The sequence below is a fragment of the Asterias rubens genome, chromosome 7 (genome assembly GCF_902459465.1).
Source record: "Asterias rubens chromosome 7, eAstRub1.3, whole genome shotgun sequence".
NCBI classification, from domain to species: Eukaryota; Metazoa; Echinodermata; class Asteroidea; order Forcipulatida; family Asteriidae; genus Asterias; species Asterias rubens.
Window position 1 is genome coordinate 18,952,417 of NC_047068.1, and position 252,059 is coordinate 19,204,475.

At 37.8% G+C, this 252,059-nt stretch overlaps 11 protein-coding genes and 1 long non-coding RNA gene across 18 annotated transcripts; 3 read left to right on the forward strand and 9 right to left on the reverse strand.

The window, feature by feature from the left end:
• Window positions 1–551: 551 nt before the first annotated feature.
• On the reverse strand, window positions 552–6,368 carry LOC117293028 (splicing factor 3A subunit 2-like). The gene is made up of 5 exons (XM_033775235.1): window positions 6,195–6,368; window positions 4,672–4,767; window positions 3,554–3,721; window positions 2,819–2,900; window positions 552–1,957 (listed from the first exon to the last, which is right to left on the reverse strand). Exons 1-5 carry the CDS (start codon window positions 6,252–6,254, stop codon window positions 1,674–1,676), a joined length of 690 nt encoding a protein of 229 aa, XP_033631126.1. The 5' UTR covers window positions 6,255–6,368; the 3' UTR covers window positions 552–1,673.
• Window positions 6,369–11,140: 4,772 nt separating this feature from the next.
• On the reverse strand, window positions 11,141–23,774 carry LOC117292262 (mitochondrial dicarboxylate carrier-like). Its single transcript, XM_033774255.1, has 10 exons — window positions 23,649–23,774; window positions 20,400–20,874; window positions 19,477–19,596; window positions 18,250–18,370; window positions 16,239–16,329; window positions 14,882–14,925; window positions 14,437–14,507; window positions 13,505–13,597; window positions 12,707–12,787; window positions 11,141–11,498 (listed from the first exon to the last, which is right to left on the reverse strand). The coding sequence occupies exons 2-10, from the start codon at window positions 20,499–20,501 to the stop codon at window positions 11,328–11,330; spliced, it is 894 nt and encodes a 297-aa protein (XP_033630146.1). The 5' UTR covers window positions 20,502–20,874; window positions 23,649–23,774; the 3' UTR covers window positions 11,141–11,327.
• Window positions 23,775–24,041: 267 nt separating this feature from the next.
• Window positions 24,042–47,221, forward strand: LOC117292263. 2 transcript variants are annotated; one of them, XR_004519281.1, is made up of 4 exons: window positions 24,042–24,118; window positions 45,642–45,753; window positions 46,488–46,578; window positions 47,092–47,221. It is a non-coding gene; the product is annotated as an uncharacterized LOC117292263 (long non-coding RNA). The 2 variants fall into 2 exon arrangements; XR_004519282.1 differs by lacking the exon at window positions 24,042–24,118 and adding an exon at window positions 43,270–43,353.
• On the reverse strand, window positions 27,486–30,059 carry LOC117292260 (E3 ubiquitin-protein ligase TRIM31-like). 2 transcript variants are annotated; one of them, XM_033774251.1, is made up of 2 exons: window positions 29,964–30,059; window positions 27,486–29,618 (listed from the first exon to the last, which is right to left on the reverse strand). In XM_033774251.1, exon 2 carries the CDS (start codon window positions 29,587–29,589, stop codon window positions 27,856–27,858), a length of 1,734 nt encoding a protein of 577 aa, XP_033630142.1. In that variant the 5' UTR covers window positions 29,590–29,618; window positions 29,964–30,059; the 3' UTR covers window positions 27,486–27,855. The 2 variants fall into 2 exon arrangements, with proteins under 2 accessions (XP_033630142.1, XP_033630143.1); XM_033774252.1 differs by lacking the exon at window positions 29,964–30,059 and adding an exon at window positions 29,771–29,939.
• LOC117292261 (tripartite motif-containing protein 2-like) lies at window positions 31,079–33,626 on the reverse strand. 2 transcript variants are annotated; one of them, XM_033774253.1, is made up of 2 exons: window positions 33,531–33,626; window positions 31,079–33,185 (listed from the first exon to the last, which is right to left on the reverse strand). In XM_033774253.1, the coding sequence occupies exon 2, from the start codon at window positions 33,154–33,156 to the stop codon at window positions 31,423–31,425; it is 1,734 nt and encodes a 577-aa protein (XP_033630144.1). In that variant the 5' UTR covers window positions 33,157–33,185; window positions 33,531–33,626; the 3' UTR covers window positions 31,079–31,422. The 2 variants fall into 2 exon arrangements, with proteins under 2 accessions (XP_033630144.1, XP_033630145.1); XM_033774254.1 differs by lacking the exon at window positions 33,531–33,626 and adding an exon at window positions 33,338–33,416.
• A 23,135-nt stretch (window positions 47,222–70,356) lies between the features above and the next one.
• On the reverse strand, window positions 70,357–78,392 carry LOC117292860. The gene is made up of 5 exons (XM_033775029.1): window positions 78,387–78,392; window positions 77,884–77,959; window positions 75,856–75,869; window positions 74,657–74,729; window positions 70,357–70,843 (listed from the first exon to the last, which is right to left on the reverse strand). The coding sequence occupies exons 1-5, from the start codon at window positions 78,390–78,392 to the stop codon at window positions 70,524–70,526; spliced, it is 489 nt and encodes a 162-aa protein (XP_033630920.1). The 3' UTR covers window positions 70,357–70,523.
• Window positions 78,393–78,529: 137 nt separating this feature from the next.
• LOC117292794 (peptidase M20 domain-containing protein 2-like) lies at window positions 78,530–88,839 on the forward strand. Its single transcript, XM_033774954.1, has 8 exons — window positions 78,530–78,667; window positions 80,821–81,060; window positions 81,600–81,825; window positions 82,868–83,016; window positions 84,668–84,810; window positions 85,381–85,535; window positions 85,965–86,193; window positions 86,972–88,839. Exons 1-8 carry the CDS (start codon window positions 78,630–78,632, stop codon window positions 87,148–87,150), a joined length of 1,359 nt encoding a protein of 452 aa, XP_033630845.1. The 5' UTR covers window positions 78,530–78,629; the 3' UTR covers window positions 87,151–88,839.
• A 2,282-nt stretch (window positions 88,840–91,121) lies between these two features.
• LOC117292796 (peptidase M20 domain-containing protein 2-like) lies at window positions 91,122–101,069 on the forward strand. Of its 2 annotated transcripts, none has more exons than XM_033774957.1 (8): window positions 91,122–91,431; window positions 92,740–92,950; window positions 93,528–93,699; window positions 94,122–94,270; window positions 94,425–94,567; window positions 95,045–95,199; window positions 99,275–99,512; window positions 100,536–101,069. In XM_033774957.1, exons 2-8 carry the CDS (start codon window positions 92,766–92,768, stop codon window positions 100,685–100,687), a joined length of 1,194 nt encoding a protein of 397 aa, XP_033630848.1. In that variant the 5' UTR covers window positions 91,122–91,431; window positions 92,740–92,765; the 3' UTR covers window positions 100,688–101,069. The 2 variants fall into 2 exon arrangements, with proteins under 2 accessions (XP_033630848.1, XP_033630849.1); XM_033774958.1 differs by lacking the exon at window positions 99,275–99,512 and adding an exon at window positions 96,568–96,796 and having other exon boundaries at window positions 91,248–91,431.
• On the reverse strand, window positions 94,795–131,468 carry LOC117292795 (sorting nexin-14-like). 3 transcript variants are annotated; one of them, XR_004519320.1, is made up of 32 exons: window positions 131,339–131,468; window positions 128,386–128,574; window positions 127,778–127,856; window positions 127,041–127,084; window positions 126,608–126,783; window positions 125,746–125,902; window positions 125,050–125,125; window positions 124,465–124,509; window positions 123,976–124,059; window positions 123,314–123,428; window positions 122,813–122,968; window positions 121,831–121,888; window positions 120,905–120,971; window positions 120,733–120,788; window positions 118,524–118,610; window positions 116,126–116,211; window positions 115,066–115,130; window positions 114,493–114,695; window positions 113,615–113,664; window positions 113,044–113,150; window positions 112,141–112,243; window positions 111,603–111,643; window positions 110,841–110,911; window positions 110,374–110,419; window positions 109,980–110,109; window positions 109,414–109,507; window positions 108,449–108,519; window positions 107,417–107,512; window positions 106,154–106,245; window positions 105,453–105,509; window positions 104,306–104,410; window positions 94,795–94,881 (listed from the first exon to the last, which is right to left on the reverse strand). XR_004519320.1 is itself a non-coding variant. In XM_033774955.1 (31 exons), exons 1-31 carry the CDS (start codon window positions 131,455–131,457, stop codon window positions 104,381–104,383), a joined length of 2,850 nt encoding a protein of 949 aa, XP_033630846.1. In that variant the 5' UTR covers window positions 131,458–131,468; the 3' UTR covers window positions 102,107–104,380. The 3 variants fall into 3 exon arrangements, 2 of the variants coding, with proteins under 2 accessions (XP_033630846.1, XP_033630847.1); XM_033774955.1 differs by lacking the exon at window positions 94,795–94,881 and having other exon boundaries at window positions 102,107–104,410; XM_033774956.1 differs by lacking the exons at window positions 94,795–94,881; window positions 118,524–118,610 and having other exon boundaries at window positions 102,107–104,410.
• A 9,760-nt stretch (window positions 131,469–141,228) lies between these two features.
• LOC117292705 (fibrillin-2-like) lies at window positions 141,229–201,584 on the reverse strand. The gene is made up of 82 exons (XM_033774845.1): window positions 201,506–201,584; window positions 198,463–200,748; window positions 196,516–196,746; window positions 195,576–195,689; window positions 194,939–195,052; window positions 194,181–194,294; window positions 193,330–193,443; window positions 192,577–192,690; window positions 191,585–191,698; window positions 190,972–191,085; window positions 190,213–190,326; window positions 189,810–189,923; window positions 188,211–188,324; window positions 187,593–187,706; window positions 186,496–186,609; window positions 186,247–186,360; window positions 184,817–184,930; window positions 184,427–184,540; window positions 184,191–184,304; window positions 183,951–184,064; window positions 183,215–183,322; window positions 180,346–180,459; window positions 180,105–180,218; window positions 179,894–180,007; window positions 179,627–179,740; window positions 179,407–179,520; window positions 179,167–179,280; window positions 178,957–179,070; window positions 178,686–178,799; window positions 178,457–178,570; window positions 178,216–178,329; window positions 178,003–178,116; window positions 177,716–177,829; window positions 177,499–177,612; window positions 177,259–177,372; window positions 176,947–177,162; window positions 176,676–176,789; window positions 176,440–176,553; window positions 176,206–176,319; window positions 175,996–176,109; window positions 175,717–175,830; window positions 175,481–175,594; window positions 175,239–175,352; window positions 174,870–174,983; window positions 174,594–174,707; window positions 174,363–174,476; window positions 174,121–174,234; window positions 173,908–174,021; window positions 173,632–173,742; window positions 173,393–173,509; window positions 173,154–173,267; window positions 172,944–173,057; window positions 172,703–172,816; window positions 172,483–172,596; window positions 172,217–172,330; window positions 169,899–170,012; window positions 166,921–167,034; window positions 166,008–166,121; window positions 165,276–165,389; window positions 164,816–164,929; window positions 164,277–164,390; window positions 163,359–163,472; window positions 161,629–161,742; window positions 159,997–160,110; window positions 159,392–159,505; window positions 158,213–158,326; window positions 157,548–157,661; window positions 155,514–155,627; window positions 154,995–155,108; window positions 154,198–154,305; window positions 153,425–153,538; window positions 152,421–152,534; window positions 151,645–152,004; window positions 150,954–151,082; window positions 150,343–150,456; window positions 149,056–149,175; window positions 148,567–148,680; window positions 147,375–147,494; window positions 146,367–146,480; window positions 145,917–146,030; window positions 144,669–144,782; window positions 141,229–143,557 (listed from the first exon to the last, which is right to left on the reverse strand). The coding sequence occupies exons 2-82, from the start codon at window positions 200,717–200,719 to the stop codon at window positions 143,382–143,384; spliced, it is 11,919 nt and encodes a 3,972-aa protein (XP_033630736.1). The 5' UTR covers window positions 200,720–200,748; window positions 201,506–201,584; the 3' UTR covers window positions 141,229–143,381.
• A 1,697-nt stretch (window positions 201,585–203,281) lies between these two features.
• On the reverse strand, window positions 203,282–227,226 carry LOC117292861 (fibropellin-1-like). Its single transcript, XM_033775030.1, has 20 exons — window positions 226,709–227,226; window positions 223,925–224,156; window positions 223,292–223,368; window positions 221,895–222,023; window positions 220,841–220,957; window positions 220,393–220,509; window positions 219,203–219,331; window positions 218,148–218,264; window positions 217,213–217,335; window positions 215,275–215,391; window positions 213,798–213,917; window positions 211,823–212,059; window positions 210,713–210,940; window positions 209,402–209,521; window positions 208,826–208,951; window positions 208,471–208,590; window positions 207,546–207,659; window positions 204,797–205,486; window positions 203,940–204,173; window positions 203,282–203,439 (listed from the first exon to the last, which is right to left on the reverse strand). The coding sequence occupies exons 1-20, from the start codon at window positions 226,926–226,928 to the stop codon at window positions 203,282–203,284; spliced, it is 3,525 nt and encodes a 1,174-aa protein (XP_033630921.1). The 5' UTR covers window positions 226,929–227,226.
• A 2,416-nt stretch (window positions 227,227–229,642) lies between these two features.
• LOC117292862 (ankyrin repeat domain-containing protein 42-like) lies at window positions 229,643–241,484 on the reverse strand. The gene is made up of 13 exons (XM_033775031.1): window positions 241,397–241,484; window positions 239,901–240,052; window positions 239,108–239,215; window positions 238,160–238,279; window positions 237,240–237,375; window positions 236,770–236,937; window positions 235,646–235,771; window positions 234,938–234,994; window positions 234,198–234,293; window positions 233,510–233,647; window positions 232,882–233,008; window positions 232,036–232,171; window positions 229,643–230,929 (listed from the first exon to the last, which is right to left on the reverse strand). Exons 1-13 carry the CDS (start codon window positions 241,401–241,403, stop codon window positions 230,807–230,809), a joined length of 1,494 nt encoding a protein of 497 aa, XP_033630922.1. The 5' UTR covers window positions 241,404–241,484; the 3' UTR covers window positions 229,643–230,806.
• Between the last annotated feature and the right edge of the window lie 10,575 nt (window positions 241,485–252,059).

Genomic DNA, 252,059 nt, shown 5'->3' on the forward strand with positions numbered 1-252,059 from the left:
AACTGCAGCACCTCAGTAAGTAAAATTTTAAGCGAAGCTTTCTACTATCATAATCTTCAAACTGTGTAAGTTTAATGTAAATCTGTGGACATTGTGTTTTGGGTTAGGAAAAAGTACATGGACCCTTTAAAGATCCTGCCTAATGATTTGTTCCACAATATCACAAACAGCTAGTACTATTGCTCTCTTCATGGTTGTTTGGTGTTAATGTAGTATAGTCAACTATAATGGCAGCTTTATACTCTACAATCTTTGGGAAAATTAAATTTTAGACCCTTATTTCAGATACACATAATTCTAAACCTATCAACAGAGATTTACTATACACTTAGAAAGTTTTCCATTAAAACTGGAATTTTTGCCCAGTTTGAGCTATTGATACTCAAAAATATTTTCAACTCTCTATTTAAGAGAGAAAAAAAAGTCTTTCAAAATGATTAGGAGTGGATGAAATCAGGCCTGGAATGTCATCTTTGAACATGTTGAAAGGGCAAGACCATTTTCATTTTGCAAAGGCACTTGCATTAGAGAATCTTAAAGTCAATGGGAAACTTTTGAAGGGACACCAAGGCAGAGACCTGGGGCAATGGAGGCCATGGTCTCCGTGGCAGACGTGTAATTCCAGGTCTGTGAAGTAGAACATGATATTTAATCATTAAATTTGTTGTAACTGTGTAGTAAGAATGTATTGAGTAACAATATTTGGTTGTCGGCCTCTAAAAGTGTGTGAGTGTTTTTACCCATTGACTTTGAGAAATTTTAACAATAGGGTTTTTGGTTGTGTGACAGACCGAGGATGAACTTGGTTTATAATCTTGAAATAAACAATAATACAAACATATTAGACCTTCCAGTATGTATCAACCATGCTAACAAATATAATATAAAAGAATGATTTGAGTTGCTTAACAAAAACAGGAAAAGCTCTTTTGAGGCATGGTGGTATAACCTTCCCCCCCCCCCTCATTATTGTGTCTTCATGGCGTGCTTGGACTATCAGGAATTCTTTATAGGAAAGTAGTGAGTTAAGGTATTGGAACATTGGGGGGAGGGACCCTCTGCCCCAATATCAGGCAAGGTATACTTTGAGTTGTTTTATTACCAAGGTGTGTTGGGTTTTTTTTTTGGGTCAGCTTGAATAAGTGATTAAAGCCCGGTTCATACTTCCTGCGAATGCGAATCGAAGCGAATGTTGATGTTACGAAATTCGCAACGAATTTTCGCAGCTGTTCAACTCCGCTCAACCATCCTGCGAAAGGATAGTTCTGACGTCAAATTCACGTCAAACTTGCTTTGCATTCATATTCGCCGGAAGTATGAACCAGGCTTGACAAGACCAGGGCCAATTTCAGGGCTCTGCTTTCAGTAAGCTTAGAACCAGAGCTTTTTGAGGCAGGGAAATTTGTGCTTTTGTCAAGCATTTTCTCAGGTTAGCAGGGAATGTTTGCTGGTACTCTTCGCTTTACACAGCTAGGCATTCTTCGCTTACACAGCTAGTGCAGAAATTTGGCGCTTGCACAGTAAGCGGAGAATGGTGAGAATGGCGAGCGCAGAATTTGGTGGTAAGCAGAGCCATGAAATTGGGCCCAGGTATCTTTAACTTTCACAGATGTTTGGACTGAAGGTACTCATCAGAATGAACACTATACCTTCCACGTCGCCTGTTCAAGGGTTTACTTGTAAGGGTTGGGGTAAGTAGGTCCTTGTGCTGCATATGGTGAAGCAGTAGGGTAACCAGTGGGTGCTGCTGGGTAGCCAGTAGATGCTGCTGGGTAGCCAGTAGATGCTGCTGGGTAGCCAGTAGATGCTGCTGGGTAACCAGTGGGTGCTGCTGGGTAACCAGTGGGTGCTGCTGGGTATCCACTGGGTGCGGCTGGGTATCCACTGGGTGCGGCTGGGTATCCAGAAGGTGCAGGGTGATAACCTGCGGGTGCTGCTGGGTATCCAGTAGCTACAGCTGTACAAACGTCAAAAAGATATAACAATAATTAGTAACCAAGCTTTCTTCAGCATACTGATTATCATCATCAAGTGGATTTACATGTGACAGCAAAAAAGCTTGGTAACCTTGGGTGCTGTATGCTGGGTTACCCGGTGCCGCTTGGTTACCATTGGGTGCTGCTAGGTAACCAATGGGTGCAGTGGGTATTCATTATAAGCCAGGGTAAACCTCTACTCTAGTTTGAAAGTTTCCTGTATCTGTATCTTGTACCATACAATCACCAATAGGGTTGTCCATTGTGTGGTCAGGATCAGGGTGTGGGGCAGTTCAATATTTGGGTTGGCCACTGAAACAAAAGCTTTCTTCAACGTCTTGGTGCTGTGTGCAGAGCGAATGTCAGGATGAAATCATTTACATTCAGGTGTAGTCTTGGGGTAAAGTGAATGATGATAACAATCTTTGTTTGTAGTGATGAATTTGTTAAGAAAGGGTCCGGATTGACAGGTTAAAACATGGCTAAATGAAGATATTTATTTGGTATTGGATGTTGTTTGGTGTAATACTGTGTGTCTCTTTGTAAAGTGTCATCAGTCTGAGTGTTGTCCTACAGCCTCATGTCTTCTCATGTCTTCACTCAACAATGTTTTAGGTCGTGTTCTTTCCTATTAATATACAACATGGTTTATAAATATTCATTCTGGATTTACCCCTACACGGATACGTGTTAGCACTGTATAATGCTTTCCCGAGTTCAGTGAAAAAACTCACAGGCATATTACTTGGGTGGGATTTGAACCCAAGACCTTTGCAATTCTAGGGCAGTGACAAACCATGGTTTATCAAAATAAGCATGAGATTTGACAGATTCGCACTTACCCTGATAAGCAGGCGGGGGTCCAGTTGGAGGCGGAGCTACAGTACCAGTCGGATAGTGCAATGGAGGAGTGGCAGGAACATGCTGTTTTGTTGTTGAAATAAGTAACCGAAAAAATTAATGATTTTCACAGGTTTCTTTTTGAGACAAATCAAGTAGCTTATGACAGGCCTTGAATTTTGTCCTTGAAGGACATGGCAATTTCCCTCCCGTTAGGGGCACTTCTCTGAGGAAAATGTTAATTTGTAATAGAACTTTGCAAAGGGAATCACAACCAAGAGCACAGGGCACCACGGCAATTGCAATGGTTTTTTTTAGGCGTGTATGATCCTCAGGAGGTCACTTCTAATTACTAATTGGACATCATGGTCACTGAACCTTGGTCTTGAACTGGTCTTGAAGACCTTTTTATTGCAACGTCACAGCCAAGTATTTGCCAACTGAGGTTTGAAAACTATGGAAAAACGTAAATGCAAAAAAACCCAGATAGCTACTGCTTGTAACAGTTGCCCCCGAGGGTGTACACAACCCATAGAATCCCGTCACAGCGTGCCACAATTGTTTTGTTATACCTTGGTAACATCATGTTTCCTCTTCTTGAAGTTCTGTTGTCATCTTCAAACATTATTAAGACGGATTACATGTATGCATAGTTTAATAGGTGAGGAACAGTTGTTCAAATAAGAAACGGTTCTTCACAGTTCCCTCGAACCTACGGCAAATATAATTGTACTTACATGATGTACATTGTGTACAACCACGGTGCTTGGTGAATGATGAGGATAGTGTGGAGTAGGGTGACAGTGAGGGGCAGGGTGGTGGTGTTGATGACCTCTAGCATGGTGGAGGGCGTCCGCTCTAAACCGTTCATGCTCTGCTTTGTGGTGGGCAGAATTGGCTTTCATCTGAGTAAAAACAAATAGTAAATAATATGAGTAAGATAAATCAATAAATAAATGCCAAGCTACTACACCCGTAACCTTTAAGGGTTTTGATATCTTTTGTAGATCAAGTTTTTGGCCATGACATGAATCCCCTACTCCCTGTTAATGAAGATGCTAGTGATACAATTTACCTGCAGTAAGTTCAGCCTCATTAGTCTTAAGGTTTTTTAGAACAAAAAAGTGAAAATCACAGAGCAATGTTTTCAGGATAGTCATGTTTTTATGTTGTTTGAGCGTGCCCCTCCCCCCCCCCCATTTGACACAAGTATGGAACTCAATGTTCCAAGGCATCTTGTATCAGAGCTGCCAAACTTTGCATCTTGCAATCAGGGATATTTCAGTCAACAATCAAGGAGTTTTTGTTCAACAATCAGGGAGATATTTAGAGGGACCTTCTTTGAAATAGGGCAAAAAGTTTCCATAATCAGGGAGAATTTCACATCTGTTCATCAGAACGTCGCATGGAAGGATTGGTTTTTTTTCAGGAAACTTTCTGCTAAATCCGTCTGCACATCAAATTACTGAGTATGTAAGTTTGATTTATCTGTAATTCAACCAATATGTAATGTTTGAAACGCAACCTCAGGCTATATGTACAGCAAGCTTGAAACACCCTTCACTTGTTCCTTAACAAGGCATTGTGCCAGACATCATTTAAATCTTACTCTCAAATGACTTAAATCCCTTTGTCATGAAAATACTGTTGTTTTTCTTTGTCGCATCTGATTGTAGATGTAGTTATTGCCACGAAAGCTCATGCACATATTTTTTAATTACTATTTAGTTATTAAAGTGTCGTTAGTCATTAAAGTGATAGTTTATTTTCCCCTTTGTCATGTCGATGGTTGTTTTGAGAAATCTAATGAGTAATTTTAACCAACCAAGTTATATTTGTTGGTCTTACGATTTACCTCAAGATTTGCAGCCCTTCCATAGTTACCATGAAGGGCTTGGTTCATGGCCTTGTTATGCAGACGAGCCTCATGCACTTCAGCTTTAGCTTCTCGCTGGACAAGAAAAAATGAAACATAGGACATAATTATAATAATAATGTGACATTGTGGCTGAGTGGTTTAGTTCCGGTGTCTAAGGCCGTGTCCGAATTGGCGACTTTGGCTACAGCTACGGCTAGATCAGCGCGTCTGTCAGTGTTGAAGAATAGCAGACGCACGCGCCCTAGCCGTAGCTGTAGCCGAAGGCGCCAATTTGGACACGGCCTAAGTTAATACACTCTCAAGGCGGGTGTAGGTTCGAATCCCAGTAATTTATACTAAACATTAAGACCATGTTTTTACGCTTGTCCCCCCCCCCTACTTCTAGAAACTATAAGGCTCCCCCGTGAGCCTTATAGGGGTCTAATATTTTGGACCTCCATAACGCTATACGTTTTTAAAATCGGCGTTGATAGATGAAAGTTTTACGACTAGAAGTACCCCCCCCCCACCCCCGAATTGGTAAATGGCCTAGGTACCTTTAAATGAGGGCAGAGGTGGTTTTCGTGATCAAATAGGCTAGGCCTACAATAACATTACTATAATTTGGTGCGCTACTGCATGTGCTGTAGTCATAGTAGAGCAAGGAACAGTCCTTGTTGTTTGTTTGTTTGTTTAGATGATCTTCCCATCAAGGGAACTCGGCAAACTCCCACAAGGGGATATAAACACCAAGCTGGCAACAGCCAATCTCTCTCATAATACAAACATTGGTTTAATTTAACGTGTATGATTATGAATTGGACAAATCAAGAAATTGTGATTCAGTAACTACACGACAATATTTATTCTAGTCATTGTGAAAATCAGCGGTTAGCTGGGGGGGATTCAAACTCACAACCTTGTGATGCAAGTCACCCCTCCAGTCTAACCACTTGACCATGGACAAAAGCTTGGTGGTCAACTGGTCATGTTGGTATTTCATTAACAAAAAGTATTGTTATTAAATGTATTAACCGGCATATAATGAAACAAAACAAAAAAGGTGTCATGGCAAAGGCAACAATAAAGAGTCAACTAAAAAATAAAAATGACAAAGGAACAGAAGGACGAAAATGCGATAGAGGGCCAGCAGCACAACAAAGAAAAAGTTGAACCTAATTTTTAACGGCGGTAGAATTTATTAGTATTGGGCCATCCATATATTATTAACTGTGACCGGAACTCGGAAGGCCTTTGTTTCTAATGAATGCAGTGGCTATACAGAAAAAAATGCTTTATTCAATTTCATGCCCTCCTTCTTCTTGCATTGCAAGCAATAAATTATTATGCATTTGGCCATGTTTGTTGTCAGTAGTCTGTCATGTCATACAGCCTAGTGGTAGTGCTGGCCTGCGTGTATGATGGATATGGATATCTGGGGCGGACATGGCGGAGGCCGGAGAGGACATTCATTTCATTTTCAATTCAACTTCTACCAATTTATTCCTTTAAATTCATACCTTTAAAGCCCTGTTCTCCTGTCTTGCCAAATTACCACCACATCCATGATGACCGTACATGCTTTCAACTTAATCACGAAATTAACGGGTAAAATGTAGCTCGTTTCCTTGATGAGTAGCAAAATCAACACTGCTATCGCTTTAGCATGCATGCATATCCATGCGCGTACACTTACGTTTTTATGGACGTATGGGGGGGTTTCCGATGACGTGTGGTGCTAAAAATAAATGTCAATACGCCGTGAGTTTGACGTCATACTATGTATACGGCATAACGGAGTCTCCAAAGAGGAAAACAAAACAGTGTACGAGTGACTGTGTATCTTTCGAAATAGATCTATCCCCACATTTTTTTTAACAATTATGAGAAAATAGAATATGTGATGTTTTTTTCTTTGTCATGCCATATTTTGATTGAAAAACTTTTCCAGTTATGGTTCGTGCAAATTCCTCCAGGGTGCAATTATGATTTAAATTATGCACAGACACTAACACGAAAAGAAAGGAAAAAAGCAGAATGAACTGGACCCCCCCCCCCCCCACCATCAAAACAGGCTGGGACCTTTAAGTAGCTTAAAGCTCCGGAGGACAAGTATTGATGAATACCCAAATCGTCCTCATCACAGTTTATGAAAATGAAAGCACTCTATCAAGATACATCAACAATGAACAGGACATCAAACTCATAAACCAAACTTTTTTTCTAAAATCAAAACACACTAATACTCTCAACTGTTACTTAATATTTTATTTTATTTCAAATCAAAGCTGATTGGATCCCATTTTCAGATAGCAGCACAAAATAATGTCTAATTTATAGAAATAGAAAACATACATTATTGGGATACTTTATTGACAATATTTATATCAATAACGTATTTCAGGTATGATCAAGCAAATTAAAAAATAGCAAATTAATATTTACACAAGAAAATTAAAGAGTACTTTTTGTTTGATAAGAATGACATAAATTCTAGATTTTGTGAGGTACGCAGAAGTACAATGTAGGCCCTACAACATTGGATTCGCTTGTAGTTGTTGTCGATGCGAAATGTTTTCTACTTTCATCCACCCACCCTCTTAAAAAGAAACTATCCCTTAAATTATAGTCTTCTAAGAAAAAATGCCTTCCAGCAAGCTGTGCGTTAATGAAGTATGAAAATATAACCAAAAACACCCTTTTCAGAATTGTTTTCTTAATAAATGTAATAGGCCTACCGTTAATTTACAAACAACCAGTTGTACCGATTTGATGTCTCTTTTTTTCAAGGCACTGTTCGTAGTGCCATTAAAATATTACCAAATGGTACCTTCCCTTTAAACATAGGGAATTTTCGACTTCAAGGTTTAGCTTTGGCTCCAGCTTGGGTACCGTCTATTTGAAGTCCATGAAAGTATATGGAGCCTGCAACCAGAGCAACAGCTAAAGCTGTGATTTCACAAGGGCCTTTAGAGGAGTTGTCTACTCTTTACTTTTCCAGAACTTTATACAAGTACATGTACTAAAAGGCAGTAATAATAAACAATTGTTGAGTTACACAATCAGCCCATCAACATGGGTGGTAAATAACAAAATTACAACTTTTAAATTTAAGAATCATGATTTGCATTGGCTTTTTCCTCCCCGGTCCTTAATTTGGGAGGGGCCGATTTGCTAATTAGAGATAAACATTTGCGTCGAACTGAAGTGTAAAAACACCTAAAAATAATTTCTAAATAAAAATTACTCTCATAAAACAAAGTAGGAAGTAACTATTACCAGTAAATGCTGCTCATCTTCAGGAGAATACTAACATAAATACTGTTTGATACAATAAAAGCTCTTGTCTACAGACCAAACTCTTTTCCCAACAGAGGTTTATACATTGTACATATACATGGTTGTACCAACAATCTTTCTTGGAATAGGTACTTTCTTTTATCCATCCACACTATGCAATTGCAAAGCTTCAACCACTATAAATCACCTATAAAAAGTTTTCTTAAAAGGGACTGGATATGTTTGGTAATTACCTCTAAACTTGCATAAATAGCATAAATACTAACTTGGTAACAGAGAGCTGTTGATAGCATAGAGATTGTGAGAATTGATTCTTTTTGAGAAAGAGGTAATTTCTCACTTTTTTGATGGCGTCTGAAGAAAGCACTTATATGTGCCACAAGGGTGTCTTTTCTTCATTATTTTCTTGCAACTTTGATGGCCAATTGATACCAAATATTCACAGATTTGTTATTTTGTGCATGTGTTATGATACACCAAGTGAGAATACTGGTCTTTGACAATTACCAAACGTGTCCGGTGCCTTTAACAGTTATGTGGTGTTCAAGATTTGCCACAACAAAGCATGTAGTCTTTTAAAGTAACAGAGGTGTAAACTTAACTAACAGATGATCCCAGAAAAGTAAAATGTTTCCAAAAATGATCTATGAACTTGCTGCAAAATTCAAGATAATTATGAAAATTATGATGGTTTATGAATAACCATTGATCTACAACCAAGTGTTTGCAGACTCCATTTTGGAAAACAAAACCTGATCCTAAACCAACTAAAATTTAACGAGTTAAAAAGTAAAGCAAAAAATGGCAGAGTGTAAATTAACGTGTATTTTTTTAATCACTTGAATTGTATCCTTATATTTATTGTTTAATGCAGCACATCTAACACAGGGAATACCAGAAATACTTTATTCTTGTAATGGCAACATATTTTTTGGTACAAATTCACTTATACAAAGTAGACTAGTCGGATGTTGCATTTCGTTTGAAATCCCCACATATATTCCATCAAAAGTGTATCTTTCCCTTATTACTTGATTCATTTGTTATTAAAGGCAGTGGACACTATTGGAAATAACTCAAAATAATTTTTAGCATAAAAACCTACTTGGTAACAAGCAATGGAGAGCTGTTTATAGTATAAAACATTTCATGAAACGGCTCCCTCTGAGGTAACGTCGATTTCGCGAAAGAAGTAATTTTCCACGAATTTGATTTCAAGACCTCAGATTTAGATTTTGAGGTCTTGAAATAAAGCATCTGATAGCACACAACTTCGTGTAAACAAGGGTGTTTTTTCTTTCATTATTATCTTGCAACTTCAACGACCAATTGAGCTCAAACTTTCACAGTTTTGTTATTTTATGCATATGTTGAGATACACCAGGTAGAAGACTGGTCTCTGTTGACACTACTGGTCTTTGACAATTACCACTAGTGTTTAGTGTATTCAAACATCACTCATTATTTGTCAGCAAAACTTAATTGAAAGTGATATGTTCTGGCTTGGAAGTTTCAAAACCAAGTGCAGTTTGGCAGAATTCAAACACCAAATGATGCACATGTCCACTACAATTCACTACATTGGTACATATTCAATGTAGAGTACATATACACAATATATAATAAAATACAAGAACTCTATTCTGTAGGTTTCAAAAAATAATATACTCAATATTATAACTACTTGTGTAAATGCTGCATAAGACCAGCGTATAAACCTTTACTTCATGTAATGCTTTGTAAGTTAATATTATAATGGTAAATCACTTTTTACGTTCATTTGGGAACTCATTATTTTTAGTTGTTGTTCTTGCAAGAATGGGAAATCATACCTTTAAAATACCACCACTGCAAAGTTTGTCCAATTAGGTCAAAAACACAAATCAAATATCTACTCTTATGAATAAAATAATCATGCAATGAATGAAATATTTATTCAATAAATCAATATTTATTCAGTGAATGAAAGATTCATTCCATGAAACAAATATTCATTCCAAACATCAGATTCATTCATTGAATCAAATATTCACTCCATGAATTAAATATTCATTCCATGAATTAAATATTCATTTCATAACTCAAATATTCATGGAATAAATTAAATATATATTCCATGAATTAAGTATTTAAGGAATGAATCAAATATTTTTTTCATGAATGAAATATTTATTCCATAAATCAAATATTTATTCAATGAATGAATTATTTATTCCATGAATCAAATATTCATTCCATGAATCAAATATTCATTCCATGAATCAAATATTCATTCCATGAATCAATTATTTATTCCATGAATCAAATATTCATTTCATGAGTCAAATATTCATTTCATGAATCAAATATTCATTCCATGAATCAAATATTCATTCCATGAATCAAATATTCATTCCATGAATCAAATATTCATTCCTTTAATCAAATATTCATTCAATGATTTGAACATTTATACCATAAATGAAATCTACATTCCATAAATGAAATATACATTCCATGAATTAAATTAAATATTCACTCAACAAATCAAATATCCATGGAATGAATGAAATATTCATGTGACATTCCACAAATCCAATCTCTTCCATCAATCAAACATCAAAATAAGTATTTCTGTCCATTTTATTACCGACATAATAATACCAAGTTAAATTGTTCTACTCATGGACATTATTCAAAGACCACATGCAAAGATAAATTGTGCAACTCCAGAAATGGGATCATCACTAAATAAAACACATCTCTCTGCAATTCTTCAAAAACAGTTTTGCGTTATACTAGTTTCTATAAACCGGTATCGCTCAACTGTATAATGGGTACATGCAGGCACATGGGATTAAAGCACATTGGTTCAAACACATGCAGATTCCCGCTAGCTACCTAAGTAGTAAAACTCTTCCTGTTCAAAGGGACTTTACTTCTGTACTCACACTGACTCAATTAGAAGTCAGGGTCGTAAAACTCATACTCATTCTTTCAAAATTTACCCAGTCAGTTTCCCTTGTGGTTTCCCTGGCTGCCACTTCCCAGGTTGTATCTTTATTTTGGTGGGATCCCTGGCTGCACGGCATTTATGATTGTACGACTTCAGACTGGCTCCCCCGAACAAAGATATTGACAAAAATAGGGAGACTGCCAGCATAGGGCTAGATAGCTCAGTTGGTAGAGTGCCGACACAATAATCCGGAGGTCGTTGGTTCGAGTCCCACTAAAGTAAATTTTTCTTTGTTCAACCCCAAACTCATTCTTTCATGTAGCTTTTTTGATCGAAGTATCTGCTTCCTTGTGGCTAATTGACCAGCTAGTATAAAAACAAACACCATACCCCGATATGGGTTGATTTATACACAATACTACCTTTTATTCTTATCGTAACTTTCAAACCCAAATTTCATACGGAGTTGTTCAAAGAACATGAAGGTGAGGATAGTCTGTGGTGCGAGACGAACGAAAGCCGGAACAAACCCTTTGTAGAACCCTAGAGGGCCAACTTTGGCAGTCTGCCAGACACAGTCCAAAATGTTCTGTGGGGAAATCACAAAAGGGCAACAAATTCAATTCAATTCATACTCACATTCATTTCCATACTTCATAAAAACAGTACAAAGCCATAACAATAATTTATGAAGACGTAACCAATAAATAAAGCTCTTTTACAATGCAGAGAATATATCTATAATAACCAGAGGCATCATCTAGAAGCCGAGGCTTGTGGTGAGATGCCTGCAGCAGATTTCATGAAACGCAAGGATCAATCCTAACTCGAGTTAGGACGTCCTAACTTAGGATGGGTTTAATGCGTCCTACATATTTGGATATGGAACTGAACTTGTCCTAAGTCCTAAGATTAATCCTAAGTTAGGAAGAGTTTGGTGAAATCAACGGCTGAGGAAAGACAAACAAACCATAAACAGGAACAAAAAAGTACGGACAGACAAAGAACAAAGACAGAAATGATGAAGGTAACAATTCATTTACATTAGAAGTCTGAGTGATGATCCCCAGTTTGCTTGAACTACAAATCACAGTGAAAACCTAGAATTCACAGTCTTGGTATACCATGATAGTCAGTGACAGGTTTTGGCTGTGATTATGTTTCTTTTAATACCTTCCTAGGCTGGTTCATACAGTCAATCAGTCATTGTTAGTGCATGACAGTTTATAGGTGCGTTTGATTAGCTTCCCTGTGTGTGCTGAGGATCTATACTTGTGGTAGCCACGAAATGAGGCTAACGGTGTGTTTGCTTGTCACTCTGGGAAAATTAAGGTCAAAGGTTGTTGTGTATAACGTCGTCTTTGTACACAGACAGCTCCATCGTCTACTGAGTTGGAGTGTCCAAGTCTGTGACGACACAATTTAATTACTTTGCGCAGAGTCACCAACTGTTTGATATTCAGGAAATACAATTCCTTTCTAATGGCCATAATTGTTTTATAGACAATTTATCTGTGTATTAATTTATACAAAGTACTTGATATGCCTGCGCCGGACACTATGTCATTACACCTGGGCATCCACCAGAAACCCGCTCGCGAGCTGGGTCTGTGGTGGCTGACACCAGGGCAGACATGAGTATCGCATGATGGCTAATCAAACGCTCTCATGTAAGTTTTACTTGGATGTGTATCTAACCGAACGCACCCATAGATAGTTCTTACAATGCTGGCTTATACAGACAATCATAGTCATTTTAAGTCAGTGACAGTTATTGACAGTGGTTACAATGCTTACCTTATACTGGCCTGCTGGTGCGTTCATCAGCCTTGTCTTTAATACATCCATGGGCTGGGTCATACCAGTTGCACAAAAACCCTGTTGAGAGTTATGAGAAGATGAGATAAGAAAGTGCGAAGCAAAATACTTTTATATAGGATTTGAGGTTGTGGTAACACCATGTGTGTATAGCACTTGCCAGGTAGAGTTTTGTTCTTAGAGAACTGTCTTGTCTTCATTCTACTACCACGGAGTAGATTTATCGGACTTATCAGTTCTGAAAAGCACTGTCCAGCTTTTTTAACTACTACCCGGGCGGAAAGTATAAAAAGTTGCCAGGGACTACTATTTTAGCTTTACGGATCGTAATTAACTGCACTACCGTGGATTCAGTTTTTAAATTGGTCTCTAAAATACTTTTATACTACAAACCCCTTGACCGTGTGCAGGCTTTTCATTTAGTGTAGCATTTAACCCTTTTAAGGCAATAACGGCCACAAGCCGCTTGTACCAAATTGCCCAAAGTGGCTGCAAACAGCTGCAAGATTTAACCTACATCCACTTACACAAAGAGGTCAAAGTAATGGTCATGTCAAAACATGAAACTTTCCAATCTTTCCTTCATTAACATAGCATGCAAGTTTCTAAAATTGAAACAAATTTTCAGAAATGAATGGTCTCTAAAGGGTAATGATGCAAGAGAAAGGGTTCTATTTGCAACCCTATAATAAAATACCACTATTGATGAATAAAACCCAACTTGTTTTCCGGATAAATTTGTAGTTTCTTCTTATAGATGATTGCATGAATACTCACCGCCATGAAGCTTGAAGTAAAATGAGTAAACATGTTGTCCGAGAACATCCCTGTGCTTATTAGAATCTGCTTGAACTGATCGTACAGCGACAGCTGTGAAACAAACAAGACACACAAAATATTAACATCTATTTTAACTATGCTGTCTGGGTTTTATTTTACATTTCTGGCATTGGTCGAAAGTTGGTAAAATTTGATGTCCTGCATGGAATACAGTATGCTGTAGAATACAGTATGACAAAATATTAATGACTATTTTAACTATGCTGTCTGGGTTTTATTTTTCATTTCTGGCATTGATCGAAAGACGGCAAAATTTGATGTCCTGCATGGAATACAGTATGCTGCAGAATACAGTATGACACAAACTATGGCACAGAATAACAACAATGTACAACACAAAATACTGTAAACACTACATCATTGGCCTGAACCTCTGACGTCACACTCCAAGGCTTGTGAACGTTCCCAGATACCAGTCTGACTGGATGTTTCCAGATGTACCTTTGACCATTTTTTAACACTACATGTACTTCTACTTCTACTTCGGTACTTGGCGTAGTCCTTCAGTCAGGATGTAAACGCCAAGGATACATGATGTACATGATGTACATAACATTATGCAGATGCTGCATGCAGACGATCCAAAGTACAAGCTGACATCATCATCATCTCGGACTAATCATAACACAGAGATATGGGGGTGCTTACATTCAGCATATTTATCCAATGAAATCATTGTGTCCAATGAAATCATTGATCCTGTGTCACCAGTACCTGGCTTCATCATTGCGGACAAAAACACTGGCGACCAGTAATAGATTAGTGCCAGTCTCTCTCCTATGAATACAGATTGGACCAGTATATTACATCTTCTGCGAATTTAAAGTACCATCACTTTATTCTGCTTTTTAAAATAAGTTTTATATTACCTGTCCGACAGTCATGAAGACTGCTCTAATGATAGCCATCGAGGCTCCGTTATAAAGACTTCGGAATCCCTCTGGTATACATGAAAAACAAAGACAAAACATGAAATATGCATAGTTCAGTGGGGCTCAAAATGTACACTGGACCACAGGCCCAAAATCCAACTCATAGTCACAGGGAAAAAGTAAAGTAGGAAAACAAAAAACTTGTGTACATTTGCAAAAGATAGCTTACGTAATTCAAAACCATCGTCAGACACTAAGATGGTTGACTGTGTACATGTACTGTGTAGATGCATTCACTACATTTTATCATATTGCAGGCTGGCATAGTTTATCTATCATTCAAAACTATGGTGGATGATATTGAAAGGTCGGACAGTAGGAGGGTTGACTGTGGACTGTGTTAAGAGGAGAGAAAAACTGAAGTCATGACCCTACTACTTACCATGTTTATACACTTTCCACAGGCCATCAAATGCATGCTTGTAACTACAAGTAAATACAAGAACAGACACACATTAAATGCATGCAGTGATTGAAAATGGTGAGCAGACATTCTACAATAATATCAGTGTGCTGTTAAACCAAAGTGCAAGAGAGAGTACATTGACTAACAGTCGATTCATCCCAAAGGCCAAAGAATAACCTCATAGACAATAAAAGCTTGCAGAATTAATGTAATATATAATTCCACTTGCATTGAAAAAACAGCTTTAGGCAAAGCAGCCTAAAAAGTATTTCAACTTTTAAGACTTGCTGAAAGACAAATAACAAGATTTTTAGTTATCATAATAATAATATTTTTAGTCTGAAACCAAAGTCATTATGGACGGATGGAAAGGGGGTTTTGCCCCTGTGTTTCTACAAAGCGCACCACATCACCTTGTAAACCCTTACAAAAAACATGTACTGGGTCTTCAAAACTTAACCTGTCTTGTACATTAGTAACAAGCGATATGGGATGGCCATAGATAAAGCGCTATATAGTTTTTCAGAAATTTGTCTACATGTACCCTTCTACATAAACTAGACTAGCCACTGCCAACAAAGCATCTAAATATTGAACCTTCAAAGTTCTGATAAAATGTTAACAAAACAAAGTGTAAAAAGACAAGGTTTAGTTTAGTTTTAGAAACAGGTTGACCAGGTGATATTCATCAAAGAGGCTTTCGGAAATGGATTGTTGACCCTGATATTCAATAACTGTGAAGTGGTACCAGTACAAATAACAATGCTAGGTTGGGCAATGATTTGTGGACAAATATAAATTACAATACACGTACAAAACATGACAATAATTCAGCAAGGTGCACAAATAATAAAGCCCACTGTGTCTCAAATAAAAAAATATTTTGCCAGCAACAAGAAAAAAATTTAATTTAAATACAGCTTAGCTTACTATCATAATCTGATTCTTTGGTAAAGTCAGAAAGTAGTTAAACTTACAATTTTACACATTGGCCAATGCAATGTCCGTTTTATGTATCAATTTTTACCCTCCCTTTGAAACTGAACAATTTTGCTTCAAAAGACGAATTTTGATGTCTGTCTCGCACATCATTGTGATGAACATGGCTAGTCCAAAAAATAAGTTTACTTTTGTTGGTCAAACTTTTTTACTACGGTCAGATGTACGTTAGATTTGTTGACAAATGCTGCACAAATATATTTTGTGAATTGCTTTGGGGTGCCTGTGATGACATACATGACATACAGCTAAATGCTTACCTAAGAATTTGTGATTGAACATTTATTTGGCTTATTTTAAAAAACAAACAAATAGATGAAACTGTATACATTACTTTCTCTGTTTATCTGGAGAGACTTTGATATCATTCTGCATTCTTACATTGATCATATCTGCAGGGGCACCCACTAACCCACCACAGGCACCTGTAGAGAAAAACAGAAAATCACTACTGGTAAACAAGACTAACTAACAGGGAGGCAGAAACATTGAACAAACACATGTAACAAAATATTACGGTCAAGCTCATTGCATTTCTAAATAAACTACAAGTCAAGTCAAAAGATAACATTTATGAATACAAATTTACTGCAAATTTGTGATAGCAGACTTCTGAAAAATAATAATTAATAATTAATAAATCATATTTCCAAAAGATGAAAATAAAACGTAATTGCAATTAGTTTTATCCAGGGTCTGAATTTTGTGATCAAGTGTTTCAAGTCATCAAAGTTCATTTGATGGTTTTAAAATTCAACCAAAGTATCAAAATGAATTTCCCTTTAAACACTGCTCTCATGTGATGATAAGACAATTTTGGGCCAACGAAACAAATACTACCAAGAGTTGTTTATTGTATCAAACAGTACTGAGCACATTTAAATGGCAAGGAATTTAGGGCCACAAACTTGTGATTCCAAGTGTCTAGTTGGAACTCTTGTTCATGAACACTGTAGACATGGTAGATGGTTTTGCAATTTAAACAAAAGTATCAAAGTGCAGTGCACTATGCTAATTGGTTTGATAACTTTGTCTGTTGACTAAGAAGATTGTAAACATGGTTTTCATCAGTGCAATCTGGAATTATCTGGTCTCATCTGGATTTTCCTACTAATGTAGGATGAGGTTGTGAATTCGTGAAACGCAGACTGTTTCAACACTGTCTGAATAAAGCTTAAAACATGAACGTGTACCTTTGATTTTGTTAAACAATTTGATCGTTCTAATCCTACATACATTTAGAAGTATACAATAAAAATAACCGGTGAAAAATTATTCTCAAAAGATGGTAGCCTTTTTGAGATAGCACAACAACAACGGAGCAGTTTAGTCCAGGCAGGAAGAATAATCCGTAAATGGGGAAAATTATTGGTTTTTCTTGTTGTTTGTGATATCTCTACAGTCATCAAAAAGTTTTTGTATTTAGCAAACTTTTTTTTATAAAAAAAGAAGAAGAAACAACCGGAAATCTTCAGCCTAACTTCTTTTCAACAATGTAAGGTTTTTATCACAATTTTCAGAAATGGGATTTCAAGCACTGCATTGAACAAGACATGGTTGAAAGTTACTGCTGCAATTTTGAGTATTCAATGACAAAAATATCTTCCTAGGAAATTGTAATGGTAATCCACAATGTGAGTCAGTAAGGGTCGGTAAGTGAGTGAACTCTGATCCACTGTGTTATTTGAGCACTTGACGTAACTACAAATCAATCAAATTACATGAATCTGAAGTGATGGGTAAACTTAGTTTGACCCTGGCCCCCAAAAGAAACTATGAATGTTTGTTTTTGTTGTAGTATTTGGAGTTAGTACTTAACTCTGCGAACTTTAAACCACTGAATACTAGTTCGTTGATGAAAGCACAACTTTTAGTTAGCCCAAAACATATATGCTTTAAATACCTGAATACAGTTACCAGCCAATCCAAAATATCTCATGTACATTTTTATAGTACTGAAAACCCTCATACTCTCACAAAATGGTAACAAAAAAACCCTCATATTTCCAGTAACATTGCCAGTGAAATGTGACTATCCATTTGAAACCATAGTTGGTGATATTGTATGGTCAGACAATAGGGGGGTTGACTGTGTACTGTAGATTGTATTTACCACTTGATATCATATTGCATAAAACCATAGTGGGTGATATTTAGACAGTAGGAGGGTTGACTGTGTACTGTACCACGTGATATCATACTGCATAACACCATAGTGGGTGATATTTAACGGTCAGACAGTAGGAGGGTTGACTGTGTACTGAAGATGCATTCACCATATGATATCATTTTGCACAATAACCATAATTCAAGCAAGGTTCCCAATGTATGTTTTGTTTACATACCTGATCCTGCAGCAAGTAGAGCCTTCTTATAAAATGGAAGAGGTTTATGGGTAGGATCATCGGCCATCAACCGATCCTTCAAACCTTCATACAACGCAAATCTTGTTAACGAGTAACTCATCTAACGGGGGAAACAAGAATTATTAGTTACGACTGCCTCAAGGATATAGAATATTAAGTTTATTCAGTGTGTTCGCGAAAACTGTAGAAAAACTCCACATGCATACTGAATCCTCAGTCGTGACACTTGTGTCTTTAAGCAAGACACTTAACCATTGATTCGTTCATCGGATAGGACGTAAAGCCGTTGGTCTCATGTGTTGTGTAATGCATGTAAAAGAACCCAGTGCCATTATCGAAAAAAGAAGAGATTTGCCCCGGTGTTCCTGGATGTGGCTGCTAAATGCGCCGTAGTACCTTATAAGGTGCTACATAATTGGGTCTCAGAATTCGTCACTGCAATAACCTATCTTTCTGAAATGTGTTGATGACTCACAATCAACTATTTGAAACTATACCTTGATAAGTGGTGTATTCAAGGTGGGCAGTGCTAGGTGGGCCTGCCCAGAACTCAAGCACATTGAGCAAAATACATTAATGACACCCTGCATTAATTCAAACTATTGTCCACTGTGCATTTTTCTAAGACACAGGTAATGATAAGGATTATCAAATGTCAAAGAGAAAGAACGTAGTCAAAATTCCACTCAACTTGTTGCATGGGCCCATAACATGAACAGTTTTGAAACCTGACGTCATGCCTGAAGCTTGCACTTCAACAATGATGGCCACATATAAAAACAAGAATAATGTTGTGGATTCACTCGAACTTAGAGGACTTAAAAAAAATAGCCTACCATGAAAATTGGTCTAGCTACCTTGACCTGATCAACCAGCATTAGTGACACAATCAATGATTTCAAATCTAGGCACTACGCTTCACACCATGGCGTTACAGAACAGTTAAGTCCAGTTTAATTTGTAATCATGCAAAGATTCAAATCCTACCATTTAAAATAAAGGACAGTCAGGTCTGTATGCTTCGTTTTTGAAAGGGCAAGAGACACCAAGGCATTTTCTCCTTGGTCAAGGGCACCCTTTGACGGAATTATAAAATGGTTAACTTCTACATTTTAAGGGCACCAAGGCAATGAACAGGGGCATGGAGGCAATCGCCTTTGATGCCTTTGTGAAATATCAGGCCTGGACAACCATTAATGAACATACCTGTCTACATATGGAAGCACTAAGTCCATTGTACAGCGCTAGGACACCTTTATTGCGTACAATGAAAACGGCCATCCCTGATGCCCGATACTTCACTTGCTGCTGTGTCTGCAGATGAACCTATCATAAGAAAAAGTAGATTTAGTTTATTTAGCTCTTCACCCCTTCACATCCTCTAACACCTGCTCCCTTGAGTTTGAAACCCCAACACTATCAGCAGCCAAGTTGGGGGAGGGGAACTGGGGGAGGGGAACTGGGGGAGGGGAACTGGGGGAGGGGAACTGGGGGAGGGGAACTGGGGGAGGGGAACTGGGGGAGGGGAACTGGGGGAGGGGAACTGGGGGAGGGGAACTGGGGAAGGGGAACTGGGGGAGAAGCACTGGGGGGCCATGAACCCCAACAGGACCCTTGCTTGGAAGGCTCATGAGCCCTCACAAAAGATAGCAAAGGTATTATTATTATTTTTTATTATTATTTCATTTTAATAAAACCACAAATCAAGGCCCAAGGGCCAAATTGCATGTGACTGTACAGATAAATATATTAAAAGTATGGAGTAGATCAACTTTTTTTAGCTGATGATTCTAATTTCTGAGCAAAATATAATGAGTTGTGCTAATTTTTTGAAATGGTACAAATACAGAATCAGTTCAGTAAATGCATCTCTGTTATTACTTTAATGGAAATATTAATCTTGGCAGCTTTCTCCCTCCACAGTGGTCCGCTGGCCAAATGATAGTTAAACCACCAAAATATTAGTCAAAATTCTCTCCTAGGGATCTGGTTGCCCATATGAAGGTCTGTTTTAAAAAGCTTGTAAATTCAATATTTTTGTTGTACAGCAGCGACATTAGCGCCGCTTGCTGTGGATACCCGCACTTTATCATCCAGTTATCATCTACTAATATAATATAAAACCTTACCTTAATAAGGTCTAATGGATGGGTGAAGCAAGCGGCTCCAGCGGAGGCTAAGCCGCCAAAATACCATCGAGGATGCAGCTGAGTGCGATCAATGACAGACATCCTGATGCTATGTGTGTTTCACTCTCCTTCAAATTCCACACTTAAATAGAACCTGCAACAAGTGTTTTGTCCTTTGGTTTCAACATTAACAGGGAATATTTCAGAGTCCACACTTTAATATTGTGAATATACCCTGTGCAGCTTCCATTTCTTGGATGTGTGGTGTGATACGTGCCGCTAAAGGATGAGACAATGACACAATAGGGTTGTGTCTAATCAGTTTTTTTAAAGCTGATTATAGGAGGTCGATATTGAGATTGTGGCTATCAGGTCCAAGGTACTCTTCATACACTCTTGGTTTATCAGTTTGCTGTTTGGACTAATACTTTGGTAGGCCCAATATTCCAATCTTGCTCTGAACAAACAAACAAATCTGTGAATAAAACAAAGTTAAGAAACAATCATATCTTTCTACTGTGACCATACTAAAAGTTTAAAACAAACAAGGATTAATTTTGTTGTCTTATGACCGCACTTGTTCACCAGTGCTTTCTCAGTCTCATGGTGTTAATACCACACTATTTAAATTTGACTAATTGTTTTTTAAATTACAACATTAAGGTACAAATTTTTAATTTGATTTGAATTTCTTTACCAAGGTGGCAGTCTGAATAAAAAATGTAAACAGTGATAATTGAATCAACAAGCTGATGTTTAAATTTTAATATTAATAATAATATTGATATGAGGGTTAAAAAATAAAAATCTCCACAAATATTAGAAAATGAAATAAGTAGTCTAGTGCTGGGCGAATAGTGAAATTTTGGTATTCGGATACCGCTGGCCAACTATCCGAAATTAACCGGATATTTGAATAGTTTTTCGCTGCTAGAGGGCGCTATTTAAAAGTAAATAAATAATAAATACTTTTTTTTTTTTTTTGGCCGCTAGAAGGCGCTGTTCGTTTGTGGATGAGATCTTATGGGCAGATTGATATTAGTTTTAGACAGTGTCACTCGGTTCATTCATAAAAATAACCGGATCTAATTTAAAGATGGCGATTTGCTGTTTCTTTTGATCGTGATTGACTCTACATAAAGGAAAAATTTCATAATCTTTGAATAAATTACGTCAGAAATGTCATTGTTTTAACTCTTCACGGAGGTGAGCATAGTTAAATCCTTAATTTATGCTGTTTTATGCTGTCTTAATAGAAGTTTCATAAGGATTCAGACAAAATATTCCTATCAGTTGTCACCCGACGTCCGCGGATATTTGGATATTAAAGAATAATTATGCGGATATCCCGTTAAGAAAAAAAAGGCATTCGCAGTTACGGATAGGAAAACCTATTCGCCATTAACCGGATATTCAAATAATTCGTCCAGGCCTAGAAATAAGGCACATGGCTTCTTTAAGCCTCTGTATTTTTTTTCAGAATGCTCAGCAAAATATTCAGTCACATGATTTGATCATCATGAATTGTGAATTGAAATAGTGTTTTATGAAACTTTTTCAGTGGGCAAATATTTTTATATGGCCTCAACATTATGACATTTTTTTGTACCTTGTAGAAATGCCTAAAATACCAAACCTTTTGCATTTACCAAGTGCAAATAACCAGTGGAGCCTTACGTGTTTCTAAGTTTTGGTCAACAAGGGAGAGGAGAGTCTTTGCTTGGCAAATAAAACCACACAATTTTTATTTAGGGACTGTTTACATCGCGCACAGAGAGGTAAAAGATTTGCCACGATTTTAGGGACACCTCGAAAACAGGACCTCCTACGATATAGTTTTGCAGGATGTTCACCACAGGATCTTGTTGCGATAACGTAACCCTCCTGCCGACGGCGTAGCCGGAGGGTTACGAGTCACTCCCATTCGATGCAGGGCGAATAATTTTAGTCAACTGATTTGCTAATTTTTTACCACTTTAAAAAATAATGACACAAATTCTATGAACACGCACTTAATCCTCAATGTCTAATGAATAACATTCAAAAACACAATTGAGAAAATATTTTGAAAAAAAGGACAAAAACTTACCAGATTCCGGGAGCGAAACAGTCACAATTTTCCCAGGTTCTATTTTTGAACCTGTCGCTGTTTACCATGCGCTGACCCCAAGCGCTGAACCCAACCGCAGGTACCAGCCAATTAAATTGACTACCTGCCGACCGAGCCGCAGCCGAGTTTGACTAAACCATTCTGTAAAAGGGGTGTTACAAGGGGTGCTGCAGTGCGTTAAGTGAGTGAACAGCGGGCATAGTAAACGGACAGCGCACACGCACTGTCGCGCTGCCTTATAACACCCCTTTTACAGAATGGTTTAGTCCAACAGCAATGAACATCGGGAAGTCACAAAATGGCGAAGCGACAGGTTCAAAATAGAACCTGGGAAATTTGTGACTGTTTCGCTCCGGGATCTGGTAAGTTATTGTACTTTATTTCAAAATACTTTCTCAATGTTGTTTTGAATGTTATTCATTAGATATTGAGGATTAAGGTCGTGTTCATGGAATTTAGGGCCTATGTCATGATTTTCGAAAGGGGTAAAAATTGAGCAAATCTGTTGACTAGCTGTCGAAATTGTACGTGTTTGACCATTTCGCCCTGCATCGAATGGGAGTGACTCGTAACCCTCCGGCTCCGCCGTCGGCAGGAGGGTTACGTTATCGCAACTACACAGGATATATGGAAATATATATAAGTACTAGCCCTTCTGCTCTACATCACGTTTGACTTTGCTACTTCCATTGCATTCAGTACTTTTGCAGTAAGTTTTGTGTGAATATGGATGGGTGTTTTAGAAGGCCTTATTTAGCCTTCTTCATTATGCAGTGCCCGAATCTACAGGTAAACAGGTAAACAGAAACGGAAAGGTCTTCAAATTCAACTTCTCAAATCAGCCTCAGGCACAAATTTAAGAAAATCTTAGTCAAATTTAATTTTGTTTTGCATTGTAAAAACCTTAATTATAGGACGTCAGTCGGTGTAGTAGTGGCTACGGGAAATACGATACATACGAGCGAGGCTACCATTGGCTACGGGGAGTACGTGATGATTTGATTGATTGAAACATTGACATGATTGAAAGCAACACCAGCCGCCCCCAAAGTTTGATTTAAAATATCCAGCTTATAATTAATAACATTATTATTAACTGATTTCGTTTTTTTAAAGATTTACTAAATACGATAACTTACCTTCATGGTGAGTGTTCAATCAAACAAAACGACCGTTTGGGTGGAAACCTGGATCCTAGATCTGCAGATAAGATCATCCTGCCACCATCATAAATAACACTGACCTCAAAACGTGCCTCGCTGGCAGGTCAGAGTTCAGGAAGTAAATAAACAACATAAAGAAACGTGGTTGGAAGAGGGCGCTATATAAACAAACAAATAATAAAACGTGGTAAATATGAAGAAGGGGGCGCTACGCTGCTTGCGTGTTTGCGTAGTCTTTATTACAAAACGTTTAGTTTGATTGGGTTCACTTTTGTATAGCGAGTCCTTACGTAACACCCACGTGCAAAGACAAAACAAGCATTGAATTAAGACCATACATTAAAGCTAAAGCTGAGGAGGAAAGTGACAGTGACAGATGTCACAAAAACAGAAGAATACTTCTCAGGAATTTCTCTAAATAACTGGATGCAACTTGAATACAAGTCGTAAGTACTGCTTGCAAAGTGTTGAAAGAAGTTTTTCTTGTTGTCGTTTCTATTGCAATTGGTTGATATGTAGTTGGAGAAATAGCGTAGAATTTAAGTTTATTTTTACTCACTTTTGTTTAAATATGTCTGAATTGTCGATTGCATTAGTTTCGTGATAAATTTTAAACTTTTACTTAATTTTGTTGACTTTGGTGTTGAGGATTTATAAGTTAAGCTTCTTTTATGTGCCCCTCTTGACTTGCCTAGTTTGGCGTTGGTAAGGGCTGTACTTCAGAGGCTGGGAACTCCAGTGTTTTCCCAGCATGTCCAGCTCCCCCTAAAAATTGGCAGGTTGATCATGGAGTTACTGTAGTGTTAGTGTTAGTCTTTAAGACTAGACTAGGACTTAGTTAGACCTACTCCTAAAACTATAATGAGGTTTCGTTTGGCTATCGTCTCCCGTTACAGGAGATGATAGGGCAGCCGGACGAAACCTCATAGTTCTAAGAGTAGAGTTAGACCCAGCACCCATGAGTAACTGGGGCGCTGAATAGATAAAGCCCAGGTTGGACTCCTCAGTGGCACTGACTGACGTCCTACCAGGGCAAAGGCGCTGTACTCCTTTTTCCCCCGAAATTTTGTCAACATCGGTCATAGCTATAGTATGACCGATCGACAATAACAAAATTTTGATAAAAAAAAGTACAGTGCCCCAGTTGCTGGGTCTAGCAGGTTGACATGGTGGTTGATGGAGTCGAGGTGTTTCTATTGTCAGATTGTCATTGAATTTTCTCTGATGAAGATTCAGGAAGTCATTTATACTCCGGACTGCAAAAGTCCTTTGTCTACGCCTCATCCTAGTCTTGCAGTGAGGCTTCTTAATTTTAAGCTTGTGACCCCTTGTTCTGGATTCCATATTCTTTTCAAACTTTTCTTTGACACATATTTTTTAAACATAAATTGTGTTAAGGAAAGTAGGCTATTCTCACTTGATTTAGTTGCAATATTTGTAACCCTCCATCCATCCTTTTGACGGACAAAAGGAGGATCGAACCAACTACAAGCAGACTACACTAACAGTATACCCCACTCATAGGATGGCAAGTCCACTTTTTTATTGGGCTTCACATGACACATGAGGAGCAACCCAACATATTGTAATGTATTACCAATGCGCCAGACGTGTTTCAAAGTGTAATGTTTCACAATATGTTTATACTGTCAAACCCTGCTAGGCTGCTGTAGGCTTCTTTATACCATGAGGTTTTTGTTGCCATTAATTTTTTTTTAAGAGTGAGTACCAAACGTATTTAACTTCCCAACAAGTAGGCCTATCAGTTCAGGATTTATTTGTACTTGTTTTATTTTTATAACAACATCCAACAATGCCAATAACAGGATAGGAAACCAGAAAAAATTGTTCAGTTTTAAAGGAAGAAAAACCCTTGATCAAACCCACACACAGGAAGGGACCTTTTTATAACGAATCCCTTTTATAATCAAACTTCCTGGATTGTGTCAATTTAAACTATTGATGAACTATTAGTTTCATTTTGAGAACATTCAAAAATCATAAAATTCACAAAGGTTTGGTAAGGGTGTTCTCTGAATATAGTTTATCTTTTAAGCAACAATTTATTGTCTTATAAACTGAGTTATTAAAGTAGAGGCACTGCTTTTGATTATATTGTAAACAATAAAATAATAGTGGCTTCTTATATATCTGTCATGCAGTGACGCTCATGGCGCTTCAATATTGTTACCCCTGGTCACTTAGCCTTAAATCATTCCTTAAACCATCTCCGCTCTCTGGGGAGTATGTACATCCTGTGCTGCCAAATATCAAGTGCACTATCACATGAACCATCCCTGCTCTCGCTGGTACCCATTTACCCCTGGGTGGAGAGAAGCTTTGGTTAAGTGTCTTGCTCAAGGACACAACTTGAGTTCGAACCCACACTCTGCCAAACAGAAACAGCAGAGCTTGAGTTCGGTGCTCTCATCCGCTCGACCACAACCTCCCCCATTGTGACAACCAAAAATAATTTCTTTATAAGAATTAGGACCCACAAACCCTTTTTTAGGCCCATGATGCCAAGTATACATTTTACGTGAATCTTTGTAAATTTATTCACATAATTAAAACATTTCCTAGTAATTCTTGTTTAAAGCTTGCGTAACATCTTTCAAATGAATATATGTTTGCTGATATGTTGTTTTGGATTAATGAAAAACAAACTCAGTGGAGAGTGTACTTTGTCAGCCATTTGTTCAAACACTCCTTCTTTTGTTAGTTTTGTTTCCTGCTTTACAAAGTTTCATACAAGTCAAAGAACATTTGAGTTTCATTTGATTGCAACACCATAGAACAATCCCTTTTTAATCACAAATTGAATTTGAAAAAAACACAACATACTTTTGGTAGTTGTCAAAGACCAGTAAATCCTTTGTGTATCCCAACATAGTGTAAAATAAAAAAATTAATGTGGAAAATTTGGCTCAATTGTTCATAGAAGTAGCAAGAAAAATGAAAAAAATAACACCCTTGTGTTGCATAAAATTGTGTTTTCAGATGCACTATGCCTGAAGCCTTTGTAAATTTGATTTTGTGTGTGATAAATAACCTCTGTTTCAAAAACATAATTTCAACTTAGGGTATTTTATAATATCAACAGCTCTTCAGTTCTCTTTACCGAGTCATATTTTAAAGTCCATTAATTTTTGGAGTAACTACCAAAGGTATAACCTCCTTTAGAAATCCCATTTAAAAAACCTGAATATAGTGATATATGCATAATTGAAAGCTATAACTTTAAACTTCCTCCTATGAAAATCAAACAAAACTTGACTGTTTCTGTTTATAGTAATAAATAGTAACATAATGTACTTACAAATGAAATCTCATAAAATCTCCTGAATACTATGACAATTTGTTTACACAGTTTTTGCAAAAAGTTGCTTAGTACCAATAATGATTGCTTCTATAGTAAAATAAGTTACCAACCAGAATGAACCATTACTATGACTGATACCCTGGTCAATTCTTGCTTAGCAAACAAATTTGCTTTAAGCATATTTTTCTGCTTTTAAAGGGTGTATTTTACAATGTCAACAGATTTACACTAAAATTACACAGTTTGAAGATAATTATAGTAGAAAGCTTCCCTGAAAATATTATGTGCTGAGGTGCTGTAGTTTTTGGGTAATGAGTAAAACAATGTCATGAAAATAATTTTGGTCTCATGAGACCAAAATTATTTTAAGCATTTACAAACTTATTTTCATTACATTTTTTGTTACTCATTTCTCAAAAACTACAGCACCTCAGTAAGTAATATTTGAAGGGAAGCTTTCCACTATCATTATCTTCAAACCCTGTAAGTTTAATGTAAATCTATGGACAATTTGAAAAAGTACCCAAATCCTTTAAAACAGCTTTATGAAGTTGGGCCCTGCTTGAGAACCTTTCATAAACCAACAAGCAGTAATTATCATTTCATAGGGTATGCAACCTCTACAGTATAGTGTGGAGTTTTGGGGGCTTAGCATACCAGGCCTGATACTTCACGAAGGCATCAAAGGCAATTGCCTCTATGCCCCCTGGTCAATGCCATCGTGCCCTTGACATGCTGTGCCTCCAGTAGCAAATTTACAACTTCCTCATAGGGTGCCCTTAACTGTAAAGAAAATCACGTCTTTGCCCTTTCAAAAACGAAGCATACAGGCTTGTTATATTTTTTTATGTTTCATTGTCTTTATTCATGGTGATAAATTTGAACTGTTTTGTATGCAGCCACAACCAGATCACCTGCTGGTGTGAATGTTATTCCACACGGATCGACACATTCCTTGATGATACATCCAATATACTTGCCATCAGGACTGTAATGATGGATGTTGTCTGTCGATGATTCTAGTCCTTTCCATACAGCAATATAAACACAGCCATCCGTGTCGCAACAGACTCCACAAGGCCTACCAGACTGATTGATATCTACTGAGAATACAAAGTCACCATTGTAGCCCACTGATACCAGCTTCTTGTCCTTGTAGTTGGTGTAGATGAGTCGTTGTTTGTAGGTTGTCAAGTATCCACCTATTCCTGGAGCAGGAATTGTGGTAGTGAGGGATCCATCTGGTTTGTGAATAGAGATCTCATTCATGTTTTTATAACCCACTACAATCAGATTGTTATCATCCACTGCAATACATGATGGTTTGCTGCCTGACTGCCCTGGTGTGAACTGATGTAGGAGCTGATATTTCCCGCTGAAGATCTTGACTGTTTGATTATCTAGAACAATCAGCTCATCCTTGTTGTTCACTGTCATCTTTCTTGGTTTAATAAGACCTTCAACTGATAGGGTTTGAGGCATGACAGTAGATTTAGGCTTGCTCCCTGCTGGTATTAAAATCCAGCATGCGTTGTCAAAATTTGACACAAAAATATCACTGTTGGAGTTTGCAGAAACATCCTTTGGGAAAATCCTATTTATTTGCTGTGCTTTGTTCATATATGTCTTCATTTCTATTTTCAATGTCCACTTATTTTGCAGCACCAGTCTCCCAAGTGATTTCTGATCTTCTTTGAAGTTCATATAAGTCAACCCATCAGGTACTTTGCTTGGCTTCATCTTTGTGTAATCTTCCAGGTCTTGTAAAAGTTTCTCTATGAGCTGTACAATCTCACAGCTTCCTTGATCCATGAGATGGTTAACCTCATCCTGCTTGTGTTCTGCTTTGGTCATCTCTTTGCAGTTTGTCGCTCGTGCAGTTTCCATTGTCTTGACTCTGTCTTGATAAATCTGTTCTGCCTCATCCATCAATTTCTGCTTCTCCTCAATGAATCTTTCAACCTCCATGGCAATCTCTTTATCAGCTTTCTTAGAGATTTTCTCTTTAGTAGCAGCAAACATGGAGTCCAATGTCTTGCGGGACATGTCTATTTCTTGAATAGCACTATTGAATGTTTCAATACACTGTCTTACTTTTGACAGCAGTTCTTCAGCATGATGTTTGCTTTTGTCTAAAGCTTCAGTTGGCTCCAGGGCTGGGTGTAATCTGTGATCTTTTGCGATGCAAGTTGTGCATATTAATATGTTGCATCTGTCACAGTACATGATAAGATCCTTGTCAGTATGCTTGCTACATTTAGAAACATGCTCCTCACTTGGTACTTGCTTCTCTTCCTGGCATTTCAGTCGTTTCTCCTGTGCTATGATAACTTCTAACAGAGTAACAGTCTTAAAGTCAGTTTTCAGACCTTCGATGCCATTTTCTTCTAGCAAGATGTCTTGTCTACAGACTGGACAAGAAAGTATTGCCGTACTTGGAGTTTTCTCTTTGAGATTTTGAAGGCATTGAAGACAGAATGAATGAGAACACTCAAGTAGTTTGGGTTGCTTGAAGCGTTCACTGCAGATTGGGCATTCAAGATGACCCTGACTTATCTCTTCTAGCATTGACTGAGCTGTTATATTGGATGCCATTCTGATTGGAAGCTAGTTGAAATGTTGAGCTGTAAATGACAGAGGAAAAGTACAATCATAAAATGTGCATCAAGTCCTTGTTAGTATTTCCTTTTTTGTAATTTAAAGAGGCCCCAGGCATGGCACATCGCTGAAACTGAGTTTGACTATTCTCTCCAGAAGAAGATCAGAGCATACTTACCACAATGTCAAGTTAAAACCAACTGTTCTTTTCAGAACCACCCATAAAATGGTGTTACCGCAAACCTTAGGCTACTATATCGTTTTTCCACCATGCAAAGTTTAATATCCTTCTTAGACTATTTTTATAGACTGATTTAATGTTGACAACAGCCCTGGTTGTGTTTAGAATAATCACATTGAGTACAACTTACCGTATTGACAAGACTAAGATGGCAGGAAACACAGCATCAAATCTTCTCTAAAGAAGGAAATGGTACAGCAATAATCTGGTAGATATTACAACAACAAGGAATTGTTTTCCTTCTACATATTACTAGGTCATAATATGGCTCTGTAGTGTAACTGTGGCATATCACACCCTATTTATATGAGGAAATTCCTGTTTCTTTTTAAAGGGAGGTTATACTAAACAAATTAGGGACCAAAAAGAATTACTTGGTAATTTTGATTAAAAAAAACCATGCAACTGCCTGGACATAATCACTCAAGATTTTTTGCGAAATTTAAAGAAATGCTACCACTTTTTAAATGAAACTTAAACAGGTAATTTTCATTGTATTTATTAATATTATACATTTAGAGGGCGCTATCAGAAGAAGAATGTGAAAAGTTCACCGTTTGGGCAGACATGGAATAAAACAGTCAAGCAGTTCAAAACCAACCGTATACTTTGCTTTAAAGTGTTGTGCTGTACGCTCTGTATGGTATTGCCTATGATTATTGTACAGATAAACTAATATTGCAGTACAAATAGTTAACACTAAAGTTAACTTGACTTTGTCACATACATTTAAAAAACAAGAAAGGTAGTGATAAAACTAGACTAATTAAAAATGCCATAAAAAAACAACATGAGTTTTCGTTGCAACAAACTACCCCATTAGATGCATCTATGAAACCGGGAAACTGTGACATACAAGATAAGGATTGTTGAGCATTGGACTGGAGCAAATGTTCATTATTTTAAAGGAACACTACAGAATAGGTTTTGGATGACAAAACAGTAGCTGTTCATATAGATAAACTGACATACTTGTAGAAGTTTGAGATGGATCAGCTACCTGGGCCACAAGAAAATAGTGAAAATAAGATTGCACATTTAAACAAAATGTTTTTGTTTTATTGAATAAATCGCTCACTGAGCAATACAAACAGGAACTAGTTTTTTTCTTCTTCTCATCAAATTTTAAGACAGAAATATTTCAAGGGATGTTTTCTACTATCATCATTAGACCGTGTAAGTTATAATGTAAATCTGTGATCTTAATAAGTTTTTTTTCTTACCAATTCTGTAATGGTCCTTTAAATGTTGGCTTGAATAACTTCTGGGTTTAAAAGTGCAACCATCCCGTAATACAAAACCTTTCATAAACAAACAAGCAGTAATTATCATTTCATAGGGTATGCAACCTCTACAGTATAGTGTGGAGTTTTGGGAGCTTAGCATACCAGGCCTGATACTTCACGAAGGCATCAAAGGCAATTGCCTCTATGCCCCCTGGTCAATGCCATCGTGCCCTTGACATGCTGTGCCTCCAGTAGCAAATTTACAACTTCCTCATAGGATGCCCTTAACTGTAAAGAAAATCACGTCTTTGCCCTTTCAAAAAAACGAAGCATACAGGCTTGTTATACTATGTTTCATTGTCTTTATTCATTGTGATAAATTTGAACTGATTTGTATGCAGCCACAACCAGATCACCTGCTGGTGTGAATGTTATTCCACACGGATCGACACATTCCTTGATGATACATCCAATATACTTGCCATCAGGACTGTAATGATGGATGTCGCCTGTTGATGATTCTAGTCGTTTCCATACAGCAATATAAACACAGCCATCCGTGTCGCAACAAACTCCACAAGGCCTACCAGACTGATTGATATCTACTGAGAATACAAAGTCACCATTGTAGCCCACTGATACCAGCTTCTTGTCCTTGTAGTTGGTGTAGATGAGTCGTTGTTTGTAGGTTGTCAAGTATCCACCTATTCCTGGAGCAGGAATTGTGGTAGTGAGGGATCCATCTGGTTTGTGAATAGAGATCTCATTCATGTTTTTATAACCCACTACAATCAGATTGTTATCATCCACTGCAATACATGATGGTTTGCTGCCTGACTGCCCTGGTGTGAACTGATGGAGGAGCTGATAATTCCCGCTGAAGATCTTGACTGTTTGATTATCTAGAACAATCAGCTCATCCTTGTTGTTCACTGTCATCTTTCTTGGTTTAATAAGACCTTCAACTGATAGGGTTTGAGGCATGACAGTAGATTTAGGCTTGACTCCTGCTGGTATTAAAATCCAGCATGCGTTGTCAAAATTTGACACAAAAATATCACTGTTGGAGTTTGCAGAAACATCCTTTGGGAAAATCCTATTTATTTGCTGTGCTTTGTTCATATATGTCTTCATTTCTATTTTCAATGTCCACTTATTTTGCAGCACCAGTCTCCCAAGTGATTTCTGATCTTCTTTGAAGTTCATATAAGTCAACCCATCAGGTACTTTGCTTGGCTTCACCATTGTGTAATCTTCCAGGTCTTGTAAAAGTTTCTCTATGAGCTGTACAATCTTACAGCTTCCTTGATCCATGAGATGGTTAACCTCATCCTGCTTGTGTTCTGCTTTGGTCATCTCTTTGCAGTTTGTCGCTCGTGCAGTTTCCATTGTCTTGACTCTGTCTTGATAAATCTGTTCTGCCTCATCCATCAATTTCTGCTTCTCCTCAATGAATCTTTCAACCTCCATGGCAATCTCTTTATCAGCTTTCTTAGAGATTTTCTCTTTAGTAGCAGCAAACATGGAGTCCAATGTCTTGCGGGACATGTCTATTTCTTGAATAGCACTATTGAATGTTTCAATACACTGTCTTACTTTTGACAGCAGTTCTTCAGCATGATGTTTGCTTTTGTCTAAAGCTTCAGTTGGCTCCAGGGCTGGGTGTAATCTGTGATCTTTTGCGATGCAAGTTGTGCATATTAATATGTTGCATCTGTCACAGTACATGATAAGATCCTTGTCAGTATGCTTGCTACATTTAGAAACATGCTCCTCACTTGGTACTTGCTTCTCTTCCTGGCATTTCAGTCGTTTCTCCTGTGCTATGATAACTTCTAACAGAGTAACAGTCTTAAAGTCAGTTTTCAGACCTTCGATGCCATTTTCTTCTAGCAAGATGTCTTGTCTACAGACTGGACAAGAAAGTATTGCCGTACTTGGAGTTTTCTCTTTGAGATTTTGAAGGCATTGAAGACAGAATGAATGAGAACACTCAAGTAGTTTGGGTTGCTTGAAGCGTTCACTGCAGATTGGGCATTCAAGATGACCCTGACTTATCTCTTCTAGCATTGACTGAGCTGTTATATTGGATGCCATTCTGATTGGAAGCTAGTTGAAATGTTGAGCTGTAAATGACAGAGGAAAAGTACAATCATAAAATGTGCATCAAGTCCTTGTTAGTATTTCCTTTTTTGTAATTTAAAGAGGCCCCAGGCATGGCACATCGCTGAAACTGAGTTTGACTATTCTCTCCAGAAGAAGATCAGAGCATACTTACCACAATGTCAAGTTAAAACCAACTGTTCTTTTCAGAACCACCCATAAAATGGTGTTACCGCAAACCTTAGGCTACTATATCGTTTTTCCACCATGCAAAGTTTAATATCCTTCTTAGACTATTTTTATAGAATGATTTAATGTTGACAACAGCCCTGGTTGTGTTTAGAATAATCACATTGAGTACAACTTACCGTATTGACAAGACTAAGATGGCAGGAAACACAGCATCAAATCTTCTCTAAAGAAGGAAATGGTACAGCAATAATCTGGTAGATATTACAACAACAAGGAATTGTTTTCCTTCTACATATTACTAGGTCAAAATATGGCTCTGTAGTGTAACTGTGGCATATCACACCCTATTTATATGAGGAAATTCCTGTTTCTTTTTAAAAGGAGGTTATACTAAACAAATTAGGGACCAAAAAGAATTACTTGGTAATTTTGATTAAAAAAACCCATGCAACTGCCTGGACATAATCACTCAAGATTTTTAGCGAATTTTCAAGAAATGCTACCACTTTTTAAATGAAACTTAAACAGGTAATTTTCATTGTATTTATTAATATTATACATTTAGAGGGCGCTATCAGAAGAAGAATGTGAAAAGTTCACCGTTTGGGCAGACATGGAATAAAACAGTCAAGCAGTTCAAAACCAACCGTATACTTTGCTTTAAAGTGTTGTGCTGTACGCTCTGTATGGTATTGCCTATGATTAATTGCAGTACAAATAGTTAACACTAACATTAACTTGACTTTGTCACATACATTTATAAAACAAGAAAGGTAGTGATAAAACTAGACTAACTAAAAATGCCATAAAAAACAACATGAGTTTTCGTTGCAACAAACTACCCTGTAATAATCCTTCAAATGTTGGCTTGAATAATTTCTGGGTTTAAAAGTGCAACCATCCCGTAATACAAAATCTGGTTCGCTGTCATATCTTCAAGAAAAAGAAAAAAATATTTAGATGTTATATGTGGGAGAAGTGGTTTCAACTCCCATTGTTTTGTTCAACCCAAAATTATTTTAAATTGTTGTTTACTTTGATATTTGATATAAAAAGTTGCATCCAAGGGTTCCTATCCTGCTGCTTCCCTGGTTGTATAGTTAACATTGTATAACTCAACTGGATCTTTCCCTTACCAGAAGGTTTAATGTGTGCTGCTCATTGTTGTATCAATCAATCAAATTTAACCCTAATGTATGAGAAAAATAATGTAATAATCACTCACCTGCCTTGTGACTTCAATAATAGACGCACTGGTTAACTTCAGGTCAGGTCTATTTTAAATAAATGCTGCTCTTCTTAGCTGCTATAGTGGTGTTGGAGTTTGATGGATTGAGTACTGTTTCTAAAGTGTTATTCAGTGTTATTCACTGAGTATTTAAGACACGGGACACCATTGGTTGTTGTCAAAGACCTGTCTTTCCACTTAGTGTATCTCAAAATATGCATAAAATATAAACCTGTGAAAATTTGAGCTCAATTGGTCATCAAATTTGCGAGAGAATAATGGGGAAAAAAATGCCCTTGTTGCAAAAATTATGTGCTTTCAGACGCTTGATTTCCAGACTTATCAAATTCTGAGGTCTCAAAATCAAATTCAAATAATTATTTTAGTGAGAAATTAATTCTTTCTCAAAAACTATGTTACTTCGGAGAGAGCTGTTTCTCACAATATTTTATACTATCAACAGCTCTCCATTACTCGTTACCAAGGTTTTATGCTAATCATTATTTTGAGTACGTTTTCCAATGGCGGGTTACTATTAATGGTGTTGGAGTTTGATGGATTGAGCTCTGTTTCTACAAGAGAACTTTTGTAGTGTATTCAATGAGTACTGAAGTCAATAGTGGGTTGCTATAATGGTGTTGGATTTTGATGGATTGAGTACTGTTTTCAAAAGAGAACTGTTGCAGTTTGATTCACTGAGTACTGCAGCCAATAGTGGGCTGCTATAATGGTGTTGGAATTTGATGGATTGAGGACTGTTTCCATAAGAGAACTGTTGCAGTGTTGATTCACTGAGTACTGAAGCCAATAGTGGGTTACTATAATGGTGTTGGAGTTTGATGGATTGAGTACTGTTTCCACAAGAGAACTGTTGCAGTTTGATTCACTGAGTACTGAAGCCAATAGTGGGCTGCTATAATGGTGTTGGAATTTGATGGATTGAGGACTGTTTCTATAAGAGAACTGTTGCAGTGTTGATTCACTGAGTACTGAAGCCAATAGTGGGTTGCTATAATGGTGTTGGAGTTTGATGGATTGAGTACTGTTTCCACATGAGAACTGTTGCAGTTTGATTCACTGAGTACTGAAGCCAATAGTGGGTTACTATTAATGGTGTTGGAGTTTGATGGATTGAGTACTGTTTCCACATGAGAACTGTTGCAGTTTGATTCACTGAGTACTGAAGCCACAAGCGTACTGAAACCAATAGCGAGTTACTGAATCCAATAGCGAGTTACTATAGTTGTGTTGGAGTTTGATGGATTGAGTACTGTTTCCATAAGAGAACTGTTGCAGTGTTGATTCACTGTACTGAAGCCAATAGTGGGTTGCTATAATGGTGTTGGAGTTTGATGGATTGAGTACTGTTTCCACATGAGAACTGTTGCAGTTTGATTCACTGAGTACTGAAGCCAATAGTGGGTTACTATTAATGGTGTTGGAGTTTGATGGATTGAGTACTGTTTCCACATGAGAACTGTTGCAGTTTGATTCACTGAGTACTGAAGCCACAAGCGTACTGAAACCAATAGCGAGTTACTGAATCCAATAGCGAGTTACTATAGTTGTGTTGGAGTTTGATGGATTGAGTACTGTTTCCATAAGAGAACTGTTGCAGTGTTGATTCACTGTACTGAAGCCAATAGTGGGTTGCTATAATGGTGTTGGAGTTTGATGGATTGAGTACTGTTTCCACATGAGAACTGTTGCAGTTTGATTCACTGAGTACTGAAGCCAATAGTGGGTTACTATTAATGGTGTTGGAGTTTGATGGATTGAGTACTGTTTCCACAAGAGAACTGTTGCAGTTTGATTCACTGAGTACTGAAGCCAATAGTGGGCTGCTATAATGGTGTTGGAATTTGATGGATTGAGGACTGTTTCCATAAGAGAACTGTTGCAGTGTTGATTCACTGAGTACTGAAGCCAATAGTGGGTTGCTATAATGGTGTTGGAGTTTGATGGATTGAGTACTGTTTCCACATGAGAACTGTTGCAGTTTGATTCACTGAGTACTGAAGCCAATAGTGGGTTACTATTAATGGTGTTGGAGTTTGATGGATTGAGTACTGTTTCCACATGAGAACTGTTGCAGTTTGATTCACTGAGTACTGAAGCCACAAGCGTACTGAAACCAATAGCGAGTTACTGAATCCAATAGCGAGTTACTATAGTTGTGTTGGAGTTTGATGGATTGAGTACTGTTTCCATAAGAGAACTGTTGCAGTGTTGATTCACTGTACTGAAGCCAATAGTGGGTTGCTATAATGGTGTTGGAGTTTGATGGATTGAGTACTGTTTCCACATGAGAACTGTTGCAGTTTGATTCACTGAGTACTGAAGCCAATAGTGGGTTACTATTAATGGTGTTGGAGTTTGATGGATTGAGTACTGTTTCCACATGAGAACTGTTGCAGTTTGATTCACTGAGTACTGAAGCCACAAGCGTACTGAAACCAATAGCGAGTTACTGAATCCAATAGCGAGTTACTATAGTTGTGTTGGAGTTTGATGGATTGAGTACTGTTTCCATAAGAGAACTGTTGCAGTGTTGATTCACTGTACTGAAGCCAATAGTGGGTTGCTATAATGGTGTTGGAGTTTGATGGATTGAGTACTGTTTCCACATGAGAACTGTTGCAGTTTGATTCACTGAGTACTGAAGCCAATAGTGGGTTACTATTAATGGTGTTGGAGTTTGATGGATTGAGTACTGTTTCCACATGAGAACTGTTGCAGTTTGATTCACTGAGTACTGAAGCCACAAGCGTACTGAAACCAATAGCGAGTTACTGAATCCAATAGCGAGTTACTATAGTTGTGTTGGAGTTTGATGGATTGAGTACTGTTTACATTAGAGAACTGTTGCAGTTTTAATCACCGAGTTCTAAAGCCAATAGTGGGTTGATTACTATACGGGTGTTGGATTTTGATAGATTGAGTACTGTTTCCATAAAAGAACTGATGCAGTTTGATTCACTGAGTGCTGAACCCAAAAATGGGTTGCTATAATTGTGTTGGAGTTTGATGGATTGAGTACTTTTTCTACAAGAGAACTGTTTCTGTTTGATTCACTGAGCACTGAAGCCACAAAAGGGGTGACTATTAAATGGTGTTGGAGTTTGATAGATTGAGTACTGTTTTCACAAGAGAACTGTTGCAGTTTGATTCACTGCTTCCAAGGCTGTTAGTGTTAGTGTAAGAAACTGCTGTAAAGTTGTGCTTTTCAAAGTGTTCAGGTGTTAAAGACACTAAATAAACCTTGATATTTCCTCAATCACAGTGGACCGACTTGGTTTGGCTGTCTTAGTTGGTTACATCTACACACCATGGATATAAATGCTTTCCTGAGCTGTTCATACTTGAATCCATACAAGACTGGATTTATGGCCGAATTCAGCATGGTCAGAAGTGCACTTATCTCCCATATGGCCTCTTCAATGATGGAAAGTTGTGCAGGCCGAAACACGGATATGACATACCAGATGGCTCCAGGCGAGGCAAGAATCAGGAAAGCTGTGGTGATAATAGCAAGAGTAGTGGTGACGTTCTTGTGAGCTTGGTGAAGTTCTTGAGCTGGGCCCTGGATTCCTTGCTCTTCTAGGTTCCTGGCTCCTTGTTTCAGGTTGATGAGTATTCTGATGTACATCCAAATTGTAGCTGCAGTTGGTAACAGACAGAACAGCATTCCTGCAATGCCCGAGGCTGCAGATATTTGTAGTTTGCTAATTGCACAATTGTCATTTTTGTGCTGATCTATTGTAAGGACTGATCCAGGCATGAACACTATTACGGGAATTATCCAAACAGCAAGTAACAGCAGCGCGATCTTTCTTCTTGTGAAGTAGCTTGCATATTGCAAAGGTCGAGTGATTCCAATAAATCGTTCATAATTTGCCAAAGAAAGAATGAGAGCAGAGTGGGCATTAAAGCAGTTGATAAAGAAATAATAAATCTCAAAACTGCTGAACTGCAAAATCGTATCTGCTGTACACTGGCTGCTGTTAGAGTGTAAAGAACTGTTTGCATAATAGAAGCTTTGCAAACCAATAGATGCATATTGAGTATAAAATATAGAGACCAATGCATCTGCAACAGCAAGGTTGAGTATCATCAAATTGGTCACATTATGCAGTTTCTTTGTGTAGGTTATAGTCAAAAATACAAGAACATTTCCAACAAATCCAGCACTTCCAACCATTGGTATCAGGACTTGTAAAACTGCAAACAAGTTTATAGCTTCATCCATATTGCTCACCCAGTCATTGAAGTCACTGTATGTGAAACAGTGAGAGCTGTTTCTGAATGAAAGCAGACCTGTGTGTGGCTAGTACACCGCAATATACTCCAATATAGGATCACAATACTAGAAAATAACACAATCACTAATTACCTCTAAGTAATAATTAAGAGTGACACATACTACACGAAAGGCGGTCCATCAGCAGATATTGCTTTTTATCAGTCTGTTTTGTTATCAAACAAATATTATCATAAAGTAAGCAACGAGCAAAATATCTATAACCATACAGTAATTATACTTTGTTTAAAGCCGTAAGTAATATCTGAAACTAGCTCAGTGCAATTTCAACTCCCAATAAAAACAATTTTGTTTGTGTAGCTCATTAGATCAAATTAAACCCTAATGTATGAGGATAATAACGTGACAATCACTCACATGCCTTGTGACTTCAATAAGAGACACACTGGTTAAAATCAGGTCAAGTCTATCTTATGGTCTGTATGCTTTGTTTTTGAAAGGACACAATATAAGGAATATGTAAATTTGCACTGGCGCATTTCAAAGGTGTCCAGGCAATGACCTTGGGGCGTGGAGGCAATCGCCTTTGATGCCTCTGTGGAGTATCAGGGATGAGGGTGCTCTTTTTAATTGTTTTGTTTTCAAAGAAGTTTTAGTAATCTATCACCAAACTTAATCACCACAGCAGTTGCAAGAAAGTCACTCATATTATTTGCATTGGTTTTGTGGAATGTGAACAGGAGAATGCTGCATCTTTGTTTTCAGCTGATTTATTATTTGATGTGTTTGGTGTCATTAGAATGAGCAAGCTTTATAGGATTTGTTACATTAAAGCCCCTCTTTGGACCAGTGAAGAAACAGTTGGCTCGAGGATGGTTCCAAATGGTTGACCACAGTAGTCAACAAATGGTTATCGACAACGGTATTCAACCAATGGTTGTCGACCATAGTAGTCCACCTGACATCTGGAGAGTTGTAGTTAGCAAAGTTGAAAGACAATGACTTGCCCCAAAACATACAGTGCACAGCTGCTTTACATGCATACATATAGACCTGGACATATATGTTTTCTTGTTGAAGATGGCTAAATTAAACAATATCAAAATAAATACACCCTGTGTTCCTGAAAAACAGGGGAACAACTAAAAATAAAATTTTTTAAACAATTATTTTGACTAATCTTTTTTATGCGCTTTGCCTGACACAAGTAATGGGAAGCATGCTCCATTTGAATCAGTGTTGGTTTGGACTAGAACCCACCACCAGTCCACTGAGAGGCCTGTTCAGATTCGACATGTGTATTTGCCAACTTTCATTTGTGTGCCCACTTTCACATATCTGTTTTCACATTAGCTAACCACAGAAAAAGTATGCTCAGCAGAACATGTCTACCACTATTGTAGGGTGTCGTGCTCGAGCGGATAAGAGCACCAAACTCAAGCTCATGTGATTCTGTTCGGAAGTTGTGACACTTGTGTCCCTGATGAGCAAGACACTTATGACTACATGCTTCTCTCCACCCAGGGGTACATGGGTACATGTGAGGGCAGCGATGGTTCTTGTGATTAATATAGCTGAGTAGGGCATATTTGTTGCACAGGCTGTATACTCCCCAGGGAGCTAATGGTACCCATTTAATACCACAGAAAACTTTTAGGTGCTCGACAGTTCAAAATGCATCGTCTGTAGACAGCACATCAGGGAATCGGACTCGTTTACCAGCCAATTAGACAAGGGGTCATGTCAACTGCTCTACCACTATTATCATCTATATCTTATCTTGCAGAGTTTGTGGTGTTATTATATAGGTGAAACAAAAACTACACTCAAGAGGCGTTTATACTGCCACAGATTCACAGTCAACACTCAACGCCACTGTTTAGAAACCAACATTAAGAAACTTGCTGTGTATACTTTTTATTTTATCAAAATATTTGAGATTCAAGCTGGAAGCTTTCAGACTTTATCACGTGTTTTGATTCATGGTTGGTTGGTTAGGATTTGGGTACTTTTTCAAAATGTCCATAGATTTACATTAAACTTACAGGGTTTGAAGATAATGATAGTGGAAAGCTTCCCCTTAAATGTCACTTACTGAGGTGCTGTAGTTTTTGAGAAATGAGTAAAACAATGTCATGAAAATACGTTTGTAAATGCTTAAAATAATTTTGGTCTCATGAGACCAAAATTATTTTCATGACATTGTTTTTACCATTTCCTAAAAACTACAGCACCTCAGCATGTAATATTTTCAGGGAAGCTTTCTACTATAATTATCTTCTGTGTAAGTTTAGTGTAAATCTGTGGACATTGTGTTTTTTGTCCTACAAAAAGTACATACACCCTTTAATCAAGATATAAATAGACTTCTATTAAATTTAGAAGAATTATAAGAGTCCAGAAAGTATAAACAAAAAAGTTAATAGTACAGCAGTTGACTGCTCGAAAGGGTTGGCTTAAAGTTGTCATTCAATCTACCTGAAGCTCATTTTCAGTAGGTGTATGTTGTCAAAGTGTTGAGGTAAAAATAAAGCAGAACAAACAGGAGGTCCTCGATTACAATATGTTAATCTATTTTTGTGTTTGTGTGGGGGTGGGCAGGGTTGTGGGGTCAGTGTGTGATTTGTGGTTGTTTACATCTGGACTCTTTGCTTCCCTTAAACCCCTTCTCTTGCACCAACCAAATCTAACCATTTGTCATAGTCAACAGTCAACGTAGTTGTTGGTTTAACAGAGAACTTTTGTTTTGTTTAGGTTGGGTAATCTTCAATTTTTGAAACTTGGGGAAATGTTCATTAGGATCCCCCCCCCCTAAAAAAATAAATAAAATAATACTAATAATTTAAGCGATAAACAAACTTTGCCTTGTTTCATTTTAGACAAACCATAAACAGTAAACAAGCAAAAAAATTGAACAAAGTGATCAATACTCTCCAAATGTAAAAGATATCAATATAAACCACAAGGGAAACTGACTGGGTAAATTTGTAAATGATTTTTGGCGTTGAACAAAGAATTGACTAGAGTGGGATTCGAACCAACGACCTCCGGATTAACGTGCCGGCGCTCTACCAACTGAGCTATCTAGCCCTATATTGGCGGTTGTATGGCTTCTGACTGGCACCCCCGAACAAAGATATTGACAAAACAGGGACACCGCCAATATAGGGCTAGATAGCTCAGTTGGTAGAGCGCCGGCACGTTAATCCGGAGGTCGTTGGTTCGAATCCCACTCTAGTCAATTCTTTGTTCAACGCCAAAAATCAAATGTAAAAGAGTGAAAAACACAACTCTTTACATTTCGAGCTGTCCTCCATACGGCTTTTCAAAGTGAGTGGTGATAAAAATGCTCGGCATCGTTCTATGGTGTTTTTTACACAGGTTACAAAATCCCTTATTCTCTTCCCCGCCGTTCGACCAACCAACGTAGTTTTTCGAAGCTTAACCCGCCCCCTTTGAAACTATAAATGATAGAATCGGTTTAATTGGAAAAACAAATAAAACGAAGTCACAGTGTGACTTGGGCCTATATCTCAGATAATAACTTAAAGGAACACGTTGCCTTGGATCGGACGAGTTGGTTTATTAAAAGCGTTTGAAACCGTTTGTTATGAAATGCATATGGTTAGAAAGATGTTTTAAAAGTAGAATATAATGATCTACACAAGTATCACTCGAAACTGCACGGTTTTCCTTTTACGTCACGAACTATCACGGTCGGCCATTTATGGGAGTCAAAATTTTGACTCCCATAAATGGCCGACCGTGTTAGTCGACAGGGTAAAAAGAAAACCACGCAATTTCGAGGCATATTTGTGTAGATCATTGTATTCTACTTTTACAATATCTTTCTAACCATATACATTTTACAACAAACGGTTATAGAACGATTTTCAAAGACCAACTCGACCGATCCAATGCAACGTGTTCCTTTAAAAGTACAAGTCATAAAATTATGAGTATGGATGGTGAGCATAAAATAATGTCTCATAATTATTTATGGTTTAGCATGTCAGCTATGACATGTGTTAATTATACTTGTGGGATCTTGTAACATATCAAACTGCGCGATGTAGGCTAATCAATGGGAGACTTTCTGGGACGATAGAGGGCAGCAGACTTACCGGATAAATCCATTGTTCTCAGAATTATGCGCATGTTCAGAACTACGTAAACAATGGAAATTTACCCGGTATGTCTGCTGCCACCTAGCGTTGGAAAGTCTCCTATTGAGACTCTAATTTTGTTCTCTCTTTACTAAATGTCCCTTCAAAGCTTCCGTAGCTGTGTTTTCTCTCCCCGCGGGGAGAAAACAGGCTACCAGTGCAAACTATATACAACGCATGCTAATCCAATTTTAGCACGGGGGCACCAGCTGTGGCCGCGCCGCCATTATTTATTGCAAGAACAATTTTCACGTGAACTGATGACCTCGTTTTTCCTGTTTGACGATTTCTTTTTCCAGTTTTAACGGACGATTTTATGGCTTGAATCATCACAAATTAAAGGGGTGAGTTGGTAGTATCTGTGCGGAAAATTTAAATTCTATTGAAAACCTGCGTTTGTGAATTTGAGTGTGTTTTGTACGTTGTGTTTTTCACGACGGCGCAAAATTTGAAAGAACATGTTTGGACGCACTAGACAATGCAACTATAATGAAAGGGTCACTTTACTGGGCATTGTTGTGGGGATTAAACTGTATTCAGCTTTTAGTATCGAAGGGTCATTATGTTATCGACCCTCATATATTTTCGAATCCAAACTTTGATTCCCGTTTACCGTGAGGCTGTGCAAGCTCCATCGGTGGCAGAAGCTCTCTTGTTTATTCACGGTCTGTATTTTCGTCAGGGTTAATCATGCTTACATCAAAGTTTCCTGTCGTAGTTTATGCACAAACATTTATAATTTTTTTTGCATAAATCACAAATGCAATAATAATATGCCAACAATCAAATGAGTCTAAATCCAACTTCTAAACTTCAAAACAAAATTGTTATCTGCTAGATTGAGTTCTCCATTCTCCTTTAGTCACTAGATCGATCACGTTGGTTAGGGATTCTATCGTGTGCCAATATGGGGAAACATTAAAATATTTCAAATGAAATTTTTTTTTTTTTATTTATTTTTTATTAACGGCAGACTGTTTTAAATTGTGACAAAAAAAATATGTCTACATTAGAGAGGAAATATAACAGATTGGTTTCTTACTCCTGAAACCAAACATTGCTGGTCTGAAAAGGGGGAAAACAAATTGTTTGAAGTGTTTGTGCTTCAAGGGTGTTGGGGTGTTTTACTGTCATGCATTGTAAAAACATCTATGGATTCTAATCAAGTAGCTATATGTCTTGGGACAAACATGTTATTAAATTTGTTAAATTTTTGTCATTGAATGAGATTTTGATCTATTTTGCACGCCATACTAGCTTCTGAATATTCAATAAATCTCGCAACAACAAAAAAAACTTTTATTTCAACACACGATGAAGTGTAAGTGTCATTGTAAAAAAGTTGGAAAGATGATTTTAACAAAAATCATTAAGTTTTTGATTGTGAACAATTTGCCTGTTATCCTACTGAAAACACATGCCACCAGGATAACTGAGAAAAAAAAAGGAATCATTTACAACCTCAACATCACAAGTCAAGACTAAAATATATTTTCAGTTTAACCATGGTGGAAGAAAGTACATGATAGGCCTATAATTTAGTAAACTTTGTGTCCTTTCATTGCCAATAAATCATAATGGGGCACGTTAGGCCTAAGTCAATCCATGGAGGTAGTCCAAGGCTTTGTGTTTAGAACAATTTAATTTAAAATACCAAAAGGATTTTTTTTTTCTGAAAACTGAAAATCCCTAGACCCAATAACTGGGGCACTGTATTCCTTTTTCAAAATTGTGATATTATCGGTCATTTTCTAGCGCCCCAGACCAAGCCTGGGGAAGGTTGAGGTGCTGCAACATTTTCTATGGCTGTCACACAAAAAATGCCCCAAAATAACAGAAATACCTTACTTATTACTTTCAAAACTGCCTACTGGCCTCTCCATATTTTTAAGATGCAACACCAGGTAGGAAGTTGTACTCACATTAATTTTTCTGCTAAAAAATGTTGCACATGATTTAAACGGGTGCATGCCCCTGACTATTCGATAGTTGCTAGCGTTGTGCAGTGTAGTAAATTGACTTTATTTCTTCTGTGCCTCAGCGCTTTTGTGAAAACCTTTGATTTAGGCGCTATACAAACTATTTACGATTGATTGATACTCATGGGAAACCTCAATGTTTTGATTTTCCCAAAAATCTAGCCCCCAAGAAGTCCACAAATAGACAAAATAGACGAAATACTTCTCCATTTTAGTCAAAGATACAACATTAGGCATGAAGTTGTCCTTTAAGTTGAAGTCGTATGAAGTTGTATGATTTTTAAGTCAATACTTGGTAAGACAACCAATCATAATCCATCTTGGTTAACGACACACTGGTTAAAGGTGCTGCTTTGAGAAAAACTTTGATTCCTAAAATAGCATGCCAAGTTAATTCACAACATTAGGAAAACCATGCAATTTAGAGCTCTTCTGGTGTGGATCATCATATTCCACTTTTAGAACAATTTTCTAACCGTTTGCAATTTATAACGAACAGTTGCAAACGCTTTTCATCAACTCGCCCGATCCAAGGCAACATGTCCCTTTAATGGTTTTGGGGTGTTGTTTTTCGATTCATAATCAAATGAGGTTATACCGTAAGTGTCATGTGTTGCAATTATTTCCTTCCCTTTTCCTCCTTGTGTTTATAGTGAAGTCCCACAATCTGTGTTACAACCAAGACATGTCGGAGACAAAGCAGCCAGAAATGACCCTAAACACTCAGCATGGGAGCAGTGATCAGCCAGCAATCATTGTATAAAGGTTAGTACAAAGTGTAGGGATACCAGTTTTACCAGCTATTGCCAGTTTTTTGGTCCCCAAAGAATTCCGCCACTCCATCTTTCGTCAGGCCAAAAACTTCCTTACGACGCATGCTTTATAAAGGCATTTTGAAACAAATTCAATGTATGGAATTGTGTAATTGGTAACGCTGACAGAAAACATAGATGTTGGTTCGTGCATTGAAGTGCATGTTAGAAAAACTAGCCCATAGCTTGGCCGTTAACCAGACATACACAATGTTTGCGCTGTGTGCACAGATACTGACAGGACAGCAATGCGAGTTACAATGATCAAAATGTGGTCATCCCCGATGCAAATTTTCATCAATTAAACGACACAAAATCTTAGTCTTGTTAATTTATACTATGGTTATGTCATGTGCTATAAATATTTTATTCTGAGAGCTAACTGGCATGACTGATCAATAAAGTTCATATCATCAGCACCCCTTAAGAGAACTGTTCCCAGCATTTGGCATACCCCTGAGCTGAGTTGCTGTTGCTTCATTTTGCACCAGTCAAAATACTCCTAATGTGCATGAGCTTAGCCAACCATTACATTACTGTTTTCAATGTTTTGTCTTCGTGTATTTGTGATCGAAAGTATAGAAAACAAATGTATTGAAAAAATAATTGTATCTAGCTGTTTTACTGATGGATAATGTGTGTAATAAATCTAAATGTTGTAAATTGTGAAACATTTTTGTGTTGCAGTCAGGCTTGGGGATCTCCATTGCAACTACCCGTCACCAAGTAGATGTCCAAGAACAGCCTCTGATACAAGAGCTTCACTCTCCAGTAAAAGGTGAATTCCCAGAAAACAAACTTTTAATTTTAACCCGGTCCATTGAGATCTGGAATAATTGTGCAGAAGTCATGTGGCTCTTGTTTGTACAGAAGTCAAATCAGTTTTATGTCTTGTTTGAATTGACAGGCTCGGTTGTCTTTTTATGTCAAGCTATTTCAAGCTTTCAAAAGGTGCATCAATCAATGTAATACATTTTTAGAGTGGTGATTGATTTTAAAATTTAATTCAAGCGAAAACCTACCCTGAATAGATGATGGAAAGGAGGTAATACAAAGTACTTGTCATATTTCCTCACAGAGTACTACAACCTACTTTGAACCCCCCCCCAAAAAAAAAAAAAGATGAGTAATGGTTTGAAAATTAATTAGGTAAACACTGGTCACTTATCACACTAAAACACAACCCTAATATCACTGGGGAGGAGGCCATAGATACCTCTGCAAGAGATTTTGCACAGAATTGTTTTTCTGCAATTGCATATAAACTGTTTACTTTATCTTTCCTTGCTAGAAGTTCCTACAACCAAGAATGGAGGGAATCAACCCTACTGACATCTTGAAAGGCTGCATGGTACAAAGGAAGCAACGCGTATAAAAAAAATCTGTATCATCAACACATCCTAGGATTTCATCTGTGTAACAACCCAGCAATTTGTTGTAATCAATACTATTACTAACAAATTCATTGTAGGTATTATATTAGTTTGATTTTCTATGTTTTTCTAGTTGGTGTATATTGAGTGGGTTGTTATTGCAATACTGTATAGTTAAGATGTAGAATAGACACATTGTATACCTATTTTGGGCCGAAATTACTAGATACGGGTTACTTTTTATACACCTGAACAAGTAAAACACCACAGTAATGAAAAACATTTAATTTTTCATTTGAATCTGAGGTGATTCATCAATAGTAATAACTAAATAGACCCATAATCCTATAACTACGAGCACCATTGCAAATAACAAGCACATACGCGTTAGTTTGCGCTAACTTGGTAGTGCGACAACTTCAAAAATTAAAGGGACCTGGACACTTGCACGTGGCAGGTGGGGTCCTACTTCCGGCTCGGGCCACTGGGTGGTTGATCTTAAAGGTGCATTCGGGCTCCTTTCCTTAGGAGGGCCAGTGTTATCACAAATGGTTGACCAACGGAAGTAGTCCCTAGTCTTTTCGGCTAGCGGACCGCCTTAGTAAGGTAGGGGACTGCCCTGGGTAACCCTGGGGTGGCGGACCGGACCCGCTCGGGAGGGCGGTGCAAAGGCCCCGATGATCTGGAAAAGCGCGTGGGGCCGGTATCCTGGGACCTGCACGATTGGTAGCCCTGCTAATTGAACAAACCTTACCAGGATGAATAGACCAAATTTGAAACTAAAATTTGTTGCTTGCAATGGTGTTTTTAATTACAAGATTATGGGTCGGTTTAGATATTACTTTTGATGAATCCCCTCAGATTCTAATCAAAAATGTTGATGTTTTGCATAACCGTTATGTTTTACTTAATCAGTTGTATATACAGAAACCACGATCTGGACTTTTTCCCCCAAATGTGGCTTTATCAAACTGCCTGAAAATGTGGCTTTATCAAATTCTGCTTGAAAAAGTAAACAAGGCTATAAATAGCCTTATAGTTTTATCAAGTTTTGCCTAAAAATGTGACTTTATTAAATTTTCCTGAAAAAGTGGTTTTGCCAAAAAATGTGGCTTTATCAAATTTTGCTAGAAAATGTGTGCAAGGCTTATGGTTTTTATCAAATTTTGCCTAAAAATTTGGTTTTATAAAATTTTGCCTGAAAATGTGGCTTTGTCTAATTTTGCTTGAACATGAGTACAAGGCTTATAATAGCATTATGGTTTTCATCAAATTTTGCTTAAAAATGAGATGGTTTTATCAAATTATGCTTGAAAATGAGATGGTTTGAGCAAATTATGCTTGAAAATGTGTGCAAGACCTTATGGTTTAATTAAATTCTGCTTGAAAATGTGTGGTTTTATCAAATTTTGCCTGAAAATGTGGTTTTCATCAAGTTTTGCCCCAAAATGTTTATGGTTTTATCAAATTTTGCTTGAAAATGTGTCCAATTGGTTTTTCACAAATTTTGCCCAAAAATGTTTACAAGGTAGTCTTATGTTTTTTCACGAATTTTGCCCGAAAATGTGGTTTTCATCAAATTTTAGCCCGAAAATGTGTACAAGGCTAATGTCTTGTGGTTTTTATCAAATAATATAGTCTTATGGTTTTTCATGAATTTTGCCCGAAAATCTGGTTTTCATCAAATTTTGCCCGAAAATGTGGTTTTCATCAAAGTTTGCCCAAAAATGTTTACAAGGCTAATAATCAATTTTTAAAGGTTTTTACAAATTTTTGCCCGATAATGTGGTTTTCATCAAATTTTGCCCAAAAGTGTTAACAAGGCTATAGTCTTATGGTTTTTCACGAATTTTGCCCGAAAATGTGGGTTTCATCAAATTTTGCCTGAAAATGTGTACAAGGTGTATAGTCTTATGGTTTTATCAAATTTTGCCTGAAAATGTGTACAAGGTTATAGTCTTTTGGTTTTTCAAGAATTTTGCCCGAAAACGTGGATTTCATCAAATTTTGCCCGAAAATGTGTACAAGGCTAATGTCTTGTGGTTTTTATCAAATAATATAGTCTTATGGTTTGTCACGAATTTTGCCCAAAAATGTGGTTTTCATCAAAGTTTGCCCAAAAATGTTTACAAGGCTATAGTCTTATGGTTTTTCATGAATTTTGCCCGAAAATCTGGGTTTCATCAAATTTTGCCTGAAAATTTTTACAAGGCTATAGTCTTATGGTTTTCATCAAATTTTGCCCGAAAATGTGGTTTTCATCAAAGTTTGCCCAAAAATGTTTACAAGGCTATATGTCTTATGTTTTTTCACGAATTTTGCCCGAAAATGTGGTTTTCATCAAATTTTAGCCCAAAAATGTTTACAAGGCTAATAATCAATTTTTAAAGGTTTTTACAAATTTTTGCCCGATAATGTGGTTTTCATCAAATTTTGCCCAAAAGTGTTAACAAGGCTATAGTCTTATGGTTTTTCACGAATTTTGCCCGAAAATGTGGGTTTCATCAAATTTTGCCTGAAAATGTGTACAAGGTGTATAGTCTTATGGTTTTATCAAATTTTGCCTGAAAATGTGTACAAGGTTATAGTCTTTTGGTTTTTCAAGAATTTTGCCCGAAAACGTGGATTTCATCAAATTTTGCCCGAAAATGTGTACAAGGCTAATGTCTTGTGGTTTTTATCAAATAATATAGTCTTATGGTTTGTCACGAATTTTGCCCAAAAATGTGGTTTTCATCAAAGTTTGCCCAAAAATGTTTACAAGGCTATAGTCTTATGGTTTTTCATGAATTTTGCCCGAAAATCTGGGTTTCATCAAATTTTGCCTGAAAATTTTTACAAGGCTATAGTCTTATGGTTTTCATCAAATTTTGCCCGAAAATGTGGTTTTCATCAAAGTTTGCCCAAAAATGTTTACAAGGCTATATGTCTTATGGTTTTTCATGAATTTTGCCCGAAAATCTGGGTTTCATCAAATTTTGCCTGAAAATTTTTACAAGGCTATAAGTCTTATGGTTTTCATCAAATTTTGCCCGAAAATGTGGGTTTCATCAAATTTTGCCTGAAAATTTTTACAAGGCTATAAGTCTTATGGTTTTCATCAAATTTTGCCCGAAAATGTGGGTTTCATCAAATTTTGCCCAAAAATGTTTACAAGGCTATAGTCTTATGGTTTTCATCAAATTTTGCCCGAAAATGTGCGTTTCATCAAATTTTGCCCAAAAATGTTAACAAGGCTATAGTCTTATGGTTTTTCACGAATTTTGCTTGAAAATGTGGTTTTCATCAAATTTTGCCCAAAAATGTTTACAAGGCTATAGTCTTATGGTTTTTCACGAATTTTGCCCGAAAATGTGAGTTTCATCAAATTTTGCCTGAAAATGTGTACAAGGTTATATAGTCTTATGGTTTTTCACGAATTTTGCCCGAAAATGTGGGTTTCATCAAATTTTGCCTGAAAATGTGTACAAGGTGTATAGTCTTATGGTTTTATCAAATTTTGCCTGAAAATGTGTACAAGGTTATAGTCTTATGGTTTTTCACGAATTTTGTCCGAAAATGTGGGTTTCATCAAATTTTGCCTGAAAATGTGTACAAGGTGTATAGTCTTATGGTTTTATCAAATTTTGCCTGAAAATGTGTACAAGGTTATAGTCTTATGGTTTTTCACGAATTTTGCTCGAAAATGTGCGTTTCATCAAATTTTTCCCAAAAATGTTAACAAGGCTATATATAGTCTTATGGTTTTATCAAATTTTGCCTGAAAATGTGTACAAGGTTATAGTCTTATGGTTTTTCACGAATTTTGTCCGAAAATGTGGGTTTCATCAAATTTTGCCTGAAAATGTGTACAAGGTGTATAGTTCTATGGTTTTATCAAATTTTGCCTGAAAATGTGTACAAGGTTATAGTCTTATGGTTTTTCACGAATTTTGCTCGAAAATGTGCGTTTCATCAAATTTTTCCCAAAAATGTTAACAAGGCTATATATAGTCTTATGGTTTTATCAAATTTTGCCTGAAAATGTTTACTAGGCTATTTAGTCTTATGGTTTTATCAAATTTTTCCCCAAAATGTTTACAAGGCATGGTTTTATCAAATTTTGCTTGAAAATGTGTAAAAGGTTTTAAATATTTCAAGTTTGGTTTTGTGTGTACGAAAATAAAGGCTAATTTTGAGGGTCGAAGACTAATATCTCATTATTACTTGAGTCGCCTACTTGGCAGCCATATTTGAACACAGTGCAGCAATGGGAGTGTATTATTTTGTACACCTAATTTCATATGCGCAAACTTTCTTGGCTAAAAGCGACTTAATACATACCCAATTGCATTGTAGTTAAACATGGTGGCCTGAGGGTCCATCTTAACCCGATGGAACCCACCCCCACACTGTAGGGGGGGCTTACATTGGTCCTTATAGTGTGGGGGTGGGTTCCATCGAGATAAGATGGGCCTTCAATATTTGAATTGGGGGGGGGGGGGGGTTCATGCAAATAAAACACAAGTTACAAGCAGAGTTCTGTTCAATTTTTTATTGAAAATTTTGACCAAAAAAAAAGCAGAGTCGTGCAAACACCTGTGCCTGTCGGTGGACCCCCTCGGCCACCTGGAACTTGTGATGGTCTAAAGGTCCAAGTGCAATGGTTGATATGTTCTCTGTTCAGTGAAGTTCAATTAGATGCACTACTAGTGGTTTGTAACAACGATGTACTGTCTTACAAATCTAACGAGCTAGACACAATTTAGCGCTTGGTTTAAGACGCAGAAGTGCTGAGCAGAAGGTAGTTGTTGCTTGCTTAAACGAAATGGTGCCCTCAAGAGTGCTTAGGATTTCACCGATTGTGGTTTCGCAACCAAGCTGCACTGGTGGTGCCAAGAGGTGTCGACGCTTGTTCCAATGGGATCCTAACTCAACAGATGATGACGACTTCTATCCAGATGATGATGTGCTGGTTGGAGAAACAAGTTCTGTAATGGCCAGTAATTTATGTACCAATTGTGTGTAAAGCAAGTCGCCAAAGTGCTTCGGAAAAGTGCTGACGTATTACACACACGTCACAAATTCAAACAGTTTGAGCATGATAAGTAGTGATTTTTTATCACTGCATGTTTGCCAATAAATTATACTGGAGATGACATTGGATCAATATTAAGTCTACCATCCCTAATTGAACAGACACTGACCAAGCATTTCAACAGGGCTAAAATTAATCGTGATAAATTCACCACTCTAAGACGGTATGGGACATCCCAAAACATGTCTTGTTGTAGAGAATAGGCAACACCATGGGAAGTATGGGTAATTCAAAACACAGGTGAATGTGTAGAGACTAGGCAACACCAGGGAATTATGGGTAATTCAAAACACAGGTGAAATTGTCGAGAATACGCAACACAAGGGAATTATGGGTAATTCAAAACACAGGTGAAAGTGTAGAGAATACGCAACACAAAGGGAGTTATGGGTAATTCAAAACACAGGTGAAAGTGTAGAGAATAGGCAACACCAGGGAATTATGGGTAATTCAAAACACAGCTGTGAAAGTGTAGAGAATACTCAACACTGAGGGAATTGTGGGTAATTCAAAACACAGGTGAAAGTGTAGAGAATAGGCAACACCAGGGAATTATGGGTAATTCAAAACACAGCTGTGAAAGTGTAGAGAATACTCAACACTGAGGGAATTGTGGGTAATTCAAAACACAGGTGAAAGTGTAGAGAATAGGCAACACCAGGGAATTATGGGTAATTCAAAACACAGGTGAAAGTGTAGAGAAAAAGGCAACACCAAGGGAATTATGGGTAATTCAAAACACAGGTGAAAGTGTAGAGAATAGGCAACACCAGGGGAATTATGGGTAATTCAAAACACAAGTGAATGTGTAGAGAATAGGCAACACCAGAGGAATTATGGGTAATTCAAAACATAGGTGAAAGTGTAGAGAATACGCAACACCAAGGGATTTATGGGTAATTCAAAACACAGGTGAAAGTGTAGAGAATACGCAACACAGAGGGAATTGTGGGTAATTCAAAACACAAGTGAATGTGTAGAGAATATGCACACCGAGTGAATTGTGGGTAATTCAAAACACAAGTGAATGTGTAGAGAATAGGTAACACCAGGGGAATTATGGGTAATTCAAAACAGGTGAAAGTGTAGAGAATAAGCAACGCCAAGGGAATAATGGGTAATTCAAAACACAGGTGAATGTGTAGAGAATAGGCAACACCAGGGGAATTATGGGTAATTCAAAACACAGGTGAAAGTGTAGAGAATATGAAATACCAGGGGAATTATGGGAAATTCAAAACAGGTGAAAGTGTAGAGAATAAGCAACACCAAGGGAATAATGGGTAATTCAAAACACAGGTGAAAGTGTAGAGAATACGCAACACTGGGGGAATTATGGGTAGATCAAAACACAGTTGGAAGTGTAGAGATTACGCAACACCGGGGAATTATGGGTAATTCAAAACACATTCGAAAGTGTAGAGAAACTAGCAAGACCAGGGGAAGTATGGGTAATTCAAAAGACAGGTAAAAGTATAGAGAATACGCAAATAAGACCAGGGGAAGTATGGGTAATTTAAAATACTTGTGAAAGTGTAGAGAATAGGTAACGCCAGGGGAAGTATGGGTAATTCAAAACACAATGAAAGTGTAGAGAATACGCAACACCAGGGCAAGTATGGGTAATTGAAAACACATGTGAATGTGTACAGAATACGCAATACCAGGGGAAGTATGGGTAATGCACCACAAAGTGTCGAGAATTTGGAAGACCAGGGGAAGTATGGGTTATTTACCATACATGTGTAAGTGTAGAGAATACGCAAAAGAGTGGAATAATGGGTAATTCAAAACACAGGTGAAAGTGTAGAGAATACGCAATACCAGGGGAAGTATGGGTAATTCACAACACAATGAAAGTGTAGAGAATATGCAACACCAGGGCAAGTATGGGTAATTCAAAACACATGTGAATGTGTACAGAATACGCAATACCAGGGGAAGTATGGGTAATTCACAACACAATGAAAGTGTAAAGAATATGCAACACCAGGGAATGTATGGGTAATTCAAAACACATGTGAATGTGTATAGAATACGCAACATAAGGGGAAATATGGGTAATTCAAAACACAATGAAGGTGTAGAGAATACGCAACACCAGGGGAAGTATGGGTAATTCAAAACACATGTGAAAGTGTAGAGAATACGCAACACCAGGGGAAGTATGGGTAATTCAAAACACATGTGAAAGTGTAGAGAATACGTAACGCCAGGGGAAGTATGGGTAATTCAAAACACAATGAAAGTGTAGAGAATACGCAACACCAGGGCAAGTATGGGTAATTCAAAACACATGTGAATGTGTACAGAATACGCAATACCAGGGGAAGTATGGGTAATGCACCACAAAGTGTCGAGAATTTGGAAGACCAGGGGAAGTATGGGTTATTCACCATACATGTGTAAGTGTAGAGAATACGCAAAAGAGTGGAATAATGGGTAATTCAAAACACAGGTGAAAGTGTAGAGAATACGCAATACTAGGGGAAGTATGGGTAATTCACAACACAATGAAAGTGTAGAGAATATGCAACACCAGGGCAAGTATGGGTAATTCAAAACACATGTGAATGTGTACAGAATACGCAATACCAGGGGAAGTATGGGTAATTCACAACACAATGAAAGTGTAAAGAATATGCAACACCAGGGAATGTATGGGTAATTCAAAACACATGCGAATGTGTATAGAATACGCAACATAAGGGGAAATATGGGTAATTCAAAACACAATGAAAGTGCAGAGAATACGCAACACCAGGGGAAGTATGGGTAATTCAAATTACAGGTGAAAGTGTAGAAAACACACACAAGGGGAAGTATTGGTAATTCAAAACACAGGTGAAAGTGCAGAGAATACGCAACACAAGGGGAAGTATTGGTAATTCAAAACACATTTGAAAGTGTATAGAATACGCAAAGGGGAAGGATGGGTAATTCAAAACACATGTGAAATGTATAGAATACGCAACAACGGGGGAAGTATGGGTAACTCAAAACACAGGTGAAAGTGTAGAGAATACGCAACACCGGGGGAAGTATGGGTAATTCAAAACACATGTCAAAGTGTAGAGAATACGCAACACCAGGGGAAGTATGGGTAATTCAAAACACAATGAAAGTGTAGAAAATACGCATCACCAGGGGAAGTATGGGTAATTCAAAACACAATGAAAGAGAGGAGAGAATTTGCAACCATTGACCTCTTCTAACAACCAACCAATTCGATTAATACAAATCCAATGTCATCTTTGGTATCAAAAGGCAATAAAAAGTTGTTCTTACTAGATATTTTTTATGTAAAGTGGCATGACCAAGCAGAACATGTTTCTCCAGCCCTCATATCATCAACTGGATAGAAGTCCTCATCATCCACCAAGTCCAGATTCCATTGGCTCAAGCAAAGACATCTTAAGGCACCTTTGATGATCTTGAAAGATCCCCAGTTCAAACCTGTTTACTAGAGAACAAAAGAGTGACGTGACCAACAAAAGGCTAAATTATAAGGGGCCCTCATCCCGACGTCTTGAGAGATCTTGCCGAACCAAACGTTTTAGGGACCAACCACTACTTTCCAGCTCGAAATGCGCTAGTATGTATGCATCCAAAAATTGCTTCGCTCTAGCTCATCAAATTTGTAAGGCAATACACCAGTGAAACAAAACACTAGTGGTGCATCTAATTAAACTTCACTGAACAGAGAACATACCTTCCATCGCACCCAGACCAGCAGGACCAACACTTGTTCCAGGCAGCCGAGGGGGTCCACCAACAGGCACAGGTGTTTGCACAACTCTGCGAGTTTTTCAGAGGGTTTGGATGAGGCCCTAACATACATACAACCCTCATCAGAATGAGCTGCTCCTACACAACGAGTCAACAAGATATTTATGTGGTTTTACCTTGAGCTCTAAAAAATATTCTCAATATCTTTTAGAGCTAAAACCCCAAATGAAAAAAAGTACAAGTAAGGGAATTTTATCATTTTATTTGATAGAAATTTCCATATCTCTGCAAGATACTGAAATTTCCATAATTTGCTCAATTACTGACAAATATTAATAACTATACCCATAAGAGAAAAAATCAACACTTTTTGAAAACACTGAGATTTACCAAAACAAAAAAACAAATGAGTTTTATCCGTCCTTTTTTGGATAGAAAAGTCCATCTCTGCAAGATACTGAGATTTCCATAATTTTGTTTTTGTGTTTGCCCAATTTCTTAAATAATGACTTTGCTTGCGAGAAAAATCATTATTTTAATTAAAACAACTCTTTTTCATGGTCTCATTCTTTGGTAGGAGCAACTCTTACATTTAAAGTAATTACTTTTAAACTAATTTACTTTAAAATAATTACACAAAGACATATGATTCAGACAGGGCGGTTGGGGTTTCCTCTTCCAATTCTTAGAATCAACAATTTCTGCAAAACTTGTTTTAATCAGAGTGCTCTCTGACTGGTAAAACTGTTTACCAAGAAGACAATCAGAGTGCCCTGATTATCCGCAAGGGAAGGTATAAATTACATTCATCCACAAAATCAGAAGAAAAATTTGTTTGACATTTCTCCGAACAGTTTCAACCAGAGCGCTCTCTGACTGGTAAAACTGTTTCCAAAGAAGGCAATCAAAGTGCCCTGATTATCTGCAAGGGAAGATTTTCCTTTGGTTTTATGAGGAATTTTTGTTATTAGTTTGTCATTTATGAATTAATTTATATCTGAATCATACATCTTTAGTGCAGATAAGGGATGGATCTTGGGACAAAAGGGGAATTTTGAGTAATTCACCACACAGGGAGAAGTGTGGATAAATCTAAGCTGAAGTCAAAGTGGTTATTTCACCATACAAATGGTTGTATGTATATTTCACCACACAAGGGACTACGTGTGAGTAGTTCACAACACAAGGAGAAGTGTCATTTACCACAGTGTAAGGAATAGGTTGACCGCCACACAAATAAAAGTGTAAGCAATTCACCACTCAAGGGGAAGGGACATTAATCACAGAGTAAAGAATGGGTAGATCACCAGACAAGATTATTGGCACACCCCTGGGACATAGACTAATGTACAAAACTAACTAAATTAAATACCTACAATGTATCATATATTAAGTCATTAACTTGGACACCCAATTTATGACCTTCATAGACTTGAAAGGGGAAACTATTTCAGTATGGGTAGATCAGCACACAAAAAAAGTATGAGTAGATCACCACACAAGGGAAGTATGCAAAAATCACAACCAGAAGTGGAGTAAATACACCACACCGGGGGAAGTATGGGTAATTCAAAATGCATGTGAAAGTATAGAGAATACACAACTCCAGGGAAAGTATGGGTACCGTAATTCAAAACACATGTAAAAGTGTACAGAATACGCAAAACCAGTAAGGTATGGGTAATTCAATACACAGGTAAAAATGTAGAAAATACGCAACACCAGGGGAAGTATTGGTAATTCAAAACACAGTTGAAAGTGTAGAGAATACGCAACACCAGGGGAAGTATGGGTAATTCAAAACACATGTGAAAGTGTAGAGAATACGCAACACCAGGGTAAGTATGGATAACTCAGTAATGAAATGTTTACTCATCTACAACAGTATTAATTAAATACACACCTTAAATGTAGGGTCAAATTTTCTTTGACACCTAATGAACCTATTTAGACACTAAAGTGTCTTCTATTTCAGACATATCCGACCCTGTATTTTGAAGAAGAAAAAAAATAAAGAAATTGTATTTCCATAAACAGGCACAGCAAGGTTTTGTACTGTTTTTTTTCTTTCTTTGACACAAAAGTGTCACCTACTTCAGACATGCAACTTTGAATTTTCGCAAAAGATTTGAAGTTTCCAGAAACAAGCACAGGAAGATTTTGTACTGCGTTTTTTAATTTTCAATGGCTGAGAAAACCAAAACCATAAAATCAGCTGACCAGCTGAAAAGTTGCATGGCTGCTAATTGCTGATGTATGAGATGGGCGAAAACCCCCCTAAAACCCATAAGGGGAAAAAAGGGGGGGAAAATTCCCATGCCGGCTCCACTATATGGCAACCAAGTTTGTCAACTCCATGACATCAGCACACCTAAATTGAATGGCCTAAATGAATAGTGAGTGAAACACAACTACATACAACTAGGCCTTTGACATATCAGTTTTGAATTTTGATTTGAATGATTCACCACACAAGGAAAGTATGAATGATTCACCATGGGTAAATATAGGTAGATCACCACACAAGGTAAGTATGAATGATTCACCATGGGTAAATATATGTAGATCACCACACAAGGAAAGTATGAATGATTCACCATACAAGGGAAATAAGAGTAGATCACCACACTAGGAAAGTATGAATGATTCACCATGGGTAAATATAGGAAGATCACCACACAAGGAAAGTATGAATGATTTACCATGGGTAAATATAGGTAGATCACCACACAAGGAAAGTATGAATGATTCACCATGGGTAAATATAGGTAGATCACCACACAAGGAAAGTATGAATGATTCACCATGGGTAAATATAGGTAGATCACCACACAAGGAAAGTATGAATGATTCACCATACAAGGGAAATAAGAGTAGATCACCACACTAGGTAAGTATGACTGATTCACCATGGGTAAATATAGGTAGATCACCACACAAGGAAAGTATGAATGATTCACTCTGGGTAAGTATAGGTAGATCACCACACAAGGAAAGTATGAATGATTCACCACTCAGGATGTGCACATTTCAATCTTGCAGACAATGATGCTCTTTCAAGAAAAGCCTTCATAATCTTGGTGATAATATATTAAACCTTCAGATCCATCCCAGATAAAGTATTTACAAAGTCAAAGCTACAAACACTATAAATTACTGTTGACCAACACTGCATCTCCACTGGTGATAAATCGGAACTTGAATGAAGATCTGCCACTTCCAGTCTCGATTAGTTGATCTGTAGAGGATGAAAAAAAGAAAAATGCATTTTAGCAGGGAGATAATGAGTTTTGTTTTGCAATTTTCAATGGCACATCTGAGAAACCAAAAAGAAGGAAGTGAGCTGATCAACTGAAGATCTGCATGCCTGACACATTTCTGGGATTGTTTATAAGATTAAAGTCACTGGACACCTTTTGTAATTGTCACCGACCAGTCTTCTCACTTTGTGTCTCAGCATATGCAAAAAAAAAAAAGAAAAAAAGTTGAACTTGTCGATATTGCGAGATAATAATGGAAGAAAAAACACCCTTGTCACACAAAGTTGTGTGCTTTCAGATGCTTGATATCCAGACCTCAAAATCAAATTCTGAGCTCTCGAAATCAAATTCAAATATTTTAGTGGAAAATTACTTCTTTCTCGAGACCTTCATTACTTCAGAGGGAGACGTTTCTTACAATGTCTTATACTATCAAAAGCTCTCCATTGATCGGATTCAGTTTTTATGCTAACAGTGATTACTAATAGTGTTTTAAGATTTTTTGACACAGAAAAATGTATCTTACCTTCAAAGTTGATTGACTCGCCAGGGTAGATTGTTGTCAACATCAAATGAGGAATCGTGTAGATGGTAGATAAATGAATAAAGGAAGAAAAAAGATTAAACAAGTTATATTAAATATCAACAGACCATCAATGCAAATATCAAATGTCAAAGCATTTTTAGGAACTTTGGGTTTCAACATAAAATGCAATATAATTTTTGATTGTGACAAAATTTGTGATTGAAACAAAATCAAAGTGCACACCAAACACATTTTTAAAAGATATCAAATACTGTTTGTGTGAAACTTCATGATAGTTGGTCTATAGTCTCAATTATCTACTTGTAAGACTTCAACAATTAGTGAAGCCATTTTCCAGTTTTGAGTCATGGATTTCATTGTGGCAATGATAATTTCAAAGGATGACTCAAGATGCTAAAAAGAAAAGTTCAAAAAAATAAGACTGCGGGTGGAAATTTTGTTTTTATTACAAATGTTTTAAATCAACACCAACTACCTAGTGGTTGCATTTTTAACAAAACGCCAATGATATTGAATGATTGGGGACAATTTACAATGATGTGTGTTAGCACTGTATACTCAGTATTTTCCGAGTCCTGTGAAAACATATCACAGGCATATATTACTCGGTTGGGATTCGAACAAATGACCTTTGCAATTCTAGAGCAGTGTCTTACCAACTAGACTACACAGATTGCCCGGTATCTAGAGGTAGTTCGAATCCTATGTTTTGGCAGCAGGTACCGCAACGATATATCAGATTGGCATCAGGAAATATTAACTTTGGTATTTTACCCTTTGAAGTTGGTAAAGTTGTCCAAATGCTTCATCCTTCACAGATGTGCTTATATCTCCGCTGACGCCGACTGTTTAATGGTCAGCCAATATGAACAAGGATCTGACACTCTACGTCTGAATTACTTGATCTGTAGAGGATGACAAAAAGTAATGAGAAAGAAATTTAACATATTATTAAGAATTTCTATCATTAAATCGGGGACTGATTTCATCCAGGAATTTTGCACAGCCAACTATCTGGACTTAACATGTTACATTGTGTATTGACACACTGAAGGCTACATGCATGATACTTGGTCTTTGGAAGTGGGACAAGCAAAAGGGCTGGCCATTATGTGCACTCTAATAGACTTATTATACAATAACACATAACGAAAAGTAGCGCGCATCAGCTCCCCATGGTACTGCACCGAAGCTTTTAACAAAGTAAAGCATGTCCAAATTGAAGGCACTTAATTGTTATAAAGCCTCTAATTTTTAAACAGCACATAGTGTAAAGTTGGGATGAATGGACTATAAAAGAGTACATTCCAGGCTTTTTGGTAAATGTATGTTTTGTAAATCTTATCAATTACACCAGAGATCATTTTTTCGTCAAAGTAATCCACTCCGCCACAATTGTCTATGGAGAAGCATGAAACTCAGCTCGTCTGACACTGCTTTTTGCAACCCCAAGGTCTTTATCATGACGTGGCTTGAAAACAAAAGGTCGTCATACTTTGCAGTGAACTGTTTTGTAAAGATGACAAGTCCCTCTTTCATCAATATAAAACTAAGTGTGATTGTCCAAAACTGTGTGAACATTTTTTCCGCAAAGTTTCCTTCCAATAGGCACCTTTCTTGCAAAAAAATCCAAACGGTTAATCATTGGTCATGTGATACATGCCTGCAACATGACCCAACGTGGGACAGTTCCCCTCGAGTATAGGTAAGAATGCGTAATCAACAATGGATGATAAACTGGTAAATGGCACAAGATTTCTGGAATGCGCCGCTAGTTTTGACTTGTAGAAAATAATTTTATGAAACCATATCGAGTTATGAAATATAAACTTGCCTCCATTTTCTATAAGCTTGCCTGTAGCTGTATAGAGTATTTGGTCTCCCCTAATGAAATGGAGCGGTCCAAGTCTCCCCAGTTGACAATGCATGAGGACAATTCCAAGCAAACATGGACATGTCACCAAAAAATAAAATTTGTGTCACAACTTTCTTTCCACTTAGAAGTTATAGCTAACATATGAAAGAAAACAGATATTAACTGTTTTTTACACATTCTGTACCATTTTGTTCAAATACAGCTCATAATTGCACAAGCTGTGAACCTTAAATGTGAGCATATTGAGGTGGTTCCTTTAAAGTTAAATATTTTTCTCCCATAAAAATGATTCCAGCAAAGCTTTGAGAGTGATTAGCAGCAATAACAACTTTTTAATATCCAGAATGAATTTGAATTCATATTTCCCATTAGAGCAATATGGGTGAGTGTTCTTATTGAAGCTTCAACAGGGTGTAATGCGACTGACCGAGAGATGAAGTTATTTCAATTGCAAGAAAAATCCACTGACTATCTTCAAGGCATTTCAAAATTCAATTTGTCTCCATTACATACTCAGCAAGATATTTAACATTTTATGTTAAACGCAAAACTCTGAATATAAAGTTGATCAGTAAAATACAAAATCATTTCTGAAATATATAAATTTACTAATTTAATATACACATTTCAGCCATGTTTCTAAGATTTTTAACAGAAAAGGTGTCAATATTTTAGTCAAAACAAGTGAAATCAATTTATTTAAGTTGTTCATAAAATTTAACCCAACTTTGCCAAAGAAGAACTCAGTTTGGGCTCCATATACATGGATAATGTGACTGGATAATGCGACTGACCGTAGTGCGACTGACCAAGGTTTTGCCATGTACACCTAATAACTCAAGTTGCTGACTATTTGCAGGTATCCTATTGGATACTCATGTATGAGAGTAGTGTGTTACATGAAGTCAAACTATTGCAAGTTTCAAATCAGCTGATCCGAGGAAAAGTTGCATGCCTGTTAATATGATCAAACTGTACAAATATCCATCTTCATGCATCTAAAACAAATGGTTTCTCTTAATAAATTTACCTTTTGACTGAGAAGACATCTTTGAATCTTTAAGCAGGACTTCATGTGCATCATCAAGCATCTACTTTGGGGGAGTAGACTTTATCTGTCCGATGACATCTGTAGCTACATGTACAACCTAAATACAAACAAAATGTAAAGCATTTGGTGAAAGGGTCTGTAACTAGATTCTTATAAGAGGGTACCATGCGGTAATACTCAAAACACTTGCTCCATAAAAGTTTTTCACAATCAAAAACAAAATGAATTTTGTTTAAATCATCTATCCAACCTATTTACAATGTGTAATTCATTGTGTGTTTAAATCTTAAAAGTTTTGGTTTTCTGTTGTGTGGGATAGTCCACTATTTACAGTGCTAATGCATGCACAACATTGGAGCGACGCCATATGTTTTCAAACCTGTCCGTGGTTGGTATTTTATTGAATACCAGAAGGTTGTATGACTATGATGTGCAAAACAAATCAATATTATCATTCAGTTACTATTAAACAAGTTTAATTACATTTTTGTCCTAAGACATGTGGCTACTCACACTAGATAAGAATCTGGAGATATCACAAGGCATGACACTAAAAGACCCCACCCCTCCCCCCCACACCTTGAAGCACAAACACTTGAGAAGAAACCATCTGTTATATTTTCAATTTAATGTAGACATATGGCATCTTCTTTGAAATATGGACCATTTTACAACCTCAAATTCCTCAAATGCCATTTTTCTAAATATTATTGACCTTTTCGGATATTTCAAATAATTGTATACATATTAGGGTTTACTAAAATGTTCATATAAGGATAGTCCAGCATTCTCCAGAAGACGATCAGAGCATACTGATCGAAACGTCGAGTTAATCCAACGGTTCTTTTCAGAACCACCCCAAATCATTTAGAGATAGTTATTACATGGTGTTACCGCAAACTCTTCTATATCTTGTTTCCACCATGCAAAGTTTCAAATATAATGGTGTAGTGATCATTTAAAAAAAAAAGAGTCTGCAGCAGTGAACACTGTGGTTATATACATTTAATTCAAAACTAGCTTAAAGGTAGTGGGCACTATTGGTAATTGTCAAAGACCAGTCTTCTCACTTGTTGTATCTCAACATATGCATAAATAACAAACCTGTGAAAATTTGAGCTCAATTGGTCATCGAACTTCTGAGATAATAATGAAAGAAAAAAAACCCTTGGCACACGAAGTTGTGTGCGTTTAGATAGTTCATTTCGAGACCTCAAGTTCTAAACTTGTGGTCTCAAAATCAAATTTGTGGAAAATTACTTCTCTCTCGAAAACTATGGCCCTTCAGAGGGAGCTATTTCTCACAATGTTTTATACCATCAACCTCTCACCATTGCTGGTCACCAAGAAAGGTTTTATGCTAATAATTATTTGAGTAATTACCAATAGTGTCCACTGCCTTTAAGTAAATCACAAGGAACACTCATTGATTACTATAATGAGGCCCAAAAAATTATCAAATAAAATCAGTAAAAAATTAACAAAACACCAAACACAAGAAATATAAGCCTGACAGAGGAGGGCAAAAGGTTGACAGAAAAACAAAGCAAATAATTTTTTTTTTTATTGTCTGTAAATTTTTTTTTTTGGCACAACACTACTGTAATTTCTCTGATTATTGCAGTCTCTCATCATACCTGATATCTATCAAAAATAAAAACTTTGTCAAGTGTCCATATATTTTTTTAGGTCATAAACATCAGTTTCGAACGTAATTTTTGACAGATTTTTTTGACGATCGCCAAAAAATAACAGATTGGCATGACGTTCCTGAAAATAGACAGACTTTATTGCAACATGACGTACCAGACTTTATTACCTTCGCGCAATCTACATCAAACTTACCTGAAAGGATGTTTATTTAGTTTCCAAAAAATAGCATTCGGTAGAAAGTATTTCCGTTGTAAATCATCTGAAAGATGTTTATTTTTTTGTCTGGAGCTGTCCGATGGATTGTCGAACGTAAGTAAATGTCAACGTTATTTTCATGACAGATTTTTTTTGCAAGAGTATAAGATCGCGCAGAAAAACTGTGCTTATCGCGCATTCCATAAAAACACCGAGCGGACGTTTGAGGGGGTACGTCTCGTGTCAAACAGGCCGATCGGAAAATTCATGAACGTCAAGGACAGCCAATAAAAATTACATCGCAGGAGATTTGAAACACCGATTACTCTGATCGTTGATCAGGTATCGCAGCAATCATTGTTACAAAATATACATTATTTAAGCGTGTTTTCATCGTATTTCTTTCGAACTTGTTGAAATTTTGTTAATTCGTAAATTATCAATTTAAAAACGTAAATTATCAATTTTTTTTACAAGTTTTTTTTGTATTGTCGGACTTTGATTGTCTTTTGCTGTTAAATTATTTGTCAACATCCCCCACCACCTGCGCATTCAAAAGATAAATAAATACCCCTGCAAATATGAACATTGGATCATTTTACATCAACTATTTAGGAGGTTGTTGAGGGCTGTCAAAAATGCTTACGTTAGGGACTCAAAATCTTCTACCTTGATTTATTTGAAAGGCATGGGCCCTCAAAATTGTGTATGATATCTTGCTAGGTACCTCTTAGTTTATTACAACGTATAAATAAACAAAATAGCTTTCACTTATGAAAATATCAGGGTCCGAATTTCAGACTTACAAATGGTCCACATAATAAAGACGATATTATGCCTTATTATTTATTATTACGTTTATCAAAATTTATTACAGTCGGCAGTTGTTAAAAAAAAAAATTATTAATTGTTAACAAAAAATTGTTAATTGTCAAAGACCACGACGGGAACTTTATTCTCAACATGATTAAACTTTTAAAGCCTGACGAAAATACAGCTTGCGGTAAACGATAATCAAAGTTTGGTAATTGTCAAAGACCACGACGGGAACTTTATTCTCAACATGATTTAACTTTTAAAGTCTGACGAAAATACAGAACGTGAGTAAACAGCAGAGCTTCTGTCACCGGTGGAGCTTGCACAGTCTCGCGGTAAATGGGAATAAAAGTTGGGGTTTGAAAACATATGAGGGTCGATATAACCCTATGATAATAAAGTCTGGAACGTCATTTTGCAATAGAGTCTGTCAATTTTCTGGAACATCATGCAAATCTGTCAATTTTTTGAGGCGATTGTCACTTAAAATTCCTCAAAAATGTTGATATGTTTAAGGTATGAGAGGCTGCAATAATCCAAGAAACTACAGTAGTGCTGTGCCAGAGTTTTGTCAGACAATATTTGCTTTGTTTTTCTGTCAACTTTTTGCCCTCCTCACTCCTCAACTGTGTCATTTATGTCAGGCTTATATTTTCTGTGTTTGTGTTTTGTTGATTTTTTACAGATTTTATTTGAAAGTCTATCTGTTGGGCCTCATCAATAGCAAACATGGAATGTTCCTTGTGATTTACTTGTGTTATTTTTGAATTAAATATAACCACAGACGTGCTGGAGAGACTCTACCTACTTTTTTAAAATTAAAATAAAATGACCAAAAAACTGCAACTGCAACATTCGGTAAACAGTATTGTCCAAAGGCCCACACTTTGTGTATCACAACTTATATATAAAATAACAAACCTGTGAAAATTTAGGCTCAATTGGTCATCGGAGTCGGGAGAAAATAACGGGAAAATCCACACTTGTTTCTGCACGTTTCGCCGTGTCATGACATGTGTTTACAATAAACCCATAGTTCTCGATATCAAGAATTGATTAGAATTCTTTTAATGTGTTCTCAAAAAGTAAAGCATTTCATGGAATAATATTTCAAGAGAAGTTTTTCACCATTACCATATTACCTTCTGTAAACCCTGTAAATGTGTAAGTTATTAATATTATTTGTAAATCTGTGAACTTCTATTTTTTTTCTGTTCCGAAAGTGTATAATGATAATTGCTTTAACTATCCTTACACGAACATTTTAGTAAACCTAAATATTATAAAATTATTTAAAATATCTGAAAAGGGTACATAATGTTTTGAAAAATGACATTTGAGGTTGTAAAATGGTTCATAATATTACCTGGACTCCGTCGCGTTGCATGCAAGGAGGATCGAGTCCAACCTGGCTACACTAGTAGCACTAGCAGTAGCAGAGTGTCGAATGTGGCCCCCACATTCAACTCAAAATAATCATGTCAAAATCCTACAAATCAAAGCCACCATTATCACAATCAAAATTGTAACTCACCATCACGTTTTTGTGGTGTAGTTGTGTCTTTGGAAATACGTAAAAGCTTCATTTTGTTGGGAAATAAAGCACAGATCAGGTCGAGTTGACGCCGTCCATTTTGACTTTAAAACTCGTGTTTGCGCGTGAGTCGCGCGTGATTATCCAAAGGCTTCCGAAACAGTCGTTTTCATTGGTCAATCTTCATCAATAGGTCATAAACAGTTTCGTTTGTTTTGAGGTTTTTTGAAAGTTACATTAGGCCTACCCCAATCAAAATTGCTAAAGTAAAAATTGATGGATTTTTTTTACAATATGCCACAATAAAATTGTTAGGCAATTATGAAGGTGTTAATGTGCGGCACAAGCATCACGTGATGCAACTCAAGTTCAAACTAATTTGCATAAAACTTTCTTGGACGTCCAACCTCAGCATGCAGCAGAAGGTACAGCAGCACACTATGATCAAATAGGAAAATCTAGATATTGATCATTAATTGTAAATGCCTCTGAATAGGGCCTAGAGGATTTTCTAAGAAGTAACAGCTACCGCATGAGTGACTAATCAAATTCTTTTGTTCAAAATTTTTAACTTGCATGACCCGATTTTTGCCGAAAGGGATTTATTTTTACTCACAACAAACATATGAACAGGTAAACTTTTAGTTACCTGCTCATGTTTGTTTTGTTGTAATTAGACCTTGTAGAAAGACTCTGCTAGGGTCGAAACGTCAGGGCCCAATTTCAAAAAGCCTCAAAGCTCAAATATTTGCTAAGCATGACATTTCTTCCTTGATAAAAACAAGATTACCAACCAAATTTAAATTTGTTGCGTATTGCATTCAGCTGTTGTTTGCTTATCCTGAAAATCACGCAGAAATTTGGTTGGTAATTCTGATTTTATTAAGGAAGAAATTTCATGCTAAGCAAACTTTTGTGCTTACATGCTTTATGAAATCTGGCCCAGTCCATAAACTTGTTTTTTCGGTGTCCTTTTTGTTGGTAAGCATGGTTGACAAAAGCTAATTCTATTTCTCATCTGATCATTGGGAATGCCTTCTGCAATGGGTCTATACCTTTCCAAAGTAAACAAAGTATAGTTTTACAGAAAGAAAGGTCAGTTAAAATACCCTGGTCAATAAAGTTTATAGCTAGTCACTGGTCCGTGACTAATGCCTGAAGTAGACACATGTCTTCAGAAACAATAGTTTTTTATTTTCATTCATCCATTTTTTTTATTAAAAAAACAACTGGCAGCACAAAGCTGAATTCTGTGGCAAATACACAGATAAAATACAAAATTAGTACACACTGCAGTACGGGGGTAGGGCCAACATTTTAACAAAAATGACAATATATATAAATACAAAAGTTATAAATCTTTGGCAGGGCATTATAAAAATGCACAGGGTGTTGAAGGAACCCATCAGGGGAGCCATATGTCTCCAGATCTTTAGAGCAAGGAGTGCTCTTCAAACTATGCTTGGTGTTGAAAATAAATAAGAAACTACTTTTGAAAAGATAACAAGGTAATTCTCTAAAAGATGTCTTATTTGCAATAAGATAAAGAAAACTCATTTTGCCTTTTACCCATAGACGCCAATGTTGGTATGACACTGCAATAGAATTGCAAAGGTCTCGGGTTTGATTCCAACCTGAGTAATATGTATGTGATTTTTGTTCACAACTCGGATGAGTATACAGTGCTAACACACATCAGACTGCCTCTAGGTACCGGGCAATCTCAATGGTCTATTGGTATGACACTCCTCTAGAACTGCAAAGGTTGTGGGTTCAAATCCCACCCCAGTAATATGCCTGTGTTTTTTTTACAGAGCTCGGTGCTAACACACATCAGAGTATATGGGTAAACAAAAATGAAAGGTAATTTTCAGTTCTTGAAAGAAGTGATGGTTCTGAGAAGAGAACCTGAGATATCTTGACATTTCAAAGACAGTTCTTTTGAGTATCGTTTGAAGGTTTGCATGGTGTGGAGAAATAAGAAGAAACTATAAGTAAATAGTAAACTTGCGGGTACAACCATGAGTAAATCTGTTCGGGAGAGTGTTGGCTCTGAAAAGAGCCGGTTGGGTCTCGACGCTTCACATTCTCCTGAAGACGAGCAGAGTATACTGTTTGAAATGTCGAGATCCAACCGTCTCTTTTCAGAGCCAACACTCACCCTAAGAGATTTACACATGGTTGTAACCGCAAGTTTACTATTTACTTATAGTTTTTTCTTACAGTTCTTTTGGTCTTCAGCTCTGTATCTTGTCAATGCCACCAGCTCTTTCCTGATACAATTAACAAAACTGAAATAAACAACTACAAAGTATTTTTGAATTAAAACTTAATCATTGATGACAGATCTCTACCAATACTTCCAAGTGAACCTTTTTATTGATTACAGGACCTTATTCTTTAAAATCTCAATCTGAATTACTTCAAGTAAACAGATATACAATATTGCTTAGTATTTAAGATAAATTTTACGGTAAAATATGTACTGCATAATGCATATCATTCACTAAAAAGAACTAAATATATGAAACAGTAAAAAACAGTTTTAGGGTTGCTACATAATCAATTTTTATGATTGATTGGGTTGCTACATAATCAATTTTTATGATTGATCAGCTCAAATGTTAATTTTTTGAGGTGATCTGCATTTTCATTAATTTTCTTTTATTTGATCAGTATTTCACTTGATGTATCCCAAGATATGCATAAGATAACGAACCTGTGAAAATGTTGCCTCAATTGGTCATCAAATTTGCAAGTGAATAATGAAAGAAAGACACCCTTGTTCCATTTCTTTGTTTGCTTTCAGATTCATAAAAAAAGGCTTCAGTTGAAGTCTATAATTATTTGAGTGGGAAATTACCTTTCTCAAAAACTTACTTCAGAGGGAGATGTTTCTCACAATGTTTTATCCTATCAACAGCTCTCCATTGCTCTTTACCAAGAAGGTTATTATGTAAAAATTATTTTGAGTAATTTCTAATAGTGTCCAGTGCCTTTAATACTGAACTTCATTTGTCTTTTAAAAAGAGGAATTTGTTTAGTGTATTGCCAAAGACACAAGTGCCAGAGGGCCATCTTTTCAACAGTGCCACATTTTCCTGATCCCATCATCAAAATCGAGGGAACTATGTGTTTGTTAATGTCCGTTCGCTTTTACTCCCTGACAACACGATACAAGACAATCCCATTAAAAGCATGATGTTAAAGGCACTGGACACAATCAGTAATTGTCAAAGACCAGTATTTTCATTTGGTGTATCCAAACTAACATTTTGCATCACATAACAATTCTGTGAAATATTTACTCAATTGGTCCCTGTGTGCTTTCAGAAGCATAATAAATGGCTTCAGCTGAAGTCTTTTATTGTTTGAGTAAGACATTACCTCATTTTCAAAAACTTTGTTACTTCAGAGGAAGCTGTTTCTCAAAAGGTTTTGTACTATCAACAGCTCTCCATTGCTCGTTACCAAGTAAGTTTTAATGTAACACATATTAAGATTATTATTATTAATAATTTAGAGGGTTTTGCTCCCAGCCCTGTCTGTGAAGTTTCATACCTGTTACCAAGCAGTCTGATTTATTGGAGTTTGACAATTCCCCATGCATGTCTATTCCAACAGAAAGGCATACATGTCTTTATCAATAGTTTTTGTCCCACAGAAATTCATATGTAATAATCCAACATTAGCCTTTGGACATTCCTTCTTGCTCCATTTGTCTAGCATGTAGAAAACCTGAGCCCATTGGTCGTTTTTGTGTTCTTCTTTCAGTTTGTAAATATCTCCTCGAGACATACCCAGATTTATAGCCAGCTCATTCCATGGTCCAAGATTGTGAGCAAGTGTGGAAAGTTGCTCTGTTGTCACAAAAGCTGTTTCATGTCTTGGTGTTTGTTGTACAATCTCAGCTGGAATGGCTGAACAGGTGTCTGAAGAAAAACAAATATGAAAGATTAAGAACTCTTAAGATATTTTTCCTTTTTGACTTGTGTCACAGCAAGAGTACATTTGCATAATGTCTGTGTTATCCCATGTCTCAGTTATTGTAAAACATGCAAACCACCTGAAGAATTCCTGCAAAAGTCTACAGCAAAAAAAATCAAACCCTCCTAATTCAATATTAAACCAGACCAGCCTACAGTAGGATATGGTCAGCTGAATGCAAATTCTTTGAACAGTCAACCCTCGTACTGTTATACCATTCAATACTAAATCATACCACCCTGCAGTATGACATCATGTGCTGAATGCAAACACAGCAAACAGTCAACCCTCCTACTGTCCTACCATTCAATATTAAACCATACCAGCCTGCAGAATGCTATCATGTGCTGAAAGCATGAAACATAAAAAGTCAACCCTCCTACTGTCCTACCATTCAATATTAAATCATACCACCCTGAAGTTTGATATAATATGCTGAATGCATACTCAGTAGACAGTAAACCCTCATACTGTCCTACCATTTTATATTAAACCATACCAGCTTGCAGTATGATATCATGAGCTGAATGCATACACAGCAAACAGTCAACCCTCCTACTGTCCTACCATTCTATATTAAACCATACCAGCTTCCAGTACGATATCATGTGCTGAAGCATGAAAAGTAAACAGTCAACCCTCATACTGTCCTACGATTCAATATGAAATCATACCACCCTGCAGTATGATATCATGTGCTGAATGCATACTCAGTGTAAACAGTCAACCCTCCTACTGTCTTTCCATTCAATATTAAACCATACCAGCTTGCAGTATGATATCATATGCTGAATGCATACACAGTAAACAGTCAACCCTCATACTGTCCTACCATTCAATATTAAACCATACCAGCTTGCAGTTTGATATCATGAGCTGAATGCACACTCAGCAAACAGTCAACCCTCCTACTGTCCTTCCATTCAATATTAAACCATACCAGCTGGCAGTATGCTATCATGTGCTGAATGCATACTCAATATACAGTCAACCCTCCTACTATCCTACCATTCAATATAAACCTTACCAGCTCGCAGTATGCTAGCTATCGTGTGCTGAAAGCATGAAAAGTAAACCAGTCAACCCTTCTTCTACCTACCATTCAATATTAAATCATACCAGCTTGCAGTATGATATCATGTGCTGAATGCATACTCAGTAAACAGTCAACCCTCCTACTGTCCTTCCATTCAAAATTAAACCATACCACCCTGCAGTATGACATCATGTGCTGAATGCATACTCAGTAAACAGTCAACCCTCCTACTGTGCTACCAATCAATATTAAACCATACCACCCTGCAGTATGACATCATGTGCTGAATGCATACACAGCAAATAGTCAACCCTCATACTGTCCTACCATTCAATATTTAACCATACCAGCTTGCAGTATGATATCATGAGCTGAATGCATACTCAATAAACAGTCAACCCTCCTACTGTCCTACCATTCAATATTAAACCATACCAGCCTGCAGTATGATATCATGAGCTGAATGCATACTCAATAAACAGTCAACCCTCCCACTGTCCTTCCATTCAATATTTAACCATACCAGCTTGCAGTATGACATCACGTGCTGAATGCATACACAGCAAATAGTCAACCCTCATACTGTCCTACCATTCAATATTTAACCTGCCAGCTTGCAGTATGATATCATGAGCTGAATGCATACTCAATAAACAGTCAACCCTCCTACTGTCCTACCATTCAATATTAAACCATACCAGCCTGCAGTATGATATCATGAGCTGAATGCATACTCAAAAAACAGTCAACCCTCCTACTGTCCTACCATTCAATATTTAACCATATCAGCTTGCAGTTTGATATCATGAGCTGAATGCATACTCAATAAACAGTCAACCCTCCTACTGTCCTACCATTCAATATTAAACCATACCACCCTGCAGTATGATATCATGAGCTGAATGCATACTCAGTAAACAGTCTACCCTCCTACTGTCCTACCATTCAATATTAAACCATACCACCCTGCAGTATGACATCATGTGCTGAATGGATACACAGCAAACAGTCAACCCTCCTACTGTGCTACCATTCAATATTTAACCATTCAATATTTAACCATACCACCCTGCAGTATGACATCATGTGCTGAATGCATACACAGTAAACAGTCAACCCTCATACTGTCCTACCATTCAATATTTAACCATACCAGCTTGCAGTATGATATCATGAGCTGAATACATACTCAATAAACAGTCAACCCTCATATTGTCCTACCATTCAATATTTAACCATACCAGCTTGCAGTATGATATCATGAGCTGAATGCATACTCAATAAACAGTCAACCCTCATACTGTCCTTCCGTTCAATATTTAACCATACCACCCTGCAGTATGACATCATGTGCTGAATGCATACACAGTAAACAGTCAACCTCCTACTGTCCTACAATTCAATATTTAACCATACCAGCTTGCAGTATGATATCATGAGCTGAATACATACTCAATAAACAGTCAACCCTCATACTGTCCTACAATTCAATATTTAACCATACCAGCTTGCAGTATGATATCATGAGCTGAATGCATACTCAATAAACAGTCAACCCTCCTACTGTCCTACCATTCAATATTTAACCATACCAGCTTGCAGTATGATATCATGAGCTGAACACATACTCAATAAACAGTCAACCCTCATACTGTCCTACCATTCAATATTTAACCATACCACCCTGCAGTATGACATCATGTGCTGAATGCATACACAGTAAACAGTCATCCCTCATACTGTCCTACCATTCAATATTTAACCATACCAGCTTGCAGTATGATATCATGAGCTGAATACATACTCAATAAACAGTCAACCCTCATATTGTCCTACCATTCAATATTTAACCATACCAGCTTGCAGTATGATATCATGAGCTGAATGCATACTCAATAAACAGTCAACCCTCCTACTGTCCTACCATTCAATATTTAACCATACCAGCTTGCAGTTTGATATCATGAGCTGAATGCATACTCAGTAAACAGTCAACCCTCCTACTGTCCTACCATTCAATATTAAACCATACCACCCTGCAGTATGACATCATGTGCTGAATGGATACACAGCACACAGTCAACCCTCCTACTGTGCTACCATTCAATATTAAACCATACCACCCTGCAGTATGACATCATGTGCTGAATGCATACACAGTAAACAGTCAACCCTCCTGATGTCCTACCATTCAATATTTACCCATACCAGCTTGCAGTATGATATCATGAGCTGAACCGTACTCAATAAACAGTCAACCCTCCTACTGTCCTACCATTCAATATTTAACCATACCAGCTTGCAGTATGATATCATGAGCTGAATGCATACTCAATAAACAGTCAACCCTCAAACTGTCCTACCATTCAATAATAAATCATCCCAGCTTGCAGTATGACATCATGTGCTGAATGCAAACACAGCAAACAGTCAACCCTCCAACTGTCCTTCCATTCAATATTAAACCATACCAGCTTGCAGTATGCTATCATGTGCTGAAAGCATGAAAAGTAAACAGTCAATACTCCTACTGTCCTACAATTCAATGTTAAACAAGACCAGCCGACAGTATGATATAATCATTGGAATGTATATTCTTTGAATAGTCAACCCTCCTACTGTCCTACCCTTCAACATTGTCTGCGCCACATCGTAAGGGACTGATGAAATAATGATGAGCGGAAATCTGAAATCCAGGTTTTAGGTTTGAGCAACAACTTACCAATTATCTTGAAGAGCTTATTTTGATCTCGTGATGGGTCTTGCACTTGATATGAGGAGTGGGTGATCTTTGCCTGGTTGATCAGAAACAAAAATAGAAACAAACTAAATGTTATTTTAAAGAAAATGATGAAAATTATGTGATTTTTATTAAGAAAAAAAAATGTTTGCAGGTTTTCTCAGGCTTGCAAGCTACAGTAATTAAATTTACTGCATGGTGTGAAGAATAACTATAAATACTAAATAGTAGACTTGCAGATACAACATTATAAGAGATGTTTAATTTGCATCGGGATAAAGAATTATTGGTTGTTTTACCCATACACCTATGTGTGTTAGCACTGTATACTCATTACTTTCCCAAGTCCTGTGAAAAAATATCACAGGCACTATACATATCCCACCCAAGTTACATGCCTGTGATATGTTTTCACAAGACTCAGAAAAGTACTGTGTGTACAGTGCTAACACACATCGATTAATAGGTAAAAAAAAAAAATTAAGATACAGCAATGTATGACATCTCTTTTGAGGGACTGTTTGCTCTGAAAAGAGCTGGCGTGGTCTCAACGCTTCAAACAGTATACTCTGCTCATCTTCAGTCTCTTCCAGATACTATAGGGACCACTAGAAATGAACCAAAGAAATTGCCAAAGTGCATTTTCTAATGGACACCTGTAAAAGAATTATGAAGAAAAGCACCTGAAAGAGCACCTCACTGTGTGCCAGTACATATTGTTGTTTCTTTATTTTGATTACTCCAATATCTGTCAATACACGAATAATACATTTGTTTCCATCAGTTTCTTCATGACAGAAAACCACCAAAAGAGCCCATTTTGTTATAAGTCCTTGGTTTGCAACTACTAGACAAACTGGGACTTCTCTTTATTTTGCCAATATTTGTTTTAAGGGGTGGATTTCACAAAGAGTTAAGACTAGTCTTATCTCGAGTTAGGACGAGTTACTCATCCTAACTTAGGACTTGCCATATGTTTGATATATCTCCTATGACTAGTCCTAAATTAGGACTACTAACTCTTTGTGAAATCAACCACAAAAGGAAACTTTACCTTCAGTACACCTAACAAAACAAAATTGGGAACTATTAATAATTTTCCAAATACTTTTAAAGCAAAATATGAGATTGTGATTACCTAAGGGAAGAACCATTTCCTTAAATGGTTAGGGTTGGATTACCTGTTTCTGTCTTGCTCATTGATCCAACACAACACTAGCAAAGTTGAAATACTCAGGGACTTCTAGCTTGACTTGCTTCCTCCAAAGTTCGTAATCATGTAAGCCAGTAGCTGACAATGCAGACAGGGGCAGTCTTATTGGTTGCTGTTCGGACGGCTCCATTAAATGGCCCTTCATCCATGTTCCCAGTTACTTTGCTTTGGCACTTGATGTAATCTCTTTTACTATTGATGTTGTAGAGTTGTCTGGACTTGGCTACTTGTGACTGAGGAGCAACTCTGCATGTCTGGTGAAGTAGCCGACGATATCTCAATACTGTTGCCATTTTTGAAAGATGTCTTTCATGCGAGAAGCCAGTGTCACGGATTCCTTATAACCTGAAAAATATAAGAGAGAAATAAATTTTAAACTATTGTAATTCTGAGGTACTTTAACAAGATCACTTAATATCAAAGAACTTCAATATAAAAGGCATTGACAATCATTGGTATATTTTAAATAAATTTGGGTTGAATAGAGGAACATTGAGCAGAGCAGGAATTGAACCTGTTATGTAGCCTCCAGATTAATGTACTGGCTCTCTACCAAATGAGCTTTCTAGCCCTATGTTGGCGGTCTCCCTACTTTGTTAAAATCTTTGTTCAGGGTGCCAACTAGAAGTGGTGCCAATTAGAAGCCATGCAAATTTGGACTTCCATGTAGCCAGGGATCACATCCAAGTTTACGATCACGATACAACTGGTTAGCAACAGCCATAGGATCACCTTAAGTGGTAGCGCATTTTCAAGTCAAATATAAGTAATAAACCGGCTATTTGTCAATTTTAATAAATTAGGCTTTTACTAGAGGGAGACTTCAAAAATGTACTTTTATCTTTCTTCTTTTTTAATAATTGTCACTATGCTGAAGTTCCAGATTGACTAATATTACCTGATTTTGATTGATCACAAATTACCAGGCATACTTAACATAATATTCACTGGTGGATTTTGATGTACACATAACTAATTCTATCTAACAACCCTACCCTGTCATTATTCCATTACTCCATTACCCAAGCATGATATTGTGTCCAAACAAAACACAAGATGCAAATTTTATTTAAAGCAATTTATCATACCCAAAATCTTAAAGCATCCAATATTTTTTTACCCAACAAAAAGAAAACACGAAACCCCCACATCAGCTTGGGTATGGATGTTAAACTACATGTGTCTTGAATTTCAATACATCTTCATAATGTTAAATTTTTTTTTAGAGTTCACCCCACCGGAATTCGATTCTAACATCTGCAAATACAGTACCAGCATAATTGTGACAGACTTTGTCTTTGTCTATATATGGAAAACTGTGCATTAAATTTTCAGGTAGTGGATTGAGCTGGCAGCAAATTTGTGTCTGCAGTTTGTATAATAATATCAATAACAATACTAATAGTTGCTTGTTATATATAGTGCGCACAAAACTGTATATCAAGTTTTTAGGTTCAGGTAAATTTGTCTGTAAACACCCAACCACAATATCTCCAAAATGGTTTGTTGTTACAGTCCTGTATGCTTTGTTTTTGAAAGGGCAAGGGCGCCATTATAAAGGGCACCTAATGAGGATATTGTAATTTTCTACTGGAGCATTTCAAGGGCCTCAAGGCAATGGCCAGGGGGCATGGAGGTAATCACATTTGTTGCCTCCGTGAAGAATCAGGTCTGTTGTTAGCTGTTTCTTGCTCTATGGTTTAACGAATCCTCAACGAGACGATTTGGACATACAAAGTTGGCAACTAAATTCGCAGAATATTTATTGTGAAAAATACTAAAAGACAGAAACTGAACATGAACATGTATCACTGTGTCTATGTACAAATAAAAATAAATTAAATCAAATAAATTAATCTAAAATCACACAGCCATGCAGTAATGGGTACCACCATCTTTGACTCCGTCTTATAAGGTCCAGCGCTACCAAATAAAATGAAATAAGAACTAATATTACAGACCATAATGATATATCTAGGTACATATCATTTGTAGCTCGTAGGAGCAATTATTTGTTCAAAAACAGCAACAAGGACAGTTTCTGTAACGCAAGAAACTCCAGAACTGTAAAACTTATTTAATAGATGTTAAATTTGCTTTGAGGATAAAGAATGTTCATTTTAGTTTTACCCATATGTAAAATTATTGATATTTCACTTCTAAAACTTAGGAAAACTTGTGTTTTTTTTTTGCACTGTTACTTTGAGACCTGCATGAAGGCAGTGCAATTATGTATTGACAATATTTGATGCATGTGTCTTTATGGGGCTAGCAAAAACTTCAAAACCCTCTGTCACTGAGCACTCTATGAAATTCAAGAGCATTCTGCCTTTTTCATTTGAAAGTTGTCTTTTGAAAGTTTGATACAATTAAAGGTTTTTTATACCTGATTCAGCGCGTAAGTCTAGCACTTCTGAAGTAATTTTACAATTTTTTTAGCGTTGTATTTACTTGTTAAAAAGTAAATGTTCATGCATAGAAAAAGGTCAGGTGCATTACCTGCATGTCCACGAATTCAACATTTATCCAGGGTCTATTTATAATTTTATCTGCATCATAAACTTTAATGATCGCTGTAACACTACCCTCAAATATTAGAAACCAATGCTTGTGAATTGTTCATATGTAAGTATATGTTTTAACTGAAATGAGGTGGATGTAAATGTATGGCCGTGAGATCTTCATTACTTGGATTTTAAGAAGGCTGAGTGTTTACGTTGTAAAGATCTGAAGAGTGACAAGATGGGACAAGCTGGAGCTCCTACACCAAGTCGCTGGAGGTAAGAATAAAGATAATAATAGTGGCCTCTTATAGAGCGCTCAGGTCTGTCAGGTATGACGCTCATGGCACTGTACAAGCAAAGTTTATACGGTACAATGTATTGGTAGAGATGCAGGGTAATCAGTTCAATGAAACAGAATTTTGAAGTAAACAGATGGCCAGTATTTCAACCTCATTACCTTAATTTCAATTAAATGTTAAAGACACTTTACACTTTTGGTAATTGTCAAAGACCAGTCTTCTCACTTGGTGTATCTCAACGTTATGCACAAAATAACACACCTGTAGAAGTTTGAACTTAATTGGTCATTGAAGTTGCGAGAGAATATTAGCAAAAAAAAACACCATTGTCATACGAAGTTGTGTGCTTTTAGATGCTTGATTTCGGGACCTCAAAATCTAATTCTGATGTCTCAAAATCGAATTAAAATATTTTAGTGGAAAATGTCTTCCTTTCTGAAAAACTATGTTACTTTACAATGCTTTATACTATCAACGGCTCTTCATTGCATGTTACCATGAAGTTTTCATGCTAACAATAATTTTGAGTAATTACTAATAGTGTCCACTGCCTTTACTTTAGTCACTGTTTATATAGTGGGATGCACCCCTTTAATGCATATGTTCCTTTAAGAGTGTTGCTGCTTTACAGGTCTACATGCTTTGTTTATGAAAGGGCTAGGGCACCAAGGCATTTTCTCCTTCATTAGAGGCACACTATAGATGAGGAAATTGTAAATTTCTATTCGAGCATTTCAAGGGCACAGAGGCAATGGCTAGGGGCATGGAGGCAATCGCCTTTGTTGCCTCCATGAAGCAGGCCTGTCTTTATGGTTTAAAGTGGAAACTAATCATTTATTTAAGTGCCTTTCCATAGGCGATAAAGAATAATACTTGTGTTTCAAATAAACCATAAACAGTATATATAGACTGCCTTTAGCAACTGGGCTAGTAATTTCTAGAAGGACGGACACCTAGTTTGATTTACATGCATTGTAATCTAATGTAGATAGTACAGATAGGTTTGAACACCACTGGTATGTATTTCTCTAAGGAAATGACCAGTAGAGATACTCAGATCCATTTAATTAGCAACAGCATTTAGACTCATGCATAATATTGGATATATGCCAATTACGGCACAAACAGCTCGAAGCGCGAAACATAACGCCAATCATGCGATGCTAAAATGGCAGAATAGGAACTCTCCTCGAAAGGAGCCAGAAGCCAAACACAAAGAAAAAACACAAGCCGTGATTAAAGGAACACGTTGCCTTTGGATCGGTCGAGTTGGTCTTTTAAAAGCGTTTGTAAGCGTTTGTTATAAAATGCATATGGGTAGAAAGGTGTTGTAAAAGTAGAATACAATGATCCACACAAACATGCCTCGAAAATGCACGGTTTCCTTTTACCTCGTCGACTAACACTGTCGGCCATTTATGGGAGTCAAATTTTTGACTCCCATAAATGGCCGACCGTGTTAGTTCGCCGACCGTGTTAGTGAAAAGGAAAACCTCGCAATTTTGAGGCAAATTTGTGTGGATCATTGTATTCTACTTTTAAAAGATCTTTCTATCCATATGCATTTTATAACAAACGGTTACAAATGCTTTTTATAGACCAACTCGTCCGATCTAAGGCAACGTGTTCCTTTAAATAGCAAACTTGGATCCAGCCAAGCAATCCACTACTTGAGACATCAGCTCCATTTGGTTGAAAGTTTGTTTAAACAAATCCTTATTGGTCAACCTTGTTAACCAATCATGTACTACAGTGTATTGTATTAAAAATGTTTAGAGCCATGCAATTAAGCTGCAATAAAGATTATACAAACATCACCTTCAATCAAGGCATAGACAAGTTTGTAACTATGATACAAATATAGGATTTGAGGCAGGACAGTTCTTTTCAGAACTGAGAAGTCTCCCGAGCACCCGAACAATCTAATGTACTCCGCGGTAGTAGAATTAAGCAAGACAGTTCTCTAAAAACAAATTCTACCTGGCAAGTAGATCCACACATGGTGTTAACGCAAACTAAATATATAATACAAATGCTGTACAAAACAATTCAATCAACGTTACTTTATCCATTGTTTTCCACAACATGACATACACGTCTATGGAACTTGTGAATATTCTTTGTTTGCAGGCAGCTCCTTAAGAGGTCCTCAGCGGAAAACCCACCCCAAGAATCAATCAGTATGACAGAAGCAGCCAAGGCCAAGATTGATGCATCAGCCGAAGACTTATACAGTCTTAGTCAGAACATCTCCCCACAGCCGTCTAAGGTAACCTTCGCTGAGCACCACCCTTATGACATCATCACAGACTTCTTGGAGGAAGAAGAGTTCAACATCGAGCATAGCTTTGTTCTTGACAAGGCCTTCAGGTGAAATTCCACATGACATTTACTTCATTCATAACCTAGCGGTTAAGAGCACTTGACTCAAGCTCTGGTGTTTCTGCAGACTGTGGGTTCGAGTCCCAGTCATGACACATGTGTCCTTAAGCAAGACGCTTACCATAATGCTTCCACCTTTGGATGGGACGTAAAGCTCTTGGTCCTGTGTGTTGTGTATAACACACTTAAAAGAACCCATTGCACTTATCACAAAAAGATGGGGTGTGCCCCGGTGTTCCTGGTTTGATTGGAAGCATATTGCGCCACATCACCTTGTAAGCTATGCAAGAGGTCTCATATTTCAAATGCTAGTCCCCAGACCTTGCAGAAAAATACATGTTGAAGCGCCTTGAGCATCACTGAGTGTCGGATATGCATGCTAAAAGGCCACTTTAATTATTCAAAGATGATTCAGCGCCTTAAATGTAGAACAAAACTTTTGATTTTGCCACTTTACAAATGACCTTGGATTGATTGATTGATTCATAAAGATGAAGAGAAAAGTTTTTCCACACTTTAATTGCCAGGGCGACATTTGGATGCGATGATGCAGGTCCTAATGTGTGTGTGATCTGTGAGTTTGATCCCCAGCGTGGGATTGACACGATTGACCGTGCTTGTGGTAATTACTGTGATGATGTACTGCCCGGGTTTGGCCATGCTTGTGGTCAAAACCTTATTGCAGAGTGTGGAGTCGCTGCTGGGTTGGCCATCAAAGCAGCATTGGAGGCAAATGGAAATAAATATGGGAAGGTAAGTAGAAACAGTGATCAAACAAACAATGCTATATATTTGTAACTTTATGTCTGCATAATCTCCCTTAACACCAACTGCCTAACAGCAGTCACTGCTCAAACACAACGTGAAACAACTGAGGACCAGCACAAATTCTCAAAACAGGAAAGTGCTAGTTATATAATTAATTTATTCTGGTCATAAAAATTAAAGCGGCCTCAAAAGCAACTTAATCACTGTGACACTGGGAAATCTGTTGATAAGGGTGATGCTAACCAATCAGAAACACTGAGGTAAACTCCTAATCTTCCATGTTAAGTTTAATAAGAACTGTAAAATAAAAATAACTAAGGCCGTGTCCGAAACGGCGACTTCGGCTACAGCTACGGCTAGATCTCGCGCGTCTGCCTATTCTTCAACACTGGTAGACGGGCTGATCTAGACGTAGCTGTAGCCGAAGTCGTTGTTTCGGACACGGCCTTAGGCTTTACATCCCATGGTCACTGTGTACTAGACCACTCAGCCATAAAGCTCCAAAGTCACTTGTAAGCCACAGCCCATTCAGATCTTTTATGAAATCAAACTTCATGCCAATATATATTATAATTTATTAAAAGAATTGAGTCTTCAGATCTACTCAGAAGCTGTAGTCAAAAGGCAAACAGAATGGTTCCACTGGCAAGTAAGGTGTCGAAGAGCATCAAATTCAAGTTCTGATGGTTATGTCATCGGAGTGTGGGTTCGAATCTCGGTCATGACACTTGTGTCCTTGAGCAAGAAACTTTACTTTAATTGCTTCTCTTTACCCAGGGTTTTAAATAGGTACCTGCGAGTGTAGAGGTTGATATTGTGTATGAAAAAGCCTATGCAGCACTACAGTTGCCCCTACTCCACAGGGAGCTGAGAGAGATTAAAGGAATGTTATTGGCCCAATGACCAGGGCACAATGTTAAGTGTATAGAGATGGTTATTGCTTGAGCGCTAAATAAGAAGTTGTTTTTATTATTAGGTGACTGAAACAAATGAGAAACTGTTTTTGAATCCCTTTTTGCCTCTACAGGTGACTGTGTTGGGAACACCAGCCCAGGATGGGGGTGACGTTGAAACACTCTTTATGCAGCCTAATGCATTCGATGACATCACTGTTGTTATGATGGCGCATCCTTCCAGATACAATATTTCACGCAAGACTTTTCTGGCAAAAACAGAGTAAGGATGAACAAATACTTCACCTTTGAGCAGTTCTATGCCATTTGAATTACATGGTTATAAAATGGAATGTTTCTCTTTATAAAACATATCTGGTGATGAAACCAAGAATACCTCAGAAGTGAACTTAGTCACAGTAACTCGCAAAAATGCCTGCTGTGTAAACCAGAAACAACTTATTAGTTTTGTTTTTTACCCATACACCGATGTGTGTTAGCACTGTATACTCAGTACTTTCCTGAGTCCTGTCAAAAAATAGCACAGGCATGTTACTTGGGTGGGATTCGAACCCACGACCCTTGCAATTCTAGAGCAGTGTCTAACCAACTAGTGCTGGGCGAATAGTGAAATTTTGATATTCGGATACCCCTGGCCAACTATCCGAAATTAACCGGATATTCGAATAGTTTTTTTCGCCGCTAGAGGGCGCTATTAAACAAAATAAAAAAATATTTAAAATATCTTTTTTTTGCAGCTAGAGGGCGCTGTTCGTTTGTGAATGAGATCTTATGGGCGGATTGATATCAGTTTTAGACAGTGTCACTCGGTTCATTCATAAAAATAACCGGATCTAATTTAAAGATGGCGATTTGCTTTTTCTTTTGATCGTGATTGACTCTACGTGAAGGAAAACTTTCGTAATCTTTGAACAAATTACGTCAGAATGTCATTGTTTTAACTCTTCACGGAGGTGAGCATAGTTAAATACTTAATTTATGCTGTTTTATGCTGTCTTAATAGAAGTTTCATAAGAATTCAGACAAAACATTCCTATCAGTTGTCGCCCAACGTCGGCGGATATTCGGATATTAGAATATCTGGTTACTTAGTTGTAATTACAGAACAATCCGGTTTATAAATAGCTATTTTTGTCCAAAAAAAACGGAAGCGTGAAATCTTCAAACGTACTTTTCTCGGAAAATCATAATTGCGACCCCCTATACAATACATACCATTGCAATGCTTGGTAAACAAGCAACCCGTCTATATAAAACCTAACAACAGAGGGCGCCAAACAAAATTAATACAATCTCTCAGAGGCAAGGCTTTTTTCTGTCGAGTTTTCTCGACATTGGGACGGAGCGACTACACAACGCACAGTCGAGTTTTCTCGACAATGGTAAGGAAGCGCTTGCACTGCGCGGTCGAGTAAACTCGACAATGGTATTTAAAGGGTTAAAAGCTTCTCTATGAAACAGGGTACAGATCTATAGACAGTTATCACGCTGTTACCATCTTGGTCATGCTCCCTGTTTCCATAACAGTAATGCATGCTAACATTCATTGCGTAAACATGGCACCAGATTATTGTCTCGTCCAGCCTCAGTTTGGTTACAATGAGTTGGAATGGAGTAAAAGGCGGTGTTCTGAGCCAACTTTGCCACACCCTACCTTTAAAAACCTTTAGTGCAAGGGATCTTTGGTTTCATTAACTTAGCACTCGGTACTTGGTTGGTTTCCTTCTCAAAACATCTTCTTGGGATCTTGGCTAGTAGGTCACAGGAAGGTGAGGACATCTATCTTTTGGTCTGGTACTTGGTCTGTCGAAAGATATAACAAGAATTTATGAATTTAATATTTCATTTGCTGATTCCAACACGGTCTTACTTTGTTATCAATGAGAGTAAACTTTTTGTTTTGTTTTATTTAGACTGAAAATCAAGTTTCATGGCAAAGCATCTCATGCTGCAGCTTCCCCCTGGGATGGTAACAATGCTTTGGACGCAGCCGTTATGTGCTATCAGGCAATCTCTAACATGAGGCAACAGATTAAACCAGACTGCAGAATCCACGGTAATTATGCAATGCAAAACTATTGTGACAAATTCACATGTTCACAACCAGTGATATAGCCACCGGTGGGCGGTGCTTGGTGAGTCTGCTAAGGACAAAGATTTCAACCTATTGCGCACTGTGCATTGATCCAGGACACAGCTATATATACGCCTCTCATAATATTTTTGCATGAGGTACGTCACAATGCTAACCCCAAACGAGGCGATGGGCGCGCCACTGCAAGTGATGGCAGACTTGCAAGTGATGGCAGACATAGACTCATTTTGGGTAAGAAATATGACGTCATGCATTAAGAGAGGCATATTGAGGAGTATCTAATGCCACAGAGAAAGCGCACATGGTCAAAAGGCCATTTAACTTATTGCATGGCTCCATAACATAAACAATTTGGAAACCTGGCATCATGCCTGAAGCTTGCACTTTAGCAAAAATGGCCCAATAAGAATAACATGAATAATTGTGTTGATCCCCTCCCCTTTTATGGTCGCCATAAAATTAACCACTCAGAAGGAACTTTTGTTCAACAAGCAACAAAATATATTTATATTGATGTTCTTGTTTGTAAAGGTGTTTTTACAAACGGTGGAGCTGCCCCTAACATTCTGCCCGAGGAGTCTGAACTGATGTACTACCTGCAGGCTCCTGATGAAGACAAACTCTCCGTCGTCAAGCGGAAAGTTTTAGCCTGTGCTGAAGGAGCTGCTCAAGCAGCAGAGTGCAAGGTTTGTTCCAAATACTACAAGAATTAACAAGTCTTTCTGCAACCACCTCCCCCCCCCAAAAAAAAAAGAAAAACCCCACAAAAACCCACAACAGCAACAACAAAAACCACCAAAAAACAAATAAACATCTTAACACACAAACACGCAAACATCCCCTAACAATAATTTATAAATAAATAAAAACCAAAGCATAACACAAGACAGATTATACTGCACAAACCTTTGTTTACAGTCTTGGACGTTGTACACTACAGAACCAATTACAATGTAATTACTTATTTGCCGTTTAGGTTTTGTTTGACTTACTGTTTCTGCCCGATTCCATCACTTGAATGTATGCAGTATCAACTTCAACTAAAAACAAATGAAAGAAAACAGACTCAGATTAGAATTCCTCCTTACTCAAAACTTTGACTTTTTTGTTGATAGGTGGAAACTAAATTTGGTGTGTCATACGCCAATGTTGTAACCAACGACAGCTTTGTCTCTATATATGAGAAACACATCCAAGAAAGCGGTGTCGAGTTAACAGAGGATAATACCAGCATTGGCTCATCGCATTTTGGAAACGTGTCTCATATTGTACCTTGCATCCTCCCGATGTTCTCAGTGACTGAGAGCGCTGACGCCTACACACCCGAGTTCGCTGTGGCTGCAGGTAATTGTTTGATATTGATGAATTAAACTAAGGCCTAAAGGGTTCAGACTAGGATCCCATTTCCTTCTAGAGATTATTCTCCTTTGGACATCATGTCACAACGGTGATTGAACATCAAGAACTTATTATGTTTTTCTACTACCCAAATCCTCCAAAATCAACCAACCTAGTGTGTATGTAGGATCCCTACTGCCTAGGCATGGGCGAGTAGTGCAACTTGTGTAGTTGTTGCAACTTTTGATTGATAAGTTGAGTCGCAACTAACATTTTCAACTACTCAATTAATCTTGCTGCCACAACTACTACAAAAATAGTTGTGTTTACTTGTTTGGTGAACATTTGCATTGCCCACAACTATTCACACCAACATGTTACTTACAAAACACAATCATACATCAGTGACACAATCCTTCAATCCTTTAGCTGGAATTTTACTATATTTCGCCAGCGACAAACATTGCCATAACGCATCTTGAGAATTACAAATTAGTTGTGACTAGTGTTGAAGTCGCAACTTTGTGGTGCGACTAGTCAAATAGTAAATTTCACTAGACGCCCAGGCCTACTACCCGAATCCTCCAAAATCAATCAACTGTGCATTTGTACTACCTAAATCCTCCAAAGTCAACTGTGTAAGTGTTGGATTCCTAACTGCCTCGATCATCCAAAATTAACTACATCTTCCAGTTGATGTTGGAGGATGTGAGATATCGTTTATAATGAGTCAGTGTAATTTCAGATTGCTAAATATTTACTGGGTTTATTTTTCCTGATAAAGGTGGCCCTGAAGCTCAGGCCCCGACGTTGATTCAAGCCAAGGCTCTAGCACTGACTGCTATCGAGCTTCTCCAACCGGATGGAAAAGACAAACTCATGAAAATCCAGCAGGAATTCAAAGAGTCTACATGTATCAGCAGGCCGACTGTCCCGGAAGTTATTTGTATTGATGTAGAGTAAACTGATAGAAAAAGTATGGTTTGTTGTATTTTAGATCTTATAGTAAAACAAAGTACCCCTTAATAAAAGCTATGAAGGTGCACGTATGAAGATGTCTACAGAAAGGGTTTAAGTGACATCTCAGTTTTAGATGTGGCAGGAAAATCAAACTGGTGGGGAAAACACAAGTAGTGGGACTGAAAATCCAATTACCATGCAAGGTTAAGGTCCAGAGTAGGATTTGAACCAGGACCCACCAAGATGAAAGACGGGGTAGTAATCTGGTTTCCTTGGCATTAAACGACTGAGAATTTCCTCTTCCCCTGGGCAGGATGCCAGTCCATCTCCCAGTGCCCATTTGTACTCCAGGGTGGAGAGAAGCCATTAATAAAGTGCCTTGTTCAAGAAAACAAGTGTCATGACTGACCAGGCCAGGATTTGAACCCACATTCTGTGAATTATAGATTTTGAGTCTAACGACCCCTAGACCGTTCGGCCAAGACAGCAGACAGCCCATTAAAAAAGAAGTGTGATTGTAACAAAATAAAAAGTCCTGAAAATAATTGGTGACCTCTTCTTGGTTCAGAATGAAACTTCCTGAACCTCGAGGTTGTACACCAAAGAGGGTTTACAGGCAACTCTCATCATAATAAGTGTAAACTGAGGATAGCTTTTATTGAAATAGTCCTTTTATAGCCTAGTCTTATCTTTTTGCTTTGGTGAGGACTTTTAAGAATTTGTTGGCACTAGTAAGTTTAGTGTAAATAGTTGGTAGCTAGATGGAGTCACTTTATATTCTAATTTGCATGGTTTAGGAAAGCATGAAGTAACATACTATCTCCACATATCCAGTTCCAAGAAACGAAATGTTTTGTGCAATTTCTTACAAGATGCAAGCAATGCACTGTTTATGTTCCAATTGTAACTTTAAAGTTCTAGGTATCATACACAATTCATCATTCATGTAACATCTGTTTAGTTAAAACAAAGTTCCATTATGTCTACAAGTTTCAGTTTTCAACGAACATGCATACTGTAGTAAAAGTTTCATATACAAGTACCAAGTAATACAATTTTGAATATTTGTAAAATTTTTAGTTTCTCAGTCTCAGCTACATGTATAGGATTGTATGTTTTTTATTTCCTGTCAGTGTTTTGCCAGTGTGAAAAGTAACAAAAGGGGGTTTGATGTACTGAGGTATTACATAGGCCTTCAAGATCCAAGTTAGTATATCGCTCCATACAGTGGAACTTGCAGTAGTACAATACAAGTTCAATTCCCAAGTTCCACGCAACAAGTCAGTGTCATGTATTTAATTTCCAGCAAATTGTGACACCTTTCCCCAAATCCTGGCTAAAACCAATTGGTACTAAGCACGTTTCTCGGTCAGAATAAAAATTGTTCACCAATCTATGCATTATGTCCTGTTTTATTTATGCTGGTTTTGTGCCAATATTGTTGTTGTGACTTTGAGATCAGGCCATTTATATTTTCACACTCTATTTCCCTTTCAACGTATTTTTCTCGTTTGCGCTGGGGGTGATAAAATCATGAGCGTTACCGAGTGACGAAGGATATGGGCAATTCAATGGTCAGTCACATTACACTTTTCTGTGTCATTTCTTGATCTGGGTGCTAGTAGTTATTATTTCCACTAAGTTTATAGACTGATTTGTACTTGACACCCAAGGCTTTGAATTGATAATATTAGAAATGTTGTGGGCTTTGTACTCTGGATGTTTTTGCTTTGTAAAAAGCGGTCAGTCGCATTACTAAAAAAAAAAAAAGACAAAACTAAAAAACTTGCAAAAGTTTTCCTACATTTAACACACAACTGTTATACATGAGTATCCAACAGGATACTTTTAAATAGTCAGCAACTTTAACTTTTTAGGTTTACATGGCAAAACCATGGTCAGTTGCATTACTGTAAGTCACATTACAGTTTGTCCGGTCACTTTAGCCAAGCCCAATGAAGCCCAAACTGAGTTCTGTTTTGGCAAAATTGAGTTCATTCCTTATCAACAAATTAAATATATTAATTTCACTCGTTTTTACTAATATAATCAAGCTTTTCTCTTAAAAATCATAGAAACAAGGCTAAAATGTGCATTTTGTAGAGAAAAGTAAGTTTACAGTTTTTATTTTAATTTTTACTGAACAACTTTACTGTCATAGTTTTGCATTTAATTTAAGTTCAAAGGAACATTAGAATTGTTTTTTGCTAATAAAACAGTTGCTGGCAGTGTAAGCACTTTATTTAATCCACCATATACATAAACTGACAAACCTGTAGAAGTTTGAGATCGATCGGCCATTTGGGTCACGAGAGAATAGTGAAAAACTGATTACAAAGTGTGCATTGCATCGATGCCAAAATAAAAATGAATAAAACGCTCACTGAGCGATAAACTCCAAACGGCAAGTGTACGGTTTCTTATTTCACAAAGCACTAAAAGGTTAGTCGTGACTCAGAGTGTCCCTACACTTACAATCCCCCCCCCCCGCCCTTTTTTTGCCACGGTACTTGCAGGATTATGTACGCAATGATTTCTAGCAAGTGCCGCAACGGGGTATAACTGGTCTGTGAAAGAACCACTAGCGGTACCCACACAAAAATGGAAAACATGGGCATAAAGTGGCAAGCAAAGACCAATGCCAACGCACGGGATCGCGGGGGGACGAAGGCTCACATACAGAGGCTAGGGTTAGATATGGGACGGGAGAGGGAAGGGGCTCACGGTGGGACAGGGGACAGGGGAATGACAAAAAAGTTAACGGGGCCGGGGATATTATAATAGGCATACGGGAAAGGGAAAAAAAATACTTATAAACAATACGGGATAGGAAAGTAATAAACTGAATGTGAAAAAGAAAAAAAAAAAAAAAAAACAGGAAATAATAGGGACTGGGAAAGAACCACTAGCGGGACCCACGCCGCGAAACTGGAAAATATGGATTGGGAGATCCACAAATTATGAGAAACGGAAAAGAAATGGGCAAGTGTATGCGATTTCACAAAAGCACAGTGACTTGTGTTGTGACCCTGCCCTCCACGCGTATGGAGCCACCACTTTTTCACTCATTTTTACAAATAGGGATATATCAATCAGGTAAATAAGTTCCTATATTATTTTATATCGAATGAAAAAGTGGTGGCGCCATACGGAAACTTTTCCCCTTGTTTTATTACTATATTAGGTCAAATCATGGAGCAATAGTCAAATTATATCCTTACCTGTCCAAAAGTTTTGACGCTGACAGTTTTCATGACAGTGACACAATATCTTGAAACACACATGGAGAGCTCAGCACCGCAGCCCTGGTTCCAACTTTCTTGAGTGTTCCAGTTGGGACCGCCCAACAGCAGTTGGGTTTAAGAGATCTGTAACAACTAGTCTTGTTGGAAGAGCATCTTGTGTTGATTCGTCACAATTTCTCCAACGTGGAGGGCGCTAACAAAAATCCGCTGTCACAACACGTGTGGATATCGTGTCGAGAGAGCGATTCGTGAGTGATAGCGCCCTCCACGTTTAGAAAATTGTAACAAATCAACGTGAGAAGGTCTTCCACCAAGACTAGTTTATGACGCCAAACTGAAACACTCAAGCTGGAACCAGCCCACTACAGTTGGGACAATTCTAAGTTCGGGTGTCAAAACAAGTTTCGTTTTGTTCATGTGACAAGTCAGGTGACCATGTAAACAGCGCGAGGGTGGAGCCTGAAGTTGTGGTTTCGAAAAGGGACAAGGTACGTGGCTTTCAGAAACGCCCTCACTTGGTGGAACAATGGCGAAATTACCAACGTCTTGCTTTAAGACTAACGGATAGCTGTCAAACACGCATTACGACTGCCGATTCGATTAGCTAGTCTTTTTTGTCGCCACCATAGCGCGCAGCCCTCTGCGCTGCTTGTTAATCTCGTGCACGGGTGGTGGCGCGCTGCGGCAAAGAATCCCGCCTACGGCTTCAGCTAGCTTTGGGCCCTTGTCGAAACTACGGCTTCGGCTCCGTTCTCTCGTCTGAAGCCCAAAGACACGTACGCAAAGCTCGGGTAATATTTTCAAAACAACCGCGGGGCCAAGCTAGCCTGAGCCAATTATACTGGAGCCGACGCCGTGGTTTCGAAAAGGGCCTGTTTAGGCTTACTACACATAATTATAAACACATCCATCATTCTGTCATTGAATTGATGGGGCGTTGATGGGGCAGACGATGTTTTTTGTACAGAGGTTTTCATAGAATAACACCAAAACGAGCAAGCACATTTTCGAGTTATTGTGCTCTCCTCATTGTGCAACGGTAAGTGAAACAACTGGAGGAAAAATATCGTCATTAAAAAAGTGTGTTTGTATTTAATTAAAACAATGATTTCGTTTTCAGTTCACCTCCAGCTGGTGGTGTGGAGGTGGAGACAGAATGGGTGGGCGTGGCATTAAGGTTTTAAGACCATGGCCCGTGACCATGCAGGGTGTTTAACTATAAACTTAAGTAAAAAGAACAAAGAGAATAATTAAGGGTCACGCCCACACACTACTCCTAGAACTATGCGGTTTCGTTTCACTATCGTCTGCCGTAGCGTAGGAGACGATTGCGAAACGAAACCGCATAGTTCTAGGAGTAGCCCCCCCACACACAGGATAATTTTAACTCTACTGACTGTCCTATCCCCCTATCCTATAGAAAATAAAAACTGTAAATACATTAATACAACTTGTTCATTCATTTGTGATGAATTTTTATAACATTTCTAGTTAAAAATCCTCTCATCTCATCACAGCATCACGTCACAACCCGAACATCATTAATTAAAGGCAGTGGTAATTACTCAAAATAATGATTAGCATAAAACCTTACTTGGTAACAAGTAATGGGAGAGGTTGATAGTATGAAACATTGTGCGAAACAGCTCCCTCTGAAGTGACATAGTTTTCGAGAAAAAAGTAATTTTCCACAAATTTGATTTCGAGACCTCAAGTTAAGAATTTGAGGTCTCGAAATCAAGCATCTGAAAGCACACAACTTCGTGTGACCATGGTGCGACAAGGGTGTTTTTTCTTTCATTAATATCTCGCAACTTCAATGACCGATTGAGCTCAAATTTTCACAGGTTTATTAATTTATGCATATGTTGAGATACACCAACTGTGAAGACTAGTTTTTGACAATTACCAATAGTGTCCACTGTCTGTAATAAAACATCATAGTTTGTCTGCAAGTTTTGTGTTACTGTCGAGCGTTTACTATAAATTTCTGGCAGTGTCAGCTCTTTACAAAATCACTGACTGACATCGGAAGGATCAAAAAGGGTTACAATCTTCATTTCTATAATTTGGGGAGGGGGGGGCGTCCCATTACGAAGGGCCGTAGTTGTATGGGGTCTGTTCACTAGAAAGCACTTCACACCTCTAATAATTCTAACTGCACCTGACACAATATTCCTGTTGTCTCCAGCCAACCCATGTGCACACACGCAGTGCGTAAATATTCAATCATTTGAAGGCTGCGCTTTATAAAAAGGAAGAAAAAGAAGAAAGTTTACTTCCTATCTTGAATTGAAGAGCATATAATATTTTAATATCTTTCCTATAATTTTTTTTCATTTTCCAGGAAGTATTTTGAATCCAATTGTCATCATGGAGGAGGCAGCCAAAGCCAAGATTGATGCATCAGCAGAAGACTTAAACGCCATCAGTCAGGACATCTGGACACACCCTGAGCTCAACTTCAACGAGCACCACGCCCATGAGGTACTTACAGACTTCTTGGAGAAAGAAGGCTTCAAAGTTGAACGCAAGTTTGTGCTAGAAACAGCATTCAGGTAAACAAAAAATTAGAATATTTCCAGGGCATAAGATCATCACTGAAGGAGGTTGTGAAAGAAAGAAAATATGGGGGAAACAATCAGGACTTTTCATGTAGGCCTATTCCCATGATTTAGTTTTTGCAAATCAAAATAGTATCAAGGTAAACACTACCCCATACACTAACCAGCAAATAGAACTTGATGATAAACCTTTCAACTAAAATTGAAATAGAAATATCAAAGATCACAAACAACACAATTTATCATACTTCTTTAAACAGTAATTTTTAGAGGGTAGGGCAAAGTGTATTCTAAACTAACACTGTGTTATTGTTACACCTTATATATTTACCGACTGTTATTTACAGTCAGGCAACACTGTTTGAACTTGACTGGAACGGCTGGTTTCAATTCCGTGCGAGACATTAAATTTTGTAGGCTCATTGTGTTTCACTCACTTCATGGATATTATTATTTAGTAGAAATTCAAAGCTATTCAATATTATTACATGAGACAAAAAGGGCACTTAAATACTCTAACAAGTCCCTTTTAACTTTTTTTATTTTGATATTCTTAAAATCAAACTCCCAGGGCGACATTTGGTTGTGATGACGCAGGACCTAATGTGTGTGTGATCTGTGAGTATGATGCACTGCCTGGGATCGGCCATGCTTGTGGTCATAACCTTATTGCAGAGTGTGGAGTCGCTGCTGGGTTGGCCATCAAAGCAGCATTGGAGGCAAACGGAAATAAATATGGAAAGGTAAAAGTTTGAAATCTGAAATAATAATAATTTAAAAGTGTACAATGAGTTTGATTTTCAAACCATGTCATCAAAGCACCTTAGACTATTACTTGCCCAGTTCATTAGACCTGGAACATTTCTGAAACTGTCTCAACTCCTTGCAGCACCAGCAGCCAAAAGGAGGTTGCTAATCATTCACGAATCACATCAACAATCTCTACCCTTGTAGTTGCAGCTATCTCAATTACTCACTGGTGATGAGATGTAATTAGAGTATTAAAAGTGTCTCACTGTAGAAGACTTGTGTCTTGACTGGGATTCAAGCCCACAACCCAAAGTTTGGTACTTTTTGGAAGTCAGAGGGATGTGGAGTGAACCAGGATTAAAACGCCTAGAAAGTGACCAAGATTTGATACAAAGCTTTTTGTTCCTATTACCAGGTAACAGTGCTCGGAACTCCAGCAGAGGAAGGTGGTGGGGGCAAGAAGTACTTGATCAAGGCCAACGTCTTTGATGACATCGCTGTAGCTATGATGGCTCACCCCTACAGATACAATGTGCCACGCCCAATAGCGTTGTCAGTCATCGCGTAAGAATTTAATTTAATCATGTAATAAAATTTCTGTAATTGCTAAACGTATCCAGACGCATGCCATTTAGGCGTAGCTGTAGCCGAAGTCGCTGTTTCGAACACGGTCTTACTTTGTTATCAATGAGTAAACTTTTTGTGTTGTTTTATTTAGACTGAAAATCAAGTTTCATGGCAAAGCATCTCATGCTGCAGCTTCCCCCTGGGATGGTAACAATGCTTTGGACGCAGCCGTTATGTGCTATCAGGCAATCTCTAACATGAGGCAACAGATTAAACCAGACTGCAGAATCCATGGTAAGTAAAATACTTGTGCTATTTAAAGGCACTTGGCACTATTGGTAATTACTAAAAAAATAAGTTGTTAGCATAAAAACTTACTTGGTAACAAGCGATGAAGAGCTGTTGATAGTATTAAACATTGTGAGGCAGCTTCCTCTGAAGTAACGTGAGAAGACTGAACAGCTTCCTCTGAAGTAACGTGAGATGACTGGTCTTTGACAATTACCAAAGGTGTCCAGTGTCTTTAAACTCCCCTGGGTGCATAGCTAAAAGGGTGTGGTTGTCTTTTGATCACCCTGATTGAATCTGGACACCTATACATTGACTATCTAATACAAGAAAAAAGAGGGATCTAGAAGTTGCAAACTGCTTACAAACCAAAATAACATATGGTATATCAATTTACACTAAATAGTAAACAAGAAAACAACAAAGGATTAGTATGTTTGTATTGCTGTATTTGTCACAATATATTTCTTTTTTTCAACCAAGGGATTTTCACGAATGGCGGTGCCGCCCCAAATATAATTCCGGAGGAAGCTGAATTAACATATAATTTACGAGCTCTGAATGAGGGGGAACTTGCTATTGTGAAGCGTAAGGTTCTAGCATGTGCAGAGGGTGCTGCTGTGGCCTCAGAATGCAAGGTTAGTCCGATAGTTAACCCTCCTACTAGGGTAACAACTTCTCAGGGGTTTTGTATGGTGGTACAGCTGTACACAGAACTAACTGTGTATTATTTGTGTACAATCACCACAAGATGTCATATTGCAGGCTGGCAGAGTTTATTTATCATTTGAAACCACAGTGGATGATATTGAATGGTTAGACAGTGGGAGGGTTGACTAAATTGTTACTTGGTGTTTGAGGTATTGTTTGATCCTTCAGCAGTGTAGACTGTGAATCTTCTATCTCTAGAGCACTAGTAAGTTCTTGGGTATGCTATCTAAGAATCAAAATTGGAGAAGTAAGTATCTTGAAATATTAATAATAATAATAATAATAGTGGCTTCTTTTATAGCGTGCAAGATGTTGGACTCCGTTAGAATTATGAGACCTAATCCTTTTATAGCACCATGTAATGGTTTACAAGGTGCTGTGGCGCAGTATGCTGCCAATCCAACCAGGAACATCTGGGCGTTACAAAAACACGGGACCGACGGCTTTACATCCCATCCAAAAGATGAAGCAATGTTTAAGTGGTCTTGCTTAAGGACACAAGTGCCACGACTGGGACTCGAACCCAGACTCTGCTGATCAGAAACACCACAGTTTGAATTGAGTGCTCCTAAAACCGCTCGGCCACGACACTTCCTTATATTACACGGACCTCTGTTTTTCATTCTATGCTTAAACACTCCTTTTTTGGCTTAGATCGATGTTGCTGTTGTGCTGAGTTATGCTAGCATCATTCAAAATGGTGATCTAGCCTCGGCGTACGAGGCATATACGAGTGATTTTGGACAGGAGTTCTGTACGGACCCTTTCGAAGTGTCTAAGGGGGTTGGTTCAACAGACTTTGGCAATGTGTCATTCACAGTGCCCGGAATACATCCATGTTATAGCATTATGACAACGGCTGTGAATCACTCGCGTGAATTCACTGCTGCCTCAGGTACACTGAAATAATCTAGAAGACTTCCTTCAGCTTCATATCGACATATTTGTGTTGGCTTTTCATTCTTCCTTAACCACTTCACATAATTAAAAGTGTTATATAGCACCAAAACGGCCTTGAAAGACACTCAAGGCGCCTTACAGATTAAAAGAAATAAAACAAGCAGGCAATAAAAATACCAAAATATATAAAACAACTGTTTTTGTGAACAGGAATTACACGAACCCCCTAAAAAAAAAAAAAAAGGTGAACCTCATATAAGATGATATGTGCAGTGGCTTACTTTTGCAATGGTGTTGCAATTTGCAGTGAATGCAAGCTCAAACAGCCTATGTGCCTAGGAAGTTCCAACAGTAACACAATCCGTCCCATTTTTTTGTTTTTATTGTACTTTTAGGTTGAAAGCAAAGATTTGTTTTCCTACGCAAATATCTTGACAAACGTTGGTCTTGTGTCCATATATGAGAAGTACGCAAAGGAATACGGATTGGAGCTTGAATACAATGTAAACCATACAGGCTCGACTGATTTCGGCAACGCTTCATATGTGGTCCCCGGGATACATCCGATGTTCTATTTAACGGACAAGGCCAACATTCATACACATGATTTTGAGGGTGTGGCAGGTACACAACATGAGTGATTTCATGCAACCATCAAAATAGCAAGTCCTCTATGGAATGTACAGACCCATTTGGTTTTGAATGTCCGAAGGCGTAATGTTTCAAATTTTGCTCTGAAAGAGTATCAAATAAAATGACAACGGTTGTTAATTTGATTGATTCATAAACCTTGCTTTGCATCTTTTCCTTGTTTCTTTCCTTGCTTGCTTTGTGCTGTGCCTCCTGTTCCTTTATGATTCAAAATATTAACCTTAAAGGCAGTGGACACTATTGGTAATGACTCAAAATAATTATTAGCATAAAACCTTACTTGGTAACGAGTAATGGGGAACTGTTGATAGTATAAAACATTGTGAGAAATGGCTCTCTCTGAAGTAATGTAGTTTTTGAGGAAGAAGTGATTTTCCACAAATTTTATATTGAGACCTCAGAATTAGATTTTGAGGTCTTGAAACCAAGCATCTGAAAGTACACAACTTCGTGTTACATGGGTGTTATTTCTTTCATTATTATCTTGAAACTCCGACGACCAATTGAGCTCAAATTTTCACAGGTTTGTTATTTTATGCATACAAATGTTGAGATACAACAAGTGAGAAGACTGGTCTTTGACAATTACCAAACGTGTCCAGTGTCTTTAAAACATATTTACACAAACCACACTTCTCACATGCTGAATTTTGAAACACTGCTGATAATAAATAATTTTAAAAAGCATATAAGTAGTGCAAAAAAGTAGCCATAAACAAACCAAAATAAATAAAACAATTGTAAGCATAAACAGGAATTCCATAACAAAAAAATCTTTAAAAAACAATGAAACTACAAACACTTTCGAAAGGACAAAGAAGAAGAACCGTTAACCTCCCAGTAAAACACTGAATGTAGACTATGCATACAAAAAATGAGTAAAAACTATTTAAATTGAAGGATTGTTTAAAGCCATTATACACTTTCGGTACAGAAAAAAAAAAAAAAGTTCACAGATTTACAAATAATTTACAGGGTTTACAGAAGGTAATGGTGAAAGACTTCTTTTGAAATATTGTTCCATGAAATGCTTTACTTTTTGAGAAAACATTAAAACAATATCAATTCTCGATAGCGAGAATTACGGATTTATTTTAAACACATGTCATGACACGGCAAAACGTGCGGAAACAAGAGTGGGTTTTCCCGTTATTTTCTCCCGAGTCCGATGACCGATTGAGTTGTGATACACAAAGTATGGGACTTGGACAATACTGTTTACCGAAAGTGTATAATGGCTTTAAGTAACTATTAAGTAAAAGAAATAGGCAAAATTTAAACACACTAAGAACATGCGCTATTCCAGGTAAAAAAAATAAAAGGTATCAATCATATGGAAAGTGCATGTATCAGCTGATTGTTCACTGTCTATCAACATTCATAAGTCTATTCAACATAACTCAGCATCCAAAAGGTTTAGACTGTGATAAGATTGGTGTGCATGGCCCTTTGTTAATCTTTGCTATACTAATGGATGGTGTCGATACGCAATGCTATGCTACATGAACATGTGTAGGTACAATATCTGTAGAGCGAATCTCAGTAAAAAATCTATTGATGGAATTCACTTCTAAGGGTAAAAGTTATGACTCATTTATATCGTTGTGGTACCCGCTGCAAAAACATAGGATTTGAACTTCCCTGTAAATACCGGGCAATCTTGGTAGTCTAGTTGGTAAGACACTGCTCTAGAATTGCAAGGGTTGTGGGTTCGAATGTGATATTTTGTTCACAGGACTTGGGAAAGTTTTGACTATACACAGTGCTTAACCAAAATTAATAAGTAATGACTCCAAACCAATTGTGCTTAGTTTACATCCGAGACTCAATCTACCCATCTGTAAGGGTGCTCATTGCAAATAGGCCCTATCATGAAATGCAACTAGTCATCAGTTTCCACAGGTTTCCTTAGTGTAAAAAATGCTCAAATTTCATAAAGGAACTTACTTGGATAAAGAAACACTATACATAATAGAATAGAATGTCAATAAAAAAAACGTCATGATTCTGGTTATATTTGCACCACAGATTTCTAGATTTGTATTAATGGGGTGGGGGGGGGGGGACAAGCTTAATCTTAGTAATAATCACCCGAAGTGCGTCTCAACCCGCTTCTGACATACCCCTGTTCACTGGGCCTCAATTCATTCCTTTAACCATCTCCGCTCCCGGGGAGTTTACAGCCTGTGCTGCCAAATATGTAGCGCACTAAGCTAATCACACGAACCATCTCTGCCCTCACAGGTACCCATTTACCCCTGGGTGGAGAAAAGCAATTATAGTCCAGTGTCTTGCTCAAGGACACAAGTGTCACGACCGGGACTCGAAACGACCGGGATTCGAACCCACACTCTGCTGAACAAAAAAACTAGAGCTTGAGTTCGGTGCTCTTATCCGCTCGGCGACGACACCCCATAATCTAAATACCATGTACATATTCCCATGCATTAGGTGCAGTATGAAACAACCTTTGCGTATGCCAACCTAGTGTCCAATGATGGTCTTGCATCCATTTATGAAGATTGGGCATCCTCTCTGAGTGTCCAGATAAACACAGATGAGAAATTAAGGAGAGGGGGATCAACTGATATGGGAAATGTTTCCTATGTTGTGCCAAGTATTCAACCTAAATTTGCTGTCGGACAAGGGGATGGGTCTATTCATACTAGATCTTTCACAGTCTTTGCAGGTACATTAAATCATAGTTTATCAAATCATACACTTAATCCCTAGATAACATAATTACAATGGTTGTAATGCCTGCATGCAATGTTTACATCTTTGTTTGTCTGCTTGTTTTCTGCCGGTTTTGTTTTCCTCTCACAGATGCTATTCAATACAGTTTCATTTTAGATCCATGATTTGTTTTGCCCTAAAGAAGGTATACGTTTGGTCATCACGCTTAAAATTAACGACAACAAAAAGTTGTGGTTAAAAGCATACAGCAGCTTTTGAGAAACATTTCACTTTGAAGTGTGGTGTAAAAAGATATACAAGTTTTTATACCCCAAATTGTAATCTGAGAAGCATTACTGCAGTGTAACGCTTGTCAGATTGTGTATTCCTATTAGGGAATATTCTATAGCTATTCTATAAAACAATACATTATTATGCTGCAGGTCATGTTTTTGCAAAATCCAACAAGTCAGACTGGGAATACAAGACATTTGCCCCTTGTTGCATGCGATGTCCATTTGGTGGTGGTTAACATTACTAAAATGCATGAACAGTTCACAAACTTTGCATGTTCATTTGACATATTAAAGAGACATGTTACCTTGGATCGGTCAAGTTATTCCATGAAAAACATTAACAAAAACAATTTGTTAAAATAATCAAAATGGTTAGAAAGATGTTTTAAAAGTAGAATAAAATGATCCACACAAACATACCTCGAAATTGTGTAGTTTTCCTTTTACTTTCCAAACTAACGCGTTCGGCCTTGGAGTCAAAAACTTGACTCCACAAAATGGCGTGCCATGTTAGTTCACAAGGTATAAGGAAAACCGTGCAATCATTATATTCTACTTTTAAAATATCTTTCTAACCATATGCATTTTATTACAAACAGTTTCAAACACTTTTCATAGACCAACTCGTCCAATCCAAGGCAACGTGTCCCTTTAAGTGGATGCATGATGTGCAAAGGTTGTACACATTGTCCACTACTTTCTTGAACTGAATCAGCTTTGTTATATTTTCCTCCCTGAAGGTGCTCCCGAGGCTCAGGGCCCGACGTTGATTCAAGCCAAGGCTCTAGCACTGACTGCTATCGAGCTTCTCCAACCGGATGGACAAGACAAACTCAAGAAAATCCAGCAGGAATTCAAAGACTCCATCAGCAAGTTGACTGTCCCGGAATAAATTTGGAGCTTGACTGTGTTCCTTAGATAGGAGTCAAACAATGGCTCATGATTCAAGATAGTATGATAACTATCTCATCCGGGTCCTTTGGACGAGACGTAAAAATAGGTCCCGTGTTGTGAGTGATGCACGCTAAAGAACTCACCACAGATTTACCGGTACTTTTCAGTAAAGGACGTGTAATGTTATTATCTTGTCCATATGCCATCTATAAGTTTGTGTTATGGATATATAATTAAAAACAACTAAAAATATACCTGCTCTGATCTCCTTTGAAGCAGCCACAATTGGCAACCATTGCATTTTTAAGCAATAATGGAGATATTGTTGAAATCCATGACTGTGGAGTGATGCTTTAATTACCATTAACTGTATAAACCACGTAAAACAATCTCACAAATCTGTGCAACATTTTTGGGACAAGAAAAACCAACAAACTTGAAAATATAATATGACTGATAATCAGTTGCGAGGCCATTTTCCTTTTGTAAAGGGCTTTCCATTGGAAAATCTTGAAGCCTATGGGAAACTTTTCTATGGGCGCCGAGGCCACGACCAGGGGCTCCAGAAGACATGGCCTCCATGTGGTATTCCAGGCCTGATAAAGCTAGAGAAATGCTAACCAAAACACTCTGTTTGGAAATGAGGCTTATGAACTACAGAAAACTAAAGTTTCTGTACATGTATCTTTCTAATGTAATGATCTCCCAGAAGTGCCATTTTGTTCCTATACAAATAAAAAACATGTAAATGTTGAAGAATTTGTTCTTTATATATTTCTTTTCTTCACAGCTCACAAATACATCAGTATTTACAACCCAAATATGCATTCTATGCTTTGTGTTTGAATGATTTAATTAACATCTATAATACATATTTTAATTTGTGTGTGACAAAACGTGACATTAATTATTCTTCAGTTATTTTAACAGTGTTACTCAGCAGATTGGCAAGAAATTGTATTTAGATTTCTCCTAAAGTATAGACCATGTTAACAAAAAGGGTCACAGAGCCTGGACTTCCTGCAGGCACAATTTGTACACAGCGCAACGGAGGAATTTTTTTTACATTGTATTAGGATTGCACTTTAATTTTGACTAACGTAAAACATTTTTTACTACACACACTACTTACGTGAGATCTACACATGTTGCTACCACAAATACCTACCAATTATTATGTGTTAAACAAACTGAGGCAAACCTATTTGCGGTCCCTGGCTGTACAGAATCAAGCAAAACAATTGAGTAGATTAAAAGAAGGAAAGACTTTCCGTCTAAAGCATTATTAAGGCACCAGACACTTTTGGTAATTACTCAAAGTAATTGTTAGCATAACAACTTACTTGGTAACAAGCAATATAGAGCTGTTGATAGTATAACAAATTGTGAGAAACGGCTCTCTCTGAAGTCATGTAGTTTTTGAGAAAGAGGTCATTTCTTACTCAAATATTAAAAGGATTCAGACCTGTATATCTTTTAATATTTTTGTAGGCATCTTAAATCACACAATTTCTGCAACACAGCTGTTTTTACCTTTCGTCGTCTCTTGAAACTTTGATGATTAATAAAGTCCAAATTTTCACAGATTTGTTATTTTATGTATATGTTGATATACACCAAGTGAGAAAACTGGTCTTTGACAATTACCAAAGGTCTCCAGCACCTTTATTTAAGTGAAACTTTCTCTGGTTTGATGCTAGCATGCAGTGCACCTAGTACAGTCCAGTGTACAGACTCCTCCACACATGATGTTGCCTGGCTTATCCCATATTGGCCAATTTACTATACCCTAGCATTTCCTGGCTAGAGCTGGCAACTTTAGGAATGTTATCAAAATTGGGATAGGCTGTTTTTGTTTTATGTGAATGAAGTCACTGGACAATAGGAAGAAAGCTCAGTGGGTTTTACCAATAGAATGAATAGTTCACTGAATAACGGGAATACTTTTGATAAAAAGAACAATTCTTGCAAATCAAATAAATGCCCATCCCTACAAGTCACTGATTTGGACTTGCCCATACCCCCACAGGGAGGAACCTGTACCAAGGACTAAACCACTAGTGAAAATAGGTAAATTTGATTTAAAAAATAAGAAAAAAAAAAAAAAAATTCTTAAAAATCAAATAAATGCCCATCCCCATTCTTTTAACTTACTTGGTAAGGGTTGAAAACTAAAGTTAATAAACAACAAGTGTTTTCTAAGTATTAAAGGTACAAAATAATGTAGGACCATATAATGTCAATATTAAGTATAAAGCAAATAAATCTATTTTGGAAACTAATTAAATATTAACGGATGGTGTCAAATTTGTATGAAGTACACTGTACTTTCAAGCTAACAACTTCAGGTGTTTTTTTTACCGATCTGGACAGAAAACAAGTTTCCAATAGTAAAATTCACTGACCAAAATAAATTCTGAGACCTACTAAAAAAATCTGGTGACGTTGCAGCATCTATTAAAATTCATGTTCTGAATATATATGACCTCAATGATATTTTGACGAAAAATTAATTGGTGATTGGTCAAAAAGTTGCCTGCCTGTACGTAACAAAAGTTGACTGGTTGAAAAGTTGCCTGCCCCTAGGTAACAAAACCTGATTGGTCGAAAAGCTGCCTGCCTGTACGTAACAAAGGCCGATTGGTCGAAAAGTTGCCTGCCTGTAGGTAACAAAGGCTGATTGGTTGAAAAGTTGCCTGCCTCTAGGTAACAAATGCTGATTGGTCGAAAAGTTGCCGGCCTGTAGGTAACAAATGCTGATTGGTTGAAAAGTTGCCTGCCTCTAGGTAACAAAGGCTGATTGGTTGAAAAGTTGCCTGCCTGTAGGTAACAAAGGCTGATTGGTTGAAAAGTTGCCTGCCTCTAGGTAACAAAGGCTGATTGGTCGAAAAGTTGCCTGCCTCTAGGTAACAAACGCTGATTGGTTGAAAAGTTGCCCGCCTGTAGGTAACAAAGGCTGATTGGTTGAAAAGTTGCCTGCCTCTAGGTAACAAACGCTGATTGGTTGAAAAGTTGCCTGCCTGTAGGTAACAAACGCTGATTGGTTGAAAAGTTGCCTGCCTCTAGGTAACAAACGCTGATTGGTTGAAAAGTTTCCTGCCTCTAGGTAACAAACGCTGATTGGTTGAAAAGTTGCCTGCCTCTAGGTAACAAAGGCTGATTGGTTGAAAAGCTGCCCGCCTGTAGGTAACAAAGGCTGATTGGTTGAAAAGTTGCCTGCCTCTAGGTAAAAAACGCTGATTGGTTGAAAAGTTGCCTGCCTCTAGGTAACAAAGGCTGATTGGTTGAAAAGTTGCCTGCCTCTAGGTAACAAAGGCTGATTGGTTGAAAAGTTGCCTGCCTCTAGGTAACAAAGGCTGATTGGTTGAAAAGTTGCCTGCCTCTAGGTAACAAAACCTGATTGGTTGAAAAGTTGCCTGCCTCTAGGTAACAAAGGCTGATTGGTCGAAAAGTTTCCTGCCTGTAGGTAACACAAGCAGATTGGTTGAAAAGTTGCCTGCCTCTAGGTAACAAAGGCTGATTGGTCGAAAAGTTGCCTGCCTCTAGGTACCAAAACATGATTGGTTGAAAAGGTGCCTGCCCCTAGGTAACAAAATGTGATTGGTCAAAAAGTTACCTGCCTGTAGTTAACATGACCTGCCACTCATCTGATTGGTTGCTTGTAGAGGTGTGTTTCCATCAGAATACAGACTTATGTCTCCATGGTATCAGTCTTCAAATTCTGAAAGAAATTACACAAAAAATATTTGAAAAAGGATAATTTTCTTCTTTATCTATACAAAAAGACACAGTTTTCTGATTTAAATATTGTGGCAAAATGGTCGCCTGGGGGCACAATGACTGGCTCAGTTTTCTCCTTGCACGTGACATGTGCACAGCGCGTGCTCCCTGCGTGGAGATCACATGAGCAGCATGTGGCGCATATTCAGTAGCGGCCGCAGTAAGCATTTCTAGAGGCAGCAAGTAGATGTGAACTGGCAGGTTATGGCAAAGAAACAAATCAATACGAATCTAAGAGCAGGTCAGTAATTGCAAACCCAGGATATGATTAAATATTTACCTAAAGGCAGTGGACTATATTGGTAATTACTAAAAATAATTATTAGCATAAAACTTTACTTGGTAATGATTAATGGGGAGAGGTTGATGGAATAAAACATTGTGAGAAACTGCTCCCTCTGAAGTGACATAGTTTTCGAGAGAGAAGTATTTTTCCACGAATTTGATTTCGAGACCTCAAGTTTAGAATTTAAGGTCTCGAAATCAACCATCTAAAATCACACAACTTGACAAGGTTTTTTTTTTCTTTCATTATTATCTCTCAACTTCGACGACCGATTGAGCTAAAATTTTCACAGGTTTGTTTATTTTCATGTATATGTTGAGATACACCAAGTGAGAAGACTGGTCTTTGACAATTACCAATAGTGTCCACTGTCTTTAATTAAAAGGAAAGAATCATTAAAAAGAAGTATATTATAAGCAAAAGAGAAGGCGAATCAGAATAAATCACCATCTCTTAGTCACATAAATCAAAGACACTGTGCTTCAAGTCAGTTATTTTTGTGTGTCAGTTCCGAACAGAAAAATCTAGCTACAACATGTATAGCGAAGACTCTAGACCGCTCGAGCAACGCTACAATGATCCAAAGTTCTATCGGGTACAGAGCACTACCTGCATCCGTTGACTTTTAACACTTTTTTTCTTCTTTTATAAATCACATATAGCTCCATTATATTGTTTTTGGATTTATTTTACTTACACTGTCAAATTCAGGAAAAACCTCAAGAATGATGATATCAAGAAGCGTGTAGGCAAGCTGAAATATAGAGAAAAAAAATTAAAAATTGCGTGCGGTCCAGTGTAATGTAAAACAAAATGATTTTGTATTGTTAACTTTAGAATAAATAAATACTCTGATACTGTCAAGCTTTGAGATTTGTGCTGATTTAGCTTGGATACAGGGATAGGCAAACTCATCTGCTAAGCAAGATTGGGGAGGGGCTCAAGTAAACTCATCTGCTAAGCAAGCTTGGGTTGGGGAACAGATGAACTCATCTGCTAAGCAAGCTTGGGTAAAGGGGGACAGGTAAACTTATCTGCTAAGCAAACTTGTTGAGGGTGACAGGTAAATGCATCTGCTACGCAAGCTAAGGTTGGGAGTCAGGTAAATGCATCTGCTAAGTATGCTAAGGTTGGGAGTCAGGTAAATGCATCTGCTAAGTAAGCTTAGGTTGTGAGACAAGTAAACTCATCTGCTGAGCAAGCTTTGGGCAGGGGAACAAGTAAATTAACCTGCTAAGCAAACTTAGGTTGGGAGACAGGTAAACTCATCTGCTAAGCAAGCTTAGGTTGGGAGACAGGTAAATTAATCTGCTAAGCAAGCTTAGGTTGGGAGACAGGTAAACTCATCCGCTATAAACAAGCTTAAGCAAGCTTGGGTTGAGAGACAGACCAACTTACCTGCTTATTTAGCTTGGGATATTGTAAACCATCGAATATGAATCTCAGACCAGCACAGAATTTATCCTCTCCCATAACCTGATGCAGTTGTTCTGTTTCAAAAGATAACTATATTAGTTTTCACTCATGAACCACACTTGCTCAGTTTCAATGTCCCTTTTACTATGCTTACAATAAAGCATGTTTGTTAAAATGATAATTGGTAGAGGGAACTCTGTTACCAATAGACCTTTGCTTTATATACAGGTACAATGCACCACTTTTTTGAAGCTACAAGTGCGAACAGAATTAATATATTAAACATTGGATAATGATTATGATAATGTAGACTCTTATTTAGCACAATTACGAAGAAAGATCATTAGGCTTTTAACATAATTATCCCACGACTATAAATGTCATTTCTTAAACCATCTCGGCTCCCTTTAGAGTATACCCCGGGTGAAGAGAAGCAAAAAGTGTCTTGCTGAAGGACACAAGCGTCATGACCGGGATTCGAACCCACACCCTGATGACTTGGCAACCAGAACTTGAGTCCATTGCACTACACCGCTTGGCCGCATTACTCCAGTATTGTTTGTGTTTCACCCATACACTGACGTGTGTAAAAGACCATACACTGACGTGTGTAAAAGACCATACACTGGCGTGTGTAAAAGACCATACACTGACGTGTGTAAAAGACCATACACTGACGTGTGTAAAAGACCATACTCTGTACTTTCCCCAAGTCAATCAGGGGGGGATTAAAACCCCAACTCTTTGTCATTCTACAGTAGATGTCTTACGACTAGACAACTCTGCTGAACAGAATTTGCTTAAAGTGCCCTACCATGATTAGGCCTGGGCGCCTAGTGAAATGTACTACTTGACTAGTCGCGCCTCAAAAAGTCACAATTTTTAATTCCCAAGATGCATTGCATCATATCCTTTGACACAGGCACAATATAGTACAATTCCTGCTGAAAGGACTGAAGGATTGTGTCACTGACGTCTGATTGTGTTTCGTAAGTAAATAGTCGTGAGAGACACAATCGGTTCACCAAGAAGAAGGTTACAACTTTTTTGTAGTAGTTGTGGCAGCACGATCAACCAAGTAGTCGCGACTTGTGACTAAGCAATCAATAGTTGTGACTTCGCAGTAGTCGCACTAGTCGCCCAGGCCATGATTTTTCTGGGCGTAACTTCAAAAGAACTTTGATTAAACCAGCATTTGAGACAATTTTGTAACGATGTTTGGTGGAAGGGAAGATGGATACTCACTAGGGAAGAAAGCCATCATTTGTTTGAATGCTTCCTCTTTCCGTCGCTGTTTCTGGGCATCAGTTCTAGGTGGCTCATCATCAAAGAAAAGTACATCTATTCAGATAAAAAAGATAAAGATACTTTAATACCATGTGTGTTGTCAATTGGTCTCATTCTAGCACACACGTTTCACAGTTTATCCAGTTCCTGCCTTCACGCACCACCATACCCAGTACTTAAGCAGCATCCAGCAACAGAGTCCAGGGCCAAATGTCATGGCTATGCTTACCGCCGAATTCTGCGCTTCCGATCGCGATTCCCCGCTTACGTCCAAGTGCCGAATTTCTGCGCTAGCCTTGTAAGCGTAGAATACCTAGTAACGTGGAGTACGCACGGGCAGAAGCCAAAATTCGCTACTAACCCGTGAACTACGCTTGCCGTAAGCACAGAATTCCCTGCTTCCGTAAGCGCCGATTCTGTGCTTACGGTAAGCAGAGCCTTGAAATTGGGCCCTGCATTCTACTCAAGCTGATCAGAGCATACTAATAAAAATATTGAGTTGTTTAACCAGACACAAAAGAGATATTCACATGGCATTACCACAAACCTTTCTTATGTAGTTACACTTCCAACATGCAAAGTTTCAAATCCTACTCAATGTTGTAGACTTAGGAATGCTAGGTGGCAGCAAATGTACCTTTTAAACCATTACATGGTGCTTTGTAATAAGGGTTGGTCTCATCATTCAAATGTAGTCCCACATACATGTACCTTGCAATAAATATTGAATGTTGTGACGGATATTGGCACGTATAGACCAATCCGACGCGCACCGGGCGCGCAAGTGTTGAGCAACGCGCGCCATTTGCTGCGGTGTCTTCAATGCCTAGACTGTGCACAAAAAGACACCGCAGTTGGTAATTTTCAATAGAGGGCGCTACCAATTTTGTTTCGTCGGATTGGTCTATAGGAAGCCACTTACTAATGAGAAAACATCTGTGACCACATACTAGATGATATGAGGAAGCATCAACAGAAACTCTTACTTACCTCTGAGTTTGTGAATGATATCCTCAACTTGTTCCTCAGATTGAACAATCTCCAACTTCTTGGCAAGGTAGCTGAATAAAAACCACAGTAATGTTAAAGGTGCTACAATAAAAAGGTTGCGAGAGTAACTATAAGTATAAATATGAATAGTAAACTTGCGAGTACAACCATGAGTAAAATCTCGTTTGAGCGAGTGGTGGCTCTCGAAAGAGCCGGTTTGGTCTCGACATTTAGAACAGTATACTCTGCTCACCTTCAGGAGAAGGTTGCAATTTGACGTACATGTAAACCGGCAATCTTTATGGGCAATTTGGAACACACAGTCATGCCTCACGTGTGAGAACGACGTGCAGCACGCCATCATTTCACAAAATTTATTACATGATTGGCTGCGTTAGTATTTTGAGCGATTTGCTCGTAAAGATGACTTCTACTGGGCACTAACTATAGACCACATGCACTGATGTTAAATGTGGCTACAGTCTGCCCATGGGCAACCATTTTGTGAGCAACATTGCATGTCAATGTAAGTATACACTGTACGCTACTTCTTTCTTTTTTCCTCGGCTAAAACACATGCTGTGCAGCAACACAAAGGAATCTGACTCCCAAAATGGTGTAACATAAATACTTGCGTTAAAAGCATCCAGGGCCCATTTTTCATGCTTCTGCTAACCGTCGAATTCTGCGCTTACGATCACCATTCTCCACTAGCACTGCAAGCGTTGAATTTCTGCCCTAGTCATGTAGGCGTAAAATACCTAGTAACATGGAGTATGTATGCGCACAATACTAAATTCCCTGCTAACCGGTGAAATATGCTTGACATAAGTGCGGAATTCCCTGCTTCCATAAGCGCTGCTTCTTTGCTTACGGTAAGCAGAGCCATGAAATTGGGCCTAGTAGCCTTGTCCATGGTCACCATTTGGGTTGATCAACCAGGGGCACTGCTAGTGGTAACTCACCTGTCTAAGAATGTTTCCAGTGAGTTCTTAAAGAGTTTCTTGAAGACTATGAGTCCCTGATATAACCATGGAACAACCTCAAATAGAGCTGTGGCTGTGAAGGACAATATAGGAACACGTATAGCTTTTTACCATATTTACCATATCCAGCTGAGAGTAAGGTAAACTTTTCGGTTTTAATACAGTTAAAGGAACGTTTACAGAATTGGTAAGAAACAAAAATCGTGAAGATCACAGATTTACATCAAACCTACACGGTCTAACGATGGTGATACATGTAGAAGAACGCATCCCTTGGAATATTTCTGTCTAAAATATATCGTCTTACATATTTGATGAGAAATAAATAATCAAATATCGCGTTTGGAGTTTATCGCTCAGTGACATTTTATTCATTTTTGTTTTGGCATCGATGCAATGCAAAATTTGTAATCAGTTGTTTTTCACTATTCTCTCATGATCCAGATGGCCAATCGATCTCGAACTTCTACAGGTTTGTCAGTTTATGTACATGTATATGGTGGATTACATCACGTGCTTACGCATAAAGTGGGTTATAAACTCACCAAGATAGAGTATATAGTCAAATACTCCATTTAGCTCCAGTATGTCTGCTCTTGCATCAGGACTTGGCTCTTTGAGTGTTTCACGTACCAGTGACAAACCTGCATTATCACCATATATAGTGCAATCCAACTGGAAAGACAAAATAATAACAATAATACTAGTCGTTTTTTGGTAGCGTTTTATACACCTGGTGTCTCAAAGCGCTTTAAACATACAGTATTTCCTTGAAAGATAAAATGTTATCATTTATAGCTTAAAACGTAAAATTCTCATTAAAAAGTATTTCAGGGCATTGCTAGGGTAAACATTGAGAACAATTGTGTGTGGCTGACCATTCTGCGCATGTCTTGAAATGTTGAAGGTAAATTAAAAAATATTTGGAAAAATTCAAACCTTTTTGGCAAGATATTCTGCAGGATCAATCTCCTCTTCAACTTTCCTAAAACAGAATAAGAAAAATGGAAAATCTGTAACTCTATCCCATCATGACTGATGTAGATAAAGCAAGCAATAATACAGGTTTATGAACAACAGGTACCAAAAACAACTTAACATGTTTGACCTATAAGAGATGTTAAATTTGTATCGGGAATAAAGAATATTAATTGGTTTTACCCATACACCAATGTGTGTTAGCACTGTTTACTCAGTACTTTCCCCGAGTCCTGTGAAAAAATATCACAGGCATGTTACTCGGGTGGGATTCGAACCCACGACCCTTGCAATTCTAGAGCAGTGTCTTACCAACTAGACTACCGAGGTTGCCCGGTAGCTAGGGACAGTTCGAATCCTATGTTTTGGCAGCGGGTACCGCAACCATTATAAGAGATGTTAAATTTGCATTAATATGTTTGACTTACCCTGGTTTTGGCTTTGGTGCCTCCACTGAAGCAATAAATGACTGCAGAAAGGGATCCAAATGTTGCCCTCTCTGAAAACACAAAATTAGAGCCTGGATAAAACATGGCTTATCAAAATGGGAAGGGCTTATTGACCATTGATAAAGATCAACTTAGCACATTGAAAAAAAAGACAAATGATAGTCATTTGAAGAGCAATGAGTTGTCACAAGAAGACTTGGGTGACTAGTTAATTTTAAGACTCGACAAGTAGACTCTGAATTAGTAGAGACTGATAGAATATTTATTCACCGTTCACTCGCTAATACTGAGACTGATAGAATATTTATTCACCGTTCACTCGCTAATACTGTTTCTGTGTACAGTTTATATATCTATGTATATATAATAGTCGTGACTTTGACAATAGTTTTTAATTCCCAAGATGCATTGTTGCATACTTTTTGCCGCAGGCACACTACTTAAATTTAAACTGAAACGGTTGAAGGATTGTGTCACTGATTGTGTATAGCGACACAATTGCTTCACTAAACAGGTAGTCACAACTATTTTTGTATTCGCGACTACTTTGTGTTAGTCGTGGCGGCACGATTAACCGAGTAGTTGAAAAACTGGTAGTCGCAACTCGACTAAGCAATCAATAGTGGCGACTAAGAAATTAGTCGCCCAGGCTATAGTCGCAAGTAACACTAACATACAGATAAATCATCATTAAAAACAACAGACATGACAAATGGTGCTGAACATTTTGTGTTTACATACCTCTTTAATCACTTTGTAAGACATGGTGCGGACAAACTTTCCTGCAGATAGAAAAAAAACACAAAAACATCAAACAGTCATTTGTATTAATGATGACTGTGAAATAAAACTCCTCCAGGATAAGTTTTTTCAAGAACTTCGTTCATTATTTCTGCACTTAAACACAAAAACTGACTGAATCTGAATGTTTTTTTTCCATGAACGCACATGCGCACACAACACCCTGGGAACAGTTCCACAGTTGTAAGGCGCATCACAAGTTGACTGTCGCCCCGGGCTGCCCGGGGCGACAGTCTACTTGTCATGTGCATTTACCATGTGTGTGTGAATTCTCGTGCGTGCTTGGTAAATAGCAAAGATAGCGTCTGGCATATAATAAATGGACCAATGAGACCAATGGGAACTTGACTGTCAATCATGAATATTTATGAGGTATAGTAAAATGCTCTGTAAGAATTATGTATGTATTATTAATTGTCAGGGATGATTTAGACATCAGTGTCACTGTACAATATCTTCTATTTTGCTGATATCATACCTAAGTTGACATCACCAAGGAATTTGTTGACAAACTCTTCACTCTTAGTCAGGAAACTGTAGAGAAGTTGGCTACTCCGTAAGTTGGGTTTAGTCAGCAACGTCTGTAAAAGTTTACAAATATGAATCAAATTAGGGAGAAAATATTGCTAGGAAACTTGCAGGTACTATCATGTTACATATCAGTATTTTTTATTTAAGTTTGACACTAGCAAGCCAAGCACTGCCGTGCTACACGGTAATTGCATGATGTGGTGACAAATATCACGCTTTTGCTGTGTCGAATTGCACTGAATTCTCAGTCGGCGTTGCTCTTTGGGCATCGAATGCGCAAAGCTTTTGAAAAACGTTTTATGTGCGGTATCTATTCTTATGAAGGTTCTCCTTAGCTGGGAGTATTCTGGGATGGGATGGAAAACAAATTCTGACTGGAACAAACATAATTTGTAGATTTCAGAATTAAACTAGTATATTCTGTTTGCCACTTAAAAAAAAAGACTATGAACGCTACTCACCAATGATGGTTATAATAAGAACAGTAAGGTGGAGAACAATTTCAAGATGATTTTGTCATTGACTATCACAGCTCGAATAGCGATCATGACACGCGAGTCTTTAGCATGGTTTTTCCTGCATCGCCATTTTGAATTACTTTAAGTGCGGCAAACTATTTTAATAAACTCACCAATTTGTTGTAATTGCAGCACCTTCTTAGTGCGAAAATCATTTGAGTTGAAACGCCAAAAAAGCGATGCTTAGCGCAGGCCTTTAAGGCAATGAACACCTTTGGTAATTGCTTATATTTTGAACAAAGCTCCATAGGAAATATAAAGGGTGCTTTGAGACACCATCATGTTTGATACAGTGCTTTATCAGAACCATTAGTATCATTATCGGACTTTACCTGAAGGAATTTCTCACAGCTTTCTTTTCTTTTCTCCATGAACTCTAGAGACCTAGAAGCAAAAGGAAGTGGTCTTCTAGACGGCAGTTGAGCGTCTTCAAATATACCTACATATAATTGGATGATTAAGAAACAGTTGTCTCTAGAGGTCACATCAATTCAACTGTGTAAAATGAGACGTTTTTAGGTGTCTTGAAACGACACATATGCCTCGTTCATACAAATGCGAATGCGATACAAATTTTAACATCACAGGGCTGTTTATGGCAGCAAATATTTTGCATGACAAAACTGACGCGAACTATTTGTTGCAAATTTCTGACGCCAAAATTTGTATCGCATTCGCAGGAAGTATGAAACGGGCTTAATCGTGGCAAAAGAAAGCTGACAAATCTAACAATTTCTTAGTTTTGTTGTCATCTCACACTCTTTATTTAAACTATATAATTTGCAGCAGGTAATTATTCTAATAAAAATATGCTAAGATTTTGGGTCAATTCTGCACTCACACTTACAAATAATAGTAACATTGAAGAAAACAGCCAGTGTAAGATTTGCTAGATTTCCTTACCGTGGAACTCTCTTAACTTGGCCTCTAGTACATGGAACTCATGGTAACGTCTGAAAGGTGAAAAACAAAATGTCTTGGTCATTAACAGTGGTTCACAAGCAGGAAGTTGCAACTATTTTTGTAGTAGCCGTGGTAGCATCTTTACCGAGTAGTTGGAAAATATGGTAGTCACGACTCGACTAAGCAATCAATAGTCAAGACTTCTACACAATTCACACAGGCTTAATTTAGGGAATCAATGTGTGGTGAAGACGTTTTCAACTAGTGCTTTAAACCCAAGGAGGCCTGGTTCTTGATAAATTTAACGAGACGAAGTCGAGGTAAATTATCAAGAACCAGGCCTTGGCAGGTTTAAACCACTAGTTGAAAACCAATTCAACACACTTTGATTCCCATTCATAAATACCTTTTCGGTCAAAAAACATCAACACTTTTTTATCAAAAAATAAAATAAATGCAAAAATTATAATTGTTCAATGATTTCTTTCAACACAACACCCCTCCAGCTATGAAATGGTAAGGCCCTCGGGTAAACAACTCCTTATAAGGGAATGCTGTGCGCGTATCGCCTGATGTGGCACAGCTGTCCCGGCCGTTGCTCTCGACCAATAGGAATGAAGAAACTGTCTTATAAGCACAGGTGCAAACTCACGTGTCACGCCCATGTTTCAACACTTTTTACTGGTCATTAACAAAGGTTTATACACACCCACGTGATGCGCTCTCCAACAATAGGAATAGCGAAACTGTCAGAGGTATTTATGAATGTTTCTTCATTGATAATTTGGACTGTAAATCAGCATTACGCTGACAAAATCCAAATCTATGACCCTACATTTAGGAAACAAACTACAAAGTTTGAGACTCTTTTTTTTTACCTCTCAACTTCCCAAGATGTATCCTCCCCAAGTCCTTCTTTGACATCAATCCGTTGAAGGGCAATGATATACACAAAGTAATCCTTGGTACCATCTAGTCTGGCTTCTATTTTAGGTATGCTAACTCTCCATGCACTAAGATCATGGATGGGAGACTTGACTCCAGACGGCTCCTCATCATCAGATATCATTTCTGCATCTGACTGAGAATATTTGAAACAAATTATTAAATAAATAAAATAATACTTGGTTCTTATATATGCTTTATCACATACATTTGTGGACATTGAATTAGCTGGCAAGTAGATATACTCTACCTGGCAAGTACATATAGACATACACTTTTTCAAACCATTAGCCTCATTTCTTGTTGGACCATAGGCATTACTCAAAACCATCTCAACTCCTTAGAAGTATGCAGCATCGGCAGCCAAGTTAGCGCACTGGTTTCTAATCATTCACATCAACAACACTACCCTCACAGATACACCCATATACTGCTTGATGGTAAAAAGCAATTTAATAGTGGACGAGGTTTAATATCTTGCTCAAGGTTATGTAAGCATTACTTACTGTTGGTTGGCTGGACTCTGACTCTGTGATATCTAAAGAAGACAAACTCACTGAATCTCCATCAGCTAAGGATGAACAGAAAAAAAACATTGTAATAATCCAACACCTGTTTCAGACAGGCGTTCCAGAGTCACGCCGAACCAAATTCTGAATTAAGTACATAAAAAGTTTGCATCTGAAACAGTTAGGAGCGACTGGACGAGCTAGAATTCGAAAGATCGACTGTTGCAGTCAGTCAGAACGACTCTGGAGCGCCTTGGTTTCAGACGTCGATCTTGTAATGAGCTGAACCTAATGTAAATGTTATGTTAAGTTCACCTGTATAAAACCAAAATTTAATTGGGTTGACCCAGAGTCGCTCCTAATCTATTTGTTCCGGCGCGACGCTGGCGGTCAGTCTGAACCGGGTGTAAGTTTCATGATATACATTTGGTTTGCGGTAACACCATGTGTGTATCTATTTGCTGGGTAGATTATGTTCTTTTGGGAACTTGTCTTGGTTTATATTCTACTACCGCAAAGTGGATTTCGAAGTTCTGGAGACTTCTCCGTTCTGAAAAGAACTGTCCTGCTTTTAACGACTACCTGGACGGAGGATAGACAATTGGCCCGGACTACTACTTTCGAGGTACTTCTCGAACTTCACTATCGCGGAGTGAGTTCTTAATTTGTCTCATTATTTCGACTAGCTTGCTCTAGTCATGGTCAGGAGACTGTTTCATGCTGATCTGCTTAGAGGGTTTAGTTGTTTTCATACGGCAATAAAATAAATGAAAACTTTGAAACAAATGTATACATTGCGATCAAATCCTACCGAGTAATTGATGACTGTTGTTCAAATCAATTTTAACATAAAAGATAGTTCCCACTTGATGTCATAAGTCAGCCATCTGTACAGGCAAAAGGGAGTTGTTTTTTAATGCACAATGATGCGCTCTATGGAAGTACGTCTATGTAAATACTGCATGCGACACACCAAGTTTTTGTAAAATTCCTTGCATGATAGGTCTTTGGCCTACACATTTAGAAATCTATTTTTGTTGAATAGATTTGAACTTACCATTGGAGCTTCTAAACACCCCTTTGATTTTACTGCCAAGTCTGTGCATAGCAGCAATTGGATCACTTGATCTCTTTGTCATGGTCCTTTGGAAAAAGACAAGTCATGAGGAGAAATAAATATTATGTAGGGATATTTCAAGTTCTGCTTTACTTGAATGGTCTAGAAGATACATGTAGCTATATAGAAAATGTTGTAAACCACAAGGGTAACCGAGTGGGTAAAATTTAAATGATTTGGGGCCAAACAAAGACAAATTTACTAGAGTTGGACTCAAACCAATGACCTCCGGCACGTTAATATGGAGGTCATTGGTTCGAGTCCCACTCTCTAGTAAATTCTTTTTTGTTCAACCCCAAATCATTAATATAGAAATTGTTCAAACATAAGTTATAATATTGTAATTGATTTGTGAGAATGACAAACATTTAAGAACATGTCACACTCTGCATGCTGAAAACTTTACAACTTTGCACGATGTCACAATTCCAAATACTGGGGTTGATTTTACAAAAAGTTAGGACTAGTCCTAACATAGGGCTAGTTCTAGGAGATAAAAACTTAAGGCTCGTCCTCTACTCGTCCTAACTCGAGATAAGACTAGTCTTAACTCTTTGTGAAATCCACCCCTGCTGGATAAGGCCTTACTAGTCACAATTTGTGATGGGATGCTAGTTAACACAACTGAAAACACAAGATCTATATTTCCTCTTGAGAAATGGGAAATATGTCATGAAATCACTCTCTTTCCTATAAAAAACCAACAGTGTTGGTCGGACTACTAAACAATCAAGCAATACTTTGCACAAGGCAAGGGATACATGCCAATAATAAATGTTGAAATTATATTAGATGTTGAAAGTGGAGTGAAGCCCTGTTCATACTTCCTGCAAATGCAAAGGCGAAGTGAATTTTAACGTCACGTTGCTGTTTTCACAGCGAATGTTTCGAAGGGGTCGAGCACAGGGCAACTGATGCGAATTAGTCACTGTGAATTTGTGGCGCCAAAATAACGCTTCGCAATCGCAGGAAGTATGAACCGGGCTTTACAAGAGGGAAAACACTACACACAATTTTTGATTGAGTATATACGACAATAAAGAAATATAAAACACGGCAGATCTGAGGTTGCTAAACAAAATGATCCCCTGTAGCATGGAATTATTCCAGATATACAAATTCTTCCGTAATTTTTGCATAAGATGTCACCTTTAATCTGAGTGACAAGCTACAAGTTTGAACTAGACTGTGTTACATTCTGGACGGTAACAAGTTAAAACATCTAGCAATTAATGTAGAGCTAAACATAATCTGTTATTATTACATACACTTGTATGTAAAAAATATGAAACATTGAATTACAAAAGCTAGTCCTGTACTGTTACTAAACAGTAAACACGTCTTACATACAATGAACAAAGCTTGCATACACAAACTCACACCACAACAGTAATCTCTACATTCAATCTGTAAATTTAAGAATAACATTCATAGAGTGAACGGCCAATGTTCTTATGCAGAGCAACGCTATGTTGGGGAAAACAGCCAACAAATGTATGACAAGCATAATGTGTCCATAAGCCTCAGTATTTTCACTTTATCTTAAAGAAGGAATAAAAAGGTTGTAACTTTTGGCTAGCCTTGTGGTTTTTGAGGTTTTTTTGGAGGGTATCTGAGGTTTAATCTCAAGTGACCTCTATTTATCGCTTGTTTAACTCAAATTATTTGGTCACTGAATGTTATTAAAGGCAATATAGCGAGCATTATATGTCAATTATAGAGCTAAGAAAATGTTCCGAGTTAACCAGAGCCTTTTCGATTAGGACACTGTGTTTTAGTGTAGCACAGAGGAAGTCTAGCTGGGACTTAAGAGTTTAAGGTATGTCATGGCCTAGTGATTAAGAGCACCGGATTCAAACTCTGGTGTTTCTGATCAGCAGAGTGTGGGTTTTAATCCCGGTCGTGACATACGTGTCCTTATGCAAGACACTTAACCATGAGGTTTCATCCTTCAGATGTGACATAAAGCTGTTGGTTCTGGGTGTTGTGTAACTCACATAAAATAACCCAGAGCACTTATCGTAAAGAGAAAGGGTTGCCCTGGTGTTCCTTTGATTGGCAGCACATTGCGCAACAGCACCTTGTCAACCATTGCATGGTGCTATGTAAAAGGAGTAGGTCTCATAATTAAAACATAGTCCCACATATGTACCTTGCAGGAAAATACTGAATGTTGAAGTGCCATGAGCGCCACTGAGTGACGGATATGCGCGCTATATAAGAAGCCACTGTTATTATAATGATCACTTTGCTAAATACTATCACGAACATCACATACAAGCAAACACAATCGACACTGTCTGACATTACACCATAATGGTTGGGCCCAGTGGCATACTTAGTGGAGTTTGCAGCTCGTTGTGGTGGTGGCGTTGGTTGAGGGGAAGGAATAACCGGTGGGGTTGGAGGTAACTCAGATTCAGGGCTCCAAAATGTAAGCAGTAATACAAGAATTATAAACAGTGGCAAGAACAGAGGGAAACATTATGCGATAAATTTTACACTTGAGTAAATACATGTCACCCGTATTACCTGGTCAACCAAACATGGTGCTAAAAGGGCAAGGTGATTCTAGAGTGCAATGAATATCATTTCCTTCAACTGCCTTCTTCTACTGCCTGCTTCAACAGATCTCTTCAACCATGTCAACAGGGCCCAATTCCATGGCTCTGCTTACTGCCGAATTCTCGACTTTCGTGCAAGCATCAAATTTCTGCGCTAGGTGTGTAAGCGCAGAATGCGTATGTGGAGTACGCTTGCACACAAGCCAAAATTTCTTGCTAAAAGGCTGTGAAAAGTGCAGACAAAAGCGCTGAATACCATGCTTTCGTATGCACTGATTCTTTACAATTTTTATGCTACCATGCTTTTGTATGCACCGATTCTTTGCTTACGGTGAGCCATGAAATTGGAGCTGCTATGCACAAAAATTTGCTTAGCATGAAATTTTTGCCTGGACAAAAACAGGGTTACCAACCAAATTTTCAAGTGATTTTCAGGATTTATAAGCAAACAACAGCTGAAAACCAGTAACAAGCAATATGCAACAAATGGACATTTGGTTGGTAATCCTGTTTTTATCAAGGAAGAAATTTCATGCTAAGCAAGTTTTTGTGCTTAGCAGCTCTATGAAATTGGGCCCTGATCAACTGCCTTCATGTATACATTGTATTACATCGATGGTGTGAGTGAACTATGTGTACAATGTTTGTTCCATACTCCAACACCACTGTTTTTAATGCCCATGTACATGTAGATGGCAAGTAAAGAAACACACATAGTGTTACCGCAAACCAAATATTTATAAGAAATTGAAGTCATTTATTGGAAGATGGACTGTCTCCTCATGGAATGGAACACTCCATCTTTCAACTCGTGAAAATATCCTCACCATTGCGCACTCATAAACATTCATTATTATATGAAATATATATTGATTGGTCATGCAATGTATTACTTTTTATGGATGGACAATAAACGAGTGATATATAGTTGTCCAATGCTGTAACTCAGGTGTGTAAAGCAGTGAGGGTGAATCAATGATATAGGCCCTGGACATCTTTGGTAATTGTCAAAGACAAGTAGTCTCACTTGGTGTATCCCATAATTGTTTATATTCGGAAAAATAACTGTAAAAATGTTGACTTATTTGGTCAACGAAGATGCAAACAAATAATGAATGAAAAAATAACACAAATTTGTGTGCTTTCAGATGCCTAAAAACGCTTCAGGCCAGACATATTTCAATATTTGAGTAAAACAAATACCTCTTTCTCGAAAACTATGATTCTTCAGAGAGAGCCTTTCTCACAATGGTATATACTATCAACAGCTCTTTGTTGCTCGTTACCAAGTAAGTTTCTATGCTTCCAATTATTTTGAGTAATTACCAATAGTGTCCAGCACCTTTAAAGATGACTGTTGTACATGTTCATCGTTGTGCTCATGATATAGTTATGAGATGATACAATTAAGCATTAAATAAAAACATTATCTTGAAACAGTCAGTAATACATGTACGTTATATTTAAATTTTAATTAGCATTATTTAAAACTAAAACAAGTATGGTCGTTTGGCCAAATAGTGTACAAAATTTGCTGAATTGGGTCAAGTGATTGATAAAGTGAACTTGTAATGTGAAAAATTTGTGTGTTTTTTTTAGCATTCGAGGAAGACTCTGCTAGGGTCAAACTGTAGGCCATTAAAAACAATTTTTTTAATTTCCACTAAAACTCTGTATTTATTGTGTTTGACTTGTTGTAAATGATTAGGCAGGTTTTCATGGATTAAAAAAACTTGCTTTGAAATAATTTGCAATTCATAGTGGGATGGGCTCAGTTTCATAAAGCTGTTTAGTAGCAAACGGTGCTCCAAATTTTGTTTCTGCTAAATACAAATGAAGCAAGGTACCACTCACAAACATTGTTCAATACATGGTCTTGGCTGGTAACCTGTTTCTGCTAAACATGACTTTAGTGCTTAGCAGTTTATCAGGGCTTATTCTTTTGCAGTTATGAGATTGACAGAACCCGGTTTTGACACTCACCTCTGCTGAAGTTTGGGGAGAACCTGCTGTCGTTTTCCACACATTAATGTGTAATACTGTCAACGATAATGAAAAGAAAACATTCATTAAGAGAGATGTGAGTGTAAAGCATTAGTGCTGGGTGCTATTTGAGGCAGTGTACACATAAACATGTAGAAATAAATAAACTTACCTCATCACTGTGATGAAACAATGGACAGAACACATTCTCCATCAGCTTATATGCATGCTCATACGCTCTGTAAAGAAATACAGTTTTAGGCAACTTTATGTAATAAGTCCAAAACAGATTTTGGGGGTTGAACAAAGAAAATTGACTAGAGTGGGACTCGAACCAATGACCTCCGGATGAATGTGCCGGCACTCTATCAAATGAGCTATCTAGCCCTATATTGGCGGTGTCCCTATTTTGTCAAAATCGGTGTTGGGGTTGTCAGTCAGAAGCCATACAACCGTTAACTGCCGTGTAGCCAGGGATCACACCCAAATTAAGATACAACCTGGTAGGCGGCAGCCAAGGGATCACCTTAAGGGGATGCGACTTTTTGTTTCAGATATCAATATAAACCACAAGGGAAACTGACTGGGTAAATTTTTAAATGATTTTGGGGGTTAAACAAAGACAAATTTACAAGAGTGGAACTCGAACCAACGATCTCCGGATTAGCGAGCCGACGCTCTACCAATTGAGCTATCTAGCCCTATGCTGGCGGTCTCCTTATTTTGTCAATTTAGTCAACTAGCCCGTTTTGTAAACTTTTCTTGATAGATAGCTCAGTTGGTAGAGCGCCGGCACGTTAATCCGAAGGTCGTTGGTTCGAGTCACACTCTAGTCAATGTTTCTTTGTTCAACCCAAAAAATCATTCAAAAATTTACCAAGTCAGTTGTGGTTTATATTGAAGTCTAATACAGTACACAGATTTAAGCGCTGCTAATATATAGCCATGATAGCTATTTCGGTGGTCTAGTTGGTAAGACATCTGCTCTAAAATTGAAAAGGTTGTGGGTTAGAATCCAACCCAAGTAATATGCCTGTGATTTTGTTGGGTGGGGGTGGGGTGCAGGCGTTAAAAGCAGTTTTATATTTATGTACATACCTAAATAGTGTTGATGAAGTTCGCAATCTTGTCACACCTTCATATGGGCCGTTCACAACTAAAAGACCAACAAAACATGACTTTTAACAAGTTGTCATTAATACTTTCTGCAGCGGTACCTGATTTTAAATGGTATAATTTTCGGTGAGCTTGCCAAACATGACTTGCTTCATCCTTCGCTCACCCACAAAGACAACCCAAAGACTTGAACTCCATTTGCATGTCTTGGAAATCTGTGGGTGATAGCATTGAGCAAGTTCGAGTTCTCACATTAGTCGACCTGTGACTGGCCACTGACCATTAACGTACATGCCCAGTGACGCACTCACTCGAACGACTGGTTTGGAAGCTTTGTCAACCATCGGTACCACGGTACTCAACGCTCCATTGCTTTCCGCGTTTTCGCTATAGTGTCACTGGTTCCCTTCTGTGCTTTACACATGATAGCATGGAACAGGCTATTTGGACCATGGAAGGAACCATGGTCATGAGGCTGGTTAGAAATGGTCGACCTCAATAGTCAACCAATGGTCTCTAAGGTCAAGTGGTTAGGACAAAGTATAAAACTGCCCATTGTTAAAGACACTGCACACTATTGGTAACTGTTAAAGACCAGTCCTCTCACTTGGTGTATCTCAACCTATGCATAAAATAACAAACCTGTGAAAAGTTTAGCTCAATTGGTCATCGAACTTGTGAGATAATAATGAAAGAAAAAATGCCCTTGTCACATGAAGTTGTGTGCTTTCAGATGCTTGATTTCGAGACCTCAAAATCTAATTCTGAGGTCTCGCAATCGTATTTGAGGAAAATTACTTCTTTCGTGAAAACTGCGTTCCTTCAAAGGGAGCCGTCTCTCACAATACTATCAACCTCTCCCCATTACTCGTTACCAAGCAAGGTTTTATTCTAACAATTATTTTGAGTAATTACCAATGGTGTCCACTGCCTATATAAATGAATACTTGTATCTATGACTTACTTTCTTGGATCTCTTCTTCGATGTCTTCATCAAACTTGATTTTATCCACAGCACCTGCAGCAAAGTACAACAGGTGTAGATCCTGCGCTTCTCTGTGTAGAGACTGCTTCTGTTCATCAGTCATGTCTGGCACCAGACTCCGCCGATTGAAATCCTCTAAAAAACAAAAATAATTGTACTAATTTTTAGCTTAGTCCTGTTGTGTTAAAAGTGAAAGGGATTCGCCCCAGTGTTCCTGGTTGGATTGGCAGCATACTGTGCCACAGCACCTTGTAAACCATAACATGGTGTAATGTTAATAGAGTAGGTCTCATAATTCAAATGTAGTACCCCATACCTTGCAGGAAAATACTGTACATTAAAGTGCCTTGAGCGCACTTAGTGATGGATATGCGCGCTATATAAGAAGCCACTACTATTATTATTAATATTAATAACATTAATATTTACTCTATACACTGTAATTTATTTAATGTGACATAAATTAACTAAATTACATACCAACAGTGAGACAGAACTGTAAAATATTCAGAGCTCCGTCTCTCTTCATGTATTGAAGAAACGGGAAGAGAAGAGAATGGTTGCTAAGAATCTCCGACATTTCGTACTGGAGGGCCTGATTGGGACAAGAACAAAGGTCAAAGTTTACCATGAATAATTATATTATAACAGCGCATTTTCAGTTTCAGGCCCTAGGATTCCATTTCACACTCCATCAAAAGTTCTACCCTTGTGCCATAGACCATTCGGCAAATACCCGATGCAAAGGCGCCAACTGTAGAATGAGGTGCATTACTGGTCTAGCTAGCGATCAAACTACATTGCTAGCTAGACCATCATGAACCTTATTCCACACCTAACACGCGTGTACCGAGTATTTGTGATAAGGTGTATGTCCAAAACGTCACTGAAACATGCTTTTTTAATCAGTAACTCTCGCCCGGTTTGGCCTGCACGTTCACATATCAGAGAGACCACCTTTTATTACTGGACTTTCTTTGCCTCAATGCTGCGGGCTTGGTCGTGGTTTCCCTCTTGATCTCTGATTCATGCCCATTGTTGTTATTTCTTGTCCTTCTGTGAGCACTTTGCAACCATAGGAAAAGGCGCTTTATAAATCTGGTTATTATTATTTTTTTTATTATTATAAATTTGAGTTTTACCGATGATTTCTTGATGGGACGGACATTGCTGAAAGTTTCTAGTAAAACAACTTGCTTTGAAGGTGGATCACAAGCAGCTGGAAACTGTGAAAGTAAAAACAAGATTCAACAAAACTTAATCCCAAAACTAGGAGGGTTTCAGTATTAAATTCAAAATGAACTTGTGGAGATGAATGATATTGTACACATGGACTGGCACAGTTCAGTCACTAAAAACTACAAGGGTCTGTGTGAGCGGTGAAGGTATATCATTTTAAATATTGCCATATTTGCTTGCAATATTCCAAGTCAGAAATTACAAGAGCCTGGACACCAGTGCAAAATGACTTTTGACTGAGATTATTTTCTGACTTTGATGCGATGGAGTAATTACATTTCCTGCATTTAGTTCTTTCTTTGACAGATGACAATCAAACAAATATGGATATCAGCACAAGTCCAAAATGAACATTGGTAAAAATTGGTGTGAAATTAACTTTGATTGCTTACCGGTTCTTCGTCAAAGAAAATCATCAGAAGTTTGTTGACAATATCCTGTAAAAAAACATACAGGATTATTTGACATTTGTTTGACACTTTATTCTTATTGGCAACCTTGTATGGCATCATCAGGGGTGCTGGATAGCAAGATGGCTTTCCGGGAAAATTCATTGTTATTAATAATAATAATCCGTTTTGATATCGCGTCTTTCACACCCGAAGGACTTCTCCAAGCGCACCAACATATCAATACCCCTGGTCACTGGGACATTTTATTTATTCCTTAAGCCATCTCAGCTCCCTTGGGAGTATACAGCTAGGGCAACAAGTACATGTATGCGCTCCAAAGCTAAATCAATCACAAGAACCATCTCTGCCCTCACAGGTACCCATTTACCCCTGGGTGGAGAGAAGCAATTATAGTTAAGTATCTTGCTCAGGGACACAAGTGTCATGACCTGGACTCAAACCCACTATCTTATCCCCTAGTCTACGACACCCCAAAAGTAAACCCTTTAAAGCCATGTCACACAAAGCAATTCACAGTCAGCTGGTCCCAGTCAATTTATTATTATTATAGAACAAAAAGCTTACGGGATCTGCCACAACGTCCATTCCCAGTAAGAATACAGATCCACTTGCAACTTCACGTACGAAGGTTTCTGTAGTCCTAGAAATAAAAAAAATATCCAGACCAGCAATCAATAGATAATAAACAAATTGAATGCGCCTGTGTTTGCATGCCAAGCACATATTTAGGTAAATTAATAGGTCTTTGGTTGACAAGATCAAGCATACCATCACAGTCCAACAGGTTGGGTGTTGACTTTAATAATAATAATAATAATAATAATAGTGGCGGTTGAGTGTTGAATGTTAACCAAGATCTCTGTAAAACATTTTTCTAATGCGAACTCGGCTTTTTAAAGGCAGTGGACACTATTGGTAATTACTCAAAATATTTATTAGCACAAAACCTTACTTGGTAACGAGTAATGGAGAGCTGTTAACAGTATAAAACATTGTGAGAAACGGCTCCCTCTGAAGTACTGTAGTTTTGGAGAGCAAAGTAATTTTCCACGAATTTGATTTCAAGACCTCAGAATTAAATTTTGAGGTCTCGAAATCAAGCATCTGAAAGCACATAACTTTGTGTTTTTTCTTTCATTATTATCTCGCAACTTCGACGACCAAATGCATATGTTGAGATACACCAAGTGAGAAGACAGGTCTTTGACAATGACCAACAGTGTCCAGTGTCTTTAAGTTAAGATGATTTCCCATGCTTACTTGTTATTATGAGAGTTGGCTGGAATCAGTACAGTAAACAGCAGTTCACATAGATTCCTGAGGTATTCGTGTTCCGTCTTGCGATTTCTAGCTGCACAATGGAGATGGTCGCCGTACGTCTTGATCACCAAATCTTGGAAGTCTTCACCCCACTTGGCTTTGGACAAGAAAGAGCACATATGTTACCAGGTTGCTACCATCAAGTTGTCTTGCATTAATATTAAAGGGACCAATAATAATGGACGAGGGTTCGGACGATTAACCGGTTATACAAATCTGACAGTACAAACAAAATGAAACCTTCCTTTTCTTTAAAAAGTTAGCCCCAGACAGTATCCAGGGAGAAAAGAGGAAACTTAACAAAACAATGGAATGTAATGTTAGCTTATAGTAAAGTAATATTCTGTGCTCAAGCAGGTTTATGAAATTATGCTCGAATTGAATTTATTGCAATAGACCACTCAGCCATATATAAGCAAAGATTAAATGCTACTACAAACTTGGAACATAACAAAGATCATCATCATCGTCAGGTCGTCTTGTCAGACGATGCCTGCACAGGTCGTTGCAACAGCTTGGGCATGCCTTCGTGCTCAGGGCCCGTGAATAACAAAGATAGAGCATTAAATATTAGTTTATACTACAATGATTCACCACAAATTCTCAATAGAAAACTGAAGCCCGATTCATACTTCCTGCGAGAGCTAATGAGACACGATTTTGACGACACAGGCCTGTTTTCGATGCGAATGTTTCACAGGAGTTCAGCGCAAGTCAACTGATGCGAATTATTTGTTACGAATTTGTGACGTAAAAATTTGTATCGCATTTGCATTTGCAGTAAGTATGAACCAGGTTTTACCTTTTCTTTTAGCTCTTAATAAAACATCTAGATGTCTCAAGGCAGCTTTGACGAGTCTGTCCAGAATGAAAGTCGGGAGGTCGATTTCCCGGACACGACGTATCACCACAGCGATGAGAAAACGCAGTGACATTCTCAACTCATTCACAAACTCTTCCTCTTTGCTGATGAATGGACTGCAAGTGACAGATAAATAATAACAACAATAATAACACAACTTATATAGCGAATTTCACAATAACCTTATCAATGTGCTTTACATTTGTGCAACCGTAGCGTAACCGTAGCAACCGTAGCGCTCCAAAGGCTTTTCTCATACACAATATCAACCCTTATCCTCACAGGTGGCAATTTATAACCCTTACCAACATATATTTTGTGTTAATACACTGAAATCTATTTTTGTTATTTTGAGGGTCATAGATGAACTTACGTGTACCAGCTGTAGACATATTCTTGCAAAATCAACTCCAGTAACTGTAAAAACAAACCATAATATTAATAGTAATAATAATAAAAACATGAATAATAATGATAGTGGCTTCTTACAAAGTGCGCATATCCATCACCCAGTGACACTCAAGGTATGTGGGACTACCTTTGAATTATGAGACCTACTCCTTTTACATAGCACCATGTAATGGTTTACAAGGTGCTGTGGCGCAATATGCTGCCAATCAAACCAGGAATACCGCGGCGAACCCCTGCTCTTTTCGACAAGTGCACTGGATTCTTTGATGCGCTTACACAACACAAGAGACCAGCGGCTTTACGTCCCATCCAAAGGACGAAGCATCATGGTAAAGTGTCTTGCTTAATGACACATGTATCATGACTGGGACTCAAACCCACACTCTGCTGTTGAGAAACACCAGAGATTGGGCCTGGTGCTCTTAACCTCTAGGTCATGACACGCCACCAAAAAAAAAACATTCCTAATAAAAAAGGTAACTGTGAATGTTGGATATTTTTGGATAATAATTTTGTTTTAATTCTTTGGTCAGCATCAATCTTAGTGAACACTTAGGCAGTGTCCTAATTGGCGTCTGCAGCCACGGCTACGACTGTTGCTAAAGAGTGTTGCTAAGGACGTCCTATACCTCAACGCATGATGATGCGTAAATCTAGCCATAGCCGTAGCTGTATCTGCTAATTTGGGCTTGGCCTTACCTCTGAGAGGGCAGCATCAACTCGTTCTGGTAAATAGACATCATTCCATGGCTGCACTTTATTCAAAGTCAGTTCAACCCTGAAAATGCATGTCAAAAAAAATTGTACTGTAAAACAAATAGCCTTTTAATTAGAATCTGAAAGCACCAAATTTGTGCAACAAGGGTGTTTTTTTCTTTTTTTTTCTTTCATTATTTTCTTGCAACTTCAATTATAACCAATTGACCCCAAATTTTCACAGATTTGTCATTTTATGCATGTTTGGATACGCCAAGTGAGATACTGGTCTTGTACAATAACCAAAGGTGTCCAATGCCTCTAGAGTCAGGCCGAACCAAATTCTGAATTAAAAGTACATGAAAAGTTTGACATCTGAAACAGTTACATGTAGAAGCGATTGGACACGCTTGATGAGGTTGAAAGTTTGACTGTTGAAGCAGTCATTCAGAACTACTCTGGCGTGCCTTGGTTTCAGACGTTGATCTTGTCATAAGCCAAGCCAATGTAAATACTATATTAAGATTACCTGTCTGAAACCAAAACTGTCGCTCCTAATCTATTTGGCACGACTCTAGCGCGCCTGTCTTAAACGGGTGTTAGTTTCTTACTTGTGCCTGACGCAATCAGAATGACTACACACTGGGCAGACTTGGGATGATGTCTGCTCCTTGGATATTGACTTCTTTCTCTCATACCAGATGAGGAGGTTCGGGAGGATAGAGACTCGGTTGAAGAGGATATAGAAAGATGTCATCCCAGCAAGGAAGAACCATGGTATTGCAAGAAAGGACAGGTAGCTGAGGAAAAATACACATTTAAAAATTTATGATCAATGGTTCATTACAGTTTTATGTTGAACAGGGTTGAGAGTCATTACTAAAGAAAAAGTCTAATACTTGGATACAAACTCAAAGGTGTGTTGAAATGATGTCATTTTATAACCCTGAGGTTATAGATTCCAAGGAGCTTTTGGAAACGGTCCAAAGCATTACAGAAGTAGACCAATGAGCAGGATTTTTTTATTTGTGGGAAAAAATATTGTCTGATTTTCTTCACCTGGCCGACATAAAAAGTCTGAAATCAGCCAAAAGTCTGAACAATATCATGCCTGGTTGAATTTGATAAAGATGGAAGCCCCTTTCATGACAAACTTGAAAATAGCTTTTTACTGGTTTTTTCCCATTTTCAAAACATCACATCTGGCGGAATCATCACTTGGTGAGCCCTGTCATGTAATTGTAGCAATTAAACCGCGTTTGGAATTTACAATTTTTTTAATTAGAACAAGTTCTCAGTAAAATCTCATTTTAAAAACCTTTTTGAGTACACGTTATAAGGGATAATAATAATAATAATAATAATAATAATAATAATAAGACATTTGTAAAGCGCCTAATGCAAAAGCCTCTAAGGGCTAATAAGCTTTGTGAAAAAAAATTCACAATCAAAAAATAAAAAGATTTTTTTTAAATCATCTATCCAACCTTTTTACAATTGCACTTGCACTTCATCATGTGTTGAAGGTTTAAAAGTTTTGGTTTTACGTTGCGAGAGGTAGTCCGCCATTTACAGCGCTTATCCATGCATGACATTGGAGCCACGTCATATGTTTTCATTACTTTCATTGGTTGGTTTTTATTGAATATTCAGAAGCTAGAATGCCGTGCAAAATAATATAAAAATCTCATTAAACTAATGTTAAACAAATCTAATTACATTTTTGTCCCAAGACAATTGGCTTGAATCTGGAGATCATGCCAGTGTAAGCTTAGACTTTGTTGTGCCCCCATGCACAAGGCCATCTCAATAAATCTATGCCCCACCCAGACACCAGTAGACTGGTTGTCTGGACCATGTCTGGACATAACAATTTATGTGTTTTCCTTAGGACCTCCCAACATACTCATCCTCAATCATCCCCATCCTTAAACAATATATAGAAGCCTTATTTTCTTTTGCCTGGTCACTCTTGTCTTACACACTCATCGTGACACTTCTCTGGATCACATTGTATCGCTTCAGAAATATACAGTTATAAATAAAACATTACTGTATTTAGCAATTAGAGAACAGTGTCTTGGAGTTTCATTTGTATGCTTACTATCCTGCTATTATATTACTAAGTGACACCCACAGTTAACGTGTTACACCAGTAAAACACCCCACCCCCTTGAAACACAAAATCTTCATAACAATATGTTTTCCTTCATTTCAGACCAGCAATATTTGGTTTCAGGAGATAAGAAACCAATCTGTTTTTCTCTTTAACGCAGACATATTTACTACATTTATCAGAATTTATTATAGTATGCAGTTAATAATAATAAAAATGTTTTCCCATATTGGCACGCTGTAGATCCCAAATAGCAACTACACCACGTGATCTATCTAATGCAGTTAATAATAATAAAAATGTTTTCCCATATTGGCACGCTGTAGATCCCAAATAGCAACTACACCACGTGATCTATCTAATGCAGTTAATAATAATAAAAATGTTTTCCCATATTGGCACGCTGTAGATCCCAAATAGCAACTACACCACGTGATCTATCTAATGCAGTTAATAATAATAAAAATGTTTTCCAATATTGGCACGCTGTAGATCCCAAATAGCAACTACACCACGTGTTCTATCTAATGCAGTTAATAATAATAAAAATGTTTTCCCATATTGGCACGCTGTAGATCCCAAATAGCAACTACACCACGTGATCTATCTAATGCAGTTAATAATAATAAAAATGTTTTCCCATATTGGCACGCTGTAGATCCCAAATAGCAACTACACCACGTGATCTATCTAATGCAGTTAATAATAATAAAAATGTTTTCCCATATTGGCACGCTGTAGATCCCAAATAGCAACTACACCACGTGATCTATCTAATGCAGTTAATAATAATAAAAATGTTTTCCCATATTGGCACGCTGTAGATCCCAAATAGCAACTACACCACGTGATCTATCTAGTGACTGAAGGAGAATGAAACTCAATCTAGCAGTAGCAGATGATAATTTTGTTTTGAACTTTCAAGGATATCTCATGGGATAACATTCCGTATGGCGCCACCACTTTTTCACTTATTTTTACAAAAAGGGATATATCAATCGGGTAAATTAGATACTATATTAATTCATATCGAATGAAAAAGTGGTGGCGCCATACGGAAACTTTTCCATCTCATGCATTAATGTCAGTCTTGGTCTTTGAAATTGACAGAAAATGACTTGAGCTTGAGCATGTGTTGAGCTAATTCTACCTCCATGTGTTGAGGTATAATTAATTCAAATTATATGACTTCATGTCGAATAAAAACATGTGGCGCCATACAGAAACTTTTCCCTTTTTAGCAAATCACGGCCCAAAACGACCCACACCCACCTTACCCCGCCCCTCTTATATAGAAAAGTGTAACCCACCCTGTATGTAGTGTAAAACATGTAATTACATTACATATAGTACATGGTCACGGTGAACACAAATTTTATTTTTAGTTTACAGGTTGCCTGATTTTATACAACAAATTTCTCCAATAAACGATGTAAAGTGTTACTTACTTGTAGAAGACAATAGTTAGTACAATGAGTCCACCAACACCAGCAGAGAGAGCTCTATTTGCCCTCAGCTGATCTCGCAAATTGGAGATTTCTTCACGAACCAACTGCCGTACGGCCATTTTGATGTAACTTTGTTTTTCCCAAGTGAAGATGCATCGTCCCAACTGCAGAATTGCCCTAACTGTAGTCTCGCACCGTTCCCAACTTGAGTGTTTCAGTTGGGACGCCCAATTATAGTTGGGCTCCTGATATCTGTAACCAGTTAGTCTTGTCTAAAGACCTTCTCTCGATTATTTTTCCCCTGAGAGGGCGCTACCACAGTTTAACAGAGATCATCAGTACGTGAAGCGGTTGTAGAGAGGGCGGGTCGTGGATGATAACGGGAATAATTATGACAAATTAGCACGAGAGTCAAGACTAGTTGGTTATTGATCTCTGAACGCTCTGGAACCCAGCTGTAGTTGGGCTGTCCAAACTTTAAGAGTCAGTTCAGGTAAATAATTGACATACTTGCTCACGGTCAAAAAATGAATTTTTTTTTATACTTTGTGGGTGGAAGGGCCTTGGGGTGCAAGTAAACAAAATTGCATTTTCAATTCTATATATAGCCCGTTGCCATGGTTACGGCTCATTTTGTTTTTTGGCCATTTTAGGCCGATTTTGGGGTCTGAAAAAACTGGTGTTTAGCTCATATTTACAACTCCACCCCACCAAAATGCAAAATTATTTCAAAAAACCTTTTATATCACTACAAAGTATCATCCTTGGTCTTCCTTGAGAAAAAAAATGATTGCTTTAAATATCACCCTTGTGCTATTTTTGCATCATGCATTACAGTATGTTTTTGGAACTTGCAAAATCGACATTTTTACCCTATTTTTGGACCCCAAAATGTCAACTTGCCAGGGGTCTCAGAAAATTTTCCTTTCGGCTGTGATTAGGGCCAACATTGGTCTTTCCATGTCTGGTGTCAAAAACTTGGGCAATTGTATCCTGTTGTGACAGTACTGCCTCAAAACTAGACTTTTTTCCAAAAAACGTGAACAATGCCTTTTTAAGGGTCTTTTCACATGAATATCGACATACGTGTCAATGGTAAAAAAAAAGGAATATTATACTTTGTGGATGGTAGGGACTTGGGGTCCAAATAAACAGCATTTACATTTCAAATCATAATATAACACGTTGCCATGGTAACAGTTCATTTGTGTTGAGGCCACTTTAGGCCGATTTTGGGGTCTGAAAAACTTATTTTTTTAGTTAATATTTACAACTCCACCCCACCAAAAAACAAAAATATTTCATAAAACCCTTTACAATCACTACAAAGTATCATCCTTGGCTTTACTTGAGACAAAAAAATATTGCTATAAATTTTACCCTTGTGCTATTTTTAGAACGTGCATTAGAATATGTTTTTTTGAACTTGCAAAATCAACATTTTTACCATATTTTTTGCCCTCAAAATTTCATTTTTTCAGGGGTCTCAGTTTATATTCCTTTCGGTTTTGACCTTTCTGGTAAGAAAAACTCGGGCAATTTTATCCTGATGTAACAAACCCTTTTCCCCGAAAACATTGAGAAATGCATTTTGAAATACTTGCTTCATTTTGAATTTATAACATGAAGAAGTTAGAAATAATTCCATCAATCTGGCAGCTTTTCATAAGCACTCTGTAGGCTTAGTGCATTACCAAACATTGATCAGGACTTGTTGATGACCTAAATCTTAGAATTTGCCCCGCCCCGACTCGGCCCAATCATATTTCTTGACATTGCATAAAAAAAAAAAGTTTTGTGAACAGCGCCTATTTTTTGAAAGTCACATTTTTTAATTCCCCTTGCACATACAGAAAGTTTGTATTGTCTTAATTGTTCATTGGTTCTCAGAATATTTCCCTTTTGGTTGTGATTGGGCTATCATTATGGTTTGCATGTCTGCTGGGGAGAAACACTTTCGTTTATTGTATCCTGTTGTGACACTTCTGCCTCAAACATGGTAATTTTTCCAAAAACAATAAAAATGCATTTTGAAGTTATCCCTTAGTTTGAATTGATAAAAAACGAGCATGCTTGTTAAAAAAATATGGCACTGTTTCCATGCTCTTTAAGTAACATATAAAAAGTTTATAACCATGCTTTGCCACTGAGAGTTCTTGTTTTGTCATGACTACTTAACCTAGTTGTACAGGTATGATTCACATTGCAAGAAGAGAAGTAGTGCGATGAGCATTCTTTACTATTCTTGTCTATACATGGCCTTATAACAGTCTTCTTGGTCCCCTGCCCGCTACCAAACTAAACATTTTCATCCCCATCAGAACAAAGAGGCTCTAAAAGTGAGCAAGTACTGTGTCCAAAGTAGCTAAATGGCCATTCACCTGCTTTGGCCTTCTGTAAGCAGTTCCCCCATCCATGGTGGGGTTCCTTTCAATATTGTACTGTTGCAAACAATAAAAGAGTTGGTTTATTTAACGTGATAAACAATTCAGCAGGTAATGTTTGACAATGTTTTTTGTTGATCGTTCTCAGAGACATATATAGTACTTATGAACTAGTAAGATCGTGAATGGAAAAAATAATCAAACTAGCCTAGCCTTGTTAGCGTCTGTTTTTGTTTTAATTGTTCTTATTAATATTTGTTTTATATTATTTTGTCGGTATTCAGTCATTGGGTCAACAATACAATCAAACAATACAGAGCAGGACAATAATGAAAATGACACCTAGGACATACAATAAAGAAAGTTATTTTCAGAACTGACTCCGCGGCAGTACAGTTAATTACGATCCTATAAGCTAAAGTAGTAGTCCAGTCTAATTTCTATACCATCCGCCATGGTAATAGTTAAAAAGCAGGACAGTTCTTTTCAGAACTGAGAAGTCTCCCGAACCTCCGATTATCTACTCCACGGCAGTAGAAAAAAGCAAGACAGTTCCCTAAGAACAACTCTACCTGGCAAGTAGATACACACATGGTGTTACCGCAAACCAAATATACAAAAGTTATCCTATTGGCCTGGGTGTTTTGTTTCCTATGTTGCTTGCTATAAAAAATATAAAAAAAAGGAGATAATTTAAAAAGTGTCCGTCTTGCTATATTTTATAATGAGTTGGGTAGATAGCCTTAGCTTTCGATCCAAACCGGACCTTTTTCAGAGGCATAAAACAAGGTCAAACAAATACATATCCATTTATAGAAAACAAAGTGGGGAAATGGATTAAGGGAAGGATCCAGAAAGAAAAGCGGGAAAATTTTAGCCAATCAAAGTTTCTGTTTTTATAAACAAATGGTGGCTAGGAATAAAGTGGTGAGGACAAAAGATTTGAAGTATGAAAAGAAGGGTTACTGGACCATAAAAGTGGTAAATGCATTGTTCGATAACAATGCAGGGAAACATGAAAGGGTAGGATTTAGAGAGCAAGTTGCATCATGATACAACTATAACAATGGTCAATTAAAGAATAGCAAGATCAAATGTAGGATGATATTAAAAATAGGTGTGAGGGACCTGTGGAAAAAAATGTTACATGATAGTAACAAATTTATAAATAAAAAAAGAATTTAATGACAGAAAAACATACACTTTATATTTTATGTACAGCCGAAAAAGGGGGATTATTATTATTTACATGTAAAACCAGCAACCAAGTTCAATTCCACAATAACAATAAAGTTACTGTACAAGTCTCTATAATAGAGTCGCTTAAATCAAAGGTAAGAGTTCAAAAACACCAGTAAAAAACTAGATCATGGGTCCTCACAGCAAGTAAATTCATATACCGTGCACAAGCAATGGGCATAGGAATATTGCCATATCCCGGGTCCACGGCACGAAAATGTAACAGTCTGTGTTCCCATATACTGTGCACAAGCAATGGGTACAGGAATATAGCTATATCACGGGTTCACCATGGCCCGTATACTGTGCACAAAGCAATGGGCATAGGAATATTGCCATATCCCGGGTCCACAGCACGAAAATGTAACGGTCTGTGTTCCCATATACTGTGCACAAGCAATGGGTACAGGAATATAGCTATATCACGGGTTCACCATGGCCCGTATACTGTGCACAAAGCAATGGGCATAGGAATATTGCCATATCCCGGGTCCACAGCACGAAATGTAACGGTCTGTGTTCCCATATACTGTGCACAAGCAATGGGTACAGGAATATAACCATATCACGGGTTCACCATGGCCCGTATACTGTGCACAAAGCATCCAGTGGGGCTCCAGCCCAACTGTAGTTGGGATCGGGACCATTCCGAACTAAAAGTTAAGAGTCAGTTCAGGTAAATAATTGACCTAGTTGCTCACGGTCAAAGAATGAATTTTTTTTATACTTTGTGGGTGGAAGGGCGGGTGCAAGTAAACAAAATTGCATTTTCAATTCTATATATAGCCTGTTGCCATGAAAAATGCCTTTTTAAGGGTCTTTTCACATAATATCGACATACGTGTCCATGGTAAAAAAAAAGGAATCTTTTTCTTATACTTTGTGGATGGTAGGGACTTGGGGTCCAAATAAACAGCATTTACATTTCAAATCATAATATAACACGTTGCCATGGTAACAGTTCATTTGTGTTTAGGCCACTTTAGGCCGATTTTGGGGTCTGAAAAACTCCACCCCACCAAAAAACAAAAATATTTCATAAAACCTTTTACGTCACTACAAAGTATCATCCTTGGCTTTACTTTAGACAAAAAAATATTGCTATAAATTTTACCCTTGTGCTATTTTTAGAACGTGCATTAGAATATGTTTTTTTGAACTTGCAAAATCAACATTTTTACCATATTTTTTGCCCTCAAAATTTCATTTTTTCAGGGGTCTCAGAATATTTTCCTTTCGGGTTTGATCAGGGCAAAAATTTGTCTTTTTATTTCTGGTAAGAAAAACTTGGGCAAGTATATCCTGATGTTAACAGTACTGTCTCCAAAATAGACTTCTTTCCCCAAACAGAACAATTCATTTTGAATTGTTTTTTCTTCATATTGAATTTATAACATTAAAAAGTAAAAATTCTATCAATCTTGCAGCTTTTCCTAAGCACTCTATAGGCTTAGTGGATTACCCAACATTGATCAGGAACTGTTGATGACCTTAATTTTAGAATTTGCCCGGCCCAGCCCCAATCATATTTCTTGACATTGCATAAAACAATGTTTTGTGAATAGCGCCTCTTTTTTTGAAAGTGTTCCCTTTCGGTTGTTATTGGTATTTTCATGTCTTCTGGGTAGAAACACTGTGTTTATTGTATCTTGTTGTGACTGATCATGCCTTAAGTATAGTAATTTTTCCAAAAACAATGCATGCTTGTTAAAAATCTAGCACTGTTTCCATGCCCTTTGAGTAATGAATACAAAGTTTTTATTAAACATAATTGTATCCAACCAAACCATAACCAATGCTTTGCCACTGAGAGTTCTTGATTTGGCTACTTTACCTATTGTACAGGTATGATTCCCATTGCAAGTAGAGTACGATGAGCATTCTTTACAAGTTGTCTTTAATACAGGGCCTACTCTCCTTGGTCCCTGCCTGCTACCAAATGTAAAACTTTTCATAGAGATAGAGATCATAAACAATGTAGTTTCTGTGCTTGAGGCAGATGGTTTTGAGCATCCAATCATGTCCAACACAAATGTGGGAAATTAAAAAGCCCGCTTAAAAGTGTTGGAAAAGTTTGCCAAGGTGTTATTAAAAACAATGATACTAACGATTTGCAAGATGAGCGTAAGAGATCATTTAAAAGGAACACGTTGCCTGGGATCGGTCAAGTTGGTATTTGAAATGCGTTTGTAACCGCTTGTTATAAAATGCATGGTTAGAAATATGTTTTTGAGTGATACTTGTGTGGATCATTATATTCTACTTTTAAAATATCTTTCTAATCATATGCATTTTGTAATAAACGTTTACAAACGCTTTTCAAAGACCAACTCAACCGATCCAAGGCAACGTGTTCCTTTAATGGAACAACATTGAAAAAAGTTGTAAATACTTGCACCTGCTCAACATAAATAAGTAAGATGCATTTGCAGTGACAAAAGTTTATTCAGGCTAGTTTGATTATTTTTTCCATTCACGATCTTACTAGTTCATAAGTACTATATATGTCTCTGAGAACGATCAACAAAAAACATTGTCAAACATTACCTGCTGAATTGTTTATCACGTTAAATAAACCAACTCTTTTATTGTTTGCAACAGTACAATTGAAAGGAACCCCACCATGGATGGGGGAACTGCTTACAGAAGGCCAAAGCAGGTGAATGGCCATTTAGCTACTTTGGACACAGTACTTGCTCACTTTTAGAGCCTCTTTGTTCTGATGGGGATGAAAATGTTTAGTTTGGTAGCGGGCAGGGGACCAAGAAGACTGTTATAAGGCCATGTATAGACAAGAATAGTAAAGAATGCTCATCGCACTACTTCTCTTCTTGCAATGTGAATCATACCTGTACAACTAGGTTAAGTAGTCATGACAAAACAAGAACTCTCAGTGGCAAAGCATGGTTATAAACTTTTTATATGTTACTTAAAGAGCATGGAAACAGTGCCATATTTTTTTAACAAGCATGCTCGTTTTTTATCAATTCAAACTAAGGGATAACTTCAAAATGCATTTTTATTGTTTTTGGAAAAATTACCATGTTTGAGGCAGAAGTGTCACAACAGGATACAATAAACGAAAGTGTTTCTCCCCAGCAGACATGCAAACCATAATGATAGCCCAATCACAACCAAAAGGGAAATATTCTGAGAACCAATGAACAATTAAGACAATACAAACTTTCTGTATGTGCAAGGGGAATTAAAAAATGTGACTTTCAAAAAATAGGCGCTGTTCACAAAACTTTTTTTTTTTTATGCAATGTCAAGAAATATGATTGGGCCGAGTCGGGGCGGGGCAAATTCTAAGATTTAGGTCATCAACAAGTCCTGATCAATGTTTGGTAATGCACTAAGCCTACAGAGTGCTTATGAAAAGCTGCCAGATTGATGGAATTATTTCTAACTTCTTCATGTTATAAATTCAAAATGAAGCAAGTATTTCAAAATGCATTTCTCTATGTTTTCGGGGAAAAGGGTTTGTTACATCAGGATAAAATTGCCCAAGTTTTTCTTACCAGAAAGGTCAAAACCGAAAGGAATATATTCTGAGACCCCTGAAAAAATGAAATTTTGAGGGCAAAAAATGTGGTAAAAAGGTTGATTTTGCAAGTTCAAAAAAACATATTCTAATGCACGTTCTAAAAATAGCACAAGGGTAAAATTTATAGCAATATTTTTTTGTCTCAAGTAAAGCCAAGGATGATACTTTGTAGTGATGTAAAGGGTTTTATGAAATATTTTTGTTTTTTGGTGGGGTGGAGTTGTAAATATTAACTAAAAAAATAAGTTTTTCAGACCCCAAAATCGGCCTAAAGTGGCCTCAACACAAATGAACTGTTACCATGGCAACGTGTTATATTATGATTTGAAATGTAAATGCTGTTTATTTGGACCCCAAGTCCCTACCATCCACAAAGTATAAGAAAAATATTCCTTTTTTTTTACCATTGACACGTATGTCGATATTTATGTGAAAAGACCCTTAAAAAGGCATTGTTCACGTTTTTTGGAAAAAAGTCTAGTTTTGAGGCAGTACTGTCACAACAGGATACAATTGCCCAAGTTTTTGACACCAGATATGGAAAGACCAATGTTGGCCCTAATCACAGCCGAAAGGAAAATTTTCTGAGACCCCTGGCAAGTTGACATTTTGGGGTCCAAAAATAGGGTAAAAATGTCGATTTTGCAAGTTCTAAAAACATACTGTAATGCATGATGCAAAAATAGCACAAGGGTGATATTTAAAGCAATCATTTTTTTTCTCAAGGAAGGCCAAGGATGATACTTTGTAGTGATATAAAAGGTTTTGGTGGGGTGGAGTTGTAAATATGAGCTAAAAACCAGTTTTTTCAGACCCCAAAATCGGCCTAAAATGGCCAAAAAACAAAATGAGCCGTAACCATGGCAACGGGCTTTATATAGAATTGAAAATGCAATTTTGTTTACTTGCACCCCAAGGCCCTTCCACCCACAAAGTATAAAAAAAAATTCATTCTTTGACCGTGAGCAACTATGTCAATTATTTACCTGAACTGACTCTTAACTTTTAGTTCGGAATGGTCCCGATACCAACTACAGTTGGGCTGGAGCCCCATTGGATGCTTTGTGCACAGTATACGGGCCATGGTGAACCCGTGATATGGTTATATTCCTGTACCCATTGCTTGTGCACAGTATATGGGAACACAGACCGTTACATTTTCGTGCTGTGGACCCGGGATATGGCAATATTCCTATGCCCATTGCTTTGTGCACAGTATACGGGCCATGGTGAACCCGTGATATAGCTATATTCCTGTACCCATTGCTTGTGCACAGTATATGGGAACACAGACCGTTACATTTTCGTGCTGTGGACCCGGGATATGGCAATATTCCTATGCCCATTGCTTTGTGCACAGTATACGGGCCATGGTGAACCCGTGATATAGCTATATTCCTGTACCCATTGCTTGTGCACAGTATATGGGAACACAGACCGTTACATTTTCGTGCCGTGGACCCGGGATATGGCAATATTCCTATGCCCATTGCTTGTGCACGGTATATGAATTTACTTGCTGTGAGGACCCATGATCTAGTTTTTTACTGGTGTTTTTGAACTCTTACCTTTGATTTAAGCGACTCTATTATAGAGACTTGTACAGTAACTTTATTGTTATTGTGGAATTGAACTTGGTTGCTGGTTTTACATGTAAATAATAATAATCCCCCTTTTTCGGCTGTACATAAAATATAAAGTGTATGTTTTTCTGTCATTAAATTCTTTTTTTATTTATAAATTTGTTACTATCACGGAACATTTTTTTCCACAGGTCCCTCACACCTATTTTTAATATCATCCTACATTTGATCTTGCTATTCTTTAATTGACCATTGTTATAGTTGTATCATGATGCAACTTGCTCTCTAAATCCTACCCTTTCATGTTTCCCTGCATTGTTATCGAACAATGCATTTACCACTTTTATGGTCCAGTAACCCTTCTTTTCATACTTCAAATCTTTTGTCCTCACCACTTTATTCCTAGCCACCATTTGTTTATAAAGATAGAAACTTTGATTGGCTAAAATTTTCCCGCTTTTCTTTCTGGATCCTTCCCTTAATCCATTTCCCCACTTTGTTTTCTATAAATGGATATGTATTTGTTTGACCTTGTTTTATGCCTCTGAAAAAGGTCCGGTTTGGATCGAAAGCTAAGGCTATCTACCCAACTCATTATAAAATATAGCAAGACGGACACTTTTTAAATTATCTCTCTTTTTTTTTTTTTATAGCAAGCAACATAGGAAACAAAACACCCAGGCCAATAGGATAACTTTTGTATATTTGGTTTGCGGTAACACCATGTGTGTATCTACTTGCCAGGTAGGGTTGTTCTTAGGGAACTGTCTTGCTTTTTTCTACTGCCGTGGAGTAGATAATCAGAGGTTCTGGAGACTTCTCAGTTCTGAAAAGAACTGTCCTGCTTTTTAACTATTACCAGGACGGATGGTATAGAAATTAGACTGGACTACTACTTTAGCTTATAGGATCGTAATTAACTGTACTGCCGCGGAGTCAGTTCTGAAAATAACTTTTTTTATTGTATGTCCTAGGTGTCATTTTCATTATTGTCTTGCTCAGTATTGTTTGATTGTATTGTTGACCCAATGACTGAATACCGACAAAATAATATAAAACAAATATTAATAAGAACAATTAAAACAAAAACAGACGCAAACCATTGACACTTGATGAAACTCAAAAACTTTTTACAAATACATGTAACATTTTATTAAAATTCACAATTATCTTTTAATAAAAAAACATTCACAAGTTATCAAAAGTAAATATTTTTAGCATCAGTGCATCCGGTTTTTTTATTTCAATACTTGCTTGAGCTGTTCTAAGTCCATTCCCGTGCAAAAAAAACCTGTTACTGTTAATATTATGTAGTGGGGTTCAACCCAAGATCAAACACAGTTTTGTGATGCACTATTTTGCAGAAGTTAGATAGAGTTATTTAGTCTTTAAAATTAAAGTTGTGTAAAAAGGCGTTTAAGTTGATCTTTTTCATAGGGAAATTAGAAGCATCAATATCATTACATATCAACAACAAATGGACCTACACATTCCAAAGCCGAAATTCGCATAATGTCAAATGCAAATAATGCCTTATTTTTAAATAAATATCGACAGACTTCAGGTTTGAGATAATATGTTGAAAATGACTTCATGCTTAAGGATGTTAACATAACTTGCTCTTGACAACATGCTAGAAGAGTATGAAATACAAGACACCTGTAAATACCCCCACTTTCACGAGATTGACTGGTGGTCATAAAACATACCAGACTCAGTGAAGTTAACTCCATTTGTTTCACTTTTTTTCAAACTTATAAGATTGAACACAAAATATTGATTGAATCAAACACAGAGTGTAATTATGCCTTTTTATCAAGGACAACAGAAGTATAAACTACATAATACTAAAAAATAATAAAATACATGTACATTTGCTTTTTTAAAGTAAAGATGTCATAAGAATGTTTTTAACATAGATTTCCATACATACTAAATTCATTACTATTTATATAATCAGGTAGATAATGTTCATACATAATGCTAAAAATCAGGCCCAGTTTGAAATAGCTGTTTTAAAAGAAGAAAGTATTTGCCAAATGTTTTATCATAACAGCATAATATTTAGCAAGGGACGAGCCACAAACAATAACAATATTTTGTATGGCAACCTGTTTCTGCTAAGTACTATGTTTATGCAATAAGCAATTTGTTCTTCTTTATCAAGTTGGGTCCAGGTATAGACGATGTGACCTTTGTTTACATTCAAACCGCCATATGTTGACAATAGACTGTACACGTCATGTTTCACCGTGCAAAAAAGATGCGTAGACATGGTAAGATTGCGTGTACTTTCTAGCTGGCTGCCAAAACACAAAGGTTTTGCCCGGCGGTATGCGCGTGAATCATGTTATGGTTTTTGAGTGACGTCAGAGGTCACATCGTCTATAAAAAAACGAAATACACTGTTGAACTCAATACGGATGGTGCAACATTAAGTAGTTAACATTTACACAACAGAATAATTATTAGATTGTCACTCTGAACAAAAACTCCATAATAATAAAAACAACAACTATTACAACTGTAGACAGTGTGATTAAAAAAATATACCTGCCACTTTATTATTAACATAAATAGCAGGAATATTGTATCTGTCAAATACGATTATTTCATAAGCGGCAATATGGATATAAAAATATTGATGATAAGATACAAAATATATATAAAAATGGTAGACTATTATTACCAACTTAATTGGCATATACATGATAAACCTTTGCACACTGAGTACTGTTCCTCTCTATACTGTCTTTACAACAATATACAGTCATTGCTTTCAAGCAATCCCTATATGGCCCTGTTCGAGTGAAATGATGTCCTCGAATACAAAATCATTTCCAAGTAATGTGAGCTGCTCTTTTCGGATTGTGAAAATCTCAAAGTCAACTGATGAACGTTGTTGTTAAACACACTCTGTATAAATGGCATGTAAAACTTGAAGTTTGTGACTTGTATATACAAAAACACTGCATCTCACACTTGCCTTTGTTGAAAATAAAGTGAAGTTGTGTATTTCTGACTTCAGTGAAGCAAATTTATCAATCATGGCTTTCTAAACAAAGATAAAAAACTACTATCTCATATGTAAATGAAAATGGCAGTTGATCAAATAAAAAAACCATAACGATGTTCTCGAAATAGTATATTTTGAGATGCACCATTTTACCAATAGGGTCTTACAGGTATGTTAACTTAATGGAATGGTGTGAAAGATGCACAAGTGCAGTGTATATAGTCCTGAATGATGCACACATGTTGACTCTATAGCATTCTAGTGGTTTCTACGGTCATGCTTTTCCCCATTTAGGCTCTAGTTGACTGCTACTTCTTCCCCAAACACAGCAAAGGAGGATGAGGAACACAATTATAAGGAATCCAAGCGACGCCATGATAGCAATCCACATTGGATCCAGAATCAAAGGGCTGGCGAGAGGCTTGTTGGTCGTACCCGCAGTGGATGGTGCTGTTAGGAAATATATGAAAAATGATAATACTGTTAGTGTATAATATGTGATTGTTTTTTAACGGTAACGTTTTTTCATTATCAAGTGATTCATGACTCACAGCGTGACGAAATAACTCAGCAGGCTATAACTCAGGACTCAGACTAAGACTGATGATACCTCGTACTGTAGGACACAGCAATAAGATACTCGACTCATACTCAAACTAACTCAGCAGGCTATAACTCAGGACTCAGACTAAGACTGATGATACCTCATACTGTAGGACACAGCAATAAGATACTCGACTCATACTCAAACTAACTCAGTAGGCTATAACTCAGGACTCAGACTAAGACTGATGATACCTCATACTGTAGGACACAGCAATAAGATACTCGACTCATACTCAAACTAACTCAGCAGGCTATAACTCAGGACTCAGACTAAGAGTGATGATACCTCGTACTGTAGGACACAGCAATAAGATACTCGACTCATACTCAAACTAACTCAGTAGGCTATAACTCAGGACTCAGACTAAGACTGATGATACCTCGTACTGTAGGACACAGCAATAAGATACACCACTCATACTCAAACTAACTCAGTAGGCTATTACTCAGGACTCAGACTAAGACTGATGATACCTCATACTGTAGGACACAGCAATAAGATACTCGACTCATACTCAAACTAACTCAGCAGGCTATAACTCAGGACTCAGACTAAGAGTGATGATACCTCGTACTGTAGGACACAGCAATAAGATACTCGACTCATACTCAAACTAACTCAGTAGGCTATAACTCAGGACTCAGACTAAGACTGATGATACCTCATACTGTAGGACACAGCAATAAGATACTTGACTCATACTCAAACTAACTCAGTAGGCTATAACTCAGGACTCAGACTAAGATTGATGATACCTCGTACTGTAGGACACAGCAATAAGATACTCGACTCATACTCAAACTAACTCAGCAGGCTATAACTCAGGACTCAGTCTACATGTATACAATGAGATCTCATAGTTGGACTTTAACAATGAAACTCCAGATTCAAACTTGGACACAACAATGAAACTTTTTTGTGAAAAAAATTACAAATGAATGAAAATAATCTTACCAATGTCACAGTTTTTACCCGAGAAGCCATTTTGGCAAATACATCTGTACTGATTCTGCTGGTTCAAGCATAGTGCTGAGTTCATGCACGGTTTACCAGCGCATTCATCAATATCTGTAATTGGAAAACAAAAATAATAACTCATTCAAATAAAATGAATATGACGCTATGGCAATTCATCAAAGGCTTAAGGATGCAACGTCATATTAGCTAAATATAAACACAACTCCTAACTGTCACCCATAAATCTAATGATATGACAGACCTATCAAGACTAGTTTTTTTAGGAGAGATCGCCCAACTCACATGGCCGGACAGCCACTTCAAAAGAGGGCTACATTTAACTGATTTAGGCTATCAACCCAAATCAACTGCCACCAGGAGCACATTGCCACCTACTCCTGGGGCTGAAACAGGGTTAGCCCCTTCACAGACCATAAGAATGTAGGCTTGGGTATCATCCATTAGGAGCCTGGCTGGAAGAGCAGAATGCACTAGGAGAGGCCTACCGCCACAAGGGACATGCTGCCACCTACATGTACTCCTTGGGATGAAACAGGGTTACCCCCTTCAGTCCTTAAGGATGTAGGCATGGGTATCATCCACTACTGGAGCCTGGCTGGAAGAGCAGAATGCACTAGGAGAGGCCTACTGCCACAAGGGACATGCTGCCACCTACATGTACTCCTTGGGATGAAACAGGGTTACCCCCTTCAGTCCTTAAGGATGTAGGCATGGGTATCATCCACTACTGGAGCCTGGCTGGAAGAGCAGAATGCACTAGGAGAGGCCTACTGCCACAAGGGACATACTGCCACCTACATGTACATGTACTCCTGGGGATGAAACAGGGTTACCCCCTTCACAGTCCATAAGGATGTAGGCATGGGTATCATCCACTACTGGAGCCTGGCTGGAAGAGCAGAATGCACTAGGAGAGGCCTACTGCCACAAGGGACATGCTGCCACCTATGTGTACTCCTGGGGATGAAACAGGGTTACCCCCTTCACAGTCCATAAGGATGTAGGCATGGGTATCATCCACTATAGGAACCTGGCTGATAGAGCAGAATGCACTACCTTCCCAACTTTTTACAAAGCAATTATGGTTCAGTGCCTTGCTCATCCAAGGGCACAAGTGTCATGGCCGGGATTGAACCCGCACTGCTACTGACAACAAAAGAGCTTGGGTCTGGTGAACTAGACTGCTCGGCCACACCATGCCATGTAATAAAACAAAAACCTCACCTCTGTGACAAAAAGTTCCCTCCCATCCTGGGAAACAGTCACATCGGAAAGACGTTGCTCCAGTCTCAGCACAAATACCAGACATGCAAGGATTGTCAGCACAAGTTGTTACAACTGAAAATAAAATCAAACAATACAACTATTTAATAGATGTTAAATTTGCATCAGGGATAAAGAATATTAATTTTGTTTTTTACCCATATACACCGATGTGTGTTAGCACTGTATACCCAGTACTTACCCGAGTTCTGTGAAAATATATCACAGGCATATTACTCGGGTGGGATTTGACCCCACAACCTTTGCCATTCTAGAGCATTTTTATCATGTGAAAAGAACCTGAGTATTTGACGCAACTTTACACCTGTTTCCTTGTCTGTTATTGTTAATTTAACGACTGGCGTACACAACACACAGTCTCAATTAATTTTATTTATTGATAACACTTACAAGCTCCACAGTTGACTCCAGTAAACCCTGGCTGACATGAGCATCGATACAGACCTCCACCGGCTTCACTACACACTGCTTGATTCAGGCATGGATTACTATGACAACCAGTTTCTGTCAATCAAACATTTACATCAATAAGTATATTGGTTATACCAGTGGACTAGAATACACGGGAATATTAACTTGGTCTCAAGGCCCGGTCACACAGGCCCCGATAAAGAGAACGATAAAAATGCAAGCCCTTGATTGGTTGAAATGCTCCACGCAGAATACGCCCACGCTCATTCAACCAATCGAGGGCGTGCTTTTTTTATCGTTATCGTTTTCGTTATCATTATCGGGGCCTGTGTGACCGGGCCTTTAGTGTTCCAAAAGTGTGCCCTTGTATTTATTGGTCTTGGAAGATGTATAGGTAGCCAGGGTGTCAGAATACATACAGTTTAGTTGAAGACTCTGGCTTTAATTCACACAACAAGGATTAATTTTATCACTCACAGATAAAATACATTATTCAGTGGACACCCACAACCGTTGTGGTGCCACCTTGGCTAGTTTTGTCGTGTCTGATGGGCTTGACAAACCCTGTCCAGTTGGTCTTTGTGTGACGTTGCACATTTTCCCCAGGGCTTTTCTGGGGTACCTTGTTGCAAATGGGCAAGGCACCCTTCTTCAACCAATAATGTGCAGTTAAGTTAAAAAACAGCGCCGTCGCGCTGCATTTGTGCGGGAACCTCACTTTGGTTTAGCTACCAATCAAGTCAACACCAAAGCTGATACCAATAAGTCAACTCAATGTGTAGAGTAAGAGTAACTATAAATATAAATATGAATAGTAAACTTGCGGGTACAACCATGGGTAAAATCTCTTTTGAAGGAGTGGTGGCTCTGAAAAGAGCCAGTTTGGTCTCGACGTTTTTGAACAGTATACTCTACTCGTCTTCAGGAGACTTTTCAATGTGTACTGTTGTGTCCTCAGAGAATAAGAAAAACATTATAGAAACTTACGTGTTTCACAGAATGCCCCGGTGAAACCAGTCAGGCAGGTACACTCAAATGTAGTCACATCACGAGTAACGCACACTCCGCCATTTTGACACGGAGTAAAACTGCAAGGATCTGGAGGTGCTGTAGAAGGACCATGAAACAAAAGAATACTTTAATATAAGGGGATATTAATAAGAGAATATTAATTAGGGAATATTAATAAGAGAATATTAATAAGGGAATATTAATAAGAGAATATTAATAAGGGAATATTAATTAGGGAATATTAATAAGAGAATATTAATAAGGGAATATTAATAAGAGAATATTAATAAGGGAATATTAATAAGGGAATATTAATAAGGGAATATTAATAAGAGACAATTAATAAGGGAATATTAATTAGGGAATATTAATAAGAGAATATTAATAAGGGAATATTAATAAGAGAATATTAATAAGGGAATATTAATTAGGGAATATTAATAAGAGAATATTAATAAGGGAATATTAATAAGGGAATATTAATAAGGGAATATTAATAAGAGAATATTAATAAGGGAATATTAATTAGGGAATATTAATAAGAGAATATTAATAAGGGAATATTAATAAGAGAATATTAATAAGGGAATATTAATTAGGGAATATTAATAAGAGAATATTAATAAGGGAATATTAATAAGGGAATATTAATAAGGGAATATTAATAAGAGAATATTAATAAGGGAATATTAATTAGGGAATATTAATAAGAGAATATTAATAAGGGAATATTAATAAGAGAATATTAATAAGGGAATATTAATAAGAGAATATTAATTAGGGAATATTAATTAGGGAATATTAATAAGAGAATATTAATAAGACCGATTGTTGTATCACCAAAATTCGCTTCACATTCGCATTTGCAGAAAGTATATGAAGCGGGCTTTATTTAGTCTTTGTACACGTCCCAGTCATCATTAAAGATTTAACTTGCAAAATGGTTCACCGTGATGCAAACAATGGGCAACTTATGAATTCTTATTTCTTGACAGGTGAAGTTCATAGTCATAGACCTCAAACCAATGTTTGTACATGTTGTATGAGAGAGATTGGCTGTTGCCAGCTTGGCTTGTACAACCTTGTGGGTTGCCGAGTTCCCTTGACGGGAAGATCATCTCAACAAACAAACAAACAAACAAACAAACATGATACATGACAAACTTACGGATTTCACAGTTGTCTCCCGCGAATTGACTCTGACAGAAGCAGAGGTATCGGTCGACTCCTCCGATGCATAAACCTCCATTTAGACATGGTTGACTGGCACACTCATCGATATCTGTTGTCAAAAACAAACAGTCACATAGCAATCACAGAGCTTAGCCTTACTTCCTTTACTAATACCCCATCACACCAAACGTGTTGGCTCAAATCTATTCCTTTATAGCACCATGTAATGGTTACAAGTGCTGTGGCACAATGCTGCCAATCAAACCAGGAACAACCCATTCTCTTTTCGAAATGCACTGGTTTTTTTTTTACGTGCGTTACACTATGTTTTTAGGTCCCATCCGAAGGACCCAACAATAATGGTTAAGTCTTTTGCTTAAGGACACAAGACTGGGACTCGAACCCACACTCTGCTGATCAGAAACACCAGAGCTTGAGTTTGGTGTTCTTATCCGCTTTTGATATCATTACATTGATGATTTACCTGTTTGGCAGAATGAGCCTGTGTAGCCAGGGAGACATTGACAGAAAAATTGGCCTCCTACATTACTGCATGTACCTCCATTACTGCATGGGTTGCTCAGTAGACAAGGATCAACAGACACTGAAAGAAAAAAGGACACAGTTTGACTAAAACAACGACTGACAAGAACATTGCTTCAAATGATTGTATGCTAGGAATCTGGCATTGCCTTTGGTCGGGGCGAGTTGGTCTATAAAAAGCATTTTAAACCAATTGTTATGAAATGCATATGGTTCGAAAAATGTTTCAAAAGTAGAATATAATTCTACACAAAAAGGCCTGGAAATTGCATTTTCCTTCTACGATTATGAATTCCACAAATCAAGAAGTTGTGATTCAGTAACATAACGCCAATACTTATTCTAGCCATTGTGAAATCAGTAGCTTGGTAGGATTCAAATCCACAACCTTCTGATTGCTAGTACTGCAGTCTAACCACTGGACCACGGTTAGCTTGGTAGGTTTCAAACCCACAACCTTCTGATTGCAAGTCCTGCAGTCTAACCACTGGACCACGGTTAGCTTGGTAGGATTCAAACCCACAACCTTCTGATTGCAAGTCCTGCAGTCTAACCACTGGACCACGGTTAGCTTGGTAGGATTCGAACCCACAACCTTGAGTCTGCAAGTCCTGCAGTCTTACCACTGGACCACGATTAGCTTGGTAGGATTAAAACCAACAGCCAGCCTTGCAAGTGCATGACCAGCAGTCTTACCTCTGGACAAGGGTTGGGTCGTCTGAGAATAAACGGATTAACATGCCTATGCTCTACCAATTGAGCTATCTAGCCTTACATGTATCTTGGCGGCCTCCCCATTTTGTCAATACCTTTGTTCAGGGGTGCTAGTCAGAACCATACAACTGTTAACCACCATTGGGGAGGTAGTGCTTTCTACTTCGGACTGATGATACCCAAGCCTTCATCCGTTTGGACTGTAAAAGGGGTAACCCTGTTTCAGCCCTAGGTGGCAACAGCCTCTGGAAGCGAATAATTGTAGCCCACACCTTGAAGTGGCCTTCAGGCCTGGTGTGTCTGGCGACTTGCATACAAAAGAATTATTTAAAAAAAAACAGGGATCACACCCAAATTTACCTGAGAAGTGGCAGCAAGCCAAGGGATCGATCATCTTGGGGATGCAGTTTTTTATTTCGAAATTTCAAAAAGTTAACCACAACTATCTTTTTGTTATACATAATAAAAGTTTGAGCTGTGTCAAAAGTCAAAAGGAGAATCAAAGTATAGTTACCTGTTTGACAGAACTGTCCCCGGTAACCGAGCAAGCAGGTGCATGTATAAGCCGTCCCGCTAGCAACACAAACACCTCCATTCTCACACTGATGAAACAGACACTGATCGGTACCTACATGTCAAAATACAAACCATGAATAATATTGACATCACATGCACAAAAGTGACCAATCAACGCCAGCCTTTTGTTTCCTGGTTGGTACACTGCATGTGTTTCATTGTTGATTTTTCAATGGTATTTTTGTATATATGATAAAGCAATATATAAAAACTAAATACTATTATTATTATTATATATTCCCCCTTCTGGTTATAGCCTTTTTTATGGACCATTTTTATTTTATTTTAATCTCGCCTTTTACAACTATTTTTCTCAAAGAATTTTGGAGTTTACTGTTTGTCATTGTGCATTGTTATTCTAAGTACTGTACTGTCCTATATGTGAACTATACACTACGCAACAGCACTAGAGTGGAATAAGTATTCGCCATCTGATTGCCGATCCCGCCGGTGTAAGGAGTGGACCCCCGGCTGGGACATCAATACATAACGACACAATCACAGTTGTGGGGAGTTAAAACAATTGAAGTATGCACATGTCTTTAGTACCTGGTTCTATCAATTGCTCACAAAATGATCCATGCCAACCAAAGGAGCAGTAACACTTATACTCTGTGGGTTGATTTTCAGATGCAACACATGTAGATCCGTGAAGACAGGGTTCACCACGACATCCAACTGAAATCACAAACAATAAGAATAATAATAGTGGCTTCTTATAAAGCGCCCATGTCTGTCACTCAGTGATGCTTAATACACCTCAACCTTTAGTATATTTTCCTGCAATGTATTGTGGAGCTATGTTTTTTTAAGTATGAGACCTACATGTATTCCTTTACATAGCACCATGTAATTGTTTACAAGGTGCCGTACTGCAATATGTTGCCAATCAAACCAGGAACACCGGGGCAAACCCCTTCTGTTTTCGATAAGTGCACCGGGTTCTTTTACATGCATTAAAAACACACCAATGGCTTTACGTCCTATCCGAAGGATGAAGCAATAATGGTTAAGTATCTTATTTTAAGGACACAGGTGAAATCACAAACAAGAAAAATTCATGGTAGGGTTTTGGGGTAACACCTTGTCGTGAAATCTCTCTTATGAACTGTGGGGATTCTAAAAATGAGATGGTGGTGTAAGAGCTTGATCGATCAGTGTGATCTGATCGTCTAAATAACACTTCTTAACCACACCTTGAAGTCGATTTGAATGTAAAGGTTTGAAAGCTGAAAGTTACCTGACAGGGCGTTATCAATAACCTCCACGAGAAATCCACGGAATGCACGCCGAATATCGGACGTAAACCGAACCCACATCTTGTTGGTGCTGGATACAAAGTTTGCTGGGATGAAATTCCCGGACACTCTTAAGATAACGGATTGTTCATCGTCGGGATTAAGACCATCACCGGCTTCAAACCAATCAAAGTCTTCCTCCGTGTAGAAGTCACGGAATATGAGTCTCATCGTTCGGCCGGCAGGGATTGTGATCAGCCACTGGCAGAGTCGACGGTTATCATATTTATCGGGGTAGTTGGGCGACTGAAGTTCGGCTGTACCTCCGGGTTCTAAGGTTATATCTCGTACACAAGTGTTCACTGGTAAAGTTAAGAATGAAAATGATAATGATAATAGTGATTATATATGTAATGCACCAATTCTGTCATAAAATGTCACTGTGGTCAAGTGGTTAGACTGCAGGACTTGCAATCACAAGGTTGTGGGTTCGAATCCTATCAAGCTAACCTTGGTCCAGTGATTAGACTGCCGGACTTACAATTACAAAGTTGTGGGTTCAAATCCTACCAGGCTAACTACTGAGTCACAATGACTATAAGTGTTATCATCTACATAGTTACTGAATCACAACCAATTGTTTTGTGCAATTCATATGAGAGATATTGGATGTTTCCAGCTTGGTGTTTGTTTCCCCTTGTTTGGGAGTTTGTCGAGTTCTCTTCTAAAAGAAAAAATGTAGTTTTGAGTGGAGCAGTTTGAAGTTACTTATACCGACCTGCTTCACAGCGTAGTCCCCAGAATCCTTCTAGACAATCACACAGGAAACCTCCAACTTGAGACATACATGATCCGCCATTGATGCATGGATTACTATCGCAGGAATCAGTCACTGTAACACAATCATCAAGAAAATTGAATTAATATCTATTCATAAATACCTCAGACAGTTTCGCTATTCCTATTGGTAGAGAGTGCGTCACGTGGGGGTATTTAAACAGTTGATAATGACCAGCTGGAGCTGTTTATAACCGGTTGTTTACAGATACATTTAGATGCATACTACTACGCACACAAATGCATATCCGAAAACTGTCTCAGTAATAAAAATACAATACATGTACAGCATGAACAGAGCTCAAGGATGTCCGGAAAACGGATAAGTTTTACAGAGTTTCATACTTTATTACGCCTTTTAACCAAAAAGGCATTTATGAAAGGGTTAAATTCCCTTATTTCAATTCAAGTCAACATTTATTTCATACACCTCTTCTCAAGGTATAACATATACAACATATTACAAAGATAAGCGAAAGAATAAGCACAGATAATGGAGGGAAAATAGTTAATCTACATTGTATGTAAACCAAAATAAAGACAGTATGAGTCTATAATATAAAGCCAAGGCTTGTAGAAGACAGCCTAGACAGACAAGCTACAAACAAGGAGACAAGACAAACAGATAACAATATGAGTTTAAAATCAGCAAAAATGTCAAGCAAAAAATGACAAGCAAAAAATTACAAGCAATTATAGATTTAAACAATAAACAATGGAAATATACAATATGCAATAGAATTATGCAAAATTCCAGAATGCAAAGGGAGTGTAAAAAACAGACCAGCTAAATAAATAATAGGAAATAATATCGTTATCCCAGATGTATTAGGATTTCTCTCAACATGAACTGAAAAACAAATATCATCACCTCATCTTTATTGAAAATTAAGTTTAACTTTATTAAAATATATATAACTTCTGAAGGAATAGTTAATGACTTACATAACTGACAACGAATGCCGCCAAATCCTAATGGACAGGTACATAAATATGCATTCAGCAGGTTGAGGCATGTCCCTCCGTTATTGCAAGGATTACTGCTACATTCATCCACATCTGAAAATATTATAAATAACACATTATCATTTTTGTACTGTTCTATAATAAAGATGCAATAAAAGGGATCAACCTGGTGCCCAAACAAGTAGTTATACACCCCAATGGTCATACCTCATTGGCTATAGACCGTATTAATTACCCCTTTGTTGCTTGTTTGGCAAATCACATACATCAATGAAGCATGCAGTGTTCCCCATTCGATTTCTGTGACACACATACGCACACCATCACGCACACGCTCACAGACGCCATGTTGTAGGGCAGGTTTTTGAATGGTGACTTCATACTCAATACCGTCTGTAAGTTACTTGACCAAACAACCAGACAAATGAAACTGCCCAATCCTGGGAGGGCCTGCGGACTATTGAGTGGTCAGGCCAGCCATACCTGCGACCATATTTCCATGTCAAATATTCATTCATACCCCAAACAGTTAAAGACTGTAACACGTTACCTCCCAACATCAAATCCACCATGGACAATCCCATCTCAAACTATAACCATGCACAGAATAGAACTGACAGAAATCTGATAAAACTGTGCGGATGATAATCATGTATACCATGGAAGTGATACAAACATTTTTTAGAGTGCCCTCACGCAGTCAAAAATACACGGGATTGGAGACTTGGTCTGTATGGACATCATGGACTTACCAATTTGACAAAGCTCCCCAGTCCAACCTAGCGGGCATAAACATGTTACAAGATCTCCTCTGTTGTTACAAACTCCACCATTGGTGCAGGCAAGATCGCAACCCACTCCTACAATACAAGGCAAATATAACATTCATGGAAGATTTGGGGTTGAACAAAGAAAAATTTACTAGAGTGGGATTTGAACCAACGACTTTGGGTTAAACATGCCGGCGCTCTACCAACTGAGCCATCTAGCCCTATATTTTGTCAATATCTTCGGTTCGGGGTGGTAGTCAGTAGCCATACACCTGTACTGCCATTTAGTCAGGGATCACACTGAAGTTTACGATACAACCTGGGCAAAGTTTCAAATAATGTTTTTAAAACAGTAGACGTTTATACATTTGCATGGTGGATCAGAAGTTTCAACTTTAAATTTTCCTATTTATAATCTATGAAAAGCAATTCATCATGTTGCGCCATTAATTAATTCATGATTAAGCATGATGTGTCCTGTCTTCTACTTTATTTTATGTACTAGAACAAAAACCTACACAAGTCAAAGTTAGAAGAATTTGAAACTTTGCATAGTGGAAGTATAAATAGACAAGGTTAGCAATAACACCATGTGAAAATCTCTTTTGAGTAGTGAAACTCAATATTCGATCAGTATGCTCTGATCGTCTTCGGGAGAATAAGCATACTGATTGAAACGTTAAGTTGTCAACCACCGGTCTGAAAAGAACTTATTCACATGGTGACACCGCAAACCTCACCTAAGAAATAAAACAATTAGAAAATTGTGGATATTTTACCGTTGGCACAAGTTGGTCCTGAGAATGCCGCAGTGCATGTACATGTATACTGATTGAGAAGGTTAGTACAGGTTCCTCCATTACTACACGGATTACTGCTACATTCATCAATATCTGAAACAACAATAACAAATTATTGAAAATATCAAATAATAATATGCTGGCATTTTATAGAGCCCCTTTTCCGGGGGTTTCCCTGCTCATTTTTGATAAGCAGAACATTTTTAAGTAAAACATTTTTGCTTTAGCAGCTCAATGAAAGTGGGCCCTGGACTTGGGAAAGTACTGAGTAAAAAGTGCTTAAACTGTAAGCGTAAAAAAAAAAATAATAATTTGTTATCCTCGGTGCAAAATTTACATCTATCCGAAGTTGAAAGCTCCTTAGTCCTAGCCTAAGCCAGAAGGTATGGTAACTTACTGAAGCACATTCCTAGCAAAGTATTCCAAGTCCACCTCAATTACTTCTTTGTCACTAAAAATGTCCAGTTGAGAATAGTAACATTGGAGGGGTGCACCTACCTATAGTACAACGGGGGCCTGTCCATCCTGGTATACAGTCACACGTATAAGATGTACGGAGGTTGGTACATACTCCACCATTCAAACATGGACTACTCTTACAGGCATCCACCTCTGTACAAAGATTAACAACAATAAGGTACACAAATTACATCATCTGAATCTGGGTTATAGTTAGCATACACTGTAGCATCCCAATGGAAACATCACACCAACTTTTTGTAGAAAAGACAATGAAGAAATTTCAGTTTTAGACGTGGGAGGAAAACCCCTATAAGCCTTTTTGAGGTTTGGCTACAACACTGTAAAGTTGTGGTAAATTTGTGCATATTGACCATAGAAATAGAACGTATGTTATTCAGTGAAGTGCGCATTTTAGGCGACGCGGCGTTTACACAGAAACCTAATGACTACTAACATGGTGAGCGTGGCATCAGTCGCGGAGTGTGACTCGCGCGTATCACGTCCGCCATACCTCAAAAAGGCTTATTGCTCTGTCACAGCCTAAGTTTTTGCCAACCATAAAACTTTAAACATGTTTGCAGTATAGTTTATTTGATGCCCATTTGAATGTACTACATGTAGTTTACAGAATATTAATAATTATAACACACCTCTTGCTTGTTCTGTATTCTGGTTGGCTGAAACAGGGTCACATGGGATTAACTAATATAGTCTAGTGATCGCGCACGCGTGTTTTGCGGGAATAGTGGTCTTTGAAAATAGTGCCTGGTTACAGTGCCCTCTCTTGACTTGAAACGTGACCAGCAACTACAAAACTTCCTTTCTTTTCCAGATTTTTGTTCTTACATTTCACATGTACATATGACTGAGGTGTGTTATAAGACATACATGTTTATTGACTGGCATAATTCGTTAACTAGTGTCAACTATTCCCCTCGGGCCTGTGAGTGACCAGAAAAGGGGCCTACTGGTCACTCAACGTCCCTCGGAGGGGGGAATAGACGTACACTAGTTACCAGCCCTGATACTTCGGCTTTTAAGGGGCACGGCAGTTTTGCCTTGACTTTTTGTAAAAATTTAGGGCACCAAGGCAATTTTCAAAAATTTGGAAGGGCATCACGGCAATCATAAAAAGTTGCGAAGGGCACGACGGCAGTTTGAAAAAAAACCTCCGAGTTGCCTGTAAAAAATAGTTCTTCCAATTTTTCCATTTTCTAACTGTTACCCAATGAAAAAAAGAAAGCATTCATATAATTCAACAAAATAAAGAACAACTACTTACAATACACAATAAATAATTTTTGTTCATACGTAATCCTACTATTGGTCATGCACGTTGTGTAGTTTTTCGTAGAGACGCTAAAATTCCCACGTAACTGCTCCATTTTGACACGATGTTGACAGAATAAATGCATGCGGTGCGCGACGCCTATGCTGTACATGATGGTACATCACATGTACCAAGCATGGGGAAACCAAGCATGGGGAAACCCACTATCCCAGCATGCAAAGACACGTCGAGTCTTTTTCTCAAGGCGTTTAGCGTTGGTTCGCGTAATTTTACCACTAGAGGGCGTTTAATCTCACGATATCGCTCTGTTCCGAAACGCCCTCTAGCGTTCGATGTTTCGAGTATTTTTTTTGTCGCACGCAAAGAACAACGACTAACGGGCCTGAAATCTGCTGTTGTGCCTTACGTGCGTGAAATTGGGGTATATTTCGTTGCGTGAAATTTACACAGACATCGGGACTTTTTGGCTTATTTTCGAACTTTGACAACGTTGAATATAATTTGTTTTCGGGACGAAGGGCACGGCGGCAATGATGAGAAAAGGGCACGGCAATCATTGCCGTGAAAAATTGTTTTTTTGAAGGGCATTGCGGCAATCGGTAGGGGCAACGACGGCAATTGCCGTCGTTGCCGTCGTGAAGTATCAGGGCTGAGTTACCTCTTTGCCAGTCAATATGTGTATAAAGTTTATTGAATTGAATACAAGCCTATATGATACTGTGACTGAGTTATTTTAGAGATCCATAGTTTCCAACAATAAAGTAATAATAATTCCTTACCTTGTTTACATAGATCTCCTTCGAAACCATCTTGGCAAATACAAAGAAACCCATTGAGTGTCTCTACACACACAGCCTCATTCCAACATGGGTTGGCATCACATAGTCGCACACCTTAGGACAAGAATGGACACAAGTTTTTACAAGTCACTCAGTGACTACTGTTTTGACAAAACACCATCATAATAATATTCGGTTTTTATATAGCGGTTTATACACTAAGTCTCAAAGCGCTTCCAACATTATTACCCTTATCACTGGGCCTGTGCCGCCAAATATGTAGCACACTAAGCTAAACCAACCACAGGAAGATACATGTATGGGCCAAATTTCATAAAGTTCAACTATTCCCTTGCCTGCAAAATATGAAATAAATAAACATAAAAACAAAACTTGTTTCATTGCCTTCTTTTGCCTTAGTCAAACCGTTGATGCTTTCTCTAACGTTGCACCTCGTCTATGGAATTCACTGCTGCTTGACCTCAGAAAAACAGAACAATCTTTCAATCTTCAAACAGCGGCTCAAAACTCAACTCTTCAAACGAGCTTTGAAACCTGCACTTTTTGACTTTGGAAACTAGCCCCCTTGAATGGCAATTTTTTGTCAGATATGAAGTGGTGCGCTTGAAGTGGTGTTTTTTATTTGTCATTATTTATATTCTTACGTGCTTGGCAGACAATTCCTTCCCATTCATCAGGGCAGTCACACTCATAAGATGATCCCAAATTACGGCAAGTACCTCCATTGAGGCATGGTGTAGACATGCAGGGATCAAGTTCTGTAGGAGGCAAGCAAGATACAGGTATTAGATAAGTAGGATTTGAAATTTTGCATGGTGGAAATAGGATATAGTAAGGTTTGCGGTAACACCATGTAATGATAATCTCTAAATGAGTTGGGGTAGTTCTGAAAAGAACTGTTGGCTTCAAGTTCATGTTTAATATGTGGCCATTTTGAATTCCTCTTTTGTATTTTGTGCATGTACTTCTGTGTGTACTCGTCTTTCTGTGATATGAAAATAAATGTTATATGAATGAATGAATGAATGAATGAATGAATGAATGAATGAACTTGACGTTCTGATATGTATCGTCAAACGAGACGTCAAACTTTTCACGTACTTAATTTGGAATTTGAGACGTCAAACTTTTCATGTACTTAATTTGGAATTTGAGACGTCAATTTTTTCATGTACTTAATTTAGAATTTGTTATGGCGCGACTCTGGAGTTCCTGTCTGAAATGGGTGTAAGTTAATCCTAAAGGTGACATTGGGCTTTGGAAATGCCCCGCCCACCAGCACCAATCCAACGTCAATTGTCAATATAAACCTGTTGTTGGGCTGATGTCAGTGTGTTAAGCCCAGGTCATACTTTCCTGCGAATGCAAAGCAAATTTTGACATCACATGGCGGTTTTGGCAGCGAAGGTTTCGCAGGAGTAGAGCAAAAGTCAACTGATGTGACTTATTTGCTGCGAGTTTGTGGCGTCAGGAAGTATGAACCGAGGCTTACCTGGGACTGTGTCATGAAGCGAAGCATTGACTATAGTCCTGTTGACATTGTATGTTTAATTTGATATGTGGTTCTTAATAATGTTCTTTCAATTAATGTGTTTTTTTATATGTATTCACTTGTATATAATTGCTGTGGTTTGACTCATTTTTACATATCTGCTTTGTCATTTTGTCAAATAATCTTTATATTTTTAAATCATTGTATAGTGTATATTTCCCCCCATAACTCTTAATGTTTTTATATGGAGCTGATCAACTCATGTAATTGCTTTTTAAGGATGATTAAAGTTTTTTGAATTGAATTGAACTTTATTGAATAAGAAGCTTACCTTGTTCACAGTTATTGCCAATGTGACTTGCAGGACAAGTGCACGTGTAGAAATTGAAGAACTCATTGCATGTTCCTCCGTTCTGACATGGAAGGGAAAGACACGCCAACATCTCTGAAAAGTTAAATCAAATTTAGTGTCAGTTCAAAAACAGATACTGCATTATAACAATAATATAATGATAATAATAACAATAATAATAAGACTTGTAATGAGCACATATCCATTTATAACTGATAGATTCATGTGTTAGTTCATCGGGTAACATTGACAAATATAGAACAATAACCTACTTGTTTATTTGAAACCAACCTTAAGTCTTAGAATGTACATGTATGTAATAAAGTGTGTACAAATGGCCTCTGAACTTGAAGTGGTTAAAGGCACTGGAGTGGATTTCACAAAGAGTTAAGACTAGTCTTATCTCGACGTCACAACTCTGTTTTCACTGCAATATTCACAAGAGACTTAAGATCAACCCAACTGGTGCGAATTAGTCGTTGCGAATTTGTGATGTCAACATTCGTATCGCATTCGCTTTCGCAAGAAAGTATGAACCGGGCTTTACTCTTGTGGCCTCATTAAGCGGTATTTTTTCTATTTACCTGTTTCACAATTGGCACCAGTCCATCCAGATGCGCATTGACACACGTAGCGTGTAACAAGGTTGATACATGTAGCACCATTCAGACATAGATTAGGCTCACAAGCATCTAACACTTTGGGTTCAAACAGAGGAATATTAATATGAATATTGGTATTCTGCAACAAAGTACACATACGCATCCAATATAGTGAGTCAAAAAGAAGTGAAAAGGGATTCGTGATGTTTTAAAAACAAACAATTGACACTTAAAAGTTCAGTAAAGCACATATGTAACAAGCACTCTCTCCTGCTTATTAGAAGAAAAGAATGAAAGAAATTTATCATTTCTAAGAGGAGTTATGTCCATTTTAATTAAGGTACATGTACTCATTTTGCAAGCTGTCCACGGAATACTTGACAAAACAAAAATAAAGTAAGCATTTTAGCTGTGTACATTCAGTCAAACCCTAACATTCCATAAACAGCTACAAACATGAGTGCCTTAAGTAAAACAGGCATAACTTCTCTTAGAAATGATCAATTTGTTTCAATCTTTTTTTTCAGAAAAGCAGGAAAGAATGCTCGTTTAATATGGGCTTCACTGGGGTTTTGAGTGTCATTTGCTGTTTTGTTTTTAAACCATACATCTTGGTCAACTACTTTTTGACTCACACTGTATAGTAGGATTAACTGTGATGGGGTGGGTGGGATGTGCATGGTAGTGTGGTAGTGGGAGAGGAAAGCCGTATGTAGAATCAAACCTTGGATTCACAACTAAATCTTTGAGTGCCAGCTTTTTTGTGGGTGTGTTTTGAACCCTAACTGCCCAGTTTTTTTTTACTTTATTGAAATACTGTATTCAAAGAATTTAATAAGTTTTTCTAAACAAACAAAATGTATCTTAGGTAGGATTTGAAACTTTGCATTGTGGAAATACGATTTAGTAAAGGTTTGCGTTAACACCATGTAATGATAATCTCTGAATGAGTAGTAAATGAGGGGTACATGTAGTTCTGAAAAGAACTGTTGGTTTCAACTCAACGTTAAGATAAATGTTTCTTTCTGATTTGTGTTGCCTTCGTACATCCCAAAGCAAAGTCAATAGTTTATCTTGAAAATTTCTTTCACCCCATGATTGATGAAGCTTTTTGAGTCCATAAAATAGATCTTACATATACGACTTTGGCACTTCAAGTTACATGAAATAGATTAAACAAGTATTGGGTTGGCAATGAAGAAGTTAAACAGGGCAAGACTCACATGACAAGTGTCTATGCCTAGAAATTTGATGACGACTATAAGTAGACGTATTTTAACACCAATCATTCAACATTTTAGTTTAGTTGAAGTTGTTCATCGTCATCATGTTCATGATGCTCCTTGCAACAAAAAAAAATTCATTATACTAAATGAGCACCAGGCAATGAGTCATTGCGAGATATGTACAATGACTGTCTGGTACATTGACTCGCTGAGTCATAAGTGACTAATAACGCCCTCAGACTTGAGTCAATTGTATGTCACGTTGTTCAGGGCAAGCTCTCACAATTTAGTCACAATTTAGTTTACAGAGAGTAATCAAGATCAATAAACTGTGGCGTCTGAATATAATCGTCAAAAAGAACTGGCATAGTAAAGATTGGTTGATTACCCTGATCACAGTTAGCACCAGTCCATCCTGCTAAGCATGTACATTGGTAGGATACCAGTAGGTTGGTACACACAGCACCATTCTGACATGGATTGGGTATACACATGTCAATTTCTGTTTGATAGATAAATGTGGGTAAACAGGTTACAAATAATAGAGCAATATCCCAATGGGTTTATTAGCTTTGGGTTGAGTCAATAGCCCTACAATGACAAGCAGCAATATACAGACCTGGAATTACACAGAAGCTACAGAGGCCATGGACTTGGTTGTCCAGGGCCCAATTTCATAGAGCTGCTAAGCACAACATTTTGCTTAGCATGAAATTTCTTCCTTGATCAAAACAGGATTACTAACCAAATTTCCATTTGTTGCATATTGCTTGTTACTGGTATGCAGCTGTTGTTTGATTATCCTGAACATCACGTGGAAATTGAATTGGTAATCCTGTTTTCATCAAGGAAGAAATTTCATGCTAAGCATATTTGTGTGCTTAGCAGCTTGGCCTTGCCCTTAAGCCCTTTTCACACTGTATCTCTTATTCCCGGTGAATACAGCCCTTGGGAGGCCCCGGATTGTGTTTTTACCTCACGGTCACCCCGGCGGCTGTCTACCAAAATGGCGCAGCCAAGATTATTCTGATGATGACGCCAGGTGAATTGGGTAAATTCCAAGGGGTTCCAGTTTTCTGTTTCAAAACTAACCCAGGGTTTTACAGCTTACCCCTATTCCAAAGCAGGGGTGGATTTTCCAAACGATATGCCCATTTGTCGGGCAGACCGGGGGAAAACCAGGGGTAAAGCAATCATAGTGTGAAAAGGCCAGTAGTTTTCAACCCCAGGGAAAAGAGTAGGTGAGAAGGGCTATAGACTTTAAGATTTCCAATGGAAGATCCCCTTTGCAAAAAAAAATGGCCCTCCTTCTCAAAGATGAAATTCCAGGTCTGAATATGATAAAGGCAGCCAAAAATTAATAATCTGAAAAAATAAGTTTTAACTCATAAACTCTTGTAAAGGTAAAGCACAATGTAAACTTGCAGATCAGCTGAAATCAAAAACCAATTTAAAAATTAGTCATGTATTAAGCAAATAGTTTGTTAAGTGTGGACTGTACATGATAACAAAAAACTGTAAAAAGAAGCATTTTGCGGAAATGGCCAGCGTGTAGTCATCTTCAGGAGAAAGGTGAACAATTTGAGTGATAATTTTGCATAGGTTACCTTGGTTGTCTGGGAATAGTTTGAGGTTATTCCAAACTGGGTCAAGAGGTGTACAAATGTAATTGTGGTCGGACCAAAACCTGTTGGCCAACCACGCAAGAGGTGGCAGAGCTCCATGTCGAATAACATGGAACTGTTTGGAGTCAATGCAAGTGACGCGTCTCAAGGAACCAAACTCAATCAAGCTTCTTAAGTCTGCTTCAAGACGCACCTTCTCTCATTTTTCTCCCTACAACTGGAATATACTCACCACCTCAATCAGGAAATCTGACTCTCTAGGAAAATTCAAGAAGTGTATCAAACATTATCTATACCCAACCTAATGCGCTGCGTTCTTGACTTAGTGGCGCTTTACAAATGCCTTATATGTATGTATGTATGTATGTTTGTAAGGGACGCCAAGGCACGCAAGGGAGAAAGCAGGTCAACCGAGAACAGACTGGACAAGGGCCTTTAAATTGACATGATGATGATGAATGAAGCCAATAGATTAAGATGCAATAGTGATTACCTCCTTGGCAGAGAGTGCCAGTATAACCAGGAGCGCAGGTACACTCATAGCGATCAGTCATATCCAAACAAGTTGCACCATTCATACAAGGGTTGCTCTCACATCCTCTGTACTCTGAAAGTAAACAATAGAAGACAACAGTTATGTTTTGTGCTTGTCTTGTTGTGGTCGAATAAATAATAACAATAATATTAATAATTCTTCATCTTTGACACAAACTATTACATTAGTCACCGGAGTGTGGGTTCGAATCCCGGTCGTGACACTTGTGGTCCTTGAGCAAGATTCTTAACAATAACTGCTTCTCTTCACCCAGGGGTATAAATGGGTACCTGCGTCAGTAGAGGTTGACGTTGTGTATGAAAAAGCCTTTGGAGCGACAGCTCGGGGCTGTATACTCCCTAGGGAGCTGAGAAAGATTAAAGGGATGTAACTGGCCCAAAGACCAGGGCACATTGATGCGGTTATTGTGAATAGCACTATATAAGAATTTGTTGTTTTACTATTATTATTATTAGATAGATAGATACATGTATAAGGCCAGATGACCATTTCAAGGTGAAGGCTATGCTTAGCTGGTTTAGGCTGTTGACCCAAATCAACTGCCACCAGGGGCACATCAACACATACTCCTTGGCTGAAACAGGAACACCCCCTTCACAGTCCGTAAGGATGTAGGCATAGGCATTATCTACAATAAGTCTGGCTGCATGGTAGAGCAGAATACACTACTTCCCTGTCTTTTATCGAAGCAATAATGGTTAAGTGGCTTGCTCAATGCCACAAGTTTCATGACCAGGATTTGAACCCACAATCTGCTGCTGACAACACCAAAACTTAAGTCTGATGCACTATAAACGATGTGGCAACAACACGCCAAAATAAATTCACAGAAGTATTTTTAAAGTGAAAACCTACCTTGACAGTTAGCGCCGAAGTAGCCCGATGCGCAAATACATTCATAGAAGTCAAAAAAGTTGACACATGTTGCTCCATTCAGACATGGCGTAGATAAACAGACATCGGCACGAGCTGCAGACAAAACAATATGACAATATTTAACCATCTTATGCACTTGCACTTTAAGTAAACCATTTGTTGAATCTTTCAATTTTTTGTACTTTTTTATTTGTCTTCTTCTCATTTATGCACTGAACTAACTTATTTATAACTAGCAGAATGCATTGATATAATAATATACATGTATGTCTGTGAGAGGCAAGTGTTTTTTAGATTAGTATGGTCGACTAAGTTTCTTGGATTAACACGCCATCTTGAATTTAGTTTTTTTTCCCCATATACACCGATGTATTTAAGCAGTGCTAACACACATCAGTGTATATGGGTAACAAAATTCTTTATTCCCAATGCAAATTTAAGCAGTGCTATATCTTAAGCAGGCCAACCAAGAACAGACTGTACAACAGCCTTAAAACCGACATGATGATGATACTTACCTATGGTGCAGAATTGCCCTTCCCAAGGTGTGGCACAATTGCATTGGAACCCACTGGGTTCATCTACACAAGTAGCTCCATTCTCACATGGATTACTGGCACAGTTTACTGTAGCTAGAAAACAACAAAACATAACTAGCAGTGTTAAAATCACTTATTTTTATTCGGATAAAATTAATACATGTAATGGTTACATGAAATTGCTTGTAATATTCATGTTTTTTTTTTTAACATTCAATTTAGTTGCCATAGGCAAAACTACATTGAATTTACAAAATATATATTTAAAACATAAATATTACAGAGAAAAATTGGGTTTGACATTAAAAAACAGGGGCGGAAAAAGCACACAGGAATTCAACTTAAAAATGACAAAAATCGAACGTAAAATGGGAGACAAAACATTTTGCGTGGCAGCAGGTTAAAACAGCGCTCTCTTTTTGTTATGTGACATACGTACATATTTCACAGAAGATTCCAGTAAATTGAGCCGGACATTCACATCGATACCCTCCTTCTATAGAGAAACATGCAGCCCCATTCAAGCATCCATTACCATCGCAGTTGTTGATTACTGAAACAAAAAAATAACACTCAATTATTTATCAGATTTTAAGTAGGATTTTCAAACTTTTGTATGGTGGAAATATAAATACAACCTTGTGATTGCAAGTCCTGCAGTCTAACCACTAGACCAAGGTTAGCTTGGTAGGATTCGAACCCACAACCTTGTGATTGCAAGTCCTGCAGTCTAACCACTAGACCTAGGTTAGCTTGGTAGGATTCAAACCCACAACCTTGTGATTGCAAGACCGGGAGTCTAACCACTGGACCGCAGTTAGCTTGGTAGGATTCGAACCCACATTCTTGTGATTGCAAGTCCTGCAGTCTTACCACTAGACCTAGGTTAGCTTGGTAGGATTCGAACCCACAACCTTGTGTCTGCAAGTCCTGCAGTCTAACCACTAGACCATGGTTAGCTTGGTAGGATTCGAACCCACAACCTCGTGTCAGCAAGTCCTGCAGTCTTACCACTAGACCATGGTTAGCTTGGTAGGATTCGAACCCACAACCTCGTGTCTGCAAGTCCTGCAGTCTAACCACTAGACCATGGTTAGCTTGGTAGGATTCGAACCCACAACCTCGTGTCTGCAAGTCCTGCAGTCTAACCACTAGACCATGGTGACCTTACCTGATTGACAGTTGACTCCTTGGTAGCCTTGCGGACACTGGCAAACATATGCAGCACCAGCCTCAGTACATGTAGCTCCATTCAAACATGGGTTACTCAAACATCCAATGTGGACTGAAACAACAATGGTTCAAAGAGTTATCTTTCATTTAAAGGCAAGTTATTCCCAACATCCACATAAAATGATAGTTGCACTGGGTTCTTTTATATTACACAGCACACAGGGCCTACGACCTTATGTACATACCATCCGAAAAATAATGGTTATAAGTGTCTTGTTTAAGGACAGAAGTGTCACGTCCAGTACTCGAACCCACACTCTGCTGATCAGAAACAAGCTTGTTTTACATGTACCTCGGAACAAATAGTGAAGTTTCATTGGTCAAGAACCAATCACGTGATGTGATACAAAATCGCATGTGCCATGGCTAAGTGCGTGCTTTGCATAACGCACAACACAGAGTAACACAAGTTTTGTTTACCAGTGCACTATACCTTGATCGTTTCCATCGTTGGTCGATTTATAGCGCTTTTTACGAAACAGTAGCGGGTTCGAGGGAACAGTGAAGAATTGTTTCTTATTTCTTATAACTGTTTATCTGCTTATTAAACCACTGCATACTCTGCTGTAATAATGTTTGAAGATGACAATAGAACTTTGAGAAGAGGAATAATAATGTCGACCAAGGTATAACCAAAACAATTGTTGCATGCTGTGATGGGGATCAATGGGTGCAAATGCCACCCCCCCCCCCCTGCCCCTTGCTTCGCCTCGGTTGCCATTTTCCCCCCATGGGTTTACAAAACACCATGAGTGCCGTCACAGCGTGAAACAGTTGTATATTGAGTCCAGTGCCTTTAACCGCTAGGCCACAAAGCTATTAGTTATTATAGTTTGTAGACTAATGCTTACCTTCACAATGAAGCCCAGTGAAACCTGTCAAACAGCTACATGTGTAAAACTCAAAGAAGTTATTACAAACTGCACCGTTGAGACATGGATTGGAGGCACAAAGATCAGTACGTGCTGTAACATTCAAACACAGTGAAAGCACATTTCATTACTCACAAGTATAATGACAGTGTTCCTCAACACAATGACGTGTATCAGGTTTTTTTAGCCTTTGAGAAAGACTCACTTGGGTTGAAACGTCAGGCCATTTACAAATTTGTTTGACTGTATTTTTATTTCATATAAAACACTTGCTGTGAGCATGTTTCTTTCATCAAAATGGCTTCTACCATTCCAAATGCACAAACCCATCCTTTGTGCTTTCAATGGATAATAGTGCAAGAAAGAATGTTACAAAATTTGCACTAACAGGCTGGACCACCGAGGCCAGTGATTAAACTCAGGACAGGACTAGTCCTTGGTCTTGTTTTTTTCAATTCAACATCATTGTCTCAAAGGAATGATGTTCAAATGTTGAGATTGATTTTCACAAATATCTTTCAATCCTGCTGAGTACCAAATGTTTGATCAAATAGAACAGTTTAGGTGATAAAACTTAGACTCTTTCTAGACTCTTTTCATTTTGATTCTGGTTTTATAAATAAAATCCCGTTCCAGTATCGATTCTGCCCTGATGAAGATAATAGAGTAGAGTAGACTCTAGGGCAGCGCGCATACACCTGCAGCGCGAATAAGCGTGCATTTCCATCTCTTGTGGGGGGACAAAACATGCACAAAATGATATGGTACACATGTTTATGCAGCAATGCACACGTGTATACCATCCTTTTGTGCATGTTTTGACCCCCCAAAATGGCATGTGTATGGGCACTGCGCGTGTGCTATGGGTCTATATGAAGACTCAGAATCAGTCAGTATGAGTTAGTCATACAGAAGTGAAGTACACAGTTCTTTTGGATCAATGGGTATACACGTAGTAGTAGGATATAATATTAGAGATAAATACATAGTATACATTTTAACATAAAATACATCACGTTGTCGTGTGCCTGAAAAAAGATGAAACAGAAGTGTGATCCAAAGTTTGTAATCCCCGTTTGTTAGTCAGAATATGGACTGTGTATTTTGTTTAAAAAAAATAACAACAAAGGATTACTCCTGTGGAATAGTCAGAACAGCTCACTGCAGTCTCTTAGATTAAGTCGGTCAATCCTGTTGCCGAAAAACAATCTACAACCAGTACAGAAACGGTTAGTGTTTTATAAACTGATAAAGGCACTGGACACCTTTGGTAATTGTCAAAGACCAGTCTTCTTACTTGGTGTATCTCAATACAAGTTGTGAGATAACTATGAAAGAAAAAACACCCTTGCTTGGTTTCGGGACCTCAAAATCTAATTCTGAGGTATCAAAATCAAATTCAAATATTTAAGTGGAAAGTTACTTCTTTCTTCGAAAACTGCATTACTTCAAAGAAAGACGTTTCTCACAATGTGTTTTACTATCAAAAGCTCTCCATTGCTGGTCACCATGTAAAGTTTTATGCTAATATCTATTTTGAGTAGTTACCAATAGTGTCCAGTGTCTTTAACATTGACTACAAATCAGTGATTATTGCAACAACAATCCTGTATACATGGTATAGCACACATATTGACTGTCCTACATGTATATAGGCTGTCATAAGAACCCTCAGCAACAACCTCAAAAATCAAAATACGTTCGTGAAGACTTTTTTTTCGTACAAGGGGATGAAAATATACCAAACACAAACACATATACTAAACAAAAACAATGGATGTTAAAATGCAGTAGGTGTTAAAACATTTACTGAATATACATGTAAAACACATAAAAATGATTAAGTTATTTGATTACATGGTGGTATGAAATGTCAAAATATTTTAGTAAGATCACACAAAGCATAACATGACATGTTAATCGACTCATTGGAAACAAATGAGGAAAATGAACAAATAATGATGGCATGAGTTGAAAGAAACAAAATAAGGAAATGAAAAAAGTTTAGAGCAATGTGCCTCCATTCCCCATCTGGAAAGTAAGTTGTAAAAAAACACCAGTACATTGAGACACTATATGCTGACAACTTGACTAGTAAAGTTAAGCCAATGCAATGTAAATTTTGTTTAATATCGGCAAACTCACAAGGCCGGGCGGCCACTTCAAGGTGAGGGATACACTTAATTTGGGATATCAACTCAAATCAACTGTCACCAGGGACACGTTGCCACCTACTCCTGGGGATGAAACAGGGTTACCCCCTTCACAGTCCATAAGGATGTAGGTATGGGTGTCATTCACTAAGAGCCTGGCTGGCAGAGCAGAATGCACTACCTTCCCAACTTGTCACGAAGCAATTATGGTTAAGTGCTTTGCTCAAGTGTCATGACCGGGTATTGAATCCACACTCTGCTGCTAACCACACCAGAGCATGGGTCCGGTGAACTAGATCGCCTGGCCACAACACACCACTAAGATGAAACTACATTGCTGTACCCAATTATTTACCTTGTGAGAGTTTGATCAACCTCGTTCCCAGGGGTGATTGATCTCGCTGCACCTTTTTTCACAGCATGCCTTGCTCGCTCATAGCCCCTGTAACCCCTAGATTCTAGCACACTTTAATGAGCGCCTGTAATCAATCCTTTCTACGCGCGCAGGCATGTCTTTCGTCTTAAAGAAGGTTCTAGCCATAAAAAAAACGCAAATATCTTAAAACTTTGTGCGCGCGCACTTTACATCTAATGCATAACCAATTTCATGAGCCAATCAGCATTGTTTTTCAGTACATCCCTTCCAGGGGTTAGTGACAAAAGGTATCGATACGGCTGCCCGTTGGAGCGAGGCTGGAATTTAATAGAACTAATATTTCAGGCCCAGTGTAAATCACATGAACATGTTAGACGGTGATGTATGAAGTAAGAGTAGTGTTGGGTTAGTTTCGTTGATCAGGTTACCAGACTGACAGAGCTCCCCTTCATATCCAACAGCACATTGACAAATGAAACCCGCTGCAATATTAAAACATGTAGCTCCATTCTGGCAAAGACCAGACGAACAATCAATGATGGCTGAAACAAAACAAAAGAATCACAATTAAAACCAAAGCCCACTATAAGAAGACTTCTTATTCAAAATCACTTCTGTATTAAAAAATTTCAATGCGGTTGTCTATTTTTTTGTTTATAGCACACAATGCCGCCATGCCTACACACAAATGTTGCTTCAGGTAAAAAGGATACCATACCAAGTACCTTGTTTTGACAATAAAAAATTAAGTATTGCAATAATTTTTCACAGCCAAATGAAGGCTTGTTCATACTCACTGCGTATTAACTGCGTACGCATCGCGCGCACCTGTTTTTTTAGTCCGCAGTGCACAATCGGAAGCGCAGTGCTTAATCGCTTTTTGCAAGTGTTACAGATTTTGTCCACATGAAAATTAGGTCGTACACACTAATTGGATGCGTAGTTGGACGAATTTAATATTTTTAACATTTGTCGGGTGCGTAGACGTAATGTCAGTGTATGATGGCAAGAACCTGATAAGGAAAGATTAAACTATCCTAGAGCAGCACGAATGTATGAAAAAAAGTTGATGTGTGCATTTCCGTGCGCCAACGCAAATTTAATGCGTATCTTGTTTTTATTTTTCGTGAAGTATGACCTGTAAATTCAAATGTTTGGTGCGTGGTTGCAGTCGCAGCGAGTATGAACCGGCCTTGAGGAAGCACCTTCATCAAGTGCATATCATTACCATTATCACAATTGAGTCCTCTCCAACCTGGCGCACAAATGCAGACATAACCAGCAACAAAATCAGCACAAGAAGCACCATTCAGACAGACATTAGCGGCACATTCATCAATATCTACAAGCAAAATAACCAAGCAAGCAATAATACACCCAAGCAAAGCAAGCATGATTCGGCAAAAGGCTGTTAAAGTGTTAGCTGCACAAAATGTTAGCTGCATAATGCAAAGGCAAACAATAATAATAATATGCAGTTCCAATATAGTGTATGGGTTTCGAGCGATGCATGGTGGGGTATCAATATATATTTGGTTTGTGATAACACCATGTGTGTATCTACTTGCCAAGTAGAGTTTAATCTTTAGAGAAATGTCTTGCTTTACTACCGCAAAGAAGATTTTCCGAAGACTTCTCAGTTCTGAAAAGAACTGTCCTGCTTTTAAACTACTACCTGGGCGAAAGGTAGAAAATTCGCTGGGACTACTACTTTAGCTTATACAGCTTATACATGTGTAAGATGGTAATTAACTGTACTATCGCGGAGTCAGTTCTTAATTGGTCTCAACGTTTCGACTAGCTTGCTCTAGTCATCGTCAGGTACTAGTGCTTGCACATCACTAAGTGATGTTTTAGCCAGGATTTGGTAAAAGGGTGTCCAAATTTGCAAGAAATTGAGAAACTGTGTTTCCAAATTGTTCACTTGCAATACATTTATACATGTAAATGGCAGACAAAACTGGATGTCCAAATTTAAAACAGGGTTTCAAAAAGACACCCAGACACCCCTCTGGCTAAACCTATAGTACAGGTATATCTTTAAGCACTCACTATTTTTATGACAGTCGGGCACCTTGTTAGGTACATGATGACATAGCTAACTAGGTTTATTTTCTTCTTGCATAGTAGGATTTGATACTTGGCATGGTGAAAGTATATTTAGGCGAGGTTGCAGTAACAAATTTCATAATATTATTCTGCTTAGCAAAAATAAGCAGAATATCAATGGTGTATATGACATAAGAGTATTTTGGCTGCTAGCTTTTCTTTCTGGTAAAAACAATTCAATAGTTTGTGCTTAGCTTATTCTTGTGCTTAAGCAGATCCATAAATTTGGCCTTGGGTTAAACTTCAAACAGCTGCTCCAAGGAGAAAATATTGCTAAGCAAAAATCCAGCCTTACGGACCATCTTACAGGGAACCATGTCCCCAACACAACATATGCCATGGTATTTCACTTGTAACATATTTCTGGTAATTAAGTGAGGTTTGTGGTAGCACCGTGAGTAAATCTCTTTTGAGTAGTGTTGGTACTGAGATGAACCAGTGGTTGACAACTCAACGTTTCGATCAGTATGCTCCAATTTTCTTCAAGAGAATGTAATAATAGACAAAATGGTTGACGTGCAAATCAAAGTTTTGGTCTGAAGTAACTCTTTGAAATTCGCCTCCTCACACGGCACAAGGGACAGCCCATCACCATGCTGTTAATTAAACTGGCTGACAATGTTTGGACATACTTTACCTATCTCACAGCGAGTACCAGTGAAGCCGGCTCCACACACACACTGATAGGCATTGATCATGTCATTACATGTTGCTCCATTCAAACACGGATTGCTTAGGCATTCATTCATATCTGAAATATACCACCCACATCAAGTATTACAATTAAAAATAATAAAATTTGCTTCCACATTTATTCACATCTACAACAGAAATATGGAGCATAAAGTTTCTTGAATACAATATCTTCAACAATTAAAAATCAAAATTTGTTTTGACATTTACCTGTTTGACAGTTGATTCCATTAAATCCTAAAGCACAGTCGCATCTATAACCATTGATCAAGTCAACACAAGTAGCTCCATTCATACACGGAATACTGGAACACTCCAGGATATCTAGTAAGAAATAAATGAAAATACAAACAATAAATTGTAGAATCAAAAGTCATCACAACGTAAAAGCAAAACACAAAGTAATTGATGGACAAGGATTGAACTTTACCATTTTGACAGAATATTCCCTGGTAGCCTGGTGGACAGTCACATCGGTAGCTATTGGGTAAGTCAATACAAGTTGCTCCATTCTCACATGAATGTGACATACACCCATCAATGTCTAAAATAAAAGACAAGAGATGGTGACGTTTATCAGCAAGTCGACTTAATAACTGAAAGAGATTGACTAATTGAAACAGGGTATGTTGACAAAAACATTTGCAACAGATCTGTCATATTGTATTTACCTGTTTGACAGAATACACCTGTAAATCCAACTGCACATTGACACTGGAATCCATTCACCAAGTCAAGACAAATTCCTCCATTCATACAAGGTGAACTCACACATTCTAATATATCTGTAAAAACAAATTAATCCAAATATTAGTAACATTCAAAATGATTTATCAGATTTGAAATTTGTTTGAGACTTCAGAAAATGTATCATCACTAACCTGTTTGACAGAAGGTTCCAGTGTAACCCGCTGAACACTGACACTGAAAACCATTCACTAAATCCAAGCATGTTCCTCCATTCAAACATGCACTGCTTCCACATTCATCCACATCTACAACAAAAACATGGAACAAATATAAAGCTGTGTATGTTTCTTCTGACTTAATTTATAGGGGATGCATGATATCTCTAACATAACATAATGTGCGTATTGTCAATTTATGAATTTGGCCAAACCTGTTTGACAGTTGATTCCATTAAATCCTAAAGCACAGTCGCATCTATAACCATTGATCAAGTCAACACAAGTAGCTCCATTTATACACGGAATACTGGAACACTCCATGATATCTAGTGAGAAATAAATGAAAATACAAACAATAAATTGTAAAATTCAAAACCTTCATGATCAAGAGTCATCACGATGTAAAAGAACACCACAAAGTAAATGATGAACAAGAAATGGACTTTAACATTTTGACAGAATATTCCCTGGTAGCCTGGTGGACAGTCACATCGGTAGCTATTGGGCAAGTCAATACAAGTTGCTCCATTCTCACATGAATGTAACATACACCCATCAATGTCTAAAATAAAAGACAAGAGAAATTACTAGCTAAAAATTAAGTCTCGAATACAAAAAGATGGTGACGTTTATCAGCACGTAGACTTATTAATTGAAACAGATATTCTGTTTGAAACAGGGTATGTTGACCAAAACATTTGCCACAGATCTGTAATGTTGTATTTACCTGTTTGACAGAATACACCTGTAAATCCAACTGCACATTGACACTGGAATCCATTCACCAAGTCAAGACAAATTCCTCCATTCATACAAGGTGAACTCACACATTCTAAAATATCTGTTCAAATTGAATAAAAGAAAAGGTTATTTTAGCATGCAAAATGATTTAATGGATTTTAAAGTTATTTAAAAATTCAGCAAATGTATCATAACCAACCTGTTTGACAGAAGGTTCCTGTGTAACCCGCTGGACACTGACACTGAAAACCATTCACTAAATCCAAGCATGTTGCTCCATTCAAACATGCACTGCTTCCACATTCATTCACATCTACAATAGAAAACATAAAACAATAACATGGAACATAACATTTCTTGAATAACACACCAAGTAAGTTGTTTTATAAATAGCAACGATATATTCAACAAATAAAAATGAAAATTTGTTTTGACATTTACCTGTTTGACAGTTGATTCCATTAAATCCTAAAGCACAGTCGCATCTATAACCATTGATCAAGTCAACACAAGTAGCTCCATTCATACAAGGAATACTCAAACACTCCAGGATATCTAGTGAAAAATAAATGAAAATAAAAAATTGTAAAATTAAAAACCTTCATGATCAAAAAGTCATTGCGATGTAAAAGAACAACACAAAGTAAATGATGACCAAGAAATGGACTTTACCATTTTGACAGAATATTCCCTGGTAGCCTGGTGGACAGTCACATCGGTAGCTATTGGGTAAGTCAATACAAGTTGCTCCATTCTCACATGAATGTGACATACACCCATCAATGTCTAGAAAAGGTGAGGACAAATTATCAGTTAGAAGGGAGTTTTGCAATAACAAATTATTAAAAGATAACTTGTTTTGTCACGATATTGCCCAGTTTAAATGAAAAGGTTGTTCAGTATGAAACAGGCTATATTTAAAAGAATATAATGCAATGTTGTATTTACCTGTTTGACAGAATACACCTGTAAATCCAACTGCACATTGACACTGGAATCCATTCACCAAGTCAAGACAAATTCCTCCATTCATACAAGGTGAACTCACACATTCTAAAATATCTGTTCAAATTTAATAAAAGAAAAAGTTATTTTAGCATGCAAAATGATAGAATGGATTTTAAAGTTGGTTAAGACTTCAGCAAATGTAATTAAACCAACCTGTTTGACAGAAGGTTCCAGTGTAACCCACTGGATTTTAAAGTTGTTTAAGACTTCAGCAAATGTATTTAAACCAACCTGTTTGACAGAAGGTTCCAGTGTAACCCACTGGATTTTAAAGTTGTTTAAGACTTCAGCAAATGTATTTAAACCAACCTGTTTGACAGAAGGTTCCAGTGTAACCCACTGGACACTGACACTGAAAACCATTCACTAAATCCAAGCATGTTGCTCCATTCAAACATGCACTGCTTCCACATTCATTCACATCTACAATAGAAAACATAAAACAATAACATGGAACATAACATTTCTTGAATAACACACCAAGTAAGTTGTTTTATAAATAGCAACGATATATTCAACAAATAAAAATGAAAATTTGTTTTGACATTTACCTGTTTGACAGTTGATTCCATTAAATCCTAAAGCACAGTCGCATCTATAACCATTGATCAAGTCAACACAAGTAGCTCCATTCATACAAGGAATACTCAAACACTCCAGGATATCTAGTGAGAAATAAATGAAAATACAAACAATAAATTGTAAAATTCAAAACCTTCATGACCAAGAGTCATCACAATGTAAAAGAACACCACAAAGTAAATGATGAACAAGAAATGGACTTTACCATTTTGACAGAATATTCCCTGGTAGCCTGGTGCACAGTCACATCGGTAGCTATTGGGTAAGTCAATACAAGTTGCTCCATTCTCACATGAATGTGACATACACCCATCAATGTCTAAAACAAAAAACAAGAGAAATTACTAGCTAGAAATTAAGTCTTGAATACAAAGAGATGGTGATGTTTATCAGCACGTTGACTTATTAATTGAAAGAGATTGACTGTATGAAACAGGGTATGTTGACAAAAACATTTGCCACAGATCTGTAGTGTTTTATTTACCTGTTTGACAGAATACACCTGTAAATCCAACTGCACATTGACACTGGAATCCGTTCACCAAGTCAAGACAAATTCCTCCATTCATACAAGGTGAACTCACACATTCTAAAATATCTGCGCAATAAATTGAATCAAAATGTTAGTAACATCCAAACTAATTTATCAGATTTGTAAGTTGTTTATGGCATCAAAAAATGTATCATCACTTACCTGTTTGACAAAATGTTCCTGTGTAACCCACTGGACACTGACACTGAAAACCATTCACTAAATCCAAGCATGTTGCTCCATTCAAACATGCACTGCTTCCACATTCATCCACATCTACAACAAAAACATGGAACATAAAATTTCTTGAATTTAAACGCACCAAGTAAGTTTTTTTAAATAAATTTCAAAGATATTTCCAACAACTAATAATCAAAAAATAGTTCTGACATTTACCTGTTTGACAGTTGATTCCATTAAATCCTGAAGCACAGTCGCATCTATAACCATTGATCAAGTCAACACAAGTAGCTCCATTCATACAAGGAATACTCAAACACTCCAGGATATCTAGTGAGAAATAAATGAAAATACAAACAATAAATTGTAAAATTCAAAACCTTCATGATCAAGAGTCATCACGATGTAAAAGAACACCACAAAGTAAATGATGAACAAGGAATGGACTTTACCAATTTGACAGAATATTCCCTGGTAGCCTGGTGGACAGTCACATCGGTAGCTATTGGGTAAGTCAATACAAGTTGCTCCATTCTCACATGAATGTGACATACACCCATCAATGTCTGAAGCAAAAGAAAAGAGAAATTACTAGCTAGAAATTTAGCCACAACTTGCAACTATACTTGTTCAATCAAAAAAGTTAAGTTGCTAAGAAGCAAACGTTTAAAAGAGGCAAAGTTGAAAAGGATATTTGCCACAGATCTGTCATGTTGTATTTACCTGTTTGACAGAATACACCTGTAAATCCAACTGCACATTGACACTGGAATCCATTCACCAAGTCAAGACAAATTCCTCCATTCATACAAGGTGAACTCACACATTCTAAAATATCTGCGCAATAAATTGAATTAAAATATAAGTAACATCCAAAATGATTTATTAGAGTGGAAATTCCTCCATTCATACAAGGTGAACTCACACATTCTGAAATATCTGTACAACAAATTGAATTAAAATATCAGTAACATCCAAAATGATTTATCAGATTAGTAAGTTGTTAAAGGCATCAAAAAATGTATCATCACTAACCTGTTTGACAGAAGGTTCCTGTGTAACCCGCTGGACACTGACACTGAAAACCATTCACTAAATCCAAGCATGTTGCTCCATTCAAACATGCACTGCTTCCACATTCATTCACATCTACAACAAAAACATAGAACAGATATAAAGCTGTGTATGTTTCGTACCGACTTAATTTATATGGAATGCATGATATCTCTAACATAACATAATGTGTGCATTATCAATATATGAATTTGGCCTAACCTGTTTCACAGTTGATTCCATTAAATCCTAAAGCACAGTCGCATCTATAACCATTGATCAAGTCAACACAAGTAGCTCCATTCATACACGGAATACTCAAACACTCCAGGATATCTAGTAAGAAATAAATGAAAATAATAATAGTAAATTGCAGAATCAAAAGTCATCACGACGTTAAAGGAAAACACAAAGTAATTGGACAATGAATAGACTTTACCATTTTGACAGAATATTCCCTGATAGCCTGGTGGACAGTCACATCGGTAGCTATTGGGTAAGTCAATACAAGTTGCTCCATTCTCACATGAATGTGACATACACCCATCAATGTCTGGAAGAGGCAAAGACAAATTATCAGTTAGAAGGGAGTTTTGCAATAACAAATTATAAAAAGATAACTTGTTTTGTCACGATATTGCCCAGTTTAAATGAAAAGGTTGTTCAGTATGAAACAGGCTATATTTAAAAGAATATAATGCAATGGATCTTTAATATTGTAATTACCTGTTTGACAGAATACACCTGTAAATCCAACTGCACATTGACACTGGAATCCATTCACCAAGTCAAGACAAATTCCTCCATTCATACAAGGTGAACTCACACATTCTAAAATATCTGATCAAATTGATTAAAAGAAAAAGTTATTTTAGCATGCAAAATGATAGAATGGATTTTAAAGTTGTTTAAGACTTCAGCAAATGTATTTAAACCAACCTGTTTGACAGAAGGTTCCTGTGTAACCCGCTGGACACTGACACTGAAAACCATTCACTAAATCCAAGCATGTTGCTCCATTCAAACATGCACTGCTTCCACATTCATCCACATCTACAACAAAAACATGAAACAAAAACATGGAACATAAAATTTCTTGAATAACACACCAAGTAAGTTATTTTATAAATATCAACGATATCTTCAACAATTAAAAATGCAAATTTGTTCTGGCATTTACCTGTTTGACAGTTGATTCCATTAAATCCTAAAGCACAGTCGCATCTGTAACCATTGATCAAGTCCACACAAGTAGCTCCATTCATACAAGGAATACTCAAACACTCCAGGATATCTAGTGAAAAATAAATGAAAATAAAAAATTGTAGAATTCAAAACCATGAAGATCAAGAGTCATCCGTTGGAACAGAACAACACAAAGTAAATGATGAACAAGGAATGGACTTTACCATTTTGACAGAATATTCCCTGATAGCCTGGTGGACAGTCACATCGGTAGCTATTGGGTAAGTCAATACAAGTTGCTCCATTCTCACATGAATGTGACATACACCCATCAATGTCTGAAGCAAAAGAAAAGAGAAATTACTAGCTAGAAATTTAGCCACAACTTGCAACTATACATGTTCAATCAACAAAGTTAAGTTGTTAAGAAGCAAACGTTTAAAAGAGGCAAAGTTGAAAAGGATATTTGCCACAGATCTGTCATGTTGTATTTACCTGTTTGACAGAATACACCTGTAAATCCCACTGCACATTGACACTGGAATCCATTCACCAAGTCAATACAAATTCCTCCATTCATACAAGGTGAACTCACACATTCTGAAATATCTGTACAACAAATTGAATTAAAATGTTAGTAACATCCAAAATGATTCATCAGATTAGTAAGTTGTTAAAGGCATCAAAAAATGTATCATCACTAACCTGTTTGACAGAAGGTTCCTGCGTAACCCGCTGGACACTGACACTGAAAACCATTCACTAAATCCAAGCATGTTGCTCCATTCAAACATGCACTGCTTCCACATTCATTCACATCTACAACAAAAACATAGAACAGATATAAAGCTGTGTATGTTTCGTACTGACTTAATTTATATGGAATGCATGATATCTCTAACATAACATAATGTGTGCATTATCAATATATGAATTTGGCCTAACCTGTTTGACAGTTGATTCCATTAAATCCTGAAGCACAGTCGCATCTATAACCATTGATCAAGTCAACACAAGTAGCTCCATTCATACACGGAATACTGGAACACTCCAGGATATCTAGTGAGAAATAAATGAAAATACAAACAATAAATTGTAGAATCAAAAGTCAGCACAATGTAAAAGGAAAGCAAAAAGTAAATGATGACCAAGAAATGGACTTTACCATTTTGACAGAATATTCCCTGAAAGCCTGGTGGACAGTCACATCGGTAGCTATTGGGTAAGTCAATACAAGTTGCTCCATTCTCACATGAATGTGACATACACCCATCAATGTCTGAAAAAAGGGTGAGTGAACAATTACTGGCTAGGAAATAATTTTCATTTATACTTATTGTTCAATCAACAAAGTTAAGTTGTAAAGAAGCAAATGTTTGAAACAGGCAAGGTTGAAAATATATTTGCCACAGATTTTGAATGTTGTGTTTACCTGTTTGACAGAATACACCTGTAAACCCAACTGCACATTGACACTGGAATCCGTTCACTAAGTCAAGACAAATTCCTCCATTCATACAAGGTGAACTCACACATTCTAAAATATCTGCGCAATAAATTGAATTAAAATATAAGTAACATCCAAAATGATTTATTAGATTGGAAATTTGTTTGAGAATTCCGAAAAATGTATTATTACCAACCTGTTTGACAGAAGGTTCCTGTGTAACCCGCTGGACACTGACACTGAAAACCATTCACTAAATCCAAGCATGTTGCTCCATTCAAACATGGACTGCTTCCACATTCATTCACATCTACAGCAACAAAATGGAACACATATAAAGCTGTGTATGTTTCGTACTGACATAATTTAAGTGGGATGCATCATATCTCTTAACATAACATAATTAGTGCATTATCAATGTAGGAAGTTGGCCTAACCTGTTTGACAGTTGATTCCATTAAATCCTAAAGCACAGTCGCATCTATAACCATTGATCAAGTCAACACAAGTAGCTCCATTCATACATGGCAGGCTGACACATTCCAAAATGGCTGTAATGTAAATAAAGGAAACAAGAACAAAGTTACTTTTAAAAACAAAGTGCAGGAAGTAGCATTCATTTCATCAGTAACGCCACAAACAGACAAAAAGAAAAGGAAAAGAAGAAGTGAAAAAATAGGTGCAGAATAATTAAATTATTTTATTTGTTTCATCGCATTTCCAATAACACAAGCGCCAAAAACAGAACAAATAGGAGACAACGAAGACATTTCCAGTTTCAGATGTAGGAGGAAAACCCCATTCGAGGAAAACCCACATGCAAGGCTTCAGTCTGAGGTGGGATGCGAACCGGGTCCACAGAAGTGAGACACAGAAGAAGAAAAAAAACCACTAAGCCAAACTGATCCCACATAAACAAACAACCAAATAAACCTAAAAATTGCTGCAAAAGATCCCAAGCACACAATAGCAATGAACAAAAACTTTACAGCATAAACAACCATTTCAATTGACAAACATACCGGCCACATTGATGCTCCCATTCCCAGCTTTAATTCCTCATACCCAAAACTATCTTCTACACATCCCCTACCCCTTAAGCCGTTGGACTTTTTCTTCCGCTGCTATGCAGAAAGTTACATGTACCGTGCCTAGCTTTGGTCATTCGTACCCCGCTTGACTTATAATTCCACGACATTTGCATAGCCTTTTACAGCGTGGTTGCGCTAAGTTTACAGCATGGAGCTGTTCCCATTGTACTTTTAGCAGCCCTGTTAAGTGACTGTGGCTGCGCGGAACTCTTCCGTGACCTCTTTTCACCTGTTAGTTTTACATCATGGTCATGGTAAGTTTACCTTTGCATCCCCATTGGAATCGCAGTACTTTAACAAACAAAAAAGTCCAATGGGAACATGGCATCTACATGTATACCCTCAGTCTCCTCTAGCTTCCTTCTCCTTCATTGTACTGTTATAGTGAGCACACACTCCCCACCCACACCCAGTGGGTTTCAATAGGTTAAGTCCCAGCTCCAGCCTTTATTCTTCACCGAGCTACGCCCAGCTTATCTAGTTCCTGTTCCCGTCATCCCGCACCACCGAGCCAAGCCCATCTACCAGTTAATCCCAAACAAGGCAGTACATAAGCAGCATCCAGCAACATAGTCCAGCATTCTCCTGAAGACGATCAGAGCACACTGATCGAAACGTCAAGTCGTAAACCACTGGTTCTTTTTAGAACCAACATTACTCAAAAGACATATTCACATGGTGCTACCGCAAACCTTTCTTAGTTATTCTTCCACCAAGCTTTAATTCCTCATACCCAAAACTATCTTACAATTTTGACAGAATATTCCCTGATAGCCTGGTAGACAGTCACATCGGTAGCCACTGGGTAAGTCAATACAAGTTGCTCCATTCTCACATGAATGTGATACACAATCATTAATGTCTATAGTGGTAAACATAATATGAGTAAATAGTGATGAAGGATGTTAGAATAAATAAGACCTTATTCAATATTCATAAATACCTCATACAGTTTCGCTATTCCTATTGGTGGAGAGCGCGTCTTGTGGGGGTGTTTAAACGGTTGATAATGACTAGATGCAGCTGTTTATAACCGGTTGTTTTGGGATACATTAAGATGCATACTACACGCACGAATGTATATCCGAAAACTGTCTCAGTCATACAAATGCAACACACGTACAGATCTCAAGGATAAGTTTTACAGAGTTCCTGTACTTTATTATGCCTTTTAACCAAAACGGTATTTCTGAATGGGAATAAATAAGTAGTGATTTGTTCTTAAACTGCCGTTTAAAACCTTGCAGGATCGTGGCCGTGCGATGAAGGCCCTCGCTTTCTGCTAGGGCCTTTATCGCACGGCCACGACCCTGCCGGTATTAACTGGCAGTTTAAGAACTCGTCACTACCCTTTTATTCCCTTATTTACAGCCAAACTCAGGGCACTTGGAATCACACCTAACAAAAAATACATGCAAATTAGCACAAACTCAAACAAAACATACTGATATACATATACATGTATATGGAGTAATTCTGGTGGGAGACTGCAGTCAATTAAACTCAATAATATAATAATAACATCAGGTTCTTGTATAGCACTTTGTTACACCCAGGGGCATAAACAAGTTTTTTTTCCTGCAAAGTATTGTGGAGCAATGTTTTTCAAGAATGAGGCCTACTCCTTTACATAGGCAAATTCATGGTTCACAATATGCAGCCAATCAAACCAGCAACACCAGGGTGAACCCATTCTCATTACGATACATGTAAGTGCACTGGGTTCTTTTACATGCATTACACAACGCACAGGACCAATTACTGTACATGTACATCCCTTCCGAAAGATGACCGGGACTCCAACCCACACTCTGCTGAGCAGAACTTGCGCATATATGCACAGTACTGTCTGCCACTGTACATGCCATATTTATTTTGTTTATTTGCGAGAAGCCACCCACTAAGGCACGGAAATAAAAAAAACATCAGTTGTATAAAACAATGGACCCTTTCAATGATATGTCAATTGCACATTGCGCGTGCGCACTAACACATTGCGTGTGCGCACTAACACTTGGCAAAATGAGGGAACATCGCGCTGTTTTGTACATGGCTAATGGCTGCGTGGCGCAGACGCGATTGTGCGTCTGCTTAGTGCACAACTCTATGGCGTTTGCCAACCAATAGGGTCTGTACGCATGCGTGAATGTAATTAGCATATTTCATGAAAAGGGTCCATTATACGTAAGAGGTAGACTCATACACATGTACTTACTTCTATCACAAAGGTCCCCAGTAAAGCCAGCTGCACATTGACATTGGAAACCATTGATCATATCAACGCAGACAGCTCCATTGAAGCATGGTAGACTTTCACATGCACCTGCAATTACAACAAGTCATTGGGTTGATCAAGCAATCTTTAATAATAATTATAATAATTTGGGAGGCTAATCATCCTTACTCGCAGCTAACAGCTGAATTGCAAAGGATACGGCTACGTGTTCAAGAAGCAGGCATGCAAGGGCACCTTTGGCTGCCAGCCACATCTACCTATTATGACCACGGAGCACAGCCAGAGATTGAAAGTGTTTGATTTTTCCCAAGGGAAGAAAACCAGATGGTATGGGAAAACCCTCGTGGCACAGCAGAGAACTAACGCGCAACTCATAACAGATGACCCATTGACCATCGTGATCATTACGTTAACACTCAGTGACCATGGAACAAGACAAATTAAAACCGGATGTTAGAGTAATGGGGTCGCGTCTGCTTTGATCTCTTAAAACCTAAGATAAACTGTATCAGGTTTAACTCAGTGATGTCTGAACGCAAGGGGAACAACTTTTTACAACCACCTCGCAAGTTAAACCAGTTTGGGTCTAACAACACTGTCTGAACATACCCTATTTCAAAGTATTAAGGATTTGAACTGCCTTTAGTCTACTGTCTCTACACACATCTGTGTAAACAAAATATATGTTAATGTTATTTGCGTTGCATTCACCAACCTGTTTGACAGAAGGTTCCTGTGTAACCCGCTGGACACTGACATTGAAAACCATTCACTAAATCCAAGCATGTTGCTCCATTCAAACATGCACTGCTTCCACATTCATTCACATCTACAACAAAAACATGGAACAAATATAAAGCTGTGTATGTTTCGTACTGACATAATTTAAGTGGGATGCATCATATCTCTTAGAAAATATAATGTGTGTATTGTCAATGTAGGAAGTTAGCCTAACCTGTTTGACAGTTGATTCCATTAAATCCTGAAGCACAGTCGCATCTATAACCATTGATTAAGTCAACACAAGTAGCTCCATTCATACACGGAATACTCAAACACTCCATGATACCTGAGGACAAATATGTCAAAATACCAACAATTACCAAAAAAATTCCATACCTTCATGATCACAAGTCAGCAAAATGTAAAAGGAAAGCAAAAAGTAAATGATGACCAAGAAATGGACTTTACCATTTTGACAGAATATTCCCTGAAAGCCTGGTGGACAGTCACATCGGTAGCTATTGGGTAAGTCAATACAAGTTGCTCCATTCTCACATGAATGTGACATACACCCATCAATGTCTGGACAAAAGGTAAACATTTTTGTATTATTGAAAGCTTTAACATCTGAGCTTTCTAAGGTCACGTTGCAGGGGAATAAATAATGGAAACAATCACAATAATAACTTGGGAGGCTAATTATCCTTACTCGCAGCTAAGAGCTAATTGCGAAGGACGCGGCTACAACGTGTTCGAGAAGCAGGCACCCATTATGACCACGAATCACAGCCAGAGATCGAAAGTGTTTGATTTTTTCAGATGGTCTGGGAAACGTAAAGTATCCCAAACATGACTAACCTGTTTCACATAGACTCCCTGTGTATCCACTTGAGCATGCACACTGGAAACCATTCACTGAATCTAAACAAACTCCTCCGTTCATACATGGGAAACTCACACATTCATTGAGATCTAGCAGGAAAATGGAAGCACAAAATAATGACAAGTAAAAGAATGCACTATGACTATGGGATTTGAGGCATTGCATGTTGAGGTATCAATGTATATTTGGTTTGCGTTAAAGGCAGTGGACACTATTGGTAATTACTCAAAATATTTATCATCATAAAATCTTTCTTGATTACATGTAATGGGGAGAGATAGATGGTATAAAACATTGTGAGAAACAGCTTCCTCTGAAGTGACGTAGTTTTCGAGAAAGAAGTAATTTTCTACGAATTTGATTTCGAGACCTAAAGTTTAGAATTTGAGGTCTCGAAATCAAGCATCAAAAAGCACATAACTTTGTGTGACAAGGGTGTTTTTTTCTTTCATTATTACCTCGCAACTTCAATGACCGATTGAGCTCAAATTTTCACAGGTTTGTTTTTGTATGCATATGTTGAGATACACCAACTGTGAAGACTAGTCTTTGAATATTACAAATAGTGTCCACTGTCTTTAATACCATGTGTTTAGATTATGTTCTTAAAGAATTGTCTTGCTATTAGTCTACAGCCTCATACCCTCGCTCCTCTCCTGTATGTAGTTAATTCCTAGTTATTTATATAATGCTTGCTTTAACATTATATTAATTTTGTATTCTTTTAGCCGCTTTTGATTTTGATTTTTGAGGTTGAACAAAGAATTGACTAGAGTGGGATTCGAACCAACGACCTCGGTATTAACGTGCCGGCGCTCTACCAACTGAGCTATCTAGCCCTATATTGGCGGTGTCCCTATTTTGTCAATATCTTTGTTCGGGGTGCCAGTCAGAAGCCATACAACCGTTAACTGCCGTGTAGCCAGGGATCACACCCAAATTAAGATACAACCTGGCTTTTGATTTTGTTACATGTACCTCTCTTTGTACTGATGAATTCTCTTGTTGTACTATTTTCCAACTACAGTGTAGAATAAACGTCTTATTGAATTGAATTGAATTTTTTTTGGGGGGGGGGAATTCAGGAGACTTCTCTATTCCCGCAGAGTAGATTTTTGGAGTTCCAGGCATCTCAGTTCTGAAAAGAACTGTCCTGCTTTTTATCTACTATCTTGGCGTCAATGTAGGTAGGAAATTGGCTGAGACTTTCACTTAGTGGATCGAAGGGACTTCTCATTATTAACTTCACTACTGCGGAGTGAGCTCTGTGTTCATGGCATGAAGGCATTCAATCAAGACTTTCACTTAGTGGATCCAAGGGACTTCTCATTATTAACTTCACTACTGCGGAGTGAGCTCTGTGTTCATGGCATGAAGGCATTCAATCAAGTGTTGCTACCATTACCTGTTTGACAGAATACACCTGTAAATCCAACTGTACATTGACACTGGAATCCATTCACCAAGTCCAGACAGGTTCCTCCATTCAAACAAGGTGAACTTACACACTCTAAAATATCTGTAAATGCAAATATTAACATAATTTTCAAAATTGATTACAATTATTACAGTTTCATAGTAAAAGAATGAAGACCTAAGAAAATAAACATTGAATTGATGGTACATGTAGTTAGAACAATCAAGCTCAACAAACCTGTTTGACAATTGATTCCATTAAATCCTAAAGCACAGTCGCATCTATAACCATTGATCAAGTCAACACAAGTAGCTCCATTCATACAAGGAACACTGGAACACTCCATGATACCTGAGAATAATAAAGATAAAATATGAGAGGATAATAACAACAACAATAATATTAATAAAGACTTGTAATGCCCACATATCCACCCTGTTGGACGTTCAAGGCACAGTAAAAAAAATATTTAAAAAACAGTGGTAGAGAGTTGCAGATGTGCGGCGCAGCTGAATAAAAAGACCTGTCACCCCAGGAGTGTCAAGAGATTAGTTCATTGAAGAGAAGCATGGTACTGGATCAAATAATAGTAATAATAACCCGTTTGTATATAGCGCTTTTCACACCCGGAGGGCGTCCCAAAGCGCTTCACATTATTACCCCTGGTCACAGGGCCTTAATTCACTCCTTAAACCATCTGAGCTCCCTGGTGGGGAGTATACAGCCTTGTGCAACATTAATATGCGCTACTCGGCTAAATCAATCACAACCACCACCCCTGCCGTCACAGGTACCCATTTACCCCTGGGTGGAGAGAAGCAATTATAGTTAAGTGTCTTGCTCAGGGACACAAGCGACACGACTGGGATTCGAACTCACACTCTGCTGAACAGAAGCACCAGAGCTTGAGTTCGGTGCTCTAATCCGCTCGGCCACAACACGACATTCCTTGACGGTGTCTATTAAAGATATAGTTCTGCTTCGTCTCACCCCAACACTCTTGATCTGCTTAGATGTAGAACAAGGAGCCATTCCAACAGCTTTATTCCATGTACTGCATCTCTTTGGAACTCCTTGCCTGGTGCATGTTTCCCTCCATCCTACAATCTAGACTGTTTTAAGAGGCATATAACATCCTACCTTCAGCTCCCCTGAGTTTTGTTCACATTTAATAATTTTTCTTCTTGTAGCACCATACTAAGAGTGGCTTTTAGCCTTTTTAAGGGCGAACTTGCATAACAAAAAAATAATTAATGGTAGAATTTATAACCTACGTGATCAAAAGTCAACACCATTCAAAAGAACAACACAATTGAAAAGGGAATAAACTTTACCAATTTGACAGAATATTCCCTGATAGCCTGGTGCACAGTCACATCGGTAGCTATTGGGTAAGTCAATACAAGTTGCTCCGTTCTCACATGAATGTGACATACACTCATCAACGCCTGAACAAAAAAAGATGGGGGAAAAATATATGCAGTTATAAATTAAGCCTCATCATTCAATTGAAAAGAGGTTAAGTTTTGGCAGATATATCTGGCGCAAACCCTCAGAGCGCTGATTGGCAACAGGTGGGGTCTCTCTGCCAACACAATCATGGATCAAAAAGCCGCTTGGCTTGGCCATGCAGTACGCCAAGGTGGTCTTGCAGCAGCAGTGCTAGATGGAACCCCACTTGGACACCGTCGCGAGGTTACACGACCGAAACTCCACTGGGTCGGCAGCCCCACCAGGTGAAGTGGCCTCAGTGTGGTTGAACTAACTACAGCAACCCTACAGTGACACAAAATCACCCCTGCACCAGCCACACAACCCAGTAGAAGAGGACGGTTGATGTGTCAACGGGCAGTAGCCTACATTGATTGCTGATAAGTTCTTTTATCTAAGAATCATGTTTGGAACGGTCTGTTTTTCAAAAAGATATATTCAACAAATATGGTTTTGTTTACCTATTTCACAGAATAAACCTGTAAATCCAACTGCACATTGACACTGGAATCCATTCACCAAGTCAAGACAAGTTCCTCCATTCGAACATGCACTGCTTTCACACTCATTCACCTCTGCAACAAACCCACATTTTAGACAAATCAACACAAAATATTGTAAAGACTATGCAAGGGTCAAAACTTCAGGCCATAGTAACTGGGTTTCTTTTTTTCAATCATACCCAAGTCCTTTTGGTTGGTTAACAGCTTGCAATAACTAATTGTATTTGCTAGTGATATAATTTGCTCAGAAAGGTCTTTGGGTCTGGTGTAAGTAAGGACCCTTGGGCCTTAATCCTGGTACTGCTCTGGATTTGACAAAGATTTAAGATAGATCCTAACAGCAAAATAATTGTAGTTGCCAAGTAAATTGTGATGTTACAATTAAATCAGTAAGGTAATACTGAGAGCCCATCTTTAGATGAATCTTAGTGCTTTGTGAAATTCAACTCTCAGTCTTAGTTTCAAACCTTTGAGCAAGACACTATAATTGCTTCTCTCCACCCAGGGTGATCTGTGAGGGCAGAGCTGGATCTTGTGATTGATTTAGCTAGTGTGCTACATACTTAGTAGTACAGGCTGTATACTCCACAGGGAGCTGAGAATGTTTAAGGAATTAATTAAATGGCCCAGTGACCAGGAGTTCTAATGATGCAAGCGCTTTGAGATGCCCTTCGGGTGTACAAAGCGCTACATCTTCATAAGAACTGAGTAACATTATTCTTATCTCAGTCTTGAAGTCAATGCTTTCATTACACAGAGTTTTACAGAATTAAAAGACATTTTCACTATGTGCACATCAGGGCCAAATTTCATATAGCTGCTTCAGCAGAAAATATTGCTTAACAGTTTGCCGCTCAGCAGGAATGAGCAGGATACCAGTCACAAATTGTACATGTGATATATTAGTTTGGCCGGTAACCTTATTCTGGTCAGCAACACATACATGTAATTGTGCTTAGCTACTTTAAAGCAGCTCTATGAAATTAGGGCCTGTTTTTTTTTGGATAAATAATCAACAAGACTTACCATTACCAGAATGGGTTAATATCTGAAACAATGTTGGTATTAAATCCTAGGAATAGATGAATGACAATATGATGTTAATGTACAACAACGAAAATCAAACACAGTGGACATAAAGGGTTGATGTGTTGAATGTTAAAATGATCAAAACCACATGTGTAAAGTTACACTGATAGACACAAATGAAAAAACTAAATATTACATACAATCATTAAAGTGGTCCGTTAGTAATACCAACTAGTTATTTATACATCTGCTAAAGTTGTGACATCTGCAAAACAAAGATTTCATTTAATCAGGAAGAAAACAAAGACAAACATAATGTGCACACAAGTAGTATACAAATTACAGTTCTGTGAATGTATTGTTAATGTTAACCACAAAAAAAGATATTACACCTGTTAAGATAAACCATTAATACATTTAAAACAAAGACAAGTTAGCTGATTAAAAAACAAAACAAAATACAAAGAAATGTTAAAATCAACAAGGACATATTATTTCAAATGAAAACCTGAATGCATAGACACTCACCACTATCACATAAAGGTCCTTGCCAACCAAGTAGGCACTGGCACTGGTACCCATTTAACAGGTTCACGCAGTTAGCTCCATTCATGCATGGTAGACTTACGCACTCATCAATTTCTGCAACAGACATACCAAAATTCAAATTATATGAAAATATGAAAGTTTTAGTTCTTTTAGACTTACCCGGAATACATGTGTTATACTTGCAGTCTGTTTCCCAAACTTGACTAAGGACGTGGCCGAAAAGGAGACTTCGGCTACAGCTCTGGCCAAACTGCGCGCATCTGTCTATTCCTCAACAGATACACTGATCTAGCTGTGGCTGTAGCCGAAGTCACCGTTTCAGACACGTCCTTACGAAGAGTACATGTGTTACCCTTCCAGTCTGGTGCCCAACTTAACTTACCCACAGTACATGTGTTACCGTCCCAGCCTGGTGCACAGAGACATGTGAAGAAACCTTCCTCATTGACACATGTCGCATTGTTCTGACATGGACTACTGGAACATTCATTTATATCTGTCCAATCAACAACAGATAAAATTTAGTATAATGGTTTAGACATTTATTCCAATATAAAAAATGCATTACAGGCTACAGCATAAACTCTTCAAGAGCATTGCTTTTGAGGAACCACTTTTATTTGAAAGTATCATTCCCAAACTGAAAGCCCGACTTGAAAACAGAAATAAAAAGAATAATAGTCATAATAATACAGACTTGTAATGCGCACATATCCACCATGGGTGTTCAAGGCACAGTAAAAACCAAAAACAAAACGAAAGAAAGCAGACACAACAACATTAGTCTCTGAAAACCTGTGACATTAGATAAGTTTTGAGAAGAGATTTGAATTTTGTGCAAGACAGACATGATAGACTCTAGCTAATGGGCACGGCTGATTATCTGCCACAGTATGCTGGGATATATAACCCCTAGAAAAGGGATATTACAAAGCTAGTTTTCCAGTACCTGGTGTCCCTCTTTTTGTGCCCGATTTTTTCTTGTGTGTACATACCTTGTTCACTATTAATGCCAGTACATCCTGTACAAAACAGAATCAAGGGTTACACAATACCCCCTAGAAAAGGGATATTACAAAGCAAGTAATCCAATACCTGGTGTCCCTCTATGTATGATATCTTTTTTCTGCTGTGTACATACCTTGTTCACAATGAATGCCAGTAAATCCTGTCCGACAACTACAAGTGTAGACGGTGAACATATTATTACAGACTGCTTGGTTCAGGCATGGATTGGACACACAGGGATCCAACTCTGAAAGCAAACACAAAGCAGGGTTAATATAACAAACGTTTATTTCACTTAAGAACACTGGACATTATTGGTAAATAGTCAAATAATTATTAGCATAAAACCTTACTTGGTAACGAGTAATGGGGAGAGGTTGATAGTATCAAACATTGTGAGTAACTGCTCCCTCTGAAGTGACGTAGTTTTCCCGAGCCAATATGGCTATACCAGTTTTATTTTGTTTTTTTAGGGTTTTTAGTCCATCCTATGGTTTGTATTTTTAAATTGCTGTTCCTTCCTCCTATTGCTACGGTGCTTTGTTGTGGGTGCTGTTTTTTTTCTCTTCAATAATCTGGATTTGCTTGTGTTTTAATATTCTTTTGTGTGACTTTTAAATGTTTCAGTGCAACCCCTTTTTTATATTGTAAAATTATATTTGTTATCGTTGGCAGGGGTCTGGTTTTACACATCTCTTGATGACAGTTTTTATACTTTCCCCAAAATAAAAACTTTAAACACAAACCTGTTTCACAGTTGTTACCAGTATGGGATACTGGACAGCTACATGAGTATCCATTCAATATATCTAAACAGCCTCCACCATTCAAACAAGGATTGCTCGTACACTCATCAATATCTGTAATACAATAATAAGAATAATAATAGTGAAGTTCTTTATAGTGCAAGTACCTACCAACAAGGTACTCTAGGCGTTTAGTATATACATTATTACAAAAAGAAATCTGAGACCCAACTATGTATCACCTTATAAGGGGTTTAGAAGGTGCTACGGCGTATTCAGCAGCCACTACCAGGATGATCGGGGCAAACCATTCCCTTTTTTAGAAAAGTGCACTAGGTTCTTTATCTTGCGTTACACAACACATGGGACCAACGGCGTTACGTCCCATCCAAAGGACGAAGCAATGGTTAAGTATCTTGCTTAAGGACACAAGTGTCACGGCTGGGGATTCGAACCCACACTCTGCTGCTCAGAAACACCAAAGCTTGAGTCTGGTGCTCTTAAATGCTAGACCACGACACTTCCAATATACCTATATATTGGTTATCATTGTTATGAAATCTTTTAATTTTGCTAACTCCCTTGTAATCAAATGAATCAACAAAAACAAGAATAGATAACGGAGAATGTACAGTGAGTCATTATCTGGCAAAAATCTTTTTTTTTCTTTATTTGTTGTTGCCTTTTTAAATATGTTTGTTCATTGGTGTTTGTGCTTATTTTTTGACGCCCTGCTTTTTTAAATATATATATATTTTTTTTATTTCCTTCTGTGTATTGATGTCTTTTTACTTATTGCAGTTCAGCCATCGGGCTGCAATATGGTGTCTTTACACTTTTATGAAAACTTATATCACATTGCACACATGGCAAAATTTGACGACCGATATACATGAACCAATTAGATCTAATAATGATGAACATGGACACGTACAAATAAAGCTAGGTCAGTTCATTAAATAATTGTTTTAACGACTTGTTATAACACTTACCATTATCACAATTGGTACCATTGAAGCCTGACGCACATTGGCAGACGTACTGGGTAGTTGTACTCTGACATGTTGCACCATTCTGGCACGGAGTATTGAAGCAGAAATCAATCTCTGAAATATCAAAATCAACGTCATATTATTTAGAACTTTATTACAACATATGTATTTGGTCTGTGGTAACACCATGTGTATATCTACTTGCCAGGTAGATTTTGTTCTTTGGAGCACTGTCTTGCTATATATTCTACTAACGCGGAGTAGATCTTTCTGATTTTCGAGAGACTTACTCTATTCTGAAAAAAACTGTCCTGCTTTTAAATTTCTACTTGGGCGATAGGTAGAGATAATTATTATAATATCCTCAGAGTTTGTTGTTACTCACTCTTGTCTTCTTCTGTCAGTATCATTGGGGATAGGAACACCTAAATCAAACTCTGATCAGCAGAGCTTACATGTAGGTTCGAGTCCCGGTCAGGACACTTGTAGCAAGAAAAACCATAATTGCTTCATCCTTTGGATGGGACGTACAGCCGTAGCTCCCGTGTGTTGTGTTATGCACATAAAAGAACCCAGTGCACTTATTGTAAAGAGAAAGGGGTTCGCCATGGTGCTTTAGAGGAATAGGTCTGATATTTCAAAAATGTAGCTCCACTACTTGCAGGAAAACACAATGAGCCCTTTGATATGACCCGGGTGTGATAAAGAGCTATATAAGAACCTATTATTGTTAAATTTGATTAATATTTGTACCTATGCCACAAAGAGGGCCGGTGTAGCCCTGTCTGCACACACACTGGTAGCTGTTCAAAAGGTTGTTACATGAAGCACCGTTCAGACATGGATCACTTAAACATTCATCTACATCTGAAATCAATTACAGATGAAATAACAAAAACAGGATTAGAAATATAACTATTTTATACTTAATGAGGATCTCAAAAGAATCATGTATCATGGCCAAGAAAGTGCACTGAACTCAAGTTATGTGCCCAATTGCATGGCTCTGCTTACCGTAAGCAAAGAATCGGTGCTTGCATGAGCAGGAAAATCCATGCTTACGCCAAGCATATTTCACAGGTTAGCAGGAAATTTATGCATGTGCATGTGCATACTCCATGTTACATAGGCATAATTTGCTAACACAGCTAGCGCAGAAATTTGTTGCTTGCAAAGTAAGCGGAAAAAGGTGATCGTAAACAAAATTCTGCGGTAAGCAGAGCCATGAAACGACTTGTCCACAAGTCTATCATTAAAAAGTGGAGCGCTATTCTTGGGGGTACAACCAATTACAATATCTTTTTTTGGAGGAAGTGTTAGCTCAAAGAAGACCCGTTTGATTTATTCTCAACATTTCGATTATCATGCTCCTGTTGTCTTCAGGAAACTATTAAAGGGGTGTGTCTTTGGGTTTGTGACATAAATAAACTGTTTCGGTCAATGGCCAGTGATCAACAATGGGCAAGTTCAACAGAAACAGTTATTGGTTAGGACCGCAAAAATTAACCCCTGGAGATGCTTATCTTGTAAACGTTATAGAAATTTCAGACAAATATTTACTAGATAATGGGTCTAGAACATAAAGTAATTTATAACACAGTTACCTATAGAACACATTGGTCCAGTCCAACCAAGTTCACAAATACACTGGTATCCATTCAACTGGTTCACACAATTTGCTCCATTAGAACATGGACTACTCATGCACTCATTGATATCTGTGAATATAAAAACGATAAATGACCATGGTCGTTAAGACAATCTTACTCTACAGATATGGTGCATGAAATTCTTGTAAATCATTACATGGTGCTATATGTAAAGGAATACTTCAACACGTAATTCAACAATACCATGCAGGAAAAATACTGAGCACTTTGAGATGTCCATCAACCCATAGGGCTTCTGATAATGGAGGGCGCTGCACTGTGGCGCCCACCTTGTGTGCTCAGTGTCTTATATTTGTCTCGTTTTTGTCACTTTTTAATACATTTGTTAGACTTATTTATTGCTTATACTAAATTTTTTGTAATTAATTCTGTGTTTTTAAAATGTAATGTTTTTTTGTTTTTCTATAAGTATCAAATTTGAATCTTTTTAGTGCACACAGGGAAAACAATTTTCACTTTTTACTGGCAATCTGTGATAAAATAAATAAACTGAATTGAATTGAATTAATGCGTCTTATTATTTTTATGATCATATTTTGTGGATCTTATTTTTGACCTTTTAATGGTTTTGCTTTTGATGGTTTAAAGATAGTTTTGATTGCTATTGCGCCTGGGAGCAATTTTAATGGATTTGACGCTATACAAATGTGTTTTATTATTATTATTATTATTATTATTATTATTATTATTACCTTGGCTGCAATCAAATCCTGCATATCCAGGTTGGCACTGACAAACAAAGAAGTCAAATTGATTGAGGCAGGTAGCGTTATTCTGGCATGGTGTTCCAATACAAGCGTCTTTAGCTACAAGAAAAACAAAGGATAAACAACAACAATAATCAATCAAACATTATATTATTGTTATATTTGGTTAGACATTACTTTAGTTCTTGTTCAAAAAGAGGCTATGTACTTTTTTCTAACACAAAGCACAATGTCTACAGATTTATATTAAACTGTCACCAAAATAATTTTCGTCTCAGTTTTAGAATGTAACTCATTTCTCAACAACTACAGCACCTCAGTAAGTTATATTTGAAGGGAAACTTTCTACTATCATTATCTCCAAACCCTATAAGCTGTGGACATATTGAAAAAGTACTCAAAATCCTTTAAAAAGAATTTGTCAAATTTCACTGGAAGACTCAAGTTCTCATAGCCAAGTTACTTCCGAGTGTGGGTTGGAATCCAAGACCTTTTGTCTTGAGCAAGACCATTAATTCCTTCTCTTAACCTATCTAGGTGTATAAAATGTGAACCTGAAACGGCAGAGACAGTACTTTGTTGGTTTCACCTCTTAGCTCACACACATGTACACTGTACTTACCGATTTCACACTGGTTGCCTGTCCATTCAATGGAGCAGTCACACTCATAAGTACTTGCAAGGTTTCTACAGAAGCCTCCATTAAGACATGGCGTTGACGAACAGAAGTTCACAGCTGCAATCAAAAAGAGAGTCGCACTACAATAAGCAACAAAGCAAATTTAAGCAAAATTTTGCGAAGCTTTTTATTTAGTACCTTGTCGTGGCCAAACGGCTTAGTTTATGGACCCTTCCCATGAAATATACTAATTACCTTCACACATACATGTACGCACAGACCCTATTGGCTGGCAAACATCATAGAGTTGTGCAATAAGCAGACGCGCAATTGCGTCTGCGTCACGCAGCCATTAGCCGTGTACAAAACAGCGCAATGTTCCCTCATCACCACACCCACAAGCTCACGCATTGTCAGCAGCATAGTAGGGTTTAATCCATTCAGTGTTAGGGAACCACTTCAATTCATTTAGAGATTATCATTACATGGTGTTACCGCAAACCTTCCATATACACGTAGCACCATTCTATTAAGTCCACAGTGCTTACGCAAACAGACATTAGCAATGCAAATAATAGAACAAATGGCAAAAAGGAATTACAGAAAGCAACTAAGGAAACAGATATTTTTTCAGTGCTTTCTTGAACAAAGGAGTACGTACAATGTATGGTGATGGGGAGGTTGTTACACATGTGGTCAGGTAGTGGCTTAAGAGAAGAATTAGATAGTTTTCCTGCAATTTTGCCATTATTTACGGCCGATGAAAGAGGTCCATTGATCAACTGCGAAACGTTGTATGAAAAGTGGCTACTGTAAGTTTGTGTACACACGTACTCAGCGGCTTGAGTACCATGTTTGGTAACTACGTGCGCTATATAAGACTTTGATCTTATTTTTATTATTTTTAAATGGATAATTTAGACACTTTAGAAAAAAGATTTACCTGTTTCACATCGAGTTCCTATCCATCCAACGGCACACGTACATTCATATGAGCTTCCTACATTACTACACACACCAGCATTCAGACATGGATTCAAACTACATGCATCAGGGATCTCACAGGTAGCTCCAGTCCAGACTCCAGTACAGGAACAAATGTAGGCAAATCTGTCTGGATCCTCTGCACACTGCCCATTGTTCTTACATGGACCACTCACACAAGCCAATATTTCTGCAAACAAATGAGCTTGTGTTATTAAATACTCAAGCTCTTGTGATTCTGTTCAGCAGTGTGTGGGTTCGGGAGTCGTGACACGTGTGTCCCTGAGCTAGACACTTAACTACATGCTTCTCTCCACCCAGGGGTAAATGGGTGCAGAGATGATTCTTATAATTGATTTTACCGAGTAACGCATAATTGTTGCACAGGCTGTGTACTCCCCAGGGAGCTGAGATGGTTTAAGGAATGAATTAAATGGCCCAGTGACCAGGGGTAACAATGTTGGAAGCTCTTTGAGACGCCCTTCGGGTGTGAAAAGCGCTATATACAAAGTGGTTATTATTATTATTAAACACTGTGGCATGGTATGGCCTAGCAATTAAGAGTATCGGATTCAAACTCTGTAGTTTCTTATCACCTGAGGGTGGGTTCGGGTCCCAGTCATGACACCCTTGTCCTTAAGCAAGACACTTAACCATGATGCTTTGTCCTTCGGATTGGCTGTAAGCCTTTGGTCTTGTATGTTGTGTATTAATGTGCGTACAAGAACCCAGTGCACATATCGAAAAAAAACAAGGGGTTCACCAGGGTATTCCTGGTTTGATTGGCTGCATATTGCGCCAAAGCACCTTGTAAACCATTACATGGTGCTATGTCAAAGGACTAGGTCTCATTATTCAAACGTTGTCCAAAATACCTTGCAGGAAAATACTGTATGTTAAAGTGCCTTGAGCGATTATGAGTGACGGTGTGATTTTTATTATAATTATAAATAGGATATGCATTGTTGTACTTGGGCACTATTTGGTTATTATTTTATTTTTATTTTTTTTATATATTCCAGGTTGTATCGTTACCCGGGTGTGATCCCTGGCTACACGGCAGTTTGCGGTTTAATGGCTTCTGACAGGCACCCCCGAACAAAGATATTGACAAAATTGGGAGACCACCAACATAGGGCTAGATAGCTCAGTTGGTAGAGCGCCGGCACGTTAAATCGGAGGTCGTTGGTTCAAATCCCGCTCTAGTCAATTTTCTTTGTTCAATCCAAAATCATTTAAAACAAATGTTCCCAGTCAGTTTCCCTTGTGGTTTATTATTTGATATCTGATATAAAAAAGTCGCATCCCCTTAAGGTGATCCCCTGTCTGCCGCTTCCCAGGTTGTATCGTTACCCGGGTGTGATCCCTGGCTACACGGCAGTTTGCGGTTTAATGGCTTCTGACAGGCACCCCCGAACAAAGATATTGACAAAATTGGGAGACCACCAACATAGGGCTAGATAGCTCAGTTGGTAGAGCGCCGGCACGTTAAACCGGAGGTCGTTGGTTCAAATCCCGCTCTAGTCAATTTTCTTTGTTCAATCCAAAATCATTTAAAACAAATGTTCCCAGTCAGTTTCCCTTGTGGTTTATTATTTGATATTATATATATATATATAGATATCAAATAATAAACCATATATATATATATTTTTTTTTTTATCATAAACATCACTGGCTGAGCAAGAAATGTTAACAAATGTCACCACAACAAGATCTGCCTGTATACTAGCAATGCATGCAATTCAGATGCTTTGTTAATATTCGCTGTTCCACAAGTGACGTTACATCCTAAAAAGGCTTGCTTTTGTGGCATGTTGTGGCCAAACAGAAAAAAGCAAGGGACTCAATACTGGTGATTCTGACCAAATTGTGAAATGATTTTTGAAAAAAAACACCAACTTACGAATATCACAATTTGTTCCACTCCATCCAATTCTGCATGTGCAAGTATAAGAGGTCTGATTCCCAAGGCAAGTAGCTCCATTCAAGCAAGGACTGGACAAACAAACATCAACCTGAGTGTCACAGTTCAGTCCTGTCCATCCAGCCGTACATTGACAAGAATAAGATGTCTGACCATTCACACATGTGGCTCCATTCTGACAAGGACTGGACGCACAAACATCAACCTGAGTGTCACAGTTCAGTCCTGTCCATCCAGCCGTACATTGACAAGAATAAGATGCCTGACCATTCACACATGTGGCTCCATTCTGACAAGGACTGGACGCACAAACATCAACCTGAGTGTCACAGTTCAGTCCTGTCCATCCAGCCGTACATTGACAAGAATAAGATGTCTGACCATTCACACATGTGGCTCCATTCTGACAAGGACTGGACGCACAAACATCAACCTGAGTGTCACAGTTCAGTCCTGTCCATCCAGCCATACATTGACAAGAATATGATGTCTGACCATTCACACATGTGGCTCCATTCTGACAAGGACTGGACACACAAACATCAACCTGAGTGTCACAGTTCAGTCCTGTCCATCCAGCCGTACATTGACAAGAATAAGATGTCTGACCATTCACACATGCGGCTCCATTCTGACAAGGACTGGACACACAAACATCAACCTGAGTGTCACAGTTCAGTCCTGTCCATCCAGCCATACATTGACAAGAATATGATGTCTGACCATTCACACATGTGGCTCCATTCTGACAAGGACTGGACACACAAACATCAACCTGAGTGTCACAGTTCAGTCCTGTCCATCCAGCCGTACATTGACAAGAATATGATGTCTGACCATTCACACATGTGGCTCCATTCTGACAAGGACTGGACACACAAACATCAACCTGAGTGTCACAGTTCAGTCCTGTCCATCCAGCCGTACATTGACAAGAATAAGATGTCTGACCATTCACACATGCGGCTCCATTCTGACAAGGACTGGACACACAAACATCAACCTGAGTGTCACAGTTCAGTCCTGTCCATCCAGCCGTACATTGACAAGAATAAGATGTCTGACCATTCACACATGTGGCTCCATTCTGACAAGGACTGGACACACAAACATCAACCTGAGTGTCACAGTTCAGTCCTGTCCATCCAGCCGTACATTGACAAGAATAAGATGTCTGACCATTCACACATGCGGCTCCATTCTGACAAGGACTGGACACACAAACATCAACCTGAGTGTCACATTTCAGTCCTGTCCATCCAGCCGTACATTGACAAGAATAAGATGTCTGACCATTCACACATGTGGCTCCATTCTGACAAGGACTGGACGCACAAACATCAACCTGAGTGTCACAGTTCAGTCCTGTCCATCCAGCCGTACATTGACAAGAATAAGATGTCTGACCATTCACACATGTGGCTCCATTCTGACAAGGACTGGACGCACAAACATCAACCTGAGTGTCACAGTTCAGTCCTGTCCATCCAGCCGTACATTGACAAGAATAAGATGTCTGACCATTCACACATGTGGCTCCATTCTGACAAGGACTGGACGCACAAACATCAACCTGAGTGTCACAGTTCAGTCCTGTCCATCCAGCCGTACATTGACAAGAATAAGATGTCTGACCATTCACACATGTGGCTCCATTCTGACAAGGACTGGACGCACAAACATCAACCTGAGTGTCACAGTTCAGTCCTGTCCATCCAGCCGTACATTGACAAGAATAAGATGTCTGACCATTCACACATGTGGCTCCATTCTGACAAGGACTGGACGCACAAACATCAACCTGAGTGTCACAGTTCAGTCCTGTCCATCCAGCCGTACATTGACAAGAATATGACGTCTGACCATTCACACATGTGGCTCCATTCTGACAAGGACTGGACACACAAACATCAACCTGAGTGTCACAGTTCAGTCCTGTCCATCCAGCCGTACATTGACAAGAATAAGATGTCTGACCATTCACACATGTGGCTCCATTCTGACAAGGACTGGACGCACAAACATCAACCTGAGTGTCACAGTTCAGTCCTGTCCATCCAGCCGTACATTGACAAGAATAAGATGTCTGACCATTCACACATGTGGCTCCATTCTGACAAGGACTGGACACACAAACATCAACCGGAGTGTCACAGTTCAGTCCTGCCCATCCAGCCGTACATTGACAGAAGAAGGCAAAATTGTTTCCACTTTCCAGGCAAGTTCCTCCATTCATGCAGGGTTGACTTCCACAGCTCAATATAACTATAAAAGAAACAATATACTGGGATTAAAATTAAGAAAATTACAAGATTCCAACATGAAAGAGACCAAAGCAATGGCATATGACTGCAAAATTTGAAATATTTCCATTCATTCAACAGTAAGCCTAGGCAACTAGTGAAATTTACTACTCGACTAACAGCATCTCAAATAGTTGCGACTTTGACACTAGACACAACTGATTTTAACTCCCAAGTTGCATTACGACATATTGTTTGCCGTAGGTACAATATGGTAAAATTCGTGCTGAATGGATTGAAAGATTGTGTCACAGATGTCTGATAGTGTTTCGTAAGTTAATTATGTTGTCATGAATAGTTGTGAGCGACACAGTTGGTTTATCAAGCAGGAAGTCGCACTGCTAGTCGAGGCGGAACAATTAATCAAGAATATGTATAACAGTTGTCGCGGCTGGACAAAGCAATCAATAGTCACGACTTTGACACTAGTCACACTAGTCGCCCGAGCTTATTCAACAGCATCAACAAATGGGTAAAAAAAAAAAAATTAATATTCTTTATCCCCGATGCAAATTTAACATCTAAAAAGCATTAACAACTTAAGGGGCATGTCTGTAAATGAAATTCGTTGTTTAAATTATTTAAAAACCCATATTATATATTTCTGTTTATTTTATTGGAGATTCTATAAACGTTTTCTTGAAAAATTGATACAAAAAAACCTTAACAAAACTAACAAAGATTATTTTGAGGATGGTGTCATGTGAATTGCCACTTACGACTTTCACAGTTGGTTCCAGTCCATCCAGAAACACATTGGCAGATGTAGGTAAATGTATCCTGTGATTCAAGGCATGTCCCTTCATTCAGACATGGCTGACTTGAACAACTAAACAGACCTAAGGCAACAACAACAACAACAACAAGATTAACTCCACTTCATTGCTAGTCTTACAACAACACAGTATATAATAAAGGCAAAGTGTACCGTTTGACTGTTTTAACCCTATATAATGTAAATGAAGATGTGTTTACAATAAACTAACATGTGCAAATTACATTTGAAAAGGTGGTCGTGTTTTTGAGATATCACCGAAAATGCAGAGCGATTATGTCCACGCGGGAAGACAATCCCCAATAGGAATACACAATCTGAGAATTGTTTTTTGTTGTAACGATTCTTAGATTCAAAATTTGGGGCATAACCTGATATCTTTTTATATAACCACATTAATTCAAAGTGGAATGTTTCTCAAAATGCTTTATACTATGCTGTGGTCTTCTAACCCCAAAATTGTATTGGCATTCATTTTTAAAGTAACCACAAAACGTATACCTCTCTTTCAAGACTGTTCTATTGTAGTCTTTATTGTTGAAACACACGAGTAAGTTTGTATGAAATTTGTCAGAGTTTTTATTGCAATTTACTTCATAACATGTCACAAAGAGGGTAATTGAAAAAAAAGTACATACGTATTTGACAGTTTTGTCCGGTCCAAGGATGCGGACAATCACAGCTGTATGACGTCTGAAAGTTGGTACAATTCCCTCCGTTAGTACAGGGGTTAGATTCACACTTGTTCACAGCTACTTCACAATTGTCTCCAGCCCAACCTGCTTGGCACTGACATAAGTAACTGAAGCTATCAAATGCATCTAAACACAGCCCTCCATTTTCACACGGTTGACTGTCGCATGTTAGTACACCTAAAAAAAATATATATATAGCAAGGGTTATTTTTAACTAAGTAAAGTTTTAAGCCTGTGCCATGTTACCGGGTATCCGGATTAACAAAAACAGATGTCCGGTTCCATTTTTACCTTTTTTTTTATCGGTTCCATTTTATCGGTTTCATCCTATCCGTTCCATTTTAACGGTTCCATTATCTTAAGCTTAAGGTGAATGAGATCAAAATTCTTGCATTTCTCAAACTTCCTTGTCGATAAACAAATTTAAATGACTTAAAACAACTTGCAGTTGTTCTAAACATAATTACACAACTGTTTGTTCTTACGCACAAACTCTGGATCAATTCAAACCTCTACTAAAAACTCACTTGTTAAACTCTACCTAGTTTTGTTTGTTTTTTTCTCTTGTACAGCGCATTGGGACTCCGTGTGTAATGCGCTTTATAAGAACGGTTTATTATTATTATTATTATTATTATTATTATTATTATTATTATTATTATTATTATTATTATTATTATTATTATTATTATTATTATTATTATTATTATTATTATTATTATTATTATTATTATTATTATTATTATTATTATTATTATTATTATTATTATTATTATTATTATTATTATTATTATTATTATTATTATTATTATTATTATTATTATTATTATTATTATTATTATTATTATTATTATTATTATTATTATTATTATTATTATTATTATTATTACTTTGCAAGTAGAAAACATCAGTTTAGTTATAAATCCCCAGTGACCGTCTGCTCAAAATAAACAAATCCACATGTGTGACTTGACTGGCGTACAAGCATACGGTCTGGTTGCAACCCAGTGTACAGTACGTATGTGCTATGTAGAGGAGAGAACCAGACCATGCAGTTGTAGAATGTGCGTTCTAACGATTCCGTTTTCCTGTGTGGTTGCAGACGAGGTCAATGGTGGGTACACGTATGCCACAGGCTTCGGGATCAGGTAGAAGATCATATCCATACCAATGTATATCATAACTGTTAAAGGAACACGTTGCCTTGGATCGGTCTAGTTGGTTTTTGAAAAGCGTTTGTAACTGTTTGTTATAAAATGCATATGGTTAGAAAAATGCTGTAAAAGTAGGATACAATGATTCACACAAACATGCCTCGAAATTGCACGGTTTTCCTTTTACCTCGTCGACTAACACGGTCGGCTATTTATGACCGACCGTGTTAGTTTGCAAAGTAAAAGGAAAACCACGCAATTTCGAGGCAAATTTGTGTGGATTATTGTATTCTAATTTTAAAACATCTTTCCAATCATATGCATTTTATAACAAACAGTTACAAACGCTTTTTATAGACCAACTCGTCCGATCCAAGGCAACGTGTTCCTTTAACTGAAAACCAAACCATGTGACAGCAGAAATGTCAAATGTCAACCTACCATTGTTTGGTTTTCATAAAAAAATAATGATAACAACTTTGTACATATAGGGCTAGGATTGAGGTTTGAATGATGTGTAATGACTTACGTGTGTCACAAATCTGTCCGGTCCATTCTAGTGGACATTGGCAGACATAGGAAGTGTCCTGAGTAATACATGAGGCTCCGTTCAAACAAGGATTAGATGAACATTTATCATCAGATGTTTGACATGTATCTCCTGTCCATCCTCCTATGCAACTGCAAACATATCCAAATGGACCAGGCGACTCAAAACACTCTCCTCCGTTCAGGCATGGTTGACTTCCACAGCTTAGTATTTCTGAATATCAAGTTTGTGGAAATAGAAATAGTAGTTTGTACTTGCAATCATCAGCCAACGAAGTTCAATAGTATACAAATATTGACTGCTTCAAGTGCTATGGTTAAAACTAAGACTTCCGAGGTGATCCCCGGAGCGTTCTATTTTCCTGAGGCGCAGCCGAGGGAAAATGGAACGGGATCACCGAAGGAGTCAGAGTTTTAAACATAGCCAAGTAAAAGCAGTCAATATTTGTTTTATAAAACCCCAACAGACTACTTATCATCCTCGTACACGTAACGTTCGTACGCGCATTCTAGATACAAAGATGCACAACTGATTGGGTTCGAGGTGGGTAAGAAGATGTCTAGGTACTGCACGCCGTGTGATAGTCGTCGGACTATCACACGGCAAACGATGCACTATCACACGGCCGCTGTTTTAGTAAAACTAAGACATATCATGTGATGTGCTCTGAACCAATGAAAAGGCAGAATATTTGTAAGGGGTGTTATAATTAAAACTTACGACCAAGAAGTGAGTTTTAGATAAGTAACCATCAGGTTTTAGATGAATAACTATCAATAATCGTTACCAGTTCCAATACTGAGAACATAAATTGTTATAAAATATGTTTCACTTACGTGTCTCACAGTTCAGTCCTGCCCATCCAGCCGTACATTGACAAGAATAAGATGTCTGTTCATTCACACATGTGGCTCCATTCTGACAAGGACTGGACACACAAACATCAACCTGAGTGTCACAGTTCAGTCCTGTCCATCCAGCCGTACATTGACAAGAATAAAATGTCTGACCATTCACACATGTGGCTCCATTCTGACAAGGACTGGACACACAAACATCAACCTGAGTGTCACAGTTCAGTCCTGTCCATCCAGCCGTACATTGACAAGAATAAGATGTCTGACCATTCACACATATGGCTCCATTCTGACAAGGACTGGACGCACAAACGTCAACCTGAGTGTCACAGTTCAGTCCTGTCCATCCAGCCGTACATTGACAAGAATAAGATGTCTGACCATTCACACATGTGGCTCCATTCTGACAAGGACTGGACACACAAACATCAACCTGAGTGTCACAGTTCAGTCCTGTCCATCCAGCCGAACATTGACAAGAATAAGATGTCTGTCCATTCACACATGTGGCTCCATTCTGACAAGGACTGGACGCGCAAACATCAACCTGAGTGTCACAGTTCAGTCCTACCCATCCAGTTGAACATTGACAGAAATATTCAAAATTGTTTCCACCTTCCAGGCAAGTTCCTCCATTTTTGCAGGGTTGACTACCACAGCTCAATATACCTGAGTAGAGTATAATTGTTGAACGTCATGAATGTTAAAAGTAATTGTAAAAATGTGGAAAAAGGTTCACATGTGTAATGTGTTTGAATAAGTAACCCTTTAACTGGTGAGGTTTAGATAAGTAACCATCAACCTACGAGGTTTGAATGTGTTACCCTTAACCCCTAAGGCTTGGATAAGTAACCATCAACCGTCAAGGATAAAAAAGTAACCATCAACCTGTGAGGTTTGAATTAATAACTATCAACTTGAGAGGTTTGAATGTGTTACCCTAAACCAGTGTGGTTTGGATAAGTAACCATCAACTTGCGAGGTTTGAATGTGTAACCATCAACCCCTAAGGCTTGGATAAGTAACCATCAACCTACGAGGTTTGAGAGTGTAAGCATCAACTTGCGGGGTTTAAATAAGTAACCACCAACCATTGTGGTTTGGATAAGTAACCATCAACTTGCGGGGTTTAAATAAGTAACCATCAGCCAGTGTGGTTTGGATAAGCTACCATCAACTTGTGAGGTTTAGATAAGTAACCAAGAACCAGTGTGGTTTGGATAAATAACCATCAACTTGCGAGGTTTGAATGTGTAACCCTCAACGCCCAAGGCTTGGATAAGTAACCATTAACCATCAAGGTTAAGAGAAGTAACCATCAACCTGTGAGGTTTGGATAAGAAACCATAAACCTATGAGCTTTGAATTAATACTATCAACCTATTTACAACCATCAACCAACAAGTTTTAGATGAATAACTATCAATATAATACTGAGAACATAAGTTGTTATAAAATATCTTTGACTTTTGGGGTTGAACAAAGAATTGACTAGAGTGGGATTCGAACCAACGACCTCCGGAAACGTGCCGGCAATCTACCAACTGAGTTATCTAGCCCTATATTGGCGGTGTCCCTATTTTGTCAATATCTTTGTTCGGGGGTGCCAGTCAGAAGCCATACAACCGTTAACTGCCGTGTAGCCAGGGATCACACCCAAATTACGATACAACCTTGGAAGCGGCAGCTAGGGGATCACCTTAAGGGGATGCGACTTTTTGTTTCAGATATCAATATAAACCACAAGGGAAACTGACTGGGTAAATTTGTAAATGACTTTTGGGGTTGAACAAAGAATTGACTAGAGTGGGATTCGAACCAACGACCTCCGGAAACGTGCCGGCGCTCTACCAACTGAGTTATCTTTGACTTACGTATCTCACAGTTCAGTCCTGTCCATCCAGTCGTACATTGACAAGAACAAGAATAAAAAAATGGTTAACGGCCTGACGTTTCGACCCTATCAGAGTCTTCCTCGAAGGCTAAATGACAACACAACAAACACGAACAGGTAACTAAGTGAAACATAAGCACAAACATAAGCAATGTTAGTCACTTAGTTACCTGTTTATGTTTGTTGTGTTGTCATTTAGCCTTCGAGAAAGACTCTGCTAGGGTCGAAACGTCAGGCCAATAACTATTTTTTACATTTATACCATCAGTCCATTTGGTTGGTAAGTTGTTTGCAACAGCTAATTTTATTTTCCCGGCCAAATGTAGCTGTAACTTCTTAGTCAAAACTCTGTGTAGTGGTCCTGTCTGGATTTCCACAACTTTGTAAACCACTGCCTGCATGGCAGGAGATTCTGTCCTCCCATATGGTGTACTGTACACAAACTTCTTCTGATAGCGCCCTCTTTTGAATCAACCTCCTCAAACCCAAGTTAATTGCCCGTATGGGGGGGCAGAAACTCCGGGGGACAAATTTCCCTATGACACCTGCTCGTAATGTTTATGTTTGAAACTCAAGTTCAATACAAATGAAAGTGTTGAAAGATAGCCTCAAAATAAAGTCCAGTGACAAAGCTGGTTGACTAGTGAAATAACAAGCTAATTGCTTCCTGCTGGTTAGCAACTGACAACTCATATAATTTATTTACAGTAAACAGTCGGCCTTTGTCTCGTACCTCTTGCAAATGGTTGGTTTCTCTTGATGAGGTGTTAAGTCCCCTCCCAAATAAAATCATCCTGTTACATCACTACACAACCATTTTTTTTTCAATCTTACGTGTATCACAATGTGTTCCAGTCCAACCAGCTTGGCATTGACAAGCATAACCATCAGTTCCCTCAAAGCACTGTCCTCCATTCAGACATGGCTGGCTGCTACAAGTTAAAAGTCCTACAAGAAAAATAAACGATTTTGGGGGTTGAAGAAAAATAAACAAACAAACCATGTCAAACACACCATCTTTAGTTTTGATATAAAGAAGTGAATAATTGACAGTTTAAGTATCATTTCAGTAATTTGAAATGCAGAGGTTTGGACATAACCTTTTACACTGAAACCTCTGAACCCCTATAAAAAGGCCCACTTCTCTCATATCTCTTCAGTCTCCTGACGATGACGAGAGCAAGCTAGTCGAAACGTTGAGACCAATTTAAGAACTCCGCCCCCGCAGTAGTGCAGTTAGTAAAAGCTTAAGTATTAGTCCTAGCCAATTTTCCATACCCTCTGCCCAGGTAGTAATTAAAAACCGAGACAGTTCTTTTCTGAACTGAAGAAGTCTCCCGAACAATCCGATAATAAGTAGTAGAACATATATAGCAAGACAGTGGTTAAACAACAAACTCTACCTGGCAAGTAGATACACACATGGTGTTACTGCAAAGCAAATACATATTGATACCTTACCATGCAAAAATGCCTCAAATCATACATAAGCTTTTAGTTTCTTGGTTGACAAAGAATCTGAGCATGCTGAGTGGAGTCTGGATACTTTAATGAAACTTAATGATACTTTGCTTTTTATTCTACTACAGCAGAGTATTTGGGGGACTACTTTGTCGCTCTGAAAAGAATTGTCCTGCATAGAGTAGAAAATTGGCTGGGATGAGTGAGTGAGTGAGTGATTGCATTTTGACCGAAGACTGAATTTGATGTAAAATTGTCCTCACAATATATGCAAAAAAGTAAAACCAGCAAAACTTACGTGAATTACAGAGAGTGCCATTCCAGCCGGGTGGACATTCACAGAGGTATCCTCCATTGTTAAAGTTCTCAAAGCATGTACCATTATTCAGACAGGGTTGGCTTTCACAGGTACGGATTTCTGAAAGACAAAATATAAACAAAATATAAATTCAAATATTTTAGTTAGAAATTACTTCTTTCTCAAAAACTACGTTACTTCAGAGGGACCTGTTTCTCACAATGTTTTATGCTATCAACAGCTCTCCATTACTCATTACCAAGTAAGGTTTTATGCTCATAATTATTTTGAGTAATAACCAATAGTGTCCAATGACTTTAAATAAAGCATCACACCTAAATATAAGCCAACTCACCAATGTCACAGTTGACTCCTCCCCATCCTGGTAGACATTCACATAAGTACGCACCAGTGGCATTACTGAACCCTTCAAAACATGTTCCTCCATTTAGACATGGCTGACTGGAGCACGGGAAGGCCACTAGAAATGAAAGGAATACTCTTATTAAACTGCAAATTAAAAAATAGTTTTCAAACATGAAAACTTACATCTCAATCATAAAGAACATTTTCTTTAAGCAACAGCAAGCATTTTATAAACGTGTAGGTCATTTTATCAAACTTGAAGATTTAATGTTACAGCAAAATAAATAATGGAAAACTAATTTCATTTTGTCATCAATACAAACCTTACAAGGATTTCTTTTTCTTTCTAAGTGTGATCTGGTAACTCAACCACTTTTTTTGTCCAAAGAGTGGACTTACTTGAATCATGCACAAACTAGTAGGGCTGCTGAATGCAACTCAATCTTAACACACCCACTGGTGAAAAGGATGTATTGTTTCCGAGTTTTTGTCCTGAACTCGGAAAATCGTTAAAGGCACTTTTCCATAATGAAGACTGTTGAGATATTATAAGCAGTGAACTCACCTTGAGCACAATTCATTCCTGACCATCCGACGGAACATACACAGCGATATTCAAACAATCCACTTCCTTCAAAACACAGGCCATCATTTTCACATGGAGCACTCAAACAGGCTGTAACAACTGCGCAAACAACAATAACAAAATTAAAGGCAGTGGACACTATTGGTAATTACTCAAAATATTTATTAGCATAAAACCTCACTTGGTAACAAGTAATGGGGAGAGGTTGATAGAATAAAACATTGTGAGAAATGGCTCCCTCTGAATTAACATAGTGTTTGAGAAAGAAGTAATTTTCAACGAACTTGACTTTAAGACCTCAGAATTAGATTTTGAGGTCTCAAATCAAGCAGCTAAATGCACACAACTTTGTGTGACAAGGGTGTTTTTTCTTTCATTATTATCTTGCAACTTCGACGACCAGTTGAGCTCAAATTTTCACAGGTTTGTTATGTTGAGATACACCAAATGAGAAGTCTTGTCTTTGACAATTACCAATAGTGTCCAGTGTCTTTAAGTAACAGACAACATCTTTCTAAAATATTCTGGTAAACTTTTTTTGGGATTGTACAGATTCTTGGGAAAACAAAACCTACAACGGAATGCATGTTTTCAGAGGCCATGTATACCTCAACTCAAACATATTCATGATCGGGAGCCAAATTCTCACTGGTTCATTCAACATCACATGCCAGTGCCTGATATTACATGTATTTTTGCTGTTTACCAAACATGTGTGCCAAAAATATTCATGTACAAGGCACACGCAACCGAAGCAGTCCGTCCCATGGGCAACAATCATGCACAGGGCAAATACACATGAAAAACAGTCTACTACGCATGCACTTTATGACACAATATTTGAAAAATCGCTCCCATGCGCGTGTGGTATATTACACATGCGCCAATATTGCTTGCTATACATACACATTAAAAGATGGTGGTGCACAAATATATTGCACTTTCCCGAGCTCAATGATCGATGCCTAGCTAGGGAGAAGCATATAAGCATAAAAACAAGTATAACTTGCTTTATTTTAAGCGGCTGGTTAATATTAGCTGCCCTCGGTATAGACCTTTGTCACGCTGTCACCATTTTTTGGTCATGTTCCCCGTTTCCAATAAAAGTAATGAATGCTAACATTCATTACGCAAACATGGAACCAGACTATTACTTCGTCCAGCCTCAGTTTGGTTACAATGAGTTGAAATGGAGTAAAATCAAGATGGCCACACCGTGATAAAGATCTATTGGAAGTTGACAAACAAGTTCCGCCAACTTTAGAGGGGTCCTTTTCTAGGTGTACGTACCGTCTTCACAGTCCATGCCAGTAAATCCTGCAGTGCAGTTACATGTATATGAAGTCTGCATATTAGTACAAACTGCTCCATTCTGGCATGGGTCTGGATTGCATAGATCTACAGGTACCAGACATAATTCTCCATTCCAACCATCCGGACACGTACAGGTGAAAGTGTTACCAGACGGTGTACAGGTTCCTCCATTCATACAAGGGTTGTCATCGCAGGACTGGACCTCTGTTAAATAAAACATGTATCTTTAAAGCAATCGCACAACATCGGTAAACAGTATTGTCCAAAGGTCCACACTTCGTGTATCACAACTTATACATAAAATAACAAACCTGTGAAAATTTAGGTTCAATCGGTCATCGGAGTCGAGAGAAAATAACGTGAAAACCCACCCTTGTTTCCGCACGTTTCGCCGTGTCATGACATGTGTTTAAAATATATCCTGTTATTCTCACTATCGAGAATTGATATTGTTTTAATGTTTTCTCAAAAGGCATTTCATGGAATAATATTTCAAGGGAAGTCTTTCACCATTACCTTCTGTAAACCCTGTAAGTTATTTGTAAATCTGTGAACTTTTAATTTTTGTTCTGTTCAGAAAGTGTCCAATGGCTTTAAGTATTATCATAGCATAGATCATGAAATGCACATTGATATCAAATTATACTATTGATGGTTATTGAGTTAAAGGGAAAGTATACCCTTGGTTTTTGGAACCGTTCCATTGTTTTTGAAAACACTGGACACTATTGGTAATTGTCAAAGACCAGTCTTCTCACTTGGTGTATCTCAACATATGCACAAAATAACATACCTGTGAAAATTTGAGCTCAAACGGCTACCTCTGAAGTGAAGTAGTTTTTCGACAAAGAAGTAATTTTCAAAGAATTTGATTTTGAGACCTAAAACTTAGAATTTGAGGTCTCGAAATCAAGCATATGAAAGCACACAACTTCATGTGACAAGGGTGTTTTTTCTTTCATTATTATCTCACATTTTCGACACCCAATTGAATTCAAGCAAGTGAGAAGACTGGTCTTTGACAATAACCAACAGTGTCCAGAGTCTTTAAATAGGTATTTTCTTTCATTTGATGACATTTCTTACCAATTTCACAATTCCTGCCTGAGAATCCAGACGCACACAGACAGTTGTAGATGGTTTGTAAATTGACGCATGATGCGCCGTTAACACATGGACTAGAAGCACACGTATCGATCGGCTCATCACAATAAATTCCTTCCCATCCAGTTGTACATGAGCAGAAGTAACCAATGGGGGTGTTTAAAGCTTGGAAGCACGATGCACCGTTCCGACAGGGGCTCTGAGAACAGGCAGTGATAGCTGAAACAATAGAGTCATTAATCAAGCACGTATTAGAAAAATATTCAGTACGGGATTATTTTCAGCCAAGAGCGACTCTTTTTTTACATACAGAGTTTTATCTGCTATTCTTTTGAAATGATACCTGTAAATGGCGGTTATCTGCTGTTGGATATCGAATAAATAAACAGTAAACTAAATATTTAAAAAAAATGTAAAATATGATAAGCGTCAAACTTCCTACATGTCACATCAAACAACATAAAAAGCATTATTTAATTGTTAATCAATGCTTCTTGAAAATATGAAGGAAAAAAAAAAAGTTTAGGAAAACTTTTAAATGGTGTTTAAGAAAAAGATTATTAGATTGAAAGTAGCTTTCTTAACCAGTTCACTTCAGGATAAAAACAACTTTTCTCGTTTCCCGTGGCGGATTGTTTTCAGTCAAAAGCAACTTTTTTTAAGTAAAATGTCTTGTAAATTAAACTCCATTTGGACACCCATATGAAGCTAGTTTCTAATTGACATTTGCACATTTTAATGGCTTGTTAATTTTTTACTTTAATTTGTTTAGTCTTCATTCTGAAACAGAATCAGATCGACGAAAAGCTGTGTGTAACAACAGTCGATCATCGACCCACGTACAGCATCCCGTACAGAAAAAAAACACCTCATTATTATGCAGTTTAATCCATCTAAGCAAAATCTTGGCTCGTAATATCTGAAAGAAAAAGGTCTTTGATAGAGGCATTGCGTACGAATCCTTCCAAAGAGTCAATCCTGTTTAAAAAGCTTGTGATACTTATAACGATGACGATGGATAAAGACGATTATTCTCGGGTACAATGATCTGGGTTGTATTTATTTAACGGCTATTAAGCAAGAAACTATCTCAGACTGATCAATAGAGGGCGCTAGATTAATTCCATTCATTGTTCGTAGTGCCTTTTGAATGGAGCCATCAAATTATGACCACAGGAACTCTGTGAAACATTTGCCTGTGTACCCACAATCTGCTACAGCATATTGAATACCTGTAGTTTATATGACTGCCGCTGTGTATTGCAGAAAAAGTTTTGCACACTCTTGTGTCTTTTGAAATGAACTGGTTAAAAAATTTACATACATATATCATGATAAATAGAACAGATAAGGTTGCAAAAGCCACCCAAAAAAAAGCTGAAGAGAATAAAATGAAGTTAGTTTGTCACTACATGCAATGTGTAAACTAAGCAGAGATAGAAACACATATGGTACAGGATTTGTGCTCAATTCTGACTTGAATAATACAACCAAAAATTCTTCTTTATTCCTGATGCAAATCTCACATCAATAGATTGAGTTTGTTAAATCCTGTGCCCTATATGCAAATAGGAGTCATTCTCTGTTGATTTATCATGTTTTTACCAACGAACCCTCGCCCTCTATCTTACTTGTCTTAATGATCTTTCCATCAAGGGAACTTGGCAGATTCCCACATGGGGATATAAATACCAAGCTGTCAACAGGCAATCTCTCTCATACAAACATTAGTTAAAGGTCTATGATTATCAAGAGATTGTGAATCAGAAACTAGTCGACAACATTTATTCTAGTCATTGTAAAATCAGTGGTTAGCTTGGTCGGATTTGAACCCAAAACCTTATTATTGTCTGGTGACTTGCATACAAACATTTTAAAACTGAGTTTCAATCTGCGAGGGTTCGATGACAAACTAAACAGAATCAACATGGAATAACCCAGAGATAGTAAAAGCTACCAGTTTGACAGTGTGCGTCTTGATATCCAGCCGAGCACACACACACATAAGATGACCCCTCGCTAGACTCATAGCATGTACCACCATTCAAGCAAGGCTCCATTAAACACGATGTCAATTCTGCAGTGATAATAAACAACTCAAATAATGTAGCAGTCAGCGAGTAGAGAACTCATATCATTAATGCAAAGCATAATATAAATGTATATAGAGTAAGCATAAAAGCTATTGGTTATGCACGAATGTACAAAAGCAGTGAACAATCAGTTGTTCCTCAAATATCACCATGAAAGTAAAAATAAAAATAAATATCACAGTAAAGCCTTGTTCATACTTCCTTTGAATGCCAATTCAATATGAATTCTGACGTCATAGCTCCTTTTTTGCTTTGAATATTTCACAGGAGTTGAGTCAACTCTGCAAATTATTCATTGCAAATTTGTGCGTCAACATTCATATCCCATTCACATTCGCAGGAAGTATGAAAGGGGCTGAGAGTACTCTTAGCAATGCAGTTTTGTTTAGTCAAAAATTGGTTCTGGGTTATTTTTATGCACAAACAATCTTAGTAAATGGGGTATTTGGCTTTATTTGTCCCATCCGAAGCACAAGCAATTATGAAAAGGTTTCTTGCTCAAGGATATAAGTGCCTTGACCGACACTCTGCTGATCAGAAACACAGGAGTTTGAGTCCGGTGCCCTTAACTTAACTACTCGCCAGAACATGCCACATTTTGTGCTAACACGCCCCTGTTCTACTTGATTTGGAGCATCATTTGTCAATCAAGGCTCGCAATTCAAATCCTTAGTAGAAACATTGTTTCGGGCTAGGCCTTGGTGCCCTTTTTATCCTTTCATTCATAGCCATGCCCTTTTCTTAGGAATATTACCTTGCCCTCACAAGAAAGAAGTATTTACAGGGCATTCATTTCACATAGTCCTAGCTTGATACTTCACAGGGGCAACAGAGCCAAATGCCTCTATGCCCCCTGGTCAATGCCTTGGTGCCCCTTGCACCTCTCCTCAAAGTCCTTTATTAAAAACAAAACTGCCCTGCCCAGTTCGCCAAAACAAGAACTAAAACTAAATATTAAACTTTAGAGTCAATAACTGATGTGTTTACTCAGATATATAGGAAGTGGTGCACTATATTTGCAGGTAACACCCCTTTACCATTCAATGACCTGAAATAAAGTTAAAAAGTACTTGTACTGTAAGCAACTCATTCTAGCGTGAAACTAACAATAAAGTCATTGTTGACAATAAGTACCAGCAGCTATTGTGCAATGGGCATAACTAATAACCAAAAGTGCAATCTGAATGCCCTCCTTTCTACTGCATAAAGGCTATGGGAAAAATAGCCTCAAGGTTAGTGACTCAGACTCTACTCAAGCGGAACATAATTGTACACATTCCAGTCCTGGCATCAAAGCACTCATTAAAAAAAAGAAACTAATCAAACTATGAAGTGACTTACGAAGCTGGCAAAAAATCCCAGTGAAGGCGTTTGTGCATTGACAGATGAAAGAATCGGGCTGGTTGCCACGGATACATGTTCCTCCGTTCATGCATGGACCTTGGTCACAAGTTAGAGCTGGTATAATGGGGAAGAAAATGTGAGAATGGGAACAAATTATGAACAAAAATACAATCAAGAATAAGTGGTGGAGCAAAATAATATAAAAACCAAAGTAGGGCATTTAATTTCATTTCACTTTACTATACTATGGTTGTGAAGACAAGGGTTTTCAGAAAAGTACACGCCAAGAACCCCATGGAAAGAAGACAAGGAAAGAAGTTTCAATTTCAAATGTGGGAGAAAAATCCTATTTATTCCAGGGAAAACCCATGCAGTCAGGCGGGGACTGTAAATCTAATCCATGTCACAATACTCATTAAAACATAAACTAAAAAAAACACCTTTTCAATGTCTACCGGTAGTACGCAACTCCAGAAGACGATCAGAGCATACTGATCAAAACGTCGAGTTGAAACTAGCGGTTCTTTTCAGAACCACCCCAACTCATTTAGAGATAGTCATAACAAGGTGTTACCGCAAATCTTTCCAAATCGTATTTCCACCATGCAAAGTTTCAAATCCTAATTTATATTCATATTAGCGCGCCTTTAAATTATTGCTGTAGTTCATATAACTTGTTCTTTGTATTAATTTGTTTGTCGTGACAGTTGTTTTTGTCCTGTGCCCTGTCTCTGTTTGTCTGTCCATAGGTTAGGGTACAAAAGCAGTGCTTCACCCAAAACCTAAATGTTGTCATGCTGTATCTTAAACTCAAACTTTATTACACATCATTTCTTAATATATCTCTAGTCTGTTTTGTTATGACAAATAATGTCATTATTGTGAGAATGGGAACAAATTGAGAACCAAAAAAAACAATCAAGAGTAAGCAGTAAGTGCTGGAGTAAAAGATTTGTTACATGATTTTTTTGTACTTAAAGCCATTGGACCCTTTCGGTTCAGAAAAACAAATAAAAGTTCACAGATTTACAAATAACTTACAGGGTTTACAGAAGGCAATGGTGAAAGACTTCTCTTGAAATATTATTCCATGAAATGCTTTACGTTTTGAGAAAACAGCAAAACAATATAAATTCTCGTTAACGAGAATTACGGATTTACTTTAAACACATGTCATTACACGGCGAAACGCGCGGAAACAAGGGTGGGTTTTTCCGTTGTTTTCTCCCGACTCCGATGACCGATTGAGCCTAAATTTTCACAGGTTTGTTATTTGATATAGAAGTTGTGGTACACAAAGTGTGGGCCTTGGACAACACTGTTTACCAAAAGGGTCCAATGGCTTTAAATGAATACATTGAAATAAACGTACAATGAAGTTAAAAAGTGACAGTGAAATGTAGTGCCCCTCGGCGTGATTCAAACCGGGGTACTGGAGGTGGAAGGCAAAGAAAGATACATGTACCACTACCCAAATCTCTTATTTTGGGCCCCCAATGATTTTAAAGCAATTGCACAACATCGGTGAACAGTATTGTCCAAAGGCCCACAACTTATATATAAAATAACAAACCTGTGAAAGTTTAGGCTCAATCGGTCATCAGAGTCGGGAGAAAATAACGGGAAAACCCACCCTTGTTTCTGCACGTTTCGTCGTGTCATGACATGTGTTTAAAATAAATCTGTTATTCTCCACATCGAAAATTGATAACTGTTTTAAAGTTTTTTCAAAAAGTAAAGCATTTCATTGAATAATATTTCAACGGAAGTCTTTCACCATTACCTTCTGTAAACCCTGTAAGTTATTTGTAAATCCGTTAACTTATGTTTTGCTCTGTTTAGAAAGTGTCCCATGCCTTTAAGATCACAACCATGATTGACAATTACATATTGACCAATGTTCAGGTATTATAATGCATTATATTGCTAACTCACCGATTAAGCACTGAGCGCCAGTGAATGTTGGCGGGCACTGGCAGGCAAATGATTCTGGAGTGTTACCAGGGAAACAGACTCCACCATTGTAGCATGGGTCTCCGTCACACCCAACCCCGGATACTATAATGGAATAATAAATTCCCATTAGCTTTGATGTTGATTAGCTGAGAAAACAAGATCCTGAATATGCTCTCATATAAACTGTGATCTCAAAAAGAAATCTTTCCTATAAAAGATTAAGATTACAAATTCAGAACAATAAAGCCTGGTTCATACTTCCGACGAAAACGATATGCGATATGAATTTGACTTGAATTTGACGTCGCAACTCCGTTTTTGAAGCGATATTCACAAGAGGGTTGAGCGCAATCCAACTGCTTCAAATTATTTGTGCGAATATGTGACGTCAACATTCGTATCTCCTTGCATTCGCAGGAAGTATGAACCAGGCTTAAGTGTACTCAAGTAGCTTCCATTGATGTCATCCAGGGTAACATCACACAAGTAAGATGATAATACAAATTCTCAGTATCCCTGGCTACATGGCAGTTAACGGTTGTATGGCTTCTGACTGTCACCCCAGAACAAAGACATTGCCAAAATAGGGAGACCGCCAACATAGGGCTAGATAGCTCAGCTGGTAGAGCGCTGACATGTTAATACAGAGGTCTTTGGTTCAAATCCCACTCCCACTGGCTTAACGACCAATCCGAAGGTCGCATCAATAATAGTAAGTGTCTTGCTTTAAAAGAGCACAAGTGTCACGACCGGGACTCGAACCCACACTCTGCTGATTAGAAAAACCAGAGTTAGAATCCGGTGCTCTTAATCACTAGGCCATGACATGCCGATAAGACAACCAATGTTTGTTTTTAACACTTGGCACTATACACTGTAGTTAGGAATAAAGACAATTTAGTAACTGTACTCACAGCTTTTACAGTTGACACCAGTGAAACCAGTAGGGCATTGGCATATGTAGGAACTCATAACGTTGCTCTGGAAACAAAGGCCTCTGTTCTGACAAGGTTCAACACTGCATCCAAGTGCTGTCAATACAAAGAATTACATAATAATAATAATAATAATAACCGTATTTATAATGAGCCTTTTGCCAAAGGATACAAAGTGCCAGGTATTATTACTGCAAGGAGTGGGGCAAATTTTGAGATATAAGACCTAATCCTTAAGCACCATGTAATGGTTTACAAGGTGCTGTGGCGCAATATGCTCCCAATCCAGCCAGGAACACCGGGGCGAACTCTTCTCTTTTTGATAAGTGCACTGGGTTCTTTTACATGCGTTTACACAACACATGGGACCAACGGCTTTACGTCCCATCCGAAGGACGAAGCAATGGTTATGTGTCTTGCTTAAGGACACAAGTGTCACGGCTGGGGATTCGAACCCACACTCTGCTGATCAGAAACACCAGAGTTTGAATGCGGTGCTCTTAACCGCTCGGCAACGACACTCCCATTACATCATTATTTGTTTATTTGACTGTTTGGTTGCAGACCTGCATGGCCCCTAATTTCTTAGAGCTGCTTTTAAAACATAAAATACTGCTTTAAAGCCACTGGACACTTTTGGTAATTGTCAAGGACCAGACTGCTCAAGTGGTCGTCCAAGTTGTGAGAGAATAATGGAAGAAAAAAACACTCTTGTCGCACAAATTGTGTGCTTTCAGATGCCTTGAAGCTGAGGTTTCAAACTCAGTTCAAATATTTTAGTGAAAAATTACTTCTTTCTAAAAAAGGAGGCAAGCGCCATTTTGCAAGATGACTGTTTTTATGAGCGTCATATATAAAGTGTGTTAATAGATAACTACACGCTATGCAATGTTGTTTTTTCAGCATACAAAAAGGTCGGAAGCCCTCTAGTACCTATATAACTCTATGAGTTTGGTGCACTAGTTGGCTAGGCCATGATACTCCACTAACGAGTCTGAAAGCTTTCTTCTAATTCTTAAATCCTAGCTCAGTACCTCTATATTCACAATTGGTTCCAGTGAACTCCATTGTACAGGCACACCTGTAGGATGTCGTTGTATTATCCAGACTGCATTCTCCTCCATTTAAACATGGGTTCATAGCGCATGAGGCTTCCACTACTACTGTAGGGGATTAAATCATAAAAAATACATCACAATAGAAAATCAAGGTTAGATATTTCAAAACACAATAGGGGACAGTTGGGGAGGGATGTAGCCCTGAGGTATTTCACTTTCGTATTATACTATTTGACGTCCTGGATATGAGGGTCAACACATCAACAGGATTTTACATGTTAGTATTGATGGAATAAGACTCAAGAAGGAAAACTTATAAGTTCTATAAAGTTTTGAGCTAAGTAAGTACAATTAATAGTGGCTTCTTATATAGTGCTCATCGATCAAGGTGCTTCAACATTCAGTATTTACCTGCAAGGTATGTGGGTCTACATGTACGTTTTGAATTATGAGACCTAATCGTTTTACATAGCACCATGTAATAGCTTACAAGGTGCTGTGGCGCAATATTCTGCCAATCAAACCAGGAACACGGGGTGAACCCCTTCTCTTTTCGATAAGTGCACTGGGTTCTTTTACATGTGTCAACAACACACAGGACCAATGGCTTTATGTCCCATCCGAAGGACGAGGCATCATGGTTTAAAGTGTCTTGCTCAAATGCAGTGGACACTATTGGTAATATTGTCAAAGACTAGCCTTCAAAGTTGGTGTAATTCAACCTATGCATAAAATAACAAAACCTGTGAAAATTTGAGCTCAATCGGTTATCAAACTTGCGAGATAATAATGAAAGAAAAAACACCCTTGTCACACGAAGTTGTGTGCGTTTAGATGGTTGATTTCGAGACCTCAAGTTTTAAATCTGAGGTCTCAAAATCAAATTCATGGAAAATTAATGTACTTCTTTCTCGAAAACTATGGCACTTCAGAGGGAGCTGTTTCTCACAATGTTTTATACCATCAACCTCTCCCCATTACTCGTCACCAAGAAAGGTTTTATGCTAATAATTATTTTGAGTAATTACCAATAGTGTCCACTGCCTTTAAGGACACAAATGTCTCAAATGGGACCCGAACCAACACTCTGCTGTACAGAAACACCAGAGCATGAGTTCAGTGCTCTTATCCGCTCGGTCACAACGCGCATTTAGTAAAGTACTTACAAGTTTCACAATTGACTCCAGTGAAGAGTGGAGTACACTGGCAGATGTAAGAGCTATCAATATCTGACGAGAAGCACTGCCCTCCATTCCTACATGGCTGGTCTGAGCAGTTCAGTCCTAAACAATCAGAGGTAAATCAGAAATAAATCAGTGATAAAATCAGTGACTGTACAACCATGTGATGGTGTTAATATACAATGTATTGGCATTCTATGTCCACAGGTTAACAATAGACCTTATGCATTGACGTCATCTAGCCACTATCTTAGAGGAATAACAGTGACGAAACAATCGAGATGCACAGATTTGTACGCGCGGCGCACAGTATTGGCCAATGAACAACCTCCTTTTGAGCTCTAAGTGAGGGCGCCCTACTGAAATTACATCAAGGTCAAATGTTTACTTTATATATTAGAATGAAATGTCTGTAAAATGTCGGTTTACTTACGTTTTTCACAGTTCCCTCCTGTGAACATCGCAGAGCATTGACAAAGATAAGCCTCATCTGTTTCACCTTGGTAACAAATGCCACCATTTTGACACGGCAAAGCTGCACACGCAGACGCTATCAAAGAAAAAGGCAACATTTAACGTAAGAACATGTAGTTTTAAGGCTACAACTTATTATGTTATTTTATTTCAGCCACATCCAACAGCGCAAGCACCAATAACAGGATGGATAAAAACATTAAATTATATAAAATTGCACAAGAAACTTATTTAAACAGAAAAAACAAGACATGATTAAATGGCGAAAAGGCCTTACATCGAAATAGCTAAAACACAAGTTACACTCTGGACCCAACGTCCCCTTTCAGATTAAAAACAAAATAATAATAATTCACAAGATTTCATTGATTTTATGTTTTATGTTTGATAGACAAAAAGATTTCAGAAAAGCAAACCAAGTACAAAACAGGACGTTATATTGGATTTGAGGCATTGCATGTTAAGGTATCAACATATTGGTTTGAGGTCACACCATGTGTTTGGGTTTATTATGTTCTTTTGAGAAATTGTCTTGCTCTATATTCAACTACCGCAGAGTATTTTTTAAGGAGTTCGAAAGACTTCTCATTTCCCAAAAGAACTGTCCTGATTATTAACAACTGGGCATAAGGTAGAAAATCAACTGGGAGGGACTTCTCATTTTTTAAAGAGGATGTTTGCATAATAAATGTAGTAATTAAATTGGTAATTTTGAATATCATTTTGGATGATTTTAAAACTGTATAATGTATGTGATAAGCACTGTGAACTCAAATCCTGCAGAAACAAGTCTACAGAAATACTACTCAATTGGACTTCAAAACCTTGACCCAAAGCATTCTGCAGTAGATATCTTGAACCACAAATCCACCGAGATTGCAATTAGAAACCAATTTAAATTCTGTACAGGAATCCAACATGCAAAATCTGTTTGATAATTGCAACAAACTCTGGTTTTAATAATAATTGTTCCCTTACCAAGCCTTCATACTTCCTTGCAAGAATAGACTTACCTCTATGTTGACAATGGAGTCCTATGAAGCCTACAGGGCATGTACATGTGTAGAGGTCATCGTCAATTGGGTTACATTGTCCGTTATTAAGGCATGGATTAGGATCACATACCATACCAGTATTCACTCCTGTATAAAGTTACACACAAAAAAAACCAGTATAAAATAGCTTGTCAATGACATGGACGAGTGGTCTAGTGCATGGTATGGGAGTTCTGGTCCCAATTTCTTGAAGCTGTCAAGCAGATATAATTTTGCTAAGCAAGAATTAAGTGGAGTACCAGTTGCAGCAATGTAAACTGTATAGTATTTCGACTGGTAACCTATTTCTGCTAAGCAATATAATTTCTGTGCTTTATGGAATTGGGCCTTAATGACCAATTCATAGGAGTGTGGCTTTGATTCCTTGTCAAGATTTTGTGTCCTTGGGTAAAACACTTTTACCATAAATTGCTCCTCTTCACCCAGGTGTATAAATGGGAACCCTCTTGGCACTCCAAATTTTGGATAAGTTAACATGCCTGAAGAACAGGGCCCAATCTCATAAAGCATGTTAGCACACAAACTTGCTAAGCACAGAAAAGTATTGCTTAACAGAAATAGGTTATCAGCCAAAATTACATTAAGTTTACATTGTTGTGACTGACGCCCAACTCAATTATTGCTTAGCAAAGAAATTTGTCCAGCAGAATTTTCTGCTAAACAGCTTTATGAAATGAGGTCATGGTATCTAAAAATTTTGTACAGCGCCTTGATCAAGCTAGGAAGACACTGCCAACCCAATCAAGAGTGGTTGAACTTAATTTAAAGGCAGTGGACATTTTTGGCAATTACTCAAAATAATTGTTAACATAAGAACTTACATGTACTTGGTAACAAGCGATGGAGAGTTGTTGATAGTATAAAACATTGTGAGAAACGTATCCCTCTGAAGTAACATAGTTTTTGAGAAAGAAGTAATTTTCCACTAAAATATTTGAACTTAATTTCAAGACCGCCCAAAATCAAGCATCTGAAAGCACACAACTTCGTGTGACAAGGCTGTTTTTTCTTCCATTATTATCTTGCAACTTCGACGAACAATTGAGTTCAAATTTTCCCATGTTTGTTATTCTATGCATGTTGAGATACACCAAAATGAGAAGACTGGTCTTTGACAATTAGGCCTACCAATAGTGTCCAGTGTCCTGAAGGGCAATCGAGCTGAACAGTGGTATCTTTCTCAACCTCTAGGAACCTCGATTGAATTTTGCATCGAGGACACTGTGTGGATTTGGTTTACAGTCCTGACCCGATTGTGTTGGTCAAAGTTCATTTTTTATGGCTAATAAATCAAACCAAAACCTAGCATAGTTTTGTAGCTGTGGAAGTTTGATGGTAAAAGATTGTATATTTACCCCTGGTGTTGTCCAATTGGATGCTGACTGACGTCACATTGACCCAAAAGTAATTATATTGCGTCATCAGGGTCGACCTGCAAAGGAAAAAAAACAGACCAAGTTAAAGTACAACCACAACAAAACTGTTTAACTGTAGGTAAATTCCTTACACACATATCGCTACATGCAGTGTAACAAAGTGTTAAGTACTGTCTAAAGGGAGGGTTAAGCATGGGCCGAGGGAGTTGAGAAAGTTTGGGGAGTTCACGGTATGTGCAGAAATACAAGAACCACAAACTATTGAAGACATGGAAATCATCATCAGTTTCATTCACCCATCCTTCAACCAATAAGGACTGTTACAAATTCTCCTTTGTTCCAAGAACCCTCGTTGAATGGAACCGCCTACCAGTTACATAAGAGCTAGAAGCTCCTTCGATAGATAGACTCTTTCAAGACTAGGCTAGATACAATTCAAATGACCACTTTCATACGGGGAGCTCACCACTAATTTTTGCCCACTCACCACACCACACCTGCAACTTACATGTATAATATCTTGTGAAGAGTTTGTTGCAGTTTTCGACAGATACAGTACAGATACAATACGGAATAAACAAATACAAAGACCGTTCAACTTAATTAACTTACACAAACTCTATTCTCTTGACTCCTACACTTGGGACCACCCATAACAGCGTCATGGGCAATTCCTTCACACTATTTAAAGAATTGGTGACGGCATATGAGGGTCCCTCTGTACATTGAAGAGTTCGAAGCTCGTTTGGAAACGGACCCATCCATTGACCTAGAGGGTTCAAACTGCCAACTTCCTGCGCCTTCAGCAGCAGACCTCGGAGATCGAAGTTTCCAGCTATTGTCACTGTAGGATATTAAGATAAAAAAACTTGCTGATGATACACATTTTATTAGTTATGACCAGATTTGAGTAGCCCTTTAGAATATAATGGACTGTTCCTGTAAGTACTAGTAGCAACGATCTTAACACTCTCAGGCACGATTAGGTTTGCCCTTAACTTGTTCAGTAACTGGCCAGAAGGAATAGATGTTACTTTAGTGTAGAAATAACCTTTTTTTCTTAAAAAGTTGAACGGAATTGAACTTCCATTTATATAAAAAAAAATATTTCACAGATTACAACCAGAACTATGATGAGCACTCAGATTTCCCCTTGAATAAATAAAATATTGTCCACTGTGCATTGATCTGAGACACAGCTATTTATGACTGAGCATCAAATGTAACAGAAAAAGAACACAGTCGAAGGGCAATGTAGACCCATAATAACACAAACAGTTTTGACACCTACCCATCGTGCCTGCTGAAGCTTGTAGTTTTTGTACTTCAGCAATATAATGCCCCCCCCCCCTCCCTAATTAAACATGGTGCACTTTTTAAAGTTGGAATCGTTGCCCATCTCACTGTAAAATTGGTCTAGCTACAACAACCCTGTTGCATAAAATTATAAAATAAGAAGAGTGTGTGACAAACAATTTTGTGCAGTTTTATGGTCTGCCTATTTTGCTATCACAGTCTACACTGTCACGACTGTACACCACGACACGAGCCCACTCATGCCACTAGACTGCTGACTTGACTACACACGACTCACTACACAACACTGTGCCTGTCACAACAGTCAATCTTTTTCTGATATGGAAAGGAAAGAACATCGTGGGAGAAATGACGTATCCAAACAGCGTCTATAGTATCATTCATGTCTGTTTGCCAACATTCACACACCGTTACATTAATTTATAAGACAAATTACCTCGAAATCCGCTGTCTTGTTTTGACTTCCATGATTTTGACATCTGCCAAAAACTTTTAGCGATATTTTTAAAAGTGCGCCCTCTCTAGTCAAGTTGAGAGTGTGGTTGTTGCGCCCCCCCCCCCCCCCCCCCTGCGCCAGAAAGGAGCACATCCTTATAACATATAAAGTACAGCTTTCAAAATTCACGCTAATATTTTAAAGGCAGCTAGAGTAGGGTCTATTTGTCATGGTCAGTATAGCCACTGATTCTGGCCTAGGTCCTACGAAGAAAATTGCTGCTGTTCTTTGGTTATTCAGTGGTTTAATTTTTGGGGGGATTGGGCTTTAACTTTCCCTTTTTTCTCCTTTTTATTTTTGAAAGAACACAAAGAATTTATCATGTTTATTTTATAAGCTTTGAGTGAATTTCTGTTTGATAGACTTTTCTAGCACTTTGTTAGCGTATGGTCTAGCGGATTCAACTAGCCATTGTTTGACGTCGATTGTAAAAAAAAGTTCAATATCACTCATGCTGGGACTGGTTGAACTTCTCGTATGTTTCGACTTGCACTTTGTAGGTGTTTCTGTGCTACATGTGCAATCTTATAACATTGATTTCATCAAGATATTATGTTCATACCATAGCGGGGTGTCTGTCACTTCCTTATGGTTTTGGGTAAACCATGGCTTCCTCACTAAATCAATATTATTTTGTTCACATTATTTATAGCCGAGAGTTAAGCTATTTTGATTATCTAAAGTTTAGTTAGCACCCGCACCTATAATTATTGTCGAATCAACAAATGTTGGCACACATGCTGCTTTATACCTAAACGTAGTATAAGATCTAGAATTACAAAAATTTTCATATTTACTCTTTTGAGAGATTTTAGAGGCGTTAGAAATCATCCCCCCCCCCCCCCCCCCCAGAGGGCCTACTTTGTCAGTTTGCCTTCTGGTGGTGTGACACTTCTGGCCAAAAGCAAACTGTAAGCATACAACTTTGAATCAGCAGCTTTCTTAATAAGCTCTTATAATAAGATACATCAGTTCATGAAGACATTCCCTTTACTGGCTCTCTTGTTGTGTCATTCAAAAACAAAGAATAATGCGTATATAGGCCCTAAATAGAAAAATGTTTGGACATAATATTTCGGTATCATGCCCTCATTTTTGCACTGACTCACTCATTTTTTTTTTTCAAAAGGAATATGTTATTTGAGTAAATAAAAGTTTTAATATCGAAAATGCAGATTTGGGGCGAGCCACACATTGCCAACAATAATTTATAAATAATTACCCCAATACCATCCCCCCCCCCAAAAAAAAAAGAAGAAGAAAAAAAGCAGTAGGGCATTTTATGAGTAAGGGAAACTTTGTCATAGAAAATGTATTGGAAAAAAAAACACCAACAGTAGAGATAACTAAAACAATAAGGACGACATAAACTTTCCACTTAGTATAATAGATTAGGGCATACAGAAATGGGTGGGTAAAAAGATTAGTGTGTCTGATTGATTGCTACTTCTTCACTCGTGATGACCGAAATATTCAATTTCTACATACAAAAAAAGCCAGACAATATTATATTTTGGCGATAACGAATGAGGATCCAGAAATGAGAACAAGTAGCGGTCACATCTTTTGCAAATTGAACTTACCATTTATAATATTTCCTGGTCTATAAATAGCTCCGTTTTGATGGTTAGGTAATGTGATTGTATATGGTAGAGTTGTATGTGGTTGTGCCTGCGAATCTCCATGTTCTGGCCATAAATTAAAGCAGCTACTTGAAGGCGCACCTTGAATATAGGCGTTCGTCTTATAGACGAAAGACAAACTGAAGATAAACAATAGTGTTTCCTTTAGTCTTACATCCATCTTTCACAGCGTATAGTTTCCAACTGTCATCAGTTCATCATTGTTGAAAATTAATTGGTACACCAGTAGAGTATACGCCCTAAGGCAGTGTGAAGCAGTACTGTTTGTTGACCAGTTCTTGTTTATTTTTGCAGAACGCTAAATTCCAAGAGATATCAGCTTTATATCCAAGAGATGTTTTTAACTTCCAAGTTCCGGAAAATAAGACAATCCAACATCATGTTAACCGGTGCACTGTAAACATGTTCACTAAACAGTTCAATAAACACACTGACGTTATAAGGGAATGTGTGATCCATCCATGTCCCACAGCATATAAACGAATTGTGGGTGTTTCTTGAAGCGTGGGGCATGAAGAGGTAATGGATTGTTATTTAAATTATTGCAACAATAGGAGAACATAAAGCGTGTGTACTGAGGGGTGAACGTTTACTGTCGTTGGAATTCAATTTATTAACTTTCACACACAGAGGGATATTCTAAATAATGGGGCTTTAATCTTGTAAAGTTTACTCGGTAATGATTTTATCGCTGGCTTAAATCGATTAAATCTCGACTCAAATAACATATTATAGCCCCTGATAACAAAACTGAGCCATACCACTGTATTATTCGGAGTCTTCACAAACTATTTTCTTTTGTTATGGGTTCAAGGAAAAAATATGAAAATAACGCATTGATAAAACGACCTCATTTTACGTGGCCTCTGTAAAGCCTTTTGAAAATTAAATTTGCGGTTGGTTTGTGCCACCATTCCACCCAGTTCCAATATGAATGGAAATAAACCTTCATTATTTGGAGTTGAATAACTCACTGGAAAGTGCCTATCAATTGAAACTTAATGGCTTGAGAAGTTATGGTTATTCAATGCAACTTTTGTACATTATTTAAAAGGCGTGGTCTAAAAGCGCTGGACACGTTTAGTAATTATACTTAAAATATGAGCATAAAAACTTACTTGTTAATGAGCAATGGAGAGCTATTGATTGTATAAAACATTTTTAAAGGGAGCCGTTTCTCACAATGTTGAATAACACCAACAGCTCGCCGTTGCTCGTTACCAAGTAAGTTTTTATGCTAAAATTTATTTGAAGTAATTATCTGGAGTGTCCAGTACTGTTAATTAATGTGAACATCACGCACCCAAGTTGAGAACTTGCACAATCTGCATGAATACGCATAAAAAGTGTTTGATTATTTTCTGAGTTCACGGAGAACGCCCCCCCCCCCCCATGAATGGTTAACATTACTTAAGAGCACTATTGGTAAGTGTCAAAGACCAGCAGTAGTTTAACTTGGTTTATCTAAACCTTTGCATAAATAACAAACCTGTGATCATTTTAACTTAAATTTGTCATCAAATTTGCAAGAGAATAACAAGAAAAAAAACACAATTACTTACACAAATGTCTGTGCTGGCATGAAGTATTTTATTATTTGAGTGAGACATTAACTCTTTCTCAACAACACTATAGTTACTTCAGAGGGAGCCGTTTCTCAAAACTTGTATATTATTAGCAGCTCTTCATTGCTCGTTACCAAGTAAGTTTTATGCTAAACACTATTTTAAGTACATTTTAAGTAAAAATCAATAGAATTCCATCAACTATCTTTTGGGTGGACGAAGGCACAAATTAAGTAGTTTACCAAAAAGTTGGCCACGATTTACATCAGAAACAAGCTCCTTATTTTGGTTAGTGTTTGGCCATGATATATACTAACTGAAACGAAAATGATTCATCTTTTATCCTTCGTTTTAAAAACTGTAAGTACATAATTCGTCTGAGAAATATTTACGTCTTGGGTCTGAACATTGATACGAAGCAATATAATATAAATGTTAACACACTTGCACATAATTTTTGTTTTCATGGTAATAATTTATGAAGATGGTCACTGGTGGAAAATTTGCCTTGAAATTTTGTTTGCTGTAAATGCTAAAACGTTTGAGAAAAGGTTGTCATATCCACGTATTTTGGTTTTTAATCAACTTTAAATTGTAGAATTGTTGTACATGTACATGTCACATTTAAAGGAACATTACAGAATTGGTTTTTGCTTAAACAAAACATTTGATGGCAGTGTAAGCACTTTTGGGATTAATCGGCCATCTGGGTCACGACAGAATAGTGAAAAACCGATTGCAAAGTTTGCATTGCATTGATGCCTACATTTTTTTTTATTAAAACGCGCACTGAGCGATAAACTCCAAACGCAAAGTTATATTATTTATTTCTCGTCAAATATGACATTTCAGACAGAAATATTTTAAGGAATGTTTTCAACTATCATTATCATTAGACCGTGTAAGTTTTATGTAAATCTGTGATTTTCACGATTTCTGTTTCTTACCAATTCTGTAACGTTCCTTTAAATATATTTATACTTTTAACTCAGCCTCCTTAAGGCTGTGGTGCTTTTATTTTTGAAATAAACCGATTAAAAATATTTGGATTTATGCATAAAATGAAAGAAATTGTAAACATTATTGGCTCAATTGGTGACACCAATGACAAATTTGGTATTTGTCAAAGACCAGTTTTCTCACTTGGTGTATCCCAACACATGGGAGGTCTCTTAGTCAATTAAATTTTTTTTAGTGAGAAATTACTTCTTTCTCAAAAACTATGTTACTTCAGAGGGATCCAGTTCTCACAATGTTGTATACTATCAACAACTCTACATTGCTCGTTACCAAGTAAGTTTTTATGCGAACAAATATTTTGAGTAAGTACCAAATAGTGTCTAGTGTCAAATAGTGTCCACAGACTTTTTATTTGATATATTATTATGTTGGGTCTCATGAAGTGTGAATACTGGTGTTTGATAGTTACGCATGCTCTTAATACTGTCATGGGTAAGAAAACATTTGTTTAAACTTTAAACTGTGCAAAATTGCAGGGAAACTTGACAATTCGTTCGAAATTTGTTAATAAAGTGACCATCAATTTGGATGAATAAAAGTGTGTTCAATGAACTCAAGAATAGTGGAATAGGTTCTCATTCAAAAGCCAAGAAAATATCACACTTTTCCTTTGAATATATAAATATTATCTAAATATCACAACCTATTATTTAAAAGCAAAATATACACACTTTAGTTTCATTTACTTCACAAACAAAAACCCCATTCAGTACTAAGAAGTCACAAAAACCCCATTCAGTACTAAGAAGTCACAAAAACCCCATTCAGTACTAAGAAGTCACAAAAACCCCATTCAGTACTAAGAAGTCACAAAAACCCCATTCAGTACTAAGAAGTCACAAAAACCCTATTCAGTACTAAGAAGTCACAAAAACCCCATTCAGTACTAAGAAGTCACAAAAACCCCATTCAGTACTAAGAAGTCACAAAAACCCCATTCAGTACTAAGAAGTCACAAAAACCCCATTCAGTACTAAGAAGTCACAAAAACCCCATTCAGTACTAAGAAGTCACAAAAATAGGTCATATTTCGGATCACAAAACCTTTGCACTTACAGACAAATATTCACACTACTAAATTGAATATATTACAATTACATAACATCTTTAAGTCACACTCAATTTAGTTTATTTCTTAGATATAGAAAATATTTCTACAGTTACACTTTGAGGAAATGTCACAGAATATTACAATATGTATTTACAGGAATCAAGTTACATTTGCCCTAGTCTCTCAAATTGCAACCTTTGTCAATACCAAGCAGTTGAAACAAAAACAATTTTTGTTTGTTTTTCTGTCTCCCTTCTCTTTTTTTTGTTGTCTAAAAATCATCATACATTGTACCAATTGGTAGCACTTGTTTTGCAGTTGGATTGGGGCTTAGTGACTGTTCTCTTGACATAAATTCTTAATTACCAAAGGTCAATTCCTAAATGTACTAAAGGTCAGTACTCAGAAGAGGTCAATGTTTCTGCTGGATTGGGGCTTAGTGACTGTTCTCTTGACAAAGACGCCACCATCAGCGGTCCGAGATTTCTTCTTGGTCTTCTTCTTTGGTTTGCTCTCTTCCTCACTCTGAAAAAAAATTATGAAAATGATTTTGATACAACAATAAAAATTCAGTACTCAATTGGGAGAGTCAGCTTTAAACTTGTGAATATCTTGACTGCAGTCTTAAATTCTAGAATTTGTATTTGCACTTTCTAAAATCAAGTGGATATTTACAGCTTGGAGGTATTATACAGTATTGGTGGAGCTGGCAAATTAGTTCATATTTTCAGAGATTTGTTGTTTAATGTATATGAAATCACACACCTGTGAGCATTTAGGTTAAATCTGTTGTGCAAGTCGGGTGAAAAATAGTAAAAAACAATGCACAAATGTAAACACATTTTCCTTAATTTTGGTTGTAACAACCGAATTCAGCTGTTGCATTTTTCAGGTTTCATATACATTTTTCTTGAATATGACTTCTTTTCAAAGGGGATATAACACTGAACAAAGTTGGTTCTTGTATGAACTTCACAAACAGTAAGCTTTCAGACTAAAATTAAACAATGGTGTGTTTTTATCCTTACCAATCCTGCATAAAACCTTTAAAGGCACCGGACACCTTTGGTAATTACTCAAAATATATCAGCATAAAAACCTACTTGGTAACGAGCAATGGAGAGCTGTTGATAGTACAACATTGTGAGAAATAACTCCCTCTGAAATTATATAGTAATTGAGAAAGAGGTAGTTTCTCATTCAAACATTTGAATCTGAGAAAGACTTCAGGCCTGAAGCCTTTCTCAGGCATCTGAAAGCACACACATTTGTACAACAAGTTTTTTCTTTCTTTTATTATTTCATGCAACTTCAATGACCATTTGAGAACCCAACTTCACAGATTTCTTATTTGATGCATATGTTGGGATACACCAAGTGAGAATACTGGTATTTGACAATGAACTACCAAATGTGTCCAGCTGTCGATTTCGCCAAATGCTTCCTAACTTAAGATTAATCTTAGGACTTAGGATGATTTAAATTCCATATCCAAAGGCGTAGGATGCATTGAACCCATCCTAAGTAAGGACGAGTTACCCGTCCTAACTCAAGTTCGGATTAATCCTAGCGTTTTGTGAAATCGGCTGCAGTGCCTCTAAGGGCATTGCTAGGCTTAATCAAGTTCTTACCACTCCCATAACTGATGCTCTTTCTAGCTGAGCGTTGAGGTGTTGTATTTCAGATCGACATTGATCCAGCTGTGACTCAAGTTTCTCTCGTCTCAATCGCTCGTACTCCAACTGGGATTCCAGCTCACCAATCACCCTAGTCATGAGAACAATAAATACTCAGTCAAAATATAGTCGATCCTCGTTATAACCTGGGCCCAATTTCATAGAGCTGCTAAGCACAAAAAATAGCAAAACACAATATATTTACGCTTACCAGAACAGGGTTACCAGCCAAAATTGTTAAGCAATGTTTTCTGCTTGAGCAGCTCTATGAAGTTGGGCCAAGGTCACTCGGACTGGCCAAAAAAACCTCTTTATAACAGGGCCAGCTGCTTAAGCACAACAATAGCTAAGCATAGTTATGCTTACTGGAACAGGGTTACCGGCCCAACCACCATGTCACATGCTAAATCTGTGACTGGTATCCTGCTTATTTCTGCTAAGCATAAAATTGTTAAGTGATATTTTCATATTGAGAAGCTCTATGAAATTGGGCAATAGAGTCTGTAACTTAGGTGGTGTGCATACAATTTTCTAAGACCACAAAGTTTTTCAAAATGTGCCACCAGACAGCAACAAATGTTTTACATTTTAGTGGGCTTTGGAATCTCTCTTAAAGGGAACGTACATGTATAAGTTTTGTAATCACTCTTGAAAATTAATGGAAATGAAAGATTACTTGGTTAGAAGTAAAGCAGCTTTGGATATCATTTGAGAATCTTTTCATTTTGTAGTAATGTGGTTATGGATAATATATAATACTTTTCCCCACAAAGTTTGAATATGAGAAGACATTTGACTTACCGATCACTCTCCTTCTCCTGCTGTCTGAACTCTCTGTCTTCGTTCAACCGTCCTCCCAGCTGATGATAGTTTTGTTTAGCGACAAGCATTAATTTCTCAAGCTCTTCTACACGCTTCATAGCACGACCTGAACAAAATACAAAAGAAATAACTGATTGTAATTATGCTGTGATTGATCTATCATTCAGAGTGGCTTTCCTAAACTATCCACTTTAGTTGTTCAGGTTTACTTGGCATTAAACAGCTAAGAGTATTTCTATTCCCCCTGGGCAGGATGCCAGTCCATCGCAGGTTACTCCCTAGCTCTTACTGCTACCCATTTTTACTCCTGGGTGGAGAGAATTAATTATGATGAAAGTGCCTTGCTCTGTAATTGACCAGGCAATGATACAAACCCACATTCTGTAAGTTACAGAGCTTGAGTTAACCCCCCCTAGACCGCTTGGACCTGACACCCTTACCCCCTTACCTCGAGCCTCTTCTTTCTGTTGACCAGTCAGAGGGACAGACTCTCCTTCTCCTGTTCAATGGTCAGCTGAAAGTCTAGCGATACGATCCTCATTGTCCATCTTACACCCCTAGCCTGAGTTAGCCTACCCTTCCCCATTCTACCTCTTACCCATCTTACCTCTAGCCTCTTCTTTCTGTTGACCAGTCAGAGGGACAGACTCTCCTTCTCCCGTTCCATGGTCAGCTGAAAGTCTAGCGATACGATCCTCATTGTCTTCATTGTCTACTGCATAATCAGCTGGCCCTTCATCAGAATCTGGTATAATCAAGAAAAATATCATATCAACATTGACCTACGATAAAGTAAAGTTGAGGCAAAACGACAGTTTTGGTAGTTAGCTACGAACTTTGTGCTATATCGTTGTTTCTAGAATTTTTACTTGAGACTTGAGTTTTTTTACTTGAAAACAAAAGAACTAATTTAAATGCTTAAAATATATATGTGGTTGGATGCATTGCGTGTTGATGTACATGTATAAATGTATATTTTGGTTTTGCTCTAGAAGCTCAAAATGCACAGCCATGCACAAATTCAGTACCTGGCACTGGAAGGGTTAATAACAATAGTAAGAAGAATAATATTAATAATAGTAATAATAATAATAATAACAAATTCTTATATAGCGCATTTCACAATAACCGTCTCAATGCGCTTTACGTTAGTCCCCTGGTCATTGGGCCAATAACATCCCTTAAATCTGTCTCAGCTCATTGGGGAGTATACAACCTGGGCAACCGTTTATATCGCTCCAAAGGTTAACATAATAAGAATAGAACGAATGGTGGATCAGACCAGACTTGCTTACCAGATTCATCTCCTTTGAGTAGCTTGATGCAAGCAAGATGAGCAAATCGATTAGCAACTTCTAGAGGTGTTTCCCCAGCTGAATTCTGGATGTGCACTGAAATCAATCAATCGAAACACATGAGAGAGTTAAACAAATCTACCTTAACTCATGAGCAATAATAGGAAAAATAAAACATGAAAGTTTGCATGTTGGTAGGATACTGGCTGGACTCGATGATGTCAGGCTTGTGCGAGGGATATGGGATTTTGTTGGAGGAGTTACTTGATGTTGTTCAAGCTCGGTGCATTCACTATAGACCTTATGCATTGACGTCATCCAGCCGCCATCTTAGAGGAAAAACGGTGATGAAACAACCTCCTTTTGACCTCTAGGTGAGGGCGCCCTACTGAATTGACGTCATGTGCATGAGGTCTATTGAGTCATCAAGGGCCGTACCACTGTAATGGTCCTTGGAAAGAATGCGTATTTGTGGAAATTCAAGCAGGCTTTGTGAGTTGTGAAGCTTCTGCTATTTGTATGACGTGAGTGTCGAGTTGCTGGCATTAGGTAGCGGTTACTGGGGATGTCCACTATAAAAGTTGTTGTTTATTTTATACATGAGTGAGTGTGTCACTGCCCATGTACATTGCTGGTCAGTAGTCGACTTTATGTGCGCACTCAAACTTGCTCCTAGATTGCAAGGAAGTTTTTTTCCTCTTTTAAAAATGATTTTTCTGTTTCAATGTTGATTTACTCACCATTAGCTCCCATCTCAACAAGCCACTGCAGACATTCAAGATGGCCGTTACCTGCAGCTATAATAAAATAAAATAAAACAAAATATTATATCACTTTCCCCAACCAAAGGGCCACTGAACAGCCATAACAGGTACATCTACAGAAAGGATACAAAACACAAACCAAGAGTTTGCAAGTCCTAGCAATTCAAGTGTGAAAAGGTCAACCAATTTTTCCCAGGAATTTTCTCAGGAAATCTCTCTAATGTTGAAGTAGTTTTTGTATTGACTCAATTCACTGAAATCATCCTCATAGTAGTACAGATTGAGCCATTTTGGAGCCAATGTCCCTCTGTGTTTAGGCTACGTGGCATGTAGGGACCATGAATAAATTAAGAATGCGATAGCGCGCTTGCAGATGTGTGACAGCACGTGGTTGTTCCACCAAAAATTGTCACGGGCCCGTGCTGCGATGGATTAAGCGCCAGTGGTTTTTAGGTTCCCTCATTATCAAACTCTATTGTTGGTGCCTTTAGTCGTTCAGCTTACACAGACAAGGCAGCGCTTAAGTTGCCCACAAAGAAGTGAAGGATTAGTGTTTGCAGTCTAGCTATTCGTTGGGGTATGCCCATTTGCCGAGGCAGACCCCGGGGACAGACCAGGGGTAAAGCGATCATTGAAAAAGGGCTATTAGTACAAGAGGTCGTTAAGTACTAGAGAAAACAATACCTTTATGAGCTGGAGTTGAACCTCTTTCATCTCGTTCATTAATATTAACGACACCTTGTTCTATTAGCATTCTGAGATGACTCAAATCACCAGACGAGGCTGCGATGTGAGCTGGGAAAGCTAAATCTGAAATCAACGATACAAGATCAATTCATCAGAATAAGTTAATAATAATAGTGGCTTCTTATATGGCGCTCAGCAGTCAGTGACCCTCAAGGCGCTTCAATATATTTACCCCTTGTCACTGTTTCATTCATCCCTGGCCACTGTTTCATTTATTTCTTTCCTTAAACCATCTCCCTTGGGAGTATACAGCCTGTGCTATCGCACTAATCTAATCAATCATCATCATCATCGTCATCATCATCATCAATATGATGATGGTAGTTTTGCTCTAGACTTTGTAATCTCACGAATGTGATAGGCTGTTGAGAAAAAAAAACTCAACTCTGAGCGCAAACCGCGAAAGCATTTCAGCTCAAAAACTTGCAAACATGAAGCCCAATATTGACATTTATATTTGGTTTTAAAAGCTCTACTCTGCAATAGTGGACGTTGTTATATGGTTATATATCTTCTTCTTTTCCAAACTTTATCTTGAAAACCCCCCACAGACTTTCCTTTTTTAGGGCAAAAAAAAACCGGAATTCTGTTTTAAAAAGGAGAAATCACACCCCTGATATCTAAAGCTGTGTCTGAACTGACAACTACGGCTACGGCTAGATCGCTGTGTCATCATGCGGTGAAGTACAGGATGCACTTAGCAACACCCTTGGCAACAATCATAGCTGTAAATTCAGATACAGCCCAAGATTTTTTTATTCTTAAAAGGGTGTTTTTTCATTCATAGTTATCTCGCAACTCGAGCTCAAATTTTCACAGGTTTGTTATTTTATGCCTATGTTGAAATACACCCAGTGAGAAGACTGGTCTTTGACAAACACCAATAGTGTCCAGTGTCTCAAATGCATTTTAATCTTGTTTTTTGTTTTATTCTGTTGTTGATTATGAGGCGCTGTTCTCCTTGTAGAGCAAAAAGTGACCACTCTTTGTAGAGTGTGCTTTGCACTATAAAGTGCAAAGCTCTTGGTGCACATTTGAACTTACTCCATGACATAACTCACCTACAGCATTGATGTAATCCACACAATTCTGCTTATAGAACTGGGATGCAAGAGTCTTCGGTGTTTCTCCATTGTCATTTCTTGCTCCAAGAGTATCCGAGAGACTTGCTCCGTGACTTACAAGGAACTTCAGACACGGAAGGTGGCCTTCAGATGCGGCAAGATGAGCTGTGGAATATCAAGGGGAAGATACGTTCATAGGAAATAAGTCAATCTTTGCAAGATAAGTTTGGTGTGATCTACAATCCCGGCCAAAATGCTTGGGCCAACCATTCCTTGGAACCAACATTGAAAAGGGGCAGGGGGGCCAAACGAGATATGGCCGGGATTGTAGGCCTTGGTGGCTAGTGAAATGTACTACTCGACTACTCGTGCCTCAAATAGTTGTGACTTTGACACTAGCTGTGACTTTTTTTTTCCCAAGATGCATTGCCACTATTATTATTATTACATTATTGATAAATCCATACCTGGGATGTTTCCATGGTTATCTGTTTCATCAGTTCTGGCACCCCATTTAACCAGTAGTTGTAGACATCCCAGTCTGCCATGATACGATGCAACATGTACAGCACTCCATCGATTCATGTTCTTGGCTTCAAGATCCTAAAACAGACAACACAAAATACCATTTATCTTGCTTCTTACTTCAATTGTACTAATAGCATTCTGCACTAATAATGCTTAATAAAGAAGCATAGTAACCGGATCTAAGACAAAAGTGTCAAATTTTACTAACGCTGCGTCCATACAAATTCTATGCAACTTACTACACTACTAGTGCAGTTTGGCGCGTCAATGACGCAGTAATTGCGTAGGTGGTGTGGCATGTTTGTCTGACAGCCAGGTAATTTAAAGACACTGGACACAAGACCAGTATTCTCACTTGGTGTATCTGAACATATGCACAAAATAACAAACCTGTGAAAATTCGAACTCAATTGGTTGTCAAAGTTGCAAGATAATAATGGAAGAAAAAAAACACCCTTGTCACACAAAGTTGTGTGCTTTCAGATGCTTGATTTCAGGACCTCAAAATCTATTTCTGAGGTCTCGAAATCAAATTCATAGAAAATTACTTCTTTACTGAAAACTACATTACTTCAGAGGGAGCTGTTTCTCAGAATGTTTTATACTATCAACAGCTCTCCATTGTTTGCTACCAAGTAAGTTTTTATGCTAGCAATTATTTTGAGTAAATACCAATAGTGCCCAGTGCCTTTAAGCAAAAGTGATGTAATTTGTGCGGGGTGCTATTTTAGGGGCAATTCACATTATCAATGAGACCCACGCATACAAACCATAGGCTAAGGGTGCAAGATAGCTGGGACCAATTTCAGGGCTCTGCTCAATTTCAGGGTCCTGGAAAAGAGTATACATTTATACGTACTGTGCCAACTCTTAATATTGAGCTGAGAGTAAAGGAGTTGCCATGAGCTGCAGCTAGATGTGCTGGTGTGTTACCACGGAGATCTCGACAATTCATGCTCCCTCCATTGGTACCAAGAGCCTGCGGAAAGAAATTGGATCACACCGTTTGTATTAATAATAATAATAATAATATAACAAATAATAATAATAATAATCAGTTTTTATATTGAGCTTTACACACCCGAAGGGCGTCTCAAAGCGCTTCCAACATTATCATCCCCAGGTAGGGAGTATACAGCCCGTGCAACAATATGCTACTCAGCTAAATCAATCACAAGAACCATCTCTGCCCTCACAGGTACCCATTTTACCCCTCGGTGGAGAGAAGCATGTAGTTAAGTTTCTTGCTCAAGGACACAAGTTTCACGACCGGGAATCAAACTCACACTCCAGAGAAACACCAGAGCTTGTGTTCGTTGCACTTGTTCACTCGGCCACGACACCCCATTTTTGATAGTCACAAACAATTCATTTTATCACCATTACAAAAATACTTGATACGTCTCATAGCACTTTCTCCATGATCGCACAGCATGTTTCCATTGTGTAACATCAATAATTTAGCAACCTACGCAAGAGAATTGGACCAGTTTCATGACCGAATTCTGCACTTACAATCACCATTCTCGGCTAACCATGCTTACAGTGCAAGCATCAAATTTCTACGCTAGCTGTGTAAGCGAAGTATGTTCGGGCACAAGCAAAAATTCTGCACTAAGCCGTGAAATACGCTTGATGTAACTTGTAAGCACTGAGTTCCCAGCTTCCATAAGTGCTGATACTTTGCTTACGGTAAGCAGAGCCAAGAAATTGGGCCCTGTTATGAAAAACACATACATCTTAAGCGGTAAATTACTGGGATTTAAATACTAAGGAGTATATAAAGCAGCTGTTTCTAACAACCAACCTGAATACATTGATCCTGCCCTTTAATTGCAGCAAGATGTGCTGCAGTCCAGCCTTGTGGTGTTGTCACAGTAATATCAGCGCCATGCCATAGTAACCAATGTAAGCACTGTACAGAAATAAAGATAAAAGGGCAATAAACACCACTAAGAGTGGTCAATAATATTAATAATAAAGACTTGTAATGCACATATATAAACAACAACAAAACCAAAGAAAACAGACACAACAAAATTAGTCCTTGAAAACCAGTGACATTAGATAAGTTTTGAGAAGAGCTTTGAGTTTTGGTGTACGAAGACAAGATCTAAGATTAAGTGGGAGATAAGAAAAAGACAGTAACCCCACAGTTTTAACCCTAACACTATTGGGTCAATAACATTTCTGTAACCTTTCTCAGCTCCCTGAGGAGTATACAGCCCTGAGCTGTGGAGACGCTCCATAGGCTTTTCATACACAAAACACCCTCTAACCTCGCAGGTACCCATTTATACCCCAGGGTAAAGTATACTTTAAACAGTATAAGCAAAGTTATTGGCCCAATGAACAGGGAACTATTTTAAAGTGCATTTCGGATAGCATTTGTGCGCATAGTAATGCCTCCAAGGGCTAACCCATACAAATGCTACCAGTTATAAACAGCTCTAGCTGTGCCTTCATCAACTGTTTAAACACGTCCATGTGACATGCTCTCCACCAATAGGAATAGTGAAACTGTCTGGTGTGTTTATGAAGGCGCTATAAAGAACTATTTATTATAATCAAATTAAGTTTATTATAGCTTTATTATTCACCTCAAGAGCTCCACCATGACACGCCCAATGAAGAGCAGTAAACTTATTCTTAGCATCTACTTCATTAATACTTGCTCCTCTCTTCACCATGGCTTCCAATGACAATGTATCCCCGTTGCGTACTGCATCATGAACATTTAATAACTTCTGACCTGCAAATTACAATAAGAAACAATGACAATCTAAAAAGTTAGATAATTATATGAAGAAGACAAAAATTACTGAAGTCATTAGGACCCAATTTCATGGCTCTGCTTACCGCTAGTACAGCGCCGGTGACCAGAATTGAGAAGTAAACAAACGTGCGATAATACAGAAAAAAAACCTAGTGAGTAGGCCTACTGAGCAGTGCATTTTATTAAGATGTTTTTTAATTTAACTCAACAAAACCGTAATGCAAGCATTAGAATGTGGTGGGATAAGCATGATAAGTTAAATTTGGTCAGAGTGTTGGTTGTGTGTAGCAAAAGGGAAATGGAGTTTTATGATGGCAAACAAAAATAAAATGTTCACCTATCATTCCTATCAAGGACGGTTTTGAAAAAACGTCTAGCTGGTTAAAAGGGGGCCCAAAATGTTAGACCCCTTTTAATCTTTGAAGGTTCAAAGTCAAGGGGGAGCCTTATAATTTATAAGTTTATATACTTTGTTTGAGGCCCTTTTCAAAACGACGTCTTCCGCTTTGGATTTCGGTCCTACTAAAGCCGTCAACTCGCCGACTTGCCGTCAACTCGCCGTCAACTCTTTTTCGTGCGGTCAACTCTTTTTCGTGCGGTCAACTCATTAAATTTACATGAACAATTTATAAATGGGACACGGAAGTGTTAAGTCTGGGCTAAACTACATATTTCTCATGGTTCTCGGTAAAAATTCATTCACAAAAACGACTTTGTGTTGATAGAAAAAAAGTACCAATCATTGACATCTTGGACCAAGACTAATCAATGTGAAAAAGCAAGATGGCAGCCGACGGTTTTGCTGTTTCGAGATAATTTTTTCACGAGAAAAAAACTCAATTTTTATTCCGAAATATGACCTAAAACTTTCGCGAATTCTCTTTGAGCTGATACTTTACAGTTCTATGCTTCTTTCCGGGATTTTAAATGTATATTGGAGGAGTTGACGGCGAGTTGACGGCGCAAGTGAGTTGACGGCGAGTTGACGGCAAGTAGTAGGACCCTTGGATTTGGCTCAGGCTAGCTTGGTTGTTTTGACAATTAGCCTAATAATTGTCAATTGCTTCATTCAGTGGCGAGAGAGAGGAGCCTGTCAAGCCGAACCCAAGGGCAAAGCCAAAAGCCATGGTTTCGAAAAGGGTCATTGTTCTAGAAGGGAAACTTATCTGAAAGGAACTCACACAGACAGTGAACTTTCCTTTGATTTTTGAAGTCAAGAACAATTTTCTATGGAAATGTGACGGATATTTAATCAATTTTACAATTGAAAACATAATAAGTTGGGCAAGAATTCAAAACAGCTATGAAATAACATTTTACCTGGCATCTTAGCAGAAAGAATAGTCGTTTTCCACGTTATTTTACGCTGTTGTCATGTCGTCAAGACACCGACCGATACAAAAATCAGAAAAATGTTAATTGACAACAGTGTGGTGCTGTATTCAGATACATAGCTAGATATATAATGAAGACAGGGTACCAGATATTAAAAGCAAGCCGCGAATTGGGACCAGAATTTTCATCTGCGGATTCGGAACCGGCTTGCATAATTTTGTTCCCATGATAGATGAGGCTATATAAATGGGCGTGTTTTAACTTTAGCGCGCTGCAGCCTGTTGAAAGTATGTAGGACAAACTACGTCACTTGAGCAGACCAATCATAAAGCTGAAAGTTTAGATGGCCTTGTTAGATATGGGACGCAGAAGCGCTTTATTTTTCTGTATTCCACTTGCGCTTGTGTGATAACTTATATTATCTTCAAGTACGCGCTAATCCTCCAATCAGATTCGCAGAATGGAGTGGTGATAAAAACCTATATTGCACAGCTGATACCACTACCATGCGTCTTGTTTTTTTCTTTCTATGTCACGTGCCAAGTGTGCTTGAAGCATAGATATAGAATTAAATAACTAGATCGGCCGTGCGTACATACGCGCCATTACCTGTGTAGAAAATAAATTGTACGCCATGGACACGGTAAAAATTTCACGTTCGAAAGGCGACGCGCAAAAATGAACACGGGAGATAGGCCTTTGACGCGCTAAATGTCACGTGCTGACGGCAACGCACAGAAAATGTACAAGGGAGATAGGCAATGGCAGCCCCCATGCCAGAACCCGCGTATGTACGCGCGGCCGATCTAGTTATTCTATTCTATATCTATGGCTTGAAGATATATGTATCACACGCGCGCTCGTGGAAATACAGAAAATATAGCGCGTCTGCGTCCCATATCCAACTCAGCCTTCGGCCTTGTTGGATATGGGATGCAGAAGCGCTATATTTTTCCGTATTCCACTCGTGCTTCCTTGTGTGATAAACTTATATTAGCAATTTTTATTCCTAAGCCTTTCTTTGCTTTGTGCTGTGCACCTGGCAATGTTGAATCCGTAATATGACAATATTCCTATGCCCATTGCTTGCGCACAGTGTATGGGAAGACAGACCGTTACATTTTCGTGTTGTGGATCCGGGATATGGCAATATTCCTAGGCCCATTGCGTACGGGCCTTGGTGGGCCATGGTGAACCCGGGATATGGCAATATTCCTGTACCCATCGCTTGTGCACAGTATATGGGAAGACAGACCGTTACATTTTCGTGCTGTGGACCCGGGATATGGCAATAATCCTATGCCCATTGTTTGTGCACAGTGTACGGGCCTTGGTGGGCCATGGTGAACCCGTGATATGGCTATATTCCTGTACCCATTGCTTGTGCACAGTATATGGTAAGACAGACCGTTACATTTTCGTGCTGTGGACCCGGGATATGGCAATATTCCTATGCACATTGATTTGTGCACAGTGTATTGAAGGCTGCTTGCAAGTTTATCCACCGGTTTTATTGGGCTTTTTGAGACACCTAAAAACAGGGAACAAGTGTCTACTTTTTTTGCTTGTATTTTTGCTGAGCAGTATATTTTCTGCTTATGAAATTTGGCTCAGACTATTATTAGATTATGAAATTAACTTATTTTTGACAGCATAATAGGGCGCTTTTGACTTAGCAGACGATGTCAAACTTTGCCAACTGAGTAGAAGAACTGTTGTTGTCTTTGTCTCTTCAGAACAAAATATTGTCTATTAAATGCCAAAAAAAAAACCTGCAGGTGGAGATGTAGTTTATACCCGCTGTAACCTCGCCAAAATGTGGATGGTCTTGAGAAAATAAATTGAATTTGGTTTACAGATTTCTCAGCAATTATTAGACACTGATTCAGCTGAAACTTTCAGATGTGATCTTTATATGTTACGAATCTTTCTTGATGATTTGCTCATAAATCGGCATTAAGTTGACAAAAAACAATTTTAGTTTACCCAACTTTTTTTTTAAAGAATGGCATCACCTTACAAAAAAAAAGTTACGAGAGAATAAATGGCAGAAAAAACACCCTTGTTGCACAAGTTGTGTTAAATCAATTCCAATATTTTAGTGAAAAATTACTTTCTCAAAAACTTTGTTACTTCAGAGGGAGCCAATTCTCACAATGTTTTAAACTATCAACAGCTTTCCATTGCTCGCTACCAAGTAGGTTTTTATGCTAATATTAATTTTTAGTGATTACCCAAAGTGTAAAGTGCCTTTTAACCATCTCAGCTCCCTAGACCAATCAACCCCCCCCCCCCCCCAAAAAAAAAAAAAAACACACCCACTTATAACGACACTATCTCTGCCTGCACAGGTACCCATTTTACTCCTTGGTGAAGAGAAGCAATTATGGCCGAGTGCCTTGCTCAAGGATGGTCTAAAATTTCCAAAATGAATCCAGGCTGCGACTTGACAATACTCATACAAACAAACATAAACAGTCATATTCCATTTTAATATAATTCTTTTTAATATATTCCATTCCTTCAATTTTGTAATATCATTATACATGCCTGCATTTCAAAGCTCAGTAATAACTCTTTATGGATAAAAACTCACTAAAACATAACTTACTGTTTGACATTACTATAGCAACGGATGAGCAAATTGGATGATTAGCTTCTTACACACAATTATTGTTTTTAACACGGTAGCTGGGTCCAATTTCATACAGCTGTAAAGCAGAAAATACTGCTTGACCAATTTCTTTGCTAAGCAAACTTTTAGTGGGGCATCAGGTACAACATTGGAAACTTAATGTAAATTTTGGCTGGTTACCTGGGCCCAATTTCATAAAGCATGTAAGCACAAAAATATGCCTCGCATGAAATTTCTTCCTTGATAAAAACAAGATTACCAACCAAATTTTAATTTGCAGCATAGGCCTATTCTTGTTACTGGCATTCAGCAGTTGTTTGCTTATCCGGAAAATCATGTGGAAATTTGGTTGGTAATCCTGTTTTTATTAAGGAAGACATTTCATGCTAAGCAAGTTTTGTGCTTACAGGCTTTATGAAATTGGGCCCTGTTTATGTTAAGCAATGCATTTCTGTGCTTAGCACGTTACACTGCTATACAGGTTTGATGAAATTGGGCCCTGGGGTTTTACTTCTGTCTAATAACAGACTAATCTAGAAGGTACATCTGAGTTTATGCAACCATTTAAGAGAGGTTTGCGGTAACACCATGTGTATAAACAATTCAAGTAGTATTGGTTCTGAAAAGAACCAGTGGTAAACGACTAAATGTTTCGATCAGTATGCTCTGATTGTCTTCATGAGAAAGTTTGTTCTCAGTATTTCTCCTGAAGACGATCAGAGCAAAGTGTTCAAACCGTTGAGTCGTTAACCACATATTCACATAGTGTTACTGCAAACCTCTCTTATAGTTATACTTCCACCATGCAAAATTTCAAATCCTACTTATGCAACCCGGAAACATCAATTTCACGACAGGATGATGGTTATATCAGTGTGCAATATGAACAACAAATTTAGCCTGAGCTGGTCTCTCATTACTGAGCAAGCTCAGTTGTCTAATTAATTAAAAAGATATTTTTTTTTAACCAACTCAAATTGTCTGAGGAATTTCTTGCCCATAAAGCAGTAAGTAAACAGTGAACAGAAAAGAAAGCATGATGATAAACGTATTAAGACATGTCCTCCTGGAATAACAAAGACATTACAGTTGTATCAGGGCCAAATTTCATAGAGCTGATGACAATATTCCTATGCCCATTGCTTGTGCACAATATGGGAAGACAGACCGTTACGTTTTCGTGTTGTGGATCCGGGATATGGCAATATTCCTAGGCCCATTGCGTACGGGCCTTGGTGGGCCATGGTGAACCCGGGATATGGCAATATTCCTGTACCCATTGCTTGTGCACAGTATATGGGAAGACAGGCCGTTACATTTTCGTGCTGTGGACCCGGGATATGGCAATAATCCTATGCCCATTGCTTGTGCACAGTGTACGGGCCTTGGTGGGCCATGGTGCACCCCGGATATGGCAATATTCCTGTACCCATTGCTTGTGCACAGGGTATGGGAAGACAGACCGTTACATTTTCGTGCTGTGGATCCGGGATATGGCAATATTCCTATGCCCATTGCTTTGTGCACAGTGTATTGAAGGCTGCTTGCAAGTTTATCCACCGGTTTTATTGGGCTTTTTGAGACACCTAAAAACAGGGAACAAAGTGTCTACTTTTTTTGCTTGTATTTTTGCTAAGCAGTATATTTTCTGCTTATGAAATTTGGCTCAGACTATTATTAGATTATGAAATTAACTTATTTTTGACAGCATAATAGGGCGCTTTTGACTTAGCAGACGATGTCAAACTTTGCCAACTGAGTAGAAGAACTGTTGTTGTCTTTGTCTCTTCAGAACAAAATATTGTCTATTAAATGCAAAAAAAAAAAAAAAATGCAGGTGGAGATGTAGTTAATACCCGCTGTAACCTCGCCAAAATGTGGATGGTCTTGAGAAAATAAATTGAATTTTGTTTACAGATTTCTCAGCAATTATTAGACACTGATTCAGCTGAAACTTTCAGATGTGATCTTTATATGTTACGAATCTTTCTTGATGATTTGCTCATAAATCGGCATTAAGTTGACAAAAAACAATTTTAGTTTACCCAACTTTTTTTTTAAAGAATGGCATCACCTTACAAAAAAAAAGTTACGAGAGAATAAATGGCAGAAAAAACACCCTTGTTGCACAAGTTGTGTTAAATCAATTCCAATATTTTAGTGAAAAATTACTTTCTCAAAAACTTTGTTACTTCAGAGGGAGCCAATTCTCACAATGTTTTAAACTATCAACAGCTTTCCATTGCTCGCTACCAAGTAGATTTTTATGCTAATATTAATTTTTAGTGATTACCCAAAGTGTAAAGTGCCTTTTAACCATCTCAGCTCCCTAGACCAATCAACCCCCCCCCAAAAAAAAAAAAAAACCTACACACTATCTCTGCCTGCACAGGTACCCATTTTACTCCTTGGTGAAGAGAAGCAATTATGGCCGAGTGCCTTGCTCAAGGATGGTCTAAAATTTCCAAAATGAATCCAGGCTGCAACTAGACAATACTCATACAAACAAACATAAACAGTCATATTCCATTTTAATATAATTCTTTTTAATATATTCCATTCCTTCAATTTTGTAATATCATTATACATGCCTGCATTTCAAAGCTCAGTAATAACTCTTTATGGATAAAAACTCACTAAAACATAACTTACTGTTCGACATTACTATAGCAACGGATGATGAGCAAATTGGATGATTAGCTTCTTACACACAATTATTGTTTTTAACACGGTAGCTGGGTCCAATTTCATACAGCTGTAAAGCAGAAAATACTGCTTGACCAATTTCTTTGCTAAGCAAACTTTTAGTGGGGCATCAGGTACAACATTGGAAACTTAATGTAAATTTTGGCTGGTTACCTGGGCCCAATTTCATAAAGCATGTAAGCACAAAAATATGCCTCGCATGAAATTTCTTCCTTGATAAAAACAAGATTACCAACCAAATTTTAATTTGCTGCATAGGCCTATTGCTTGTTACTGGCATTCAGCAGTTGTTTGCTTATCCGGAAAATCATGTGGAAATTTGGTTGGTATCCTGTTTTTATTAAGGAAGACATTTCACGCTAAGCAAGTTTTGTGCTTACAGGCTTTATGAAATTGGGCCCTGTTTATGTTAAGCAATGCATTTCTGTGCTTAGCACGTTACACTGCTATACAGGTTTGATGAAATTGGGCCCTGGGGTTTTACTTCTGTCTAATAACAGACTAATCTAGAAGGTACATCTGAGTTTATGCAACCATTTAAGAGAGGTTTGCGGTAACACCATGTGTATAAACAATTCAAGTAGTATTGGTTCTGAAAAGAACCAGTGGTAAACGACTAAATGTTTCGATCAGTATGCTCTGATTGTCTTCATGAGAAAGTTTGTTCTCAGTATTTCTCCTGAAGACGATCAGAGCAAAGTGTTCAAACCGTTGAGTCGTTAACCACATATTCACATAGTGTTACTGCAAACCTCTTATAGTTATACTTCCACCATGCAAAATTTCAAATCCTACTTATGCAACCCAGAAACATCAACTTCACGACAGGATGATGGTTATATCAGTGTGCAATATGAACAACAAATTTAGCCTGAGCTGGTCTCTCATTACTGAGCAAGCTCAGTTGTCTAATTAATTAAAAAGATATTTTTTTTTAACCAACTCAAATTGTCTGAGGAATTTCTTCCCCATATTAGTATTGAAAAGCAGTAAGTAAACAGTGAACAGAAAAGAAAGCATGATGATAAACGTATTAAGACATGTCCTCCTGGAATAACAAAGACATTACAGTTGTATCAGGGCCAAATTTCATAGAGCTGCTTAAGCAGAATGTAACATCTTTCTGCTGTGCAAAAAAAGCAGGAAACATGTCACAAATCATGCATGTAGCATGGTGTTTTAGCTGGAAACCTCTGGCAAGCATAATTTGTTGTGCTTAGCTACTTTTGGTGCTTAAAAGCAGCTCTATGATATTGTTGGATGCCCTGTATTAGAGAAGCACACGTTTTCTTAGTATAGCCAAAAGAGCCTAAGCCCCAGAAATTCACTGATTAAAAGTAACACAACTCCTTATCTGGGCCCAATTTCATGGCTCTGCCTACCGCAAGCAAAGAATCGGCTCATCTTGAAGCAGAGAATTCCACTCTTACGTCAAGCGTATTTCGCAGGTAAGCAGGGAATATTTGCTTGTGGGAATGCGTACTCCTTGTTACTAGGCATTCTACGCTTACACAGCTAGCCCAGACAGTTGTCGCTGTGCGTGCAAGCGGAGAATTTGGTGGTAAGCAGAGCCATGAAGTTTGGCCTAGTACCCAAGCAGGGAAGCCTTGTTTAAACCAGAAAGATTGCCAAATGAAAGACAGTATAAAGTCCAAGCATAAGACACAGAAGTCAACACCCTAATTACACTCGAGCTAATAATCTTACTTGTTTAAACTAAAGCGCTAAAATTCATCTCACACAGGATTTGTCTCAGCTGCTTGAACATAACAAAAACAAAATATTTTGTATAACATGTGTAAAGGTAGTAGTGTCTTCATTTTCGAAATGCAAGTCAGTTTAGACCCACAGTCCGCAAATTTGTAGGTCAGCAACCTAATGATCTGTTAGTCACAGGTTATCAAGAAAATTAGGTGGCCATTTTGCACGTTCACCACGGATTCATATTGTGCTGTCATTCATATTCATACAGTAAGCACCGGAGGAATAACATGCCGTTTCATGTGCTTCTGGTTAGCAGCAATATGAAATGAAAGTTGCGCAGTAAGCACAAAATCAGCCGTTAAGCAGCTCTATAACATTGGGCCCTACCATCCAACATACCTTTTATGTACAATGACAGGTATATGTCGATTAACAAGGCGTCTTCACCCGTAAACCTTAAGTAGTAGACAGATTGGTTTACTTTATATAGGAATACAATGAGCAGAGAAGGAAGTTTACAAAGACATGTAGTAGCTAATTTCACATTACATCAAAGGTACCAACTATATTAGACATGGATTTCATAAAAACTTTAAGAAATCATGGTAGCGCTAAGCAAAAGAAAATAAACATGCTTAGGGTGGAAGCAAGCGGAATAAACGTATGGTATTTTGGCTGAAAAACAACTAAAAACTTTTCTGATTTATGTTAAAGAAGGGCTCTACGGTCAATTCCAGTTTTGTTATACACTTATTTTGTAATAGATACGAGTCCTTGTGGCATTCTTTTACCTGTGTTTCACAAAAATGTCTAACGCCAAGTCTTGAGTAGTAGAACTAAAAGTACATTGAGCTAATCACTATACTCATCAAAAAGTTGCCTGCCCTCATGATATCAATAGGACAAATTGTGATACTTTACCATAAATTATGGTACTTTACCATAAATCATGTAATGGTACTTTAATAAACCATGGTACTCTACCATTGTAATATATTGATAAACCAAACCATGACACTTAATGAATAAATTGTGATACCTTTACCATAAATCATGGTACATTACTGACAAGTACTTCTGTGAATTTTAATGTAATCATGGTATTCACTGCCAAGCTTGGCACTTTACTATTCATGGTATAAAGCCTGGTACCTGATATTGGTCAAGTGCCAAGTATTATAGTTAAACATCTATATTTACAAAACAACAAATTTAAAGAATTAAAAAAAATGCTCTAATTGGCAAGTTCTGCTGCCTTGTGTTTTGGGTCTGTGTAGCAAGCTAGAAAGTATTAAGCTTAACAACTTTGTGATTAAAAAAAAAATAAGCAAAAAAAAGAGCCTGACGTTACGGTACTAGCAAAATGATAAGAACAATGTTTGTATTGCTCTTAACAAACTCTGCAGTAATTTAGAAATCTGTCTGATGGAATATACAATAGAGGGAAGCACTTGCACATGAAACGATTAGGAGTAAAAGAATTGTTGTCTACATAAAGTTGTAAATTACCATACGTAACCTTATTAAAACTTCACTCAAAATTCCCTACACACCAATGTTTTCAGTGCCCGTTCAAATGCCAAAATGTGTTTTTAGTCAGTGCCTCACTTTTCTTTCAACAATAATTTTGCATCGTTGTTGACAATGTGACAAGGAGAAAATACAAATAAAAATAAGTACTTTTATTTGTATCCATCCTGCTGATTGACCATTTGAAATCAACTCCATTCCTGACACTTTCCCATAGCTTTACCATTCGTCGCGGTGATAGCGTTCCGAATCCATTATCCGAATCTCCCCACAATTCCCGCAGTATTTTCGTAAGACTGCTGGACCCGCGAGACTACTGCTCTCACGACTACGCCCCATGGGAAGTAGAAGCCGGCAACCAGCAGTTCACACGAGAGCAGTAATCTCGCGAGAGCATCGCCACAACTCGACTATCTCACAGCGGAAGACCAATAACGATTTGTCCCCAAGTCTACCACTGGACCAATGCATACAAAACTTAGCGTGTTCAGTGAAGCTTTAAGGGTATGGATGATATGAAACAGTGGGCTCCACTCAGGTGCTGTAGTTTTTGAGAACTGAATAAAACAAGTACCGAAAATAATTTTCGTCTCACTGAGACCGAAATAGTTATTTTAGCATGTAAAACGAATTTTTCAGACATTGTTTAACTTATTTCTCAAAAACTATAGCACCTACACAAGTAATACTTTAAGGGAAGCCTTGTATTACCATTATCTTCAAACTGTGTAAGTAAATCTGTGGACATTATGTTTTGTGCTAAACAAAGTACCCCAATCCTTTAGATTGCTTTTATCCTCTAATTACGGTAGTCATACATAGGAAAAACAAGTGACAATCTTATCTGAACATCCGACGTCACGTTTCAAGGCTCGTGAGTAAAGCCAGAGGGTTGCCTCTAGCATAGGTCAATCCCGGTCCATATGCACCTTTCACCTACATTCATTTCACACACAGTTCTACACCAACATTACATGTACTGTACATAATACACATGCGGATACTGCATGCAGACGACCAAACGAAGCTGTGTTTTGATTGGTCCGAGGTGATGTTTGTCAGCTGCAATCACATCATCCCCGACCAATCAAAACACAGATATGTAAAGCAACATCACTGCATGTTTATCCATGAGATCATTGTATCCAATGAAATCACTGGTTCTGAAAAACATGTACCTGTCTTTATCCTTGTGGATTAAGACAGGGGACAATCGAGCTGAATTTAAATATTAACTTTTGCCCACATGAGGGCGCTTTCAATGGATTAATTCCTTGCATCAAAATTACAGTTTTGACCGTCTGCCCGACAGAGTTTTTTATATTTTACATAAAATCTCGCAGTTTTGGATTTAGGTCAATAGCTCCAAGTATGTTTATCATTCCTATTTTAATTTTACACCTACATGTATCTGCTTCACAAATATTTCTTGCAATATTTCACAACACTCAGGCTCTCAAATGTTTTTGCATATAGTTGTTCTTTATAGTTAGTTTATTGACATAAGTTTTTTTTTTAGTAAGAACAAGGTTTGTTATAGGTTAAATTGCTTAGAATTTATACACATGATAATGTTAATCTAGTTAATTTGTTAGTGCTTAGGGCATACATGTATTTCCATGGCTTCAGGTATTGACTTCATTCATACAGACACAATTTTTTTTAATTTATTTGATTTACTTTGACTGACATGTACATGTACTGTTCTGCACTGTTACTTTAGTTTAACAAGTGTATGCTAAATCAAATTGTCAGCTTTAGCAGTTAATATGGCCGGATAGCTGAAACTATCCGTTCTTCAACCTATTGGCTGCTAGCCAGGGTCAAGTTTGCGCAAGGATCAAGGGTTAACGAGTGGTTGTTTAGTGACGTACGCAGGCAAGCGCACAGCAGTTGAAGTGCGAACGACTCATGTCACGTCATCTCAGGGCGACCGGCAACTTAATGCATGTTATCATTTGGTTATAACTGGTCCACTTTGTGTATGATTTGAGGCATTGCATGGTGAGGTATCAATAATAATCATTGGTTTGTGGTAACACCATGTGTGTATCTACTTGCCAGGTAGAGTTT

Coding starts and splice junctions, on each gene's coding strand:
- LOC117292261 (XM_033774253.1), bottom strand. CDS start 33,156: ATGGCATCCAATATAACAGCTCAGTCAATGCTAGAAGAGATAAGTCAG.
- LOC117292861 (XM_033775030.1), bottom strand. CDS start 226,928: ATGGATGTAAGACTAAAGGAAACACTATTGTTTATCTTCAGTTTGTCT. Junction 210,941..211,822: donor AGGCAGGAATTGTGAAATTG/GTAAGAAATGTC, acceptor TTTATTTAACAG/AGGTCCAGTCCTGCGATGAC. Junction 209,522..210,712: donor TGGCATGGACTGTGAAGACG/GTACGTACACCT, acceptor TTGTTTGCGCAG/TTGTTACAGCCTGTTTGAGT.
- LOC117293028 (XM_033775235.1), bottom strand. CDS start 6,254: ATGTACGGTCATCATGGATGTGGTGGTAATTTGGCAAGACAGGAGAAC. Junction 4,768..6,194: donor AGGAGAACAGGGCTTTAAAG/GTATGAATTTAA, acceptor TTTCTTGTCCAG/CGAGAAGCTAAAGCTGAAGT. Junction 1,958..2,818: donor ACCCCCGCCTGCTTATCAGG/GTAAGTGCGAAT, acceptor ACGTTTGTACAG/CTGTAGCTACTGGATACCCA.
- LOC117292860 (XM_033775029.1), bottom strand. Junction 70,844..74,656: donor TAAGCTCTTCAAGATAATTG/GTAAGTTGTTGC, acceptor GTTTTTCTTCAG/ACACCTGTTCAGCCATTCCA.
- LOC117292262 (XM_033774255.1), bottom strand. CDS start 20,501: ATGTCTGTCATTGATCGCACTCAGCTGCATCCTCGATGGTATTTTGGC. Junction 19,597..20,399: donor ATCCATTAGACCTTATTAAG/GTAAGGTTTTAT, acceptor TTCTTATGATAG/GTTCATCTGCAGACACAGCA. Junction 13,598..14,436: donor TCTTCATGACTGTCGGACAG/GTAATATAAAAC, acceptor TTTGTTTCACAG/CTGTCGCTGTACGATCAGTT.
- LOC117292796 (XM_033774957.1), top strand. CDS start 92,766: ATGGAGGAGGCAGCCAAAGCCAAGATTGATGCATCAGCAGAAGACTTA. Junction 93,700..94,121: donor ACGGAAATAAATATGGAAAG/GTAAAAGTTTGA, acceptor TCCTATTACCAG/GTAACAGTGCTCGGAACTCC. Junction 94,271..94,424: donor ATAGCGTTGTCAGTCATCGC/GTAAGAATTTAA, acceptor TGTTTTATTTAG/ACTGAAAATCAAGTTTCATG.
- LOC117292705 (XM_033774845.1), bottom strand. CDS start 200,719: ATGAATGGAGGAACTTGCCTGGAAAGTGGAAACAATTTTGCCTTCTTC. Junction 184,541..184,816: donor AGGGAGTCTATGTGAAACAG/GTTAGTCATGTT, acceptor CCTTTTGTCCAG/ACATTGATGGGTGTATGTCA. Junction 155,109..155,513: donor AGGCCCCCGTTGTACTATAG/GTAGGTGCACCC, acceptor TTGTTGTTTCAG/ATATTGATGAATGTAGCAGT.
- LOC117292795 (XM_033774955.1), bottom strand. CDS start 131,457: ATGGCCGTACGGCAGTTGGTTCGTGAAGAAATCTCCAATTTGCGAGAT. Junction 122,969..123,313: donor ACAGTTCTGTCTCACTGTTG/GTATGTAATTTA, acceptor TTTGTTTTTTAG/AGGATTTCAATCGGCGGAGT. Junction 120,972..121,830: donor ACTTCATCAACACTATTTAG/GTATGTACATAA, acceptor ATTTCTTTACAG/AGCGTATGAGCATGCATATA.
- LOC117292260 (XM_033774251.1), bottom strand. CDS start 29,589: ATGGCATCCAATATAACAGCTCAGTCAATGCTAGAAGAGATAAGTCAG.
- LOC117292794 (XM_033774954.1), top strand. CDS start 78,630: ATGGGACAAGCTGGAGCTCCTACACCAAGTCGCTGGAG. Junction 81,826..82,867: donor ATGGAAATAAATATGGGAAG/GTAAGTAGAAAC, acceptor TTGCCTCTACAG/GTGACTGTGTTGGGAACACC. Junction 86,194..86,971: donor CGAGTTCGCTGTGGCTGCAG/GTAATTGTTTGA, acceptor TTCCTGATAAAG/GTGGCCCTGAAGCTCAGGCC.
- LOC117292862 (XM_033775031.1), bottom strand. Junction 237,376..238,159: donor CAATATTAAGAGTTGGCACA/GTACGTATAAAT, acceptor TGTCTGTTTTAG/GATCTTGAAGCCAAGAACAT. Junction 234,294..234,937: donor TGTTGAGATGGGAGCTAATG/GTGAGTAAATCA, acceptor GATTGATTTCAG/TGCACATCCAGAATTCAGCT.